General features: G+C 47.2%; 5 protein-coding genes and 1 long non-coding RNA gene across 26 annotated transcripts; 2 read left to right on the top strand and 4 right to left on the bottom strand.

Moving 5' to 3' along the window:
• Positions 1-2826: 2826 nt before the first annotated feature.
• On the bottom strand, positions 2827-12748 carry LOC310694958 (uncharacterized protein). 5 transcript variants are annotated; one of them, XM_083478876.1, is made up of 7 exons: positions 12575-12748; positions 8507-8735; positions 7357-7468; positions 7023-7141; positions 6837-6913; positions 4759-4863; positions 2827-3043 (listed from the first exon to the last, which is right to left on the bottom strand). In XM_083478876.1, the coding sequence occupies exons 2-7, from the start codon at positions 8729-8731 to the stop codon at positions 2884-2886; spliced, it is 798 nt and encodes a 265-aa protein (XP_083335002.1). In that variant the 5' UTR covers positions 8732-8735; positions 12575-12748; the 3' UTR covers positions 2827-2883. The 5 variants fall into 5 exon arrangements, with proteins under 5 accessions (XP_083335002.1, XP_083335004.1, XP_083335000.1 ...); XM_083478878.1 differs by having other exon boundaries at positions 6866-6913; XM_083478874.1 differs by lacking the exon at positions 12575-12748 and adding an exon at positions 9730-9758.
• A 1116-nt stretch (positions 12749-13864) lies between these two features.
• Positions 13865-19369, bottom strand: LOC310694994 (phospholipase A2-like). Of its 2 annotated transcripts, none has more exons than XM_083478953.1 (4): positions 18046-19369; positions 17203-17377; positions 15710-15837; positions 13865-14154 (listed from the first exon to the last, which is right to left on the bottom strand). In XM_083478953.1, exons 1-4 carry the CDS (start codon positions 18077-18079, stop codon positions 14033-14035), a joined length of 459 nt encoding a protein of 152 aa, XP_083335079.1. In that variant the 5' UTR covers positions 18080-19369; the 3' UTR covers positions 13865-14032. The 2 variants fall into 2 exon arrangements, with proteins under 2 accessions (XP_083335079.1, XP_083335080.1); XM_083478954.1 differs by having other exon boundaries at positions 17203-17359.
• Positions 19370-23401: 4032 nt separating this feature from the next.
• On the bottom strand, positions 23402-41531 carry NIPSNAP1 (nipsnap homolog 1). 2 transcript variants are annotated; one of them, XR_014519846.1, is made up of 11 exons: positions 41161-41531; positions 38377-38504; positions 35687-35732; positions 32940-33034; positions 32058-32128; positions 29925-30065; positions 29026-29057; positions 28066-28160; positions 26289-26372; positions 24275-25170; positions 23402-23927 (listed from the first exon to the last, which is right to left on the bottom strand). XR_014519846.1 is itself a non-coding variant. In XM_083478865.1 (10 exons), the coding sequence occupies exons 1-10, from the start codon at positions 41259-41261 to the stop codon at positions 25106-25108; spliced, it is 858 nt and encodes a 285-aa protein (XP_083334991.1). In that variant the 5' UTR covers positions 41262-41531; the 3' UTR covers positions 23402-25105. The 2 variants fall into 2 exon arrangements, 1 of the variants encoding a protein (XP_083334991.1); XM_083478865.1 differs by having other exon boundaries at positions 23402-25170.
• A 12955-nt stretch (positions 41532-54486) lies between these two features.
• On the top strand, positions 54487-150599 carry NF2 (NF2, moesin-ezrin-radixin like (MERLIN) tumor suppressor). Of its 9 annotated transcripts, XR_014519838.1 has the most exons (19): positions 54487-54954; positions 77442-77567; positions 79673-79795; positions 81447-81530; positions 94186-94254; positions 95613-95695; positions 96907-96982; positions 98378-98512; positions 101890-101964; positions 105075-105188; positions 108619-108741; positions 110916-111133; positions 113396-113501; positions 120617-120744; positions 121897-122056; positions 125398-125443; positions 146552-149183; positions 149247-149556; positions 149612-150599. XR_014519838.1 is itself a non-coding variant. In XM_083478674.1 (17 exons), exons 1-16 carry the CDS (start codon positions 54841-54843, stop codon positions 125431-125433), a joined length of 1770 nt encoding a protein of 589 aa, XP_083334800.1. In that variant the 5' UTR covers positions 54487-54840; the 3' UTR covers positions 125434-125443; positions 146552-150599. The 9 variants fall into 9 exon arrangements, 4 of the variants coding, with proteins under 4 accessions (XP_083334800.1, XP_083334799.1, XP_083334798.1 ...); XR_014519839.1 differs by lacking the exon at positions 125398-125443 and having other exon boundaries at positions 120614-120744; XR_014519841.1 differs by having other exon boundaries at positions 120614-120744; positions 146552-149556.
• On the top strand, positions 136016-143605 carry LOC310695041. Its single transcript, XR_014519886.1, has 2 exons — positions 136016-137231; positions 137460-143605. It is a non-coding gene; the product is annotated as an uncharacterized lncRNA (long non-coding RNA).
• A 41021-nt stretch (positions 150600-191620) lies between the features above and the next one.
• CIDEC (cell death inducing DFFA like effector c) lies at positions 191621-206897 on the bottom strand. 7 transcript variants are annotated; one of them, XM_083478910.1, is made up of 7 exons: positions 201225-201383; positions 199585-199652; positions 196558-196641; positions 195639-195747; positions 195401-195550; positions 194068-194255; positions 191621-192181 (listed from the first exon to the last, which is right to left on the bottom strand). In XM_083478910.1, the coding sequence occupies exons 3-7, from the start codon at positions 196608-196610 to the stop codon at positions 192013-192015; spliced, it is 669 nt and encodes a 222-aa protein (XP_083335036.1). In that variant the 5' UTR covers positions 196611-196641; positions 199585-199652; positions 201225-201383; the 3' UTR covers positions 191621-192012. The 7 variants fall into 7 exon arrangements, with proteins under 7 accessions (XP_083335036.1, XP_083335035.1, XP_083335038.1 ...); XM_083478909.1 differs by lacking the exons at positions 199585-199652; positions 201225-201383 and adding an exon at positions 206861-206897; XM_083478912.1 differs by lacking the exons at positions 199585-199652; positions 201225-201383 and adding an exon at positions 203348-203453.
• Positions 206898-237074: the final 30177 nt, after the last annotated feature.

Here is a 237074-nt window from a genome sequence, read left to right as displayed (position 1 = left end):
CTGGCCCAGACTGGCTGCTGTGATAGGAATTTTGAGGTCTTAGATATATGGTAGTGTTCATAAGTGTACCAACCAAGCACGTACATAGATCAGCACAGGAAGGCTGACCTGAAACTATTTTGATTCCCAAACTGTCCCAAACTGACCAAATGTTTTCTCTGGGTCCGAGGAACAAGAAGCAAGGAGTCACAAAGTCAAGGGTCCGAGGATCAAGGAGTCACAAAGTTAAGGGTCTGAGGATCAAGAAGCAGGGAGTCAAGAAGCTGAGGTTCAAGGATCAGGAAGCCAAAAGCCAAACACAGCAAGGCAAGAAGCGTGTTGCTGTGGCAGAGAGCTGAAGGGAAACGCTGACCTTATATCCCTTCCTGGCTCTTGCCACCAGATGCTGTGAGTTACCAGTTGGCCTCACCTGTGAGGCCACACCTTGCCTCTTCAGAACAAACTTAGGAAGGCCCCAGTCCTGCAAAGTCCTATTGGTCACAGGGCCTGGCTCCTGCATGCACACCTGACACCTACGCTGAACTGTGACACGTGGGAGGGCACCCTCCGCGCCCCTCGGGAGTGCGCCCGCCCTCGGCAGCGTGGGCATATGCTCTGCCACTGAATGCAGACCCTCAAAGTGTCCCTATTTTCCAGGGACTTCCCTGATTTAGAGAAGCCAGTCCGGTTTCTGATTTGATCCCAGAATGTCCCACTTTTCCTTAGGATGTCCCTATTTTCATTGCGGAAATGGTGGTGGGTATGGAGTTATCCGACCCTCGAGCCATCTGAAGGCAATCCTGTATAGGGAAGTTTTTTTTTAAAAAAAGTTTAATGTTTTAATATATGTTGGAAGCTGTCCAGAGTGGCTGGGGGAACCCAGTAATATGTGTGGGGTATAAATAGTAAAATTATCATTACGGAATGGGACTTCCCTATTTTCATCAGAGAAATGTTGGAAGGTATGACAATGGTCAGGTGGGCCGCAGGTTCCCCACTCCAGCTGTAGTGGTATGTTCCGCTGTAAACAAATCAATTCTGTAGTTGTTGTTTTCTCAAAATAATAATAATAGACAAGGAATCTTGAGGAGAGGAATTTGGTGTGTTACAAGTTTCTATCAAACCCAGATAAATGATACACTCCCTTGAGAAACATTTTTTTTTTTTTTAGTTTATTTTCTCCTTCAGATCTATAAGGACTAGAAACTTGTGTACTGCTTTTGTTTTTAAACTGAAATCTGATAGAATCAGGAGGCTGTATTCAGTTCCATTTAACAGATTTCATGTAGACAACACACACATTACAGTGGTACCTCAGGTTACATACGCTTCAGGTTACATACGCTTCAGGTTACAGACTCCGCTAACCCAGAAATATTACCTCGGGTTAAGAACTTTGCTTCAGGATGAGAACAGAAATCGTGCTCCGGTGGCGCAGCAGCAGCAGGAGGCCCCATTAGCTAAAGTGGTGCTTCAGGTTAAGAACAGTTTCAGGTTAAGAACGGACCTCCAGAACAAATTAAGTTCTTAACCCGTGGTACCACTGTATTCAGATCCAACTGTACCATTATACAAGGCCAGGTTGAAAAGAACTGTGTATTTTCACGGGTCTAAGCAGGACTGCTTAAGTTTCACCCTTATTGCAAAAGCAATGAGAAACTACTTTTTAAAAACTCCCAAATTAAAAAAAAGAGTTTGCCGTATTAGGAGTTGGGGTGGATAGTGTTTGAGAAACTTTCTGTTTGTACAAATACAAATCGTTTATTGTCTATGTGCAAAAATACTGTAAACAAGTTGAAACATTAACAGGATTTTAAGTAAACGCTTGCAACTAGCAGAAAAATAGATAAAATTAAGGGAAATAATAATTGGAAAAGTGTAAGTATGGAAATGTAGAAGAACTTGGTTAAAATAAGGAACCAGAAGAGGGTACGGAGGGAAGTCCAGAGATTTAAAGAATCTCAAAGAGAAGGTTTGTGAAAAGGCATTTGTATAAATTTAGATTTGGTAGAAATGTGAGTTAATTACTGTTTTTATTTGTGAAAATATAACTGTGATAAATTAATAAAAAATTATTTACAAAAAAGGAGAGAAACACCTTCTGTTATTTTTATAGAAAAAGAGGTGCTGGAACTCACCATGAACACCTCCCTTATTCTCTTATAACGGCTATACAGTGGTGCCTCGCAAGACGAAATTAATTCGTTCCGCGAGTTTTTTCATCTTGCAAAGCACGGTTTCAATTTTTCCAAAAAAATCTTCAAAAACCTCAAAAAAGGCTACCACACCACGTGCTATGAGTTGCTCCCCGAAGTCAAGTCGCAACTGCACCTCTTCAAGCAATGCACCCTGTATTACTGTAACGGTTTTAAGAAAAAGGAAACAAACTTGCAAGACGTTTCCGTAGGGAAATTTGTCTCGCGAAGCAACTCAGAAAACGAAAAACTCTTTCGTCTTGCGAGTTTTTCGTCTTGAGAGGCATTCGTCTTGCGAGGTACCACTGTAGATCCCACCTGAAAAGTGCCGGAACTGAGTTCTGGTGAGTTCCGGCTTAAAAAAACCCTGATCCAGTTTATGTGGTTCATTCGGTATTGTAGCTTGAATGCCGAAAGCTGGAGACAACCGAAGACTGGGAAAGTGAGAAAGGAGCCAAAATGGACAGATCTGCCCATCCACCCCACACAGCGCTACAGCTCCCCACACCCTTAACAAGTTATGGTCCCCAACATCTTCAATGGCTGTCAAAGTAGTGTAACAGTGTTTTAAATGGGATGCGAGCTTGGTTAGCCATTTTGTCTCTCCCTCCCTCCTCTGGAGGTGTTAGGACATCAGAACCACCACACGGGAAAGGATCATGCACTGAACTTTCATTTGCTTAGCATCTTCCACTACACCAAGAGACATCTAGGCCCCCGTAGGGTGGGAACTGGGGCCCGGGTTTTCATTATCCTGTGTGTCTTCTTTTCTGACTCTCGGCTGGGCCGGCAAAGGTGCGTTCAGAACTGAGCTTGTGCTGGCTGGGCTGACGCTTTGGATAGAATCAGTCGGACCGTTGTCAGCAGTCCTGGAAGAGAAAGAGAAACTGCCCCCGTGAGGAATCCCTAATATCTCATGATGACGGCGCGTCTGCGCTGCCATCGTAGACCCCACTCAAACCACACAGTCATGGCTCCCCCCAAGGAATCATGGGAGCTGCCGTCCGTTCAGGTTGCTGAGCCTCATTAGAATTCCTGCTCCATGACTGCAGTCATGGGATTGTTGTCTGTCACATGACGGTGCATGTTTTGACTCCACAGTGGGAAGTGACGGAGACAGGATGTTTGTGTTACTGTGTTGTGTGAAGTGGGACTATTGTCCTTTGTTTTTTTTCTCTTTGCTATTTATACATGTGTTTATACGTAAATAAAGTAGATTAGCCAAAATGCTGAGTTGCTGAGGTCTGTCATGCATGACCTGCAAAGACTCTGCAGCACAACCCACTGTGCTGCTGTGGGTTGGCATTGGTCGCTGTGATGTTCGGGCTGAAGAAAGCTTTTGAAGCTCCCGAACGAAAGACCAGGAGGGAGAGAACATGCCAGTCGGGCACGTGTCTCTACCAGGGTCCTACTCAAGTGTAGGCCGAACTCCTGACACTTATCCCCCTCACGGAGCTACTATTCCCAGAGTTCCCTGGGCAGAGGGATTGCTAGTTGGACTACTCTGGAAATTGTAGCATTGTGATGGGGTGTTGGAATTCTTCTAATCCCCAGTTTTGTGTTTTGATATGGTATTTTGTGTTTTTATATTGTGATTTTATGTTGTAACCACCCTGAGACCTGTGCGTATAGGGCAGGACGGTGGTACCTAGGTTCTCGAACCTAATCCGTTCCTGGAGTCTGTTCGAATCCCGAAACTGTTCCAAAACCAAGACGCTGCTTCTGATTGGCTGCAGGAGCTTCCTGCACTCAAGTGGAAGCCGCATCAGATGTTTGGCTTCCAAAAAACGTTCGCAAACTGGAACACTTACTTCTGTGTTCGTGGCATGTGGGAACCGATTTGTTCAACAACTAAGCCATTCGAGAACCAAGGTATCACTGTATACAAATTTAATAAATAACAACAACAACAACTATCAGCACCCTTTGCAAACTACAGTTCCCACGATTCTTCTGTGGGTTGGAGCCATGACTGTTTCAAGTGGTATTAATTAAACAACTGTTTTAAAGTGGATTTCTTAAAGACTGCTTTTTAGGGATATCAATGTGTTTTAGCTTTTGTTGTGGTTTCATATTGGTTTCCCGAAAGCACACCCTGCCCCCCGAAAGGACCCCTGCCACCGCCTCGTCTTTGGCAGCGTCATCCTCTGCCTCGGCCAGGGGTCTACGGGGTGCAGAGCCCATGCTGCTGGCCTGGGCGGCGGAGGCAGCTTCCTCGCTGCCGCTGCTTCCTCCTGCTCGGCTTCGGATTGGCACCCGCAGCTTCGAATTGGCTGCAGGAGCTTCCGGCAGCCAATCCAAAGTCATGCCGGTTTAGCGTGGGGACTGACCGAGTGGGCGGCAGGATCCGCAAGGTTCGTGGGCTGGATTAATGAGCCCAGTGGGCCACATCCGGCCCCCAGGCCTTAGTTTGCCGACCCCTGATTTAGGGCCTGGTTCAAGGCCATGGGATTTTTCTAGCAGAAGCGCCTCAGAGATGCCACACAGGCCAGCTCTTTGTGCCCACTTTCCAAACAAAACACCTCCTTGCACAGGCGGAGTGAGGACCATGAATGTGTGGACAACCTCGAAAGAGAAACTCTACCTCGGAAAAGTGGAGGGTTTCGCCCTGCTGAAGGTGTTGCTAACCAGGAATGAGGAACGGCAGCCACCGGGGCTCAGTATAACAGGATGCAAGTCGACTGTACTGCTAGAAACGAAGAAAGGAAATGGTTCGGTATTGTGTTATGTCTCACTTTTCCCACCAAATGGCGCTCAAGGTGGCTGACCATCATCCACACAAGCACATTTAAAACATATTAATTACCCCCAAAGTATCCTGTGAACTGTCTTTTCCCCATTATAGAACAATAACCCAAACAAACTACAGTTCCCACCATAGCTGTCAACGTTTCCCTTTTTTTAAGGGAAATTCCCTTATTCCGAATAGGATTCCTCGCAAGAAAAGGGAAAAGTTGACAGCTGTGGTTCCCACAGTTCTTGTGGGTGTTGTGCATGGTGTATGCAGAGCCATGCGCAGGTAAAATAGTAGGGGCTGAACAAACTTCATCGTACTTAACAACAGCCAGATCAAGCCCTTTTAGGGGCAAAAGGCCTGTCCGAATAAAAACATTTGATGTCCCAGTGTAAACAGCTGGATATCTTCTTGCATTTTGCTACACGGGGGAAGTTGTTTGCTTGCTATGCATCTGGATATATTAAGTTATCATAATCAAATTTTGCAAGGAGCAGGTTTTCATCCTTGTTTGAATCCAATTGGACACTGTTTTGAATCAAGATGGTGGACTGAACCTTTCAACACTACACTGATTTTAACCACCGAACCTTTCAACACTACACTGATTTTAACCACCGATATCAAAACTGCACAGATTTTTTGTTTGTTTGTTTATTTGAATTCCCAAGGAACATGGGCCCATAGCAGCTAGTACATAATAAATAAATTCCATTTTTTTCAATGAATAAAGTCCTGCATTACTCCCTTGACTGGATTAAGATTACAGTGGTACCTCAGGTTACATACGCTTCAGGTTTCAGACGCTTCAGGTTACAGACTCCGCTAAACAAGAAATATTACCTCGGGTTAAGAACTTTGCTTCAGGATGAGAACAGAAATCGTGCTCAAGTGGCACGGTGGCAGCAGGAGGCCCCATTAGCTAAAGTGGTGCTTCAGGTTAAGAACAGTTTCAGGTTAAGAACGGACCTCCGGAACGAATTAAGTACTTAACCCGAGGTACCACTGTACTTAATTTTGTCACATTTACTACCTCTCATACTTCCATTGTCCACTTGTAGGGTGAATAGGGTGCTGCCCCACCAACCTCAATCTGCTCTCTTCCAACCCCTACCTGCCTGCCTTCCTCCTTAACTACCAGGGGAGGGGTTGGGAGTGTCCGTTCAGCTTCCTCTTCCTCCTCAGTCTCAGTGTTGCCCTCATATAACTCGGCAGGGAAGAGGATGGGGACAAAACTCGAACTAGCTGGCTTTGCCTTTCATCGGCTCTGGCGCCACCTACTGTTGGGCTCCCTGCTTTCTGCCCTACCAGTCCCCATTGACATCAGCCACCGCTGCATCCAGCCCACCACTGCCTCCAAGCGCCCGTTGAAGACCAGTCTCGTTTGCACTTGTTGCTGAGTTGTAGATCTTGGTCTGAAGATCGCAGGGCGGTTCACAACATTGAAAAAAAGTTGGTGATGGCCACCAACCTGGATGATTTTCAAAGAGGGCTGGAGGAGGCCACTAGCCACAATGGCTATGGTCTGCCTCCACGAATGCTTCATGGTATTGTTTTACCGCATGAGGCCTGTCAAAGTTTCTGTAAAAAAACAAAACCCCAAAACCCACTTTACTACAATGCTTCCCAAATTTGGGACTTTTTGGACTATAACTCCCATCCATAGCTGTCAACGTTTTCCTTTTTTCCTTATTCCGAATAGGATTCCTCGCAAGAAAAGGGAAAAGTTGACAGCTATGCTCCCATCATCCGTAGCTAGCAGGACCAGTCGTCAGGGATGATGGAATTGTAGTTCAAAAACAGCTGGAGACCCAATTTTGGGAAACACGGCTTCTTAACGTTCTCTATCCCACCCATGCATTGTGGGATGGCCTTGCCACTTTGAGACACACACCCCCCGCCCACCTTGCCCTTCAATCAGCTCCCACCTCTTTTGATTGACTGGTGATATGCCAACCTGGGGCTGCTTCAAGTCCACGTTCAAAGAACCCGTCAACCTCTCTGCCTGTTTGGGGGTGGAGAGGGAAGACTTGTTATTGCCCAGTCCACCAAAATGGACAGATTTGTTGATTTCCTACTGGGGATGAGGGCGGGCAAAGCATCTTGGTACAAACCTGCTTTGGGTAAGGACCAAAGACTTTGGGCATGGCTGCAATAGCCTGCTCCGGAAGCCTGGCTTGGCCTGGCATGGTCTTCCTTGCCCGTCTCTCCAACTGTGATGCCCTCTTGGCCGCTGAAAAGGAGTAAAAAAAAGTAGTTTGTTACTACTGGAGTACTGGTGCCGGGAGTTGTTGTCCTGCGATGGATAAACTCCAGAATCCAGGATTCCTCGGAAAGGAAGGAACCATGTCTTTAGTGGCATGGCATGTCCATAGCCCCTCCTGGCTGGAGCAAAGTCCAGGAGTAGCCCCTTCCCAGCCCTTCTACCTAGAGGAAGGCAGGACCAACCAAAAGCGTAGTTGCTGGCCTTCTGCATCTCCCGTTTCAGCTGTTCCACCTCTTCTTGAATCTCCTCCATTTCCATTGAGTTGCTGTGTTTGAATAGTGAAGAGATCTTGGCCTGCAAGAGAAGGGTTGGCTGGGTGGAAGATAGGCTGGGCACCATGGCAGGGCTGGAGAAACTTATCCTGACCTGTCACCACTACTATAATAATAATAATAATAATAAAATAATAATAATAATAATAATTTATTATTATTATTTATTTATACCATGCCCATCTGGCTGAGTTTCCCCAGCCACTCTGGGCGGCTCCTAATCGAGTGTTAAAAACAATACAGCAGTAAATATTATAAACTTCCCTAAACAGGGCTGCCTTCAGATGTCTTTTAAAGATAAGATAGCTGCTTATTTCCTTGACATCTGGTGGGAGGGCGTCCCACAGGGTGGGCGCCACTACCAAGAAGGCCCTCTGCCTGGTTCCCTGTAACCTCACCTCGCAATGCAGGAACTGCCAGAAGGCCCTTGGTGCTGGACCTCGGTGTCCGGGCTGAACGATGGGGGTGGAGACGCTCCTTCAGGTATACAGGACCGAGGCCGTTTAGCGCTTTAAAGGTCAGCACCAACACTTTGAATTGTGCTTGGAAACGTACTGGAATACTGCTGCCTCCACAGGCTAACCAGGACAGGTGAGTTGGACAACCCCCCCTGTCAATCACTTGCTGTCAGGTGGGGTTGCCCAGCCTGGTGGGTTTGTGTGGAGATTAGATGCAGGGCTAAGAACGGAATACACTCAATTTTTGTTGTATATATTAGCAACCTCCCTCAAGTGGATTATTGGGATGGGGTGGCACTCTGAGAGAGACTTCATTTGATGCAAAATACTGCTGTTAAACACTCGACTGGCACAATGTGTTGGGCTCAGGTGAGTCATCTCAGGACCCTGAACTGGGGTTTAGCCTCCACTGTGCTGAATCATCCATGTCTGGAAGCAGCCGGTTTACTATGAAGAGAGAAAGAGAAGCTCTAAATACAAACGAGGCGCAAAAGAGGCAAGCCTCAAAATGCATAAAACTTCCATTTTGAGGCTTGCCTCTTTCGTTCTCGTTTCTCTCTCGAACCTCTTTCCCAGACATCTCGAGGTGCCCCCAGCTTTACCTTCAAGTAGGACGCCATACCCGCCTCCTCACTCTCCAGCTGTTTCCTCTTGCGCACAATCGACTCGCAGATTCCTGGGTTCTGCTCCATTTTGACATAAAGGTCCTGCAGGGATTTCTGGGTGTACGTCAGAGATTGCTTCTCAAAATCCTCTGGGGAAATCCGCTTGCAGAAAGAGACGTAGAGCGGGGATTCGTTGTCAAATTCACCCAAGGTCTCCATCATATCCCTGGAGAAGAAGGTAAAGAAGTTCTTGATTTTAATTATTTTAGTAATTTAGTAATTTATTATTTTAGTAATCGCCTTCCACACTCTTTTTTTTATGATTTTCAGTTTTATACATTTCTTCCACCGACTCTTCACCCTGGTCTCGGATTCTGCCAGTCATTTCCGCCAATTCCATGTAGTCCATCAACTTCATCTGCCATTCTTCCCTGGTGGGTAAATCTTGTGTCTTCCAATATTTCGCGATGAGTATTCTTGCTGCTGTTGTTGCATACATAAAAAAAGTTCTATCCTTCTTTAGCACCAATTGGCCAACCATGCCCAGGAGAAAGGCCTCTGGTTTCTTAAGGAATGTATATTTAAATACCTTTTTCATTTCATTATATATCATCTCCCAGAATGTCTTAATCCTTGGGTATGTCCACCAAAGGTGAAAGAATGTACCTTCAGTCTCATTACATTTCCAACATTTATTGTCGGGCAAATGGTAAATTTTTGCAAGCTTGACTGGTGTCATGTACCACCTATAAATCATTTTCATTAAATTTTCTCTTAAGGCATTACATGCCGTGAATTTCATACCTGTGGTCCAAATTAACTTAATTTACTCATTTACTCATGTACTTTAAATATATACTCTTATGTAACTGCAGGTTATTACAGTAATCCAACGTTCTGATCTGTTTACATTTTATTTGCAAATATTAAATAAACCATTTCCATTATTTTATAAAAAGTTTGTTATCTTGATTTCTTATTTTTCAGGTAAGTTTTGCCATCTCCACATATTCCATAAGTTTTTGTATCCATTCCTCTTTCTCTGGGACTTCTTCTTTCCATTTTTGGGCAAATAACATTCTATACAGTTTGTGTAGTTCTGTTCCTATAATCTCCAAAAAGGAAAGCTTCTGGGTTTGTTTTTTACAAACGTTATTTTAAACATCTTTTTCAATTCATTATATATCATTTCCCAGTCTCAAGGCTGTTTACATATATACCTATTTGTGTGCATTCTTGGAGATGTGGAGACGGTCACCAACTTGGATTGCTTTAAAGGGGGATTAGACAAAAATTAATGGAGGGGAAGGCAACCCATGGCTATGTTCTGCCTCTGTGGTTGGAGACGGTCAATGGCAGCACAAGAAATGAATTTTGTGGGGTGTGCAGGGGTCACAGAAGGGGCAAAGTATATTTCTAAGCGGTGAGCTGTGTCCCACAGGCTACCATTGTCAGTTTGCATTTCTCATTACAGAAAGTATGGGTCTGATGTGTAGAGATCTTTCCTATTCTAATTAATTCAAGAGGGTTCTGGAAGCTTCTCTGTGTGAAAGCAGCAAGCAGAAGGTTCGTGATGTTTGGGTTATTCCAGGCTTCCTCATCCTCGGCCCTCCAGATGTTTTGAGACTACAGTTCCCATCATCCCTGACCACTGGTCCTGCTAGCTAAGGATCATGGGAGTTGTAGGCCAAAAAAACATCTGGAGGGCCGAGGTTGAGGAAGCCTGGGTTATTCCTTCAGAGAAGCTGAGTACAGCTGGTTTAAACTGATTGTTATCGCTTTCTGTGAAGATCATGCTGACTATAATAATAATAGATTCAATAAGCACACAAGACGTAGCCGGCTGTACTTTTGAATAAATAGGGTATAATATTCATTGTGTCAAATTGTAGATTTCAATGGAAGTCTCATAAAGTTCAATGAAAAAAGCAGAAGACCCAGTGGATTGTTTGACTATAATAATAGGCCAGAAGGACCCTGGGTCTTAACTTTCTCTCTTTTCCTTCTGGTGTGGTGTTCTGTATGCTTAGTGTTAAGGTTTAGACTTATTATAAGTTCTTGTAAGTTTAAGTCTGCCGCAAATGGATTTCTTATGGACAGTGCCAGTCCTGAACGCATTGGATTTGTGACCATTATGCTCATTTGCCTTCAGTAGCAGTAAAGTTCTGCTGGATGAAATACAATTCCCTCTTATCTATTTTTGGGGAATCCTGCAATGTGTTTAAGTTGCTACTCTGCTAACTAGACATTGGAATCTGCTCTGGATCAATATTGAGTAGAATTCCATGACAACCGTATCTGAAAGAAAAATAACAGCAGTGGAGGGGCAGGTGGAGTGGAGCTTCTTGGGGGGGGGGGTTCTGGGAGGAGGGGGCTCTGGCTCTGTCCATTGAGGCAGTATGATTCTGAATGCCAGTTCCTGGAAACCACTGGAGGGGAGAGTGCTGTCGTGCGTAGGTCCTGCTTGTGGATTTCACATTGGGGCATGCTGGGCAAAATGGGCCATTGGGCTGATCCAGTAATCAGTCTCTTCTTGGATTCTTATGCTTTCAGGTTTTGCGGGGGTGGGGTGTGGGGGGTTGATCACGACTATGGTCTACGTGGAAGAATTAAAAGGCCCTCCCCGTGTGCAGCAATTGCAAACTGGAACAGGGCCTTTCACAGCTGTCTAGGCACATTAAATGCAATCACGTATTTGTCATGGGGTCCAGTTTTTCCCATTTCAGGTTTTTGATTGCAACCTCAATCAGAACGAATGTGAAACGGCGAATGTACAGATTGATAAGAAAGACTGGAACGGAAAGTGGAAGAGTTAGTTTAAAAATGTTAGCGCCAGCAAAAAATACAGGGAAAAAGCTCTGGAAATTATATTACGATGTTATCTAAGTCCCTAGTTATTGAGCGGAATATACGACTACAAATCTGCCATGCTGGAAAGGATAGCAAGAAATAAGCTCTTTCTATATAACATGCAGTGGAGTTGCAGGGTAAGGAGGAAATTTCGGTCAGCCGAGTTCAGGAAAATGGGTGTCATTACAAAATGCTTTATAACTATTGGACTGAGGCTAGTATTACTGTCTATTATTTACTGCTGAAAATATGCAACAGAACTTATGTAAGAAACGTTCTTGTTAGCAAAAGTTTGCTTAGTAATAGCAGAGAACTCTGAGCACATTTAGACCATGCATTTAAAACATTACGATGCCATCTTAAATAGGCAAAACTGCTCCCCCCCCCCAAAAAAAAAAATATTGTGGGAGCTGTAGTTTGTTAAGGGTGGTGAGAGTTATTAGGAGACCCCCCCATTCCCCTACCAGAGCTACAATTCACAGAGTTCCCTGTGAAGAGGGATTGGTTGTTAAACCACAGAATTGTAGCTCTGTGAAGGGAACAGGGGACTTCTAACAACTCTTAGTACCATTAGCAAAACTACAGCTCCCAGAATTCTTTGGGGGGGCATGACTGTTTAAAATGTCATCACAGTGCTTTAGATGCATGGTGTGAAGGTGGCGTTAGTGTTGCTCAGGGGTAGGCAACCTAAGGCCCGGGGGCCGGATGCGGCCCAATTGCCTTCTAAATCCTACCTGCAGACGGTCTGGGAATCAGTGTGTTTTTACATGAGTAGAATGTGTCCTTTTATTTAAAATGCATCTCTGGGTTATTTGTGGGGCACAGGAATTCGTTTATCCCCCCCCCTGAAAAATATTGTCCAGCCCACCACATGGTCTGAGGGACAGTGGACTGGCCCACGGCTGAAAAAGTTTGCTGACCCCTGGTGTTGCTCCTTTGAGAACCCAGCAGGGAGGGAGGTGAGGCGGAAAACCAGAATTAGTTGCCCATGCCTCTCATTGGCTGAGGTTCCTCCTACCAACTGGTTGGACATTAGGTGGGCCATTAGCCCAATCCAGCAGGCTCTTCCTATATTCTTAAGAGGCAAAGACTCAGTCGTAACTCCCTCTGTGTTCAATGGGAGTTACTCCCCACGAAGTGTGTGCAGGATTACAGACAAAACCTTACAGCGGAAGCAGTGACTCCGCTAAGGCAAACGACTAACTAAAGTGGTACCTCTATTTGGCAGGTGTTACTTATTCCCAAAGGCTTTTATAGACCTGCAGTAGCCAAGTAGCTGATGCTTGGGGCCAGCTAGCCAGGAAAGGAGGTGCAGTTTTGACTCTGAGGTGGCTGGTAGAGAGCAGCTTTGCAAGGCAACCCATTCTGCTCTGATGCCCTATAGCTCCCAGCCTCAGGAGGAATTGTGACATCAGAGGCAGATGAGCCAATCCCTTACGTGTCCCAATTGTTGCCTCCAGCTGTGCAATTGTGGCATCACAGATCAAAAGCAGCCAATCATCATTCCCAGCACCAGCTATCAATGGCTGCTAGCCTTGATGGTTATGTTCTATCTTCACGCTTTTGAGTACCAGTTGTTGAAATAACAAGCCGGGAGAGCACTGTTGCACTTTGACCCATCTAGTCCGGCATCCTGTTCTCACAACGACCAAATTACTGGGGTTCGCAAATATTATAAGGCAACTGCCTTCTACTGAACCAGACCATTGGGTCCATCTAGGTCAGCAGTGTCTACACTGACTGGCAGCAACTCTCCAGGGTTTTAGATAGGTGTCTCTCCTAGTCCTGCCTGGAGATTGAAACTAGGGCCTTCTACATGCAAGGCGAATGCTCTGTCAACTTAGCATTGCTTTTAAAGTCCTCATGAAAATTTGCCAGCATTTTACAGGGAATTTCTCCTAATATTCTAATTTTTAATTCTATTTTTGCCCAATATACATTTTTGGCAAAGCCATTTCCCACAATATACAACTGTACCTTGGAAGTCGAACGGAATCCATTCTGGAAGTCTGTTCAACTTCCAAAACATTTGGAAACCAAGGCGCAGTTTCCGATTGGCTACAGGAATCTCCGGCAGCCAATTGGAAGCCGTGGAAGCCCCATTGGACGTTCGGCTTCCAAATATAGTTCATAAACCGGAACGGTCACTTTGAAAACCAAGGTATGACTATAATGCCTTATTGCATGTGGTTATCATTTTTATGCTTGAATTTTTATTTTATTTCTGCGAATTACTGGGCTGATGAACTGCACTGCAAAATTTGGAGAAGGGCAAATTTCCAAAGGACATCTGTGTTCGGCTCCCATATCGTTTCACCGTTACGTATGTTGGAGAAATGAATCAAATTTCTTCCCCATCTGATGAACTGCTGACTGTCCACAATTTGCCAGGATATAAAGTGGCCACTTTCCAAGGATACCAGGCAGAGTGTGTGGAAACCATGACATCTGTGTCAAGCTGAATATTTGCAAATACAGCAGGGGGCAGAGGATGATAAAACACAGTTTTAATGCCTGCTTTTATTTTATTCATGACTCAGGAAGCAATCCCTTTGCTGTAGAAAACACACAACGGCTGTATTGACCTTGTCTCAATCTCTCCAGTTGTCCGCCAAAGGATCATCATGCGTGAGAAGCAGCGGCGAGGGCCTTGGATGGTTTGTAGCACAAACATCACTTGCAGTGTTTGCTCGTGTCCAGCTGTTTATATTGCTCTTGGTATGGAGCCCCTGCAAAGCAGATGGCCGCACTACGGTCGCACTCGCAGACGAACGCCGCACATTCATCATTGTCATCTGAAGCAGGAAAAGGCCAAGTATGAACTGGGTGACTTCTTGGGAGAAGGGCCTTAGCCAAGTGGAAGGGCACCTGCCTTGTATGCAGAAGGTCCCAGGTTCAATCCCTGGCATCTCCAGGTAGGGCTGTAAGAGATGCCCTGCCTAAAATGCTGTCTGAAATCCCAGAGAGCCACTGCCAGTCAGTGCAGACAACACTGGACTACATGGACCAATGGTCTCACTCAGTGTTAGGCAGCTTCCTATTTACCGTAATTCAGTTTCTTTCTTTCTTTTTAAGAACCCTAAATTCTAGAATCCTAATTTGTTTTTAGGGAAAGGTTTGTAGCTCTGTTATAGAGCATCTGCTTTACTCTCCTTGACTGAGATCTCTCACAAGCTCCACTACTGAACATAAACGCGGGGCTACCTTTGAAGGTGACTCAGAAACTACAATTAATCCAGAATGCGGCAGCTAGACTGGGGACTGGGAGTGGCCGCCGAGACCACATAACACCGGTCCTGAAAGACCTACGTTGGCTCCCAGTACGTTTCCGAGCACAATTCAAAGTGTTGGTGCTGGCCTATAAAGCCCTAAATGGCCCAGTATACCTGAAGGAGCGTCTCCACCCCCATCATTCAGCCCGGGCACCAGGGTCCAGCTCAGAGGGCCTTCTGGTGGTTCCCTCACTACGAGAAGTGAAGTTACAGGGAACCAGGTAGAGGCCTTCTCAGTACTCGCACCCACCCTGTGAAATGCCCTCCTGGCAGATGTCAAGAGTTAAGCAACGATAGAATTTTTTGTAGACATCTGGAAGCAGCCCTGTTCCAGGAAGCTTTTAATGTTTGATGCTATATTTTGTCGGCAACTGCCCAGAACGGCTGGGGAAATCCAGTCAGATGGGCAGGATATAAGAAATAAATTATTATTATTATTATTATTATTATTATTATTATTATTATTATTATTAACAAGAGCCCTGCTTGACCAGACCAAAGGCCCAAATAGTCCAGCATCCAGTTCTCACAATGGCCATTCAGATGCTTGTGGCAGGATCCAAGCACAGGAGCCCTTTCCCTCCTGTGGCTTCCAGCAACTAGCATTCAGAAGCATTGCTACCTCTGACCATGGAGGCAGAACATCGTCACTTTGGCTAGTAGCCACTGATAGCCTTCTCCTCCCTGAATTTGTCCAATCTTCTCTGAAAGCCACCTGTTTAACTCTGGGATGGAGTACCTGCAACCAGTGCTATTTTTATAGAAAAAGAGGTACCGGAACTCACTATGAACGCCTCCCTTGTTCTCTTATAATGGCTAAGGCGCCCACCTGGGAGACGCCAGAAGTTCTGGCTGAAAAATAAAGCCCTGTAAACATACAGATGTCAACCCAACACCTGCTGACCATTGTCCACACTGGCTGGGAGGGGGAGATGCTGGGAGTCCAGCATTATCGAGATGGCCAGGAACTGTGTCCATCCCTGATTTAAGACACTGGGGATTTAATTTGGAGGCTTGTGGAGAGAAAGCTGAACTAGGCCCACTGACATAGCCAAAGCAGGGTGGAGGCTGCATTTACCGCTGCAGGTGACATCACTGCCTGAACAGCTGTAGGCGTAGGTCTTGGTGTAAGGGTTGTCTATGAGGAATTTGCATTCGGAATGCTTCTTGGCCTCACCATAGCATTGGTCGTGGATCTGGCAGCACCTGTTCGAAAATTAGAAACATTCGAGTTGATTTAACGAGCTTGGGAGACACTTAGGAGCTGCCTTGTTCAGTTGATTTCGTTGATTTCTCTAGACAGTGTCACTGCACCCATTTAAAGCACACCAATCCACTTTAACCAGAAGAAAACAATGCAACAATCAGTAAGTATAGTTAAAAACAAATACTCAAAACCAATTCAAATCAAGGATAAGGTAAAAGGCCATATTGAAACACATGTCAACATTCTATGCCACACTAAAAGATTCAGTTAATACAACTCCAGAACAGGTATTATGTGGCATCTCTAACAGTGGCACTTCCACAGATCGAAGCAGTCAAGTGGGCACATACCAGTATCAGGGTAAGGTGATCTCGCAGGTAAACTGGTTCCAAGAGGTTAAAGGCTTTATATACTAATAGTTGTTGCTGTATGTAGCTAGATCACTAGATCCAAATGTGGGGCAGAATACCCTCCAATAAGAGAGAGCCACAGCAGAGGTTTTAAAACACAAAAACACACAGCAAAGTGAAGAGCGGGAATATACACTGTTAGACCTTTTAAACATCCCATTTTTAAGTCACTTGTATACAGCGCTTGCCCTTTCTATCCCTTTAGAACAACAGAGACCACACTATTTGATAAGTTTAAAAGAATAGTTTACTTACAAACTTCAAAGGTCAAATTCATGTGCTTTTCCATGCAGCAGCCAGAAAAATGCAGGTAAAAAGGCTAAGTTTACAAAATATGGCAAATGTTTCTGAACACACTTTCTGAGCTGGGAGCAGTCAAGCTCAGACATCCTCTCTGATAGGCTTCACATAGTAGATGTGAACAAACAACAGAAAGAAGGCAAAGAAAAAAAACTTTCCTAACTGCCCACAGGAGGTGAGAGGGTGTGTGACCTGGTCAAGTCTAGCAACAACAGCTTATTCTGTGGTCTTAACCCCTTAATGCATTAACCCGAACTAAACATGCTAGTTATATGAGGCTGCATTTCCCACAAGAGTAACACCATGAACTTGGCCTGGTAGAAAATGAGCAACCAGTACAGTACATAACACTGAGCAGAGTTTTATATGCTGACAAGCCCTCTCTTCTGCCAGCAACCATGCTTCAGCATTCTGCTGTAGTTGCAGCTCCCAACTTAAGTGCAACGTATGCCCCAAATAGAGCAAATTTTTAAAGGTAGATTTGTTGCAGTAGAGTCTACTTTAAGCGTAGAAAACTGAAGTTCTGGTATGTTTTTAAACCCCTCCTGCAAAATACTGACCACCTGCAGGTACCCTAATAAAATTAGGAGGTGCAAAGCCTTGGAACACGTTGGGGACAGGGGGGCAGAGGGCAAAGATGAGAAATTGGCTTACTTGTCCAGCTCATCGACCGGTGTCCCGCTGCCCCCCAAGCCACAGTAGCAACCATAGTCTGCATAATCCTTCAGTGGGTCACTGCTGGGAATGGTGCATTTGATCATGTTGTGGAATTGCAACAAGTTCCGAGGGATGGAGGCCGTGTCTGAGCCGACTAGAAAGGAGACATAAACTTCCCACAAGAGGAGTTCGGTTAGGGTTAGGTTGGCATTTCCCAGGCTTCTGAGAGCTGAAGCATAATCCTGCCTGCTAAACGCAAGCTGGAAAGTAAAACCCCACCCTGAGGGTGCATTCCTGAGGCCAGGCTGCCCTTCGGTCTCCAAGCTGGAGCATGCCAAGGCCCCTCACTGAATGACCACCCAGCCAGCCAGCACTCGCTCGCTCCTCACTTGGTGTGCTGCATTCCCTGGACGGTGGGAACAGATCAGGCCCATGGATGGGAGAGGCGGGCAAGGGGCAACCCCAGCACAACCTGCCCCAGTGCTCCTCTCTGTGTCAGGGGGTTTCGCCTGCCAAGGGCTCCATCAGCCGGCTGTGTTCCCCTCTGCACAGCTGGACAGGTGATGCAATGCAGCCCTGCTTGGCTCTGGTAGGAGGTCGCTCTTGCAGTGTTGGCGATTTGCCTGCCCCGAGTGCTGGCAAGCCACACGACAGTGCTGGTCAAGGGAGCACACCAGGCAACAGAGGTGGTGTGCCAAAGGTACCATGAATTGTTAACCAAGAAGCATCCTTCAGAGGGAACCCAGTTAATAAAGGAATTTATCCCCTGCCCCCAACACAGCATATCCACTTCCCGTTTCAGTAGGAACACCCATTCATCCCTTAAGAGCCACAACTTACTTGATGCCAAGATTAGGAACCGAGCAAGGTTCATCCTGTCGGCTGTTAAGTCCTCGCAAGAAGGGTTTTCCTGTAGGGCGTTCGGCCTCTTTATACCTTCGCTTTCACCTTGGTCCCCAGCAAAATTCAAGATAAGATACCTGGAGGTTTGTGCATGTTTACCTTTATATAAGTGTTGCCCAGGTGATCTGTGATTAAACCAAGGCCACCTGAAAGCCAGCCATCTTATTTTCCGGGACTCCGCTTAGCTATCAGCTTTCCCACAGAAGAATGTTCTTGTTTTAAACTTTTGGGGCACTGTGTGTTGGGTGCTGGTGGGTAACAGCTCTGTAGACCAAAATGGGACTCCTTTTGGGCTTAAGTTACCCCATGGGCTGGAGGTTCCCCATGCTTGCTATATGGGGCCACCCACAACTGCAGAGAAAATTGTTCATACTGTTGCTTACATCTCCTGGGAGTTGGTTTTCCAAGGACTGCTAAACTTGAGATCCTTTCAACCTGAGAGTTGCTGGGGATTGGACCTGTGTACAAAGCAGATGTTCTACCACTGAACCATTGGTCCATCTAGTGCTTTATTACCTACACTGACTGGCAGCCACCGCTCAGAGTCCAACAAATGATATTCCTTATCCTTCCTGGTGATGCCAAGGACTGAATCTTAGGCCTTCTCCACACAAAGCAGGTGGTCAATTTTATTGTATATAGCCAAAAGCCTTTACAACGGACAAGAGAGAATAAAAGGAGAACTTTCCTCTAAGATCATACATGTAACCTGTAGCAGTTTACAACATGAAAAGAAATTTACAACATTGAGACTTAAGACTGGAGTGCATTCACATAGCTGGAACGCTGCTTCTTGGCTGCCAGTGCAAATTTGGTTCCTTGGTGTGTAATATATAGATGTTTATCTGCTAGGAGTTCAACTGTCATTTCCTGTGAGGACCAACCCGGAAGCCAGTTAAAAATTGGTCACATAAATTTTGCTCTGGCCATTGTATACAGGGGGCAAATCAGCAGATAGTGTGTAATGTCCTCTACCTGATTGCATCCAGATATACATTTGCGATCCATAAGGGGAATTTCCTGAAATCTCCCCTCTAAATATGACGAGGGCATCTGCTAGAATTTTAGTTCTGCAAAGGTCCTGCGTAGTTGTGGGAAGGTCAGAGTCTCAAGGTAATGGGGCCTTGAGTGATGGGTCTTAATTTGGGGGTACCAAGTAGAGTAATGGGCGGCAATGATGGATGCTCTGTCTTACGTTGGCATCCTGATCAAAAATCCAGCTTCTAAGGTCATGTGGGCTAAGGGCTAAGTAGTACTCCATTTGAAGATTATAAGCCCTAAGCTTAAGGTAAAGGGACCCCTGACCATTAGGTCCAGTCGTAACCGACTCTGGGGTTGTGACGCTCATCTCGATTTATTGGCCGAGGGATCCGGCGTACATCTTCCGGGTCATGTGGCCAGCATGACTAAGCCGCTTCTGGCGAACCAGAGCAGAGCACGGAGCTGTTTACCTTCCCGCCTGATAGGTTGGCAGGAGCTGGGACCGAGCAACGGGAGCTCACCCCATCACGGGGATTCAAACCGCCAACCTTCTGATCGGCAAGTCCTAGGCTCTGTGGTTTAACCCACAGCGCCACCCACGTCGCTTAAGCCCTAAGCTTATCCTGGCACTTTTGCACCCAGCCCCCCCCCCGGTCTTCCACTGAGCTAAACCCAACCCAACAACATCTGGGAAGCCACATGTTCCTCATTCCTAGTCTAGTATCAAGTGTATAACATGATGCACAGGGTGGAGAAAGTGAATAGAGGAAAGCTTTTCTCCATCTCTCATAACTCTGGAACTTGGGGCCATCCATTGAAGCTGAAAGGTGGAAAGGTTCAAGACAGACAAAACTCCTGCAAGAGGGAGTGACCGCCACTGGGATTCTCTGTGCACAAAAATGGAAGGAAGAAGTTGCCACCAAAGAACGGATAAGTAAGACAATGGGACTATGCAGAATTGGCAAAGTGAATGGCCCAAATAAGAGAACCTAGCAATGATGGCTTTGTGAAAGAACGGAAGACCTTTTCAGACTATTTAAGAAAATATGATGTACTGACGAGCAAGATTAGGACTATGAGCAACAGAAGGAATTAGGAAAACACAGCATCAATGGGAAGGAATAAGATGCAGAAGGTGTTGTGTAGCAGAGGGGGAGAAATAAAATGGAAAATGGAGTGGGAAGCTGAAAAAAAAGACAAATGTATCATGTACTTAAGTATATAGGTCTAATTCTTAAAAACTGAAAGAAAAATTACCAAAAAAGTGGAAGAGAAAAATTCATGGATGAGAAACATTCACGGATGAGGTGGTGATCAACTATCCACGATGGCAATGTTCTTCCTCCATGCTTGAAAGCAGCAATGTTTTTGAACATTCCTTGCTAGGAATCACAGGCAGCAATGTCTAGGCAACACGATGACCATGTACCTACGCAACAGACAATCTTTATAGAATTCCTTCAAACCATAACAAGTACAAAATGAAATCTTTAGTCTCAAAGTCTCTGAAAATCTTTAAATGAAGCGGGGGCTCCGCTAGGGGCGCCTTGGAAGATGGCCGACAATACCATCTCTCCAGCTCACACGAGGTAATTAAGTGGCTGATATGGGAGTAAATCAGCCTCCAATTTTTCTTCCCAGTGTAAGGGAAGATGCAGCCTTGTCCGCGGTTGCCCATAAATCACCCCACAACCCCAGAGTCGGTCACGACTGGACCTAATGGTCAGGGGTCCCTTTACCTTAAGCTTAGGGCTTATAATCTTCAAATGGAGAACTACTTAGCCCTTAGCCCACATGACCTTAGAAGCTGGATTTTTGATCAGGATGCCAACGTAAGACAGAGCATCCATCATTGCCGCCCATTACTCTACTTGGTACCCCCAAATTAAGACCCATCACTCAAGGCCCCATTACCTTGAGACTCTGAGCTTCCCACAGCTACGCAGGACCTTTGCAGAACTAAGATTCTAGCAGATGCCCTCGTCATATTTAGAGGGGAGATTTCAGGAAATTCCCCTTATGGATCGCAAATGTATATCTGGATGCAATCAGGTAGAGGACATTACACACTATCTGCTGATTTGCCCCCTGTATACCACAGTTCTGGTATACTGTGGTCTGGTACCTCGCTTCATTTAAAGATTTTCAGAGACTTTGAGACTAAAGATTTCATTTTGTACTTGTTACCAGACTTTGTAATGTAGTCAGCAGTGACTGCATGATTACATGAGCACTGTTCCACAGCATTTGATATTTCCATTTACATACATTCATTTGAAATAAGATAGGTTTATGAACCAATTCTATATCCTCCCACCACGCTGATGAAGAATTCTAAGAAACAGTAGTCAATATCCGGAATCACTGTCCAGTGTTGGACATCATATTTGCCGAATACACAAAGCTTCACAGCTTGTCTTTCATCTTACAAAGTCTGGTACCTCACTTCATTTAAAGATTTTCAGAGACTTTGAGACTATTTGTACTTGTTGTGATTTGAAGGAATTCTATAAAGTTTGTCTGTTGCGTACGTACATGGTCATCGTGTTGCCTAGACATTGCTTACGTTCTCTTTGCAACACAGGGGTTAGGAATCACAGGCAGGCAGAGTGCTGCTGTGCTCTGGTCCTGCTTTTGGGCTCCCCACTGGGGCATCTGATTGGCTGCTGAGAATAGGATGCTAGACTAGATGGGCCATTGACTTGACCTGATCTTATGTTCGCTAAGCTTGCTGCAGGCTTTGCCCTGGCTCTGCTACTTTCCACTGAATTGCCAACAGCTTTGCAAACAAAACAGGCAGCTGAGAGGCAAATTACACAATGAGCAGGTGGCTGGATCCCCACACTCCTGCCTTTCTAGGCCTCAAAGGACAAGTCCTGGTTATGCCCATGGCAGGGAACCTTTCCCCAGCTTGAGGGCCACGTTTCCTCCCGTGTGACCTTCTGGGGGCCACACCGACTGCTCCTAGCACAGACCTCTGCCACAAACACACATGGCAATCCATCGCTTTCCTCTCGGCCCCCTGAAATGTATACAGCCCACACGGTGCAGCGGTTAAAAGGGTCAGACTTGGACCTGCGAAACCAGGGTTCAAATCCCCACACTTGGCCATGGCTTTGGGCCAGCCATTGTCTCCCAAGCTAAACCTTCCTTCCAGGGTGGTTGTGGGGATTAAAGGAGGAAGGGGAGAATCACATGAGCTCCTTGGAGGAAAAGGTGGGGTAGAAATACAATAGAAAAATGATAAATAAGGAATAAGGTAGGGCAGCTGGCGGTGGTAGAAGTAGTCACAGAACATAACAGACAGTGTTAAAGGTAAAGGGACCCCTGACCATTAGGTCCAGTCATGGCCGACTCTGGGGTTGCGGCACTCATCTCGCTTTACTGGCTGAGGGAGCCAGAGTACAGCTTCCAGGTCGTGGCCAGCATGACTAAGCCACTTCTGGCGAACCAGAGCAGCGCACGGAAACACCGTTCACCTTCCCGCCGGAGCGGTACCTATTTATCTACTTGCACTTTGACGTGCTTTGGAACTGCTAGGTTGGCAGGAGCAGGGACTGAGCAACGGGAGCTCACCCCATCATGGGGATTCGAACCGCCGACCTTCTGATCGGCAAGTCCTAGGCTCTGTGGTTTAACCCACTGCGCCATCCGCGTCCCTAACAGACAGCATTAAGAGGGATTAAAACCAAAATAAGGTTCTCAGTTACTTGGTTTCTGTTGAATTTGTTTTGCAAGAACAAGGAGCAGTCCTGGCCCCGGATCTTCATTGTCCATTATGAACAGGTACTACACCTAAACATTTTTGGTCTTCAGCCTAAAAAAGAATAAATCACTTCCTTTGGTCTTCCAGACTGCTGTTTCAACAGATCACCTGTTTTTGTGACCTCGGGTTGCTTCAGTTCTCTCCCTGGTCCCCCTTGCATCAACAAAGTAGTACTGGGACAAAGTTCACACTCGGGTTTTGTCATGTGCTGTAAGCTGTGTTTGATACTACATATTATGTCATTTGTCTCAGAAAAAATTCAGTAAAATTCAATATAAAATGATTAATATATAGGGATGCTGTTGAAGGGATAGCTCAGTCGGTAGAGAATGTGACTCTTAATCTCAGGGTTGTGGGTTCGAGTCCCACATTGGGCAAAAGATTCCAGCATTGCAGGGGGGCTGGACTAGATGACCCTCGTGGCCCCTTCCAACTCCACAGTTCCATGACACTGATCTACAAGTTTGGTATTTCATGGGTCTGGAAGTGAGGAAATTTTACTCCAACCCCACAATGGACAATCAATACACACTGCCACACACACAGTAGTATATTAAATATTTTATTACATGTGCAGCTAGGCTGTTTAACATGGTCCCTAGGCAGAAGAGCACTTAAAATAGTTTATTACGAAGAAGCACAGCCTCCCTATGGTACCCAGAGATGGGTAACTGGTCAAAAGACAAGTTGCATTGTGCCAGTGAGAGGACCTTGTCTCTCTCCACCTCCTCTCTTAACTCACAGCTGGGCGACCACATTTAAACCACCAGGGATTTTTCGGTCTGTGCACATATAGAGAGACCAAGCTAAGCAGGCTAGGAGGAGGACACTTTTGGCATTCCAGAGGCTGCAGAACTACAACTTTCAGCAAGCATGGCCAGCGTGACCATGGGAGTTGTAGTTCAGCAACATTCAGCAGGTTATAAAGGTTCCCCACACCCAAAGTACACATTCATTACATTCCTGAGAACGCTACCCTGTTGTGCATTATAGCCGTACCTCGGAAGTTGAACGGAAACCGTTTCAGAAGTCCGTCTGACTTCCAAAATGTTTGGAAACCAAGGCGTGGCCTCTGATTGGCTGCAGGAAGCTCCTGCGGCCAATCAGAAGCCGCAGAACCCATATCAGATATTCCAGTTCCAAAAGAACATTCGCAAACTGGAACACTCACTTCCAGGTTTGCGGCGTTCGGGAGCCAAAACATTCGACTCGCAAGGCGTTTGTCATCCGAGGTACGACTGTACAGTCATACCTTGGTTGTTGAACGCCCTGGAACTGGGACGTTTTGGCTCCCGAACGACCGAAACCTGGAAGTGACTGCTCCGGTTTTCAAATGTTCTTTTGGAAGCCGAACGTCTGACAAGGCTTCTGCGGATTCCAATTGGCTGCAATGGCTTCCTGCAGCCAATCGGAAGCCACGATTTGGAAATCAAATGCTTTGGAAGTCGAAGGACTTCTGGAATGGATTCTGTTCTGATTTCCAAGGTATGACTGTATTTCCTTTTAGAAAGGTTTGGAGGCTGCCTTTCCAGCAATTAAAAAGGCTATTTCAAGGATAAGAACTGCTGCGGGGTGGGAGGTGGGGAAAAGAGTCATTTCCTTTGTAATCCAACAATACCTGCTTAGGTGGCATTCAGACCTTAAAGGGCTATGCTATTACTTTAAACCTTCATGCCTCCCCCCTCAATGACTTCTGGGAGCTGTGGTTTATTGAGAAGTCTCAGCAACCTTAGGAAGACCCTCTATTCCCCTCCCAGCACTACAATTCCCAGATCAGTTTAATAATCAATCCCTTCCCCCAGGGAACTCTGGGAGCTGTAGTTCTAGGAGGGGAGCAAGGGCCTCTTAACAACTCTTAATATAATTGTGTGTCCCACAGCAAGCAACAGCCAGCACCCCCTAAGCAGCTTCATCCAGAGAATCATCAGCCTCCGGAACAAGACAGTCTGGGTTGTTAATCTATGGCAACACATCAAGCCTTCAAGCTTCTTATTCAGAGTCAAGAAGATGAGCTCAGCAGGATTCTGACAAACTTTCTGGAAACCAAAAGGCTGGAAGGAAAAGGGGGGGGGGAGGAAGGCAAGGAGATGGGTATCTCCAGACAAAGCAGCAGAGAAGATGGGAGACAGGCGAGGGGTGAAGAGAAGGTCAGAAAAGAGTTCAGAGAGGATCCGGAGGGAGGAAAACGCGGCCAGCTCAATTTCTTGAGCTGCGTGTTTGGTGCAGAGAGACGACAACCTGGCGACAGCATCACTGCAAGGGGGAGATCTTCAAAGGGATCATGATTCGCGATTCCATGCTCCGGACCAGAGGCACTGCAAAAGGAAAACCCGGTGGTCACTCGGCAAGGACACAGAGCAGAGGAACCTGTCCGCCACTGCCCGCTCCACCCTCACCCTCAACAGGGAGCCCCACATAAGGTCTCTGGTCCAAGGACACCAATACTGAGCACTGACAATTCATAGAAGGACTTCTCCAAGGACTGAGTTCTCCCAGGGGTAATGCCAGGGTGGGCATTGGGAGCAGGCCAGCAGGAACTCACAAGGCGTCAGTGAAGTTAACTCTTCGAAGAGACAAAACGGCTCAGGCCTAGTGAGCACAGCAAGGCTTCCCAGTAGGTCTTGCCCTGATGAGGCAGTTGCGAAGACTGAAGGTCCCCGCAGCTCCCTAAGTCTCCTCTTCCCCCAGGTCCTTCCCAAACAACCTGAGAATTCTCTGCCTTTTCTGTCTTTGCTATGCTCTCTTCATGGCTCTTTTGGTTCTAGGAGACCAGGGAAGAGGGAAGCTGGTTGCAACAGGAGGGGGAGACTTCCTGGCTTCTCTCTGCTCTTGGCCCTCCTCCTCTCCAGCCTCTGATTCTAGACTGCTCTCTGCCACAGACTCTCCCTCCTCACTAAACCCGGTTACCTCTTCAGTTTCTGACACCTCCTCCTTCCAGTTTGCTCCCTCTTCTCCCTGCAACCAGCTGACTGCCCACGAGAGCAAAAGCAAGTCACCTGGTGCCAGGTGAATGACAGGTGGGATGGCCACGCCGCCTGTCAAACTGGGAGGAGGGTGGAGGAGATAAGGATTCGGCCCACTGGCCAGATCTAGTCCCGCACCCCTGGTGTGAGGGTACACCAGGATAAGCAACTCCTGAATTTCATATTCAAGCTCAAAAGAAGAATTTTGGAAATGGGACTCTAAGGATTAGGGAGAGGCAAAGCTTTTTCCTGCAGAGGATGTTCCGAAAAACAGCTTCTCTAAGCGCCAGGGACTCTGTGGATGCAGGAGAGATCAGCTGAGACAGGGAGTGAAAAATAGGTGCTCTCATCTCTGTCTCATTCCTAGAGCCTGTCATTGGTTCTGGGCTGGCTCCCCCTACTGTTGGTCTTCTGCCTTGCAAGCCATCAGCCCTGGGTACCAGCCACCACCGTTGAAAAAGATGCCTCACCTGTATAGTAAACGTTCTCATCCCACCCTCGTTTTCTCCAGGCAGCGTTCCTCGTCTCCTCTCGAGACTGCAGGTCCCTGTAGGCTAGATCGACAGCAAACCACTACATCACAGGAATGCTCATCGACGTGGGAAGCTTTTCGGCTGCTGAATAAAGTGGCTGACTCATGTTAAGCAGCAGAAAAAGCTCATGCAGTCTTGGTGGACCACAAGTGTAACATGAGTCAAGAGTGTGATGCAGCAGCAAAATAAGCTAACGCTATTCTAGGCTCCATCAACAGTATAGTGTACAGACCAAGAGAAGTCATAGTACCACTCTATTCTGCCTTGGTCAGACCACACCACACAGTTCTGGGCACCACAATTTAAGAAGGATATTGACAAGCGGGAAAGGGGGAAGAAGGGCAACCAAGACATGATCCAGGGTCTGGGAATCAAGCCCTATGAGGAACAGTTGAGGGAAACTGGGTATGTCTAGAATGGAAAAGAACAGGCTGAGAGGAGATATGATACGGAACTGGCAAAACTGACATACAGAGAATAATATGTGTTGAAAAACCGGAGAAGAGCGGAGGGAAGTCTGGGGTGTGTGTGTGGGGGAGGGACAGTTTTTCTTGGGGAGGGGGGAATGAAGATGTTATGTTTTTGATAATTTGTTATGTTGAAATTCTTAATAAAAACTTTTTTAAAAAAAAGAAAGAGAGGAAATATGATAGCCATCTTCAAAAATCTCAAGGCGGGGGGTGTCACATGGAAGAAGGAACAAGCTCTGGAGGGCAGGATGCGAACCAACAGCTTCAAATTACAAGAAAGGAGATTCTGGGTAAACATCAGGAAGAACTTTCTGGCAGTTAAGAGCTGTTTGACAGGGGAACGGTCTCCCCCGGGAGGTTGTGGACTCTCCTTCCTTGGGAGGTGTCAGGGAACTGCCATCAGTGCCGGAGGGAGAGAGCAAAATCCAGAGGGATTCCGGAGAGCGTCCCGGGAGTGGGAGAGGCAGCCCATCTTCTGGGGAAGAGAATCAGCGTAGCACCAGTGGAGAAGGGGGGCAGATGGGGGAAGCGGCGAGGCGGTCCCAGGACTCCTTGCCGGGGACCAGCGGGGAGAGTAGAGGTCCTCCGCTGCCTACGCCCTCCTCGCGCAGAAGGCTTTCGTGCAGAGAGAGTAGGAGGAGACTAGGCGTCAAAGAGCTTCTTTGCTGGAAGAAGTTTAAGAAAAGCCCACTGACGGATTCTGCCAGCGATTGAGACAGCCACGGGAGAGTGGCTGTCCGGACAGAAAAGGTTCACTCAGGCAACCCAGCCAGGTGTTTGCACCGGCTTACGCACGAGCAACCCCTAGAACCACTACAGGAGGTTTTCAAGCAGAGGTTGGACAGCCATCTATCATGGATGCTTTAGCTGAGATTCCGGCATGGCAGGGGGCTGGACTTGATGACCTATGGTGGGCCCCTTCTATACAATTCTCTGTTTCTATGAAATGTACAGAAGGGCAGGCAATTAAGGGGTAACCCAATGGAGCTCATGGCCACAGACTTTTTTGAGAGGGGTGCAGGGCTGTCTTCCCCCGAGACCAGCGGTTCTCAACCTGTGGGTCCCCAGGTGTTGTTGGACTACAGCTCCCATCATCCCTGGGCTCTGGCCTTGCTAGCTAGGGATAATGGGAGTTGTAGTCCAACAACATCTGGGGACCCACAGGTTGAGAACTGCTCCCCAAGACCCTCTGGATCTTTTGGACTACAACACTTTTCATCAGCCCCATTTGGGCAGCCACCTACCCCACAAGTGGTGCACGACGTACAGCTCCCCAATCTGTGAGAAGAAGCCGCCCACAGCTTCCTGGTTCTCTTGCCGATATTTAATGGCCCGCGCCCTGTTCACCAGTCAAGGGAGAGAGCAAGACACAAGCAAGTGATAAATGAATCGCTATCATTGGCCATTTCTGCCCTACCCAAAGAGATAACGACAAACCTGCACTTGCCCCATGACTTCAGGGGTGTAGTCCTCTGGAGCTTATGGGCCTCCAACTCCCAGCCAGGAGCCAACATGGCCCCAAGTGAGGGATGATGGGAACTATAGTCCAACAGCATGGGGGCCCACAGGCTCCCCAGCTATGCAATGGGTGCATTGCCTCCTTCACAGTGTGCATAAAAATGCATGCAGCACAGAAAGCAACGTACAAAAGCAATGCCTTAAGGGGAAATGGCAAAACTGTCTCTCTCACTTTTAACTAACGAGCAAAGTCTATGTATTAGTAGAAATGAGCACTGAAAAGCTGGTGGGTTTTTAAAGGACTTAATATATATATCTATTTGTAAGTACACAGAAACCAGCATTCCCCAAAATCTCTAAGCAGTAAAAAACAACAACTCACTTATGTGGCGAAATGAACTTAAGTTTGGGGGAAACGAGGAACTGAAATTGACACATCTACCACTATTTGTGGAAGCTCAAAGCTGGCTTCCTGAGGACAGGTTTGGTTTTTTGCTGCTTATATCTGCAATCCTGACCACGTCTACTCAGAGGCAAGTCCCACTAAATTCCTTGGGGCCTACTCCCAAGGAAGCAAGGTTAAGCTTTCAGCCTTAGAAACCTTTTTTTTTTTTTTTTTGCTGAAAGGGGCAGTGGCAGCTACTCCTCCTTGTAAGGTCTTGTAAGGCACTGTACCAGCAGCTCCACCTCCCTTAAATGATCTTTTGGATAAAGGCACATTCAAGGTATTTGAAAAATCTGCTTACCAGTTATTTCCCCACTCGATCATGGTCCCAGGCTGAAAGCAAAAGGGAGAGGTGATGTACACAGCTTGTAGTCATGATTGCAAAACTTCAGGGAAAGCTCTCTCGAAGAGTTGTGGTGAGCTTCCCAAGCTCAGTTTTTTGGGCATATCTATATATAGCTTCATCAATGCACAGGAAACTGAAGTGGTGCTCCAGAAACCTACTAAAGGGCGGAAAACTACAAGGAGGAAGCAGTTGGAGGGAATGACTCATTGTTTCAGTTGTCTCTACACTAATGCACAGCGTATGGGAAACAAGCAAGTCGAATTTGAGCTTTTAATACACAATGGAAAATATGACCTAATAGGCATTACTGAAACCTGGTGGGATGAGACTCATGACTGGAATGTAGAAATTAAGGGGTATAACCTATTCAAAAGGAATAGACCAAACAGGAAGGGGAGAGGAGATTCATTGTACATAAAGGATATGTACACTTGTGAAAAGACCCATGACCTGGAGCACGGAAGGCAGATCGAGAGTATATGGGTAAAAACTGTAGGAGAGCCAAACAACAGTGACCTTCCAATTGGGGGGGTCTGCTATAGACCTCCAAGCCAGACTGAAGACTTGGATGATGCCTTCCTAGAGCAGATTATTACCAAACATTCAAAATGGAGGGATACAGTAGTCATAGGAGACCTCAACTATCCCGATACCTGTTAGAACTCAAATTCTGCTGAGAATGCAAGGTCCAACAAACTCCTCAATTGCCTCGCTGACCATATGCTTTCCCAGCAGGGTGTCAGATGGCCCGAGGGCCCGTGTAAGTTTCATATTGGCAGAAATGTTCCAGGAGATATTAGTATCCTGAGCCATAACATCCATCCCTTCCCCAAGATTCACCCCCCAAAACTCACTTTCAGCTTGTACGTCCTCAGTTCATAGATATTGGGCCCAGGTCGTGGCAAAGGCTCATTCCAAAAGCTGAACTCCAAGAGTAGCTGGTTTCTTCGGGACAACAGCATTTTGCTCCTCTCCTTCCGGAATTCCAGGTACTCCTGGAAAGGGGAAAGATCAGAAGGGTCACTTGGGCACTTAGCTGTGGGCTGTCAGTACTTTCCATGGGGGGGGGGACTGATCGAAGAGCTAGTGTTGTGCTGTGTAAGCATGGGATTTGGTTCTTTCAAGCAAGTTTCTAGTCCTCATTGACCTGAAAGTCATATGTTGACAGTACTTATATGTTGGATGGTTACTGTTTGGGTTATCCCAGCCACAATTTGAAGGTGACCTGGAAACTGCAACTAATCCAGAATGCGGCAGCTGGATGGGTGTGGCTGCCGAGCCCGTGTAACACCAGTCCTGAAAGACCTACATTGGCTCCCAGTACATTTCTGAGCACAATTCAAAGTGTTGGTGCTGACCTTTAAAGCCCTAAACGGCCTCAGCCCAGTATACCTGAAGGAGCATCTCCACCCCCAGCATTCAGCCCAGACACTGAGGTCCAGCTCCGAGGGCCTTCTGACAGTTCCCTCCATGCAAGAAGTGAGGTTACAGGGAACAAGACAGAGGGCCTTCTTGGTAGTGGCACCTGCCCTGTGGAACGCCCTCCCATCAGATGTCAAGGAAATAAATCTGACTTTTAGAAGACGTCAGAAGGCAGCCCTGTATCAGGACGTTTTTAATGATTTATGCTTTATTGTGCTTTTAATTCTGTTGGGAGCTGCCCAGAGTGGCTGGGGAAACCCAGCCAGATGGGAGGGGTATAAATAATAAATTATTATAGTTAGCCAGGGACCTGAACCAGGGGTCAGAGGCACAAGCCTAATACTCTACGCAGAGGTAGGGCCGCAACTCAGTAGTAGAGCATCTGCTATGTATGCAGAAGGTCCCAGAACGTCTCTCCATGTTAGGCTGAGAGAAACTCCCTCTCTGAAACCCTGGAGAGTTGCTGCCAGTCAGAGTATACAACACTAAGCTCGACGGACCAAAGGTCTGACTCAGTGCAAGGCGGTCTTCTTATGTAGGCAGGTTCCAGATGTCCCATCATTCTTGATCGAGGGCCGTACTGGCTGGGCCGATGGGAGCTGGGGACCCCCAACATCTGGAGGGCATCACCTTGGCTACCCAACTGTGCCATTAAGATTGCCGCTGGCTCTTTGCTGCAGAGACCAGCTAGCCAGATGTGGCCTGGCAGTGGCACCGTCTGCCAGGAGCGTTGGGATTTCATTCCTCCATCACTGCTGATGTGTGATTGTTTTCTTCACATGTCTGGGTTGACATTCCAGAGTGTTGGGAGTCATGAGAGCGGAAGTTCAGTTTACACTGTTCCGTTTTGTTGTGCTATTGCATTTTCTGTTCTCTCTCGGACGAGAAAGAAAGAGGAGCCATGATTCCTTTGTTCTGTAACACTTGATCTTGTAAATAATAATAATAATCATCATCATCATCATCATCATCATTCATTCATTCATTCAACCATTCATAATAGTAATAATTTATTATTTATATTTATATCTGGCTGAGTTTCCCCAGCCACTCTGGGCGGCTCCCAATCAAGTGTTAAAAACAGTACAGCGTTAAATATTAAAAACTTCCCTGAACAGGGCTGCCTTCAGATGTCTTTTAAAGATAGGATAGCTGCTTATTTCCTTCACATCTGAAGGGAGGGTGTTCCACAGGGTGGGTGCCATTACCGAGAAGGCCCTCTGTCTGGTTCCCTGTAACCTCACTTCTTGCAATGAGGGAACCGCCTGGAGGCCCTCGGCGCTGGATCTCAGTGTCCGGGCCGAACAATGGGGGTGGAGACGCTCCTTCAGGTATACAGGACCGAGGCCGTTTAGCTTACGATTCTACACCTCAAGTCCAGCTTCTGCTTTGAACTCTGCTATGTTTGTGTGTGCATATATCTTTGGATATATGTCGCAGTTGCGACTCGGGACAGAAGAGTGATGAATCATCCCAAGGGGTGCTTCAGAGGGAAAGACGCAGTTCCCTGGTGTTTTCCCAACAAGCAGTACTTCTAGAGAAGAAGAGAGACCTGCGCTTGGTACCTGGTTCTGTTTCAGCTTGTTCATGCAGTCCACAAGGGCCGGGTAGCCACCGGTGAATCGCCAGAGGTGCACTGAGACAAGAAGAGGAGAGCCTCAAATCTTTGAAAAACCCCAGCTGAAAGCTAACACCCACGTGGCTCACTGCTAGAGCATCCATTTTGAACGCAGAAGGCGATTGTGGTTAATCAACTCCTGAAATTCCCTTTTTTATCGGGAGGAGGAAGGGCTGAATCTCGAGGGCCTCCTTAGTGAATGCACACAGCATCTAGTAGTTGTGGATGTACTGCTCTTGCACATGGAGGTTCTGATTAGAGGCAGTGGCTAATGGATTACGCCGGCAGGGGTCAGCAAACTTTTTCAGCAGGGGGCCAGTCCACTGTCCCTCAGACCTTGTGAGGGGCCGGACTATTTGGGGAGGGGGAGGGGGAAATGAACGAATTCCTATGCCCCACAAATAACCCAGAGATGCATTTTAAATAAAAGCACACTTTCTACTCATGTAAAAACACCAGGCAGGCCCCACAAATAACCCAGAAATGCATTTTAAATAAAAGCACACATTCTACTCATGTAAAAACACCAGGCAGGCCCCACAAATAACCCAGAGGTACATTTTAAATAAAAGGGCACATTCTACTCATGTAAAACCACGCTGATTCCCCGACTGTCTGCGGGTCGGATTTAGAAGGCGATTTGGCCGGATCTGGCCCCCGGGCCTTAGTTTGCCTACCCATGGATTACGGGTTTGTTTGTTTTAACGATGGTAGGGGAGAAAAGGCTGAATCGCTACGGCTCCCCGAGTCATATGCAATGAACTTCCTGTCAAGGCAGAACTCGAAGGCCCCTAAACCCACCCTGCCATGGTTGGCCCTGCCCCCTCACCTGCCTGGTCCTGTTCACCATACCAAGTATTCCAATTGCCAACCAAGTCGCAGGGGTAGTCCGAGTCCGAGTGCAGCTTTGGAAGTACCTGCTCCCTGCAAAGCAGACATGGAATCGACAGGCAAGGTTGGTATAGCCAAAGCTCACATTTATTATTAGCAGCAATTATTAATAACAATACCTATGGCCTCACCTTAGTCCACATATGTCCCCACAACCACTTTGATCAGCAGAACTGGCACTGTTACAAGTACCACATAATGTCTGTTCCGCATTTGTAAAAACTAAATATTTTTGTGTGGCAGCACCTATACTTTTGTTTTTTTATGATTTTCAGCTTTATACATTTCAATAATTTTACAATCATTTTAACGTTTCAAGACTTGACTTCCTCCCTCCCTTTCTGTTGTTGCTTAAATTACGCCCCCCCGCATATTCCAAATTAACCTAATTTACTCATTTACTCATCTACTTTAAACATATACTCTTATAAAACTGCAGATTACAATAATCCTGCCAATGTCCTTATTAACTGTTTGTAAATATTCAATAAACCATTTCAATTCTTTTATAAAAAGTTTGTTATCCTTATTTCTTATTTTTCCTGGCAAGTTTTGCCATTTCTGCATATTCCATAAGTTTTTGTACCCATTCTTATTTCTCTGGGACGACTTCTTCTTTCCATTTTAGGAATGAGTAATATTCTTGCCACTGTAGTCACATACATGAATAAATTTCTATACAGTTTGGGTAGTTCTGTCCCTATAATTCCCCAAAGAACCTACACTTTGGAATTTCCTGCCTGTTGATATCAGGCAGGTGCCTTCACAGGTGGACCTAGTATTATGAAAAGTTGAAAAGTGTCTCTCTCTCTTTCTCCCCACACAATTTAATACACCTCTAGCTATTGTTGTTGTTTATTGGAGAGCCAGTGTGGTGTAGTGGTTAAGAGCGGTAGTCACGTAATCTGGGTAACCGGGTTCGCGTCTCCACTCCTCCACATGCAGCTGCTGGGTGACCTTGGGCCAGTCACGCTTCTCTGAAGTCTCTCAGCCCCACTCACCTCACAGAGTGTTTGTTGTGGGGGAGGAAGGGAAAGGAGATTGTTAGCCGCTTTGAGACTCCTGAAGGGGAGTGAAAGGCGGGATATCAAATCCAAACTCTTCTTCTTCTTCTTCTTCTTCTTCTTCTTCTTCTTCTTCTTATTGTATTTTAAATTATGTTCCTCCTTACACACATCCCCTGCCTCTAAAAACAGGGTAAGCCCCTTCCAAGCCTGAGAACACACTATACAGTGGTACCTTGGGTTACATACACTTCAGGTTACAGACTCCGCTAACCCAGAAACAGTACCTCGGGTTAAGAACTTTGCTTCAGGATGAGAACAGAAATCGTGCTCTGGCAGTGCGGCAGCAGCAGGAGGCCCTATTAGCTAAAGTGGTGCTTCAGTTTAAGAACAGTTTCAGGTTAAGAACGGACCTCCGGAACAAATTAAGTACTTAACCTGAGGTACCACTGTACTTTTAAACAAATGCTGTCTTCTTCTTTTTTAAGGAAAACTTGGGGGTGGGGAGCAGAATGCAGTACAGTCATACCTCGGGTTGAAGCTGCTTCAGGTTGAGTGCTTCCGGGTTTCGCTGCTCATGCATGCCCAGTCAAAACGACGTCACGCGCATGCGCAGAAGCGGCATATCGCGGCACGCGCAGACGCACAGTTGCAGGTTGCGTTCGCTTCAGGATGCGAACGGGGCTCCGGAACGGATCCCGTTCGTATCCTGAGGTACCACTGTATCTGCAAAGGACAGGATGGATGGAATGGAGTGTCTGGGGGCCCAGAAATGGAAAGAATACAGTGGTGCCCCGCAAGACGAATGCCTCGCAAGACGGAAAACCCGCTAGACGAAAGGGTTTTCCGTTTTTGAGCTGCTTCGCAAGACGATTTTCCCTATGGGCTTGCTTTGCAAGACGAAAACGTCTTGCGAGTGTTCCGATTTTTTTTCGCTCCCCCCCCTTTTTCTAATCCGCTAATAGCCTTTTAGCCGCTAATCCGCTAAGCCTTTAATAGCCGCTAAGCCTTTAATAGCCGCTAAGCCGCTAATAGGGTTGCTTCGCAAGACGAAAAAACCGCTAGACAAAGAGACTCACGGAACGGATTAATTTCGTCTTGCGAGGCACCACTGTATAAAGTTCCTACCAGAAAAGAATGGCAGGTGAAGCTGATGGACTATGCTGAAATGGCTAAAATGACTGGACAAGAATCAGAAATCAGGAAGACCAAAAGTTTAATAAGGAATGGGGAAAATTTATGACTTATCTTAAAGACCACCATAAACAGTTAAAATTGTTAGTAGGACTGGAATATCACTTGTAGTGAATAAGGGTAAATTTTGGACATAATGGAAGAGGTAAAAGATTTGGATCATCGTAAAAGATGCCAAAGGAAATGATTAATAACAGGACCCACAAAGGGGAGAATGGAAGCCCAGGAGATTCCTTGGAATCTTGTTTTTAAGATTTACGCTTGATATATCTCTGTAAAATTTTAATTTGAAAAACCAAATAAATAAATACTTTAAAAGGAATGGAGTTTCTGGGAAGATGGGAGTAGGAACTGGATGGCTCCCTGAACATTGCAGCAAAATTCCTGCTTGTGGAATTTTACTACTGAATTGCACTATACTGACGTTAGGCCTTTTAAAAAACCTCTCTTCTCAATCTCAGAATTCCTGACAGCGGGAGATACTTACGTCAGGCTGTTATAGGCATCCAGGCACTCAGGTTTCACATTGTGGACTGAAATGACAAAGAAAACAGTTGCGTTTGGCTTAGTATCAAATGCAAAACAAGAGGGAGGGAGAGTGGAGGAAGCCTGCAGCAAAACAGTCTCCTTGAACAGGACCAACTCGCTCCCCTGGTGAGCTAGCAGGGAAATTCATGGCTGCCCCACAGCAAGCATTCTGCACCAAAGAAATAATAATACATTTCCTGAAGCAACAAGTATTCTGTCCAGATAATAGACGCATCAAGAATCCAGATTCTATTCCAGAATCCAGATTCTATTCTCAAATTCTCAAGTAACGACAACAGGGTGTTTTTATTTTTGAAATGGAATCCTAGAACTGTAGAGGTGGAATGCACCCAAAGGTCATCTAGTCCAACCCCCTGCGAGACAAGAATCATGGCTAAAGAATCTGACAGATGGCAATCCCACCTGTTTAAAAACCTCAAATGAAGGGGAGGCCACTACCTTCCAACGGAGCCCATTCCACTGTCAAACAACTCAAAAGTTCTTCTGAACGTTCCATCAGAATCTTTCTTCTTGTTTGAATCCATTGGTTCGGGTCCTATTTCTCTGGAGCAGCAGAAAACCAGCTTGCTCCATGTGACAGCCCTTCAGATATTTGAAGATTATTCTGTGTGCATTATTCCTGCCTAACTAGCACACATAATTCTGAATGTCTGTTTGCCTGTTTGTTTATTACAGTGGTACCTCAGGTTAAGTACTTAATTGGTTCCGGAGGTCCGTACTTAACCTGAAACTGTTCTTAACCTGAAGCACCACTTTAGCTAATGGGGTACCACTGTATTTGCATCTTGCACAGAATTTGGAACTTCTTGGAGGCAAGGAACAGATTTGGCGGTGGGAGGGTGGTTTGAGTAAGTCTGCCGTGGATGCTGATAGGAGATTGGTTGGAAGCAGGTAGCAAGGTCACTATATCACAGACAACAGAGACTGTCAATGTAGCTTCTGTAATCATGAGGTCGAGAAACTTGACTTGCTCCCCCGCAACCAATGCCTTAATATGAAGCGATTTCTCCTTCATCCTTTTACAATCCATACATCTCCCATTTGAGATGCGACCATCAATTGAGACAGCCTTCCCAGATCCAGAGAAACATCTGGAGAGACCTAATTGGACTAGAGACTTCCTAGATGAGGATGAATCCTGACAAGACAGAAGTACTGTTTTTTTTGGGGGGGGGACAGGAGGCGGGCGGGTGTGGAGGACCCCCTGGTCTTGAATGGGGTAACTGTGCCCCTGAAGGACCAGGTGTGCAGCCTGGGAGTCATTTTGGACTCACAGCTGTCCATGGAGGTGCAGGTCAATTCTGTGTCCAGGGCAGCTGTCTACCAGCTCCATCTGGTACGCAGGCTACCTGCCCACGGACTGTCTCGCCAGAGTAGTCCATGCTCTAGTTATCTCTCGCTTGGACTACTGCAATGTGCTGTACGTGGGGCTACCTTTGAGAGTGACCCGGAAACTACAACTAATCCAGAATGTGGCAGCTAGACTGCTGACTGGGAGCGACCGCCAAGACCACATAACACCCGTCTTGAAAGAACTATCCCAGTACGTTTCCGAGCATAATTCAAAGTGTTGGTGCTGACCTTTAAAGCCCTAAGTGGCCTCGGTCCAGTATACCTGAAGGAGCGTCTACTGAGGTCCAGCTCCGAGGGCCTTCTGGCGGTTCCCTCCCTGCAAGAAGCCAAGTTACAGGGAACCAGGCAGAGGGCCTTCTCGTGGTGGCGCCCTCCCTGTGGAATCCCTCCAACCAGTTGTCAAAGAGAACAACAACTACCTGACTTTCAGAAGACATATGAAGGCAGCCCTGTTTAGGGAAGCTTTTAATGTTTGACACACTATTGTATTTTAATGTTTTGTTGGAGGCTGCCCAGAATGGCTGGGGAAGCCCAGCCAGATGGGTGGGCTATAAATAATAAATTTATTATTATTATTATTATTATTATTATTATTATTATTATTATTATTATTATTATTATTATTATTATTAACTTCTTCTAAGCAGTGGTTCCAGCTTTAAGCTGCTGCTATGCTTTGTTTCTGAGAAATAACACGCCAGCTGCTATTGCTGTTGGTTATTGTACAGTCGTACCTTGGAAGCTGAACGGAATCCATTCCAGAAGTCCGTTCGACTTCCAAAACGTTTGGCAACCAAGACGCTGCTTCCGATTGGCTGCAGGCGCTTCCTGCATGCAATCGGAAGCCGCATCAGATGTTCGGCTTCCAAAGGACGTTCGCAAACTGGAACGCTCACTATTGCAGCGTTTGGGAGACAAAACATTCAACTGGCAAGGCGTTCGGCTTCCAAGGTATGACTGTATTTTGAATTATGTTTCTTATATGTGAAAAAGTAAAATAATAATTTTAAAATATATATGTTAAAAAGTTTTCAGAAAGCCAAAGTTCTGCACCAAGAAGGTTCCATGGTTTTTACGCAACGCATGGAAGGCTCTTCGTTGATCACCCACCTCCCCAAGCTGCTCTGCTGAACAGAAGACGTGAAATCTGCTGCTGTTTACAGACCTTACCCGCGGACCAGTCCTCGGCCCTCACCCGTGCAGAAAGCAACACAGAGGCTTACAACAAGAGCAGAGGGGAAAGGAAGCTTAGGGACGAGAGGGGTGGCGGCTCACACTGGATCTTGTACAGGTGGTTGGTCTCTTTCTTTGACAGGAGGTTGGAATGGGCATCCTTTCGGGGGTCCACTTTGTGGACAAAGAGGGAACGGAACCAGCTGCTTTCGTGGTCTTTGGAGTAGTCCCTGAAAAAAAATGCAGGTGTCAGAAAGGCAACCCACAAAAGGAAGGAGGAGGTGGCAGCCTTCGCAGCAAAACATCTGGACCAGGTTTCTGAATTGCTACTCGCCTGGTTGCCTATGGCGAGTGAGTGAGTCATAATCTCCAGGTGACCAAGGAACCGGACGAATGTCAATTCATTACTTCTCAAAGGCCAATAATGAGTTTCAGTCCCTGCATAATCAGCATAAGGGTTCTGAAGCAAGTAGCCTTCCTTGTTTTAAGTTATTATGCCCTTGTGTTGTGGATAATTCTGCATCAGTTCGCATGGGCTCTTAAAAAATGAGCTGCTGGAGGACGAATGGAGTATTTTGCAGCTTGGAAAACTATGCTACTGGTTTACCGTATTTTTCGCTCTATAAGATGCACTTTTCCCCCTTCAAAAATTAAGGGGAAATGTGTGTGCGTCTTATGGAGTGAATGCAGGCTCCTTGGCTTCAGCGATAGCAATGCGAAGCCTCCGAAGCGCAGAAGGAGAGCTCCCCCCGCACTTCAGGCGGCTATCCGCAAGCCTTTGGAGCGCAGCGGGAGTTCCTGCTGTGCTCCGAAGGCTTGCGGATAGCTGCCTGAAGGCTGGAGAGCGAGAGGGGTCGGTGCACACCGATCCCTCTTGCTCTCCAGGCTTCGCTTCGTTGGAGAGGCGCTGCACAGTTTTCCCTCTCTGCGCAGCGCCCCTTCAGCGAAGCGGGAGGAGAAATGGAAGGGGCTCCGTTTCTCCTGCCGCTTCGCTGAAGGGGCGCTGAGCAGAGGGGGGGGGCGTTCCTGTTCTCCCCCTCCTATGGTCCAGTGCATCCTATTGAGCGAAAAATACGGTACTTTAGTTTCGTGTACCAGCTTGCTCCAAGCTTCATTCCCAGCTGTAAAATGGAAACAGCTGAAAACATTTTTGTTCTGGCAAGTCTATCCAGACATGCAGAACGTCAGCATCTGTTATAACCTGCTTTTTACCTTATTGTTGATTTTAAAATTATTTTAAAACAGTTGTTTTAAACTTTTTCTAATGGTAATTTTAACGTTTTGCAAACTGCTTTGAGTTGTTATTACAATCCATCGGTATATAAATCTTGTGAAATAGAGTGAAATGTGAATCAGGACAGACCCCACATTTCACCTCTAACCCCCCCCCCCGCAAAATCTAGGAGATGGAGAATTATAATACAGAACTACCTCACAAGGTTCTTCGTATGGATAACTGACATGAAAGGGAAGTTTATGGTACAAATATATGCTTATACAGAAATTCTGATCAAGCTTCTCTCTCTTAAGCTCTCCCCATGTAAAAATAAAATATCTATCTGCAAAATAAAAAATGAACGGCTTCTCCCGAACACAGCTCTACCCAGCAATGGGTACCATTTCACTCCAGCCAATGTTATGGATCTAATATTCTGCTCTTATCTAAGATGGCAACTAGATAAATAAAGAGAGAGAGGGAGAGAGAGAGAGACCCTTTCTTTGCAGACAAGACCTTTGCACCAACGCTGGTCATTCATTAACTTCAGAAAATAGATGGTAAACAATCCATCAGGGAGGCCCGGCTAACTCAACAGGATGCCCACTGGCCCCTTCAGGGGCTGTAACTAAGTGAACATGGACACCAGGGTTCCCCAACCTGGTGCCCTCCAGCCGTAAGATGCTGGGATTGATGGCAGCTGGAATTCAAAACTGCTGGAAGGCACCAAGTTGGAGAAGTCAGATCTGTTAGCCAAGGGCTGGTAGCTAATCTCTAGTCCAAAATTCCAGCTTTCCAAATAATTTGTTACTTACAGCACAAGCCTAATAAGTCCATCTACTCAGACAAAAATTCTGCTGGATTCAGTGGGGCTTACTTGTAGGTCAATGGGATTAGCTTTGCAGCCTAAGGCGTCATAGAATCTTAAGAGTTGGAAGGGACCCAAGGGGCATCTAGCCCAACCCCCTGCAAATGCAGGAACCTCAGCTAAGCATCCATGACAGACAGGAGAAGGGAAAAAGAGGAGACTCTCAAAACTTGCAAGAATCAAGCAAACTAGCATTTTAAAACAGGGTTGCATCCAACAAAGTCAAGAGCAGGCCCCTTGAAGTTCATGGCACTAGGTTAAGTAACGTCCATTCATTTCAATGGGCTTCCTAGGAGTAGGACCCCAACGTTGGATACGACCCCATAGCCCACTGCGTTTTAAGAGCTTCCAGGGCCAGGCCTCACCAGCCCTCCAAGGGCGCAAAGTGAAAACGATCCTTTTCCTTCCTCCCGGGTTTGTTGCGGGCCTTGGTTGCGATCCTAAAGCAGGCTTAATCTCCCCCCCCCCCGCCTGCTGGAGATTAACCCTTTGCCGCCCAGGGAGCGCCCGTGGCGCAAGCAAAGGCGCAAGACTTTGGGCATGGAGAGGTGCGCAAGGCAGCATCGGCAAAGTGAAAACGATTTTTCTTCTTCCCGGGGTTTGTTGCGGGCCTTGGTAGCGATCCTAAGGCAGGCTTGATTTCCCTCCCCCCCCCCCGCCTCCTCTTTGCTGGAGTTTAACCCTTTGCCACCCGGGAAGCGCCCGTGGCGCAAGCAAAGGTGCAAGACTTGGGGCATGGAGAGGTGCGCAAGGCAGCATCGGGGGAGGGCACCGGGTGGGGAGGGGAGGGGAAGCTGCTCACCGGCCCCCGCCGCTGCCGCGGGCCAGGCAAGGGTCTCCGCCCCGCAGCGCCGCCAGGAGCAGCAAGCGCCGCGCCGGCATCCCGCATGCCCACGTCGCCATCTTCGCTCTCGCCCGCGGCTCCAGCAAGACCCGGACGAGAGGAGGGAAGAGGAGGCGCTGCCGCTGCCGCCGCCGCAGCGACGCTTTGGGGCGGATCTCGGTGCTCCGATGCGGCACACGCCCCCCTCTCCCCGGGCGTGGGAGGGACCCCTGGGGTCTCCTTACAGCCGCAAGGGGGCGTCAGCGGCCGGCAGCCTTCATACGGACTAGCCACCTGACGCCATCCCTCTAAAGCGCGTTCGAAGGGCAGGCTTTCCTGCAAGGGATTCTGGGGCGTGTAGTTCACCCCTCGCAGAATTACAATGGCCGGCTGCCCTTAACGAACTACAGCGCCCAGAATTCTTTGGGCGGGGGAAATGCTTCGAAGGTTGCAGCGTTTGGGGCTTTTTAAATTTAAGTTTAGAGAAAAGGCGATTGAGAGGCAACACGACAGAAGTTTGCAAAAGTATGCATGGTACTGAGGAAAAGCTGTTCTCCTGTGAGTTCAACAGCATTCTTTTTGCCTTAGCTTCACAGGTATTAAACTTTGTCCCAAGGACTTCTTAACTTTCTGTCCGTGTAGTTAAAGCTATGGTTTTCCCAGTAGTAATGTATGGAAGTGAGAGCTGGACCATAAAGAAGGCTGATTGCCGAAGAATCGATGCTTTTGAATTATGGTGCTGGAGGAGACTCTTGAGAGTCCCGTGGACTGCAAGAAGATCAAACCTATCCATTCTGAAGGAAATCAGCCCCGAGTTCTCACTGGAAGGACAGATCCTGAAGCTGAGACTCCAATACTTTGGCCACCTCATGAGAAGAGAAGACTCCCTAGAAAAGACCCTGATGCTGGGAAAGATGGAGGGCACAAGGAGAAGGGGACGACAGAGGACGAGATGGTTGGACAGTGTTCTCGAAGCTACCAGCATGAGTTTGATCAAACTGCGGGAGGCAGTGGAAGACAGGAGTGCCTGGTGTGCTCTGGTTCATGAGGTCACGAAGAGTTGGACATGACTAAACAACAACAACAATATAACTAATGATCCGCGCCCACCAACAAACAAAATTCCAGCTAGTTTGAGAAACGGTTGGCTTGCTTGGGAAAGCTGATCTCATAACGCTAGCACTCATCATCATCAGTATTTATATATTGCTTCATACGCAAAACCCCTGATATAGAAAAACAGGAGTGGTTGGCTTTTGCTGCCCAACTCCCCAAGGGACTGAGTCCCCCAAGTCCATGATCCGTCAGAGATGAATGGATGGAGGCAGGAGGCAGTGAAAGCAAGGCAGATCTTTATTTTTCTGTTGCAACAGAGCTCCCTCCCCTCCTAGCAAGGAGGCAAGAGAGACCCAGAGCCCAGAAGAAACATCTCTTTTAAGCGTTTGCATTTTGGCGTGGAGAAGCAGGACGTCCTCTCTACAAACAGTCAGAAATTACATTGCACATAAGGTGGGGTTGCTGTGGCTCAGGCAGGCCAAGGTGTGTTATTCCTGAATATTTAGGAAGTTTTACATAGTTCCAGACACAGTTTACACAAACATAAGCATAAGACAATCAGGATGCCTGTCAGACATCCCTCAATGCAGAGCATCTGGGCAAACAATGACAATACAAAGGAGGTTCATAGATATAGGGAAGGAATCTCTTCAGGAACTTTTCCTGATTGCTAGCTGCCTACCTATTCTCAGGCAAGGGGGATTAAGGAGGCAGAGGGAATATTTAGTTTTTAGGAGAGCCAAGATGGCTTTTGGATTGCTCTCCTGTACTATTTTAGACGTGTGGCTTATATACTTATGTATGCGTGCTTACCTTGTGCAATTATCAACATTTATTCTATATTTGAAACCTTAAAATTTCTATAACACCCGTAAGCAGTTTACATAAAACACAGAAAGGTATTTTTTAAAAGAGAATGAAAAATGCAATTAAAACAAAAAATACAAAGGAATACATCGGTAAAAACAGAGAAGCCATTGATGAAATATTGAGTTAAATATCAATAAATAACAAAACAGAATAGTGTGATTAATCTTATTAGCCCAACAATGCATGCTTAAATATATGGGTCTGTAAAGGTAAAGGTAAAGGGACCCCTGACCGTTAGGTCCAGCCGCGGACGACTTTGTGGTTGTGGCGCTCATCTCGCTTTACTGGCCGAGGGAGCCGGCGTACAGCTTCCGGGACATGTGGCCAGCATGACTAAGATGCTTCTGGCGAACCAGAGCAGCACACGGAAACACCGTTTACCTTCCCGCTGGAGCGGTACCTATTTATCTACTTGCACTTTGACGTGCTTTCCAACTGCTAGGTTGGCAGGAGCTGTGACAGAGCCATGGGAGCTCACCCCGTCGCGGGGATTTGAACAACCGACCTTCTGATCGGCAAGCTCTAGTTTAAAACTTGCCACTATTTTCTGCTTTGTGAGCATTGTGTGGAAGGGTGTTGCAGAGTTTGCAGTGTGTTGCACTGTGCTGTGCCAGTGTAATCGATTTTCTTTTTGTCTGCCTTGTTAAAATCAATAAATTTATCTGAAAAGAAGAAGAGGATTTGCTGCTTGAGGGTGACAGAGCCTTTTGACCCACCTTACTTTTGCAAGCCTAAAGGTCCAGTGTGAGACTGAATACCTCCAGCAAAATACCGGCAAATCAGGAGGCAAGCAAAGATGGCAATTCAATAATTATAACAGAAATACATAGCAAAGGCCCCCGAGTGCAGCTTACTGGTAATCTAATTCAAAACATAATATAGCAATCCCAAATAAACAACTCGATTCCAGTAATCCTCTGGAAATGAATTTTTAATCAAGGCTGAGCCCAAGATTTGTATACATGTTTCCTAAGATTTATATACATATTTGTAAATCTTCTCATTTGAATCCTTTATAAATGTCTAGCAACTTAAATAATGTATTTATTAAAGAGCCACCAATAAATACATTTTCTGGCTTCCTGCAGATTGAAATGTTCAAGACAAAACACGAAAATGAGGACACGCAGTCATTGAGCTGGAGACAGGAGAAGGAAAACAGAAAAAGGAGTCAGGTCCAGCAATTGCATTTCAATTTAAACGGGAGCGAAAGGATGTCTGGGTGCAGAAAATAAAGTCTGACATTGACAAATCCACTCTTGGGCTTAATTCTTTTTCTATTCTCAGGGAAAGGAGAATTTCAATTGCTCTTGGCAAAGCTCCTGAAGAAAGTGAATTATCTCTATTCTTAAGGAAGGTGACCCACATTGAGGGATTGGCCAAAGAAACACAATGGGCGTCTCAGGGAAGAGCCTGATTCTGAAGAGCTCGGTGCCCCTTCAAAGCCCTCAGGTGCCTCTGGAGAATCTGAGCTCCCACTTGAAACTAAACTCTGCTAGTCTGAAGCTGCCACCCTGTATCCCAGTGGTGGGGAAACTCTGGGATGTGAAACTAGCTAGGCCTCTGACCCATAGGCTAACTGGCCTCTGGCTTTGACCCATAGGACTAGCTAGGCTCTGGTCTGCAGGACTGCCCAGGGCACTAGGCCTCCCCATGTGGCCCCATTTAGTTAATAAAATCAACTAAACCGGGGACGGAGACCTACATACCCTCCAACATTTATCCGATGAAAACAGGGACACCCTATTCCATAATAATAATAATCATCATTATGGGGGGTACGCAGGGGAACACATACCCCTAAACATTTTGTGAATCTAAGTTTGACCTTTTTGAGGGGCAGTATTTCAATATGAGTAGGAAAAGGAGAGTACCCCTAAACATTTTTTTTTCAGAAAAAAAGCACTAACAACAACAACAACATCAGTTTTATTATTTGTACCCTGTCCATCTGACTGGGTTGCCCCAGCCACTCTAGGTAGCTTTCAACATACATAAAAAAAAACAATAAAACATTTGACATTTTTTTAAAAAAAACCCACCTTCCCTATACAGGGCTTCCTTTGGTGACTTATTTCCTTGGCTCGGGAGTTCCATAACTCCGTACCTGCCATCTTTTCTCAGATGAAAATAGGGACGTCGTGAGGCAAAGCAGGTCATTCTGGGATCAAATCAGAAACTAGGACAGATTCTGTAAATCCGGGACTGTTCCTGGAAAATAGGGACACTTTGAGGATCTGGACCTAACGTGCAGGGACCAAATGTGGCCCTCTAGCCCTCTTTATTTGGCCCTTTGAACGCCCCTCAGGCCACACCCCTCACTGATCCTGCTTTCTCCCAAAAATCAGAAGTGGGGACTATCAGACCCAGGCGCACATGACCCGCCAAGCCATAGCTGTAAACTTTTCCCTTTTCTTGTGAGGAATCCTGTTTGGAATGAGGGAATTTCCCTTTAAAAAATGAAAACGTTGACAGCTATGCACCAAGCCTCTCTGTCTGGCCTTGGGACATCCCCTCCTGCACCCTGCTTGGATCTTCTGCTTCATTGGACGCTGTCCTTGAACTCTGATTGTGCCTCTGGCTTGCCTGGATGAAGGATAGAGAGTGTTGCGTGTACAGAAACTAGCCCACTGTACCAAAGGCAAAGTCAACATTGATTGCTCTGCCCACTGTTGCTCCTGGCCCCGCCCACCACTGGCATGTGGCCCCCAGAATATTGTCCACAATAGAATGTGACCCCCGGCTGAAAAAAGGCTCTGCACCCCCATATTAAACCACAGAGACTAGGACTTGCTGATCGGCGGTTCAAAACCCTGCAACGGGGTGAGCTCCCGTTGCTCGGTCCCAGCTCCTGCCAACCTAGCAGTTCAAAGCACGTCAAAGTGCAAGTAGATAAATAGGTACTGCTCTGGCGGGAAGGTAAACGGCGTTTTGGTGCACTGCTCTGGTTCGCCAGAAGCGGCTTAGTCATGCTGGCCACACGACCCGGAAGCTGTACGCCGGCTCCCTCGGCCAGTAAAGCGAGATGAGCGCCGCAACCCCAGAGTCGGTCACAACTGGACCTAACGGTCAGGGGTCCCTTTACCCCCATATTAAAGCTTTCCCCTTGGCTAACAATCAAATGTTGATGTCCTGAGACCCATACGTGCTTCTGGTTCTCATGCACAAAGTCCAAAGTCATTTTTTTCTCTCTGCAAAAATCGAATTGTTTTGGTCCAGACAGAGCTTGCTCGGTAATAACGCTTTATATATTATATTTGGACGAGAGCCAGGAACAGAGACTTGTGATCCGGCGGAGAAGACAAAGTCTGGAAACATAAGCAAGTGAATAAATAAAAAAGGAACAATTTTCTCTATTTTTTCTTTATTTTCTTTATTTAAAAAAGCCCTCAGCCTTCTTTGGTATGGGGCATCATAGCAGGGCTACAACACTTAATGGAGAAGATGAATTGATTTTAAAAGGTGCCTCTAAGTAATTGAGCAGCAAATGTTTAATTACATTAAAAACACAGGGAGCGGCCTTCCGCTGAGTCAGACCTATTGGTCCATCTAGCTCAGTATTACCTACACAGACTGGCAGCAGCTCTCCATGGTTACAGGCAGGGATATTCCCAAAACTACTTGGAGATGCTGAGAACTGATTGATTTCATTGCATTTGTATCTTACCTCTTTCTCCAAGGAGCTCAGGGTGACGTACATGGTCATCGCAATCAGTTCTCCATGGCTGGTTCAAGGTGATTGATGCGGACCTACGGGACCACCTCTCTTGGTATGCCCCACGGAGGACCTTAAGGTCCATAAACAGCAACACCCTAGAGGTCCCGGGCCCTAAGGAAGTTAGATTAGCCTCAACCGGAGCCAGGGCCTTCTCAACACTGGCTCCGGCCTGGTGGAACGCTCTGTCTCATGAGACCAGGGCCCTGTGGGATCTGATTTCTTTCTGCAGGGCCTGTAAGACAGAGTTGTTTCACCTGGCCTTTGGCTTAGAATCAGTTTGATTCCCTCCCCCTCTTTCTTTTTCCTTTCTCCTCCTGTGAAGAGGTTGCATCCTAATGGTTTAATGTTGTATTTTAATCTTGTTTTTTTAAATTGTATATTAATCAACTTGTTTTTATTATTGGTAGTTAGCCGCCCTGAGCCTGGTCTTGGCTGGGGAGGGCGGGGTATAATAAAAAATTATTATTATTATTTATTTATTATCCCTACAACAGTCATGCAAGGTAGGTTGGGCTGAGAGAGGCAGCGAATGGCCCCAGGTTACCCCAGTGAGCTTCATGGCCAAGAGGGGATTCGAACCCTGGTCTCTCAGGTCTTAGTCTGACACCCTAAGCACTACACCACACTGGCTCCCAGATTTAACCTGGGGCAACATTACTGCCTATAATTTAAGAGCTGGGCTTACGGCGTATATGGCACATGACGGCATCTTTCTGCAGGGAAGTTAATCACTGGCTAGGATGTTACAAATGGCTCGCAGACAAGGCTTCGGTCTGCCCCTTCAACGCTGTGCTGGCCAGCTTGGGGAAGTGAATTATGAAAGCCTTTAATACCTTTGACTCTGTAAATGACCCATAGTGACAATCGGGAAGATACAGCGTCCACTTGGGAGGCTTAGCATGTGCTTTAAGGGAAACAGATCTCTTTGGAATAGCATGCTGGCTGGGTTTCAATAAAGCGTTCCCATTGCAGGTGATCGATGGAGGAGCTATGGGCAAGTCATTGAAATAATTGGATCAATCGCCTTGCACCAGCCATGGAGAACTGATTGCGAATCGCCTGAAAAGAACCTCACAGGTTCAACCCTCTGAAACTCATGCAAAATTCCCCATGCTTGGGTGCCTGACGTTAATAAGCTTGGAGGTAAGAAATGGTTAAGTCAAGAGGGAGGAACCTCCGGCCCATGATACTACCGTATTTAGTCCTGTTTCAGCCACACTGAGCCCACTTGGTTAAACTGTAAAAAAAGAGAGGTGTTAGCAGGTCTCAGGAATTATTGAAAACCAGATGCCCTTAGCTGGACTCCTCCAAACTTCTGAAGCACTGGTGGCTTGGTTTGCTAAATAACATATGGCCCTCTGTACATGCTCAGAGGTGCTTTCAAGTTCAAGCAGCCTACAGTCAAGGCCACCACACTGATGCCACATAGGATGTGCCACAGGTGTAAACATTTCCCCAGTCCAGGTATCATAGTACCGATTTGTGACAGCTCAAACAAGGGAGCCAGATCACACCATCCAGGTGTGATGATACTGACAGAGGCTCTGTTTGTACACCACAAGTCATTGCTTTGGCGCTCCCTGAATGTAAAGAATACAGTGGTACCTCGGGTTACAGATGCTTCCGGTTACAGACTCCACTAACCCAGAAATAGTACCTCGGGTTAAGAACTTTGCTTCAGGATGAGAACAGAAACTGCGCAGCAGCAGCAGCAGCAGCAGCAGCAGCAGCAGCAGCAGTGGGAGGCTCCATTAGCTAAAGTGCTTCAGGTTAAGAACAGTTTCAGGTTAAGAACAGACCTCCAGAACAAATTAAGTTCTTAACCACAGGTACCACTGTACTGCAGTGTGAATCGCTTCTGGCAACATTCAGATTAATATTTGGGACAGGCAAAAGAAAGTAATTCTCCACATATTGTGTAGTTAAAACTATGGAACTCAGGACCACTTGAGATGAAGTGATAGCTATCAACCTAAAGGAACCCCTGACCATTAGGTCCAGTCGTGGCCGACTCTGGGGTTGCGGCGCTCATCTCGCTTTATTGGCCGAGGGAGCCGGTGTACAGCTTCCGGGTCGTGTGGCCAGCATGACTAAGCTGCTTCTGGCGAACCAGAGCAGTGCACGGAAACGCCGTTTACCTTCCCACCGGAGTGGTACCTATTTATCTACTTGCACTTCGACGTGCTTTTGAACTGCTAGGTTGGCAGGAGCAGGGACCGAGCAACGGGAGCTCACCCTGTCACAGGGATTCGAACCGCCGACCTTCTGATCGGCAAGTCCTAGGCTCTGTGGTTTAACCCACAGTGCCACCCGCGTCCCAGCTATCAACCTGGACAGCTTTAAAAGGTGACCGGGCACATTTATGGAGCACAGCTGGCCCCCAAAGGTTATGTTCTACCTCCACTGCTGGAGGCATTGTACTCCTGAAGACCATTTGCTGGGAAGAGGTTGAGAGAGTGCTGCTCTTGTTGGAGCTACTACAGACAAATATGAATACGAAAGCAGTTTTGATCTTTATAGATGCGGAGAAGGCCTTTGATAATATATCTTGGAAATTTATGAAGAAAAATTTGGAAGGGATGGGAGTGGGAGGGGCGTTCCAAAACGGCATTGAAGCAATCTATTCAGAACAGAAGGCCAAATTGATAGTAAACAGCGTGGTGACAGAGGAGTTCAAAATTGAAAAAGGGACACGACAGGGGTGCCCCTTATCACCCTTGCTATTTATTTCTGTCCTGGAGGTGTTGCTGAATTTGATTAGGAGGGATCAGCTGGTGGAAGGAATACAGGTCGGAGAAAAACAATATAAACTTAAGGCCTTCGCAGACGATTTGGTTTTGACATTACAGGAGCCAGAAACCAGTACAAAAAGAGCTCTAGAATTAATTTCTGAGTTTGGTCGGGTGGCGGGATTCAAGTTGAACAAACAAAAAACTAAGGTGCTAGCAAAAAACCTGACATCGTCAGAAATAGATAGGTTTCAGAAGGAAACAGAATTAAATGTGGTTACAAAAGTGAAATACCTGGGGGTTAACTTGACTGGGAGAAATTTGAATTTGTTTAAGGATAATTATGAAAAATGCTGGTCAGAAATTAAAAAGGATTTGGAAACTTGGTCAAGATTGAAACTTACCTTGTCAGGAAGAATTGCTGCAGTAAAAATGAATGTCTTGCCAAGAATGCTGTTTTTGTTTCAAACCCTTCAGATTGTGGACAGGGTGGAATGTTTTGGAAAGTGGCAGAGAGACATTACGAAGTTTGTCTGGCAGGGCAAAAAGCCCCGAATAAAATTTAAGATTTTAACAGATGCAAAAGAAAGAGGGGGGTTTGCCCTGCCGGATTTAAGACTGTATTATGAAGCTGCGTCTCTCTGCTGGATGAAAGATTGGTTCCTGTTAGAAAACACTGATGTCCTAGATCTGGAAGGGTTTAGTAATGCTTTTGGGTGGCATGCATATCTTTGGTATGACAAGGCAAAGTCTCATAAACTGTTTAAAAACCATGTTGTCAGGAAAGCTCTACTTATTGTCTGGACTAAATACAAGGACTTATTTGAAAGTAAGACCCCGAGGTGGTTATCACCGGTGGAGGCTAAGGCTATAAAACTACGTAATATGGAGAGTGGCTGGTTGAAATATTGTGAGATAATTGAAAGAGATGGTGATAACTGGAGGTTGCAGAGTTTTGAAAAATTGAAAGGAAAGGTGCGAGACTGGTTTCACTATGCCCAAATCTTAGAGACTTTTAAAAAAGATAAAAGAATTGGTTTCCAGGTGGAAAAATCAAAACTAGAAACAGAATTACTTGAACCTAAGACGAAAGTGCTTTCAAGAATGTATAATCTGCTGCTTAAGTGGAATACCCAAGATGAGATAGTCAAATCAGCAATGATAAAATGGGCACAGGACATAGGGTACAACATTATGTCTGAAGACTGGGAAAGGTTGTGGACCACCAGTATGAAATTTACGGCATGTAGTGCCTTAAAGGAAAACATTATGAAGATGGTATACAGGTGGTACATGACCCCAGTTAAACTTGCAAAGATATATCATTTGTCTGACAATAAATGCTGGAAATGTAAGGAGGTGGAAGGAACTTTCTTTCACCTCTGGTGGACATGCCCGAGGGTGAAGGCTTTTTGGGAAATGATTTATAACGAATTGAAAAAGGTGTTGAAATACACCTTTCACAAGAAACCAGAGGCCTTCCTCCTGGGCATTGTGGGCCAGAGAGTGCCAAAGAAAGACAGAACTTTCTTTTTATATGCAACCACAGCAGCAAGAATCCTTATAGCCAAATACTGGAAGGCACAGGAGTTACCCACGCTGGAAGAATGGCATTCGCAGCTGATCGACTATATGGAATTAGCCGAAATGACAGGCAGAATTCGAGATCTGGGAGAAGAGGCAGTGGAAGAGGACTGGAAAAAATTTAAGGACTATTTACAAAAACACTATAAGTTATATGAATGTTGACAGTTTGCTAAGTACTTTGGAAAAATATGCCTCAGTATTGAAATTGGTAAATGAGAGAATTTAAGTTTAAGATTTAGAAATGTATAAATTATGGATAATATAACTAAATGAAAACACAAAAACAACTGAAATAAGGTATTAATTTGCTGTTTATTTTATTGTAAAGAAAGCAGGGGATGGGGGATGTGGGGAAGTCTGGTTGATTATGAAAATTGATTTGAAAAAGTGAATCTTTTTTCTCTTTTTTGCTTTCTCTTTTTTCTTTTTTCTTTTTATAACTCTTTCTCTTTTCTGTAAAAACTGCTTTTGTAGTGTCAATGATGTTGTATTTTTACCCTGGAAAAAAAGCAAATAAAAAAACTATTTTTTAAAAAAAAAAAAAGAGAGAGAGTGCTGCTCTTGTGCTCAGGTCCTGCTTTCAGGTCAGCCATTGTGAGAACAGGATGCTGGCCCTTGGCCTGATCCGGCAGGCTCTTCTTGAAGAGACTGAAGGGAGATCGAATTCTGGGAATCCTGGACAAAGATGTCTCAAAAGAGGAGCCGACCACTTTTCACTTCTTGGTGAAGTTCAACATAATGATAATAATTTATTACATACCCCACCCATCTGACTGGGTGGCCCCAGCCACTCTGGGTGGCTTATAGCAAAATATAGAATATGATAAACACGATACATCAGACACTCATCTGTAAGAATGGAGCTATAACTTTACATTGATTTGTCTATTTCTCTTTTAAAGCCATCACGGTTGGTGGCCATCACTGTCTCCTTGTGGAAGGGAGTTCCATAGTTAAAGAAAAGTCCTTTCTTTTAGCTGTCCTGACCCTTCAGCTTCCTGACATTCAGCTTAATAGATATCCACAAGCAGTGCCGGATTTATGTACAGGCTAAGTAGGCTAAAGCCTAGGGCCTCTAAATCTAGGGGGCCTCGCCAGCCTGCCTGCTCCCCAGCAGGCAGTCTCCCCTCTCCCACCTATTTATCTACTTGCACTTTGACGTGCTTTCTTTTTTTTAATCACAATTTTTACTGAGTTTTCCATATTTCATTTCAGTTCAATACATATATTCACAGCTTATATTATTTGCTCAAAAGGAGCATTGACTTCCTTCCCTCCCTCTTTCTGACATCCCTATAAGATTAACATATCTATCGCATTTCCCTAATCGCTTCTTTATCATATACTGACTTTAAGAAATCACACTCTCATTTATAAATCAGCATCTTAATTTCACATTACTAAACATTTCACGTTACTGCTACAAACGTTTTCATTCATTTAAGTAATAAATAAATTTGCTCCAGTCCTTTTGAAATTTTTCGTCGGGTCGATTCTTGATTCCCCCCCGTGCTTTCTAACTGCTAGGCTGGCAGTGAACAACGGGAGCTCACCCCGTCGCGGGGATTCGAACCGCCGACCTTCCGATTGGCAGAATTTTAAATACCCGTCAACATGCTTGGCGTCACTCAATTTTGTTTATAAGACGCTTCCATTTTCTTCTAGTCGTGAGGGTGGAGTCTGGGGAGGTTCCTCACAAGCAGAGTAGCCTAGCCTCTCTTCATCTAAATCTGGCCCTGTCCACCAGTTCTCGATGTTCTTTCTGAGAGGATAAAAACTTTTCTGCTCAGAATTCTACTTTCTCCATTTCTTTCTGTCTTTCGCTAGGGGGCGCCCAAGGCCACCCCATTCCCGGTCCCGCCTCTTCTCCTGCCTGTCCGCCTTTCCAAGCACAAAGCCGAGGCGGGAGTCGGTCACTCTCTCTTCGGAGCTTCTATGGTCTAAAGCGGGGAGCGGGTAGGTGGGGAAGAGGGTGTATGTCGGGCTGAGCGGCAGCGCCGCTCGACCAATCCATGAGAGCGGAAGACGTAGAGCCCCCACCCACTTCCTAACATAGGTGCTTAAAGGTGGGCACAAGCCTAAGGAAGCTATACAGAAACTTCCGGTCCCCTACCGAAAGTGCTGAGGTGGGTGGGAAAGCAGCGAACATGCTAAGAAATCATTGCGTGGGGAACCGCAGTACATGGCCACCTATGAAAGAGCTACATAAATTCGGGGTGGGGGGGATACAAAGCGGTTCCTGCCGCTTTATCCCCGCTCCTCGTTTTCTCCCCCCGCAAATGGCTGCCGTTCGCATTGAAACCGGAAGTATAGCTCTCGCATTCCCTCACAGATCCCTAGGCGTCAGGGGTGGATAGGGGTGGTGGGAGAGGCCCGACGTCCCGCCTCCGGGGAGGACCTCTCAGCCAATGGGAAGAGAGTGGCGAGGAGTGGCAGGTTAGGCTGTGATGGCTGAGGTGAGGGGCAGTTTCCCAGTCAGGGAGGGGGGTGGGGAGTAAGAGAAGCGCCCCAGGGAGATTCTACACCCCCCGGACACTTTGCTGGGTCCGAAAGAAGAAGGCCGCCCCTCCCCGCCCCAAAACTGCCCTCGTAGGAGCATCCTCCCCCCATTCCTGGGCGGGAGACCCTCCCCCAGCCCTTGGCGCCCCCTCCCCCAGCCCCCAAGTAGGCCCCCTAAATACCCCTCCCCGTTTCACAGTAGGAATTCTAAGTTGTCCCCCCACCCCCGTTCCCATATTGAATTTTTGGGTCACCCCCCCTTTGCAACTCTCCCACCATTTCTCACTTAGAAGCCCCCTCCCCCCAATTTCACTTCACCCCTTTCATGCCCCCAAATTCTACCCCTCCCCTTTATACTGAGTTTCTGGGGTTGTGTATTATCATTGCCATTATCCTTCTTCTTGACTTTCCGGCAGCGTTTCCCCCAAATTCCCCCCCTCCAAATTGCCCGCAGCGACATCTGCTTTGTGGAGCTGGGATTCCCCTTAAAAACTCCCCACCGAAACCACTGACATTTCTTCTTCAAAAGGATGCCTTGAGACAGAAAACTCCATCCTCCCGTCCCACCCTTGGTCGGAGTTTGAGGAAACTCGTGTCTTTACAGACCCTTCTCTCTCAAAAGAACATTGCAAAACCTTACCTGCCCGCTTTTGCAACAGTGCAAAACCTTACTAAGCCCAGCCAAGGCTCAGCTCTTGCCCATCCACTATCCCCAAATCACCTCTTTTGGTCGCTGGGGACATCTCCCCATTTTTGAAGGCTGAACACAGCTGTTGGTTCATAGCAAGAGTGGCCCGGCAGCTGTGTGGGTGGTTTTTCCCCCAAACATTTCTTTACATTTCCTCTTCCCCTGCCATTTTGAAAGGAGAGGTGTCCTTATTTCTATTTATCCTTTAACACCCTATACACTTTCCTTTGACAGAGGAGATAAGCACTGAGGGGCACAGACAAGTCCTAGAGACTTGTTAGATGACCCCTTAGCTTTTTCCTCCCGTCCTACAACACCCCAGAAAAGCCAGGAAGGGTGAAGTCGTTCTCTGAGGTTTCTCTTATTTGACCCCTGTGTTTGCATCTTGCATCTGAGTAGAGGGGCCCGTCTCCCCCTCAAGCAGTCCTCCCATTATTGGGAACGTTTCCCTGAAGTTAGGAGGGAACGATTGCACCCTTTGGGAGCTGGGGTGGCTCCCCAGGGCTTTCGTCATGGCTGGTGCCATTGCATCGCGCATGAGTTTCAGCTCACTGAAGAGAAAGCAGCCCAAGACCTTCACAGTGCGGATTATCACCATGGATGCAGAGATGGAGTTCAACTGCGAGGTAATGGAGGTGGCTGTGTGTTTTGTTGAAGTTTGGGGTACTTGTGGTTAGAATGTTGCCCAGAGGGGTGTTGTGCATCCGTGGTGCCTTGTGCACCTCCCAAAATGCTTTATTAGTTTTATCTTGGACCGTAAGTTTAAGAAGGATGTTGAAAAGCCGGAGTGCATGCAGAGGAGGGGGACCAAGACAATCAAGGGCCTGGAAAACAAGGTTTATGAGGAATGGTTGAGGGAGCTGAGTCTGTTTAGCCTGGAGAAGAGAAGACTGAGAGATGATATGATAGTCATCTTCAAATATCTGAAGATGGAGTTCTGCTCCAGAGGATAGGAACCGAACCAATGGATTCAAATCTCAAGAAAGGAGATTCTGGCTGAACATTAGTAAGAACTTCCTGGCGGTGAGAGCTGTTTGACAGTGGAATGGGCTCCCTTGGGAGGTGGTCAACTCTGTGCCGTTGGAATCTTGTCTAAAAGACTCTGCCAACATAGACGCCGACTTCATGGGGCCTGAGGGGGCCCGAGCCCCCTCAAAAATTCGTTTGGGGGGGCTCTGCCCCCCCAATAATCTCGGGCGCCCCTCCAGCAGAGCGCCACCGCCGCCCCTCCCCCAGCCCAAAATGCACAGGGTCGGGCTGCATGCCTCCTGCCCTCCCTCCCGAGCAAAAGCTCCACCCAATTTCCTTCGGAGCTGATTAATAGGCGCAGCACACTCTCCCCTATTCGCTCATGAGGAGGCGGAGCCACTTTATCTGCATATTCATGAGCTTATTTATTATTCATGAGCTTTCGCGGGCTCCCCCAATATTTTTTATAAGTCGGCGCCCCTGTCTGCCAAGGATTCTTTCGCTGTGATTCCTGTGTTTCCAGGGGTTGGACTAGATTACGCTTGGGGTCCCTTCTGACGCTACTGTTCTGTGATCCTGTTTTAAGAGCCCTGCTTGATCAGGGCAAAGGGCCATCTAGTGTGGCATCCTCTTCACGCAGTGGCCAACCACCACTTGCAAGCAGGAGCCAAGTGAAACAGCAACTATCCCCACTTGTGATTCCCAGCAGCAACTGAGATTTAGTGTGGGGCTTGCATCTGCCCTGTCTCATCCTCTGCCATAGCAATTCAAGCTGGTGGTAACATCTGTCTCCTGTAGAAGAGAATGCCATAGTTTATCTATGTGCTATGTGAAGAATAATTTATTTTGTCTGTCCTGAATCTTCCAACATTCAGCTTCCCTGGATATCCCCAAGTGCTAGTGCTGGAGAGAGGGAGAAAAAACTTTCCTCTAGCCACTTTCTTCATGCATAATTTTATACACCTCTGCTTTGTTCCCCATCCCCTTTAACTCACCTTTTCTGTAAACTGAAAAGCTCCAAACACTGTCAACCGTTCTCGTAAGGGAGTTGCCCCAATACTCCATTGATGAAAATGTGCATAATGGAACCCTGATGACCCTCTGATTTTTTTAAAAAGGAAAGGCTATTCTGGAATGGATGATTTTCCAGGAGAGAGAGCTAGCAGTGTTGGTTACCTGTTCTCTACCTGCACCTTCCCCACTCCTGATTCCGCCTCTTTCTTAGGCTTCAAGCACGTACAGTATTTGGAAGAAGTGAAATAGGTTAAAGATGGTTCAGGGTATAAGAATGAAGGTCTGCAAATTCGCCATTAATGATTTTCATCAGAAAACCAGAAGGTTAATGGCTCAATTAGAAGTGGAACATTTCTCCCTGGAATAATTAGGAGAATAAAGAGTGCTCCCAAGTATATTTATGCACAATTTTCCTGATGGTATGAGCTGTTTGACAATGGAAGAGACTGCTTTAAAAGATAGTGGCTTCTCCTTCATTTGATGTGTTTAACCAGAGGCTGAACAGCCAGCAGAGTGCCTGCCTCTGTGGGGGGGTTGGACTAGATGACGTTTTAGATTTTTTTCTGGTGGGTTTTGACTTATGGACATTCAAGGGCCAAGCGCTTTCTCCATCCTTCTGTCTTCCTCTTTGCAGGATTGATCGTGATCTTGGGGGTTGATGGTGTTAGTGAGAGATAACTGTAGGTGTGTCAATTATTACTGTGGTTGTTATAATTTATCACCCACCCTTCACCCTAAGGTCCTAGGGTGGGTGACAACAACATAAAAGCCAGTGTTAGAAATGGCTTAGAACAACTTACAGTCGCCAGAAGGAAGGTGATTAAAATAGAACTAACAGGGTCTTAAATATGTACACCCCAAGTGCCAAAAGCCAAGGTGAAGCAATGCGTCTTTAGCATTCACCAAAAACTGTATAATAAAGATGCCAGACACACTTCTGCACTGTGTAGCACACAAATGAATACAGAATCTAATCAGAGGAGTACAAGGTCCAATCGGTGTGGGCGCGACCCACTCCTGACTTGCATCCGTTGTGATGAATAGGAATAACAAGATCGGTGGTGTAACTGAAGCTGTAAAGCGAACATAGAAAGCTGCTTTATTCAGAGTCAGACCATTGATCCATCTAATGCAGTTTTATCTGCACTGACTGGCAGTGGCTCTCCAGGGTTTCAGCCGGGGATCTATCCCAGCTCTGCCTGGAGATGCCAGGGATTGAATCAGGGACCTTCTGCAGGCAAAGCAGATGCTCTACCCCTGCTTCTCCTGTCATTGGAAGTTATCATATACCAAGACAGACTATTGTTCCATCTAGCTCAGTTCTGTCTGCACTGACTGGCAGCGGCTCCCCAGAGTCTCTCTCAGCCATAAATGGAGATGCTGGGAATTGAACCCGGGGCCTTCTGCATGCAAGGCAGGTGCTCTTCCCAAATTGCTTTCTGCCACACGCTGGAGATTCGTCGGGTCTTGGGAGGCCAAATGCCAGTTTCAAGATCTTGCTTCTGAATTCCACTCCAGCAGCTTCCTACCGGAGCAGCTTTTGTCTGCAGGTTGCAGACCAGCAGAGGGAGTTTGTTACCAGGCTGTTCATTTCAGAAGCACTCTGGGAAGACTTCAAGCTTCTTCTTTGATGCTGGCCCAGAGCATTGTAGGCGCAGTTTGAGGTGGCTTTTTTGATATGCAGGGGCCTGTATGCAGCAGCACATTGAAGGTCAGAGCCGCCTGCTGCGTGGAGGTGCTGTTGCTGCTTACACCACTTCTTGTGGGAAGGAACAGCCAGCAGGGGAGCTTCGTTCCCAAGCAGGACTAGGTAGCGGCGGCGGCGGCAGCATTAGCGATAAGGTGACATGATGGAAGTTCACAAAATGATCCAGGGCATGGAGAGAATGGATAGAGAACAGTGTTTCTCCCTCTCACGTAACACTATAATTTGCAGACATCCAGTGAACCTGAATGTTGGAAGATTCAGATAAAAGAAAAGACTTGTTCACGCAGCGCAGAGTTGAAACAATGGAACTTGCTCCCACAGGTGGCAGTGACAGCCACCGACTTGGATGGCTTTAAAAGAGGATTGGATGAGTTTTTGGAAGAAAAGGCTATCAGTGGCTGCTAGCTGTGATGACTATGCTCTGCCTCCGCGGTCGGAGGCAGTAATGCTTCTGAATACCAGTTGCTGGATCCAGCAGGCTCTTATGTTCTTTGGAAGGTTGTTTAGTCAAGATGACAGTGACCCTGACCGTACGATATTATGCAGGCCTATTAGGAAGTAAGCCCCCTTTGAATTTAGTGGTACCAAATCCCCACGTATGTCCAGGAACGCAGCTTGAATCATAGAAGTATCTTCCCTTGTCCGTGGGATAATTTAGACTTCCTTACTAACATAAAAAGTACACTACTTTTCTCACCAAAACAAGAGCCCAAAACATAACATGATAAATACAAGACAGGATATAAGCAGCCTTGTAAAGTACGCCACCTAATACCACAATTTTAAGAAATCTCTGTTTAGAGGCTGTGCTTTCCCAAGCAAAGCACTCTACCCAAAAGCTCGCTTTGAAAATGGAATCACGTCTCAACCCCTTCTGTGGCGGTCCTGGTGAATAGCAGGCTTAAAACTCAAGGAAATGACACAGTTGTTATAATTATATCCATTATGGCTACTTTATATGGAAAGATGAAAGAGAATGCCATTATTTTCCTGCAGTACAGTGGTGCCCCGCAAGACGAACGCCTCGCAAGACGGAAAACCCGCTAGACGAAAGGGTTTTCCGTTTTGGAGGCGCTTCGCAAAACGAATTTCCCTATGGGCTTCCTTCGCAAGACGAAAGCCCATAGGGAAATCTCCGGGACAGCGGGGAAGCGCAGCGCGTCTTCCCCACTGTCCTCGGACCTCCTCCGAAGGCTGGCGGTGGGGCGGAGAGACCTCCTCCCGCCGCCAGGCTTCGGAAGGATGCTCCGAAGGCTGGCGGCGGGAGGAGGGCTCTCCGCCCCACCGCCAGCCTTCAGAAGGCTGCTCTGAAGCCTGGCGGCGGGAGGAGGTCTCTCCGCCCCACCGCCAGCCTTCGGAAGGCTGCTCCGAAGCCTGGCGGTGGGGCGGAGAGACCTCCTCCCGCCGCCAGGCTTCGGAAGGCTCCTCCGAAGGCTGGCGGTGGGGCGGAGAGAGCTTCTCCCTGCGCCAGCCTTCGGATGGCTGTCCTGAAGACTTGCGGTTGGAGGAGGGTTTTCCTTCCCACCGCCAACATTCAGAATGCTGTTCTGAATGTTGGCGGTGGGGAGGAAAAACCCTCCTCCCACCGCAAGCCCCGGGAACAGAGGAGAAGCACTGCGCCCCTTCCCCTCTGTTCCCGTACCTGTCCTGAAGGCTTGCGGTGGGGAGAAAAGCCCTTCTCCGCACCGCCAGCCTGGCAAGCGGTTTCCATAGGAACGCATTAATTGATTTTCAATGCATTCCTATGGGAAACCGTGCTTCGCAAGACGAAAAACTCGCAAGAAGAAAAAACTTGCGGAACGAATTAATTTCGTCTTGCGAGGCACCACTGTATAAATAAAGCAGGGATGGGGGCCGAATGTGGCCCTTCAGTTCTCTTTCTGGCCCTGGGAATTCTGCCTAGGCTATACCCCTCTGAGGCTACCCCTCCTAGACCCTGCTACACAGCTTCCTTGAGTGTGTTTTTTCCTAGCTGGGATGACCTTGAGCTCTGATTGTGCCTCTTGTTTGTGTGGATGGAGGAGTGTGCAAGTGTGTGTAGAAACTCGGCTGTTGCACAAAGCTGGAATTTACATTTGTTGCTCCACCCACTTTGCCTCTGGCCCCACCCACCAGTGACACGTGGTCCTTGGAAGGGTTGCCCCAAAGGGAATAATCCCTTGACCCGAAAGGAAAGGAACAGAAGGCTGAATAAATCTGGAAGGCACAATCATTTGAGCTGTCAGAGTTCTGCCTCCTGTTTATTGCCTTTTAAAAGCAAATAATTTCAGGCTTTCCCCAGGACAGAGGTTCCCCCCCCCTCAAAGATCCACATCCATTTAGCTGTCCTTCTAAGTCTCTTCCAGCTCAGTGGTATCATGTTTGCCATGAAGTGACAAGTTCTGTACGCGGGTGAGGGTGCTCAGTTCGGATTTGTGTAATGGTGTTTTGAAGAATTTCTTCTCTTCCTGTGATTTTTCCGTTCCGAATTCTTACCCTGTGGAAGTGCCAACGCTGGTCCCAGCTGATTTCCTGACCTTAACACTCTTGACAGAGAGTGCTTTTGCAAGCCTTGAGTTAAAAGCGAGCTGGAAAGCTCTACAAGAAACCGTAATAGGGGACAGTTTTGAGCTGGCAAATACATCAGAGATTACCTTACAGTTTATTACTACTTTGGAGGCTGAAATGCAGAAATTGGTGAGCTTTCTTAGCTACCTAATTCCAGCGTTTAGGTCTGAAATTGGTTAGCTTTCTTAACAAACAATAGATCACTGTTCATCAGAAATGTATTTATACTCGTTCTACGAGGAAGGCTTGTAGCTCAGTGGTAGAGCATCTGCCTTGCATCCAGAAGGTCCCAGGTTCAATCCCAGGTGGGGCTGGGAAAGACTCCCTGCCTGAAATCCTGCATAGTCGCTGCCAGTCAGGGTCAACAATACTGAGCTAGATGGACCAATGGCTTGACTCACAATATGGCACCATCCTGTGTTCCTCAGCATCCTGAGATTGTTATTTGATGAACTGGAAGAATAAAGATATGAAATCAATGGATTGACAATATGATATCACTTGCAACTTATGAATGGATTGCTTACAGGCACAAACGTTGTTTGAATAAGCATGATAACATTCGGAATTTGTTTATACGGAATGTAGTAGGCTATTAACATTTGCATAAGTATTAGGATAATAACACTATATCAGTTTATATAAGAATGTATAGGAATATATTTTCTTCTTCTTCTTCTTTGGCGATCACTCGTAGCCGAGTAAGATTGTCATCCATAAACATGGTTTTAAAAGTGAGTCCGTAAGTGACTTTGGAGGCCAATTCTGGATCTACATGTCCTTCCACAGTGGGGACATAGGTTTCCAGACAGGAGTTGATCATGGTGATGGTTTGCCATGCGTGCCTTCCTCTTAGCGCGTTTATCCCTTTTGTCCTGAGTTCGAGCGACTTCAAAACCCATGACACCTTTAGTAAAGGCAAGAGTATATTATATTGCATTTGTGTGTGTGAATTTCTTATATACATCTTAGTCCCCCCCTCACTTTTCTTTCTTTTTTCTATCACTTAAAAAAACCCAAGCAACCAGCATCCTGTGTTCCTAACCTACACATTCCCTGTGGTTCTGGGACACTTTGGAGAAGGGCTGTAGCTCAGGTGTAGAGCACCTGCTTTGCATGCAGAAGGTCCCTGGCGACTCCAGGTAGAGTTAGGAATGCCTCCTGCCTGAAGCCCTGCAGAGTCACTGTCAATTTTTGTAGAGAACGCTGCACTAGGTAGACCCCATGACCTGACTCAGTATAAGGGAGCTTCCTGTGTTCCTATGGATGATTTAGCACAGCAGTTAACCAAAGGCATTGGTCTTTGGGTGGTTTCCAGGTTTCAAGCGACTTCCATTGAAATCAGCCCGGAAGAGGAATAAAAGGGTGTGTTTGTGTGAGAGCGAGTTTATTCGCTTCCCGATATCTTGTTTGCTGAACGCTGTTTGCAGGAGGTGACGTCGTGTCAAACAAGTGCACTGACTTCACAGTGCATTTGTATTGTCGCTTTTCTGTGTATTTGTATTGTTGCTTTTCAATTGTATTGTCACAGGATTCGGTTCTTCTGGGGAAGCAGGCTAGTTGCGCAAGAGCTCCACAAATCCATTTGAATTTGCCCAACGTGAATTGGCTGGTGGGGATTAAATCCTACCTGCACAATAGTAACAGTCTCCATGTGCCTTGAAAGTGTTCTGTGTTTAGGACCAGGAGAGAGAGAGCTGACTAAATGAGGGATTGCAAAAGGCCTTTCCAGTGCAAACCCCAAAAGTTCACAGTGATCATCTTCTCATCTCTAGGCTTATATTGTAGAAGTTAGTAAGGACAGGTAACTTCTGTATTAAGGTTAAAAAAAGGTAAAAGACCCCTGGATGGTTAAGCCCAGTCAAAGGCAACTATGGGGTTGTGGTGCTCATCTCGTTTTCAGGCCAATGGTGTTTGTCCACAGACAGGTTTCCGGGTCATGTGGCCAGCATGACTAAACCGCTTTTGGCACAACGGAACACCATGATAGAAACCAGAGCGCACAGAAACACTGTTTACCTTCCCGCCGCAGCAGTACCTATTTATCTACTTGCACTGGCATGCTTTTGAACTGCTAGGCTGGCAGGAGCTGGGACAGAGGAACGGGAGCTCACCCCGTCGCGGGGATTCAAACTGCTGACCTTCTGATTGGCAAGCCCAAGAGGCTCAGTTGTTTAGAGCACAGTGCCACCCGCGTCCCCTACTTCTGTATTGTCTGTTCAACAATGGTCGAAGGATTTGGGGGCATGGCAGGGAGAGCATAAGTGATTCCTTAACTGTGATTCCTGCATTGCAGGGGGTTATTATTATTATAATTATAATTATTGTTATTTATTAAATTTCTATACCGCCCTTCATCGGAAGATCTCAGGGCGGTTTGCAGCATAAAAATATGGAATGAAGCGTAATAAAAGTACATAATAAAAACAAAACCAAACCAAACCAATAACCCCCGTCACACAGACTAAATGACCCTCTCTGTCCCTTCCAACTCTACAATTCTATAAGTCTGCTGCGACACAGACAGACCGTCTTCATAATACAGTGGTACCTCGGGTTACAGATGCTTCAGGTTACAGACTCCACTAACCCAGAAATAGTACCTCTGGTTAAGAACTTTGCTTCAGGATGAGAACAGAAATTGTGCGGCGGCAGCATGGCAGCAGCGGCGGCGGGAGGCCCCAGTAGCTAAAGTGGTACGTCAGCTTAAGAACAGTTCCAGGTTAAGAACGGACCTCCAGAACAAATTAAGTTCTTAACCCAAGGTACTACTGTAAAGCTGGTGCCACTAAGGGCTGTATGCTTGGGGAGAACATGCGGTAGGTAACCCCTCTGGCCTGTGGGCCCAGCAGATGTCCTGATTTGACCCGTGAGGGTCAAGGTGTTCCCTGGGATTGGTGTCAAAGAAAATCAGCCTTGCCTCCCAAGGCTGTGAGGTATTTGGAGCAGGGTCCCGAATGATGCTCAGAGCATGTGGGAAAAGGTCTCAAGCCATTTGTGGCTTTAAAGGTGGAGAAGAGCACCTTGGATTGAGCCTTGAAACTAGTTGGCAGCTCACGCAAATCACGTAGAGCCAGCAGCGCGATAAAATCAGATCACCCGGGCTCCCATCAGCATTCTGGCTGCATCATGGCTGGCAACGCATGGAAGTTTCCCAGAATTTTCCAAGGGCAGCCCCACACGGAGGTTAACGTGAAATTGAGAGTCCTCAGTTGTACAAGTGAATCTAGGAGCATATCTCATTTTAGACCTATGTCGGCAATGACGGCGCCTCCAGCTGCAATTGAGTAGTGCGTTTGTGTGCGTATGTTTGCACAACAGATTGGGGGCGGGGAGGCAGGTGTGTTTGTGTGTGTGCTGGGCTTACAATCTGTTTCCAATGCATAATCAGGGGTCAGCAATTTTTTTCAGCAGGGGGTCGGTCCACTGTCCCTCAGACCTTGGGGGGGGGCAGACTATATTTTGAAGAGAGAGAAAATGAACAAATTCCTATGCCCCACAAATAACCCAGAGATGCATTTAAAATAAAAGGACACATTCTACTCATGTAAAAACACGCTGATTCCCGGACCGTCTGCAGGCTGGATTTAGAATGCCATTGGGCCGGATCCGGCCCCCAGGCCTTAGTTTGTCTACCCATGGCATAGATTGTCTTCTTTTTTTAAGGGGTGGGAGGGTTTTACTCTGTTCAGGGCAAACTTGGAAGGGTCATTTGCCAGTAGTAGAGTTACATTTATATTTCACATACCCCCTCTTTTGAAGAAGCTGCATTGATTGCCCGTAACTTCACGATACAATTAACTGCAAATACTGAAGAGGCAACTTTTTATCCTGGCCTTTGACGTTTGATATATACAGTGGTACCTCGGGTTACATACGCTTCAGGTTACAGACACTTCAGGTTACAGACTCCGCTAACCCAGAAATAGTACCTCGGGTTAAGAACTTTACCTCAAGATGAGAACAGAAATTGTGCGGCAGCAGCGGAGGCCCCATTAGCTAAAGTGGTGCTTCAGGTTAAGAACAGTTTCAGGTTAAGAACGGACCTCTGGAATGAATTAAGTACTTAGCCCGAGGTACCACTGTATATTTCTAGGGCCCCCTCTATTTCTGTCACTTGTTTTAAACTGTTTCGTATTTTAAATTTTTTTAACCCACCCTGGGACCTTGGATGAGGAGAGGTCAATACATTAAAATAATAACAATGATCTTAAAAAACAGGAGGAGGAGTCTAGTTGCAGTGTGGATCAGTCCCAAGGGCAGCCCCTGGTCGAGCACATTGCAGTAATCTATGCTTGAGGCCACCAATGCTTTTTTCCTATAACAGCCTCTCCTTTCATTCCCATGAAACATCTTAACAGTGAAGCTCCATTGAAATCTGATTTACCAACCTTTTGCGGGGGTTTGCGTCACTTTGATTTCTGGATTTTATTTTTGTTGGGCGGCCTTAATTTGAAGCTAACTGCTTTTAAAAACCGTATCTGTTTTAAATGTTTGCTTTCTGTCTATTGTAAGCCACATTGCGGGCCTTCACGATGAAAAACTAGCCTTAAGAAAAAAGGAGAGGAAAAGGTAATTATCAGTTGAACAGACCCCAGTTTCTGGTATGGATCAGAGCCAGGGATTAGACTTTCCCCTCTTTTACAGTCACAATAAATTTCTTCCGGCTGAATTAAAAAAGGAATAAGTAGGCTATAGATATCAACAGATCCCGTCTGTTTGTTTATTGAAAAGTCAGCAGCTGTCAGGATGTTTTAACCCAGTTCAATCATCATTGGAAAAACAGCTGGCGATCTGGCAAGGCTCTCATGTTGCCCGTTTAAGTTGTGATGTTGGATAAATACCCAGGGTTAAAAATAGCTGTCTTCTCTCCTCCTGGACACTTTCCTTATTTTGACCTCCCTTTCCATGCTGCTGCTAGCAGGATCTGGTCCTCTACTGTGCTGCCCTTAATCTGTCTGTCTGCGCCTTGCTTCTGCTCCGACAGAGAGGGCCAGTCAAGTGCGCTTCTGTAGTTGTACCTTGCCATGTCTGCTGTCTCCTTAGAGGTTGCACAGAAATAGCTTTTAATTAAAAAGTCGTTATCAAGTTGTCGTGCAGCATAAGTAAATAAAAATAGCTTTTTTACGGCGTCTGCTTGCAGCATAGTTAAGTGGCTCTTTAAGGGGTTGTGGGTTTTTTGTGACATCTGTTTGTTGAAGAGGGAAATGAGAGGAGCTCTCCTGATTTTCAGGCTCTCAGTGTCTCTGAAATATTACGGGTTTTCTTCTGTGGCTGCTGACCTAGCTCCTGCTGCTGATGTGCGATACCATTATTGGGGACTTGGCATACCCCATTATTTATCTGTTGCTTCGGATGCCAATCTCCTGGAAGATGTCTTGTAAAATGCTCCGGTATCTTTTCTAAACCCTTTTCATTGCCAATTGAGTAATTCTAGAGATACCACGGTCAGCCACAGCTGGGCACAGGATGATGACAATGTAAGAGCATCAGAAGACTTGCTGGATCAGGCCAGTGGCCCATCTAGTACAGCACCCTGTTCTCATAGTGGCTGACCAGGTGTCTGTGTGAAACCCGTAAGCAGGATCTGAGCACATGGGTGCTCCCCACCTCCTATAGTTTCCAGCAACTGGGACTCAGAAGTATTTCTCCTTCTGTGGAGGCAAAGTGTAGCCCTTGCGGCTAGTAACCATTGGTAGCCTCCTCCTCCATGAATTTGTCCCGTCCTCTTTTGAAGCCATTCAAGTGGGTGGCCATCACTGCTTCCTGTGGGAGGGAGTTCCACCGTTTCCCTGTGTGCTGCGTGAAGAAGGGCTGTCTTTATCTGTCCCGAATCTTCCAAAATTCAGCTTCATTGGATGCCCATGAGTTCTAGTGTTATGAGAGAGACGCAGGTGGTGTTGTGGTCTAAACCACAGAGCCTAGGGCTTGCCAATCAGAAGGTTGGCGGTTCGAATGCCCGCAACAGAGTGAGCTCCCGTTGTTCGGTCCCTGCTCCTGCTAGGTTGTAGCAGTTCAAAAGCACGCCAGTGCAAGTAGATAAATAGGTATCGCTGTAGCGGGAAGGTAAACGGTGTTTCCATGTGCTCTGGTTTCCGTCATGGTGTCCTGTTGCTCCAGAAGCAGTTTAGTCATGCTGGCCACATGACCCGGAAGACTGTCTGTGGACAAACGCCGGCTCCCTTTGCCTGAAAGCAAGATGAGCGCCGCAACCCCATAGTCGCCTTCGACAGGACTTCACCATCCAGGGGTCTTTTACCTTTATCTTTTACGAGAGAGAGAACTTTCCTATCCCACTTTCTCTGTGCTGTGCTTATTTTATAAACATCTAAACCAATGGTGATAAATGAAGTAAATAGAGTTGCCCCCTCTTTTTTCAGAAGAAATTTGAGATGTGTTTTGCTCCCTCTAAAGGCCTGGCTGGTTACCATATTTGAAGGGAGGTTGGTTTTTTTCCATGTGATAAAGATTGGACAGAGGTTCTTGCAGGAGATGGGAGGATTACCTGTCTCTGAACCTTTACCTTGGCTGGCTTGCTTTAGTTACTGGGAGTGTTCGTTCTGCCAGCACCTTTCTGCCATGTGCCTGCTTTCAAAATACTGTTTGCGGCTGGATGGTTGTCTCCTTGGCCCTTTCCAGTTCTGTGAATCACGGATTCTGACAACTCTGAAGTCGAAACAATGGAATTTTTGGCACTGAAACTGAATGCGCGACCATGCATTGTATTTCTCTTACCTCTTACAATTTGTTTATTTAAGAACTTGTCAAATGTACACAAACCTTTTAGAAGACGATTGCTAATTAAATAGGAAGAAGCTATACCAACTCTAAGCAGAACCAAAGACAAGAAACTTGGAGGGCAAGATATCTGCAAATCTCAATACAAAAAATTCAAGGCTTGCATTTAGTAATAAATCATATTTTTAATGCAATCTATGAAATGTTGCCGCCATATAAAAAATTATCCCCTTTCTGTTCTGTTTCCATAAGTCTTCAATCCAATCATAGAAGGAAGCCACATTTTTATTTTCCCAATCCATCCCTATCAGTCTTTTAGCTGTGATAAGAGCACGGAGAGTCCACTCATATTGTCCTTTTGTAAGGTTCCATGTGCTGGACATTTTGCTCTGTAAATGTAAGGTTGTTCCGTACAGTTCTGATGATAGTTTCAGTTACCTTCTGCAAAAAACCTTTCAATATAGGACAATGAAAAAAAAATGTTTTAGAGAAGCATTATCCCTATTGCATCTCTAAGATACCTTAGATAGCCCTTTTTTAAACAAACGTAATGGGGTCCATTATAGTCTACATATTATTTTGTTGTTGCATGAGCCTCAATTTAAGGTTCTGAGACATCCTTGTGATAGTAGTTAAAATATTCTTGCTCTAACAGGTAAGAAACACAGTGCAATAGACAGTGCTTTTCTTTTTGTGCATTTTACAAAGATTACATTATTTATCTCCGTGGGTGCCTCTGTCCCTCTGCTGTCTTTGCTGAGATCTGGAGAGGGGGGGTCTCAGCTCTGTGGCTCTCCTGTTTGCAATGGTGGTTTGATGAAGGGTGCATTTGCGGAGTCTAGAGTTGGATGATTCAGAACGGGCAAAAGGGAGAACTTATTCACACAGCAGAGTGAAACTATGGAATTTGCTCCCACAAGAGACAGTGATGGTCACCGACTTGGATGGCTTTCAAAGAGGATTAGACAAATACACGGAGGAGGACAGGGGGAACTCACAGGAACTCAGTTTGGCATCTTTCAGGTGGGCATCCTTGCCATTCTAACAGCGGCGTAGCGTGGGTTGTCAGCACCCGGGGCAAGGCAAGTAATTTGCGCCCCCTAACCCCTAACCTGCCGCCACTGCCAGCTTCTTCTTGCTGCTGCCTGGTCTGGTCTGGTCTGGTCTGGTCTGGTTCTCTCCCGCGCTCAGCGCTGCGCTGGGCGGCCGCTGCACTGTCCCTCCCCCAGATAGTCCCTCGCTCTCTCTCCGCACCGCACGCCTGGCACCCACCCCCTCCACAGTGGGCAGCGACCCAGCGGCTTGGATCGGATTCGCACAGCCAGCACTGCAGTGAGAGAGAGTGAGTGAGCCAGGTAGGGGCAGAGAGCTGCGAGTGCGAGCGCCCCCCCAGATGTTGCGCCCGGTGCGGCCGGCCCCCCCTGCACCCCCCATGCTACGCCACTGCATTCTAAGAGAATGAGGGAGGTGTTCATGATGAGTTCTGACACCTCTTTTCCTAGAAAAGTAGCAAGGGGGGAAGGATAAGGTTCTCAGTGACCACCAGCCATGATGTCTGTGTTCTTCCTACACCTTCGGAGACAATACAGTTGTACCTTGGAAGTTGAACGGAATCCGTTCCGGAAGTCCTTTCGACTTCCAAAATGTTCAGAAACCAAAGTGCGGCTTCCGATTGGCTGCAGGAACTTCCTGCAGCCAATCGGAAGCTGCAGAAACCCCATTGGACATTCGGGTTCCAAAGAACGTTTGCAAACTGGAACACTCATTTCTGGGTTTGCGGCGTTTGGAAGCCAACACGTCTGAGTACCAAGGTGTTTGGGATCCAAGGTACGACTGTAGTACAGTGGTACCTCGTGTTAAGAACTTAATTTGTTCTGGGGGTCCGTTCTTAAGCTGAAACTGTTCTTAACCTGAGGTACCACTTTAGATAATGGGGCCTCCTGCTGCTGTGCCGCCGGAGCACGATTTCTGTTCTCATCCTGAAGCAAAGTTCTTAACCCGAGGTACTGTTTCTGGGTTAGCTGAGTCTGTAACCTGAAGCATCTGTAACCCAAGGTACCACTGTACACCTCTATATACCAGTTGCTGGCATTGCAAGTGGGGAGAGAGTGCTTTTACGTTCAGGTCCTGCTCGCAGGCTTGCACTAGGCATCTTGTTGGCCACTGCAGAACAGGATTCAGTCCCAGAAGGGCCTTTGGCCAAATCCAATAGGGCTCTTCTGAAGTTTTCCCATGACCCCTAGCCACATCCATAATTTGGAGCCACATCCATGCGGGATCCCACTCTGCAGCCTTGGCTCATTATGCCGTCCTGACTTCATCTCTATCCACAAGTGGGCTCCTCTCTCCTAACTTTTGCCATAACTTCATAGCGGGCCGTAATTGCCTGAGGAGCGGCGGTGCAGCGCTTGTAGCAAGGACACTGTCCCCATATTAAATTGCATTATCGGAGTGACGCTTTGGCCGCCTGCCAGGTGCAAATGACTCCTGTTGCAGGTTAATAAATAATGTACACCCTGTTAATAGATTTCCGCTCCCCCTTCCCCAAACCCTTGACTTCTTGGCTGGGGAACAAGAAGAGGCCCCCCTTCTCCCATCGTCTACTGGTTGCTGAGTTTTAAGTGCTTACTCCTGTTTACTTTTAGAAAAACGACAACCAGGAGATGCTGATGAATTGCAGACGCTCTGCACTTAGTTGAGATCATAAATCCCAGCCCTGCAAAATAACCGGCTTGCGGCACTTAGCCCTCTTTATAACCGGAGTTTATCCACGTATTCCGGCAAGACTTGCAAATATATCTAACAAACCATGTTAAGATAAAGCTAATGGAATATGACAGGACCACCTAGGAGAGAGCATTCATTCTCAAGCTGCTGGCTCAATTTGGGGTGTCTAGAGGCGGAGGGAGAGAGAGTGTGGGGGCCTCCCCCCCCCGCCAAGCCCCATTACCCCCAGACGGGAGCCGGGCCATTGCAGCCCTTGCTTTTTATAAATTATGGCTCTGCCTCTAATGCGGTTTTTATTTGGGGGATATAGCTTTATTATATCATTCTGGCCACCACTCCGGATGATGGCGGGGGAAGAGCTGTGATGAGGAGCCTTGCTTTTCTTTCGGTTGGTGGTGACCTTCGTCAGATGCATGTGCTAAATCTCACAACCGTGGTGAGCAAGACTAATGGAGTGGATTGTTAGGAATTCAGGAAGCTGCTTTATACAGTGGTACCTCGGGTTAAGTACTTAATTCGTTCCGGAGGTCCGTTCTTAACCTGAAACTGTTCTTAACCTGAAGCACCACTTTAGCTAATGGGGCCTCCTGCTGCTGCCATGCTGCTGGAGCATGATTTCTGTTCTCATCCTGAAGCAAAGTTCTTAACCCGAGGTATTATTTCTGGGTTAGCAGAGACTGTAACCTGAAGCATATGTAACCTGAAGTATATGTAACCCGAGGTACCACTGTACTGAGTCAGACCGTTGGTCCATCTGGATCAGGCTTGTCTACACTGACTGGCAGCAGCTCCCCGGGCAGAGGTCTTTCCCAGCCTTACCTGGAGATGCCGTCGGGAATTGAACCTGGAACGTTCTGCATGCAAAGCCACCGGTGTTAGAAACTCAGATATATAAGCTAGGCTTTAAACCAGGCTTAGAGTTGCCAAAACAGAATGGCTCATTGCCATTTTGGGGCAACACAGCTTGGAATTTTTATTTTTCAATTTGACTTTTCGGTTCCTGAAATTCATTCTGATTGGGCAGATAAAATATAACAGAATTCTACAGGATGTATTGGTGGTGTGTGAAAACAGTCAAGATCCAAAGATCCCCAAGTAAGCACCTCCAGATGGTATAGGCGTCAGGCGCCATCCTGGCGCCTGGGCATCTTCACTTGATCACAAGTGGTCGATAGCCAGCTGCAAAACGCACCTGGCACCTGCCAAATTTTGAACAATCACTACCACCCTTCCCATAAAATAAAGATTCTAGTCTTTATGGGTTTTAACTGAGTTATATAGGAAGCTACTTTATACTGAGTTAGATCATTGGTCCATGTAGCTCCATATTGTCTACACTAACTGGTAGTGGCTCCCCAGGATTTCAGGCAGGGGTATCTACTGGAGATAACAGGGGTTGAACCTGGAACCTTTTGCGCCCAAAACAAGTGCTCTGCCATTGAACTGCGGCTCTTCCTTGTTTCCAAATGTCGATCAGAGGGTGCCAAGTCTGCTTTGACTTAGTGAGCACAAGGAACAGGAATGGGTTGAAACAAAACCCCACACAGGGCTTAAGGGCGGGAGATATGATTGATGGTAAAAAGGGCTGTATTTTGATTGCTGCGAATGTCCAGCTAGAGTGTTCGCTGTGGTTTTCCAGGTACTGACATGATCACTGCCTATACTGTGAGCTCAAATGGTGCCCCAAAAAGATTTCGGTCACGTCTACACCGTTGCTTTAACGCACATGGTTTCTCTCAAAGAATTCTAGGCTGTAGAATTCCTAGAGCTACAATTCCCAGCCGCCCTTAGCAAACTACAGTGCCCAGAATTCTTTGGGGGAAATGATGCGCTTTGAGTGTGCTTTAAAGGTACAATGCGTACACAGCTTGAATGTAGATGTAAAAGTGATCAGAATAAACACCTGAGGCTGCTCAAACGCCACACAACACACAGTTTCTTCCAAATAATCCTAATAAACTGTAGTTTACCATTGCAGAGCTACAATTCCCAGCACCCTTAGCAGACGACAGTTCCCAAGATACTTTGGGGAAAAGCCACACACTTCAAATGTACAGTTCAGCTTCTCCGAATTGGTTTTTAGCATCCAAGTGAAGGAATCCTACCATATGGAATGAGCAAAGGAGTGCCAGTAAAGTTTGATCTTAGTTAAGCTAATTGCGGAAAGACGCCGAATGCAGATTGGTTGTTGAGCCAGTTGCTATGCGCAGGTCCATCTCAGAGTCTATGGCTCTCCCAGCAGCTGTTAAATTGGTGTTACGGCACTTGTGAGTCAAGGCATAAAAACCTAATAGCACCAGCAGCCATCAAAGTGCCTGTTTATGTGTGCGGGGCCAAACTGCCGCTGCGGGGCAGAGTAGGGTGGAAGGCTCATTGCTATAAAATGTCGGCGATCAATATCTAACAAATAGAAATCATCCAAATCTCTCTCTCTCTCTCTCTCTCTCTCTCTGTGTGTGTGTGTGTGTGTGTCCCCACTACCACATCCCTGTCCTATGCACTAAACGCGATGCCTGAAAATGGCCCAAGAACTTCCCCGTTAGCTTTGTGCGGGCTTACATAACACCCCACATCATTTGCAGTCTGCAGACAGGCTGCCGGTTCCGGGAGGGAGGGCTTCCGCATCGTTTGTAGTCTAAAGCGCGGCTGGAGTTTGAAAACACCAATTCCACAGGGTGCAGACCCTGCATCTGTGGATGAAAGCCTCTTTTCCTTGGCAAGGCTTCTGCAGGAGCCCTGCATTTGCAAGCCCCTCCTTTCGCCGCCACTTTCCACTCCAGTGAATGGACGGGTCGCTTCGCCACGTGGCGTCATGCACTCCAGGGCTCTCATTTCACCGTTCTGTCTTGGCAACATCCATTTGTAAATCCAGTTATTCTGTTTGCTTGTCTTTCCGTTGCATTTCTCCTCTTCAACTGCATTTCTCTCCTGATGCTCATTTGTGGCTGCTCCACTGTCAGAGGCAGCAATGATTCTGTTCGTTGTTGTTGGAGACCACAGAAGGTGCTCTTGTGCTCGGGTCCTACTTACCTTTTTCTCCCACAGGCATCTGGCTGGCCTCTGTGAGAACAGGATGCTAGGCAGGGTGAGCCATTGGCCTCATCCACCAGGGCTGTTATGATACTCTCATATTTTTGAGCTCAAGGCTATTGGTGACCCCAAATGCCAGCAAACCCAGGGGCAAAGGAAGGCTAACCAGCCCCCAGTGTGGGGTGCCGGGGGTGCGGCAAACCGCCTGGTGGCACATGCGTTGCTGCGTACTGCGAATGCACGTGCACAGCATGTAGCGGTGCTGCACATGTGCTGCGCAGCTGTTTGCTGATGGCGTCGCTTAAGCGCCGTACGGACGGCGGTGGGATGCCACCGCTGCAGCAGCCACGAGCGGCGGATCCTTCGCACGTGGCTGTGGCGGCACGATGGTGGGGGGGGGGCGAGCCCCCTGCAGGGTGCCTTGTCACCCCCTCAGAGATGGCACCTGGAACGGACCGCCCCCCCGCCTCCCTTCCTCCGCCACTGAGCAAACCAACATGTTCACAAGCCATTATTCATTCTCCCCTCCCTTGGCGTCGTAGGCAGTGCTGACCCACACGGTGGCTGCTTCACAGGGCTGGTATTCCCATCCCTTGGTCTTAATTTGTCCAGTTTTATTTCTCTTGTAATCACTAAGTGAAGCTAAACACTTTGAAAGGGCCGAGCTCGACTCATCCTGTGCTTGCAGCTGGCATTGTTCATTGTTGGTAATAAACAACCTCTCCACCCCGAACGTATGAAATGGAATATTTTCCACCAGAAAATAAGGCACTGGGGGTGGGGGTGGGATTCACATCAGTGGTACCAGAAAGAATTTTGGCGCCGGGGGTTGGGGGGTGCTAGGCAAAAGGAATTGAGATTAAAACCTCTGTTTGATGCAGTGGGGAGCAGCAGCCACAAGTGGGCAGTGTGCAATAACAGCTGGAGAAGGGAGAGCAGCTGGAGCAGAGCTGTTGTGCCATGTGTGAGGATTAATTTTGAATGCTATGCCGGTGATCCTAAGACTTGAGAGATACTGACAAGGTGGGAGGGAGGCCCCCCTGCCTTAATGCTTCAGAAGAGCAGCCATATGCCTCTCCCTGCAATTTTATCGATTCCCAGAGGTAGAAAAGCACCAGGATCTCGCTTGCTTTATTTCCTACTGGTGTACCATCTTTTTTTAAACAAGCCAAAGCTTTCTTTTTGTACTGTTGATATGCAGCCATTTGAAAGACCACATCTTCTTTGACTGCTCCAATTTCCCTTACTCCAGGTGAATTTCTCTGCTCCCTACTAACCCAAAGTGAACGTGTGGGTTTGCTTTATTGGACTACCTCCCCTTGTTAACCTGGCAGCTGGGGCTGCTGCTGTCGAGACTTTTCTTTCAGGGACCCTGCAGCCTTTTCCTTGAAAGGCCTTTTTCTGACGAGGGCCGCACTCCCTTAGCGCTGACCTGTCGGGGGGCGGGGTGGGCGAGGGCACTTCCTCATACAGAGCATGGTTAAAGTATGGAACGTGCTGCCGCAGGAGGCGGCGATGACTACTGGCAGACCAAGATGGCTTTAAAAGAGAATTAGACAAATTCATGACAAATTCATCAGCTCGGCCGCAACAGCTGAAGGCAGCAATGCTTCTGAATACTAGTTGCTGGAAACCACAGAAGGGGAGAGGGCTCTTGTGCTGGAATCATGCTTTTGGGCTTCCCATTGGGGCATCTGGTTGGCCACTGCGAGAGCAGGATGCTGGACATGATGGGCCACAGGCCTGATCAAGCAGGGCTCTTTTTAGGTCTCCATTGGCGGATGATGAGGCATTTGATTTCCGGCCCTTGACATCCTTCTCCCTCCTTCCTCACCCAGTAGGCTGATGAGGAAGAGATGGAAGACTCTTTCCAGATGTCTCAAGGAAGGGCTTGTGAAATTAGGCCAAGGGGTGCATGTGGTCTTGGGTCTGTAGCTCATCCCCTAACTGCTGTAAGGGTAGCCTGGGTATGGGAGGCTGAACTCAGCCCTGGCTACATGTATGTCAGTATAATACAGTTGTACCTTGGAAGTCGAACAGAATCCGTCCCAGAAGTCCGTTCGACTTCCGAAACGTTCGGAAACCAAAGCGCATCTTCTGATTGGCTGCAGGAAGCTCCTTCAGTCAATCAGAAACTGTGGAGGCCCCGTCGGACTTTCAGCTTCCAAAAGAATATTCAAAAACTGGAGCACTCAGTTTTGGTTTTCGATCGTTTGGGAGCCAGAACGTTCGATTCCCAAGGCGTTCAGGAGCCGAGGTATGACTGTAATAGGTTTTCAAGGAAGTCCTTATCTTCCCTTCATAAGAATATAAGAAGAGCCCTGCTGGGTCAAGCCAAAGGCCTGGCCCATGCAGCATCTTCCTCTCCCAAACCAGACCGCCTTTGGTCAACCAGATGTCCAGATGGGAAGCCCACAAATAGGCCTCCCTCCCCATTTGTGATTCTCAGCACAACAGCACTCCCTCCCCATTTGTGATTCTCAGCAGCTGATACTCAAAGGCATGCTACCACTGACAGCGGAGGAGGGAGACCATAACATAGAGCCAGGGTGGTGTAGTGGTTAGTGTGTTGGACTAGGACCTGGGAGACCAGGGTTCAAGTCCTTAGTCGGCCATGAAGCTCACTGGGTGATGTTGGGGCCAGTCGCTCACTCTCAGCCTAAACTAGCTCAAAGGGCTGTTGTGGGGATTAAATGAGGAGGGGTGGGTGGGTAAACCATATACGACACTTTGAGCTCCTTGGAGATGGGATATAAATGCAGTAAAATACATAGAGCCCTACTGGATCAAACGTGGTTCATCTCTTCCAGATATCCTGGACCCAATCATACATAACAAAACCAGTCCCTTCGTATGAAAGTTATCTATCTCTGCTCCTTTCTAATACTTCTCTTTTGTTACCTGCTTCCCCATAACCACAGCATTAAAAAGCCCATGCTTTAATGCCTCCTCTCCAACTGCTTAATTGAAGAATAATGCATATATGGGAAGGGAATACAATTGCCACTCTAAAGAGAGAGTGAAAGCTTAATCCTCAGGGTAACTGCCTGATCAGGTTGCTTTAGCTGTCTCCATATTTCTGTGAGCATTGCTCTGCTTACATAACCCATCTCCTTCTCCCTTGCTGCCCTGCATGCTCAAAATGTCTTCCCAAACACCTACAATGTGCCACTTCCATTCAGTGGAAGATGTGCAAAGTTAACCCGGTAGAAAGCACACAGGGATCCCAACGAGTGTACATATCCTTATGAAATGGGATGCATGATTTAGAGCCTTAAATCTAAATTTGCTGCTGCAACAGTGCACAGAGACTAACCAATTGCTACCCTGCAGAAGAGCAACTAAATTTTGAGATGTGTATGCCACTGGTTATTCTTTTTCCCCCTCCAACCGTTTTTGAGTGAAGCATTCAATTTGTCAGTGAATTCCATAGTTGTTGCGGTTCTTATTGAATTTTTTTACTAGCAAGTCCCAGAGTGGGTTACAACAATTTAAAGTACAGAATTGAAAACAGTCAGAACCAATTAGTCAGAGGGATAGGCTAGGCCCTGGAAACACACATCTCAGGGGTCAAAGGCTGGGGTAAAGGGGGGAATCTTCAGCATTTGCTGAAAGTTGTGTAGGGAAGGTTCTAGATGCACCTCTGTTGGGAGTTCCACAACTTAGGGGTTGCCACAGAGAAGGCCCTCTCCTAGGTCACTCCCTGCTCCCCCTGAACTTCTGAGGGTTGCATAAGTACATAAGAAGAGGCTTCTGGATCAGGGCAATGGCCTATCAAGTCCAGTATCCACAGTGGCCACCGAGATTCCTCTTCTGGGGAACCCTCAAGGAGGACCCGAGGCCAAGAGCCCTCTCCCCTCCGGTGGTTTCCAGCATTTCAAAAGCATTGCATCCTCCTCCAACCATGGAGACAGAGCATAGCCATCACGGCTAGAAGCCATTGATTGCCTTCTCCTCCATGGAGTTACAGCTGTCCTATGGAGCAGTGTATGAGTCACCCAAGAGATTGTCAGCTGCAACGTCCTTGGTGGCAGGAGCATTTGCCCACCAGACAGGAACCCAGTTGGAAACCCCTAAATCAGAGATGGGGAACCTGCAGCCTTCCAGATGTTGTTTGATCCCCAACTCCCATAATCTCCAACTGTTGGCCGTGTTGCCTGGGGCTGGTGGGCGTTAGTTTCCACAACTGGAAGACTCATAGGTCCCTGCTTTAAATGTTACAGAACAAGCAATCCCTGTGTTGCTTTTGTTCTTCACCCATGGAGATCTTATTTCTGCTTTTTCCAGTCTGGCGGTGGCGATGGACACGACCACACGTCATCCAAAGCAAACTTGTGTCTGGGAGCAGGAGGCTGTAACTTTTGTTATCCTTTTCTGCAGGTCAAGTGGAAAGGAAAGGACCTGTTTGACCTGGTGTGCAGGACACTGGGACTCCGCGAAACGTGGTTCTTTGGCCTGCAATACATGATCAAAGACACAATGGCGTGGCTCAAGATGGATAAGAAGGTAAGGACGGAATGTTCTTGTGGACATTTCACAGAGCTGAATGTTGGAAGGTTCAGGGCAGAGAAAAGGAAGGACTCCTTCCTGCAATGCACAGTTTAACTAAGGAACTCGCTGCTACAGGGAGAAGTGATGGCCACCAACTTGGATGGCTTCAAAAGAGGATTAGGCAGATTCATGGAGGAGAAGACGATCAATGGCTATTTGCCAGGATGGCTGTGTTCTGCCTCTACAGATGCAGAGGCAACAGTGATTCTGAATATAAGAAGGGAGAGTTCTCTTGTGCTTAGGTCCTGCTTGCGGGTTTTCCATGGGTATCTGGTTGGCCACTGTGAGAACAAGATGCTTGACTAGATGGTTGTTGGCCTGATCCAGCAGGCTCTTCTTACTTTCTCATGGATTCCATGGGGACCAGCTTCTTAGTAAACTAGCCGTAAGATTACTGCCTCCGATTCCTAGGTAGCAAGTGGCTGCGAGTTCATTCCTGTAGCTCAGCTGTAACTTTTGCACAGTAAGCCTGAGTGTTAACTATAAGTCAAGGCTAGCATATCTGAGCTGCATGTAGTACTGGCTAATTCTCACCTGGGAAGCTTGCTCCGAGATGGCTTTCCTCTCCTTAATCTGTTCCCAGGCAGCTGAAGTTGGATGACATTTCGGGACCAGACGTATGTTGTGCATTAAGAGTGTTTACTCAGCGCACCGTTCCCTCTAGCTGGATGTGTTTGCCTTGACTGATGGGACTTTGCACTGTCTGCTACAAAATCTGTCGAAGGCAGCGGTGTGGTGCCAAGCAAATGCTTATGTCTTAACTAGCGACCTGGGGCTTTAAGCTACACTGCAGTTTCCTAACTAGGGAGGCTCCGAGTATCAGAAGCATTGCGGAAAATAAAGAGCAAAGCCACACCAAGATAAGAGCGAGGAAATCTTTATTGGTGGATGTCCAGTTTCTCTGGAAAAATAGTAAAAAGTCTTGAGTGTGTCTAAATGTTTAGAAAGGTCTAGAAAGCACATGGGGGGGGGCAGATCCGCAGGCCAGCTCTTGCGCCAGGGGAGCATATCAGGAAATCTTAAATACCCATTGCTGAGTATTTATTTCATAAAATTTATATGCTGCTTGATAGTAAATAAATCCCTCAACATGGTTTTCAATTAAGCAATAATCAGCAAAAAGAAAAATTAACAGCTCCAATCTAAGACTTTAAAAAAGTGAAAATAGCAATGGGCTGAGAACAGATTTAAACTCGCATCAGTTTTCTAAACATCTGAGTTGGTCTGCTGAAACAAAAGTGTTTTTAGAAGGACCTGAAAAGTGAAGGTGCGTGCCTGATATCAATAGACAGGGAGTTCCAAAGTGCAGGTCCTGCCAAATGTGGAATGTGTATTATGTGGCACCTGTAAAAGCGCCAGTTCTGCCGATTGAAGGAGTTGAGTAGGTGTATATGGGGCAAAGTGATCTAGTAGGGGAATTATTAAATATTCCTTTAAGAGAATGAAGGACTGACCCACACCATAAGGATAAAGCACATCCCAAGCACATTTGAAAAATGTGGCTTCCTCCAAAGGATCCCAGGAATTGTAGTTTGCCACTCACAGAGCTACAATTCCCGGTATCCTGGGGGCCTTCTGGCCGTTCCCTCACTGCCAGAAGCGAAGTTACAGGGAACCAGGTAGAGGGCCTTCTCGGTAGTGGGGCCCGCCCTGTGGAACACTCTCTCACCAGATGTCAAAGGAAAAACCAACTACCAGACTTTTAGAAGACATCTGAAGGCAGCCCTCTTTAGGGAAGCTTTTAATATCTGAAGGACTATTGTATTTTAATATTTTGTTGGAAGCCGCCCAGAGTGGCTGGGAAAAACCAACCAGATGGGCGGGGTATAAGTAACAAATTATTATTAGTATTATTGACGTATGTGTAGATTTGCCCTACCTTGTAAGGCAGCGTAGCAACTGGACTTCTGAATCTGCATTATGCTGCAGCATAATGCTTTGTGCCTCTGAAAAGTTGCTGGAGTTTGGTCTGTTCTGTTCGGTGTTCAGAAACTAAATGTGATGGTCAAGGCTTTTCATACATTCTTCCAAGAGATTAAAAGGGAGATCTAATTCTGCAGGTCCTGGACCACGATGTTCCAAAGGAGGAGCCGGTCACTTTTCACTTCCTGGCCAAGTTTTACCCAGAGAACGCAGAGGACGAGCTCGTTCAGGACATCACTCAGCACCTATTTTTCCTTCAAGTAGGTGTTTTGTAAGAGAGACTCATGTTTGCCTGACCCAGCGGGAGGGAAAAGTACTTTCAAGTTGGAATGGAGGCTTTGCATATTTTGGCAGCCAGGAGGCAGCTGTTGTTTCTGACTTTGAAAATCCAGCATCTGAAAGGGAGCCCTTAAGGGTTTAATTCTGATGCATTGCAAGGGGTTGGACAAGATGTCCCTTGGGGTCCCTTCCAACTCTACAGTTCCAATTCTGGGATTCCAGGGTCAGAGGTGAGAGTGGGTGGAGCTGTGGGTGTGAGCCTTAGCTTTGCACAGTAAGCCATAATCCAGCGTGGTATAGTGGTTAGGTACGCAGGTGGCGCTGTGGGTTAAACCACAGAGCCTAGGACTTGCCGATCAGAGGGTCGGCGGTCCGAATCCCCGCGATGGGGTGAGCTCCCATTGCTCGGTCCCTGCTCCTGCCAACCTAGCAGTTTGAAAGCACGTCAAAGTGCAAGTAGATAAATAGGTACCGCTCCGGCGGGAAGCTAAACGGCGTTTCTGTGCGCTGCTCTGGTTCGCCAGAAGTGGCTTGGTCATGCTGGCCACATGAGCCGGAAGCTGTACGCCGGCTCCCTTGGCCAATAAAGGGAAATGAGCGCTGCAACCCCAGAGTCGGTCACGACTGGACCTAATGGTCAGGGGTCCCTTTACCTTTACCTATAGTGCTTACAGGGTTGGACTTCAGCCTGAGACCAAGGTTCAAATCCTCATTCAGCCGGTCACTGCCTCTTGGCCTACCCTACCTTGCAGGGGTGTGGTGGGGATTAAATGAGGAGGAAGGGGAGAACCATGTATGCCACCTTAAGATCCTTGGAGTAAAAGCTGGGATATAAATGCAATAAATATATAAATAAGAAATCAGAGGCTTTTACACCCCCCACCATCTAGGAAGAGAAGATGTTATTACAGTTGAAGGACACATCCCAATGTGACTCACAAAGGATGTGGAAGGGGACCAGTGTTGGGTGTGGCATGCTTTTGGAAGAGTCCCAAGGCTAAGGTCTAGAGGACTGCATTTCCCTGCCCTAGTCTACAATGTTGTGCCTGGATCAGGGAAGAAGGCTTGGTCTATTCCTGCTTCAGTTGGATATTTCTATGGGATGTTGGGTTAAGTTGCTGCCTCGGAGCCACGATTTCCCCCACTGTAAAATGGGAGCAGTGACCTACCTTGCTGTGCCAAACAATATTTTGCATGTTTAAACGGGGGCGGGGGCGGGGGGTGGCATCAATTTGGGTTTGGATCCAGACTTGGTTGTATACATAGAGTAGACCAGGGCTTGGCAACCAAAGGCCTCTGGGCCACAAGCCGCCCATGGGGATCGTTTAACCGGCCCAGGAGCCACCCCCGAACAGAGCCACCTACCTGGTGAGTCCCCATCCACTGCGCTAAATCGGTGCAGCATGGCGAATTTCTTCCGCGGCGCAGAAAATCACACCTGCGCAGGCGCTGGAAATCTCAGGCGCGCGCGCAATCCGGCCCAAAGAGGGATCTCTGCTGGAGTGAACCGGCCCAGGCGAGGTAAACCTTGCCCGACCCCTGGAGCAGACACTTTGAAAAGGAAATCATTGTGGCTGTCCGCTGGGTTTGTCTTTCTTAGCTGCACTATAGCTCCTGCTTTCTTTTATTCAGGTGAAGAAGCAGATATTGGATGAGAAGATTTCCTGTCCCCCAGAGGCATCTGTTCTCCTTGCCTCTTACGCAGTCCAAGCCAAGGTAAGGACAGTGGCATGGATGACTATTTTCTTTTAGTTTTCAGAAAATTTATACACTGCTCGACTGTAAAACAAACAAACTCAACAGCTTCAAAGTGGTTTACAAAAAGAATAAAACAGTTAAATTATCCATAAATACACTTAAAGACAGCAACTTTAAATTTTCAAAAAAGAAATCAGTGACAAGCGAAAAAACAGATTAAAACACACATTGTCATTCTACATATCTGGGTAGGCTCTCTGAAACAAAAAATGTCTTCAGTAGGTACCGGAAAGAACACAGTGATATCAATAGGCAAAGTGTGGATGAAGCAAAGCTGAAAGGTCAGTTTCCTACCAATGGGGAATGAGTATCATGTGGTGCCTGTAACAGTACCAGTTCCACAGACTGAATTGTTCTAGGGGGGCGTATAATGTGGTTAAGTGACCCTAAGTTGTTACGGGCAATAGGCCAGCTGTGGGCGGGGCTAGCAATACGGGTGCAGCTCCTTGGTCTCATTTTGATGCTTTGTTGAAGAAACGTCAGAGCTCTCGTCTCCTATATCGCCACCATCATTTATCGCCTTCCACCCATATGTCTCAAGACAGTGTCCAAAATGCAATAAAACCAGGTTGTTGTTTTTTAAAAAAAAATCTTAGGAAATGACAGCAGATAAATGTAAAAAGTAGATACTCATAGCAGAGACCTATTTATCCAGCTGGGAAAGCCTGTCAGGGGAAAAAAAAGTCTTTACTTGTTGCCAGAAAAGTGCCAGTAGCAGGTGCCCGTTGTATTCCGACAGGGATGCCGTTTCACAGCTGAAAGGCCTGCTCTTGAGTTTCAGTGAAGCGGGCTTCTGATCTCTTTGGAACTTGCAGGAGATGGTCTCCTGCAGACTGCAGTGACCTGCTGGGTAAAGAAGGGATCCTGCCCATACAGCAGGCCTCGTTTTGCCGAAGGGCCAGCACTCGCCTTGGCAATGTGGTCAGATACCTCATTTTGTCAAAGATGAGATGTGTAGCGTCTCAGGGCTTTGCTGCAATCTCCATCGATGGCTTCTCCACGTCTTCAGCTGCAATGGTGTGCGTGGGGGGGGGGGGCAGATTCATGCATCGTCCCCACCTGGCAAACGTTCATAGCTTACTCTGTTCACTGATTATACTGCTCCCCCGCTGCCTCTTGTGTCATTTCATTTGAAAAATGAGAGGAAAAGAACACTGCTTTGGGGGGTACAGTTGTGTAGAAAGGCGATGCTTGAGACATAAATATTGATAAATGCTTATTGTTGATGCTCTATTCTTTGTGGCTCCAACGATTGGTGACTAATGGATCTTACCTTTTCCTTAGCCAAAAAAAAGAGAAGCCATTTCATTTAGGGAACTGACCCGCAGAGGAAGATGAGTCTCTTAATAAGTGTTTACAAAAGACTGCAATGTATTAAGCCCCTGTGCACCGTCCTGCTATTAGACCACACAGGTGAGCGTTGATAGTCTCCTTTTGCTGCCTGTGCATCATGTTCTCAAGCAGGGGGTGCCTAGAACAACTCTAATTGGCAGAAAAGTAGCTCTCTGGAGCAGACTTCGCCGTCTTCTACCTGTTGAGCTCCAAAATCGTTATTCCTTTGTGTGTTTTCTCCTCAGCACACGGTTGTATAACATTTCTTCTTCCTGTAAAGGAGCTCTTGCTCGTTTATTTCATCTGCTGGCCTTGTGGCTGGAAATATTATGTTGTCATGCACATCTTTTTGAGAAACTGCAGGCAGGGTGTTTCTGTAAATCTGCTTGTCGGTGGTGACTCTCACCAGTGGCCAGATGCAGATTGGGGGTATGTGGGTGTCACGAGAGGGATCATGTGCCCCGCGCGGCAGGTTAGAGGGGTGGCAAAACCACACCCTGTGTGGCGGATCCTGCATTTCCCTTCTTAGAAAAGGTGGGCATAGCCTCCAATGTTTCTCTGATGGAAATAGGAACGTCCCATTCCACAGTAATAACAACAATAAATTTACTGTAAATCTGACTGGGTTGTCCCGGCCACTCTGGGTGGCTTCCAACATTAAACATTTAAAAACTTCCCTGTACAGAGCTGCCTTCAGATGTCTTCTAAAGGTTGTATAGTTACTTATCTCCTTGGCTTGGGGGTCGCAGGACTCCAACATTTCCCCAGTGAAAATAGAGATGTCCTAAGGCATGGGTAGGCAAACTAAGGCCTGGGGGCCGGATCCGACCCAATCGCCTTCTCAATCCGGCCCATGGACAGTCTGGGAGTCAGCGTGCTTTTACATGAGTAGAATATGTCCTTTTATTTAAAATGCATCTCTGGGTTATTTGTGGGGCCGGCCAGGTGTTTTTATGTGAGTAAAATTGTGCTTTTATTTAAAATGCATCTCTGGGTTATTTGTGGGGCGTAGGAATTCATTCATTCCCCCCCCAAAAAAATATAGTCCAGCCCCCCACAAGGTCTGAGGGACAGTGGACCACCCCCCTGCTGAAAAAGTTTGCTGACCCCTGTCTAAGGAAAAGCGGGACATTCCAGGATCAAAACAGAAGCGGGACGGTTTCTGTAAATCTGGGACTGTCCCTGGAAAATAGGGGCACTTGGAAGATTCTAGGTGGGTGGCCACCTCCCTGCTTCTTCTAATAAGTGAGACCTGGTCATTAACATAAGGAATGACCAGACATGGGCTGCAGGTCTGTGGCACAATCTCCCCCTCGCCTTTCTCCCATGCCATGTTGACATCAGGACCAGACTCCTCTGTTATGTTCCTGCTAAAACATGTATGTGATGTGGCTGGCTATGGCCTATCCATGTCGTCTTGGAAGCCGCTGCTGTTTTCTCCTTCCTCTTCCTGGAGCAGGCAAGGAGACGGGTCTTTCCACAGAAGCCTGCATAGGGCACAAAAGGAAGAAATACTTTCTCTACTTTGTCACCCCCTCTGCTGGTGCCAGTGATGCAGACCTTTGCCCTTTAGGGCAAAATTTGTAGACCTGGCACTTTGGCAAGTGTCCCCACCCTGCATGCCCTCCCCAAAGACTCCCCGCTTACTTTTGTTGCTCCCTCTTTCAAAAGGTGTAGCACAGCCTTCCCCCAACCACAGTTCCCATCAGCCCCAGTCAACATGAGTCAGGTTAGCTCCCCCAAAACTGGAGGTTAGCCACCCCAGCTGTATTACATTCATGCCATTGTGCTCATGGGCAGGTGTTTTAAAAAAAATGTGGCTTTTTTTTTAAAAAAAGGCCCAATAAACGCCCTTTTCTCAAAGCAATAAATGCACCAATTCCTTTTCCTAAAAGTGTGAGTCATCGTCGTAAGTGACTCTGCCTGTTACGGCCTCTTGGATTTTGTAGTATTGCAGCTCCTTTCAGCGCTGCTGTTCCGGCCCCCTCCCCCTATTTGTTATTTCTGAAACTAATAATGTTTTGGTATCTTGAATATAAATGTGAACAAATTTATTTGGTGCAAGCGAAACCAGATGTTTGCGTGATAGAAAGACAATCTACAAGTAAAAACACAAACATGAATCAGTGTTCCTTCAAGAAGAACCATTTTCGTGACACTTTTAAATATCTCGTTTAATTGAAAAGCTCTCTCTGCGTGTGCTTTTTTCCTCCTAAAAGTTTGCAAGGTTACGCAAGCCAACATATCTTGAAGAATGTATGCTATCCTTCATTTTCACAGCCACCCACCCCCTTTCCTAAATTTGAATCACCAATCTCTCATCCTGGCTCGCTGTTGGTAAATCACTCCCGAGCTATTTGTTAACCGTGCTCTGAACTCATAAGTAAGGCTGTCAGCTGATTTAAAGATTATTATTATTGTTTTAAAAAATGGTTTTGACTTTTCTCCAGTCAGTTAAACTTGAATTATTGCAAAGCTGCTGTGAAGGTGCCTTTTCTGGGGATTCGTGAAGGAAGGTGTCTCTCTCTTAATGTGTCTGATAAATACAAGGAGGTACTGCTCAGTGTTAGAAAGGAAGTCTCCCTCTTAAAAATGTCCCTCTTAAAGATGTCAAAATAAGGTTTGCTAGGACTATAGAATATCCAGTTTGAAAGCAAAACTCTACTACCACTTTTGGTCAGTTGCATTGTTACTCCTACTGCTGGTGTGTTGGAAATGCACTGGCAGGAACACCAGATTGGTTCTGCTAGTGCCTTTGCACTATGCTGACCTTGCTGGTGTTCCTCTACTCCCAGGAAAGCAACAGCAACAGAACCGATCAGAGTATTGTAGCCCTGTCTGAATCTCGTTGCTCAGCAAGCAGTGGCTAGGAGTCTCCGATGAACACTTTCCTGAGAGCAGAATCCACATACAAAGTCCAACAGCCCAAAGGTCATGTAGTCCAGATGATCACAGCGTCATGGGTCTAGTCCAGAGATCAAGGAACCCATATGGTAGTAGAGTCAAGGGTACAGTCCAGAGGTCATGGAGTTCAGTTGATCACAGAGTCATGGGTCCAGTACAGAGGTCAGGGAATCCAGATGATCACAGAGCCAAAGGTCCAGGCCATAAGTCAGGAAGTCCAGATCAGGGAGCCAAGGATCCAGCAGGAAGCAGCAAGGAAGAGCCAGGAACTTCAGGCATTGTTTGCAGCACCTGGCTGCTGCTGAATGCTTTCTTCATGAAGGCCAAAGCCAGCTGGTTCTCATCAGTGCCTTCTCTCTGTGAAGGCTGATCAGCTGCAGGTGGAGTCATTCCACCTTCTCCCCCTTCAGGCTGCTGTTCAGCAGGTGAAGCTGACTCCTGGCCCATGACACAGAGGTCAGGTGAGCTCAACTGTGTCATCGTCTGCTACTGGTTAAGTGAGCGTTGCCATCTTCGCTGGTCTGCACCCTTTTTGTTTTTAAAATAAAGGTCCTAATACTTTTATCCAAAAGGGCCACCACGCACCGAGTTTGGATGGAAGCAGGAAAGAGAAACTGTCTTTTTTAAAGTCATTTGCATTCTTTGCCAAGGGGCTTGAGGAAGTGGGCTTGTTTTTCTAACCGTCCTTATTTTACGCTGCCCGATGACTCTGTGAGGTGGGTCAGGTTGAGAGATAGGGACTGGTTCAAGGTCACCCAGTGTGGTTTCATGAAGTGTGGATCTAAATCAGGGGTCAGCAAACCTTTTCAGCAGGGGGCCGGTCCACTGTCCCTCAGACCTTGTGGGGGGGGGCAGACTATATTTTGAAGGTGGGGGGGGGGGGGAATGAACGAATTCCTATGCCCCACAAATAACCCAGAGATGCATTTTAAATAAAAGCACACATTCTACTCATGTAAAAACACCAGGCAGGCCCCACAAATAACCCAGAGATGCATTTTAATTAAAAGGACATACAGTGGTACCTCGGGTTACATATGCTTCAGGTTACATACGCTTCAGGTTACAGACTCCGCTAACCCAGAAACAGTGCTACAGGTTAAGAACTTTCCTTCAGGATGAGAACAGAAATCGTGCTCCAGCAGCATGACGACAGCGGGAGGCCCCATTAGCTAAAGTGGTGCTTCAGGTTAAGAACAGTTTCAAGTTAAGAACGGACTTCCGGAACGAATTAAGTTCTTAACCTGAGGTACCACTGTATTCTACTCATGTTAAACACATGCTGATTCCTGGACCGTCCGTGGGCCGGATTTAGAAGGCGATTGGGCCGGATCCAGTCCCTGGGCCTTAGTTCACCTACCCATGATCTAAATGGTAGTGCCATTTAGCACCACTGCGCTGAGCAAAGACATTTTGTACTCGCCTCCCACAAGAGATAGTGATGGCCACCAACCTAGATGACGTTAAAAGAGAATTGGGCAAATTCACGAAGGCTTTTAAGGGCTACCGGCCATTATGGCTATGCTCTGCCTCCGTTAGTGGGAGGCAATCATGCTTCTAAATACCAGTCGCTAGAAACTGCAGGAGGGGAGAGTTGCTCTTGCACTCAGGTCCCGCTTGCAGGTTTCCCACAAACATCTGGTTGGCCACTGTGAGAACAGGAGGCTGGACTAGATGGGCTTTTGGCTTGATCCAGCTGGTTCTTCTTACGTTCTTACGCATTGCAACATGTTTTCCTAGCTGTGCTGAATTTCATCGATTTTTGTGCCTGCTGTTTCTGTGCTTCGATTGATTGATTAATGGATTGATTGCAATTTTATGATGATGATGATTGATTGCATGCTGCCTTAGGTGTCTTATACTGAAAGGTGAAATAGAGATTCTAGAAGCAATAATAAACATACTGATTGAAATCCACCGACCCCCATAATCAATCTGTGATGGACTCTGGAGTTGCACTGATGAATCTGTTAAGAGCCCTCCCCATAATTTTTAGTATTTTCGACTGCCCGAAACTGTAAATCCATTTTCCTTGGACATAAATGCTTTGGACCACACCCTTCTCTTGGTGGTTGGGTTCCCCCCAAATATCTCTGCTCCTACCGAAACCAGTGGGGAGCTGTCAGGTGCCCAGCGCCTCCCTGGATGTTCCCTTACAAAGTTTCTTGCATAAATTGGAGTCTGAGTCAGATGCTGATGGGGCATTTCCTTTCGCATCTGTGCCGGCTCCAAATTTGGCACTTCCGCCTTGAAGCCCCTCTTTTCTCGCACCGAACGCCTTTTGCCGCCTTGAGGATGTGTGTGGGCAGCTTGTTGATGCTGATTGTCAAGCTCTGTAGCGTGTGTTGTCCCGCCCCCCCCCATCCTTGCTCAAAACTTTAAATAGAGGCTGATTGAGAAGGACTCCTGACTTCCTGCCTTCGCTTTATTTGATCATTTGTCTTGCTTAAAAAACCGCCATGCAGGACTCTCCTCCCCTCTGACTTTCCTCGTGGATGTTGAGGACATTCTTTGCATACCGGGGTTAATTACTGTATGAAATCACGTCCTGGCTTTATAAGTGAATGATGGCAGGACGCTGGCAGCTCTTTCATCGGCGGGCCAAAATGGAATCAAAATATTTCCGGTACATATATATCTATATCTAGATATATTACTTGTAAATGGCCTTCTCTTGGAACACCCGTTCAGGGGGCGGCTGTTACGTGGCCCTTTGTACTGAATTCCTTCTGCATGTTCTATGGGAGCATCTGGCTTGAGTTCTTAATTTCCAAATTGACGGTTTCATCAGGCTTCTCGCTATTTGAAGGGTATCGGCTCAAAATGATGGATCGTATGAACCCTCGTGAGTAATAATTTTGGTGCTGTTTAGTGGCCCAATTTAGGTAAAAGAGCTTTTGGCAGGCAGATTGGCTGCTGTCTCCAGCTGCCCATCTAAATCTTGCTTACATGGATGAAAGTTAGTTTCTTTTAACTTTTTATTTTTCATGTACGGTGGATGCCCGGGTTGCGAACGTGATCCGTGCGGGAGGCATTCTTGCAGCCTGCAGCCCCACGTCTGCGCACGCTTGGGTTGTGACCCGGCACTTCTGCGCATGCGCAAAGCGCAATTTAGCGCTTCTGCGCATGTGCAACTGCCGAAACCCGAAAGTAACCCGTTCTGGTACTTCTGGGTTTTGGTGGGTCCGTAACCCGAAACAACGCAACCTAAAGCGTCTGTAACCCGAGGTATGACTGTATAACAATAGCGTGTAAAAAAAAACCACAATACATAGAAGCCTTTTTCCTTGTTACATTTACCTTTCTTCCAAGGTGCTCAAGGCAGCATACAGAGCTCTCTTCCTCCCTGTTTTATCTTTACAACAACCCTGCGAGGTAGGTCAGGCTAAGAGACAGTGATGGTCCCAAAGTCACCCAGTGAGCTTCATGGCTGTGTGAGAATTTGAACCCTGGTCTCCCAGGTCTCAGTCCAGCACTCCAACCACTACACAAATACTGGCTTATATTTGGTTTGGTATGCAATTCTACTTTTTGTATCATTATTTTTAAAATACGTAGGGAGAATCTGAGGAGCAGTGCACTGTTTCACTGCTGCATACCAGATCTCTCCAGGAAAGTTATTGTGATGCTGGCGTTGAGGCCCCAGTTTCACTAGGTCTTGACCCTGGTATGAGCCCGTGCCACTGCTCTACAAAATCATCTTCCACATTTGCTTCGTTGCCGGTACTTGCTCTGTCCATTGGGGCCAAATTGCCATATTAAAGATTTTCCATTCTCTGTCTTCCAGTTTTCCAATTTCTTGGTCTTGTTGAATCTTATCTTGACTGATTTTCTGCCTCTGCTTTTTGCTGGTTTAGAATCTGTTAAAAATCCAGGGAAATCATGAGGGCATTTCCTTTATTGGTGAGGGACACGGGTGGCGCTGTGGGTTAAACCACAGAGCCTAGGACTTACCGATCAGAAGGTCGGCGGTTCGAATCCCCGTGATGGGGTGAGCTCCCGTTGCTTGGTCCCTGCTTCTGCCAACCTAGCAGTTCGAAAGCACATCAAAGTGCAAGTAGATAAATAGGTACCGCTCTGGTGGGAAGGTAAACGGCGTTTCTTTGCGCTGCTCTGGTTCGCCAGAAGCGGCTTAGTCATGCTGGCCACATGCCCCGGAAGCTATATGCCGGCTCCCTCGGCCAATAAAGCGAGATGAGCGCCGCAACCCCAGAGTTGGCCACGACTGGACCTAATGGTCAGGGGTCCCTTTACCTTTACCTTTATTGGTAAGATGAAAATGCATTGCATATTAAGAAATTTACAAGGTGTTTACCCCCCCTCCCCACATTCTAACCAATTATAGGCATGCATTTAAAGTATCTTTTCCTTCACACTGCAATCTTCAACTTCTTTTTGTAAAAGTAAAAATAAAAATCTGAATAAAAATGGTTGGGGTGTATGTGGGTGTGTATCCATTTTATTCCTGGTCACCATAGATTTATTGTAATAATAACAATTTTGTATATGTACTGTGTTTGTATATATACTTAGTAAAGTTCAGAATAGGCAGTGTCTCTCCCCCCCCCCCCAGAAACAAAAAACGATTCCTTCACACAAAATAGCTCTATTTACACACACACAAAAGCCTTCCTCAGACTTTTTGTAAAGGAAAACATGTTGAGATTACTGCTTGGCGATAGTCATTGTGCGTTTTCCCCTGAGCGGTTCCACCCCACTCAAACCTTTGAGAAGGTTGCCCCAGCCCAATTTATTTTCCGCTGCTCTGTACTGCCAAAATATTTGTCAGACTTTTGTTCCCATATAATAGCTACAGAATACTATTTTGCTTCTGTTGTGTGGAAGATCTGCGCCCTGAAAGCTATAGAAAACGGCATAAAGTCAACAGTTGCAGAATCTCCTGGAACTGGCATTGATGTGGAAGACTTCAGGAGAGCAGCTTGGTCAGAACCAGGGGTGGGCGAGAAATTCGGTTTGATATGCAATTTAGTGCATGCTTATCTAAATTTGCACATTCCAAAATGACAGGTGAGCCTTCAAGATTCGCAACCCTCCCAATCTCGTGATACAGTTCTCCAACCCAAAAATGGTGTACAAAACACATATATTAGGGGGAACGTTGCACAAAAATGCATATATTAAGAACACAGGAAGAGACTGCTGGATCAGGTCCATAGCCCATCTAGTCTAGCACCCGGTTTTCACAGTGGCCAATCAGATGCCCCCATGGGAAACCCACAAGCAAAATATGAGCACCAAGTCTCCCTTCCTGTGGCTTCCAGCAACTGGTATTCAGAAACATGGCTACCTCCAACTGTGGAGGTGGAGCATAGCCATCCTGGCTAGCAGCCTTCGAGAGCCTTCTCCTCCAGAAATTTGTGCAGTCCTCTTTTAAAGCCATCCAAGATGGCGGTCATTACTGCTTCCTGTGAGAATGAGTTCCATAGGTTAACCCTGCGCTGCGGGAAGGTGTCCTTTCTTTTACCTGTCCCGAATCTTCCATCTTTCAGCTTCCTTGGACATGCACGGATGTGCTTAAGTTTGTGCACGCTCTGTAGTTTGCAGCTGTACCAGGGGTGGGCAGCCTCAGGCCTGTGGGCCAAATGCAGCCCTGCAGGCCTCTCTGTAGGGGCCCCTTGGGACTCTAGCTCTGTTCCTCCTTCCAAGTGCTTTTGCCCATGTGGAACATAGAATCATAGAGTTGGAAGAGACTCATATGGAACATAGAATTTTAGAATCATAGAGTTGCAAGGGACTCATATGGAACATAGAATCATAGAGTTGGAAGGGACTCATGGGACATAGAATCATAGAGGTGGAAGGGACTCATATGGAACATAGAATCAGAATTCAATGGACTCATATGCAACATAGAATCATAGAGTTGGAAGGGACTCATATGGAACATAGAATCATTGAGTTGGAAGAGACTCATATGGAACATAGAATTATAGAATCATAGAGTTGCAAGGGACTCATATGGAACATAGAATTATAGAATCATAGAGTTGCAAGGGACTCATATGGAACATAGAATCATAGAGTTGCAAGGGACTCATATGGAACATAGAATCATAGAGTTGGAAGGGACTCATATGGAGCATAGAATCATAGTGTTGCAAGGGACTCATATGGAACATAGAATCGTAGAGTTGCAAGGGACTCATATGGAACATAGAATTATAGAGTTGCAAGGGACTCATATGGAGCATAGAATCATAGCTGCAAGGGACTCATCTAGTCCAACCCCCTGCAATGCAGGAATATGCAGCTGTCCCATATGAGGATCAAGCCTGCAACCTTGGTGTTATCGGCACCATGCTCTAACCAGCTCTAACCTTCAAGTCCTTGAACTGCAGGAATGCCTCTTACTTCCCTGGATGGAGAGATGTGTGCAGTGTGCATTTGTGTGAGTGTATGCAACATGCAACATTGCCTACTAACATAAGTGTTGCATCCATTACTCTCCACACGTTCTACTTTTAGCCCTGCCTGCCACTGAAAGGTTGCCCACAAGTAGGGATGGGATTCACTGTTCTGTACCTGTTCATCTTTTGATCACATTGTCATTTCTCAAACTTGGCCTGCAGTGATTTGCTGAATGTGTATGATCTCTTGCAAAAATAGTGTTATTATTCTTCATTCTCCTGACGGTGGCATGGTTGCCTCTTGCATAGAATGCATTTCCCTAATATGTGCATATTTTTCGCTATTTGCAGTACCCGCTGCTGTTCTTGATCGCCCATCCTCAAGTAGCCATCTGGCCCCAGGGGGTGAGAAAACAAAACAAAAGATTTAAAATCAATATCTGCGGGTGAATGGCACAGGCCATCAGCAGGACATCTCCTATGGGGAAAAAACATTTAACATATATTCCCCCTTCCTCTTCTTCTTGAAAGCTTGTAAAAATCCTCTTTTTTTAAAAAAAAGTTGTTGTTTCCTCTTCTGCATGAGAAATAAATGAAAAACACGATATTAATATATGCTGACCAGAGTACAGAAAACTTGTGTGCTTTGCAATGCCCTCGGTTTTGTACAGCAGTGTGTGAGACTGTGCCTCTGGGGAGCTCAGAGAATAATTCTTCTAAAATTAAAAAGCGAGATCCTGATTTTAAGGTTTTGTGGGGTTGGGATGAGGCAAGAAGCCAACACAGGCTTGGAGGTTGGGGGTGGGAAGATACATTGACCCCACCACAGTCAAAGTCCATAGTTGGATTGCACTATGCTTTCCTTAACAGAGGAGAGAATTATCTTCTGGTCTGATGGCGATTAAATAAAGAAAACTTTACAATAAACAGAAGGTCATTTTCTGGCCTGTTAAGATGATTTATCAAACACCCTTCACCCTAAGGTCCCAATGCGGATTACGACATTAAAATAAAACATTATTTTAAAAAGTTGAAAGCAACTTGCAATCATAAACATAAGAGGGGTCCTAAAAATATGCACCTAAATTGACAATTTAATTGTTACTGGTGTGGTGTAATGGTTACTGTTGGACTGTGACCTGGGAGACTGGGAGACTCAGTCATGAAGCTCGTCTTGGGCCGGTCATCATCTCTTAGCCTAACCTACCTTGCAGGGTTGTTGTGAGGATGAAGGGGGGGGGGAAGAACCATGTACACCAGCTTGAGCTCACTGGAAAATAAAGGTGGAAAATAAATATAATAAATAATAATACATCAATTAATTAAAAAAACAACAACAGGATGTCAGGGAACTGACATCAAAGCGAGAGGCGAAGGGGAGGCTCCCAGATGATGCTGGTGAAGGACCCAGCAGCAGGGGGAGAGACAGCTCAGTAGAGGGGGAAGCCAATCAGCGCAACACCAGGAATAAAGGGGGGGCAGACGGGGGAAGTGGAGAGAGGGCTCAAGGACTCTTCACTGGACATCAGTGAGGAGAGCCCAGGTCCTCCGCTACCCACGCCTTCCCTGCGCAGAAGACTCCCGCGTAGTGAGAGGAGGAGGAGACTGGGTGTCAAACAACTTTTATGTTGGAAGAGGTTCAAGAAACGCCCACTGACGGATTCTGCCAGTGACTGAGGCAGCCACCATGAGAAGGGGCTGCGCAGTCAGAAAGTTTTAACAAGGCAAATTAACCGAGAAAGGCACCAGTTTACGCACGAGTAACTCATACCCATTACACAGGGTAAAGAGGTACATCTTCAGCATTGTCCGGAAGCTGTATAATGAGAGTGCTGGATGCACCTCTGTTGCATTCAGTGGATGAGCTTGGGAGTTGGGACCCTTCCCTAACAATCGATCTCTGCTTCTTCATGCACCAGGGCCTGTCTCTTTCTCTTTGTGCACCAGGACTGGATAAGTACCCCCGTTTTAACACTACACATCCCTGTTTTGTGTTTTTTCCCCTCCAGTACGGTGACTACGACCCCACTGTTCACAAGCGTGGCTTCTTGGCCCAAGAGGAGTTGCTTCCAAAGCGGGTAAGGCTCTGTCTTGCTCAGTCGGACACGGGCAAAGGCGGAGAGGCCTCAGAACTTAGTCAGAGAGCAGCATGTCAGGCCTGAATCCCCAGAGAGCTGCTGCCGATCAGTGTATGCCGAGCTAGAGGGACGAGTTGGTCTGCTTCAGCATAAGGCAGCTTGCTGGCTTCCTTGGACATGGGATGGCTGTTAAATGATAGCAGAACATTAGAATTGCCTTTTCCCCAAACACACTTTCCAGATTGGTCTCTCCAGCTCTGCTGAAGATAATGACCGTTATTTTGGTCTTCTTCACAAAGGCTCTTGGATGGGGAAGGGCTGTAGCTCAGGGGCAGAACATTTGCCTTCCATGCAGGGGGTTTCAGGTTTTATCCCCAGCATTTCCAGGTAGGGTTGGAGAAGATTTCCTATCTGAGCTGCTGCCAGTCAGTGTAGACAGTACTTGGCTAGATATACAAAGGCCCTGACTATATAAGGCAGATCCCTACAGCTCTGGCTTCCTCAAACCTGGCCCTCCAGATGTTTTGAGACTACAATTCCCATCATCCCTGACCACTGGTCCTGCTAGCTAGGGATCATGGGAGTTGTAGGCCAAAAACATCTGGAGGGCTGAGTTTGAGGAAGCCTGCTACAGCTGATGGGAGCTGTGGTCCCAAAAGCATTTGGAGGGTAGACTGCTTTAGGGCTTGAAGAAGCCCAATCGTCTGTCTGCCTGGGCTAATAATGTAATTGTAATGAACTTCATTTAATGAACAAGAAGTGGTTTGTTTCCCTACTTTGTTGAGATGCAAATATGCATAACTTGGTTGGGAAAGGAAAGTAAGGCGCCGTGTCCATGCCTCTGTCTGTCTGCTTCAGTTACTTATATTGGGCAACAGTGGTTCAAAGACACTATAGTACTGCTTGATGAGCCGTCCTGCAGGATGTGGCATTTCAAACATGGTCTAACTTTGACCATTAGCCTGCACTGTCCATTTCTGAGACAAAACTGCAGGTAGGTGGGGCTCCACTGAGCTAAGCTACCGTATAGATCCTAGAATCCTAGAATTGCAGAATTGGGACTCCCAGTCCAAACACCTGCAAACATAGCTAAAGACTCCTTGCCAGAAAGGCACCCATCCTCTGCTTAAAAACCTCAAAGGAGAGTTCACCACCTTCCGAGGTATTCCACTCCACTGTTTAACCAGCTCTTTAACCTCAGAAAGTTCTCCCCAATGTTTAATTGGAATCACCTTCCTTGTAATTTGAATCCATTGGTTTGGGTCCAGCCTTCGAGAGCAGCAGAAAACAAGCTTGCTCCATCTTCCATGTGACAGCCCTTCAGATATTTGAAGATGGCTTTGTGTCTCACTCTTCAGGTGATAAACCTGTACCAGATGACCCCAGAAATGTGGGAAGAAAGAATAACAGCTTGGTATGGCCAACATCGAGGCAGAGCCAGGTGAGTCTTTGCATCCTCAGTGTCCTTTTTATAGCACTTTGAGGGGTTCCAATCGAGTGGTATATAAATTTTACGAAATAAATAGTAGCTGTCATACCAACCAAAGTTTTTACATTCATAACCATGAGAGCTGGAAATTTGAAAATTTGTAGGAATCTGAAAAATCTCAAGAGTTGATGTGCAGCCTGCCCTGAAAGCAGAATCTCACGTCCTTTGTTTTAAGGATGGCAGCAAAGCATAGGTCTGATCACAGCTTATGCTTGTGACCTAGAGAAGGGATCATTGTGGAAGTCCTATAACATTTAGACGTCTCTAAGACAAGCATAGAAAACGGGTAGCTTCCTGGTTACCCTTATTTTGTTCTGCTCCTCTCCCTCCATAATAGTGGAGGCTGACCCAATAGGGCAAATGGGACAGTTCCCCACCAGCCTTCCTTCTTATTTACAACCAGCCCATGGGGTGGCCCTGCATCTCATTGGCTCTGGTTCTGCCTACTTTTGGTACCTCTGCCTTCTGCCCTTTGAGTATCAGTAGCGCCAACCACTATTGCACCCTACAACACAGCAGTGGACAACTCTTTCTTTTCACTAAGGGTGACCAACTATGCCCCTGAAATTTAGGGTGTTTGGGAAGGGGGAAAATAAAAATATTTCCTTTGCTGAACATCCATTTTAACAGAAATTAGGATGCAGTAAACCTGCAGGAAGGGATTTGCTGTGGATCTTTTTTTGCTTATATCTCTTACATATAGTAAAAAGGGAAGGTTGTCATCATGTGGCAGTTTGCTTGGCCACTGATAGATGGTGATGTGCACTATAGTGTGAGAACAGGCTTCTGAGAGCTGCTGGGCAGTGGAGGAGGGAGAAAGAGGCAGGCAGGCAGCTGCATATGGAGGTGGGGTTTTTTTGGCCAGGAAGGGTGGTTTAGGTGAAGTGCAAGGGAGGATTAAGGTTGGCCAAAGGGGTGTTGTTGCCAGACAGAGCTGGCAAGCAAAGTGAGCAGCGGCACAGCCTCTAGTTTGTGTGTGTGTGTGTGCTTGTGTTTGTGTAATACCTTGAGACCATCTTGAGCATGCTGTGTAATATCTCCGTGAAGCTAAGAACCCGTCTTATTCCTTGGTTCTCTCCCAGTCCCCTGCATATTCTATAATGTCCCGTTTCTGTCAAACTTTTGCAGCTCTAAACTGTCTGCCCCACTGTTCACATTTACAGGGATGAAGCTGAAATGGAGTACCTGAAGATTGCACAGGACCTCGAGATGTACGGCGTGAACTACTTTGCAATCCGGGTAAAAGCCCCAAGTTTTGCGTTGCACTTTTTTTTGGTGGTGGTGGGGATTTGAGGGCAGGAGGCCCTTGGAACAAAAGAAGAGGGGAACCAGTTGTGCAGAAGGACTCTGGTCAGCAGACTCTGGCTTTGCTAAAGCTTCCTTCCGTAATGCAGAGGAGAGTTTGATGCAGAACCTTTGATGTACTGGCAGCTTTCCTGCCTTAGCCTTACCTGCAACCAGGAAAGGGCCGCTGAGAGGCTTCCCCAGGGGGATGAATGAGTCACTGCTGCTGCAGTTCATTCTGCCTCGGGAAGCCTGAGTGCTCTAGCTCTGCCTCCTTCTGCCCTCCCTCTTTGGCCAGGTTGATCCTGTAGAACAAAGCTTTTTGGATTTGTGGGCACATTTGCAAATGGAATACACTGTCGTGAGCAACACACACACACCATAACTTATTCCATTGGCTTTTTTCAACCTTAATTCAGGGAAGAGATGTAGTTCAATAGAAGAGCTTTGCTTTGCACGTAGAAGGTCCCAGGTTCAATCGCCAGAGTCTCCAGTTAGGGCTGGGCATTTTCCCTGTCTGACTGAAACCACGGAGAGCTGCTGCCAGTCAGTGTAGACAATATGGAGCAAGGCTCTGATTTCACATCAAGTACCAAGCATAAAACTAAAAGGAAGAAAAGAAAATACTTCTGATTCTTTGTCTATCAGCTTTATAGACTTCTGCAAAACCCTTGCTCCATAATAGCACCCAACTCTTCTGCTTTCTAGAAACCAACATTTTTTCAGTCTCCGATCCAGCTTCATTTTACATTTTTGTGCAAAAGCCCGTAAGGTGCCTTATAGCAAGGCTCTGAATTCATATAAGGCAGCTTTGTGTGTGTGTTAAGCGAAGGGCTGGAGCTGAGTGGTAGAGTGCCTGCTTTACATGCAGAAAGTCCCAGGTTCAATGCCTGGCATCTCCTGGAAGATCTAGGAGAGATTTCCTGCCAGGAACCCTGAAGAGCCACGGCCAGGCAGCGGAGGCAATACTGAACCAGATGGACCAATGGTCTGATCAGTACCTATGGTCCTAATTTTTTTTTTTGGGGGGGGGAGACAACTTGACCAGGGGAAACAGTAGGCACAAGGGAAAGCCTCTGTGTGTGCATGTGTACCCACGGGTGCTGCATTGGCAACCCCTACTGTAGAATTTTGTTGGGCCATGGTTGGATAGACTTAGGTGGGATTCATGTGTCAGATTCTCTGAGCCATTTCAAATGGAGACAATGTAGAATTGTAGAGTTGGAAGGGACCCTGACTGTCATCTAGTCCAACCCCTTGCAATGCAGGAATCTCAAAAAATAAAGGATCCATGACAGATGGCTATGCAAGCTCTGCTTAAAAAAAAATCCAATGTTCTCTCTCCTTTAGAATAAGAAAGGAACAGAGCTGCTGCTGGGCGTGGATGCCTTGGGCCTGCACATATATGATATGGAAAACAGGCTGACCCCCAAAATTTCATTTCCGTGGAATGAGATTCGGAACGTCTCTTACAGCGATAAGGAGGTAAGGCACACTCCTCTTGTCCCCCCCTCCCTGTGTCTCTGTCCAAGTGCTGAATTGAGAAAGCGGCCTCATTCACCTATTCCTTCCTGCTGCCAGTTCCCAGGATACTTTAGGGGAAGTCATGCAGTGGAAGTGGTTAGAGGGTCAGACAAGCACCTGGGAGACCAAGCTTCGAATCCCTACTTGGCCATGTGAAGCTTGGGCCTATCACAATCTCTGAGTCTAACCTGCCTCCCTGGGCTGCTGTGGGGGTTAAATGAGGAGGGGGAGATCCATATCTGCCACCTTGAGCTCTTTGCAGGGAGAAAGGTGGAATGTAAAGACAATAAACCAACAGCTGTTAAAGCACTAAAAGAGTTCATTAAATGTACAGTGTACATGGGTGACGCTGTGGTCTAAACCACTGAGCCTCTTGGGCTTGCTGATCCAGAAGGTCAGCGGTTCGAATCCCTGCGACGGGGTGAGATCCTGTTGCTCTGTCTCAGCTCCTGCCAACCTAGTAGTTTGAAAGCATGCCAGTGCAAGTAGATAAATAGGTACCGCTGCGGTGGGAAGGTAAATGGTGTTTCTGTGTGCTCTGGTTTCTGTCACGGTGTCCTGTTGCTCCAGAATCGGTTTAGTCATGCTGGCCACATGGCCTGGAAAGTTGTCTGTGGACAAATGCCGGCTCCCTCGGCCTGAAAGCAAGATGAGCACCGCAACCCCATAGTCACCTTTGACCGGACTTAACTGTCCAGGGGTCCTTTACCTTTACCTGCATACAGTGTATATAAATTCTAATAATAATAATAATAATAATAATAATAATAATAATAATAATGCCCTTTTGACTGTGGTCTGTCTGGCGCAGGGATGGCCAGAATGGCTGCACCTTGCCTCCCATCAACCTTGGACAATATGGCCAGGAGGCAGGGATGATGGGAGTTGCAGCCCAACAGTGTCTGATTTGCACCATGCTGGCTATCCCCGATATAGCAGGACTGCAGAGAATCCCTTAACCTCCTGGACTCTGCAGTTCTTTAAAAAGTCACCGGTTTTAATTGGTACAGCGGTTCCTCGCTCCCCTGTCCTGGAAAACATTGACTGCAGTTTTCTTTCTTTTAAAACTGATGCAAACAGTGCAATGCAGACGAAATTAGCAGCGGCTTTTTTTCTTTTTTGGTGGGAGGCGGGCAGGAAAAGGAGGATTGATAACATTTAAACATTATCTGGTGAGGGCCAAGAGCTTAACGCGTTCTACTTCAGTTATTATTGCTGAAGCTTGAAGCAATTAGTTTATGATGTGCTCTTTTAAAAAAAAATACAGTTTTGGATGCATAATCCTATTACAGTTAGCATTCTTGCGAGATCCTTTCCCCCTCTCCCTTTTCTGGCTACACACAAGTTTTATCAGTTATGTTTCCCTCCCCACTTCCCTCCCATAACACTGTACAGTATTCCACCAGGAATTGAGAGGCCCAGGACCTCGTCTGCTGGGCCTGGAACATAATAGCCTGTAATAGAGCCGCCCCTCGAGGGAAGGATCTGTCATCTTTTATCACGTCAATAATCCTCGTAATAAGACGGCCGCAAGCGAGATGTGACACGATAGTAAGCGGGGCTTAATAGTGGCGCAGGACAGCTGTACCGAAACATCAGAGGTGTTTAATCTAGTGTGTCTATTATCAAGCGCACGTCTGGGACTGCAGTGGTCCTCGTGGCTGGCAGCAAATCCTCAGGGATTTTTCCCCCCTGCCAGAGTTGAGATCTGAGGCTCCGTGCTGCTGTTTCATCCTATTATTTGGTTTGTTTATTGATTGTGTTTAAATCCCACCTTCCAACCCCCCAAGGAGCTCAAGGTGGTTTTCTGGTTCACCCCTGTCCCCCATTTAATCTCCACAACGACCCTGTGAGGTAGGCTAGGCTCAGAAGCAGCCACTGGCCCAAGGTCGCACAGTGACCTTTACGGCCGAGTCGGCATTTGAACCCTGGTCTCCCAGGTTCTAGTCCAAGACTCTGACCACTACACAGCACTGCAGCTCTGCTTCCCATTCTAGGCAGGCTGGCTACTCACCTGGCAAAACTGTTAGAATTCCTGCTCCGTGATTGCAGTCATGGGATTGTTGTCTATTGCATGATGGTGTATGTTTTGATTCCACAGAGTGGGAAGTGACGGAGACAGGATGTTTGTGTTACTGTGTTCCATGAAGTGGGACTATTGTCCTTTGTTCTTTTTCTCTTTGCTGTCTGATGCTAGAGAGAGAGGGAGCCATGTTGCAGTGCTCCGTGTGTGTTTATATGTAAATAAAGTGGATTAGCCAAAATGCTGAGTTGTTGAGGTCTGTCACGCGAACTGCAAAGACTATGCAGATCCCTAAATGTGCCGATGTCTGTTGGCATCGGTCGCTGTGATGTTCGGGCTGAAGAAAGCTTTTGAAGCTCCTGAACGATCGACCAGGAGGGAGAGAACATTCCAGTCGGGCATGTGTCTCTGCCAGGGTCCTACTCGAATGTAGGACGAGCTCCTGACAGAAACAACCCAACATGCTTCTTTGCTACGAAAAGAGACAGGCTGGCGCTCTTTCTCTCTCTCTCCATGCACTGAGAAATAAGACTTTTTATTCAGTGCAGCCTGTGAGCAAAGAATGCCTCGATTTCCACTTTACCTGGGTATTCCAAGTGAGGGGAGGATGAAGGAACAGATCTCTCAAATTGGCCGCCACAAATTTTGCTGCAGTGGCTACTGGGTGGATTCTAGGCATTTGTTTGATTTCTCCTCCATCACTCTTCTCCTTTGCTTACTGGCTTTGCTGTGGGATCTAAGTTTGTGGGGTGTGAAAATGGCTGGAGAACACTGAACTTCCCCAACCCGAGGGAGTGATTGTCCTTTGACTGATTCTGTGTTGTCAGCTAGCCGGAAAGTAAAACTTCAAGGTGCATTCACCTTTAAAAGGAAAAGCTGTAGCTCAGAGGGTAGAGCCTTTCACATAGAAGGTCCCAGCTATCTCTTCCTAGGGACGGGAATGTCCCCTGCCTGAGACCCTGCCAGTCAGAGTAAACAGTGTTGAGCTAGACAGATCCAAGGTTCTGACTCAGTATGGACCAGGGTTCTGACCCATAGCTCAGTGCCTAGAGCATGTGCTTTACATGCAAAGGGTTCTTCCAAGTTCAGTGCCAGGTAGGTTTGGGGAAAAGGCTCCCTGCTTGAAACTCATGAGAGCTGCTGCCAGTCAGTGTTGGCAGTACTGGGCTGGATGGACCACTGCTCTGACTTGGTATAAGAGAGATTCTGGCGCTCCTTTTCGATGTGCATAAGACTGGGCTGGGCTATCAGGGCGCACCCCTCTTCCTCTATTTCATTTTCACTCCCTCTTTGACAACTTCTTCCTCCCTCGCAGTTTACGATAAAGCCTCTGGACAAAAAGATCGACGTCTTCAAATTCAACTCTTCAAAGCTGCGTGTGAATAAGCTGGTAAGTCTGAAGGAGGATGCAAGAGTTGCATTGTGGCAGCCTCTCTGCTGAGCAGCCAGGCATCCTTCCAAGGCAAAGGGGCCCCGGGCTGCACGAAATGCTGGTGTGCAGGAGATGAAACAGATGATGGCTCTGGGGAGCGGGAAAGGCACAAATCGCACTGCAGACCTAGAGAGCCAGTGCCAGCCCATCTGCATGAGCCTGATGCCCTCCAGATGTTATGGGATTCAACTCCCACCACCCTCAGCCCAGCTGCATGATGCTGCTTGGCATGCAGAAGATCCCTGGTTCAGTCCCCAAAGGCATCTGCAGGTAAGGGCTGGAAGAGATGCCCTGCCTGAAACCCTGGAGAGCCACTGCCAGTCAGTGTAGACAGTAATAAGCTATATGGCCCTATTTATAGACAGACAGAGAGAGAGTGCATGAGACTCTTAATCTCAGGGTGTTGGGGGGGGGAGAAAGAGAAAGAGAAAGAGAGAGAGGAAAGAAAGAAAGAAAGAAAGAAAGAAAGAAAGAAAGAAAGAAAGAAAGAAAGAAGGAAGGAAGGGAAGAAGGGAAGGGAAGGGAAGGGAAGGAAGTGGATAGTAGCGGCAGGCTTCTGGTTATATATATGTATGTATATATATATATAGCATGAGACTCTTAATCTCGGGTGGGTGTGGAGAGAGAGAAAGTGGATAGTAGAAGCAAGCTTCTCGATGGTTTTGTGAATGACTCTTTCTCTTGCGTGAAAGGCTGGGAACAAGCCCGCCATTGTTGCTGCAACGGCAGCAGCAGAGGCCTGGCTTTGTCTGAATAGCTGGCAGATTCTGCTTGGAAAATTGGTCTCTTGGAGCGCTGGGGAAACTGCAAGCTCTGTGGTCAAACACTGTGCTCAGGGCCTCCATTGTTTTTCCTCCCAACTCCTCCCGCTGATCCCCATTCAAGAGCCGTGTATAAAGGGGGTTCGTCTCCATTCCCCCTTTTCACCCAGAGTTTTTTCTGAGCTTCAAGGATCGGTCTGCCTTATAGAGACAGCTAATTTCCAACCCACTCGTGTGTTTATTATTTATTGGAGAACTGCTGCCAGTCCGTCCGCATCAACGTGATGCCCTACAGATGTTCTGGACTACAAATCTCAACTACCCCAGCCAGCACAGCCATGCGATGTTGGGGCCGATGGGAGTTGGCTGAAGATGGGAGATGGCACATCCATTGCACTAAATAGGCATATTGTTTTTTAGTTGCATTTTTATATTTAAATCCCCACCTTCCCTCCAAGAAGCTCAAGGCGGCCTGCATGGTTCTTTTCCTCCCCACCTTATCCTGACAGCTACCCTGCGAGGTAGATTAGGCTGAAAGGGAATGGCCCAAGTTCACCCAACGGGCTTCATGGCTGACCCAGGGATTTGAACCCTGGTCTCCTAGGTCCTAGTGCAGCACTCTTAACCACTATGCCACCACTGACTCTCTTTCTCATTTTGCATTTTATTGTACTGCAATTTGAATTGGAATAAAAGACCAAGGATAAGTAACAAAGGAAGCAATAAAACACTGAGCAAAGCTCGGCCCTGCCCTCGCTAGTCTTGGAAGAATCCTTTTTAAAAAGCCCCATATGTCCAGAGACTTTGCGCCTGCCCATTGGGGGGGATATAGGAAGCTCTGAACACATATTTTTTAGATGTCCCTTTTACGATGAGGCACGTAGAGATACCATTGACCCCCTGCTGGTGAGGTTTGCTGACCTCCCAGAAAAGCAAAAATTTGATCTTCTCCTGTTAGGCAAAGATCACAAGACGACCCGGATGGTCGCCAGATTCTGCACACAGATCCGTAGGCGCAGACCATCCCCTGATTCAAACTAGTTTGTTAAGAAAATTCCCAAACTCGGATCCACGGGTGACGCTGGGTCATTTCTCTACAGAAGTTTATCTTAAAGTTTTTATGTGTTTATACGCCTACCACATTTTAAACTTTAAATCCATTGTTGTATATTGTTTTAAATGTTTGTTTTGCTTTTGGGATTGTAGTTCCATTTGTGTTTCACAAGCTGGCCAAAACACTGAGCTAAACGCACCAGCAGTCTAATGGCACAAGGCAGGTTACCAGGTTACTGTTTACCATTTATTTAGAATCATGAGGACTAGAATCTTCCTTTTCTTTCCATTGGGAAGAGTTTCTTTTCATTGGCAGAGTCTCAGGTTCGATCCTTAGCATCTCTAGGTAGGGTCAGGAAAGACAGCCAGCCAGTGTAGACTATGTGTCAGGGAACTGACATCAGAGGCACGGGAGAAGGAGAGGGTCTCTGATGCTACAGGGGAAGGTCCCAGCGCTAGGGGGAGACTCAGCTGGGAAGAAGGGGAAGAGAATGAGTGTAACACCAGGGATCCAGGAGAGCAACAGGACAGGGAGGTGCAGGGGCTCCAGGACTCTTCGTTGGAAGTTAGTGAGGAGAGCCCAAGCACCCCGCTGCCCACGCCCACCCTGCACAGGAGACTCCCGCGCAGTGAGAGGCGGAGACGATTGGGCGTCAAACAGCTCTTACGTTGGCAGCGCTTTAAGAAACGCCCACAGTCAGATTCTACGAGTGACTAAGGGCAGCCAGGCTGAGATGGGCTGTGCAGTCCGGAGGGTTTAACCAGGCAATCCAATGCTCAAACGGGGGCAGGATTACGCACGAGTAACTCCCAACCACTACACTATGGAATGGGGGAAGCTGTGGTCTTTCAGATATTATTGGACTGTGGGCTCCCATCAGCCTCAGCCAGCATAGGAAATAGTCAGGAATGACAGGAGTTGTGATCCAACAACATCTAAAGGACCACAGCATCACCACTCCTGATGTAAACAAAGCTGTGCTAGATGTCCCAATGGTCCGATTCGGTATAAGGAAGCTTCCTATGATGGTCACGTGTGTCTGATCTAGACATTACAGTTGCTACACGGAAGCCACCAGAAACAGTTCTCCCTTGGCATTATTGACGGCTGTGGCATGTCTCAACATGGTGGGGTTGGCATGCAGTTCTGTGCAACAAGGTGGGGTAGAGGACAAAAGTGTTTTGCTTTCAAATGCTTGGTGGCGTGAACACAAACTTGCCATCCTCTTCTCCTCTTCTTATTGGCTGGACCAGATCCTGCAGCTGTGCATTGGAAACCACGACCTGTTCATGAGGAGGAGGAAAGCAGACTCCTTGGAAGTCCAGCAGATGAAAGCCCAGGCCCGGGAGGAGAAGGCCAGGAAACAGGTCAGAGAAAGGGAGGGTCCTGTTCCTTTCTTAACAACTACAGTGGTACCTCGGGTTACATACGCTTCAGGTTACATACGCTTCAGGTTACAGACTCCCCTAACCCAGAAATAGTGCTTCAGGTTAAGAACTTTGCTTCAGGATGAGAACAGAAATCGTGCTCCGGGGGTGCGGCAGCAGCAGGAGGCCCCATTAGCTAAAGTGGTGCCTCAGGTTAAGAACAGTTTCAGGTTAAGTACGGACCTCCGGAACGAATTAAGTACTTAACCCGAGGTACCACTGTATTTGAATTGTTCACTTGGGATCTCTTCAGAGGAAACTGCTGCAACGTCGGCATTGCTGCGAACGTTCAGCACCTGCGGGCGAGAGCTGACAATCTCAGGCAAATTTTGCAGATTTCTGGAAACTCGGGGCAGGGCATTTTTAAAGTTGCATAACAGAGGGATCCAGTGCTACAGCTGTGCTAGTGGAAGCCCATTGTGTAACAGATTGAGAAGCCCCTGGTGCATAGAGATAGCAGCAACTGGCTTATGCATTCTGTCAAAGAGTACAGCAAAGGTGCCTGCCTGATGTCAATAGGCAGGGAGTTCCAAAGTGTAGATGCCGCTGCACTAAGATTGTGTTACTACAAATGCGGAACGGGTGTTATGTGGAACCTGTAACGCTGCCTGTTCCACAGATCAGTGTGTTTGGGTTGGCATATATGGGGATCCCCAACATTTTGGGGTCACTGCCCTCTTGGTACCATAACGTACCACTGCCCTCTACCCTACCTTATAAAATGCATTGTTCATAATAGCGGTTTTCACAAACCACTAAGGAAGATAATAACACATAAAATTCCACAGAATCATAGCATTGTAGAGATGGAAGGGTGATCTAGTTTAACTCCCTTCAACACAGGAATAAACACGAAGAGTTAATTGCAAATCATCATCATCCTCATCATCATTATTTATTTATACCCTTCCCATCTGGCTGGGTTTCCCCAGCCACTGTGGGCGGCTCCCAACAGAATATTAAAAACATGATAAAACATCAAACATTAAAAACTTCCCTAAACAGGACTGGCATCAGATGTCTTCTAAAAGTCAGATAGTTGTTTATTTCCTTGACATCTGACGGGAGGATATTTCACAGGGCAGGCACCACTACTGAGAAGGCCCTCTGCCTGGTTTCCTGTAACCTCGCTTCTCGCAGTGAGGGAACCGCCAGAAGGCCCTCGGAGCTGGACTTCAGTGTCTGGGCTGAACAATGGGGGTGGAGATGCTCCTTCAGGTATACTGGGCCTGATATTCCAAATGCACATTTAGTTAGTTATTTAGTTATTTAGTTAGTTGCACATTTATTCAAAACTCAACTCAAACTAATTAGCTTAATTCAACAATATTGATGAGCGTGATCCAATGTTGCCAGCTTTTCAAAGCCTGAGAGTCAGTTACACCTCCAGCAAGCCCCCTGCCCACCCTCTTGCATCTCAGAGCGGCTCCAGCTAGTCCTGCCCACTTTGGGATCCCACTGGGGCAAGGTAATCCCAGGAGTAAACTGGTCCCAAGCCTTCAAGGGCTTTGTATACCAACGGTAGCACCTTCAACTTGGCCCTGTAAGAAATGGGCAACCCGTGCGGATCTCTGAGCAGAGGTGTTCTGCGCTGACGCGGTCTCCCTCCTGCCAGCAACCACGCTGCAGCATCTTGCGCTGACTGCAGTTTCCGGGTCAATCACTGGGGAAGCCCCACATAGAGTGCATTGCAGCAGCGCATGCTTACAGCTGCCAGTGCCCGAACTACTGGGCCAGAAAAACGGTGTCCACTCTGTGGGCATACGATCTTTAAATGCTGTCCATCCTCTCCCCTGCCGTTCTGTAAACCTATTTCTCGGTCGTGGCGCTCGTATGTTTGCTGTGTCTTGGGGAGGTTGGCTGCGGTTGTGGGAGGGAGGGGGAGCTGTGTCCTAATTAGATGGTGATGGAATGCGAGCTGCTCTTCCGCCGCATGCCGCCTGCATGCTAATTCCGAGCCTGGCCTCCTTTTATCCGCTGCGGGTCAGCCCAGCCAGCAGACGCGCCGCATCTCAGGCCGCAGCATGGAGCCAATGAGCACATATCAGCAAATTGGATTGTATGAATCATGGTTTTCTGCTTGTAGACCTTTTCTACTTGCTGAAACCCACACAGCTAATCTGCGCGGTGCTGCTCGGAATATAGATTGCCACTTCTGGGGAAGCGGTTAGGCGGCCGCGGCCAAGTGCCTCCGTGTGCCAGGGGACGCTCAGCTTACGGGAAGGTTAGGTTAAAAGTACTTGTCTTGGATTTGCCTGTGTCAGTGATGTTACGGCCCTTGGCTTAGTTCCATGGGCAGTGATAATAGTCTCTCTGGGTTGGCTGCCTTGCACCCAGGTCAACTTGAGCTGTAAAAAACTGAATGTGCCCAAAGGAAAATGGGGGATGCATCCCGAGTTCTAGGAGGAGGGAAACGTGTTTTGTCTCAGGGAGTGTCACCCAGCGCAATAAAGGCTTTAAAAAAAAAAATTGGGTGCTCCCCTTGGGACTGGTTTGGATGCTCCTCTTGGTGCAGAATGCTGCAGCTGGACTGCTGGCGAGGACAGACTAACTCCTGCACAGAGCACCAGTGTTTTAAAGGTTGCACAGTCTACCCCTGTACTACCAGTTCAGATTCCAGGGTCTTGTATGCATTTGCAAGGCCCTTAGCAACTTTGGCCAAGGGTACCATGAGAACTGCCTGGCTCCTTACATCACTGTGTGATCACTGAGGTCATTGTTACTTGGATGCATGGCTCAAATCCACTAGAGCATTGTGGGCTCAATTCTGTTTCATCCCCTCAGGCAGGCCCAGTCACCGTTGAATTTCCAGCACCTAGTGCATAACTTTTTACATTTCTGCAGGCATCTCTAGCCGTTTTTCTGACTTCTATAGCTAGTTTTTAACTGATTTTGTCTCTCTTAACCTTCCTGCACACCGCTCAGAGACCAAGATATGGCCAGCAGAGGTTAAATGTGTTGTTTACCTACAGCGGGGAAATGGTTCGAAATTTTGAGAGGATAATGAAGAGCAAGAAGGGAAAAAATGAATTGCTGAGGGAGGGCTCCTAAATCTGAGGGTGCAGAGAGCAGGGAGTCCACCGAGGAGCTCCATGCTGGCCTCTTCCAAAGCATCTACCAGCAGCCTGGCAGAAAACCCTGTGCCTTGAAATCTCCCTGCTCTTTAACAAAGCATCTAAATTGCTTTGTAAACCTGGATTGCGGAAGTGGAATTGATTGTGGCGAGCAGATGTCTGAATTCTGCCGCACGGCCCTGATAAATTGGATTTCTCTTCGGAGCAGAATGCCTACGATCTGCATGCCTTGGTTGCTTATGTACTATTTTCTGCCGTCCTCGCTTCCCCACCCTGCCTCTCCCCACCCCCCCAAGATGGAGCGCCAGCGTTTAGCTCGAGAGAAGCAGATGCGAGAAGAGGCAGAGCGGACGAGGGACGAGTTGGAGAGGAGGCTGCTGCAGTTGAAAGATGAGGCGACGATGGCTAACGAAGCCTTGGTAAGTCTCTCTGCAGGGATGACTAGCTGCCCACTGCAATGGCATGGTCCCGTTAACAAGACATGCATGGTAGAAGCAAGACCCCACTCCTCAGCAAGACTTGTCCTTACCAGTCAGAGTAGATGCTCCATTCGCCTGTATTCAGACTCTACAACATCAAGCTTACTTGTTTGGGAACAGGTGGTGGCTTGTTTTGCATGCATGAGGTTGCAGGTTCAATACCTGTCTCCTATAAGTGAAACCCTGGAGAGCCTCTGCCAATCAGTGTGGATGGTAGTCTGGTTCAGTATAAGACAACTTCCTGTTTAATTCAGCTCTTCTTTTTTTTAAAGAGGCATAAGGACTAGAAACTTTGTTTATTTTTAGAGGAGGGACAGTAGCTCAGGGGTAGAGCATCTGCTTTGCATGCAGAAGCTCCCACATCATCCAGGTTTCAGAAGCAAAGGATGGGGCAGCTGGTCACCACAGTGTTGGGGGAAATGGACTCTGATGGTGCAGTAGGGAGCCTTCACCACTCTCGTTGGACTACAGCTCCCATCTGCCCCATGTGGAGGGCACTAAGCTGGCAAAGGCAATTGTGCCACCCACAGCAGGATAAGTTTAAATTGCTCCTGTGGTCACCAGCCCATATGAGCTGGTTTTCCTTCTTTTCTTTTCTTTTCTTTTCTTTGAAAAAAATAATTATTAGTCAATTAAAATTCCATTCAGCATCCTGCTAAGAGGAAGGGTGACTGATCCTGCCAGAATGGCTTGCAATAGATGTAAAATGGAAAGGAAGGAAGAGGAAAATAAAAGACTTTCTGCATTCTGGTGCAGTTGTTTTACAGGTAGGAAAGACCACTGGATGTGTGTCTTTTGCATGGAGAGTGTTTCAGGGAGGCCAAGGGGTTGTTTCTTTCCAGCTTCTTTCTGACTGCTGCTGGGTGGAATGGTCACTGACAGAGGTTTCCTTCTCATGAAGGTGGGCAACCTTTATCTGTACTGGAACTCTTCAGATAGTGGCTCTCCAGACAAACAGACAGACAAACTGCATTTAGAAGGTTGGCATTTCAGGGAGAAATGTCAGGGAGAAATGAGATGCTAGAAGGTTAGCATCTCAGGGAGCCAGATTTCTTCTTGAGTTGCTAGTCTTCTGTGTACCTGAATTTCCTTTATTTTCTTCATGGAGCGACACTCAGTTCTGGGAGTCCCAATGCGAGGTGGTACAGACCCCAGTTTAGCACCTGAAAGGAAGTCCAGAGTCTGTTGTGGGAAGATTTTTTTTAAAAAACCCAAAGAACAGAAAATAAAAGAAATAAACTTTGTCAGCTGACATTTCCCATTGATCCTGACTTAAAACTTACAAATTAATATCGGTAGCCCATAAATCCAAACAGGGGAAAAGAAAGATTTTTTTCACCCCTAGTTAAACTGTGGAACTCGCTCCCTCAGGAGGCTGTGAAGGTCATCAACCTTAGATGGCTTTAAAAGAGGACTGGACAAACTGATGGAGGAGAAAGCTATTGCTGTCTACAACTCTATTCTCCATTTACTGTTGGAAGCAGTAATGCTTCTGAATACCAGTAGCTGGAAACTGCAGGAGGGGAGTGTGATAAGATCCTGCTTGTGGGCTTCTCATAGGCATCTGGTTGACCACTGATAACAGGATGCTGGACTAGATGGGCCGTTGGCCTGATCCAGCAAGCTCTCCTTGTGTTCTTAGGTATCCAAATGAGATTTACGGTGATAAGCTCCAGCTCCAATTTCAGAAAAGGCAGTGAGATCTTCAGGCCCCCGAGTAGTACAAAGTGGGCATTTATCCTTCCAATATGAGCCTCTTTGCAACCGTGAGGGGTGGCTTGGGTCGTTTTCATTGCCCATCTGTTAGGAAGACCTTTGACCACAGACCATAAGAACATCAGATGAGGCTGTTGGATCAAGCCAGTGACTCACCTTAGTCCAGCATCCTGTTCTTACAGTGGCCAACCAGATGTCCCAGTGAGAAACCTGCTAGCAGGATTTGGAAGTCAAGAGCCTTCTCGCCCCCTTGCAGTTTCCAGCAACTGGTATTCAGAAACATTGCTGCCTCCAGCTGTGGAGGCAGAGCATAGCCGTCATGGCTTCTAGCCTCACCAGTGGCACATCGCTGCTGCGTCAGAGCCCCATGTGTGTAATTCTCCACCCTTCTTGCTCAGATGAGATCCGAAGAAACGGCCGACTTGCTGGCCGAGAAAGCTCAGATCACGGAAGAGGAAGCGAAGCTCCTGGCTCAGAAAGCCGCCGAGGCAGAGCAGGAGATGCAGCGGATCAAAGCCACAGCCATCCGGACCGAGGAGGAGAAACGGCTGATGGAGCAGAAGGTGCTGGAGGCAGAGATGCTGGCGCTGAAGATGGCGGAAGAGTCGGAGCGAAGGTCAGGTGGGGAGGGAAGCACACCCACTGGTTTGGGGGCTTTGAAGCATTTCATTCCTTGTTTTTCTTGCCATTGGGTTGTGCCCCGTGTAGCACAAAGTTAAAGTCTACTACTACTACTAATTTTATTGGGTGGCTCCCAACAGAATATTAAAAACACAGTAAAGCACCAAACATTAAAAACTTCCCTAAAAAACTTCCCTAAAAAGGGCTGCCATCATGTGTCTTCTAAAAGTCAGATAGTTGTTTATTTCCTTGACATTTGATGGGAGTGTGTTCCACAGGGAGGGAGCCACTACCAAGAAGGCCCTTCCTGGTTTCCAATAACCTCATTTCTCGCAGTGAGGGAACAGCCAGAAGATCCTTGGATTTGGATCTCGGTGTCAGGGCTGAATGATGAGGGTGGAGACACTCCTTCAGGTATACAGGGCCATTTAGGGCTTTACAGGTCAGCACCAGGAAACGTACTGGGAGCCAATGTAGGTCTTTCAGGACCAGTGTTATACCTTCCTAGCGGCCGCTCCAGTCACCTGTCTAGCTGCCGCGTTCTGGATTAGTTGTAGTTTCCAGGTCACCTTCAAAGGTAGCTCCATGTAGAGCGTGTTGCAGTAGTCCAAGTGGGAGATAACCAGAGCATGCACCACCCTGGCAGGACAGGTAAGGTCTCAGCTGGCATACCAGATGGAGCAGCCACCCTGGAATTAACCTGCACCTCCATGGACAGCTGTGAGCCCAAAATGACTCCCAGGCTATGCACCTGGTCCTTCAGGTGTGGGCATGGCCAATGAGCATGGAATGATCTGAAGCACTAGACAAAAGTTCAGTGAGATGCCTCTTATAAACCAGTTCAGTACAGGTGAACTCCTTGATTTCCTTGGGATGGTGTGTTGTGATCCCATCCTTTTCACACGCACCTTGGCCCTACTGCAATCCCTAGCTTCCCCCCTCGCCACGCACACACTTCGGCTGAGCACCCCAGCGCCGAGATGCACCATCCTGCCAAGCCCTCAGGCCTGGGCCCCCACTGGGTCTTCAGCTGCTCAAGAACCGCCACGCTGCCGTCTCCAAAGCATTCAGATGCCATTAATTAAGTTTTTCGCCTCTAGATATTAAAACACCAAATTCATTACTCTCTCCCTCCCTTGTCCCAATATCTCACTCCAGATCTCCCCCTCCTCTCCCGGCCAATCACGAGGCTCCCACCACACGCCAGGCCTCCATCTCCGTGGTCCTCTGGGTATACAAGGGCCGCTGCCAAGGGCTTTTGTCATAAATTGCATTCATTAGTGGGTGAATTAACAATAGCCTTAATTTCATTCTGAACTACTACTTTCCCCCGCTCCTGTGTCTGGGCTTCTGTCTTTGCCCGCTTGGTAACTTTCTCCTCCTTCCTTTATACCTCCGCCCCGCTTGCCAAAAACATCAACGCCGGATATTGTTCAGAAGATCTGATTACTTATTTTCTCTCTCCTCTTTCCCCCCGACCCACCCCCTCAACCGCTTCAGAGGAACCTGTCGAGGATGAGGGGTAGGCAGTGGTTCTTGAAACCTCCAATGCCGTAATTCAGTGGTGCTTGTCTTTCCTTAGATGGGTGGTTCAAGCCACCCTTAGTGGCATGAGATTAGCGTGTAGAACAAGGCTGTGGGAACCTTTGGCCCTCTGTGTGCTGTTGGACTCCATTTCCCATCAGCCTCAGCCACCATGGCCAGTGGTTAGAACTGGTGGGAATTGTCCAGCAACATCTGGAGGGCAAAACGTTCTGCAGCCTACATTTTAGAAGATAGAAGCTTCTGCTGCTGGGGGGTGGGGGGGGAGCAGAACCTGTCCTGGATAACAGTCAAAAACCAGTTTTTCTCTCCCTAGCCCCCCACCCCCTCGTTTCATTTCTCCTTCCCTGGACAACAGTCAAGACGGATGAAGCGCTGCCGTTTCCTGCCATTTGGGGAAGGAGAGCATTGTGGGTAGAGGCAGCCTTTGCCATCCAGGTGCCATCCAGACGATTTGGACTGCAATTCCCATCATCCCCAGGCAGCACAGCCATTTTGGACTTCAGCTCCCAGCATGGGGGCTGGGGGTTGATGGGAGTTGTAGTCCAAAATGGCTCTGCTGCCTGGGGGTGATGGGAATTGGAGTCCAGAACATCTGGAGAGAACTGTGGAAACATTGCCAAGGTGGCAAAGGCTAGGGTAGGGTGTTGGATTTGGCCCACCACTGCCTCGTTTAGGCCCTTGACCTCCTCTTTCGTATTTTGCTTGTGTGCAGGGCGAAGGAGGCCGATCAGCTCAAGCAGGACCTCCAGGAAGCTCGAGACTCTGAGCGAAGAGCCAAGCAGAAGCTATTGGAAATAACCAGCAAGTCGTCTTACACAGTAAGAAAACATTTTATACATAGGGGCATCATTTTGCCCCTGGTGACTCTGTGCTGCTTGCCCCTGGGCATCCTCTGAGATCTGCTACCCGAAGCCCAGCATTGCAATTATGCAAACCGTGCAGAGCTGTTCCTTTGCTGGCTTTATATACAATTTTCTGCTTTCCTGCAGTGGCTCCCCTTTTGTGGGATGCTCTCCCCAGGGAGGCTCGCCTGGTACCTTCATTACATATCTTTAGGCACCAGGCAAAAACATTCCTCTTCTCCCAGGCCTTTGGCTATTTAAACAATCTATGGCCTTTTAAACTCTGTGTGTGTAGCAGGGGGGTTGTTGCTTTTGTTTGTTAGCATGTTATGCATTTTTGTTTCTTTATATTGTAAACCACCCTGTGATCCTGGGATGAAGTGCAGTATAGAAATCATCATCATCATCATCATCCAAAGCCACATGTTCTGATGGTGCTTTTAGCCAAAACTGCTCAAAGCTTGTCGCTCCAGTTTTCTATGAGGTCTAGAAATTGTATTCATTTTAAAAATGAAAGCCGTGATGATCAGGGGTTCCGCTTTAGTGTCTGGATTTCCAGGTTTCAAATCAAAGGCTATAAAATTCTTCCTTAAAAAAAAAAAAAAATTGGCAGGGGACGCTTTGGGGATTCTTCCTCATTGTCAGGGCTCCTACAAGACGACCTGCTGTGTGTTTGGTGATCATAATCAGCCAGTTTTCAACTCAGAGTAATTTGGGCATCTGTTCCCGGAGTTTTCAGCACATGGCCGGCTCCCTTAATCCCTTTGTCATTATCACCCTTGGCAGAAAAATAACAAGACCTCCAATTAAACTGGAAGGCCACAGACTTTTTTATGAGGAGCAAAACACTGGGCTTTTGTTAAACGCCCACATTTGTTAACCGACAGAACTTGCCGTTACGGAGCGGCACTGAGCATCTGTGTCGCCCTCTGCGGTTCTGGTGTCCCATTTATTTCGCTTTGTTCGTAGCAAGCACTGTGCCAGGGCTTGGATTCGATAGAGCAAAGAGCAGTGCAATGCAACAGAGAACATCCCAGTCCCAGAGGCTCTTAAGTTGGAGAGAGGGACACGGGCAACTTGAAGAATAAGATAAAAGTTAAAGGACTGCGCCCAAAGTAGTGCTGAGTAACGCATCCGCCCAGTGCAAGGATTTCTAATTGCACAAAGGCACCCCCTCCGCAACCCCCTAAATATCTGATAGGGGTTCCCCAAACCTCCAGGGCAGATTTGGGGTGGGCGGGGGGGGAGTACCATTGGGCAAGTGACTACGCTACACCTGGATCCGTAGAAAAGCCATGCGGAACTGTTACAAACCCAGGAAGCTGCAGTCAGATCGTTGGTCCATCTAGCTCAGTACTGTCAACACTGACTGGCAGCTGATTGCCAGGATTTATGATGTAGCACATTCCCACCTATTCTTGCATCCGTTGGGGATTGAACCCGGGGCTTTCTGCATGCAAAGCAGATGCTCTTCCCCCCTGAGCTATGGCCTTCACCACAGCACCCCAACCCCAGGAATCAGCAGATCTTGCACCCCCTCATTGGGATGGCCAAGTCTAGTGTGCGGGCTGATCCCTTACCTGGGAAGACTCCTGCCAGCAGCCTGCTAATAGCAACACCGAAGGCAAATACATATTTATAATGCCATGGCAGAAGCGTGTGAAGTGCTGCTTGATAGTGTCCATCGCAATTGAGGGGATTCAAATGATGCAGTCGCTCACATAGACGCACAAGCAGCATTTAATTTAGAGCTCCGGGAAGCTTCCAGTGCCCCCAGCTCTGAATTGTTCACTCCTGTTACACAAAGAAGGGTGTGCAAGTTGTGTTCTGTGCTGTCACAAATAAACCCCACAAACAGGTTTCTTTTACATTAGTTTTACCCAGGCTCTCTCGCCATCCCAATTTGTCTTTGATACTGCATCACCCTGACTGAGTGTTTAAACAAGCAGAACAAAGGTGGCTTGGATTTAATGGCTCCCTGCTCTCCCCCCCCCCCCCAGTTCTCTGAGGCTGTCTGCTAACGTTCAGAAGCTTTTAAGAGCACTGGCTGCAGTGCCGAAATGAGCCTGCCATTTCTAGCCAGAGGCCCCTTGAGTTGAAACACTGGTTGCTCGGGTGTTCTGTCAGAGACAATCTTCGGAACAAACACTCTCAGCCTGTCTGGCTTTCCCCTACAAGAGCCCCTGACTTTAAATGGGTCTGGTGCCAGCGATTGCGCTTGTGGGCGATTGCAATCCAGGACAGACAAAGCACTTCTTCACTTCTTGAGTGCACACTCAAGATACATCCCAGAAGATGTAGCAATGGCCAGCAACTTAGATGCTTTTAAAAGAGCATTAGAAAAATTCATGGAGGATAGGGCTATTGAAGGCTACAAGCATCGCTTGTATTGCTTCTGAATAGCAGTTGCTGGAAAACAACGGAGGAAAGGGTTCTCTTGCGCCTGGGTCTGGATTGTGGGCTCCCCCTTGGCAACCTGGTTGCCCACTGTGGGAACAGAACGCTGGACTAGATAGGCCACAGGCCGGATCCAGTCTGGCATGGGGAACATAGGAAGCTGTCTTTAGACCAAGTCAGACTTAATCGCTCCATCTAGCTTAGTACTGTCGACATTGTATGACATCAGCTCTTCAGAGTTTCAGCAGCTAACATTCCCATACCTACCTGGAGATGCTGGGGATTGAATTTAGGACCTTCTGCATGCAGAGCAAATGCTGTACCACTGAGCTATGGACCAATCCCCCCAAAGGCAGAAGGGGCTGAATGGAGAAACCAGGAGGATGGATGGAGATGCAATAAGTTCGAAGCAGGACTCATCTCTGAAAGGCTAGTTTATGGTGACAGAAGTAACAGCATTTGCCACAATCACCTGGCCCCTCTTAAAGATTCATTGTTTCTCTCCGTAATCTTCACAACAACCCTGTGGTGCAGACCTGGTGCAGGCTCCAGATGTTTTGGGCTACCCTTGCTGGCTGGGGCTGATGGGAATTGTCATTCAAAACACCTGTAGGGCACCAGGTGCAGAGTGTGGCTGGGAAACCTTTGACCCTCCTAATGTTGCTGGACTCCAACTCCCATCAGTCCCAGCGAGTGTGAGCAATGGTGGGGGAAGATGGGAGCTGTAGTGCAACAACATCAGGAGGACCACTCCTGGTATTCCATTCTCTCTCTCTCTCCTTTCTAAGAATTCACTGTTCTTTTAAGCCAGTAGGGCTGGCAGGAGTTGTAGACCAAAATATTTGGAGGGCACCAGGTTGGGAAAGACTAACTTTAGCTCCTCTAACATTTCTGGTACATTTCTGGATAGGCTTGCCTAATCAAAAAACAATGTTTTGAGAAGGCACTGAAAAGATTACAGTGAGAGCACCTGCCTGATGTCAATAGGCAGGGAGTTCCAAAGTTTTGGGGGGGCCACACTAAAACATTGGTTTCTTTCCAGTGCTGTCACATATGTAGTAAGGTTTGCAGTGCACTCTGAACCTTTGAAATGCTGTATGCAGTTGCTAAACCTTATGTTATTATGAATTGAGAGAGTGCGCTGAGAGAGGGAGAAAGACTATTTTACCTGGGGTCCTCAGGCCCTAGAGTTCATTCATTGCGAAGGTGAGATGCAAAACATTCCGGTGTTCAAAGCATCCTGGTTTGGGAGGACTGTCAGTCGCATGATGAGCATCAGGCTAGTTTGTCCTTGACTAAACTCTGCAAAACAAAACAAGGCTTCCTTATCATGCATGCGCCCCAGGTTTTCATTGGGAGCTAATCAGCAGGCATTGCGAGTATATTTTTGCCCCTGGAACCGAAGTATAATTAAGAGGAAGATTGTAAGACAGCGGCAGTTTGGCTCCACCCCTCCAGCTGCATCAATCCCAGAAATGTTTCATAAGAGAAGCGCTTCTCCTTTTTGAAAAATACAGCCCGCTGCTATCTCTCCCGAGGATCTCTTAAAGGGGCCTGACACAATCCTCTTTCACTCGTGGCCCGTGGGAATGCTTAGCATGCCGACTTATTTGCTCTGAAAGGAAATGATTCTCACAGGTGGTGAACAAGAATATTTCAGAATCAATGCAGTTTGGGTGCTGTTCCTCTCATTGTCCCTTGCTTTCCCTAGGGTTGTCTTGTGAATTTTCAGTAGATAGGGATGCAAAAACTAGCAGGAGAGCAATGAGCAGGCAAGATGCTTACTGAGGGGTAGCTGTTTTGGTTCAAGCTAGGATATCTACCATGGAGTAAAGTTTCTTATTATGGGGTGAGACTGCCTGCTGCTTGAAACTGGAGGCTGGAGCATTAGAAGACATATCAGTGGTTAAATCCCTAACACTTTAGTTCAAGAGGGAAACACAAGAAGAGCATGTTGCAGTAATCTAACCTAGAGGTTACCAGAGCAAAGATGACAGAAGATTTTTTAGATGTGCTGTAAGTCACCCAGAGTGGCTAGGGAAACCCAGCCAGATGGGCGGAGTATAAATATAAATATAAATATAAATATAAATATAAATATAAATATAAATATAAATATAAATATAAATATAAATATAAATATATAAATATAAATAAAGCTATTATTATTATTATTATTATTATTATTATTATTATTATTATTATTATTATTATCATCATCATCATCAAGTTAGGTTATCCCTGTTTAGATAGGGGTGCAACTGGGCCACGAGCCAAAGCTGATGGAAGGCTCTCCATATTGCCGCGACCACTGGAGTCTCAAGCAACAGCAGTGGACCCAGAAGTACACCCAAGCTACATACCTACTCCTTCAGAGATGGTACGACTCCATCAAGAGAGGGCCACCTGCCATCCATCTGGTCTAGGGAACCATCTGTAGCTCAGATGCAGAGAGTCCAAGAGTCCCTGGTTTAATCTCCAGGCAGGACTGGGAATATCCCCTGCCTGAAACCTGGATTGAGCTTCAACTTGTTGGCTCTCATCCAGTCCATTACTGAGGCAAGACATCGGTTCAGCACATCCTCTGCTACACCTGTGGATGTAAAGGAATAGCAAAGCTGTGTGCCATCAGCATATTGCTGACCCCCTCAGTGGTTTCATGTAGACGTTGAGCAGCATAGCGGATAAAATTGAACCCTGGGCAACCCCCCACGCTGAAGGCTCCATAGGGACGAACAACACTCCCCAGGCATCACCCCCTGGAAACGACCATCCAGGTAGGCATGTAGCCATGGCAAAGCCAGTGTTTCCCACAGGCATTTGGTTGGCCACTGTGGAAACAGGGTGTGGGACTAGATGGGTGATTTGACTAATCCAGCAGGCTCTTTTTATGGTCTTAAGTACTGCCAATCTTTACAAACTTAGAGGATCTGTAGGGAAGGAGGTGGCCTTTTAGATATTTGGTGCCTCTGTCATTAGGACACAGTAGCACACAGACTCACACCCGGGAAAAGCAAGGGAAGGTTAATAACTGGTTGGAAGGTACTTTGCATCACTGCAACAGGCTTCATTGGCTTTTGTACACATTGTTCTTCTTCTCCGGCATCCACAGTTCAGCCAGGACCTGTGGTCTAAACAATTGTGCTTGACATTGATCTCTGAGGCTTTTCAAGTGAGTTGTAAAATCCATTCAGCCTGAAGCCCTTCTTCTTGGCATCAGCTGTCCAGAAGAGTTATGGTTATCAGCTCCGCTGCTCTGACCAATTTGTAGTGTGGGTTTCTATCACACATCCCCGGCACTGAATAAATGTCAGATTCACAGGCTTGCTGCATTGAGAGGCACAAAAGGCCTACCTGGTCATGCCACGAGGCAGGATCATCTATCCACCACTCATCCCCCACTCCCAGCTGCCCACACAACCCCAAGACACGATGCACTTTGCAGAAGACACGGGCAGAGCAAAATTGCTCCACGGGGATTCAGAGACGAGCCAATCCACAAGCTGCAGGAAGGCAAATAAAACCACCCCATCGCTAGCCCAGCCCCAGACATAGCAGTCAGAATCAGAGAGCAATCAGACTCGTGCTACAGGAATTGTGATCTGTGCAAAAAAAACCTGCTGGAGTAAAACCACGTCCAGCAACCTGTGAAAAATAACAAAGGGGTTAAGTGTGTTTCCTGCAGTGAGACCAACTGTACTTTCTTATTGGCATTAAATTAGATGCAAGAACACAGCTGGTTACTGGTGGGGCCAGGATGTCCATAAAGCGTCCAGGCACCTGCTGGTAAGTATATCTTGTTACCCAGGTGCCTCTTCGCTCTCACCTGTCCTGCTAGGAAACATTATGGGCAGGCAACTACTGTTGACCTCAACCTGGGCCTCCTTGTTTTAATTGCTGTGCTGATTTAATGGGATTGTTGCATTGCATGTTTATATATTAATGTTACAATGGGATTGTTTCCTTGTCTGTTTTGATGCTGGATGCTTTTATTTTTTAATGTTGGCGTACTTGGTTTTTATACATGTAGCCTGCTTAGTTGCCTAAATTATATTGAGATACAGTCATACCTTGGGATGAATACGCTTCAGCTTAAATATTTTCGGGTTGCGTTCTGCAGCGACCCAGAAGTAACGGAGCGCGTTACTTCCGGGTTTCGCCGCTCGCACATGCGCAGGCGCTCAAAATGACGTCATGCGCATGTACGGAAGCGGCGAAATGTGGCACGCACAGACGCGTCTTACATTCGCTTCAGGATGCGAACAGGGCTCTGGAACGGATCCCGTTCGCATCCAGAGGTACCACTGTATTACGCTATTAAAGTATATCCGTATCCCTGTATCATATAATGGCTCCTAGCCACAATGGCTGTGCTCCATCTGCATGGCCAGAGGCAGCAATGCTTCTGAATGCCAGTTGTTGGAAACCGCAAGAGGGGAGAGTGTTCTTGTGCTCGGATCCTACTTCTGGTCTTCCCTTTGGAGCATCTGGTTGGGCACTGTGAGAACATGTGGCTGGACTAAATGGGCCTTTGGCCCTGATCCAGCAAGCTTCTTCTCATGCTCTTCTAATTCAGGATAGAGGACAGCATTACAACATGAAATACCATTAAAATGCAAATCTCTGCATCAAGCGGCATATACATTTTTGACACCCCTGCAGTGGGTGATTAATCTCTGCTTTGCCTTTAGCAGCCGATGAACTCAGGCTCAACGGCGCTCCCTGCTGACATGCCAACCTTCAACCTCATCAGCGAAAGCCTCTCCTTTGACTTCAAGGATACTGACATGAAGAGGTTGTCCATGGAGATAGAGAAAGAGAAGTGCGTTGTTCTCCTTCTTGGCTGTGGTAACTCATAGTCTCGTGGCGCTTGTGGCACAGTGCAGATTCCACCCACTCTTCTTTCTTTCAATGTGACATTCAACTTAAAAGCATAGGAAGTCGACTGAGATCATATCAGACCATGCTTCCATCTAGCTCCATATTGTCTACAGCATGACGTGGGGCCAGGAGGGTTCACATTAGCCCACGAGGCCATTTCTCCCAAGCCATGCCCACCTGTCCACCAGCTGATGTCACTGGATGATGTCAGCTGTTGAGGGCTGGGTTCAGTACTGCAGGGTACTGCTTCATCAGTTTGTACCCCACTGGAAAGGTGCAACCGGCAGGACTGAACCTTCCATTCATCAACTGGTGGGCGCAGGGTTCAGTCCTTCTGGGTGCTGTTCCGCTAGTGCATACCCTGCAGCATAATAATAATAATAATAATAATAATAATAATAATAATAATAATTTATTATTTGTACCCCGCCCATCTGGCTGGGTTTCCCCAGCCACTCTGGGCGGCTTCCAACAAAGATGAAAAATACACTAAAATGTCACATATTAAAAACTTCCCTGAACAGGGCTGCCTACAGATGTCTTCTGAATGTCAAGTAGTTGTTTATCGCTTTGACATCTGATGGGAGGGCGTTCCACAGGGAGGGCGCCACTACCGAGAAGGCCCTCTGCCTGGTTCCCTGTAACTTGGCCTCTCGCAGTGAGGGAACCGCCAGAAGGCCCTCAGAGCTGGACCTCAGTTTCCGGGCAGAACGATGGGGGAGGAGACGCTCCTTCAGATATACTGGACCGAGGCCGTTTAGGGCTTTAAAGGTCAGCACCAACACTTTGAATTGTGCTCGGAAACGTACTGGGAGCCAATGTAGGTCTTTCAAGACCAGTGTTATATGGTCTCGGCGGCCGCTCCCAGTCACCAGTCTAGCTGCAAAAACAACAACAACCCACCTCTGCTTTAGCAAAGCTTTTTTGCTGCATTTCAAAGCAATGTCATCGGTTTCATCCTCCAGGCAGCGCTTCAGGGATAATTAAATGAGAAGCCTATCTATTTTAGCTGCGTCTGCAAAAATTGTTTGGTTTCGCAGCTAACGGCAGGCACTCTGTGTGTCTGTGTGTGTCTGTGTGTGTCGTTGCTCAGGGTAGAGTACATGGAGAAAAGTAAGCACCTCCAGGAGCAGCTGAACGAGCTGAAGACGGAGATCGAGGCTCTGAAGCTGAAGGAGAGGGAGACGGCGATGGACATCTTGCACAGTGAGAACAACGAGCGGGGCAGCAGCAAGCACAACACCATCAAGAAGGTATCGTAGGCCATGCCACTGCGTAAAAAACGGGACTTCTTGGTGCGTGAAAATGCGGCCGAGCTCAATTCAGGACATGTCATGCAGAGAGAGAGAGAGAGAGAGAGAGAGAGAGAGAGAGAGAGCTTGTGCCATGCTTTGGAGAGCACCTTTATTTAATTTTTTTATTTTTATTTCATAAAATTTATATACAACAGCCCCTTCAAAGCTGTGTGCAAAAAGAACAAGACATTGACATTGTCAGTAAAAAAATAGTTTAAAATGGCTATTGAAAACGTCGCAAAACAGTAATAGCTGAAATCAACAGTAAGCTAAAAAGCAGATGAAAACGTAGTTCAAGATTCTACGTACAGTGGTACCCCGCAAGACGAACGCCTCGCAAGACGGAAAACCCGCTAGACGAAAGGGTTTTCCGTTTTGGAGGCGCTTCGCAAAACGAATTTCCCTATGGGCTTGCTTCGCAAGACGACAGCCCATAGGGAAATCTCAGGGACAGCGGGGAAGTGCAGCGCGTCTTCCCCACTGTCCTCGGACCTCCTCCCGCCGCCGGCTTCGGAACGAAGCTCCGATGCCGGGCGGCGGAGGGGGAACGTCTCCTCCCGCCACGCGGCATCGGGACGAAGCTCCGATGCCGGGCGGTGGAGGGGGAACGTCTCCTCCCGCCGCGCGGCATCGGGACGAAGCTCCGATGCCGGGCGGCGGAGGGGGAAAGCCTCCTCCCGCCGCGCGGCATCGGGACGAAGCTCCGATGCCGGGCGGCGGAGGGGGAACGTCTCCTCCCGCCGCGCGGCATCGGGACGAAGCTCCGATGCCGGGCGGCGGAGGGGTTACACATATCCCTAAACATTTTGTGAATCTAAGTTTGGCCTTATTGAGGGTTGGTATTTCAATATGAGTAGGAAAATGAGAGTACCCCTAAACATTTTTTTAGAAAAAAAGAACTGGTAATTTCCTTAGAGACCCTGAGAAGACCGGGGAAACATTTTAGCCTTCCAGGTGTTGCTGTAGCACAACTCCCAGCAAGTGTTTCTCAGCCACCTAATGCTTGAAATTTAATAATAAAGGAGACAGGTGCACCTGACTAGAGGAGGCATTCCATAACCGGGGAGCCACCACCGAAAAGGTACTGCCACTGGTCACCATCCAGCCCCTATTGCAACAGCACCAAGACACAGTGTCCAATAGCAAAAAAATAACAGAGGAGCTTTACAGTTTCACCTTGGTCCTAGAAACTGCCTGCCCCAGCGATGTTGCTCACAGTCCCTCTCCTGCAACAGGTTCTTATAGGGTTTCCAAGAGCAGGGGGGCACAGTATGGGGCTGGAGATCTCCTTCAGTTCATAACACGTAGAGCTGTGGCAGGGAAAAAAGTCTTGGAGTGAGAGAGGGGAAAGGCAATACATTTCACAAGGGCTGTGTTGAATTCCCCCACAGAGGCCCACATGGTCCACTTCTGTGGCTGGCCAGTTGCATAAAACCAGCATCTTTTTTCTGCCATTGCAGCCCAGCAGTTGGTATTCAGCGGCATATTGCTCCTGGATGGAGAGGTTCTACTTAGGCATCATTTCAGAGCCTCATTTCCTATATTGCTGATCTCAGCAAGCAAAAAAAAAAAAAAAAAAAAGTTTAAAAGTCAGTTGACTGTCCGTGCTTCCCTTTGTGTGCCTCATTTGGTTACAAGAGGAATAATTGCCTCAGCTCTCTGCCTGGTTGACCTGCTGTTTCAAAATGTTGAAATATTTGCTGAGAAGAGGGAAATCTTTGGATTGCCTTGAATATCTCTTTGGAATCCCAGGAGACTTTGTCAGCAAGGAATCTCCCCTTTAAGCCAAAGATAACAAGCTTTCTATTAAAAAAATCCCTTGGTAGATGGAGGGAGGATCGTTGTAGACGAGAAACCTGAGCTGTGGGTCTCGAATAGCTTCATCTCATCTCTGCTTTGTTTTATTTTGATTTATTTCATACTCAGATTTTGTTACTTTATTTATTCATTTGTTTTCTTTGTGTCCCACCTTTTCCCCCTTTCACCTCTAAGGAGCTCAAGGTGGCAGACATGGTTCTCCCCTTCCTCCTCTAATCCCCACAACAGCCCTGTGAGGTAGGTTAGGCTGAGAGAGGCAGAGACTGGCCCCCAAGGTCACCCAGCAAGCTTCATGGCTGAGCAGGGGATTCGAACCCTGGTCTCTCCCAGCTCCTAGCCTGCCACTCTAACCACAGAACCATATTGGCTCGTGACAGTACCGACAACATATTTCAACCCAGGACCCACCTTTTAACCTCAACCCAGGACATGGGACCCATTTCTGTTTTCTTTTTCTTTTTAACTCTATACGTCCAGATGCAAAGGAGGCCGTTTTATCATTAATATGTGGAAAGTATGATTTTAGGAAGGGCAGCTTGTCGTGTCGGGATGGACTGAAGTAGGACGGGCAGGGAGGGGCACCCATGCACCCCTGACCTCCGTGCTGCGGCATTACTGCTGCTTCCCAGGAGGGGCAGGGGGAGGGTCAACATGGCAGGGTGACTGCCATTATCCTGGTGCACCAACAAAACCAGTCCGAGGCTTCTTCCGGTGCCTACTGAAATCCTACTCTGCACCCCTTTTCCTTGCTGCCTGCAAGGGACAGCTTCAGAACAGATCTCGTGCTGGCCTGCATTGCAATTTAAATAGATAGAAGGAAAGATCAATAGATCAATAGATAGAGGTTGATGCCCACTGCTGCGACAGGTGAACACTCTCCTGGCCCATATTTCATTTCTTTCATTAAAATGTATATACCACTTTATTGCAAAAAACCACAAGCAAACCCTCAAAGCAGTTTACAAAGAATAAAAGAGTGACATTTTCAGCTAAAACAACTATTCAAAGCAGTCAAAAGACAAAATCAGCAATAAACTAAAAACAGATTAAAACATACACTGACATCCTACATGTCTGGGTAGGCCTGTCTAAACAAAAACGTTTTAGCAGGTGCTGCAAAGAGTACGGTGAAGGCGCTTACCTGATGTCAAGAGGCAGGGAGTTCCAGAGGGTTTAAGTGCTGCTGTGCTAAAACTATCCAACTGCCGGGCTTGCCTGTAGCATTTTGGCTTGCCCTCCAATGAAAATGGAATACAATCCTTGCCCACGATGTTTTCCTGTGCGAGTCCCGTTGAAATGGGACTTTGAGTGAGCCTTGGGCAAGAGAGCTTTCTGGAGGAGATAGTGCCCTGTGAGCTATAGAACCACCAACCCAATTTTCACACTTTGTTTGAGGAAGAAGCGACCTGGGAACATTGACACTCTCGATTTCACAGAGGACCTCTTCTTTTGTGTGTTTGTTTCTCATTTTGCCGGTTTAGCCTCAAGCCCAGGGCAGAAGACCTATCTGCATTTGAGACCTTCCAAGTAGGTTATTCCAAGATTTCTTTGCGTGCGGTGATGGGATGGCCACCTGTCTCTTACTAACCCCTGCATGAGCTTGCTTGTGGGAAATCCACTGCCTTTCACCACACCTGGCAGGGCTGTTGGAGCTTGTCACCCCACGGCACAGTCCTTGTGAGGGTGAGATCTGGCAAACGGGTCAGGAGCCTTATGGTACCCCTTCTCCTGGAGGGTGCGATGCTGGAGGGGACCTCTCCTCCTTTTTTGCCGCGTCCCCCCACTTTTGGTGCAATTCCACCAGTCCAGCCTTTGCCAGCCTGGGGCCCTCCAGATCTTTCGGACCGCAACTCCCATCAGCCCCTAGTCAGCACGGGTATATGGTGCTAAAGGAGCATGGTCACACTGGCAGGGGCTGATGGGAGCTGTAGTCCAAAGCATCTGGAGGGCAGCAGGTTGGCAGAGGCTTATCCTGCCACCTACACTTCTTCACTTAGCCCAACAGATCAATAATACTCCATTAGGAAATTTATTCACTTAGCGTATATCCGAAACACAGCTGTGCATCTTTCTCCCGCCATCACACAGGTAACAGCGGATGTTAACAGTTGCTGGTTCATTTCTGGGCCCGGTTAGAGGTGCTCACATTTAAATCCCTAAACAACTTAGTCCCCTAATTTGAAAAGACTGCCTCTTTCCCTACAGACCCTCTCAGTTATTAAGATTGCCAGAGGGGGATCTCTTGGTAGTTCCTCTGCCCCCAGAAGTTCAGTGGACAGATGAATGAGGAGAGGGCCTTCTCTGTGGTGGCTCCTAAGTTGTGGAATTCCCTTTGCCACAGAAGCAAACCTGGCACTTTCATTATGTGTAGGCTAGAAACACCCCTCTTTACCCTGACCTTTGATACTTGAGATGTATATTTTTAAGCCCCACCCTGTAACCGTGGCTGTTAACATGCTTTAAACTGTTTTTCATACTGTATTTCTAAATTGTTTTAACCTGTCCCGGGACATTATGGTGGAGGGTAGCGGTAATGAGAAATCATAGAATTACAGAGTCGGAAGGGACCACAAGGCTCGTCTAGTCCAGGCGCCTGCAGTGCAGGAATTTTTTTGCCCAACGTGAGGCTTGAACGCATGACCCAGAGATGAAGAGTCTCATTCTCTACCAACTGAACTATCAAATAAATCACAGCAACAATATGGAAGGGTTGGCTTCCTGCAGAAGCCTCTGTGTTCAGAAGCTTGACCTTTCCCAATTCTCCGCCTCCTCTTCAAAAAGCCACGGCAAAGGAGCACTTACACAAAAACAGGAGTGATGCCGCCTCATTTTAGGTTGCATGCGTGACGGGGAAGGGAGGGGCAGATACCTCTCCCTCTGTCCCACGAAAAGAATCGCCACCCTGCAGGGAAAGTCCAAAGTTGAATCCTCGGCTCTGTTCCTCATCTCCTGCCCCCGCCCCTCATTAATCACCCCCCTCCCTTGGCAGCCGATTCATTCCCCCTCCTCCTTTTTTAACTTCTGAAAAATAAATCTTTCTGAATTCTGAAACCTTTTTTTGAAGCGGCCGCTTTTGCTGTCTCCCGTTCGAGTTGAGCACTTCAAAGCTGCTCCCTGGTCTTTGGAAGCCTTCGCTCAAGCGTCCTCATTGGCTGGTGCTCTGGCACCTCTTCTTCGTGCCCCCCGTGGTTTGCTCCGCAGAACCGTTCAGATCTCGGCGAAGGGCAGGAATGCCACCCAGGCTGTTCCTGCGGGACGATCCTTAATTGGAACTGCTTGTCATCGTTGGCACCTTTCAAGATGGGCCGTGGGGGAATTGTGGGGGGGGGGAGCGGGCTTTCAGAGTCTGCTAACTGGCCACACTAGCATTACATAAGGACATCTGAAGCGCCTGCCAGCCGCCCATCTCGCCTGGATCCTGTTCTTACAGTGCCTGTTAGAAACCTGCAAGCAGGATCTGAGCACAAGAGCAGTGTCCCTACCCTGTGGTTACTGCCAGCTGGTAGAATCATAGAGCTGGAAGGGATCCCCAAGGCTCATCTAGTCCAACCCCTTGCAACGCAGGAATCTTTTGTCCATCGTGGGACTTGAATCCATGACTCTTGAGATTAAGAGTGTCATTCTCTACAGACTGAGTGGTTGCTCCCTCCAACGGTGGAGGCATAGCAAGTGTGAGCATAGCGATTGTGGCTAATAGTCACCAATAGCCTTTTCCTCCATGCAGTTGCCTCACCCTCTTTTATGGTAAGGGACGCAGGTGACGCTGTGGGTTAAACCACAGAGCCTCGGACTTGCTGATCAGAAGGTCAGCGGTTCGAATCCCCACAACGGGGTGAGCTCCCGTTGCTTGATCCCTGCTCCTGCCAACCTAGCAGTTCGAAAGCACGTCAAAGTGCTAGTAGATAAATAGGTACCGGTCCGGCGGGAAGGTAAACGGCGTTTCCGTGTGCTGCTCTGGTTCGCGAGAAGCAGCTTAGTCATGCTGGCCACATGACCCAGAAGCTGTACGCCGGCTCCCTTGGCCAATAAAGCGAGATGAGCGCCGCAACCCCAGAGTCGGCCACGACTGGACCTAATGGTCAGGGGTCCCTTTACCTTTACCTTTACCTCATCACTGCCTCCTGCGGGAGCAGGTTCCCCAGATTAACTATGTGCTGCGTGAAGAAGTCCTTGCTTTTCTCTGTCCCGGATCTTCCAACCTCCAGCTTCTTTGGATACCCACCAGTCCTCAAGTTACAAGACGGGGATAAAAACTCCCCCCTGTCCACTTCCTAAATTGAATCTTGAAAGGGAAGGTTTTGTGCCCCAAGGAAGCAGGTGAGCCATCAGTGAACAAAAAGGATGAATGGTTGCCATGATGACACGTGGTTTAACTGGCCTGTCGCTCCATTGCATCTTGTCTTTGGCACATGCAAAATCTTAGATGAGCATTTGGGGGGGGGGATTTTCTTTCATGCTCTTCAAACATAAAAGTTACTGAGGCCAACATGAGGCTACTTCGGCAATCTAGAACTCCTGGCTAGCTTGTCCTCAGTGGGGCAAATGGTGGTGTCAAACCCTTTGGAGCCTGCATTGACTTTGGCTAAACCTCTGCTTTCTGTTAGATCTCAGGTTGTCTTTTTCTCACTGCCTGACTTCCTAAACTAACCCACTCTCCTTGAGTACCTCGCCGCTCTGCTTTGCTCTGTCACTTTGCCTGCGAAACTCACTTTCCTCTCAAGGCCCAGACCAAGCCACTTTTGGAATGGCGCTCAAAAAGGCGTGAGACATGCAGCAGCACCTTTGTGTGAGCAGAGAACATACACTTTGTATGTTCTCTGTTCATTGAGACAGCAAACAAACCTCCTCTCGTGCTAATCTTGCTAGGAAAAACAAATCCAGAAAACGAGCCAAGAACTTGATCTTATACTTTTCAATCTTCTGAGTAAACATTTGAGTAGTACAGTCGTAACTTGGATGTCGAACGGAATCCGTTTCGGAGGACCGTTCGACTTCTATAGCATTTGAAAAGCAAAGCATGGCTTCAGATTGGCTGCAGGAAGCTCCTGCAGCCAATCGGAAGCTGCAGAAGCCCCGTCGGATGTTCAGCTTCCAAAAGAATGTTAAAAAATCGGAACAGTGACTTCCAGGATTCAATCATTCGGGAGCCAAAACATTCAAGAACTAGGCTGTTCAAAAACCAAGGTACAACTGTACAGGGCCTTCAAGTTTTGGGACACGTTATAGAGTTGCATAGGAACATAGGAAGCTGCCTTTTCCAGAGTCAGACCATTCATTCATCTAGCTCAGTATTGTCCACACGGACTGGCAGCAGCTCATCAGGATTTCAGGTAGGGAATCTCTCCCAGCCCTACCTGGAGCAGCTGGGGATTGAACCTGGGTTGTTCTGCATGCAAGGCAGATGCTCTTCCACTGAGCTACTACGGCCCTTTCTCGAAGGAGAAATAGACAGATCCCTGCCTCGTGCCATGGACAACTTAAAATTTTATACAGCATTTGGGAAGACAGCAGACAGACAGCAGCAGAGGACGAATATAAGGAAATTCATTTCCACATACTTAGATTTCCTTCCACTGGGAGGCTGCAGACCGAAGGTGCTAAACCAAAGCTTTATTGGCAGAGGTGGGTACGGAAAGATAATTTAAATGGGACGCAAGAGCTGGTCCTGAGAGGGGGTTAGGGAATTTGTTTATTAAAAATCTCTCCTTTCTGCTGTAAAACAGCCCTCGAGGCAGCAAGGAGCCCTCAGAATAACACTCAGGGGGTTCCAGAGAGAAGCAATGTGACAATGCTTAATGTTTGGCTCCTGGGTTTGATTGGTGATTTGTTTCAAGGACCTCTGGATCTGCAGCTTGACAATACTGCAAATTCTATGTCCTTTTAAAATGTGTTTGTGGGAGGGTTTTTATGGATTGCTTTTGTTTTTATTATGTATTTTGTGTTCTCATTTTGTATTTTTGTGTTGTGAGCCACCCTGTGATCTTTGGGTGAAGGGTGGCATGTTGTTGTTGTTTACTCGTTTAGTCGTGTCCGACTCTTCGTGACCCCATGGACCAGAGCATGCCAGGCACTCCTGTCTTCCACTGCCTCCCGCAGTTTGGTCAAACTCATGCTGGTAGCTTCGAGAACACTGTCCCACCATCTCGTCCTCTGTCGTCCCCTTCTCCTTGTGCCCTCCATCTTTCCCAACATCAGGGTCTTTTCCAGGGAGTATTGGAGCCTCAGCTTCAGGATCTGTCCTTCCAGTGAGCACTCAGGGCTGATTTCCTTCAGAATGGAGAGGTTTGATCTTCTTGCAGTCCATGGGACTCTCAAGAGTCTCCTCCAGCACCATAATTCAAAAGCATCAATTCTTCGGCGATCAGCCTTCTTTATGGTCCAGCTCTCACTTCCATACATCACTAAAGGGTGGCATACAAATGTAATAAATAACAACAACAATGAGGAAGGAAGGACACGGTGCTGCCCTACACCGAGTCAAACCATTGGCCCATCTAGCCCAGTATGGTCAACAATGACTGGTAGCAGCTCTTTGGAGTTTCAGGCTGCCCTACCTTGGGGTTAAATCTGGGACCTTCTGCATTCCAGGCAGCTGCTCTGCCACTAAATAGCTGTTCCCCCTTGGACTCGTTGTTGGATTTAGATCCATGCAGCACGGTCGGATGCTCCACCTTCGCTTTCATCCGGAGGACCCTGCATTTCAGGGGGTTCGACTAGATGACCCTTGGGGTCCCTTCCAACTCTACAGTTCTGTGATTCTATGTACCAGTTCCAAATCTTACATTTGGGTAGAGGCCCCTCTGTGATGAAGCCCCAGCATGGGAACAAAGGTCATGTTTGCGACCCCCCCGAGTTTTCCTCTCCACCTTGGATGGAGCCTGCAGAATTTTTCATGTTTAATTATGTGGTTAACATGCTAATCCCCTTTTTATGAGCTCTGGGGGCACAGCACAGACATCTCTTCAGGAAGCTGATTTCCTCTGCACGTAGTGCGCTGGCTTCGCTAATTCCAGCTGGCTGAACTTCAGGGGGGCTGGCTGCTGCTTCAGACTTCAGAAGAATGTAGGAGACGGGGTTTGTTTTCGTTCTTGAGGGTCTCTTATTCTCTCTGTGCCTCGGACTTCAAGGGTTTCCTCTTAGGCCAGGCTGATGAATCTGTGACGAACGCTCAACAGGAGCAGGCAGGATTTTGGAGCAGCTTCAAACTTGTTTTTCTTTTTTCCCCCCAAAGAGAAAAGGCATGTGTTTTGCCTGCAAAACAGGAAAGAGGGGAACCAGAGCGATCCAGCTCTCCTTTCTGGGAAAGAGTAGGCAGTTGGCATGCCTTCATAAGAACATTAGAAGAGCCTGCTGGATCAGGCCAACGGCCCATAAAGTCCAGCATCCTGTTCTCACAGTGGTCAACCAGATATCTTTTCTGGGAAGCCCACAATCAGGACCCAAGCACGTGATCACTGTCCCGTCCTGTGGTCTCCAACAACTGGTGTTCAGAAGCATTCCTGCCTCTGAGTGTGTGTCAAGCTTCGGGGAATCAGCTTCCTCCCCCATGACAGTAAATAAGAAGATCAAATGAAAGGGACATCTTACAAGTTAGATTCTTTAATAATCACAGTGAGAGACAAAAGAACACGTCCACCTAGAAATGACGGTGCTCCCAATTAAGGGTCATCCCCCCCATCCCTATTAATCTACGTCACTCCTACGTTTTATAATCTGAGTTTGTACCCTCTGCTTTTTCTATTCTAACACTTTCTGAGCTCTCCATGGCTTTGAAGAAGGTGTGTGTGTGTGTGTGTGTGTGTGTGTGTGAATGCTGTCCAGAGACTGTGAATCTGTTAACCCCCTCTCTCCCAGTGTTTCTTCTCCTAGCTGTTCCCCATCCAGTATTTCCCAGCTTCTGCCTTCTGAACTATACCCCTCTGCAAACTTCTGTTTCAAATCTATACTGTCCTCCTGCTCCTGGGAAGATTTAGGATTAGGATCAGGGGGAGGGGGTGGCTTCCACCATTATTCTTCAGTGCAGTCCTCCTCAACACAGTCCCTGATGAGCAGAGCCATCACAGCTAGTAGCCACTGATTCTCTTATTCATGAATTTTTCCAGTCCTATTGTTAAGCGGGTGGCGCTGTGGTCTAAACCACTGAGCCTAGGGCTTGCCAATCAGAAGGTGGCGGTTTGAATCCCCGCGATGGGGTGAGCTCCTATTGCTCGGTTCCTGCTCCTTCCAACCCAGCAGTTCGAAAGCACGTCAAAGTGCAAGTAGATAAATAGGTACCGCTCCGGTGGGAAGGTAAATGGCTTAGTCATGCTGGCCACATGACCTGGAAAAACTGTCTGTGGACAAATGTCGGCTCCTCGGCCAGTAAAGCGAGATGAGCACCGCAACCCCAGAGTTGTTCACGACTGGACTTAACTGTCAGGGGTCCTTTACCTTTACCTTTTATTGTTAAGCCACCCAATCTCATGGCCATCGCTGCTTCCTGCAGGAATGAGTTCCATAGCTTAGCCATGCATTGCATGAAGAAGTTATTTCTTTTATCTGTCCTGAATCTCCCAACCTACAGCTTCATTAGATATCCAAGAATTCAGGGAGAAAAACCTTTCTCCATCCTCTTTCCCCCATGCCTTCCCACACCAAGGCTCACTACAACCCCCAGTCCTCTTAAGTAGCTAGCTATTTTCCTCCATAAACTCAGCCTTTCAGAAAGGTTCTGTTGGTATATTGTCATTGCTATGGTGGAGAGCTGGATTTAATGGGCAGCCCATATCCTTATCCTCCCCACTCCCCCACGTGGGCCTGTCCCCCTGTCAATAGTCTAGCGTCACAGTGCCTACGATCCCCCTTTCAGCCCTGCCCCATTGAATTGAGCAGGGCTTTCTTTTTAATAAATGTGTATAGAATATTACTCTTTCAGATGCAGAAAAAGGCTGTTCTTTTGCTTCAAAGAGTATATTATAAACTGAAAGGAAATGGATTCATGAAAGCTAATTTTCTGTGGAGTGGCTACGACACCTCCAGCTTGCTCCAGGATAATGTTTACTCAGGAGCAAGTCCCACTCATTTCGCAGACTAAACGTGCATAGAACTGCAGCCTTTCTCTGTGCAATTCGGATATTCTGCGTTCCTATAATACAATGAAAGAGTAGCAATAAATGTTATTGTTTATTGCTACCCTTCCATTACATTATCAGGAACATTTCTGAGTTTTATGAGTGTGTTCTGCCTTTGCATCATGATGCTGAGCTCTAGATAATGTTTCTAAGCTTAGGTAATAAAGCCTTGCTTTCTTTACCGCTGGTGTCCCCAGTGTGACTGGTAGGGTGGAAGGCAGGGAGACCAACAGTAGAGGGAGCCAGAGCTAATGACAGGCAGAGCCAACTAAGACCAGGTGTAGCATCATAGAATCATAGAGTTGGAACGTCACCAGCTTAAAACGTAACTGGGTCATTATTCTTCTCAGCCCAGATCAGAGCTTGTTTGGGGTCAAACTCATCAAAAGGCAGCATTTCCCAAGAAATGACAGGATAGATATGGATTGTGGCTAACATTGTGTGTACACCAGTTCTCAAACCAGTGGCAAGAGCGCACTAGATGCAGAGTAAGCAGGAACGTGTACAGAGTCTAATTCAGCTTTTGCCGTCCTCCTCCTTCCTGCTGCACTGAGACTAAGGAGGAGGAAACTGCTAGAAAGTAAGCAGGCAGGCAGGTGGGGGCTGGCGGACAGCAGACTGAGATTTGGGGCACAGTGCCCCATTCCCCCATTTGCAGGGTGGGAGAGGGAGGCCTGAGAAGTTTAGGGGTGTTAAAAGGAGATTGCTTAGATGCCAGGGTGACCTTGTCTCTGCAAAACGCAGCCTCTGTGCCGTTTGCCAGTGACAGGTAAATGAGATGCTGTAAACTTTTTATGCTGCTGAAATACAAGGCAAGGTTGGCAGCATAGTTGGTTTTTTTTAAAAAAAGGGATGAGATATTGTTTGCATTCTTTTTAAGGGCCTGAAACTAAATGTTGCCTGCAAATCTGTGCCATGAGACCCTGGTTTCTCGAGAAAAGCTGTTTTGAGAGGGGGGATTTGGAGTAGTAAGTAGCGTGTATGTTAACCCTTTGGCTACATGCTGTTTCAAATCAATCCCTTAAGAACACAAGAGGAGCTCTGCTGGATCAGGCCAATGGCACATCAAGTCCAGAATCCTGTTCTTGCACTGGCCAACCCGATACTCCAATGGGAAGTTCCCATGCGGGACCTGATCACAACAGCACTCTCCTCTTCTGAAGTTTCCAGTGACTGGCATTCGGAAGCCTTGCTGCCTCCAACTGTGGAGGCAGAGCATAGCCGTCATGGCTCGTAGACAGCAATAGCTTTCTCCTCCATGAATTTGCCTGGTCCTCTTTTGAAGCCAGTTCCGCAGTTTAATGAGCGAGTTCCACAGTTCAGTGATTTGGACTGAAGAAATGGCTTCTTTTATCTGCCTTTCTAAAGGGGCTTTTCTGTCTCACACACATCTCTAGGTAGATCTGGATACTCCGCTTCCTTAATTCTTCCTCTGGAGTCACAGGAAGCCCCATCTGAGATTCCCAAGTGGAAACAGACTCCTAACTCAGTCCCATTTCCGTAAACCCCACACCGTGGCTGTTTCTCCTCCTCCTCCCACTTGCCCCCCCCTCCAGTTTTATTGGGGAAATGGCCTAAATGGATTTGGTGGTCTCATTTCAATTCTGTGCAATTTTTGCCAAGCCAGCAAAAATGGGGGGCCCTGCAGTTATTGGGTTAGCTAGTGCAAAATGAGCTTGACTGCAACAGAGTTATTGGTTCCTCCAAATCAAATAAAAGCCCCGGGTCTCCTGGGGGGATACAGCAGCCTCCAGGCAGAAGGAGCAAAGAAGATATCCCCCCTCTTTTTCTTCTTCTCTTTTCTCCTTCTGGCTATTTGATTGCCTTCCTCTTTTCTCCCTCTCCCCTTCATATATATATATTTTCTTTGATTCGCCCAGTTAGCGCATTGTAGAGCCTATTCTCCTTCCTCTCTCCCCTCCCTCCCTGCAGGAAGAGGGACGGATCGCACAATGGCGCCTTGTAAAATCAATTTTCTCCCTGTGACAAAAATGTAATTTGCTCTTAATCACCCAGGTTTGGCTTGCACGAAATCTTGCTGCGTGCGATGGCACACACTTGCTTGCTTCCCCCCCTCCCCGCCTTGCATCTGCGTCGAAGAAAACAGCCCACACATTCAGAGACACCTGTAGTAGCAGAGGAGGAGGAAAAGCTTGGGTCTGATCTTGTCTCCTTCTAGAGAAGGGGGATGCTCAGAGAGAAGTAGCAGAGGCTGGGGTTGGTTGGGGGGCATGCATCTACTTCTCGTAACTGCCAGGCTGTTTTGGATAAAGAACGGCAAGCATGGGAAACAGGCGGCCTTTGCAGAGCCAGCCCTTCTCCCTGCAGGCTTCGGCGTAGGAGGCTCTGTGCCACCGAGGTGTGCAAGTCGTTGCCACTGATTAGCCCGACGCAGGGAAGAGTGAAATTGGTAGTTTCCAGAATAACAGGGCGAGATGTTTTGCTGCAGGATTGCCCTCTGCATTTAAAAACCGGGGGAGAGGAGGGGACCTCAAACCCAGAGAATGAATATGCCCCCCAGCCTCTTTTTCTGACCCTCAAGGCTTTCCCCAGCAGCACCACGGATGCCCCCTGCTTGGCACCCTCCGGGAGCCTCTCTGCCCAGCTTGAAGTCTGCTTACACCTCCTGCATGGCTAGATGAGAGAAGAGAATGTGTAAAAACTGGCCTGCCGTCGGAGGTGGTTGAATGGCAGCACGACCGGTGGGGTCGCAATGGGTGCCGTGCTGCAGGGAGAGCCACAACAATGCTGTAGCCCCTGGAACATGAGAGGTGGGGTAGGGCATGCCAGATTTTAGCATTGCTGCTGAAATTTGAGAGTCTGCTGCTGCCGCTGCTCAAAGGCAAAGCTGGAATCTCTGCTTGCTTCTGCTCCTGGCCCTGCCCACCAACAGCATGCGGCCCCTGGAATGTTGCCCAGGAGGAAAATGTGGCCCTCTGCCTGAAAGTTTTCACACCCCTGATTTGAAACAGAAACCCAACTCAACTAGGTTGTTCCCCCTTCCTATTTTATATTGCATTATTGCATTTGTAGCTCACCTTTTCCTGTCCGAGGAGCTCAAGGGGGCATGCATTGTTCTCTTCCTCTGCACAACAACCCTGCGAGGCAGGTTAGGCTGAGAGGCAGTGATTGGCCCAAGGTCACTCAGCGTGCTGCATGGCCGAGTGGGGATTTGAACCCTGATCTCTCCCAGGGGCTAGTCTGACGCTCTAACCACTACACCACCATCAGCTCTTGGTTCTCACATCCCGCTGATCTAGCTGTTCTGGTCCCCCAGCAGGGTCTTAACACCCTACGTCCCCCAACACGATTCTGCGGACACCAGGTGAGGCTCCTTTGAGCTCGGAATGCCTTTCCGCTGGGCTGGACATGTCAGCCTTTTTCATTGCCGCCCACTCTCCATCCAAGCGCCATCGGTGAGCAGCCGTCCCCAGAGCAGCCGTCCCGGCAAGCAAGGTGGCTGTCAGAAAAGCAACAGGCAGGCTTGACGGGTGATGAGACGCCAGGCAGAGACCGAGCAGATTCACCTGAGCAACTGATGTCAGGAGAGCAGGAGGGGAGGGGACAGGCTGGGAACAGTGTGCCCCTGCCGGGGATCCTTTTGCAATGGAGAGAGACACACACTCCAGTATTTCATCTCCCCCCCCCCCCCCGGCTTTCTGACGGAGCTGCTGTTTTTGACAGTGCACCGTTCCCCGCAGGATCAGAGGCAGAAAGCGTCCGTCCGCTCAGCCAAGAGCAAACTTAATTCCTCCGGCGGCGGGCAGGGATGTACACAGCTAGCTTTAATTGGATGTGAGGAGGCAGCCGTGGAGGAGAGATGTGGGCCAGACCTTCAGCGTCTGGCGGGGAACTCCCCAATTTGCGAGATTCTGCCTAACGGGGCCGGGCGTCCTCCCACACTCCTTGGCTGGCAGAGGCAGCGCAAATAAAGCTTGGCGCAGCTCTGTGGGGTCTCCCAGATGGATCTCCTTGGATAAAATCCTGTCCTTCCCACAATTTAGAAATAGATATCTGCACTTGGAGGCAGCAGTGCTTCTGAATACCAGTTGCTAGAAACTGCAGGAGGGAAGAAGGCTCTTGCTCTCGGGTCCCGCTTGCTGGCTTCCCGCAACAACAGTCCGGCTGGCCGCTGTGAGCAGAGGATGCTGGACTAGATAGGCCATTGGCCTGATCTAGCAGACCCATGTACAGTAGTACCTCAGGTTACGTACTTAATTCGTTCCGGAGGTCTGTTCTTAACCTGAAACTGTTCTTAACCTGAAGCACCACTTTAGCTAATGGGGCCTCCTGCTGCCGCCGTGCTGCTGCTGCACAATTTCTGTTCTCATGCTGAAGCAAAGTTCTTAACCCAAGGTACTATTTCTGGGTTAGCAGAGTCTGTAACCTGAAGCGTATGTAACCCGAGGTACCACTGTACAGTGGAACCTCAGTTGTTGAACGTAATCCGTTCCAGAAGACCGTTTGACTTCCAAAACACTCGACAACTGAGGCGCAAAGCGCTGTCGGCAATTTCAGTGGTGGAAATTGAGAAACACACCTTAGAAGCCGTTGGACTTCTGAGGCGCGTTCAAAAACGGAAGCAATTACTTCGGGTTTTCGGCATTTGGGATCCGAAACATTCGGCTTCCGAGACGCTCTAAAACAGAGGTCCCACTGTATTTATATCTTGACTTGATAGTTCATTCATGCTGCGATCGGGGGGACTAGCCTGTGGCCCTCCCAAGTGTTGCTGGATTCCTAATGCTATTATTATAACCATGTTGATGTGAATAGGGACCACACTTCCTGACTTGCATTTAAACATGAGTGTGGCCTGTAATGGTGTTCTGGTAGGTAAAGGAGCCGGGATTTCATAGGTTTTGTTTCAGGAATGCAGCCTGCATTTGGCGGCAGCTTGTATTTGAACAGATACAACACGTTTTTAAAAGAATTTGCTCTCTGTCAGCCGCAGTTTCCTATATCGTCAATACTTCACTGAGCTAAACCTTTCTTCTTCTGCATGTCATGTACTAGGATGAAGTTCTTGCAAGGCTTTAAATACACCTGATTTCACACACCCAGCACCAGTGCTAACTTTCAGGTGGTCTTGATTTGTTTACTTGATGCTGGAATTATATTTGTAACCATCCCATCCATTTCACATCCATTGCATGCTTCATACAAAGGGCTGTCCCGTGGAAGGTGGAGCAACCTTGTTATCTGCTGCTCCAGTGGGCAGGATCCGAACCAATGACAATAAAGGAGATTCTGACTAAACCTTCTGATGGCAAGAGCTGTTTGACAGCAGAACAGGTTCCCTCAGAAGGTGGTGGGCTCCCCTTCGTTGGAGGTGCTTCAACAAAGGATGGCTGGCCGTTTCTCAGGGATTTTTAGCTGTTTTTCCTGCTTTGCAGGGGGTTGGACTAGAACAATTCTACGCTTCTATGATTCTGTGATTCCATGACCTCCATCCACTTACAGGCTGCCACCAAACCGAGGGGAGGTTCTGCTCTGTCCTCTTCCTATTTAGCACCAGACTCACAGCTGCCAACGTTTCCCTTTTTTTAAGGGAAATTCCCTTATTCCAAATAAGATTCCTCGCAAGAAAAGGGAAAAGTTGACAGCTATGATCAGGCTGGTGCCAGAAGTGGCCAGGATTGTCTGCGCTTGTTACCTAAGAAAGTGTGCAGAGGCAGAGCAGAAACTAGGCAGCCGTTCGCTGCCATCGGAGGCAGCCGCTGGATACATTCCGGCAGAGGGCATTAAGCCTCTGCAGTAGTCTCTTCTTCAATCCAGCCCCCCCCCCCCCGCCCCCAGCAAAAAGTAGTTGCAAAGGAAGCTGCCTAATCTATACCCGGTCATGCCGTTGAGCTTGCTGTTGTTTACTCCTCCCTGTTGCTTGCTAACAGATCCTTTAAAACCCAGGTTGCCAGAACCCGTGCCGAGCCGCATGATGGGCTGTCGGGCCAAGGAACTGGTGTGCAAAAGGCATTTGAGGCCGGCAGGTGTAGGAGTAGCAGCCAGGGAAGCCGGCAAGCGTGAGTTACGGTGCACTCAACGCTTCCTATAAGAGGCTGTTTCTCAGCAAAACGCCCGACCCTTTGACTGGAGCCGCTCACGGCTTTGGGTCTGCCGGAAATAATGTTCCCAATTAGCTAAGCACCTTTTAGATGCGCCGCACCTCGTTTGATAATCTGGGAGGCATGATGTGTCCTAGGATGCCGATTAAGGAGGTAGTAATCAAATACGGCAATTATCTCATAAGGTCTGCGGTGGGTCCCTTTCACAGTCGCCTTCCTGCAGTATTGCAATAAGATTCACACAAACATGCTCTCTCCTTCCTGTTGAAGGGGCTGCTGGCTTTGTCCTCTGCCCTGAAGGGATCTGGAGAAGGGTGTTTACATGAGAGAAGCCAAAGCAGTTTATCTGTCACCGGTTTCTGCCTGTGCATCTCGGAGCTATAGATCTCTGAAGAGGAAGCCGGGGGGGGGGTGTCTTAAGAGAATTCCACGGCGCTCTTGCGAAACGGATTGCCAGAGTCTTCCCGGTGAAGCCGTGACACTTGCCATCAAGATAGCTTGTGCATGTTTCAGTTGTGGAAATTTACAACCACAATGTGTTGCGGCTTGGTAAAAAGCAACTTAAACTACTGGTTTAAATGGGTGATTATTGTTTTTCTAATTATTATTACTAATTGTTAAGGAGAAGGGCCGTGGCTCAATGGCAGGGCTTCTGCTCTGCGTGGAGAAGGACCCACGTTCAATCCCTGCCATCTCTAGGTAGGACTGGGAGAGAACTATGTCTGAAATCCTAGAGGGCTGTTGCCAGTCAGTGTAGACAGTACTGAACTAGATGGTCTGATCATCTGGCATGGTATAAGACAGCTTCCTGTGTTCCTATGTTTGTTTGCTTGCTTGCTTGTTTATTATTTTATTAAAACATTTCTAGGCTGCCCTTCAACCCTCTGTGTATGCAACAGTGATATGCAATATGCATGAGTAAACTTAAACATGTCGCCAAAATGAAACAGAAAAAATGAGACAATTTTAAACCCATATGAACTAACTGAAGTAACCCTCTTTAAAAACACCTTGGCAGACGTGAGTGTAAAGTCAGTGTTAATTATACACCTTTGGGAAGGCCGTTCCAAATGTTTGGGGCTACCAAAGAGAAGGCTCTTTTCGCTGATGGTGGATAACTAACTGCACTTAGGATAACTAACCTCACTTTAGAGGCTGATATAGGAAGAGGCGATCCTTCAGGTATTTGAGTCCCAAGCCATTTCCCAGAAGCAAACAGGCACCCAGCATAATAGGTGCGGAGTGATATGACTAAATCCTGATGGGGAGGGAGACGATATTACAGATGGGGAACACCTGGTACTGGGGATAATAGCTACATTGATGCACAGGAAACTGAGGCAGTGCTACAGAAACCTGCTAAAGGGCAAGAAACAAGAAGAAGGTAGCAGGGAATGACTCAGTTGTCTCTATACTAATGCACAGAGTATGGGAAACGAGCAAGATAAAGTTGAGCTCTTAGGTTGACAAATACAGTCTAATAGACATTACTGAAACCTGGTGGAATGAGATTCATGACTGGAGTGTAGAAATTGGGGGTATAACCTATTCAAAAGGAATAAATCAAACAAGAAGGGGGAAGGAGTAGCATTATATGTAAAGGATGTGTAAACTTGGGAAGAGATTCATAACTTGGGAGTATGGAAGGCAGATTGAGAGTACATGAGTAAAAACTGTAGGAGAGGGAAACAGCTGTGACCTTCCTGCTATAGACCTCCAAGCGGGATGGAATACTTGAATGCAGATTACCAAATTACTGGAGCAGATTACCAAACATTCAAAAAGGAGAGTTATAGCAGTCATGGGAGACTTCAACTACCCTGGTATCTGTTGGAACTCAAACTCTGCTAAGAATGTAAAGTCCAACAAGCTCCTCCATTGCCTTGCTGACTATTTCATTTCTCAGAAGGCAGAAAGACAAGCTAGAAGTACTGGGAATCTTGGAAGGCGGTGATCATGTCCTCTTGGGTTTCATGCTACAGAGGCAAGGGAAAGCTGGGTGTAGCCAGGCATGCACTCTGCACTTTATGAAGGCTGATTTCAAAAAGCTTAAGGAACTGCTAGGTGAGTTCCCATGGTCAGAAATACTTAAAGAGAAGGGAGTCCAAGATGGATGCGAGTTTCTTAAAGGTGAAATACTAAAGGCACAAATGCTGACAATTCCAACAAGAAAGAAAAGCGGGAGGCTTCTAAAGAAACCAGTGTGGCTGCGTAAGGAGCTTACAGATGAGCTGCGATTTAATAAAGGCATGTATAAGAAATGGAAGAAAGGGGAAATCGTGAAGGAAGAGGATACACAAGTTGCAGGGAGAAGGTCGGGGAGGGGTAAAGCTCAGAATGAGGTCAGGTTTGCAAGAGAGGTTTTAAACAGTAACAGGTTTATTCTGCTATGTTTGAAACAAGAGGAAGAACTAGTGAGTAGTACGTAGGCCCTCTGCATGGGGAGCATTGAGAATTGCTATTGGGTAACAGAGAGAAGGTGGGACTGTTCAACATGTGTGCAGAGGAAGTCAGCTAAGATGATCAAGGGTCTGGAGGCCAAGCCTTATGAGGAACGGTTGAAGGAATTGGGTATGTCTAGCCTGGGTAAGAGGAGACTGAGAGGAGATATGATATCCATGTTCAGGTGTCTAACGGACTGTCACATGCCCCTCTCAACACTACCATTTGTTAACAGCCCTTTTAAAACAAATAACACTTTGAGCAAAACACTTTGGCATGACAGAAGTGCATAAATTTATAGGCGTGGCTTGAAGAATGTGGATAGAGGAGAAAATATTATCCCTCTCACAACACTAGAATTCGTGGACATCCCGTGAAGCTGAATGCTGGAAGATTCAGAACAGGCAAAAGAAAGGACTTCTTCATGTAGCTCATAGCAAATCTGTGGAACTTTCTCCTGCAGGATAGGTCACCAACTTGGATGGCTTTAAAAGAGGATTGGACGAATTCATAGAGGAGAGGGCTATTGATAGCTGCTAGCCATAATGTCTGGACTCTGTCTCCGTGGTCAGAAGCACTCATTCTTCTGAATACCAGTTGCAGGAAGCCACAGGAGCTTTTGTGTTTTAGTCCTGCTCATGGGTTTTCCATAGACCTCAAGCAACAGTGAGAACAGGATGCTAGACTAGACAGACCATTGGCCTGACCCAATAGGCTCTTCTTAGGTTATCAACAGGTGTGCAAAATGCACATTACTTGGCGATGGTTTGGCAATTGATGGCAGTTCCAAAATCCTTCCAACCCCCTTCAGAGGTTTTCATGTGGGTCTGTTTAAATTAGACCTTCCTTCAGAAGCATGAGGCGGGAATCTTATGTTAATCTTTATGGAAAGGTTCCTAAAACTCAGTGGTAGAACATTGGGTAAGTATCAGGTTTCGAGGAGTTGGCTTCCTCCCCCATGGCAGTAAATAAGAAGATCAAACAAAAGGAACATCTTACCAATTAGATTCTTTAATAATCAGTGAGAGAGAAAAGAACACGTCTACCTAGAAATGGTGGTGCTCCCAATTAAGGCTCACTCCCCCCCCCCATTCCTATTAATCTACATCACTCCTACATCTTGTAATCTGAGTTTGTACCCTCTGTGCTTTCTATGCTAACACTTTATGAGCTCTCTGTATCTTTGGGGAAGGGTGTGTGTGTGAATGCTTTCCAGAGACTATGAATCTGTTAACTCTTTCTCTTCTAATGTTTCTTCTGCTAGCTGTTCTCCATCCAGTATTTCCCAGCTTCTGCCTTCTGAACTATGCCCCTCTGCAAACCACTGTTCCAAACCTATACTGTCCTCCTGCTCCTGGAAAGATTCAGGATCAGGAGGAGGGGGTGGCGCCCACCATTCTTCCTCAGTGCAGCCCTTCTCATCACGGTCCCTGACACTAAGGCCCCTGGTTCAGGCCCAGACATCTCCAGCTTAAAAAAGAAAAGAAAAAAGATCAGGTTTGCAGGTAATGGGAAAGATCGCTTCTACTAGACCGTTCAGAGTCATTGCCACGCAAAAGAAGACAATTCTGGCCTCAGGTGGACAAATAGCCTGGCCTGCAAAGGGACAGATGCCTGTCTTCCTAAGAGAATATTTGTCATTTGGAGCTCCTGGCATTCCTGTTAAATCCCTCCAGCCTCTGTTGAAGCCTATCTTGTCACACACCCCTCTCCATTATCATACATATTTCCGTGCCCACACAAACCCCGGGATCCATTTGCGGGTGACTCATTTTTCCTTCAGAGAGTGAGATGAGCTGAGCAGAGAGAGAAATCCAGAGGGGCAAAATACACTTGGAAAGACCAGAGTCCTCTTGAATAGCACTCAACGCTCTGTCGAGGTCACTCTCCACTTGCCATTGTCTCTCCGCTTCTTGTGATTATAGAAAAGCGCAGCGGAGACGAGTACATCTGATTGCTGGCCCAGTGGGGAAGTGAGCGTGGAACATTGCTTGTAGAATCATAGAGTTGTAGAGCTGGAAGGGACCCCCTGAGGGTTATCTTGCTCAGCCCCCTGCAATGCAGGAATTGCTGCTCACAGGTGGCCATCCAACCTCTGCTTTAAGCAGCTCCAACAAAGGGAAGTCCACCACCCTCCAAGAAAGTCTCTTATGCTGCTGAACGGCTCTCGCCATCAGGGAGGTCTTCCTAATGCTTAGATGGAATTTCCTTTATTGTCATTAGAATCTGCTGGTCCAAGCCCTGCTTGCTGGAACTGCAGAATGCTCCATCGTCAATGGGACAGCCCTTCAGATATTTGAAGATTGCTGTCTGTCAGGGACTGGGCAGAGGAGGAATGGTGGAGACCACCTCCCCTTCCTGACCCTTCCAGGGAGGAGGAAGAAGATGACAGTATAGATTTACAACAGGGGTTTAAGGGAGGGCTCAGCTTAGGGGCAGATGAGGGGGAAAGTTGGGAAATCATGGGAGAGCCAGAACAACAACGCCCAGCTGACATGTTGTCATTAGAAAGCATTCCAGACCCTCCCTCTCCCAGAACCTGACAAGCTTTAGAAGTAGGAGAGCAAAGAGCTCAAAGACAGAGGGCACGTAGCAGTACCCGTAGAGTTGGCGATGAGAATGACGAATGAGGAAGTGGGAGAGAAGGAGGGTGGAGATTCACTTGGGACAACACCATTATCCAAGAGGCTGGGTTCTATATCCTCTCTTTTTAAAGACTGAAATAAAAAAGGATGGTAAGAAACTTTCCCTTGTCTTTATACTTTCCTGGGCAACCAGCCGGGAACCGCTGACAGCATCCTGACACTATCATATGGCTTGGCGTTTCTCAAACTTACTCAACTTTAATAATAACTTTAATAATAACTCTACCCTTTTCTAATAGGGCCGTCTCCCCCCGTGGCACCTGGCTCTATGCGGATGAGGGTATATGGATCATTTCTGTTGGATTTTTATATGTAATAAAATATATGTATCAAAGCCCCCCATCCTCATCACAGGTACATTTACACCAACTGATCAATCGTGATCTAGTGGTTGATTGCGGGGTGCCCCTGGTCGATGCTGGCCAATCTTTGGAACCCCTGAGAATTGTTACCCCCCCCCCAAAAAAAAAAAGCTCAACAGCTTTGGCTTCCTAAAAAAAGCTCAACAACATTGTTAATGGGTAGATTACTGCCAGTTTTTTGTACTGTGAGTAGATTGCAGTCTCTTTGGAGTTGGTCGTGCCTGCAGAATGGTTCTTATCAATCCATGCAAATTATTGCTAGATAGATAATTGCATTTCTATTTCACCTTTTTCTCCAAAGAGCTGAAGGCACACATGGTTCTTCCCCCTCCTCATTTAATCCCCACAACAACCCTGTGAGGTAGGTTAGGCTGAGAGAGGCAGTGACTGGTCCAAGGTCACCCAGTGGTCGTCATATGGCCAAGCGGGGATTTGAACATGGTTCTCCCAGGTCCTCATTTAATCCACATAACAACCCTGTGAGGTTCAGAGGCAATGACTGCTGCCAGCAGCTTCAACAGTTCCATCAGAAATTTCCCACATGCCTTTCCTGCCTCCTCTTTTGCCACCGTAAGGACCAGTTGTATACTCTCTTTTTTTAAAAAAGCCTGGCATGTGTTAGATTTTGTTCCCATTCATCCATGCACACCTGCTTAAGCTTCACAGCTGCAGCATACCTGGGAATCTTGGCTTCCTTGTTCAGTTTCTGTTAATTGGTTCTCGTGGGAAACTTGCAGATTCTGGCTAACACAATTAACTCAAGCTGGTGTCAATTTACTCTTGGCAGAAAGCCCAGGTCTGCTTGACCTAGAAACTACTCACTCTGATTGGTTAACGACCAGCACTCAACTCTGTTATCAAGGGATTGCTAGCTCAGTTTGAGTTGAGGTGTGTTAGGAGTTAGAAGTGCTGTGTATGGTTTTGAGAGAGAGAAAGAGAGGATTTATTTTGCTTTTATTTGTATGCAGAAACTCTGCTGGTTTTATTTTTCCTTTTAATAAATCCTGTAAATAGTTATTCTGAGTCTAGCTGACTAGTCATTACCACCTCAACTAGCTTCTTCGCTGTGCAGGAAAACTCTGCTACGTTTGGGCTAAAGCCAGTAGGGCTATGCCTGACACTTCAAAGTTCCATGATTCCTGTGCAGCATCTGCTTTTCCTGAAATGCTACAAGGTTCTGGTGCACCACTGATCCTTAATATGGCTGTGGGAGGCAGGGAGGGAAGAAGGTGCATTGTTTTCCATTCTGCGCCGCATTTGTCACGTGCAATGCTGTTTCTATTCTGCCGCAGTTCGCCTTCTCCCCCAAAGCTACAGTATCCATCTTGCTACCGACTCTGGCGAAATTATGTAACCTACGTGATTAATTTCATCAATCATATTGTCTTATTCCAGGTCTTCAGTAGGCACCAAAAGACATTGCCTATGTAAGATTTAAAGGGGGGGGGGAGTTAAGTGTAGGGGCCTCCACAAAAAAGGCCTGACTCCTACATCATATAGAATGGACCTCCTGAGAAGATGGCGTCTATGGGAGGCCCTCTCCTGCAGAGCTCTGCGATCGATGGGGTATATAAGGGGTGAGATGCCTTTTCAGATAGCCTGGTCCCAGTAGGACTCTATACACCAAAGCCAGCACCTTCTGGTAGCTAATTGGCAGCATCTGTGGAGTAGGAGGTGTTGAGATCTGCCAGGATACCTCAGCAAAACCTCCATGAAAAAAAGCAGTATATCTGAACATCAGTTGCCAAGCTGGGAAAGAGCCATCCCCCTCTGGGGTCTACTCATGTAGTAGCTGGAGGCATTTGGGTCTGGACTGCAGAAAATAAGATACTGGATTAGCCAAAGGGCATTTTCATGTGCTCTAGCAGGCTCAGGCACATCTCATTCCTGGCAGAAGGCAGCTTGCTCCTTCCTTCCGTCTCCCACCATTCCTTAAGGCAGTTTTCCCAGCAGAGCAGGAAGCCAGCGCCCTCTTTTATTACATTCCTGTATGTTTTGTTTTTCTCTCCCCCAGCTCACCTTACAGAGCACAAAGTCCCGTGTGGCCTTCTTCGAGGAGCTCTAGTAAGCGAGCCGGTTCTTTGCTCCTGAGCCAGCGCCTGACTGATGCAGACCCTCCGTTTGAGGACTCAGCCATAGCCGGCCACGATTCCCTCCTTCCCGGCTGCCCCCTGAACTGTGACCCCCTCTTCACGCGTTTTCGAAGAGTTTGACGTGACGCTCCCCTGCTTCGTACTTTGTAGTTTTTTTGGTTTTTAATAATCTTTGTATAACACACGACTGTGATATACCATTTAGCTTCTTCTTCCTTTTTTTTAAAAAAAGTGTTTGTATTGATTGTGACTTGTATTAACGTGCTCCCAAGACAGGGTAGGTGCGGCACCAGCATGAGACCCCTTTTTGCTTCCCACCTCTCTGTAGGGACACGACGCCGCTCCCTCCTGCGGACGAGAAAGGCGGCTCTTTCCTGAAGCTCCCATCAAGGAGCCTTTACCATCTAGCATGCTTTGTCTGCTAGCGCAAGACCCTATGTGCTCGTGGGTGGCAGAGTTTAAAGCTTGCATGACAAAGGGATCCGGTGCAACAGTTGCACGGGAGTAAACTTGTTGGGGAACAGCCGATCCTGGCGCAACAGCCGGTTCTTGTTGCGCGATCCGTTGTGCGGCCATTGTGGGTGCTGCATATTCGTTCCCCCTTGCGCAACAAGTGACCTCAACTTGTCTCCCTACATTCTGAACCAAATGGAAGGATAATCAGGGAGCCTCTCTTAGACGTCATGCTCTCTCCTTCCTTCTGAACCAAGCTGGCAGAGAGTAGTTGGGTGGGCTCTGAAGGAAGCTGCCTTCCACTGGGTCCACTTAGCTCAGTAGTGTCCACACCAATTGGCAGCGTCTCTCCAGGAATTGGGGCAGGGGGTCTCTCCCAGCAAAAGCAGATGCTCCAAAAACTGAACTACAATCCTTCCCCCATGCCATGTTGACCCAGGGTTTTGTATTTTGTTTTTGCACTTTGTTTCAAGGTATATCGTTTTAATCACGGGATTCGGGTTGGGGGTTTTTGTGCAAAAATTTGCTTCTCATAAGAACTGCGATAGTGTCAGAAACGGGGAGGGAGAAGTATGTGGAATTTGGGGGCCCAGAAGCCCCAACCCAAGGTGCTGTGGAAGATGCAGGACTTTTAGATGCAGAACAACAGGGCCCCTCCGCCATTTGACCCCTGCGAGATGTCCTGCCCCCAACCCATGCTAATCCACTGTGAGATTTCGAATTCTTAACTGACAGGGCAGGCGCCTCTTTGTAAAGACTCCTTTTTTGCTTTTTAAAGTTAAATTGAGTACTAGACTGCAGTGGCTTCATGCCTGAGAAAATACGTGTAGCTTTGCAAAAAAACACCCAGCATTCACTCCTGTGGGATGACAGTCAGGGAGCAACATGCATACACTAAACTACTCTCCCTCTCACTCACACACAAATCCTTTTCCTTCTCAGCTTCTTGCATGCTGATCTTCGGTCCTTTAAAAAAGAAACTCGCAACTCTTTGTGTACTGCAATACCTCAGTGAGAGACGATCTCTCTCGCTCAAAAGCCTCAGATGAATTTTCTAGCTTCCAAGCCTTTGCACTGCCCCCTGGTCCCGTTGATCTCCTTTTTGTGCTGCTATCAAGGGATGCAATGACTAAAGGGGCCTGCCATTTTAAAGGTGGAGTGTCTATCGCTTTCAAAGTGGTGCTGTTCCCAAAATAAACATAAAGCCCCAGCCGCGTTAGTTTCCCACTTCCAACATGGCCACCACGCCTGCAGGCTCACCTTGTCTCGCCTTTCCTTGTTTTCTGATGGATGGATTCGTACAAGTTCGAAAACAGGAGGAGTAGAGGGACCAGGGGGAGGCTGAGCTTATAAGCAAAGGGTTGTTTCTGGGTTACTAGTAGCAGCACAGTGAGAAAGGCCCAGTCAGTCTTAACCTGGCCATCTTGTTTGAAAGATGCCAGATTAAAGGTGCATTGGGTGATGTCCTGTTCAGGATCCGCAAAACACCAACTGATTCTGCCTTGCATCACACAAAATCGGATGTAAACAGCTGGAGTTCCTGGACAGCTGAAAAGAGAGGCTCTTGCTTTGCCAGGCGAGTAAGAGAAATAAAAGACCTGATGAAAGTTTAGGACTAGACAAATTCTTGGAGGCTATGTCTCTCACTGGCCACTATCTATGATGGCTGGGTTCCACCTCCACTGTCGGAGGCCGTATGCTTCTGAATGCCAGTAACTGGGAATCAGTTGCTGTTGTGCTCAGATCCTGCTTGTGGGCTTCCCATTGGAGCATCTGGTTGGCCACTGTGAGAACAGGATGCTGGACTAGGTGGGCCATTGGCCTGATCCAACAGCCAGGCTTTCTCTGTCTTTTGCCGGTAATGGCAAACCATGTTTTGGCTTAGATTGTCAAAGCCATTTTAAAGTCACTTTTTAGCTTTTTAAAGAGCAAACTCATGTGTTTTTTGAAATGCTGGTGTGCATCCTCACTTCACGTGGGCAGAGGCCCAAATCGTTTTACTGTGCATTTATCTGAATCCTTGAAAGAGCCACGGCACTTGCAGTACAATAGGGCTTTGTTTCCTTAGACCAGCGGTTCTCAACCTGTGGGTCGCCAGATGTTGTTGGACTACAACTCCCATCATCCCTGAGCTCTGGCCTTGCTAGCTAGGGGTGATGGGAGTTGTAGTTCAACAACATCTGGGGACCTACAATTTGAGAAAGACTGCCTTAGACGGTTGCCTTGGGTGTTACTCCAGCAGTGTTCATCCATTAGGAACTGGGCCAGATCTGCAGAGCTCTCTGGTTCCCACTGTTGCCAGAGTCCTCCTGATCCACCCTCCACTATCAATAGAGGGCTGCCATTGTCTTCTAGCCACGATGGCTTTGCTCTGGGGGCAGTAATGCTTCTGAATCCCACTTGCTGAAAGCCACAGGAGGAGAGACTGATCCTGCACTCAGATTCTGCTTTCTGAGTTTCCCAGGGGCATCCAGTTGACCCCCAAGAGAACAGGATGCTGGGCTAGATGGGCCACTGGCCTGATCCAGTAGGGCTCTTCTTGACTTCACTGCTCAAAAGACCGCGTCCCAGACTTAAGGATATGGCCTGTGCCCACCCTGCATCGGTGGCACAGCATTTTAAGCTGGGTCTTCTCTGCATCGCATATCCGTAAACATTTTTTGGAAGCGGGCAAGTCAGGCCCTAGAACCAGGCCTGGGTTTGGTGGCCTTAACCACACGTGAGTCAAAGTTGCATTTCCTGCACTGGCTATCCAGGGGTTGCCAACTTTTTAAGGCATGTGGGTATCTTTGGATTTTGGAGTGGGTGGTGTGGGTGCCACTCCCTCTGGTTAGTTCTCTCGTTCACCCAAGCGTTGCCCAACCTCTCTCGTTGCATTTGCCTCCTGTACTGCAAATTGGGCAACCGTGGAGTAAAAAGCAAGGAGGGTGTGTGAGATGGTGGAGACAGATTTGCTGCCTGAAATACGAAACAGCATCTGACCCTCAGCATGGTCTCTGTCTGGAGGTAGGTAATGGGAACCTGTAGCCTTCCAGATGTTGTTGAAGTCATCATCCCTGGCCATTAGATCATGGTGGCTTCTGGGAATTAGAGGTCAACAACAACTGGAGGGCCGGGCATTCCTTGCCCTTAAATTAAGGTGTGAGAGCCCAGCCTTCAGACACATTTGATCCCTAGGGCCTCTGTCACTGGATCCCAGGCATGCATCTAGCCCAGATGTTCAACCCAGAGTTTGGTGCAACAACCTTTCCCCCAGCCCTGACTTGTTTTTGCAGATGGGAGTGTTTCTCTCTTGATACTATTATTTTTTACAAAAAAGAAGTTTGTACTGAATATTGAAAATGTATATCTGAAATTCAGATATCTGATGCATCCCCCCCCCCAAATTGTGTTGTTTCCTTAAGGGGGGTCTTGGTATGGACAGACCCTATTTTCTATTCCCATGGATTGTTATATACTCTGCAGAATTGATTTGTTTCTCATTTTGGGTTTTAATAAAAGTTCCAAGTACTTGGAGAGATCCGCCGTGGGCGGCAGTTCTTGTCGTTTGTTCTCAAACATGGGCTTCAAGCGTGCAGGATCTGCTTTGATTCCCATCCCCTGAACCTGGATGACCATCAGCCAGAAGTGAGTGCAAAACAAGAGCTTAGAAACAGTGGTGGACATACTTGGAAAAGGACTATCTCTGGGTGCATCTCAGGCCAGGAATTTACCTGAGTATCTGAAAGACCTCCTCCTTCCCTACAGACCCTCTTGGGCTCCGAGATCAACAGGGGAGGGCCCTCCTTTCTTGTTCCTCTGTCCTCAGAGGCTCAGCGGCAGTGGGGGGATGTGGTGGCCTGGGAAAGGACCTTCTCTGTGGTGGCCCCTAAGTTGTGGAACTCCCTTCTCACAGAGCTGTGCCTGGTACCTTATACAGCTTCTGGCGAATGCTGAAGACCCACCTCTTCGCCCTGTCCCTTGACACTTGAGGTGTACATTTTAAGGACCCTCCTTATTTTGTGATTGTAAGTTGTTTTAAAGTTGTCTCTAATATTGTCGTATAACCTGTCCTGAAGGGTGAGATGATGATACCTTCCAATTCCTTTCTCACAAAAATCTATTTTTGGTTATCCCCCAACATACACACCTTTCTTCACTTTAGCACCCTTAATTGGGGGAGGGTCTGGGGAGGGGAGGCCTAGCTATAAGCTGAACAATTGGAAGTCAGAAATTCAGCTTTTAAAATACAGGTTTTTTAAATTTAAGTTTTGATTGCTAAATGGATAAACATTAATGCAAGACGCAACTTCTGTGATGGAGTCCTGCAACCATCACAATCAGAATTCATAAAAGTGGGAGATAGGCACCCAAATCACCATCATCTAGGGTTGGAGCCCATATTAGCCCTACTCAAGAGTAAACCCATTGAAATCAATGGGCATCTGCTTGTGGGCTTCCCATTGGGGCACCTGGTTGGCCACTGTGAGAACAGGATGCTGGACTAGATGGGCCATTGGCCTGATCCAGCAGCTTCTTATGTTCTTATAGGTTAGTAAAAAGATGGGGAATTATTGCATGTGAGCCTCCACAACCTGCAACATGGGATCACCTTTTAATGTTTTTCTTTTTAAAGCTTGTATAACCACATTCCTATGCCCCTCTCTCCACCTTCACTAATCTAGTGCCCTCTAGATGCCTACCAATATTCAAAAAACAACAATTAATAAATGGCAGCAAATTCTGTATTAAAGCATTAAAGAATGTAGAACACAATGCATACGGATTCAAATACATTCTGTTCCAGCGTAGAACAATAGCAGAATCATCTTCTCAAGTTGCATTCCAGGAACAATGATTATCCACAAAGGGTGAGAAAAGAACTCGTCTTTGTGAGTTTTAAGGACTGCGGTGACATAGAAGGGCTGCTTCAGTGTTAATAAAATAGGTGACTTACAAAGCCATGTCGCAGGTGTAATTCTCCCTCGAAATATCAAAGATCCATTATCTAGCCTGGAACTTAAATGCATATCAAATGGTGCATTGGGATTTCACTCTGCAGCAGAAACTAATGCAGTGGCACAGCTAGAGTCTTCAATAGTGTCTGAATAAAGTTCTCATGCCCTGGAGAGGAAAGTTTGCAACATTTGGGACCTTTTAGTTTAGAGAAAAGTTGAGTAAGAGGTCACACGATAGGACTGTGTAATATTATGCATATGGAGAGGGTAGAGAGAGCAAAGTTTTTCTCCCTTTCTCCACTAGAATTCATGGATATCCAGTGAAGCTGAAGATTCAGAACAGACAAAATGAAGTCTTTCTTCACACAGTGCATAGCTGAGCCATGATTTTCAGGTTTTCAGAAAACCGTAGCTCAACTATGCACTGTCTGAAGAAAGTCTTCCTTTCGTGTGTTCTGAATCTTCAGCTTCACCAGTGTCAAAGCAATGATTCTTCAATATCCACTGGACTGGTCATGTTGTTCGGATGCCTGATCATTGTCTTCCAAAGCAACTACTCTATCCCCAACTCAAGAATAGAAAGCGGAATACCGGTGGACAACAAAAGAGGTTTAAAGATGCTCTCAAGGCAAATCTTAAAAAATTAACATGAGCACTGATAGCTGGGAAACACTAGCCTGCAAGTGCTCCAATTGGAGACAGCCTTTACCAAAGATGTGATGGACTTTGAAGAAGCACAAACTCACGGCAAAAAGGAGAAACGTGCTAAGAGGAAGGCAACGTTTGGCAAACCCACTCCAACTCCTGCTGGAAACCTATGTTCCCACTGAGGGAGGATGTGAGGATCCAGAATTGGCCTCTGTAGTCCCTTACGGACTCACTCTTAAGACCGTGTTCATGGAAGACAATCTTACTCGGCTATGAGAAGTTGAGCTACAGAAGAGGCAGTGATGGCCACTGTAGCGATCACACAGGGTCCCCGGACATTTGACGGTCTACTGATCCCTGTGCCACCACTGTGAATGCTTCCCTGCTGCCACCAACCTGTTTCTCTCGGGTACAGACGGAGTCCAGACAGTTGTTAACATTAAACCAAATAAACAAGTTTATTTTATTTTCCTTAACAAGTTTATGGTTTCAGATAATTTTTCTTGTCAGTTTCTTAATCTTAGTTTCTCTACTGACCTATACCTTCCTATTACCTACTAACTGATTATCCCAACTGTCTATCTGACTCCTCCTAACAGATTCTCTCACCCGCTCACATCAAACTATCCCAACCCACAGACGTATCCTCACTCTCCCTTCTCCAAGACTGACTTCTTAACAACACTAACTCTAACTCCTCCCCTTGGGTTCCCATTTGCCAATCACTTCACACTCATTTAACCCTTCCCTTATGACCCAGCATGATGTCACCTAGGAGGGCAAACGCCACAGCCACTGGCATGGATGGCTTTAAAAAGAGAATGGGACCTATTCACAGAAGATAAGGCTATCATGGCTAAACCACAGGAGGGCAGAGTGCTCTTGTGCTTGGTCCCTGCTTGGGGGTATCCCACAGGCATCTGGTTGGCCAGGGTGAGAGCAGGATGATGAGTAGGATGATGAGTAGAATGGGCCATTGGTCTGGTCCAACAGGCTCTTATTATGCTCTCATAGGTGGGGGACCTTAGGCCTAGGAGTCAAATGTGCCCATGAACTTGTGCCAATGCCTCTTGCTTTCCTGGGTTAGAATAAAATAATAATAATAATAATAATAATAATAATAATAATAATAATAATAATAATTATTATTATTATTATTATTATTATTATTATTATTATTTATACCCTGCCCTCCCCAGCCAAGGCCGGGCTCAGGGCGGCTAACAAGCAATAATACAGTGGTGCCCCGCAAGACGAATGCCTCGCAAGACGAAAAACTCGCTAGACGAAAGGGTTTTTCGGTTTTTGCGTTGCTTCACTAGACGAAATTCCCTATGGGCTTGCTTCGCAAGACGAAAACGTCTTGCGCTTTTTTCTTAAAGCCGCTTGAAGAGGCGCAGTTGCGACGGACCGTGCTTCGCAAGACGAAAAACATCGCAAGACGAAAAGACTCGCGGAACGAATTATTTTCGTCTTGCGAGGCACCACTGTAAAAACAAGTTGAATGAATACAACCTAAAAACAAGATTAAAATACAACAATTAAAATATTGAAACATTAAAATATTAAAATGCAGCCTCATCACAGGAGAAGAAAGGAAAAAGAAAAAAGAAAGAGGGGGAGGGAATCAAATTGGCTCCAAGCCAAAGGCCAGGCAGAACAACTCTGTCTTACAGGCCCTGCGCAAAGAAATCAGATCCTGCAGGGCCCTGGTCTCATGAGGCAGAGCGTTCCACCAGGCTGGAGCCAGAGTTGAAAAGGCCCTGGCTCTGGCTGAAGCTAATCTAACTTCCTTAGGGCCCGGGACCTCTAGGGCAGTGTTTCCCAACCTTTTTTGGGCAAAGGCACACTTGTTTCATGAAAAAAATCTCGAGGCACACCACCATTACAGCCCCGTGACGTCAGCGCGCAGCGTCACGCCGGGAGGGACATGAATTGCTAGCAAATTACATAATCACCTCCTTGAGGGCTGGCTCATCTTCTCCGAAGGCAGAACCCCATTAATTAACAGCACAGACTCACACCATAGCCAAGACGAGGGGGGAAAACCTCAGTCATGCACAGTCATGCACATGTGGGGGCTAAATGAGGACGAAGACCGGGCAGAGAGCAGGGTTCAAATCACCCCACCTGGCCAGGACAATCCCTGGGTGCTCCCTTGGGCCACTCGCCTGACCCACCTCGCAGGGCTGTTGTTGCGAGGATAACACGGGGAGAACCACGCGCGCCCCCGGGAGCTCCTTGGAGGAGAAAGCGGGCGATGAATGCAATGCATGAAATATATGAGAGGCGACCAGGTTTTGCAGGTGAGGGGCCCCCGCCAGCCTCCGCTTCCAACACCCGGCGCAACTCCGCTTCCAACACCCGGCTCGGCTCGGGGAGCAGCGCTGCTCCCCCCCCGGCTCCCCTTCACCCTCCCAGCTCTCTCTGCCGCCCACTGGGGACCCCCCTCACCTGCCAAGTCCGGAGCGGCGGTGGAAGTTGCATGCATGCATGCAGGGCGCCGCGTTGCCATTGCATTGCACTGCACTGCACTCCATGCAACGCCTGCACACATGCATTGCCTTGAAAGCCCGCCAAGGGGTCTCCCCGCGGTCCAATGCGTCCCCTCCGGCGCGGATGCAGCATTGCAAAAATAACACACACCCCGACGCAGCCCTACCTGGGGGGCAGCCTCCGCCACCGCCGCTCCGCCTCCGTGGGGATCCCCGGGCTCCATCCTGCCGCCCGATCTCCGCGGAGGCACAGGCAGGCTGCGCGGGGTCTGCGCGGAAGAGCCCCTGCCCGCCCGGCCGCCGCTGCGCTCATTCCATGGCCGGGAGAAGAGCGCTTCAAACAAAACGCCCGGCCCGCCAGGCCACGCTGGGAAACGTAGTTCACGCACCCCGCGTGGGCATGGAGCCCAAGGGCGAGGGGACTACGGATCCCGGCAGCCCCCACGCCAGGGACGGAGGGGGAGAGGCCGGGTGCAGGGATGGAGGGACGGGTGGGCGAGCGAGTGAGTGAGTGGCAGCCGCCAAGCCTTGGCCGAGAGCCAGGAAGGGCCTCCCCGGAGGAGGAGGGAGGCGTAGAGCGGGAGGGAGGGAGGGAACCCCAGGGGTCATCTAGTGACGGCGCCCCAATCGAAAATTTGACTTAAAAAAAAAATCTTTCGAATTTTTTAATTTTTCCCGCGGCACACCAGGCAACATCTCGCGGCACACTAGTGTGCCGCGGAACAGTGGTTGGGAAACACTGCTCTAGGGTGTTGCTATTTATGGACCTTGAGGCTCTCCGTGGGGCATACCGGGAGAGGCGGTCCCGTAGGTACGAGAGTGATAGAGAGGGTGTCTGTAAGTCGGTGTCAAAGCAAGCCTATTCTACAAAGGTGATGTCTCCCTTCAATGCTGCTCCCTCTTCGGCCTCTACTGCCACACAGCCCTCGCCAGGAGTTTCTCTCTTTCTCCATCCTGTGCTTTCCCTGGCAACCCCCCCCCTTTTGCTTCATTATCTCCCTCTCTCCCAGCCCTTCCTCAAACGCTCCTGCTCCTCGTTCCTTGCCCTGAATACTTATGTAATCTTGTTTTGCCTGTCAGATGCCTGCCCCCTTTGTGCGCCAAAGGCAGCTGCATCTCGCTGCCAGATAATATGATCCCTGGATATTCCCTGTCGCGAAATGCTCTGGTGCTTAAGGGATGCCGAGCTGTGTCAGTCGAAAAGCTCTGCCTGCTTCAAGGGAGAAACGGGGAGCAAGCAGGTGGGGTGTGTGTGTGTGTGGAGAAGCATATCATGCAAATCCAGCTCTGCCAGGCCAGTTATTTGCTTGTTTGTTTGCAACTTTTGCATTGGTATAAGGAGTTTTGCATTAGCTGGAAACAAATCCTCATAAAATTACAGTTGAATTACATAAAATTAAAGTTTCGGTGGGCCCCCCGAAATTATACGCTGTTTGGTGGGATTTTATCGTATATACAATGATAACAGGCACACAGAACTCCCTTTGCACAGTGCAACGTGCAAAATTGGCTTTCCTGATGGTAATAAATACTTCACCAACCTACTATTAAGTCATACTGTTCTGTGTTTATGTACTTCTGTTCTGTTCTGTTTTGTACTTCTGTTATGATTAGTGTATTAATTTGTTTGATTTACTTCATATATATATATATATATAGTCATACCTTGGTTTTTGAACACCTTAGTTCTAGAACATTTTGGCTCCCAAACTATTTTTGGAAGCCGAACGTCTGATGGGGCTTCCGAGGTTCCACTTGGCTGCAGGAGTTTCGTTTTTTGAACATTTTGGAAGTTGAATGGACTTCCGGAATGGATTCCATTTGATTTCCAAGGTACAACTCACTCTATCTATCTATCTATCTATCTATCTATCTATCTATCTATCATCTCTGAAGGCCTTCTGGCGGTTCCCTCACTGCAAGTGAGGTTACAGGGAGCCAGGCAGAGGACCTTCTTGGTGGTGGCTCCCTCCCTGTGGTACGCCCTCTTGTCAGATATCAAGGAGATAACTATACAACCTTTAGAAGACACCTGAAGGCAGTCCTGTATAGGCAAGTTTTTAAAATGTTTTGTTGTGTTTTTATATATGCTGTAAGCCGCCCAGAGTAGCACAACCCAATGTCAACAAAAACAAGGAATGAAATGCTGCAAAGCCCCCAACTAGTGGTTGTGCTTGCCTCCCCACCTGACCTCCGCTCCGACTCTTCCGCCATCTTCAGCGCCATGCTCCATCAGCCGGTTTCTCCTCCTTGGTCTGGATGGCTGTGGCTTTGATCCAATGCATCTCCTGCTCTGCCTCGGCAGCTTTCTGAGCCAGGAGCTTCGCTTCCTCTTCCGTGATCTGAGCTTTCTCAGCCAGCAAGTCGGCTGTTTCTTCGGATCTCATCTGGGCAAGAAGGGTGGAGAATTACACACAAGGGGCTCTGACGCGGCAACAGCCAAATGCCAAATGTCAAAGAGACAAACCATTATACAACCTTCTGTAGACATCTGGCGGGAGCCCTGTACAGTGGTACCTCGGGTTACAAACACCTCAGGTTACAAACACTTTGGGTTACAGACTCCACCAACCCGGAAGTAGTACCTTGTGTTAAGAACTTTACCTCAGGATGAGAACCTCGGGTTAAGAACTTTACCTCAGGATGAGAACAGAAATCGCGCGCCAGTGGTACGGTGGCAGCACGAGGCCCCATTAGCTAAAGTGGTACCTCAGGTTAAGAACGGTTTCAGGTTAAGAACAGACCTCCGGAACTAATTAAGTTCGTAACCAGAGGTACCACTGTATTGGGATGCTTTTAATGCCTGAAGTATTGTGTGTCTTTATATTCTGTTTGAAGCCGCACAGAGTGCCTGGGGCAACTCCATCAGATGGCCAGGGTATATAGATATAGATATATCACTTATTTAATGTATTTGTAGCCCACCTTTCTCCCAAGATGAGATTCAAGGCAGCTTACAATTAAAAACAACATTATAAAATATAAAAGCAATAAAAACCAATGAGTTAAAACACACACACAATATTTAGAATACATTAGAACACATTTGGAACTAGCAATTAAAATCCAGTTTTCCCTGACAGCAGCCGAGAGATCAGCATCTTAGTTTCCAAAGGCCTGTCCGAACAGGAAGGTCTTGGGCTGCTGGCAGAAGGATAACAAAGAGCAAGGAAGTCGGACTTCTCTTGAGAAGGAATCCCACAATCTGGGAGCAGCCACAGAAAAGACTCTCTCTCGGGTCACCAACAACCATGCTTCTGAGGTCAATGGGACCAAGAGAAATTGTCTACTGATGGATCTCAGCAGCAGCCAGGCAGGTTTGTATGAGAGGTTGGGTTGGGAGAGACACCCTGCCTGAAACCCTGGCAGTCAGTGTAGGCAATGCTAAGCTAAATTGGCCAATACAGTACCAGTCTGGCACAGTACAAGGCAACTTCTTCCCGGCTCTGGTGTGGCTCCCTAGCCTTGTTCCTGCTGTGTTGCTGCTGTTAATCTGAGCAAACTCCCGCTGTCGCCTCCCGCACCCAGAGCTCCAGATCCTCCTGTGTCGCTTAATGAATGCACCACCAGAATTGTTTATCTTTTCTGTTTGCACAATCCCGGCCATTGAAAAAAAGAAAGGGAGGAGAGAGAAAGAAACGGAAATTCCCAGGAGATTAAATTTAGCTTTTGATGAGGATGGTGGTTCTGCCTGTCATATTTTATGCACGCTCCCCTCTGCACCTCCACAACAACAACAACAACTGCCTGTATTTCCCAAATTCAATAATTGGCTCAGAAGAAGGAGATGGGTTTGCTCCGGCTCCTGTTTCTTCCTCCTGTTCTTTCTTTTTTTTCCTCCAGGAGCCAGACGGGAGGTGCGGATGAGCGGAGGCGAAGAGGGAATTCACTTCTCTTTGGTGACAGGGGAAAGGATGGAGGGAAGAGGGGAGGGAGAAGAGAAGGAGCCTCCTGTTCTGAGAACAAGCCTGCAAAACAAAATAAAAAGATTAAAAAAGAGCATCGCTGACCTAATTTCAGCATCAAGCAGAGAGATAGGAAGCCTCCCTGGTATAAATAATGCAGCTTTTCTGCATCGGTGTCTTGTTGTGACGGAAAAGTTGGGCTCCGCTCAGGAGGAATGAAGCTTCCGATCTCAGCAGAGGCTGCGGAAGTTGGCTTCCCCCGTGTCTCCTCTCTGCAAAATTGACAGGAGGTTTCCGTGCGTGACGGGGGGGGGGGCTCCCGCTTCACCGCCGCGTTTTTATCCTTTATTGTTCTGAGCCCTGCAACCTGCAAAAACAAAAGGACTGTGTCTTTGGGATTGGCACGAAGGCTAAAGGGATTACAGTATTTAAGTGAGTCAGTGACTTTGATGGTGTAGAATTATAGAATTTTACGGCTAGGATTTGGGACCCAAATGTCCTCCAGCCCAAGGCTTCCAAGAGACTTGAACATAATAACATGCTTCTGGATGAGACCGATGTCCCCATCCAGACCACTGTCCTGTTCTCGCAGTGGCCAACCAGAAACCCCACTGGGGATCAAGCAGGATTTGAACACAAGAGCAGCACTTTCCCTTCCTGTGGCTTCCAGCCAGTGCTGGATTACTATATAGGCAGAGTAGGCATCGGCTTGTGGGCCCCATGCATTTAAGGGGCCCACAACAATGGATCAAAATAATATTGATTTGATCTTGAAAGAAAATTACAATAGAGCTTTCTTAGTTCGGTGTTATCCCACTAAAGCGCACAAATGAGGGGGTGAGATTTTGACTGCCTAAGGGCCTCCACAATGTTTAATCCTGCACTGCTTTCAGCAACTGGTATACTATGGTTACCAGACGTCCCCGTTTCCTGGGGATTTACAAATCTGTCCCCAGACAAAATCCGTCCCTGGAATGTCCCCAGATTTCATTTAATGTCCCCGGATTTATATTTTAAGTGTTGTAGATTTATTAGTAGGGGATGAATGTTGTGTGATTGGTTCAACGGCACCTCATATGGGGACTTCCGGAGACGCAAAATGGTGAACGCCATGGCAGCAAGCAGCTCCTGAAGCCAGCCAGAGCCAACTTGTCCTACCAGGCTGGCTCCAGGCTGCTGAGACTGCTGAGACTGGGGGAACAGTGGAAACCCGCCCCCTGTGACCAAAATCGAGCCGGGGGAGCCGATGCAGGGAGAAGGAAGAGAGGAGAAGGAGAAGGAAGAAAGAGAAAGAGGAAGGAGAAAAAAGAGTGGAGCCCCGAACTTGCCACGCTGCTGCCACCGCCCATCACTCAGGAGGAGAGATAGGAGAACACCGGGAGGGAAAGGACACATGGCTGAGCCCAGGCCCGACCCGAGCCTACTCCATGGTGGCTAGTGCTCCAAGAGAGCAGGCCAGGACCCAGAGGAAGGCCGCGTGACAGAGGAGACCACAGAAGAGATTACTTCTTATTTTTAAAATAACTTAAAAATATATATATCCCCCCCCCTTTTTAAGTGTCCCCAGATTCCTTGAAAAAAATCTGGTAACCTTATGGTATACAGAAGCATTGCTGCCTCTCCAACCATGGAGGCAGAGCCCAGGCATTGTGGCTGGTAGGGATGTCTGTGCTGAGTGCTCTGCCTCCCCGGTCAGAGGCAGTGATGCTTCTGAATACCAGTTCCTGAGAATCACAAGAGTGCTCTTGTGGTCAGGTCCTGCTGGCAGGACTTCCACAGGCATCTGGTAGGATGCTGGGCTAAATTGGCCACCAGCCCGATCCAGTAGGTTCTCCCGATGATCTTACGTATGCACAGCTGAAAATGCACTACTTACCAGCCAAGTCTGAGTGTTAGAGATTAAAACCACCATTCAGGACATAACATGGACCTTGTTAATAGAGGCCAGCTCATAGCAAGAAAAATGGTTGGACATCAAAAGTTAGTTGTGATTCTTTGATTGCAGAGATTGGACTAGATGACTGTCATGGACTGGTTGGATGCAGAGGAATGGTGGGAGGAACCGGCTGGGGAACCACCAAGGAGGGAAAGCTCAGAGCCCAGAGAGCGGTAGTGGAACAGTGATGAGTGGCCAGAGGGAGAAGAGGAGGTGTTGGAAGCTGAAGAGACAACAGGGCTTTGTGAGCTGTGAGAGTCTGTGGCAGAGAGGAGTCCAGAAGCAAAGAGTCGGATGAGGGAGATCAAGAGGCAGAAATCAGTCCGATTAGTGAAGAGTCATAGGTGTTCTCCCTCCTGCTGCGAAGAGCTCCTCCCGCCCCCAGTGTCCCAGAACCAGGAGAGGCATGAAATGGAAGGAGCAAAGACAGACACGCAGGCGCAGCCTCCATTTGCTAGGGAAAAGCCCTGGAGAGGAGGAGATGTCTGTGAGGTGGTGGGGACGTTTGGTCTTGGCACCTGCTTCATGGGGGCAAGACCTGCCATGGATGAGTTACTGATCTTTTGCCAGTTCTAGACAGACCATGTTTTTTGCTAATAAAGCATTAACTCCAACTTGCACAGTTTGTTTTTACTGCTGGCTCACTTCTGACAGGGACATGGGTGGCACTGTGGGTTAAACCACAGAGCCTAGGACTTGCTGATCAGAAGGTCGGCAGTTTGAATCCCCACGATGGGGTGAGCTTCCGTTGCTCAGTCCCTGCTCCTGCCAACCTAGCAGTTTGAAAGCACATCAAAGTGCAAGTAGATAAATAGGTACCTCTCTGGCAGGAAGCTGTACACCAGCTCCCTTGGCCAATAAAGCAAGATGAGTGCCGCAACCCCAGAGTCAGTCATGGTCAGGGGTCCCTTTACCTTTTACACTTCTGACAATGGGCCTTGTGTCCCTTCCAACTATATGATTCTATAAGTCCTGTTGTTTCATCCCACCCTCAAATCACCCTGGGCATGGATTGTTTTATGGCAGTAGCCAGGAACGCACCTGACACTGGGTTCTTTGCTTGGTCAGTGTTCTCTGTGCTTGCATTCTTCAGCAATCGTTCTCTCCCAGACCTCAATACTCACTTTTCTTCTGAGCTGTGCAAATGCTGTTGAGGAGGGGTGTTTGTATGGATGTCAGGGAGCTGTCAATGAGCCAAGTCAACCACAGGGCAGGCACACACAGAGAAGGCACAGAATGCAATCAGCTCTTTAGTAACAGAAAATAACATTTTGGTTCACCTTACTCCAGCTAAGACATTGTGTGTCGATACCCCGCAGCCACTCCCTCGATGGAAAATAACTCACACAAGGACACAGATATTAGGTTTATGTTATTGGGCAAATTTGGCCACAACTTTATTGAATTACAGAATGTGAGCGGTATTGGCTTAGGCATTGATTGGACCCAACTATATCTGACTAACGCCTGCTGCGCAGTAAGTCCGGTATGGGTAAACCATCGGTAGGGGGAGCCCTGTCGATGTAAAACCAACTCAAGCTCCCCCTGGTGTTCCCGTCGGGGTTGGGTCAAAGCCCTAGCCCCCAACCGCACTTCAGACAAGATCAACACCCCCGGATTCCTTTAACGGAATACCCTTAAGCATGGAGGGGGAGGTGATGGCCACACCTCCCCTTCCCCACACAGGGTCAAACAATGCCTAACTGCAACCCTAACAAAGCTGTGACGATTGCTACGAGGTAGGCGAAAACCAAGTGGCCAGTGCCAATTTGCCAAGTGGAAAAAAATCCTACCAGGCCCCTCAATGGCGACCAACCAAGGTCCATAGCAAGGCCAGTGCCTAACCTGCAAAAGGGAGGGGGGGCGGGTGATTGAGGAAGCGAGCCAAGAGGAAGTCCTCTGGCTCACTCCTCAGTTTAAACTGCCCCAGCCACGCTCCCCCAGCCAGCGGATTGGCTGGCCGGGCTCTGATGTGGAGCGGATTTGCCAAAACTGACCATTAGCTCCACACTTTCTCCTGTAACCTTTTGCTCTGGATCTTCTCAAGCAAACAAAGGCTGTGTCAAGGGGGGGGGTGAGCTCCTTCTCTGGGCCTGTCTGGCCCATTGTTCAGCAATTTGCAGGAGTCTGCTCCATCAAGGTGTCAGAGGGGGAGGAGAACCAGCAAGACTGGGACTGTCCTGTTGCTGGATAGCTGCTCCACTCTGACTCCTCTCTGAGTCTGCACTCAACACTGTGACTCTCAGCCTCTAACCCTGTCCTGGAAGACCCTCCTTGTCCTGACCCCCCCCCCTTGATCGCTCAACCCCCCCTGCTTCTAGCACCATCCAGCTTCTCCCTTCCCCAGACTGCTCTCCACTGTCCCAGTACCACCACGATCCAGGGGGGCTTTGGAGCAAATGGCTCCCACCATTTCTTCCTCATCCAGCCAGTCCCTGACAGCGGAGAAGAAAAAGAGGTGTAGAGCAATGACACCCCCCCCCCGTCCTGCCAGACTCAACTGAAAAGCTGTCACATCCGGACAAAGAAACAGCCAGCGCCGCAAATGAGGCATGCCCAGCCGTCGAGAGCGGGGAATAAACAGCGGCGAACCAAAGGAGGGCACCTCTTAGGGGAATATGCGGAGGGGACCCAGCCAGGATTGATCTTGGGCCTTTTTGAAAAATGTTATGACAGCTCCCGAACAAACAGCGTGCTATTTTTGAGCCACCGGAAAGCAATCCATCTGTACGAGATCAACACAAAGCGAGCGAGCGCTGCTCGGGCAAGCTCACAGCTGACTCAAGAACGACTTTTGTTGTTCACTGGTGCTGGGGGAAATGATTGGCTAAGAAGGGCAAGGCCTGTCTAGTCAGTCCCTGGTAGCGCAGAGGTAGAATAAAAGCCATGTAACTGGCAGCTTCTTTCAGCTGGTTGAAAAGATTCGGAGAGGGGGGAAAATGTACTATATATATTTTGAAATAATACACATCAGTGGAAGGCTGTAGCTCAGTGGTAGAGCATCTGCCTTGCGTTTAGAAGGTCGCAAGTTCAATTCCCACCTGCTCCAGATAGAGCTAGGAGAAGATCTTTGAGAGACAGCATGGTGCAGTGGTTAAGAATGATGGAAGAGACCAGGGTTCAAATTCCTACTTGGCTGTAAAGCCCATGTGACCTTGGGCCAGTCACAGCCTCTCAGGCTAATCTGCCTAACAGGATTGTTGTAAAAACAAAGTGGAGAGGGGGAGAAGTGTGTGAGCCACATTGAGCTCCTTGGAGTAAAAGGGGGACTCTAAATGAAACAACAATAATAATCCATTCTTTGAAATTCGCATTGACCCAAATATTATTATTATTATTATTATTATTATTATTATTATTATTAATGTGAAATCAAAAGCACGGACCAAACAATAATCAAAATTACAAATGTAGGAGCAATACAGAGGTTGCATTTTTCAAATAAACAGAGAGCAGATGATATAGAAAATGAAAGATAGCAAAATGCATCATGAAAACTAAATTTTGCATTTTGGTGGTGTGGGAAAGAGAGTATACGTGTGTGTGTGTGTGTATTTGAATCTGACATGTAATAAATGAAATTCCACCAAACAGCATAGAAATATTTCAGGTCTTCTTTGCCCCTAGAAATGTACGACTTGTGAGTCATATTCTCTGCAATTATCAGAGTCCACATAGTTTTGCCCCAAATTTTGCAATGCAGTTCTGCATCCAAGTAAAGAGTGCATGATGTTTTTTACACATTCTTACTAACAGAAACATAAGGTTGAAGGAGCTTTGTGGCACAAAACCTTTATGTAACTGTTTACACAAAGCTTTACCAAAGAAAATCAAGAGCTGGCTAGCTCAATTGGTAGAGCACGAGACTCTTCAACTCAGGGTTGTGGGTTTGAGTCCCACGTTGGGCAAAAGATTCCTGCATTGCAGGGGGTTGGGCTAGATGACCCTTCCAACTCTATGGTTCTAATGACTGGCTGTCTTGTGGCTTGTGACAACTCAGAATCATAAATACAAGCAAACGTGACCAAAGGAAATAGCTTTGAAAGCGGTAAGGGCAGCAAAACTTTAAACAAGACGCAAGTAAGATGTTTTGCTTTAGGCTCTAGCCTGGTCAATAGTACAGTGGTACCTTGGTTCTCAAACACCTTGGTACCCAAACAACTTGGAACCCAAACACTGCAAACCCAGAAGTCAGTGTTCTGGTTCGCAAACTTTTTTCAGAAGCGAAACGTGCTCCATTTTGAGTGTTATGCTTCCAATTTGAGTGCCACACTTCCATTTTGTGTGTTACGCTAAGATCTGTTTGTTTTTGCTATTTATTTTGCCTTTTTGTTTTTGAAGCTCTATTTTGTTTTTGTTTTTGTTTCTGTTAATGTGTGGAATCCAGTTCAGCTACTTATTGATTGATGTGACTGCAGTACATTGTTTATTGCTTTCATTTTATGGATCAATGGTCTCTTTGGAGAGTAAAATTCATGTTAAATTGCTGTTTTAGGGGTTGTTTTTAAAAGTCTGGAACGGATTAATCCATTTTGCATTACTTTCTATGGGAAAACGTGCCTTGGTTTTTGGAACGCTTTGGTTTTGGAACGGACTTCCTGAACAGATTGAGAACCAAGGTACCACTGCACATAAATGATCAGTGTACAGTGGTGCCTCGGGTTAAGAACTTAATTTGTTCTGGAGGTCCGTTCTTAACCTGAAACTGTTCTTAACCTGAAGCACCACTTCAGCTAATGGGACCTCCTGCTGCCGCCATGTGATTTCCGTTCTCATCCTGAAGCAAAGTTCTTAACCCTAGGTATTATTTCTGGGTTAGCGGAGTCTGTAACCTGAAGCGTCTGTAACCCGAGGTACCACTGTACTGAAAGTCGCCTCCTGCCAGCACCTCCTTGTGCCCCCTTGCCTCTTAGCACCCATAAGGTAATTCTACTGCTGCCACCCCAAGGGGTAGTGCTGCTCACTTTGGGAACCATTGCTCTAAATGGAGGTGGTGGTAGTGTTTGCACCCAAAATAAGTGAGAGAAAAGACTCTACGCAGCTTTTGCATATAAGCGGATAGGCTTGGTGGGAGGGAGGGAGGGACTGAACCATAATGAGTTGGCGGGTCTGACTTTGATGTGCCGACTCAGCACACGGAATTGATGAGTCAGAAGAGGCCGTTTGACCAGAACAATCATTTCTCATTGGTGGGGAGGGGAGCGCCTGATTTGATGGGGACATATCAAGGCCATTAACACATCTGAAGTGGGAAGGGAGAAAATCTAATTACGGATGCGTGAAATAGGGAAGATAATCCTTGGAAATTGGACAGAAGGAAATCCACAGGTGCCGAGGCATCATCAAAGAAGGACCTTTGTCTTTAGGGCTGCAAAAGCCTCAGATGTAATGAGAAACTGGCAAAGGGATGGATATTGCTTGAGACGTTCATGCACTTTCTTGGTTTAATGGGAGCTGGGAGCTATAGAGACAGGAGGATCGGCCAGGGCTTGCTGGAGCTCACCTGCGCAGCTCATGCCTCTGGGGAGAGATGGCATTGGACTCCAACTCCCATCATCCCCAGCCTGGGTAGCCAGTGGGCAGGGATGATGGGAGTTGCAGTCCAGCAAAGTCAGGGTGCTCTAGAACAGTGTTTCCCAACCGGTGTGCCGCGGCACACTACTGTGCCGTGAGACACCGGCTGGTGTGCCGTGGGAGGGAGGCGGGCGAGTCGGGCGGCGAGAGGCGGCGGCGGCGAGGATCCGCGTCGAGCCGGGGGCGGCTCCGCGGTGGTGGTGCCGAGCGGCGGGGCAGCTCGCGCAAAAGGGAGGAGCGCGAGACAGCGGAGGAGGAGGAGGCCGGCATGTCCGGGCAGCAGCAGCAACAGCAGCAGCAGCAACTCCCGGCGACGGCTCCTCCTCCGCCCGCTATCGCCGCCGCCGCCTCAGCTGCCCTTGCTCTGCTGCCTCCTCCCACCCCGGCAAGGGGAAGGAAAAAAACGTTCACTTTTGTGCGTCCCCCCCCCGCGTGACGCTGCGCGCTGACGTCACGGGGCGGGGCTTTAATGGTGGTGTGCCGCGAGATTTTTTTCCGGTAAGCAGGTGTGCCGTTGCCCAAAAACGTTTGGGAAACACTGCTCTAGAATTTTGAAAACTGTTGGGAAACATAGGAAACTGCCTGATACAGACTCGGACACCTGGTCTATGTAGCCTGGTACTGTGGGATATTTAAAGTACTTTCAGACAATCAATCCATGTTTTGCTAGACAGGCACATGACAGGAGCTGAAGCTAACTGAGTTTCCCTGTAAACTTGCTAGAGAGAACTCCCAGTGTGCCCTGAAAGGGGGAGGAAATAGCTATAGATTTTCTCCTACCTGCCTGGGCAAACTCCTACTCTTTCCATCTTTCCGCTCTGCCAGCAATGTGAGGACATCTGCTAAGTCTGAGCTCCAAGCTCAGCCGCTGTTTTAAACTAGATATTATTATTATTATTATTGTTATTATTATTATTATTATTATTATTAATTTTTATTGAAAGTTCAAAAAGTACATAACCATATGTGCACCAAACATGGTGAGACAAAGAGAGAGAGGGGGGGGGGAGGAAACCAGAACCTTGCATAAGGGAAAACAAAGTATGTTTTGTGATTGAATTACCATTTTCAGGCTGTCTGAACAAAGCTGCTGTATCTATTACTTTCCAGCAAGTATTCTGAGTGAGCAAAAATTTATGTTTGACTTTTGCAATACTGTTTGTGTGATTATTGTTTTAAGGGGAAGAAAAGAGGGATATAGCAGGAAAATCTGGACTACCTAAAGCATCCTGGATTACTTAAACTAAAAGGCTAAAAACTAGCCTATCCAAGCTCCCCATTTAAGCTGCGAAGGGATGGCTCTCGCAGACGTGAGGAAGGAAGGATAATATCTAATAAATATATCTTGGACTTCCATGGAGCCCAATAAAGACCTGTCTTGCCCAGCCTTAACAGCATCACAGGCTTGGTGGTTAAAAGGTTAGCGACAGTCAACAGCTCAGCACAGGACCACCCCTAAGTGCTTAAAAGACACAGGCCCAGTGACACCAATTTGCATGCCATTTACATGCATTTGACACATGCTATTGTATCTGCAGTGATACAAATACAGACCTCTGATCAAATTAAGAGGGCAGGTGTCTGGGGAGGTCTCCTCCGAGCTGCCCTTTGAAGCTCTGTGAGCAAAATAAACAACGTTTTAATTGCATTCTTCTTAAAAGGAGGGGGGGGCAGGCGATCCACAATGCCTGCCACGCGAGAGGAACCGGCGGCAGCTGGAACTTGGAAGCCCCAGCGATTAATGAGGTTAAATTCTAATTAATACAGCTCCATTCATTTATCCAGGAATTGACACACGGAGATTAAGCAAAATCCGTAGCTCAGAGAGCGAGACAGAGCGAGCGGATGCCAGAGTTAAGGGAGAACAAACATCCCACTGGGGCAGAGATAAGAGGAAGGAGTTTGCTCTCAAACACAGCTGCTGTTCACTTCGGTGGGACTTGGTGTCAGAGAACCTCCTGGGGGACCCAGTGGAACATGTCTTGTCTGTCTTCAGCATTGATGTCCCTGGTCACCACTTCACCACTGCTTATGCTCAAGGGACCAGTAAACCAGGGATGGAGGGAGGCGTTGCGGGGTTGGTTGGCTCTGCCTCTTTGCTACAGCCCTTCTCTCAAGTCGTAGGAACACAGGAAGCTGCCTTACACTGATCATCGGCTCACCTAGCTGTTTTATCTACACCGATTCTGTAGTGTTTCATAGAATTATAGAGTTGGAAGGGACCCTGGGGATCAGCCAATCCAACTCCCTGCAACACAGGAATATGCAGTTGTCTCATACGGGGATCAAACCTGCAACCTTGGTGTTATTAGCACCATGTGTTAGGGGCTGTGCTGGTACTGTGGGTTACCCGAGAGGCGAGGTCCAAGTCCGGTCCATGGTCAAAGGTGCAACATGGAGGCAGTCCGTATCAGCTGAAGCTGGCTGCAGGGCAGGGAGTCGGGTGAAGTCAGGAACAGGCTTGCAAGCAGGGAGCCAGGGCGGGTCAGGAGCTCAGGCAGGAAAGCAGGACAGGGTTCAGGCAGGAACTAGCAACCAACAATGTTGCTCCCACAACTTGGGACTAGGGCTGGCCGGCTTTATCTGCCCTGAGACATAGGGCGGCCCTGATCCTCTGGTGACTCACCTCTCCTGGCCTGGAGGTGAACACTCCTCCTGCGGGAACTTCGTTCCCTCCGCCTCTCTGCCCTGAGTCTCTGCAGCTCAGGAGAGGCTGGAGGGTAACCTGACCCAGAGGCAACCTCAGCTTCCTCTGACGGGGCTGAGAGTGGAGCACCTGCAGGCAATGGGTCCTCCATCACCTCAGGAGCCAGAGCAGACTCAGCTGATGCCTGCACCTGAGGATCCAGCACAGGTGAGGACCCTTCAGGCTCATGCCCCAGCCCCAGCTCAGCTGGTTCTGGAGGTGGGGAATCCTGTGCAGGCTGGGATCCCTCAAGTTCAGCATCCAAGTCCGAAGCCCAGGCCATCACAGGGGCTGGACTGAGGAGGAACGGTGGATACCCTCCTCCCTTCTCCTGAACCTTTCTGAGAACAGGAGGACAGTATAGATTTAGAACAGTGGTTTGCAGAAGGGCATAGTTCAGAGGCTGCAGAGGGGAGTAGCTGGGAAATATTGGGAGAGGAACAGCAGGAAGAAGAAGAAACACCAGGGGAGAGACAGGTGTCAGACTCAGTGTCTTTGGAAAGCAATCCTGACCCCTCCTCTCCCAGGACCATGTGAGCCTTGAGAGTAGTAGAACAGAAGCTCAGATTAGTCAACACAGGGGTGGTGTAGAATAGGAAAGATGGAGGGGGTCAGACTTTACTCTGAGCAATGGCATTGTCTTAGGGAGACTGCATACCTTTGTCTCTCTCTGTGAATATTGAATAAATTACTTGGTAAGAACTCCTTTTGTTTATCTGCTTCCTGGCTGCCACTGTGGGAGGGATCTGGTTTCCTGAAGCCTAACACCATGGTTAAACTGATCTATCCAGTTTCAGGCAGGGTCCTCTTCCAGCTCCACCTGGAGATGCCAAAGATCAAACTTGGGGCCTTCTATGTATAAAACGACTAGGCTATGGACCTTCAAAGTATACTGAGCTGTGGGATATTTAAAGTGCAGTCAAACCAACAATTCATGTTTTGCTAGCTAGGCACATGATAGGAGGTGAAGCTCATAGAGCTTTCCTGTAAACTTGCTAGAGAGAACTCTGTGAGGGACACTCCCATTGTGCCCTGATAGTGGGAGGGAGTAGCTATATATATTCTCCTACCTGCTCTTCCCCTTTCCTCACCTCTTTCTGCTCTGCCAGCAATGTGAGAACATCTGCAAGTCCGAGCTTCATGCTCAGACACCATTTTAAGCTAGACCTAAGCATGCTTTTGTAACTGAATTAGCATTTTCAGCCTGCCTGAACAAACCTGCTGTTAGCTGTTATTCTTCAACAAGTATTCCAAGCGAATAAATGTTATTTTTACTTTATGCAAGACTGTTTGTGTGATTATTGCTTTAAGGGGGAGAAAAGAGGGAAAATACCAGGGGACTCCGGTCTGCCTTAATGCATCCTGGATTACTTAAACTAAAAGGCTTAAACTAGCCTATCTAAGCTCCCCATTTAAGCTGCAAAGGGATGGAACTCTCCTGAACTCACAAATGCGAGGAAGGAAGGAGAATATCTAAGAAATATATCCTCTCCTAGCATATATTCACATCCCAACGTGAGTCAAAACATTGGTTCACCCAGCTCAGTATCATCTACACCAGCCTTTCACAGCCTTGGGTCTCCAGATGCACTTTGACTACAACTCCCATCATCCTTGACCACTGCCCATGCTGGCTAGGAATGATGAGAGTTGTAGTCCAACAACATCTGAGGACCCAAGGTTTCTTCTTCTTCTTTTTTCCTTGAACACAAATGTATTGCAACAAAAGCTGGTGATCACATACAGGAAAATATTGTGAACCACATCCTTTTTCTAGAGAGCCTGCAGACATGTAAAGCACAATGACAACAAGGACTTTTCTGGACCCAAGGTTGAGAAAGGCTGGTCTGAATGGACTGGGAGCAGCTCACCAGAGTTTCAGACAGAGAGTCGTCCCCATCCCTCAGCCCTACCTGGTGATGCCAGGTGTTCAACCTGGCACTTTCTGCATGCAAGGAAAATGCTCCACCACTGATCTACAGCCCTTTCCTCTAGCAGGGAGGTGAATGTTGGTTCTGCATTTGACCATGATGACTGCTATTTATTTTCAGTTTGTTTTTTTCCCCCGCTGCAGAAAGGCCCCAGACAGGTTTTTAAAGAGGCACTTGCATCTGTTCAACATTCTCCATCACTTCCTCTCAGAATTAATATCCCTCTCATTCTCTCGAAGTCCACAGGATGCAGGACATTCGCTCCTCAACCCCATCAGCGCAATGCACCAAAAAAGTCAGAGATGAATGGCTGCGTTTAAGAGACTTGATAGTGGCTTGACAGAGGAGTTTTCTCATCTGATGGTGAATGCACACATTTGTGTCCGGCTCCCTCCCACCCCGTTCTTCTTTCTTCTGACCACTGTTGCTTCGCGTCAAATGGGCTATGCAGGGTTTTGAAATCATATGAAAGGCTGCAAGACCCATTCCACAGAGAAAAAAGTGGGATGATCATTCAGTGCATAGTTAAACTACGGGAATCACTTTTACAGGAGTCAGTGGTGGCCACCTACTTGAGTGGCTACCAAAAAACGACTGGACAAGTTCTTACACAGGCATAGGCAAACTTGGCCCTCCAGATGTTTTGGGACTACAACTCCCATCATCCCTAGCTAACAGGACTAGTGGTCAGGGGTGATGGGAGTTGTAGTCTCAAAACATCTGGAGGGCTGAGTTTGCCTATGCCTGTTCTTACAGGAGAAAACTATTGATGGCTACTGGCCATAATGGCTGTGCTCTGCCTCCATGGTCAGAGGCAGCAATGCTTCTGAATACCATTTGCTCCTGCATGAGGGTTTCTGACAGGCACCTGGTTGGCCATGGTGAGAACAGGATGCTGGCCATTGGCCTGATCCATCAGGCTCTTCTTATGTTCCTAAGATGTGTGCATACATCAGGCGAACTTTTTCCCACCAGCGGGGTCACATTGTCCAATGGGGAACCATGTCGGTTGTGGGCGGGGCCAGAGGCAAAAGTGGGCGGTGCCGTGGATTAAAAACTCACCTATTCTTGCAAATAACTAGCTCACGAGTAAAGCAATTGTTTCCATAACTGTTTTTATAGAGGGAAGTGGTGATATTGCACATTGTTTTGGAATGCCATAAGGGAAGCAAATGATGATAATTATAAGTGAGGCTCTTGTATTTAATATTGCATCAGTAACAGGGCTGGATTTAGGTTTGATGAGGCCCTAAGTTACTGAAGGCAATGGGGCCCTTTATATGTCCAGCTGTCCTTTGTCAACAACAAATTGTCGCTTTTTTTGGTGTTGAATATTTGCTATATGGTAATTTATGGACCCAATAGGTATCTAAAGCCATTTGCACATAACAAAAAAGGAGCCTACGCAACACAAAACACTGTTGCTGTATGTAGGTTTTATTTTATTTGTTTTTTATCTTATATTTTGGAAATGTACATCCGTTTATTTTTCTTTAATTTTGGGGGGGCCTCCTAGAGAGTGGGGCCCTAAGCAATAGCTTGTTTAGCTTATACGTAAATCCAGCACTGACCAGCAATCAGTGCAAGAAAAGGGTGCTTTGCCTGCGGAATCAGAATTGCTGTCCAGGGTGCTGATGCTGCTAGGATCAGCATTCCCCACTTCCAGATCTTCATTTCGGGGCCGATGCCTGAGGTTTGCAGAGGTGCCCCCTTCTGCATTCCACTCACATCGCCACCCTTCTCCTTCTCCCCGGCTTACCGCTGGCAGTAATTTCAGGCCGGAGAAGCGGCGAGAGGGCAGAGAGAAATATAGATTGTGTGGGTAGAGGGGACAATGCAGGTTGTCTGATTGGTGATTGAGAGCATTTATCTCCACTGCGGCTGGGAGATGGAAAATCACCTCCACTCACCGCACACACACAGAGAGAGACACGCAGCCGCATGCACACCCTGCTGATTGTTCAGCTCATTGACGGTCTCGCATTCAGAATGCTGCTGCCACAGCAGAGATCAGAAACTTATGCAACCATCTATCTGTAGGGGAGAAGAACCCTCTAGCTATCCAAGGATTGTCTGGCTCTCTCTCATGTGCTTTGGCGATCACTCGTAGCTGAGTAAGATTGTCTTCCATAAACACAGTTTTAACAATGAGTCCGTAAGTGACTGTGGAGGCCAATTCTGGATCCACACGTCCTTCCACAGTGAGGACATTGGTTTACGGGCGGGAGTTGATCACAGTGTGGATTTGCCAGGGAAACCAAAATGCTTGTTTACAAAGCTATTGTACTACCAACCTTACTGTATGCATGTGAAACATGGACCACTTATAAACGCCATCTCCAACTCCTCGAAAGATTCCATCAATGGTGTCTCCGAAAATTTTTACACATCTCTTGGGAAGACAGGCAAACTAATGTCAGTGTACTGGCAGAAGCAAAGATCACCGGTGTTGAAGCAATGATTCTTCAACATCAACTTCGTTGGACTGGTCATGTTGTGTGGATGCCTGATGATCCTCTTCCAAAGCAACTACTCTATTCCGAACTTTAAAATGGAAAGCGTAATTCTGGTGGTCAACAAAAGAGGTTTAAAGGCAAATCTAAAAAAATGTAGTATAAACACTGACAACTGGGAAACACTGGCCTGTGAGCACTCCAGTTGGAGAACAGCCTTTACCAAAGGTGTCATGGGCTTTGAAGACACTCAAACTCAAGACGCAAGGGAGAAACGTGCTAAGAGGAAGGCATGCTTGGCAAATCCACACAGTGATCAAGCTATTGAACCAGTGTAGTAAAGGCATCAGTGGTGGCTGATGACTGTTGACATGGGGGAGCACAAGGAAGGGCAACTTACGGTTGGTTAAGGCCAATTCATGCTTTTGAATTATGGTGCTGGAGGAGGCTCTTGAGAGTCCCATGGACTGCAAGAAGATCAAACCTATCCATTCCGAAGGAAATCAGCCCTGAGTGCTCACTGGAAGGACAGATCCTGAAGCTGAGGCTCCAATACTTTGGCCACCTCATGAGAAGAGAAGACGCCTTGGAAAAGACCCTGGTGTTGGGGAAGATGGAGGGCACAAGGAGAAGAGGACGACAGACGATGAGATGGTTGGACAGTGTTCTCAAAGCTACCAACATGAGTCTGACCAAACTCCGGGAGGCAGTGGAAGACAGGAGTGCCTGGCATGCTCTGGTCCATGGGGTCACGAAGAGTCGGACATGACTAAATGACTAAACAACAACATATTGTATTTTTGTGCTGTGGACTATCCTGTATCTGAGGATACAAATTATTATTATTTTTTTACAAAAATTATATCTTATTAGATGCAGAAAGACTTTTTGGACCAGTCGCTGTTCTCAAATACAGGCATGGGGGACGTGTCACCCTCCAGGCATTTCTTTCCAATCCGTGGCCACCCGTCCCCATTCCCCCCCGAAATGAGAGGCTTTCTGTGACTGCTCCTCTCGGGCCCCATCCTGCCAATGTGTGGTTAGGAGGCTTGGTGTTATTAAAAGGATGCCTGCTCCCCATTACAGCCGGTGACTCGGTGCAAGGCAATCTTGCCCAAGCAGGTTTCCAACAAATTGAATAAACTCTGCCGCTGTTTTGCCGGCTGTTACTTTGATTGTCAGCTCACTTTATCTCTCCCGCCATGTCTTTGCAGCTTCCCTGCCTAATAAGGGAATCTCTCCTGCCCTCAATTTGCAGGTGTCTCTGTCTCTCCCCCTGCTTTCTCCCTCTTTCCTTCGCTGAAGGAATAAAAATCATCCAGGCACGTTTCTGTGTCAAAGGGAACATGGATTTCATATCAGGAAGGGGCAGGATCCTTGCAAATTGCGTATAATTGATGCAACGCCAAGCCAACCACTTTGCATAGCTTTTGCTTACTTGGCTTCTGCTGGTCAGGAGGGCATGGAAGCCCCAGCCTTGAAACCTGGAAAAATCTTAGCTCTTCCTTTGACATAACAACATCAGCAGGCCAGTGGTCCATCTATTCCATCATCCTGTTCTCACAGTGGCCAGCCAGGTGCCCCCTCAAGCAGAACCAGAGCACAACAGCCCTCTCCCCACATGTGACTCCCAGCAGCTGGCAGAGACATTCTGCTTTCATACTGGGCCAAATTCAGAGTGTTGCTATTATTATAGAAAGTCATTTAAGAACTTGGGGCCAGTTTACTTGCAAGATCACCTTACCACTCGACCACTTTGATTGTCAGAATTGACACTGTTACAGGTGCTGCATCATACCCGTTCCACATCTGTAAGATTTTGATTTTTTTAGTGTGAACTTTGGAACACCCTGCCAATTGACACTGAGCAGCCGCCTTCATTTTACTTTTTTTACAGTGCCTGCCAAAACATTTTTTGTTTTGACAAGCTTACCCAGATATGTAGAATGCTGGTGCGTGTTTTAATCTGTTTTTAGTTTTGCTGATTTTTAAAAAATGTTTTAAATAGTTGCTTTTAACTGTTTTTTACCAGTAGTTTTATTCTCTTTATAAACCACTTTGAGGTTGTTGAGTTTGTGGGTTTTTTTATAATCAAGTGGGGTATAAATTGTGTGAAATAAAGAAAAATATGGAGGGAGGTATAATGGCTAGAAGCAACTGATAACCTTATCTTTCATGAAATTGCTTAATAGGCGGCTGCTCCCAGACTCTGGACTTCCATCCCTAGAGAAGCTAGACTGGCTCCTTGTTGTCTTTCCGCCGGCAGGTAAAGACTCTTATTCCAATGGGTGTTTGGGAACTGACTTTTTTTTTTAATGGAAAATCTTTTCACTGTGCTATCTGTATTTTAAGAGGTGTTAAAATATTTTTTTAATTCTATTAGAGTTTAATTGCTTGTAAAATATGGTCTTATATATATATATATTAGCTTTTTAAATTTTATTTTTGCTGTTTTAATTTGTGTAAGCCTCCTTGAGTCCTGGTCTCGGGAAAAGGCGGGATATATGCAAATATCACCATCTGCTCTTAAAACCATCCAAACTGGTTGGTTTGCCTCCTGTGGAAATGAGTTCCACAGTTCCCTAACCCTCTATTCTATGTAGAAGAGCCTCTTGTTTCCTGTCTTAATTCATTCAACATTCAGGTTCACTGGAAGGCCCTGAGTTCTTGTATTATTAGAAAAGAGGGAGAAAAACTTCCCTCTGTCCATTCTCTCCCAACCACGTATCATTTTGGGCACCTCTTTAAGAACATAAGCTTCTCTGAATGTTCATTTGAAATCAGTTTCTCTGCAGTCTCCACCCATTCTCCTCCCTGAGCAACAGAGAACAACCCAGATCTTGTCTGTTATTCTCAGCTGAACGAAATTTCATTACCGTCCTAATAGAAATCCTTTCCCCCACTAGATCTGTCCCTCCCTCCCCTGGAATTGTCGGCAGAGCTTCATTAATTGCAGAATAATGCCCCCTCTTCAAATCCAGCGCCTCCTAATTTCATAAAACTGGTAACATTCATGCAACAACGGAGGCGACAAATTGCCTCAGATCACTTCTGCAAAAAAGGCCTTCTAAGTGCTGGTTCTGTGACGGCACAGCTTGGCGTGGCATTGTGCTGGGGAACTGTTTTTGTGAATCGATTCCTTTCAAACAACAACAGCAAAGGAGGACCGAGATGAATTTAAATGGATAATAATTGTGTGCAACGTTCAGTTGAAGTGGGTGATAATTGCGCCAGACCTCCCTGACGAGGATGGAATATGTGCAGGTAAGAGATAAATTTGTGACGTGTGGTCTGCCAAAGTCCTTTCATATGAACATAAGAAGACCCTGATGGACCAGGCCAATGGGCCATCTAGTCCAGCCTCCTGTTCTCACAGTGGCCAACCAGAAGCCTGTGGGAAACCCGAAAGCAGGACCAGAGAACAAGAACCCTCTCCCCTTCTGTGGTTTGCTGCCTCCAACTGTGAAGGCAGAGCACAGCCTTCAGGGCTAATAGGTCTCTCCTCATCAGAGTTCTCAAATCCTCTTTTAAAACTATCTGGGTTGCTGGCCCTCACTGCCTCCTGTGGATGTGAGATGTTGGTTTTTTAAATTTATTTAATCATTTTTTTCAATACAGACAACAACCACAAAAAGCACTACAACAAAAACCATAATAACAATAAGAACACAATTTAACAATTCGGATTTAAATACACTGATATACCTATGACTGCACCTTTTTAACAATATTTCCCACCTCTCTCTCCTCCCTCCACTTTCCACAACTATCCGCCTTATCACTTAAATATTCATTCCAGATTTCTTCATATTTATCCATTCTTAATTTGCATCGACATGCAATCCGTTCATATGTAGCTAATCTGTCCATATTATCAATCCATGTGCTCAATGGAATCTTTTTTGCGACTCTTCCAATTCATCAAAACAAGTTTTTTTCTTCTAATATACCACAGGACATCCTTTTTTTTTTTTTTTTTTACCCCTGTGGATGTGAGTTTAACTCTGCGATGTTTCAGCCAGTGGTGGGTAGGTTGAGATCTGGATGATATATGGCATGATTTGTGGGAAAATAGCAAGAATTCTGACTCCCAATTCTTTAACAGTTGTATTGTTATGAGTTTGTATGTGTCGGACTCCTATAATCCCTGGATCCAGCAAGTGTTAGAATTTAATCAAGGCTTGGGGTGTTAAACTGCTTGCCAGGCCTGTCAAACCCCTGGATCTAGCAAGTGTTGAAAGCTGATGAAGCCAAGTTAGCTTCCTGTTTTAAGGTGAGCAGCTGGGTGATGGGCCATTAAAAGGATAAAGGATCAAGGACAAAAGATCATGGGGGCTTGGGGCGAGGTAGCAAATGGACGTGGGTCCCACCCTCAACAGAGAAGGCTGGAGTTTAGCGTAGAGAGGTTAGAGACTTAGGAGTTATGTGAGCTAGAAGCAGGAGAAGAAAAAACTGCGTGCTGGAAAGGCAGGGAGAGAAAGAGAGCCATGGCTGATCTCTGCTTGAATCCAAGGCTTGCACCCCAAGCAAGACCCCTTTTTGGGGGTTTTATTGCTGCGAACCCGCCCACTGTAAATATGTGTAAATAATCCATATATCCTAAAGACACTACAGTCTCCGTTGTGCCTCGTTTCCAAATGGAAATATGGACCCCCGGGTAAGATTCCTGGGACCCCTGGCATCTCTCACCGCTGAGAGATTGGGATGGAGAGCAACAAGGTTAACAAAAATTTTATTCTTCTCACTCCTTCTAAATTAGGCTGCTGAGATGTGGAAGGTTTGGTGGAGGATGCAGGCGGGGGTGCCAGGAGTTTATTGTTAATGACTCAACCAGTCCTCAGTCTGAATTGGTTGCCTAAAACAGGGACCTGGAACCTATTTCAGGCTGAGGACCACATTCCCTTTGGGGCAACCTTTGGAAAGTCACATGATGCTGGTGGGCGGGGCCAGAGGTGCATCAACACTTGCAATTTTTGCCTGCACAGTTTTGCCTGCTATAATAATAATAATATATATAATAATTTATTATTTATACCCTGCCCATCTGGCTGAGTTTCCCCAGCCACTCTGTGCGGCTCCCAATCAAATGTTAAAAACAATACATCATTAGATATTAAAAACTTCCCTAAACAGGGCTGCCTTCGGATGTCTTTTAAAGATAGGATAACTGCTTATTTCCTTCACATCTGAAGGGAGGGTGTTTCACAGGGTGGGCGCCACTACCGAGAAGGCCCTCTGTCTGGTTCCCTGTAACCTCACTTCTCGCAATGAGGGAACCGCCAGAAGGCCCTCGGAGCTGGACCTCAGTGTCTGGGCTGAACAATGGGGGTGGAGACTCTCCTTCAGGTATACAGGACCGAAGCCATTTAGGGCTTTAAAGGTCAGCACCAACACTTTGAATTGTGCTCGGAAACGTACTGGGAGCCAATGCAGATCTCTCAGGAGAGAGAGATCTATTCCTTTTTGGGGTTTGAAGCAATATGCTAGCTGCAAAGCCACTGCCGTTTCTACCCAAGACTCAAACCGCGTTCCTTGACATTTCATTTTACTTAACATGAAAGCACTGGTGCTGACCTTATAATAGCAAGCTAGGTGTGTGCATGTGCAGGAGTTTAAATACTGTGACCTAACAAATCTCTGCTGGAATGCCGGTTACAGTTTCGAATCGATAGAAGAGAAAAGAAAATTCTGTTGAGAGAGTCTTGAGAAATTCAAGAGTAGCTGAAAGTCTGGTGGGCCACGAAACCAGGAGCAGGACAGAATCCAAGCCTTTTCGCCTTTTTTTTTTTAATTCAGCACAGGTGCTACAGAGTCCAGGTCAGGCCAATACATTTTGCCACCCGAATCTGGAGATGGTCAGATCCAGAAGTGGAGTGGGAAGAGATCAGGGAGCTGGATGACCACAGGGAGGGCCTTAGTAGGATGGGGGAAAGAAAATTGTGATCGCAACAGCTGCCTGAGCCTGAGGAGGGGGCCAGTGATTTAGGGAGTAAGGAGCTAGATTCAGGAGAGGGACCAGGCAGGATTGTTGGGGTGTGTGTGGGTGTGTGGGTGTATCTATATATCTAACTACTCTATTCCAAACTTAAAAATGGAAAGCGTAATGCTGGTGGTGAAGAAAAGAGGTTTAGAGACTGTCTCAAGGCAAATCTAAAAAAATGAAGTATAAACACTGACAACTGGGAAACACTGGCCTGCGAGCTCTCCAGTTGGAGAACAGCCTTTACCAAAGGTGTCATGGGCTTTGAAGACACTCAAACTCAGGACGCAAGGGAGAAATGTGCTAAGAGGAAGGCACGCTTGACAAATCCACACTGTGATCAACTCCCGCCTGGAAACCAATGTCCCCACTGTGGAAGGGCGTGTGGATCCTGAATTGGTCTCCACAGTCACTTACGGACTCATTTAAAACTGTGTTTATGGAAGACAATCTTACTAGGCTACGAGTGATCGCCGAAGAAGAAGATCTATTTATCTCTATCTCTATATAATGTTATTAATTTTTATTTCATGCCATTTATATACTGCTTGATTGTAAAAGGAAGCCAACAAATTAACAACAACAACAACAACAACAACAACAACAACAACAACAACAACAACAACAACAACAACAACAACAATATATTTATACCCTGCCTATCTGGCTGGGTTTCCCCAGCCACTCTGGGTGGCTCTCATCCCAACAGAATATTAAAAACATGATAATACAGTACATCAAACATTAAAAACTTCCCTAAACAGGGTTGCCTTCAGATGTCTTCTAAAGGTCAGATAGTTGTTTATTTCCCTGACATCTGGTGGTAGGGTGTTCCACAGGGCGGATGCCACTACCAAGAAGGCCCTCTGCCTGGTTCCCTGTAACTTCACTTCTCGCAATGAGGGAACTGCCAAAAGGCCCTCGGAGCTGGACCTCAGAGTCCAGGCTGAACGATGAGGGTGGAGACACTCCTTCAGGTATACTGTGTCCAGGCGGTTTACAAAAATAATGAAACAATAACATTACCGGCGAAAGATGTCCCAGGGGTGCAGAGCTTTGTCATGCAGAGCTGTGTCTGTGTTTCCTCCCCCCATACACTTTTTGGTGAATGCTGAAGACACCCCTCTTTGACCCCTGAGATGTGTGCTTATAGGACTCATCCTATGCTTGTGAATACAATCTGTTTTAACTTCTGAATGTAAAATGGTTTCAACCCACCCCGGGGCCTGCTATTGAAGGGGCGGTAATACATTGGAGAAGAGGAAGAGGAAGTACTAATGGCCAGCAAAAGTTTGACCAACAAAGCCCAGTCTACACGACACTTTGTGGTCAACTTTTCTGGAAGATTGAAAGCTTTAAACCACTGGACATGTCATGCTCCTGACCTCTTGGATGCTTAAAACTAATGAGGGAAAGAGGCAGGAGCAGCTGGCTTCATTAAAGAGCGGCTGACCTTCGATTAGGGGGCAGTTGCTGGCTAATTGCGTTGCTTCCTTTCCTACAAGACAGAGCCTCAGTTCCTGCCTTGGAGAACGAAATGGACAAGGCAAACTTTGTCCACCTACAGGAAAGGACGTCTCAATTGCTGCATGCGACGAGCTGCATCTGTTGAACTTCTGGCTGCCGTGTTATGCAGCCATTTCACACCCATTACAGAGGAGTGGCTGGAGTGTTGATCTGGGAGACCCGGGTTCAAACCCTGCCGCAGCCATGTGAAGCTCACTGGGTGATATTAGGCCAATCACTGTTTCACAGTCTAACCTACCTCACAGGGTTGTTGTTGAGATAAAATGAAGAGGAGAACTGTCATCTTGAGCTTCTTGGAGGAAAGTGGGATCTGATATCCAATGCCCTCTTTCATGTGTTATTTGTTGTTATTTTTTTATAATGCATTTTGTGTTTTTTATATTGTAATTTTATATTATGGACTGAGATCTATGGATGAAAGGTGGTATACGAATTTAATAAAGAATAATAATGATCACAATAATAGTAATAGTAACAACAACAACAAATTGCTCTAAGAAATCGTTATAATAGTTGTTTATTCCACAAAGAGACTGAGCCAATTAGGAAGCATAGAAATTTAAGAATCAGAGCCAGACCATTGGTCAATCTAGCTCACTGTTGTCCACACTCATCGGCACCAACTCTCTAGGGTTTAAAGATGGGACAATTATCAATCAGTTATATGCCAGAAAGTGTGTTAAAACACATCAGTGTTCTACAAGTCTGGATAGGCTTACTTAAACAAAAACATTTTAAGCAGATGGTGTAAAGAGTACAGGGGTGGCCACACCTGCTTGGTGTCAAGTGGCAGGGAGTTCCACAGTGTGGGTGCTGCCATATTAAAAAAAAAAAGCAAAAACATTTCTTACAAGTGTGGAGGGTGTAAAGCACCATTAACAGCATCCGATCCTCCTATCCTTACTCCCAAGTAAGCATGCAAAGAATGGCACCCTCAGCCAGGCAGCACTGGGCAACAAGAGACAGGCATCCGTTCTGACCCATCTTCTCCCTGGTAAGCCACACCTGTGCGAATTTGCCCCACGCTTGGCTCCTCTCTGATTACTCTTCCCGGTGCGCACTTTACAAGATGGTTCTTTGAAGGAACAGACGGAAGCAGCAGGTTGCGCTGCAAATCCCAGCGCCTCCCTTGTTTCCTGGCCGCTTGAGGTTGACAGCTTTGCAGAAGTGGTATTAATTGCCTCTTAAAACATGCTGGCTCCCAGGTTGCATTCCCACCATGAGATGGAGAATGCGGTGGGGGTGTGGGGAGATGCTTTAGCTCCTAGATGAACATTCAGGCAAGGATCAACATAAGAAAATGGAAAGAGCCTGTCTGCTGGAACAGGCCAATGGCCCATCTAGCATCCTGTTCTCATACTAGCCAACCAGATACCTACGGGAAGCCTGTAAGCAGCACAAGAGCCCTCTCCCCTCCTGCAGTTTCCAGCAACTGGTATAAATAATAATAATAATAATAATAATAATAATAATAATAATAATAATAATAAATTATTTATACCCCAGCCACTCTGGGTGGCTTCCAACAAAGCACTAAAATACAATTACCTATTAAACATTAAAAGCTTCCCTAAACAGGGCTGCATTTAGATGTCTTCTAAAAGTTTGGTAGTTATTTTTCTCTTTGACGTCTGGTAGGAGAGTGTTCCACAGGGAGGGCGCCACTACCGAGAAGGCCCTCTGCCTGGTTCCCTGTAACTTGGCTTCAGAAACATTGCTGCCTCCCACCATCATGACCAGTCGCCATGAGAAGCCTTCATGAATTTGCCCAATCCTCTATTAAATATTGCATTTGTTAATTGCTGGAAGTACCTGAAAGCAATCGACACTGAATCCTATAAAAAGGTGAAAGCACAATTCAAATAAGAGAGTAGGAAACACCTAAACGGCCTCTGTCCAGCATACCTGAAGGAGCGTCTCCACTCCCATCGTTCTACCTGGACACTGAGGTCCAGCTCCGAGGGCCTTCTGGCGATTCCCTTGCTGCAAGAAGCCAAGTTACAGGGAATCAGGCAGAGGGCCTTCTCGGTAGTGGCACCTGCCCTGTGGAATGCCCTCCCACCAGATGTCAAAGAGAAAAACAATTACCAGATTTTTAGGAGACATCTGAAGGCAGTCCTGTTTAGGAAAGCTTTTAACGTTTAATAGGTTATTGTATTTAAATATTCTGTTGGAAGCTGCCCAGAGTGGCTGGAGAAACCCAGCCAGATGGGCGGGGTATAAATAATAAATCATCATCATCATCATCATTAATAGATGATTGTCTTATCATTAGTTGGCTCAGACTGTCATTGATGGTGGCGCCACCTACTGTTGGACTCCCAGCCTCCCGCCCTACCAGTCCCAATGGGCACAAGCCACCACAGCTCAACCTATCTCTTCCTCCTTTTCCTCTGTTAATGACCTCAGCTCCATCACTGCCCAGCTAGAACGCTGCCTGCGTATTACCTCTCTCTCCTCATCTGAGAGCTGTTGTTTTGTATAAACACGCTAAAATTAGCTTCACGTTTCACTCAATTAATTGCTTCAGCGGGGACACACCTGTGCAATCAGCACTCAGACACCGTGGGATGGATGCGGTCTCCTTTAACCTGTTGGCTGCTCACAGCTGTTCCTAATGTCTCCCTGGAGTGGGGAGTGATGAAGGCAGATGCGAGTGCAGATACCAAGATACCATTTGCCACTTGTGAGTGAACTGGACCATGTCGTGTTTTGGGGGGAAATGTGACCCTGAGGGTTAGGGCGCCGGGGGCTCATTTTATAGGGCGCTGTGAAATCAGGGGTTTTCACCACAAAACGTTGCAGGGGGGCTTTTACCATTGTTTGGCTCCACTTGGGGGTGAATCGGATGACTTTGGGTTTTCGGCAAAAGCGTGACTTTGCCGGTTAGGGCACAGAGGGATCGTTTTGTTAGAGGGTCGAGGGCTCATTTTGTGGGGCGCTGTGAAATGAGGGGTTTACTCCACCAAACATGGCACAGGGCCTTTTTCCTGCATTTGGCACCATTTGGGGAGTGAATCGGACGATGTTGGGTTTTCGTTGAAACCATGACTCCGCAGGTTAGAGCACCGAGGGCTCATTTTGAGGGGCGGCATGAAATGAGGGGTTTTCACAACAAAACGTTGCAGGGGGGCTTTTACCATTGTTTGGCACTGCTTGGGAGTGAATCAGACGGCATGAATGCCCTGATAATACCCTCCAATATAGGGATGTCCTATTCAACAACAACAACGCTGGTGGCGCTGTGGGTTAAACCACAGAGCCTAGGGCTTGCAGATCAGAAGGTTGATGGTTCAAATCCCCGCGACGGGGTGAGCTCCTGTTGCTCGGTCCCTGCTCCTGCCAACCTAGCAGTTCAAAAGCATGAAGTGCAAGTAGATAAATAGGTACTGCTCTGGTGGTGTTTCCGTGCGCTGCTCTGGTTCGCCAGAAGCGGCTTAGTCATGCTGGCCACATGACCCGGAAGCTGTATGCCGGCTCCCTCAGCCAATAAAGTGAGATGAGCGCCGCAACCCCAGAGTCGTCCACGACTGGACCTAACGGTCAGGGGTCCCTTTACCTTTACCTATTCAACAACAACATTTATACCCCATCCATCTGACTGGGTTGCCCCAGCCACTCTAGGCAGTTTCCAACATATATAAAAACATAGTAAAAAAATCTTCCCTATTATACAGGGCTGCCTTCAGATGTCTTCTAAAGCTGTATAGTTACTTATCTCCTTGGCTTGGGGGTTGCATAACTCCACACCATTTCTCTGATGAAAATAGGGACGTCTTAAGGAAAAGTGGGACATTCCAGGACCAAATCAGAAACCGGGACGGCTTATGCAAATCTGGGACTGCGCTTGGAAAATAGGGACACTTGAATATCCCTTGAGTGTTTGGATATCTGTATTAGATGCCTCTGAAGTGTTATTTTGCTTCTGGATAGAAGACATGAAATGGAGTAGACCCAGAATGGGAGATCTGTGGCTATGGGTGAATGATGGGAGTTGGAGTTCATCAACATTCAGAGGGCCAGTTTCCTTATCCTGGGCCCAGACTTTCGTATTTCCCAAGTTTGTTTCCTTGACCCTTCAGTCATCAGCTTCATCTGTATTAGCTCTGCCTCCTGCTGTTGATTCTTAGCTTGCTCTGCAATTGCCCAGCCCAGCCCTACTCAAGAAGTAAACCACACTGGTTGGGGTTCTGCTGGAGTTGTAGTCCAAAATATCTGGTGGGCACCAAGTAGCCAAAGGTTGCATTAGGTTTTCTAGACACCATTTCTTGTGTGGCACGAAAGAACCAGAAAGAGCTTTGCTATTGTTGGGCTCCATCTCTCCAGGACCTCCAAGGCATTTGAGATGCTGGAAGGATCTGAGGGTAGCTGTTAATTAAAGCCACTGTGGATAACGGGCAGCGTAAGGTTGGTGGCAGGGTTGAGAGTGATTTTTAATCTTGCCAGTGCCTCTGCCTTGTCCCGCTAAGCTACTTCCAACCCTGGGTGCTAATGAATGTTACTCACACTTCCTGAAATGTGTGGGAAGTGCTGTCTTCCTGTTCGAAAGAGAAGTCCTGACTCTGTTCTCCTCGGGGGGCAAGTAGCTCTACTGGAAATCAGTAAGGATGTCCTTGAAGGAGAACGCTGATGAAGCCAGGTGAAAGCTGGGAAGACACTCTGTCTGAAGGAGATATCCTGTGCAAAGTGAAAGCTCGCATCTTCTTGTATCATGAGATGGCTTACCAGAGGAAGGGCAGACAACCTCAGTCTCCAGGCTCAAATCTGCCTGTCCAGACCTCTGGTCACCTCCCCTCAAAAAGATACTGTAGATTTGGAAAAGGGTAATCCAAACAATCAGCAGAGTGCAGCATTTTGGGTTTTTTTTAGTTTAGATCAGGGTCTCCCAAACTTGGGTCTCCAGCTGTTTTGGGAATACAACTCCCATCATCCCTAGCTAGCAAGAAAATAGCTGGAGACTCAAGTTTGGGAAACACTGGTTTAGAGGAAAGGTGAAGCAACATGATAGAAATTTATAAAATCCTATATAGGATGGAGAAAAGTGGATAGGGGAAAGTTTTTCTCATCTCTCATAACACTAGGTAAAAAGATAAAGGACCCCTGGATGGTTAAGGCCAGTCAAAGATGACTATGGGGTTGCGGCAATTCATTTCACTTTCAGGCCAAGGGAGCTGGCGTCTGTCCACAGACAGCTTTCTGGGTCATGTGACCAGCATGACTAAACCGCTTCTGGCGCAACGGGACACTGTGACGGAAGCCAGAGCACACAGAAACGCTGTTTTCCTTCCCGCCACAGTGGTACCTATTTAGAAGAAGAAGAGTTTGGACTTGATATCCCACCTTTCAATCCCCTAAAGGAGTCTCAAAGCAGCTAACCATCTCCTTTCCCTTCCTCCCCCGCAACAAACACTCTGTGAGGTGAGTGGGGCTGAGAGACTTCAGAGAAGTGTGACTAGCCCAAGGTCACCCAGCAGCTGCATGTGGAGGAGTGAGGAAGTGAACCCGGTTCACCAGATTACGAGTCCACCGCTCTTAACCACTTCACCACACTGGCTCTCATACCACTGGTATGCTTTCAAATTGCTAGGTTGTCAGAAGCTCGGACAGAGCAACAGGAGCTCACCCCATCGTGGGGATTCGAACCACCAACCTTCTGATCGGCAAGCTCAACATCACCATCACTTTTAATTTGTATACCATCTTTCTATATTACAGTACTCAAGGTGGTTTACAAGCGGAAGAAACAAAGAATGTACACCTTACAACAATCTAATGCAATACAAAAATGAGATAATGAAACAACTTTAAAATAGGCAACCTACATCAAAAAAGTAATTCAACAATAATATAGACTAATATCAGCATATAATAATTAAACAGATATTCACTCTTAACAATTGCAATAAATAATTTGTAAACTACAATCACTAAAACAACGGCAAGCCACAGTGCATAAAATAATACAATACAAACTGAGAAGAAGAGACTAGAGGGTGGAGCAAGGCAGGTGGAAGAAATCTCTCCCCTCACGGTCCTTCCTCCAGGAACAGCTCTCTTATGAGGACTACTAGGCCCGTGGTTTAGACCGCAGCGCCACCCGCGTTATAGTGATAGTTACCGTATTTTTCGCTCTATAACACGCACCCGACCATAACACGCACGTAGTTTTTAGAGGAGGAAAATCCGTAGGCATGCCACCCATAGGCATTCCCTCCATAACACGCACAGACATTTCCCCTTACTTTCTAGGAGGAAAAAAGTGAGTGTTATGGTGCAAAAAATACGGCTATAGCCATAACACTATAACTCATGGGCTGCCAATGAGGCCAAGTGTTGGAAGGTTCTTTGATCCATGCTGAAAGGACTTCTTCAGACTGTGCATAGTTAAAGAGCTAGTGTGGCATAGTGATTAGTGAGAAATAGCCTCGGCCCAGTATACCTGAAGGAGAGTCTCCACCCGCATCGTTCTGCCCGAACACTGAGGTCCAGCTCCGAGGGCCTTCTGGCGGTTCCCTCATTGCGAGAAGTGAGGCTACAGGGAACCAGGCAAAGGGCCTTCTCGGTAGTGGCGCCACCCTGTGGAACGCCCTCCCATCAGATGTCAAGGAAATAAACAACTATCTGACTTTTAGAAGACATCTGAAGGCAGCCTTGTTTAGGGAAGCTTTTAATGTTTAATAGGTTATTGTATTTTAATACAGTGGTACCTCGGGTTAAGTACTTAATTCGTTCCGGAGGTCTGTACTTAATCTGAAACTGTTCTTAACCTGAAGCACCACTTTAGCTAATGGGGCCTCCTGCTGCCGCCGCGCCGCCAGAGCATGATTTCTGTTCTCATCCTGAAGCAAAGTTCTTAACCTGAAGCACTATTTCTGGGTTAGCGTAGTCTGTAACCTGAAGCGTATGTAACCCGAGGTATGACTGTATTCTGTTGGTAGCCACCCAGAGTGGCTGGGGAAACCCAGCTAGATGGGTGGGGTATAAATAATAAATGTATTATTATTATTATTATTATTATTATTATTATTATTATTATTTGGACTAGAACCTGGGAGTTCAATTCCTCACTTGGCTGTGATGCTTATGGGGTGACTGCAACCCACCCACCAGCTGCTGCAGCAATCTCCTTCCAACTTTTGAGAGGTTGGTGGTCCAGCCCACTGAAGGTGGGAGGCTGAGGGATCCGGCCCACTGGTGGAATCCAGTTCCCAGTCCCTGGGATATAGCAAAGGTGTGTGAAAGCTTCAGGAGAGCCTCCAAACAGCACTGGAAGGCCCCTGTTCAGTGTGCCTGAGCCCCAAACAGGAGAGAAGGGGATATGCTGCAATATTTTGTTGCCGCTCCCCACTGGTTTGTTCCAGGTGTTTTCATCACTGCATCTTCCCTGACATGGAAAGGCTCAGCTTGCTCTGGAAATGGGGTGTGGGTGGGTGGGTCGGGGGCGAGACACGAGAGGCCTGCAAAATGAATACACACACTTACACAATCAATAGAGAGCAGAGTCAAAATCACTCTTGCAATTTCAGGTAGTTACAAACATTTCTGAAAGGCCATCAAGCTCTCAAGGCAGAGCCAGTTAAATTCCTTTTCCCAGACTGCCCATCAACTCAACTGTCGGCTGCCAGCAACTGCCTAGCTTGTACAACTCTTTCTGGGAGCTTTCAAAACAAACTTGCACAGCTTGCATTTTGCAAGCAGGGGGAAAACACCCCAATCATTGAGCATCCTTAAAGGTAAAGGGACCCCTGACCATTAGGTCCAGTCGTGACCGACTCTGGGGTTGCGGCGCTCATCTCGCTTTATTGGCCGAGGGAGCCGGCATACAGCTTCCAGGTCATGTGGCCAGCATGACTAAGCCACTTCTGGCGAACCAGAGCAGCGCACGGAAACGCCGTTTACCTTCCCGCTGGAGCAGTACCTATTTATCTACTTGCACTTTGACGTGCTTTTGAACTGCTAGGTTGGCAGGAGCAAGGACCGAGCAATGGGAGCTCACCCTGTCGCAGGGATTCGAACTGCTGACCTTCTGATCAGCAAGTCCTAGGCTCTGTAGTTTAACCCACAGTGCCACCTGCGTCCCTTTGAGCATCCTTAAAAGGGAAAGGTAAAGGTACCCCTGCCCGTACGGGCCAGTCGTGTCCGACTCTGGGGTTGTGCGCCCATCTCACTTAAGAGGCCTGGAGCCAGCGCTGTCCGGAGACACTTCCGGGTCACGTGGCCAGCGTGACAAAGCTGCATCTGGCGAGCCAGCACAGCACACGGAAACCTTTCGATCGGCACGCCCTAGGCGCTGAGGCTTTTACCCACAGCTCCACCCGCGTCCCTTTGAGCATCCTTAAATACCTCTAAATGAAGCAAAACAGAACAAATGTAACTTATTTGTTTTTGTTTGTTTCTTTTTGGCTTTGCATGTTGGGCACATTGCACTTACCCTGACATAAATAGGTTCTATATTTCATTATCTGTGCCAGAGGATAATTGCTGCACACATTTCCTAGGGGAAGAAGCTGGTGTAAGGCTGCCTCTCTAACATAGCTGGCTTCATCACTAACTTAGAGATGGAGCAATCACAGCTCTGTGTATCATGGTGCAACGGCTAAGAGCAACAGGACCTGAACTTTTCTCCAGTTTGTCTTTTGCTAAAGCAGGACTTTTTTATGGTCTGTAAACTAAAGTCACATCCACACTGGATGTGTGAAGTGTTTGGCTTTAGAATCCAGAGGACTGTAGTTTGTTAAGGGTGCTGGGAATTGTAGCTCTGTGAAGGGGCAAACTATAGTTCCCAGGGAAGTTTGGTGGGAGAAACCCTGACTGTTAAAGTGTTATAAATGTACTTTAAATGTCCAGGGTGGATGTAAGATAAAGGCTAAAAGAGGTTCCATCAATGTTTTTTGATGACCTACGACAAAAAAGTTAAAAAATGTGTTCTGTTTGTGGAAACTGCTTGAAAAAATTAATGTGCGCAGAGGTTGTTTGGGTTTTTTAATGCAAAGTGATCTGCAACTGAACTTAAATGTTTAGGTAAAATACAAGATCTCAAAGTAGCTGTTTTACTACAAAGGAATTTCAGAAATAGACTGGAAAGAGAAGCTGCTGAATTGCAACTCATTACCAAACTTAAAACCATGGAGAGACCTGGTCTGAACAAAGACACTGGATTCTTATCTCATTATACATGACTAAGCCATTTTTCACCTTCTCACCCCTTGCCTTTTCCTGTAAGACCTATTGCAGTCGTTAAGAGTCGTCAACAGGCTCATCTCAGCTATCTGCCAATCTCCCATTCCCACCACCCTTCTGAGTAATACCCCTCCCCACCTTATCACTATATAGAAGGATCTGGCAACTTCTGTTTCAGTGTATCTGAAGAAGTGTGCATGCACACGAAAGCTCATACCAAGAACTAACTTAGTTGGTCTTTAAGGTGCTACTGGAAGGAATTTTTTTATTTTAGGTAAAATGAGAAATGGAGGGAAGTGAAATATACACCCTCTTTACTTATTAGGTCAAATACAAAGAGACCAGAGATCAGAAATATGAAGTGACCCATCCCTAACTCCTCCCTGATCACACCAGAGAGCAAACATTTAATGCAGGGAAATGGAGGAAGCCAATGTGTGCCCCCTCCAGATCTTGGTGGACTGCAACTCACACCACCCCCAGAGATGAGGGGAAAATTCAGTTTGCATCTACAACAGCATCAGATTTGCACTTCCTGCAACTTGAGAACCAACCCTGAGCTATATTGGGGAAAGCATATGTATATATAATATGACCCCTGGTTAAGTCCAGTCAAAGGCAACTATAGGGTTGCGGCGCTCATCTTGCTTTCAGGCCAAGGGAGCCAGCATTTGTCCACAGACAGCTTTCCAGGTCATGTGGCCAGCATGACTAAATCACTTCTGGCACGACGGAACACCATGATGGAAACCAGAGCACACGGAAACACCATTTACCTTCCTGCCACAGCGGTACCTATTTTTCTACTTGCACTGGTGTGCTTTCAAACTGCTAGGTTGGCAAGATAAGGGACAGAGTGATGGGAACTCACCCAGTCATGGGGATTTGAACTGTCGGCCTTCTGGTCAGCAAGCCCAAGAGGCTCAGCAGCTTAGACTTGACAGAGATGCCCACATCCTAAATGTGTGTGTGTGTGCATGTGTGTACACATTTATGTATGAAAATAAAATGTGTGCATTAGTAAAAAAAGAAGAAGTGTTTATTAGCAGTAATTTGTACTAAAACACTGAAGAAATTCCAGGAGGATCTTTTTAAAGGAAGAAATCAGCAAATCGCTGAAGAAATATAGAGAACTGAATGTATGGATTAGGAAAGAAGCAAAACGGAGAAGTGAAATTGACAGATCCTTCCATGCCTAGCCATGGATGAAGGCTGTTGTGGACCAAAACAATCTGGAGGACACCAAGGCCACATTCACACCATACATCTGGGAGGAAACAGGCGGTTTAAGAAAATCCTTTTTAATGCAATATTTATTAACAATGCAAAACAAGCCCACGTGAACAAGACTTGCCACCATGCAGGCTAAAATCCCATATCTAAAATAAATACATGGAGGTGAAGGGGAGGCTGGGCTCTGCCCGGCAACCAGCTTCCGCCTGGGAGTTATGGCAATGATAATATCCCATTAAAGAGTAATATAAATTAGAGTGCGGTTAAATAATACAGCAGCAGTGAGACTTCCCGGATCCCCAGCAGTCTCTGCCCGAGGGCCAGGCAGGGGCGTGAATGTTCGTGCTCCTTCCTACAACACCTTAGACCTCGTGGCTACATTGTGCAGGGGATGTCAAAAGTCTCAGCATGAAAGTCAGTGGCAGACAAGATTCTCCCCAACCATCACTGCAGCATCTTCCTGGTGGGAGGGGACTGCAGGAGGCACCGAGGCGACGCATTTTCCTCCTTTGGCTCCTCGGTGGCATCCAGCAACTGCTGCATGTAACAGGACGTGCCGAGCAACACGTGACCCGTCGCTTGCATGGTGAAGAGGGTCCAGCGTAGAGCTTCCCTGGGGGGTGGGGGAGAGAGAGAGGAGCCTTGTCAAAGATTCGACTTGCATTCAGGTAGGATTCTGAACAGGAGAGATCTATCAGTATTCTGAGCGGGTATGCACAGTGGTGGAGGAAGCCGATCGGGCACCTGGGGTGGCACGCGTGCCCTGCGCCCAGGGGCAGGGCCAGCTGCCCATGGGGCAGGGTGATCCAGAGCAGGACTCTCCATGGGCCCAGTGTGGTGTAGTGGTTAAGAGCGGTGGACTCGTAATCTGGTGAACTGGGTTTGCTTCCCTGCTCCTCCACATGCAGCTGCTGGGTGACCTTGGGCTAGTCACACTTCTCTGAAATCTCTCAGCCTCACTCACCTCACAGAGTGTTTGTTGTGAGGGAGAAAGGGAAAGGAGATTCTTAGCCACCTTGAGACTCCTTTAAGGTAAAGGTAAAGGGACCCCTGACCATTAGGTCTAGTCATGACCGACTCTGGGGTTGCGGTGCTCATCTCACTTTATTGGCCAAGGGATCCGGCATACAGCTTCCGGGTCATGTGGCCAGCATGACTAAGTCACTTCTCGCGAACCAGAGCAGCACACGGAAACGCCGTTTACCTTCCCATTGGAGCAGTACCTATTTATCTACTTGCACTTTGACGTGCTTTCGAACTGCTAGGTTGGCAGGAGGAGGGACCGAGCAACGGGAGCTCACCCCGTCGCGAGGATTCGAACCGCCGACCTTCTGATCGCAAGTCCTAGGCTCTGTGGTTTAACCCACAGTGCCACCCGCGTCCCTTTGAGACTCCTTAGGGTAGTGATAAAGTGGGATATCAAATCCAAAGTCCTCTTCTCTTCTTCTTCCAAGGAGTATGCCTGCCTCCTCCAACTCAGTCGCCCTACAGCTGAGGGGGAGGCGGCGGGTGGACCATTTGGGGCAGAGCAGAGCTTGCGGGCGGCCAAACCACCACATCACTCCCGGGAGAGACATGTGGCTCGGGCGTGCTGCAGGCCCCACGGTGAGTGCCGCCCGACATTTTATCACCCCCCTCAGTGGTGACAGCCGGGGCGGCCCACCCCCACCACACACCCCTTCCTCTGTCCCTGGGTATGCATGCTCAGGACAGAGTTTTATGATTCAAGGGCAAATCTATTTTTGCAACTGGGCAGGGAAGGCAATGCCACTGTCTTCGATGATTGACCCATGCTTGATGTGGTGGCAGCGGCTATATTCCCATTAGCTACTGGTTTTCTGAAATGCTACAGGACGACAATGATTTGGCTAAAAATTGGGAAGGGGCAGTGCATTTTACTGATAGCTCAAGTGTTTCCACAAGATAATGGTCACTCGCTTTATAGTAATGTGATCTGATGTGTGGATGCAACTTGAGCCCCCTGTTAAGGGGGGGAATGCAATATAAAATTGGAATCTAAAAGCAAGTTGTCTCCAAAACAGTTAATACCCACATCAATGGGTGAACCCAACTATCACAGTTTCTTATTTATCCCAGTCTTCAATTCTCCAAATTTCACATTATTTTGCATTTTTTTAAAAGGGTCCTCATGAAAATCCATCAGTGAATTTCTTTTTATATACAGGAGCTTATTTGCAATTTTGCCCAGCATACAGATGTTTGCAATGTGATTTTCCCATTTTCAGTATTATATGCATTTTTAGGCAGACCTTACCCTAGTCATATGCTATTCCCCCCCCCCTTCTTTTTACACATTGCTTGGCTGGAGGACAGGACTACAAAAAGTGTGAATTTTGCAGAAAGACCACATTTCGGTCCACACATTTCAGTTCCAGAAGTGTGAATTAGATAGGTTTGTCTTTAATGTGAACTGTATTGAATTTCTCCTCCATCAGGTAGGTCTAATTCAGCTGAGCTGAGAGACAGACTGATACTCACATCATTATCCTCTTGGCCCCATAGCACTGTACATCATAAGACATGCTGTACGTCCCATAGAGCGTGGCCTTGACATTCAGGCAGCCAATGAAGTCCCGAGGGTCGGTCTTGTAGAGGTCAAAGGTTACACAGGCCACGTCAATCCTGCGCCGGGGCTTGTGGGACAGGGAGAGCTGGTAGCCTGCCGTCTGCCAGGAAACAAAAAGAAAAGTAGGCTTACAATAGGCCCTGTATACCTAAAAGTGTACCAGTGAAGTGTCCAAGGGCAGCCCCATATGTAAAGCATTGCAGTAGTCTAAACATGTTGTGCACATTAAAATAGCAGCAGCAGGAGTAAACATCATTTGCTTAATCCAAAGTCAGGAAAGAAAATGGACCAACTTTGGCCCTAAATAGTTACTTTTAGAGGGACACAGGTGGCGCTGTGGGGTGAGCTCCCGTTGCTCGGTCCCTCCTCCTGCCAACCTAGCAGTTCGAAAGCACGTCAGAGTGCAAGTAGATAAATAGGTACCGGTCCGGCGGGAAGGTAAATGGCATTTCCATGCTCTGCTCTGGTTCACCAGAAGTGGCTTAGTCATGCTGGCCACATGACCCGGAAGCTGTAAGCCAGCTCCCTCAGCCAGTAAAGCAAGATGAGCGCTGCAACCCCAGAGTCGTCCGCGACCGGACCTAATGGTCAGGGGTCCCTTTACCTTTACTAGTTACTTTTAGAAGGAATCTGCATTGCTTAGACCAGGTGTCGCCAACCTTTAGAGCCCTATGGGCATATTTGGATTTTTGAGCAGCTGCCATACCCCCCGCATCACCTCTTTCTCTCTCTCCCTTTTCTGCAGATCACCTTGCCAAAGATACAGAAAAAGTGTGCCCTTCGTTTCCCAAGCGACCTGGGAAGAACATTGTTGGTTGCTAGTTCCTGCCTGAACCCTGTCCTGCTATCCTGCCTGAGCTTCTGACCCGCCCTGGCTCCCTGCTTGCAAGCCTGTTCCTGACTTCACCCAGCTCCCTGCCCAGCACCCAGCTTCAGCTACTATGGACTGCCTCCACGTTGCACCTTTGACCACAGACCAGACTTGGACCTCGCCTCTCGGGTAACCCACAGGACCAGCACAGACAGCCCTCTTCTCCATGAATCTGCCTAATCCAGAGGCGTAGCTAGGTACCCAAGCAGCTAGCTACGCCGCTGGGAGGAAGACCTCAGGAGTGCCAAGCTGGTGACCCCGTTACACGTGAGAGATAAAGGTCTATGCACACACCTTTTGGCCTAGTAGAACATGTTCACCATGGAAACCCCTATCCAGGTCCTACCAGTAGAGGGCTTAGCCCACTGGCTTACCTTGGCTGGGCGCCATGTCTGTCCTTTGGTCAACACCAGCAAGACCGTCCCATCCTCCAGAGTCTGGAAGAACTCCTCTGTCTCGACGGTGGTGCCATCTTCATCCAGGACAATGGAGATGTTGCCTGCTAAGAGTAGGGCACTGCGTACCTAAAGAGAAAGCACCGGGTTCAAATTCCACCTGTCCCCTTGCCCCATCCCACCTTGCTCCTGGCAGAGGGCTCCTAGAATCGCTCACCTTCTCGTGGAGATCCCTCAGGCTGTCGGCCATGATCCCCTTGCGGACGGTGCGGTCGCAGTTGCTGACTCGGTAAGGCCGGGCTTGAGGAGCGTTGGCTGACACACACCTGGATGGATGGAATCCATCAAATGTTGGTTTCTCAGTTGGTTCCCAGTTTTAAGGGCCACTAGCTACCTCACAGCACTGGTTGGAGGTTATTGAACGATAGCCAATGTTTGTTGTACTCAGAGTAGACCTATTAAACTGAATGGGCACGACTAACTTGAGTGCTTTCATTCCAATGGATCTACTCCAAGCAAAGGTTAGAACCCATCATGTAAATCACCTTGAGTTGGTTGTTTAGAAGGCAATTAATAAGTTGATGGACTACACCGAATTGGCAAAAGTGATGGGAAAAATCAGAAACTAGGAAGATGAAAACTTTAATATGGAATGGGGAAAATTTATAATTTAACTTGGAGAACACTGTAAACAATTAAAAACATTGGCAGGATTGTAACAATGCTTGTAATGTAACAAGAACTAAGGATATGATGGAGGTTTTCAAAAAGAAAAATGGAGGATAATATAAGATGCAACGGAAAGAAGCTAACAAGAGAACTACCGGGGCGGGAGGGGGGAGGGAAGTCCAAGGATTCAGAGAATCCTATATTTTTGTGATGTTAACTCATATTTGAATGTAAACTTTAATTGCAAAACACACACACACACACACAAACACACAAACACACACATATATATGGCAATTAATAAGTTGATGGTAATATTGTGAAGGAGGAGGAGGAAGTTAAAGTCATCATGAATATTCACCAGCATTTTAGCATGCATTTATTATTACATTTATAGCCCCCCTGCCTGCTCAAGGCAGTCACAGCTGACCACCCTCAGTCACGAGGACTGCCCTGCAGGTACTTACTTGGTGAGGGACCGAGGGGAAAGCAAGCACAGAGACTTCTTTGCGTAGTCCATCCTTGAGAAAGGGTGAAGTTTTTGGTCCAAACTGCAGGGAGAGAGAAAGCTTGGTTAATATAATTCTGTAGGAAGCTGCCTCTCATGGGCGTCTTTTAAACTTGGTATTAAGCTCGGGGGTTGAAGATTGGGGAGGGAAAGAGCCTTCGAACAGCTCTTAACAAAACACAGTTCCCAGAATCCTTTCTGGAAAGCCATGACCGTGGGTCATCATACTGTTAGATGACGGACAGGTGGATGGTCCTGCCCACCTGTCAAACTTGGCCCACAGGGATGGGGAGATAAAGGCGTGATTCTCCAGGCAAAAGAGGTCCGCCATCTCTGTATCAAAATATTATTTGGGCCATCCAAGGGAAAACAGATAAATATGAAAATCAGTAGACCTAACATTCATATTAATACAGGACGTCAATTTGAAAAGCAATTCTTCTCCAACATAAGGTGTTGGCCAACCCAGCGACCTTTTGTTTCAGCAAGTACAGTGGTACCTTGGGTTAAGAACTTAATTCATTCCGAAGGTCTGTTCTTAACCTGAAACTGTTCTTAACCTGAAGCACCACTTTAGCTAATGGGGCCTCCTGCTGCCGCTGCTGCCACCCAATTTCTGTTCTCATCTTGAAGCAAAGTTCTTAACCCGAGGTACTATTTCTGGGTTAACGGAGTCTGTAACCTGAAGCGTATGTAACACGAGGTATCACTGTACACAAGATGGTAAATCCAAAGAGGGAGATCTCAGTCAGAGCAGCAGGAAAAATAGAGTAATAGAGTGGTACCTCGATCCCGAACGGAACGTAAGACCAGACAACGCGTCTGTGCATGCGCGGGTCGCATTTCGCCGCTTCTGCGCATGATGTCATTTTTACCATCTGCGCATGCGCGAGCAGCGAAACCCGGAAGTAACGTGCTCTGTTACTTCTGGGTTGCTGCAGAGCGCAACCCGAAAGTGCTCAACCTGAAGCGTATTTATCCTGAGGTATGACTGTATAAGGAAAGAAACCAAGGCCAATCCAGTGTTTTAGTGGGGCAGGTTTTTAGAGTGTAGTGTTCAAAAGAAGGCAGCAATTAGACCTTCCCAGTTGAAAGACAGCCTGCTGTGCCCCTAACTTTGCACCCCCAATTAACCTGCGCATTCCAGAAGGAGGAGATTATTGGTATAGCAAAGAGTTCTCACCAATTGCAGAAAGGACGTGGAAATCTCATGATAAAGCAGCTCATAAATTGGGGCGGTTGGGGAGGGAAGGGACATGATGTTCCAGCCCCAAGTAGAAATGTTGGCAGCTGCCCTATAATGAGTCAGACCAGCAGTTCATCAAGCTTAGTGTTGTCTACACTGACTGGCAGCTGTTCTCAAGGGTTTCAGGCAGGGAACATTCAATCCTGAATGCAAAGCAGATGCTCTACCATTGAGCTACAACCCTTTGACTAAGAATAAATCAAGATTCTAGTCCTTATGGTTCTATAAAAAAAACCCAACAGAAATGAAGTAAACAGGAAGCTGCCTGGTACTGGGTTAGCCCATTGGCCCATCTAGTTCAGTGTTGTCTACACTGACTGGCAGCAGCTTTCCAGGGTTTCAGGCAGGGGACATTCCCAGCCCCAACTGTTTATTTGTATGTAGCTGAAGCTCAGAATAAAATACACAGTTTCGCAAAACTTACCGGGAGAATAAGAAATCAAGATAACAAACTTTTTATAAAATAATGGAAATGGTTTATTGAATGTTTACAGATAAATTGTAAACAGATAAAAATGCTGGCAGGGTTATTGTACTAACCTGCAGTATATTTTGAAAGAAAATAAATAAATGAGTAAGCTAATGAGTAATTTGGATATGCAGAAGATATTAAAAATAATTTTAAGTCACCACAGAAAGAGGGGGAAGGAAGTCAAGTTTTAAAATGTCAAAATGATTCTAAAATCAGTGAAATGTATATATCTGAAAAGTATTTCCTTTAAAAAAAGAAGAATACACAGTTAAAATAGTGGTTAAAATCAGGCAATCTGGCAGAGAAAGAGTTTGCTCCCCTGAAAAAAATTAACTCAGTACCCCTCCCAACTTTCGTTGCTCTAAAGACAGAACGGGCCACTTTTTCAGAAAGGGGGGGGGGAATGCAGACAGATGGACCTGTTCCTTAATAAAAAGTTAATCAGATACCCAATCGATCTGTCAATCGACTGACTTAAAATCTTTGAATAGGGCTGCCTATAGGCCCCTGTAGATTGTGCAAACCAGTAAGTACTGGGGTGAATCTTCCGGCACACAACCTACATGGAGAGACTTAAGGATTGAACCTGTTGTACAAAGCCGATGCTCTATTTCCCAGTAAGCTATAAAACCCGTTCCCCAAAAATAAACTTTCTAGTCCTTAAGGTTAAAAAGAAAAGACCTGAATGAAATAGGAATCTGCCTGATCTGGAAATGCCAGGATTCGAACCTGGGACCCTTCTGCATGCAAGGCAGATGCTCTGCCTCTGAGCTTCTTCACCTTAATAATATAACTGGCTCTGCTGTCTGGCATGAGGCTGACAGACAACCCAAAGTCAAGCAACACCCGTGGCCTTTTACTTACTTTCACCAGCTGCTCTGCTCTGCCAGCGCTACTGGATTTTGTCCCAGTGCCCTCTCTGTTTATAGAAGCAAAGAACCTCGTCTGCCCTTTGAACAGGGACAGGGTGGGGCTGCCAAAAGGGACAGAGTGTCTGCCAGCCTCACCAGTCCAGTTGCGTCAGGTGGCAAGGAACAGCAGCGGTTGGGCAATCGGGCCAGATTGCTGGGCACTGAGCAGCGTCACCCAATTCTGGGGGTGGGGAGAAAGGAGAGTCATCACGCTGACTCAGATCCTGTTATGCCAACAAAGCCTGAATGAATGAATGAATGAATGAATGAACCATTGGCCCATCTAGCTCAGTAATGTCTACACTGACTGGCAGCAGCTCTCCAGGGTTTCATGCAAGGAGTCTCTGTCAGTCCCACCTGATGGGACCTTCTGCATGCGAATTCTGATGCTCCAAGTCATAGCATAAAATAAGTTCCTCGTGGTTCTAAAATAAAGGGGTGATTTTAAATTAGAAGCCCTTGGCCCATCTAGCTCATTAATGTCTACACTGACTGGCAGCGGCTCTCCAGGGCTTCAGGCAGGGGGACGCTCCCAGGCATAGCTGCAGATTGAACCTAGGACATTGAACAAAGCAGATGTTCAACCATTAGGTTATGGCCCTTCTAAAAACAAAGCAAGATTCTAGTCCTCATGCTTCAGAATAAAGGGATGATTTAAGCGAGAAACTGCTTTATACCAAGTCCAACCATTGGACTGTTTAGCTGAGTGTTGTCTACAAGGGCTAGGAGAGGCTGTCCGGGGTTTGAGGCAGGGGGTCCCTCCCAGCCCCACCTGGGGATTGAACCTGGAACCTTCTTTGTGCAAAGTAGATGCTCTGCCACTGAGCTATAACCCTTTCCCTAGGAAAAGGAGGAATCCTAAGGTCATATAGGGCTTATTCCTTCGCTCTTTCCAGGCACAGCCCATGCTTTAAAGATCCATGTCTAAGCATCCTTTTTTCCCCCCTCTCCAGAAATTTCCAATGAAACCCTGCTCTTTAAAGCTCAATCGGAGCAAATTGCAGTCTGCATACAAATCGAATTGACGTTTGCTCTGATTGAGCACTAAAGAGCGGGTTTTCCTAGGCAAACCAACCAACCAGTCTGACATGGAGCTTTTAAGCACAGACCTGTGCCTGGAAAGAGCAGGGCAAAAGCTAAATGTGGATAATCCCTTAGTCCAGAACTGTGGCACAAATTACCCGAGCAGCCATTCCTGCACTTGGCTACACAGCATATCTGGAGTCCCAGAGCTGAGGAGAGCTACAAAATCACAGAGGAGAGGTGAGACCGGATGGAGCCAGTTGCCCATTTTCCCAGTCCTAATTCAGCCCTCCACATTCTCATCTCAGTTTGCAATGGGGGGGAATCATCATGAAGATTCACCAGCATTTTCGTGCCAACTTCTGTTAATATGCACATTATTGTAGGCAAAGCATTATTGTACGCAATGGGGAACATTATTGTATAAAACTCTCCTAAAGCAATTTAAAATGCTATTTCCACTAATATTGCATTTGCGCGCGCGCGCGCGCGCACACACACACACACACACAATTTATCACAGCATGTGCCTTTTTGTACTTATTCCTAGGCTGAAGAATCACATTGCAAAATTCAGAGGTGGGCGAATTTCAAAGGGCAGCTATGTCTTGCATAGCATATTAATTTGGAAACTGAGCTGCGGAAGTTTGCTTTCAAATGCAAACTGGATTAAACCTCCCCTGCCAGGAATCAGTAGTGCAAAAGCGCTGCCCCTGCCCGAGCACAGTTTGCCCACAAAAACCTAGATTCAGTCCTGCACATTATCATCTGAAGTTGCGGCGAATCATAGAGTTAGTTGGAAGGGACCCAAGGATCATCTAGTCCAACCCCCTGAAAGGCAGGAATCACAACTAAAGAATCCTTGACAGATGGCCATCCGACCTCTGTTTAAAGACCTCCATTGAAGGAGAGTCCGCTGCCTTCGCTATAAGATTGTTAAGTCTAAAACAAGCTACCTGCCCTACGGTCCTTACCTGCAGTCTCAGGTTGGTACAGTGTGCAGACTGAGAGTTATTCCCTCACCAGCTCCTTGCAAGAATGAGGCTTCTGTTTACACCCCAGAAAGCTGAATGCCCATCTCCAGATTACTAGAGCCAACCACTGGCTTTGACTTCAATATCCCTTCTCCACCCTCAAGACGTCAGCTCTTTCCTTCCCCGTCACAAGATGGCCGTGAACTCTGTACTCCTCAAACTTTAGCCAGATGCTATCACATGTTCACTGTCTCTATTCTCCCCGGTTTAGCAACAACTCTCTTCCGCTAACATCCTTTAAAAAAAAAGTTTAATTAGAGTTTATAAGGGAGAAATACAAAACTTCAAATGTCTTTTTTATCCAGCGTTAATCTGAATAAGATCACATGATGAAAAAGAGAAAGAAAAAAAGTTAGAGAAATAAGAAAAGAGCTTAAAAGAGGAGATAGAAAAGATAAGATTCAGAGAACTTCCAATTCTTAATCTGTCCACTGTATATAAACATATTGATTGGCAGCTGCCTTTTAAAAAATGAAATAAAAATAAAGGAAGAGTATATAAAGGCCTTAACAGCTTGGGACCAGTCTGCCTGAGAGATCACCTTACTTTGTAACCACTTCAACCGGTGGAACTGGCGCAATGACTGGTGCCACATACCGTATTTTTCACTCTATAAGACGCACCAGACCACAAGACGCACATAGTTTTTGGAGGAGGAAAACAAGAAAAAAAATATTCTGACTCTCAGAAGCCAGAACAGCAAGAGGGATCACTGCGCAGTGAAAGCAGCAATCCCTCTTGATGTTCTGGCTTCTGGGATAGCTGCGCAGCCTGCATTCGCTCCATAAGACACACACACATTTCCCCTTACTTTTTAGGAGGAAAAAAGTGAGTCTTATAGAGCAAAAAAATACGGTAATACCTGTTCTGCAGTTGTAAGTAATGCATATTTTAGTGTGGCAGCACCTACACTTTGGAACTCCCTGCTTATTGAGAGCAGGCAGGGGCCTTCACTGTCCTCTTTTCGGTGCCTGCCAAAAACATTCCTCTTTAGAAAAGCCTAGCCAGAGCTTTGTGAAGTTGACGCACGTTTTCGTCTCTTGTTCTTTTAACTTTTTGGAAGTCTGTATTATCGTTGCTATTTTTTTCTTATTGAGAATACAATTGTTTTCTCTTTCTTGCAAACTGCTTTGAGGTTCTCCTTCTTCTTACAATCCGACAGTGCATGCATTTTATGAAATAAATAAAATAAATGAAACTCCACGACGAATAAGAGTACAGAATGCAGTGCTGGAACTGCAGCTCTTGTGCTAAGAACTAATAGCAAGTTTCTGGTCCTCACGGTTGAAAGAGATGCACTCATCCTCCCCATGTCCCAGAAGGTTTTGAGCAGTTTGGTGGCCAAAGCTCCAGCATTCTGCCTGATGTGTGACAACTAATACATACACTTCAGGTTACATACGCTTCAGGTTACAGACTCCGCTAACCCAGAAATAGTGCTTCAGGTTAAGAACTTTGCTTCAGGATAAGAACAGAAATCAGGCTTTGCTTCAGGATAAGAACAGAAATCAGGCTCCGGTGGCGTGGCAGCAGCAGGAGGCCCCATTAGCTAAAGTGGTGCTTCAGGTTAAGAACAGTTTCAGGTTAAGAACGGACCTCCGAAACGAATTAAGTACTTAGCCCGAGGTACCACTGTACATGAGTTCTGCAAATTTCATGCGCTACACAGATCATCACCATAGCTGTCAACTTTTCCTTTTTCTTGCAAGGAATCCTATGCAGAATAAGGGAATTTCCCTTTAAAAAGGGGAAATGTTGACAGCTATGATCATCACACATATATACTGCAGCTTAAAATTGAATTTATAGTTGTGCATAATGTGAGAAGGCGGATAGGGAGAAGTCATGCCCCCCCCCCCCATAATCCCAGAGCTCAGGGGCATCCAATGAGACTGAACGCTGGAAAACCTAGGTCAGAAAAAAGTTTTCTGAACACAGCACGTAGCAAGGAGGATGGGATTTGCTCCCATGAGATGTTGCAATGGCCACCAAGTCAGGTGGGTTTCCAAGAGGTTTAGATAAGTCATGGAGGAGAATAATGCTCTCAGGATGTCCCTGGGTACCTGTCGTTGGGAACTGCAAGGAGTTAAAGAGCGCTGTTGTGCTCGGGTCCCATTTGTGAGTTTCCTGGAGGCATTTAATTGGTCACTGAAGAACAGGATACTGGACTAGATGGACCTTTGGCCTGACCAGGTAAGGTTATTGTATTCTTATGGAATTGCATTTGAGTCCAATCACAGAGATGATAAAATAAAATCATAACGTAACGTAATGTAACGTAACAATAATTTATCTATACCCCGCCCATCTGGCTGGGTTCCCCCAGCCACTCTGGGCGGCTCCCAACAGAATATTAAAAACACAATAAAACAGCAAACATTAAAAACTTCCCTAAACAGGGCTGCCTTCAGATGTCTTCTAAAAGTCAGATAGTTGTTTATTTCCTTGACATCTGATGGGAGGCAATATTTCTGGGTTAGAGGAGTTTGTAACCTGAAGCGTATGTAACCCGAGGTACCACTGTAGTCATAATTCAATCTGGTGGTCAACCAGAAGGTTTGTGGTTTGAGCCCACCCATGGATGGCTATGCATAGAATTCCTGCATTGCAAGGGGTTGGACTAGATGGCCCCTGGTCCCTTTGCAACTCTAGAATTCTATGATTACATGAATTTGCCTATTTTTTTTCCAAATCATCAGACTGTGAACATTACTGCCTCCTGCAGGAGTGAGTTCCACAGTTTAACTATGCGCTGCGAGGCCACGGATCAAACGTCACAGTCAGAGAGAATTTATATTATGCTATCTCATTCACACACCAGCCCTTTCCTAAGGCTTCCAAGCCATACAGTGGTGCCTCGCAAGACGAAATTAATTCATTCCGTGAGTTTTTTCGTCTAGCGAATTTTTTGTCTTGCGAAGCACGGTGTCGGAAAAGTTTTGGAAAAGCTTCAAAAATCACCAAAAACTTCAAAAAAGGCTACCACACCGTGTTCTATGAGTTGCTCCTCGAAGTCGCAACTGTATTAACGGTGTTAAGAAAAAGGAAACAAACTTGCAAGACGTTTTTGTCTTGTGAAGCAAGCCCATAGGGAAATTCATCTTGCGAAGCAGGTCAAAAATCGCAAAACCCTTTCGTCTAGCGAGTTTTTCGTCTTGCGAGGCATTCGTCTTGCAGGGCACTACTGTACATTCAACGGCCAAAATAGGAAAGGAGATCAACCGAGGCCTAGAGACATCCTTGCATCAACTAGCCCACAGACTTGCAAACTTCAAAGTTACCAGCTTCTATAAATAATTTATTATTATTATTATTTCAGTACACTAAAGTTTCTATATAAGACTACCTTAAAAGCAATTATAAAGTAAATGTCACAGTCATTGTAAGTAAATGTTAAAACACAGCAAGCTTGCTAAATCATAAAAATTCCGTAACACAAATCAAGGCACTATAAAAAGGGCATATAATCGAGAAGGCGGGGGACGGGACGGGACATTAAGTCATTCTTTTGAGTTCTCTAAAGGGCAAGTGGAGAATACAGAAAAGCTAGTGATGGAAGTTTTTAGCTTTCAAAAAGTGGGTGGCGCTTTGTCCTGGATCTTAGGCAAGTCAATCAAAAAATCAGTTTTTAAAAAATCAGAATATTCAGGATGTCCCAGTTTTTACCTTTTTGAAATATGGGAACCGTAGGTCAGTCAATCAGTCAGGTTATTGTGTTTTAGCAGACAGCCATTTTACACATGAAAAATGATATTATTTATTTATTATTATTATTATTATTAAGATTGACATTTCTGCTCCTTGACTTTTAAAGGATAAGTCATTTCCCAGGGCTGAAACCCAATAACATTTACAGGACACCATGCTGATTTCTGCTAGGCTCAGAGGTTGCAACTAACCCATGGTCAGGCTGCAAACCCCATCCATGACTAAATAAGGATTTGAACTAATAATAATAATAATAATAATAATAATAATAATAATAATAATAATTTATTATTTATACCCCACCCATCTGGCTGGGCTTCCCCAGCCACTCTGGGTGGCTTCCAAAAGAATATTAAAATACTGTGATACATCAAACATTAAAAGCTTCCCTAAACAGGGCTGCCTTCAGATGTCTTCTAAAAGTCTGCTAGTTGTTGTTCTCTTTGACATCTGGTGGGAGGGTGTTCCACAGGGCGGGTGCCACTACCGAGAAGGCCTTCTACCTGGTTCCCTGTAACTTGGCTTCTCACAGTGAGGGAACTGCCAGAAGGCCCTCGGTGCTGGACCTCAGTGTCCAGGAAGAACCCAGGCCTCCCCTGTCCTGGTCTGCCACTACACGACATAATAAGTAAAGGTAGCCATGTTGGCCCACAACTAGAAGCTCTAAAGCCCACAACTAGAAGCTCTAAAGTTCACAATATAGAACCAGTATTGCCTAGTGGTTAGAGCATAGGATCTAGGAAACCAGGGTTCAAATTTCCACTCAGCCAAGAAGGCTCTCTTAAGCCAATTGCTACCTCCCAGCCTAGCCTACCTGTTTTTGTGGGGATTAAATGAGGAAGCGGAGAATCATTTAAGCCACCTTGAACTCCTTGGAGGAAAAGATGGGCTATAAAATGCAGTAAACAAAAAATTATAACAAAAATAATTGGGGGTTTTTAGGGCCAATCGTTAGAGCTTCCTCACAAGTGGAACAGATGCAGGCAGTTAAAAGAATTCTAAGGTCTCAAATATAGATTAAATGTTCATAAATGTACAAGGCAAACACATACATAAGTATATAAACCATGTGTCTGAAATAGTACAGGAGAGCAATCCTGAAGCCAGTTTGACTCTCCCAAATTGACCTCAAATATTTCACTGCAGGGAGGAAGGAAATGGGGAAAGCCTTCCCATTGTCTTTTCAGTTATAAATCCTGTCTTAAGGGTGTATTTGTGTATGAATAGGGTGAGCCTGTGACCTGGGACTCAGGAACTAAAGTATTAACCATCACAAAAGAATGACCAGGCTGCCCAGGTAATGCAATCAATGAGCATTAGCAGGTATCCTGGCAGACAGGATTTCTGATGTAGACTGCCTCCTCTGCTGTGGACCACCTCCTTCTGTGATGTATGTAGGATGTTTTAGGGAGGTGGTCTTGGGCTACAGGGTGGGCAATTTCAAAAGTCTATATAAGGGTTCGTGCACCATTGTTCAGGCTTCTCCTCCCTCCTGCGTGCGGGGAGTGAAGACCCTGTTGCAACAGTTTAATAAAGATCAGGCTTACTAGCCACTTTGCTTCTCAATATTCTCTGGTTGGCCTCTGTTATTTTCCCTTCCGATACGGAACCCACTTAAGGACTCTATATGGGCTCTTGGATACCCCATAAGGGAAAAGGAGCAGTCCCCCCCCCCCCTTATAACAAGGCAAAGGATTGCAGCCTTATTAAAGTTCTGGCAACCAGCCCCCAATTTTTTTAGCAACAAGCCCAGAAGTCAAAAGAAAAGCTTCTTTGTGGTCAGGAAGCAACAATAAGAACAAGAGGTCACTAGAGCTTAGGAAACCCACAAACCACCATGACTCAGTCACAGCCTTTCAGTCACTTACCAGGCTTCCTGGTCCCAGGCAGAGAATATTTTGCTGATTACTTTCTAGGACAGAGGCTTGGCTTATATACCTGGACAAATCCCGCCTCCTCCAAGTTAAACCAGCCTCCCATCCTATAGAGACAAGCACTCTGGGGCGGGGCAAAAGCAAGTTTGGCTCAAAGTGGAAATGATTACTCCGAACTCTGTTTCCACACAGATATGTCAGGATCAAGCCCCTTTGGGAAGGCAGCTCAACTCTCCTCCGGTGGGAAGGAAGGAGCAGATTAAAGAAAGAAGCTGTGCTCAGGAGATGTTCTCCGCCTTCTTCAGATGCAGAGGGGTCTTGGACCATTAAGAATTGCCCACAAGGGTTGCGTCCGTTTAAGGAGATTGTTGCGCAACAAGGCAGCGACAAAGACCTTAGTTCAACAATTTTGAACTGGCAAAATAAGCTTTTGAGAGCTGGCGTCCACTAATGCCTGGAGTGCATTGGTGTATATTTGTCAATGCGCTTTGTATTTCGTTGGGTGTGTTGGCAGGAACTGGTACACAGGGTTGTAAACAGAACACACATATATACATAGTGTGTGTGTACAGTGCTTTATTCTGGAGGGACGCATACAAACATTTTGTGAACCTTTGTACTTTTGTCCATTTTCTGTATTTATTTTCCCCAATTTGAACTATAAAATGGTGATTTTCTTGAGTCAAAATGAGAGTACCCCTAAACATTTTTTTTAGAAAAAATCTCTCTCTCTCTCTCTGTGTGTGTGTGTGTGTGTGTGTGTGTGTGTGTGTGTGTGTAAACTTCCAGTATGAATTATTACAATGCATTCTATGTGGGGCTGCCCTTGAAGACAACTGAGAAAATTCAATTGCAGCAGCCAGAAAACTCGCCAGGGTTCCCTTTAGATCTTCACAACCCCTGTTTTAAAACAGCGGCATAGTTCATTTCCAGGCTCAATTCAAGGCAATGTTAGTGTTCTAATCCTGAAACGACTCAAATACCTGAAAGACAACCCACTTTCCTATGGACCTTCTCAGATGCTAAGATCAGCACAAGGGGGCCTTCATGGTAATTTTCCCCCCACCCTCAACAGGTGCTGGTGTGGGCGAGGGCCTTCTTTGTGGTGGCCCCTAAGTTGTGGAACTCCCTCCTCGCAGAGGTGCAAATGGCACCTTCTTTATGCAGCTTCTGGCAATTGCTGAAGATGCACCTCTTTACCCTGGCATTTGATACATGAGGAGTCTATTTTCAGGACCCACCTTGTTTATGTGAATGTTAAGTAGTTTTAAGCTGCTTTTAATATTGTGTTTTAATATTGCCTGGCGTGCTCTGGTCCATGGGGTCGCGAAGAGTCGGACACGACTAAACGACTAAACAACAACAACAACATATATTGTGTTTTAATGAGTTTGGGATCCCCCCCCCCACACACATATGGGCCACTTATTTTTGGGCAGAAGTGTAAGGATTGCAGCCTAAATTAGAAAGAGAAGAGCCTAAAGGCTGCAACCCTTTACTCTTACTCATGAGAAAGTCCCATTGGACAAGGTGGGCTTTAGGCTGCAATCCTAGCCTCACTTACCTGGGAGTAAATTCAAATGAATTCAGTAGGAATAAATTTATAGAGTACCTTAAAAAACACTGTAAACAATTAACAATGTTGGCAGGATTGATATAACACATAGTTTAATATTTTTAAGGTTAAAAGTGTATAGAAACAAAATTTGGATAAATGAAATTAGATGCAGTGGGAAAAGATATATATTTGAAACCAGGAGTGAGGCAGGGGAGGTCTGGGGATTCCAGGAATCCAATATTTGTCTTTTTTATGTTTGAATGCAAATGAAATTAAAGAAAAAAATGAAAAATAAAAAGAAGAAAAAGAATTCAGTGGGTCTTACTTCTGAGTAGACATGGTTAGGTTGACAGGGATGGTTATTTTAACAGGGAGAAATGTAAAGTATTGCACTTGGGCAAAAAAAATGAGAGGCACAAATACAAGATGGGTGGCACCTGGCTTGAGAGCAGTACATGTGAAAAGGACCTAGAGTCTTGGTTGACCACAAACTTGACATGAGCCAACAGTGTGACGCGGCAGCTAAAAAAGCCAATGCAATTCTGGGCTGCATCAATAGGAGTATAGCATCTAGATAAAGGGAAGCAATAGTGCCACTGTATTCTGCTCTGGTCAGACCTCACCTGGAGTACTGTGTCCAGTTCTGGGCACCACAGTTCAAGAAGGACAGTGAGAAACTGGAACATGTCCAGAGGAGGGCAACCAAAATGTTCAAAGGCCTGGAAACGATGCCTTATGAGGAACGGCTAAGGGAGCTGGGCATGTTTAGCCTGGAGAAGAGGAGGTTAAGGGGTGATATGATAGCCATGTTCAAATATATAAAAGGATGTCACATAGAGGAGGGAGAAAGGTTGTTTTCTGCTGCTCCAGAGAAGCGGACACGGAGCAATGGATCCAAACTACAAGAAAGAAGATTCTACCTAAACATTAGGAAGAACTTCCTGACAGTAAGAGCTGTTCGACAGTGGAATTTGCTGCCAAGGAGTGTGGTGGAGTCTCCTACTTTGGAGGTCTTTAAGCAGAGGCTTGACAACCATATGTCAGGAGTGCTCTGATGGTGTTTCCTGCTTGGCAGGGGGTTGGACTCGATGGGCCATGTGGTCTCTTCCAACTCTATGATTCTATGATTCTATGACAGCCTCAGTTCTAAGCAAATACACACAGGATTGCATCGGTGGGCTACCCACGTCCTCTTCAAAGTGCCCACACCTCTCAGCGTTAAAAAGAATAGTAAAGGCACCCTCCCTCTTCAGATATTCAGCTCACTAGGTACAGTGGTACCTCGGGTTAAGTACTTAATTCATTCCGGAGGTCCGTTCTTAACCTGAAACTGTTCTTAACCTGAAGCACCACTTTAGCTAATGGGGCCTCCTGCTGCCACCGCACCGTCGGAGCACAATTTCTGTTCTCATCCTGAAGCAAAGTTCTTAACCTGAGGTACTATTTCTGGGTTAGCGGAGTCTGTAACCTGAAGCGTACGAAACCTGAAGAGTATTTAACCCGAGGTGCCGCTGTATAGGAGGTTGGCCTGCTAGGCTGTGGGTTTTTTTTTTTTGGCAACCCACACCCATCTTTCCCTAATGTTGGCATAGCATAAATTTAAGAACATAAGAGGAGCATCCTGGATTAACCCAGTGGCCTATCTCATCCAGCATATCCGCTCCACTTCCCAGTGGGGAGGAGATGCAGTGAACCGCGTGGCCGCCCACTCCCCACTGGGGGCGGTGGACTCTGTCCCCCATTGCCTGGGGGATCCTGAACACATCAGAGCCCGGCCAGCAGATTGGCTGGCCGGGGGGAGGGGGCGCGTGGCCGGGTCCATTTAAATCGGAGGAGCGAGCCAGAGGGCTTCCTCTTTGGCTCGCTTCCTCAATCATCCTATTTTGCAGGTTTTAGGCACTGGCCTTGCTATGGAACACGGTTGGTCGCCGTTGAGGGACCTGGTAGGAATTTTTCCACTTGGCAAATTGGCACTGGCCATTTGGTTTTCGCCTGCCTCATAGCAATCGTCACAACTTTGTTAGGGTTGCAGTTAGGCATTGTTTGACCTTGTGTGGGGAAGGGGAGGTTTGGCCATCACCTGCCCCTCCATGCTTAAGGGTATTCCGTTATAGGAATCTGGGGGTGTTGATCTTGTCCGAGCCCGGGTCGGGGGCTAGGGCCTTGACACGACCCCGATGGGAACACCAGGGGGAGCTCGAGTTGGTACGCATCGACAGGGCTCCTCCATCCAGTGGTTTACCCTTACCGGACTTCCTGCACATCGGGCAGGAGTCAGATATAGTCGGGTCCAATCAATGCCTAAGCCAATACCGCTCACATTCTGTCATTCAATAAAGTTGTGGTCAAATTTGCCCAATAACATAAACCTAATATCTGTGTCCTTGTGTGTGTTATTTCCCAACGAGGGGGTGGGACGCAGGTGGTGCTGTAGGTTAAATCACAGAGCCTTGGACTTGCCGATCAGAAGGTCGGTGGTTCGAATCCCGCGACGGGGTGAGCTCCCGTTGCTCGGTCCCTGCTCCTGCTAACCTAGCAGTTTGAAAGCATGTCAAAGTCAAGTAGATAAATAGGTACCGCTCCAGCGGGAAGGTAAACGGCGTTTCCGTGCGCTGCTCTGGTTCGCCAGAAACGGCTTAGTCATGCTGGCCACATGACCTGGAAGCTGTACGCTGGCTCCCTCGGCCAATAAAGCGAGATGAGCGCCACAACCCCAGAGTCGGTCACGACTGGACCTAATGGTCAGGGGTCCCTTTTACCTTTTTAATATCTGTGTCCTTGTGTGTGTTATTTCCCAATGAGGGGGTGGCTGCGGGGTCTTGATATGCAACCTGTTCTCACAGAGGCCAACCAGAAGTCTCTTGGAAGCCAGCGAACAGGACCTGACCACAAGATTCCTCTGCCCTCCTTTTGCTTCCAGCAACTGGGATTCAGAGGTACCAGCAATGGAGGCAGCACATATCCTTTAGGGTTAGCAGCTAGTCTTAACATCAGTCCATTGCCTTTAGCACTGGCTCTCCCGGGTCTCAGGAAGGGGACATTCCCAGCCTTACCAGGAGTTGCCAGGGATGTCACCTGAGGCTGCCTGCATGCAAAGCAATTTCTCCATCGTTATTCTCATTGACTATCAGATCATTGATTCATTTTGTTCAGTATTGTCTATACTGACTGCCAGCAGTTTTCCAGGGTTTCATAGGACGGCCTCTCTCCTAACCCTACCTGGAGATGTCAGGATTTGAACCTGGGACCTTCTGCATGCAAAACAGATGCTCTACCACTGAGCTACGGCCCTTTTCCTGCAGCATAGGACTGCCTTCTGAAATGCTATCTTATGCAACACAGGTGAAGAAACACGTTCCTTAACTTTGTATTTAAAATCCAGGTTTTTTTAATAATAAAAAAACGCACATCACCCATTATCTCTGAAAGATTGTATTTCGTCTAAGATGGTATTTCTTCAATATTGGATTCCCTGAACTTTTGAAAAGCTGCACATCCTGACCCTTTCTTTCTTGAGAATAAAACACGACAGGTGAGGGATTTCTCCCAAACCCAGTGACAGAAAGAGGGGGAGAGATTTGTGCTGAAAACCTCTCTTACAGACAGAATATTCAACGAAGAGGATGAATCCTTCTGCCAGCCTTCGACTGGAGCCCTTCTTGCGTCGAGGACACATCCAGAAAGGGCAGCAGTCCCTTTTCTTTCTCCCTTGTAAATCTCCAGCTGCAGTCCTTTGTACACCTTTAACTACAGAGTCACTGGTGGCTTCTCCATAACTCTCTGCCAGCGCTGCCTTTGCCCTGTCAGTTCCAATGACAGCGAGTCGTGTCTGGCTTTCAAATAACAGCAATTTCTCCAACCGGCGAATCTCCTTGCCCTTGAACGGCTTGCCTGTTGCATGAGACAATGTCACAATCCATCGGATCTCTCTGCCAGCATTTAGAAGATGCTTATCGGGGCTGGTATCTAAGCGCCAGGCACAGGACCTTCTCACTCCTCACATCCCAGATGGAGAGAGTGCCTGCGGGTGAGACAACCAACTTCTAACTTGAATTGGGAGGAGGTGTGATGCGATTTCAATGGTGGATTGGAAAGGCATGAAGGAATAGCGAACCGTCTTCAGAATTAGCTGTTCATAAGGACATTGGGTGCGCTGTGGGTTAAAGCACAGAGCCTAGGACTTGCCGATCAGAAGGTCGGCGGTTTGAATCCCCGTGATGGGGTGAGCTCCCGTTGCTCGGTCCCTGCTCCTGCCAACCTAGCAGTTCGAAAGCACGTGAAAGTGCAAGTAGATAAATAGGTGGGAAGGTAAACGGCGTTTCCGTGCGCTGCTCTGGTTTGCCAGAAGTGGCTTAGTCCTGCTGGACACATGACCCGGAAGCTGTATGCTGGCTCCCTCAGCCAATAAAGCAAGATGAGCGCCGCAACCCCAGAGTCGGTCACGACTGGACCTAATGGTCAGGGGTCCCTTTACCTTTTAAGGACATTGGGAGAACCTACTCAGCATCCTGCTCTCATTGTGGCCGACCACAGGCCTGTTGGAAACCTGCAATCAGGATTCCACCACAAGAGCCCTCTCGTCTCCTGCGGTTTCCAGCAACTGGTTGTTGGAAGCATCTTTGCCTCCAGGAGGCTGAGCCAGTGGCGTAGCATGGGGGTGCAGGGGGGGCCGGCCGCACTGGGCGCAACATCTGGGGGTTAGGGTTAGGGGGCGCAAATCCACGGGTTAGGGGGCGCAAATTACTTGCCTTGCCCCGGGTGCTGACAACCCACGCTACGCCACTGGGCTGAGCATGGGCCTTCTGGCTATTAGCCATCAAGAGCCATCTCCTCCATGAATTTGTCCAATCCTCTTTTAAAGACGTCCGAGTTAGTGCCATCACCATAGGAGCGAGTTAGTGGAGATGGAGACAGTATCATCTTTAGGAAATATGGTTTTATTTACAGCCCTGAAGGGTTGGTTTAAGGCCCAGCGGTTCTCAACCTGTGGGTCCCCAGATGTTGTTGGACTACAACACCCATCACCCCTGAGCTCTGGCCTTGCTAGCTAGGCGTGATGGGAGTTGTAGTTCAACAACATCTGGGGACCCACAGGTTGAGAAGGGCTGGTTTAAGCCATGGGCAGGCAAACTAAGGCCCAGGGGCCCGGATCCGGCCCAATCGCCGTCTAAATCCAGCCCACAGATGGTCCGGGAATCAGCATGTTTTGACTTGAGTAGAATGTGTCCTTTTATCTAAAATGCATCTCTGGGTTATTTGTGGGGCCTGCCTGGTGTTTTTACACGAGTAGAATGTGTGCTTTTATTTAAAATGGATCTTTGGGTTATTCGTGGGGCATAGGAATTCGTTGCTGTTGTTTTTCAAAATATAGTCTGGCCCTTCACAAGGTCTAAGGGACAGTGGACCAGCCCCCTGCTGAAAAAGTTTGCTGACCCCTGGTTTAGGCTGAAAGGCAATGATAGGCCCAAGATCACCCACTCAGTGAGTTTCATATGGCCAAAGGGGATTCAAAGCCTGGTCTCCCAGCTCCTACTCTGATACCAGTGGTTCCCAACCTTTTTTGGCCCTGCCCTGCCTAAGCATCTCTAAAATCCTGACCCCCCCCCCATGACATATAATTATTATTCGAAAAGTGAACTATTCAAGTGGAGGAAGCCTAAAAGGCTATTAACTTGGTCGAAATAAGCTTCCAAAGAACATGGCATCCATGAAAGAGAAAAATAAAAGAATGAAAGGACAGTTGAAGTACTGAGGAAGAAATCACTAAGAAATTGTTAAATAATAATAATAATAATAATAATAATAATAATAATAATAATGAAAAAATCATGCTTAATAACTCATTCTCAAATTGTCGCCCCCCCCAAAAAAATCTAATTGCCCCCCTGTGGGGCATGTGCCCCATGGTGGGAACCACAGCTCTAACCACCGGTGCAGAAGCTGGTCCCCTTCACAAGGCCTTCTGCGCATGAACAGAGGCACTTTTGCCTGAGGTGACAGGATGTGTGAAAAATAAGGCATTGCTTACTTTTGGTTCCTCTCCCTGTACAGTATGTTCACTTTAATTCCAGTGGCAGGGAAAGCAGAGCGAAGTGTGCAAAGTGTCTCTGTGTGAGAGCGAGAGAGAGAAAGAGAGAGAGACAGAGAGAGAGACAGAGAGAGAGAGAGAGAGAGAGAGAGAGAGAGAGAGAGAGAGAGAGCTTGATACAGCTCCCTTTGGAACTTCTTCATCGACTAGAGTGAGTGGAGTCGCTTGATTGAAACACAGCTCTTTGCTTGCCCAAAGGCTCACATCCAACTCGGCACATTTAATTACTGAAACCCCTACCTGGCTCCTTCTAAGAGCAAGCTTCTAATCTGGAGACAGAAATAGCCGGGTCTTACTGCTCTGGCATGTAACTCTGTGCTGTGCTGATGGCTAGCAAACACCCCATGTCAGAGGCAGCCAAGAACACCCCCTTTTGAATATTTCCTCCCACTCCACATGTGTCTCAATTTCTTTTCATCTTAAAACCTGTTCCTGCTTCTCAGACATGGTCTGCTGATGTTTCCTCTTTTTCTCCAAGAAGAAGAAATTTTCAGGGGTGGCCTTTGGAGAAAGGGATGGCTCCAGCTGCCCATTTCACGTTATCTTGGTTTCTCGTTCTTTCTACCCGAAATCAACTTCTTCCTTTTTCTGCAGTGCTAACGTTATTTTTTTTAAAAAAATCCCCATGAAAATTCATTTTAAAGAGCCAATGGTGCTGCATGTAGTAGTTAGAATGTTGAGCTAAGTCCTGGAAGAGCAGGGTTCAAGTCCCCACTCAGCCATGAAGCTCATTTTGTGTGACCTTGGAGGCCAGTCGCTGCCTTTTTCAACCTAGGACTCAGCTACACAGCTACAAATAAAACGTTTTAAATGTGTTGTAAAGCGCAATATACAAACGGGACACTAGATGGCGACAGTGAGCTATGTAAAAATTCAATGTATTTTTCAAACCTTTTTTTTAAAAAAAGCAACTTCACATCGTTTTTTTATATGTGTGTAGATTCCACCCAAATCTACCTTGCAGGATTGTTGTGGGGATTAAATGAGGAAGGGAAGAACCATGTACACCCTCTTGAGCTCCTTGGAGAAAAAGGTGGGATATAAATGAATGAATGAATGAATGAATGAATGAATGAATGAATGAATGAATACTGTGCGTTCTCCCTAAAAAAGACATTTGTGTGCAGTTTTGACAAATACATATTCATTTCACAAATCACGTCCTGTAATATAATAACATCTTTGTACATTGTATTCTCTAATGTACACATTTTTTGTACAGTTCGGTTGGAGAACAGCATTGCAAACGTCGGGGAATTTTGAAAGATAGCTGTGTCTGCAAGGAAGGAGGCCAATAAGAGAGAGAGAGAGAGAGAGAGAGAGAGAGAGAGAGGAAATAGTTGACTTGATGTATGGATTAGTTGATCCACTCATTCCTGGGAACATCTGGCCTGGGAGACAGATCACTGTCAAGCAGAGGGTTTGGCCTTTGCCCATAATTCATGGCACAAACCGCGCAAAGGGACGGCAGCGTTAATCCATTTCTGCCTTGACACACAACTGTGCCAGGCTTTTCTCTGCTGTAGCCCGAGGCTCTGAAAATGTCTTCAATAATGTAAGACACTTAAGAACAGAGGGGAGTGCGTGATCTGTTAATTAAGAGCTGGTGGCACATCTGCAACTGAACTTTTAAAGTCCAGGATGGAGGGAGGAGAGCAGACTGGTCATTTGAAGCCAGTGTCCTGGCCAGGCTCTCAGATGGGAGGTGCGGTGGCTGAGCCTCGCTCCTCCATCAAGAGCGGCCTCCAATCGCGACACTGTGGTCACCATCTGTTAAGTCACGGCACTGCTGCTTGCCTGACAATAGAGGGCAGTAGTGTAGTGGGCAGATTCAGAGGTGCACGGTGCCTTCACCCAAGCCCTCTCATAGCCACACCCCCTTCTGAAATTATACAACATTCTAGGATTATACAATCTTCTTCTTATTATGCAGTAATAATAATAAGGGTGCATGCCCGCGTTGCCTTTTAGACACAGTTGTATCTTGGAAGTCAAACGAAATCCACTCTGGAAGTCCATTCGACTTCCAAAATGTTTGGAAACCAAAGCACAGCTTCTGATTGGCTGCAGGACGCTCCTGTACCAATCGGAAGTAGTGGAAGCCCTGTCAGATGTTCAGCTTCCAAAAATAGTTTGCAAACTGGAACAGTCACTTCTGGGTTTGTGGCATTCGGGAGCCAAAACGTTTGAGAACTAAGCTGTTTGAAAACCAAGGTACTGTAGTTCTATTTTCTGTACATATGCACGGGCAAATGATTTGGAGCGCTCCAATATTTTATTTAGGTTGCGTTTTCCTCGAATTCCTATTGTACATAACAGAAGTTGCACCTCATTCTCGTGAAACTGAAGCACCTTGTGTTTTCAGGGTTCCTAAATGCTAAGCTTTGGAGCATACAAAACAACTCCTCTGTGTTCTTCCTATGTACCTTTCCCTAGATTGGCCCAGGAGCCCATCATCAGAGAATGAATTACCGCATTTTTCGCTCTATAAGACGCACTTTTTCCCTCCTAAAAAGTAAGGGGAAATGTGTGTTTGTCTTATGGAGCGAATGCAGGCTGCGCAGCTATCCCAGAAGCCAGAACAGCAAGAGGGATCGTCGCGCAGTGATCCCTCTCGCTGTTCTAGCTTCTGGCTTAGCCGTGTGAAGCCTCTTCAGGGCAGCGGGATGAAGGCTTCCCCTGCCCTGAAGAGGCTTCGTGTGGCTATATGTGTGTGTATGTATTCCACTTACTTACACTTACACACACACAGTCAGCATATGCAACAGAACATGTCTCTGGGATTCATAATATTTTTTTTTCTTGTTTTCCTCCTCCAAAGACTAGGTGCGTCTTATGGTCTGGTGCGTCTTATAGAGCAAAAAATACGGTACCTCCTTTCACTCTGATTGGCTCCAATCAGCACAAAGGGTGAGAAGACTTCCTCTCATTGGCTAAAAAGCTCTGTGTACATGCTGATTGGGTGCCTCTAGGATGCTGGAGACAGGGACACCGCTGCAGAAATAGCCCCAGGTTTTCGACCCTGCCTCTCCCCTTGACCCTGGACCATTGCTCCATTGTGGGGAGGGGAGGGAGGAGGGGGAGGCAAAGGGAGCCTGGCTTGGCATGTGCACTGCGCCAACCTGGCTATCCCGCTGGTATGTCAGCACCATTCCAACGTCCCTGTTTCCCCTCCACCTCTGGTAACCAGCAGGAACCTGGAGGTCAAGTGAGCACTGCTGCCACCAACAGGCCACCTGCTGGTGGCAACTCTGGCATGAAGGGCCTAAATAGCTACTCTGCAAGCTATCAATCAAAACAAACTCAAGCTGCATCTGGTCTCTTAATTAGAACTCTTCACCGCAAAGGTCAGCCTAGTCTTCTAGTGAATGCCTTTATTGCAGAACTCCCAAGGCACCATGCAAAGAAGCTGATTTGCAAAGTTGTACGCAACACTTGCAGCACAATCGCCATTTAACAAGCCTTCTGAGTAGAGATCTTTATCCCAGCTGGTACCTGAATTGGATTTGAATTGATTTTGCCTATGCAGTGCGTCGTTCTCTTAAACTGAGATGTGTATACTCTAGGGCAGCCTTTCTCAACCTGTGGGTCCCCAGATGTTCTTGAACTATAATAATTATAATATTAATAATTTTTTATTTATACCCCGCCCATCTGGCTGAGTTTCTCCAGCCACTCTGGGCAGCACCCAATGAAGTGTTAAAAACAGTATAGCGTTCAATATTAAAAACTTCCCTAAACAGGGCTGCCTTCAGATGTCTTTTAAAGATAGGATAGCTGCTTATTTCCTTCACATCTGAAGGGAGGGCGTTCCACAGGGTGGGCGCCACTACCGAGAAGGCCCTCTGTCTGGTTCCCTGTAACCTCACTTCTCGCAATGAGGGAACCGCCAGAAAGCCCTCGGCGCTGGATCTCAGTGTCCGGGCTGAACGATGGGGGTGGAGGCAAGGCTAGAGCTCAGGGATGATGGGAGTTGTAGTCCAACAACATCTGGGGGCCCACAGGTTGAGAACCGCTGCCTAGGGGCTGCTGCCCCCTCCCATGCCCCACCTGCCAACCTCACCGACCGACCGGCCTGCTTTCTCCCACACCTGCAGGCAGGTGAGGGTAGGCTGAAGTTGGTGGTGCGCTATCCTGATTTCCCTAAAAGAGAAGTCCCCACTGATTCTGCCTCTGGTGAATCTGATCCACAGCCATTCTTCGCTGCAAGGGTCGCTTTTCCAAATCCAGCTCCTGGCTCCTGAATTTCTGTGTACGACGCCTCTGACATCCCTCCTTGTTGCTGTTTTGACTATTATGTTCCTTTCTCCCCATCGTTCCATCACAAGAGCTTCCATTGCAGCTTACAACCCTCATCAAACAACCAATTAAAACCCAAAACAGTCATTAAAAATGGAATATACTACAAAGCAGCCCTAACGGCACCCTCTTCCTGCTTCAAAGAGAATTCTAACTTCCCACTTTATCTGGTGGGTTTTCCCCCATTGGATTTTTCACGGGGTCAGCCCATCTCTTTCCCCCCAAACCTGAGTGTACCAACATCTGAATCGAGGGCCAAGCCTGGCATTTTGCTCCCTGGTGCTCACAGCTCTTGAATCCCCAGAGAGCAGAGTCCAAAAGCATAAAGGAGGAGGAGGAGGAAGCGTTGGACGTGGGGCTGGGATGTGTTTTGAGTTCTCTTGGTGATCAAAGCCCTGCCTGTTGATGGGTAAAGAGACCCCAGAGGCCTTTCTGACTTGGGATCAGCACAGATCAAAGGCTGCATTCTGTGGGGGCTTTGCAATGTTTATTAATTAAAGCAAGGGAACAGAAAAATGAGCATTAATTGCTCAACTGAGGATATAAGGTGGTGGTGGTGAAATAAGAAAAAGTGGATGATTATGGGCAGAGCCACACTATACATTTAAATAATATTCCATGCATATTTAAAGCACATGGCTTCCCCCCAAATGATCCTGGGACCCCTTGCAGAACTACAATTCCCAGCGCCCTAATAATAATAATAATAATAATTTATTTATACCCCGCCCATCTGGCTGAGTTTCCCCAGCCACTCTGGGCGGCTTCCTAGCAAGTGTTAAAAACAATACAGCATTAAATATTAAAAACTTCCCTAAACAGGGCTGCCTTCAGATGTCTTTTAAAAAGACGATAGTTGCTTATTTCCTTCACATCTGAAGGGAGGGCGTTCCACAGGGCGGGTGCCACTACCAAGAAGGCCCTCTGTCTGGTTCCCTGTAACCTCACTTCTCGCAATGAGGGAACCGCCAGAAGGCCCTCGGTGCTGGATCTCAGTGTCCGGGCTGAACGATGGGGGTGGAGACGCTCCTTCAGGTATACTGGGCTGAGGCCATTTAGGGCTTTAAAGGTCAGCACCAACACTTTGAATTGTGCAAAGTTCCCAAACTACAGTTCCCAGGATTCTTTGGGAAGGCCATGTGCATTGACTAGGCTTTAAATGTATTTTGTGGATCTGCCCTGTGTTATTGCTCTGCACTGTGGAGATTATTTCTTCCTTTCTTTTTTGCATTTTGCATTTGCTTGAGCACAAGTGAAACCTACTACACAATTAAGGACCCTGCTTTCTTCCATCTGTACACAGCTAAAAGTCAAATCCCCTCAAAAAGTGATGGACTTTCCTTCATCAGAGGTTTTTAAGCAGAGGTTGGATGGCCATCTGTCATGGATGCTTTAGCTGAGACATCTACATTGAAGGAGGTTGGACTAGATGACCCTCAGTGTCCCTTCCAGCTTTACAATTCCATGATTCTATGAAATAGATCAAATATTGTTTGCACAGCAATGCTGCGTTCATAAACATATAAGCACTTGATATAATAACTGTTTTAATGTTATAGGTTTAAAGGGCTGAGAACCTCCTTGAACTCCCTGGAACAGGGGTCTGCAACCTTTAAGACAAAAACAGCCACTTGGACCCGTTTCCGAAGAAAAAAAAACTGGGAACCGCAAAACTCGTCATTATAAAAATAACTTTTTTGTCACTTGTTTTATTATTTCTTTGTTTGACCCCTCAGAATTACTCCTCCTCATAGAAATAAACGTTAAATTAACAAGTTACCTTTTTTTGGTGTGTGTGTTCTTCACTCCCCTTCAAAACAGTGACCAGCGTACATGCCCCCTTTCAATGGAGTGACCAGCGTACATGCCCCTTACAATGTAGTGGGCGGGCAGGAAGGTGACGTCGGGACGGTGAGTGACTAACGCACGCACCGTCCCCATGTGACGTCACAGCCAGTACAGCGCCCGCCACAGTGGGGAGTGTCGGGGTGCACAATGTGCCTCCTCCCCTTGCTATATCCACCCTGGAGCCGCGGCAAAGGTGTAAAAGAACCACATGCGGCTCCGGAGCCGCGGGTTGCCGACCCCTGCCCTGGAAGAAAGACAGATTGTTGTTTCATGCCATTTCTATCTTGCCTTTAAAAATATAACTTTTATCCAAGATGGCTTGCAATGCTAAACTAAAACCATATGGGGCTCTGCGCCTTTGAAACCCTTGCTAGCTCTCAGCTTAGGGACAGGGTTAAGCCAATAAGAAGGCATGCTTCAGTATTTAAGCACTCAGTTACAGCCCTGAACAATGGAGCAATGTCTGCCTTTCTGGGGAGCTCTCCAAGGTGCTGAAAAGCCCAGTCATGTCATCCCTCTGCAATCCTTTGACAAATGACCTGGCTTGGAATATAATGGCCACACAAGCATCATGGCAGGCAGGTAAGTGTGTGTGGCTGCACCTTAGTTGTTCTTGACATGCTTTCCTGGCCGCTGATATTAATAGTTGTGTTGCAAAGTGCAGTGCAATAAAGGTCTGCTCTGGTGGCTGCTTCCCCCAACCCCTGGCAACGCAGTGTCCCTCACGTCTCTCCCGTTAAAAGAGGAAATACATTTCGATGAAAGAACTGGCTGTTCTGTGTCCGCTGGACCTGCCAAGAAGGCAGGCAAGACGTGTAACAAAATGGAAGAAAAATATTACTCAAGGTAACCACGGCTGGGTGTCAATCATACCAGTTCCCTCCCCCGCCCCCCATTTCCCCCAATTCCTCTTAATGTTTAAGCTCATCATTGGCCTAAGTGATCCGGGGTTTTTTAGGGGGTGGGCTTTCTAAAGCAGCACAAGTCATGTGTAAAGTTCAACACAATAGCAAGACAGAAATAGTGTGGTGTAGCCATTAGAAATCCAGTGTTTCACTTAGCAATGAAACTCAGTGGGTGACCTTAGGCCAGTTACAGCCTCTCAATTTAACCTACCTTGTAGGTTTGTTGTGAGAATGAAATGGGGATGGGGGAGACCCTAAAACTCCTTAGGGGAATGCGTTACCCACTCTCATAGACCCACTCTCATCCCTTTATATACAGACCATAATCCTGGCTGCTTCCTGGTCCTTCTATTTTAACTGAAAATAAATCCCTAAGCAGTTTGCCAAAAATGGTATGAAATATTTATTAAGAACAGAAATAAAAACAGACTTTAATAGCAGCTGACACAATATAGGTAATGTACACAGATTTTTACTAACAGATGTGCATAATAAAATAAGATGTCTGGGTAAACCACCGCAACAAAAAAGATTTTAGCTGATGCTGAAAGCAGTAGAGAACTTGCCTGCTTAATATCAAAAAAATTCAGTGTGGGGAAGGAAAGAGTCTTAAGAATGGATAAGAGACACTCGGCTTTCCCCTGGAAACTGAATTAGGCTGGAACATAAACTGTAGCCCATGAGTTTGTGAGTCAAGTGAATCCTGGGCTTCTTTTGATGAATGGTGAGAATCGTTTCCTCGGGGAACCACAAAAAGAGAATGTTAAGTCCATTTAATTCACTTAGCAAATTCTAATGCAGGCTCTGGTTAGTTATGGACTCTCCAACATCTAAAGGAGCTTTCTCCCAACTTGGCACCCTCCCCTGCTGGCTGGGGCTTAATGGGAGTTGTAGTCCAAAACATCTGGAGGGCACCTGGTGGTGGTTAGTCCATTGAGATGGCACTGTCCCGTCAACCTTTGCCTGCCTCCACCAGCTTGCTTTCTTGCTTACAAGCTTGTCTGTCAGTTTCCTCTACTTCCCCATTGGTCTCTGGGTTGCCCTTGTAGAACTCAGCAGACAGGGAGAGGGACAAAGCTAGACTTAGTTGGCTCCATCTGTCACTGGCTCTCTGGCGCCACCTTCTGTTGGGCTCCCTGCCTTCTGCCCTACCAGTTACGATGGGCACCAGCCACCATTGCTTATTCCTTCCTCATTTTCTCCATCGAACCACTTAAGCAATGCGCTCCACATCCAAAAACACTATCCAAACACTACATAATGAATGCAGATGGTGTGTACTTTGTAAATGATTTATAGGTACACATGTATGCAGTTCATTTATAAAATGCAAGTGATCCACTTCCAGACTCATCAGGCAACCTTGATGAAATATGCAGAGGGACAAGAGTGTTTCTGTGGTGGTTGGACTGGGAAGCCAACACCACAGCCACAGCCATATGCTGGGGAGAGAGAGAGATGTGCATGAGTCAGAGAACGTGGGAAAGAAAGAGTGCAAGGTTTCATTCTTGAAAGTCTCCTGTAAATTTGCAGCTGAACATCAAAGCATCCCTTGCAAGACCTCAGCTGCTTTGCAATATATACTTTTGGAAACATGAGTTGCTAGAGAGTTCAAGGAAGACTTACTAATAAGTAGAATGGACCAGACTTGGACAATACGGTGGTACCTTGGTTATCAAACTTAATCCATTCCGGGAGTCTTTTTGACTCCCAGAACTGTTTGAAAACCAAGGCGCAGCTTCTGATTGGCTGCAGGAGCTTCCTGCACTCAATCGGGAGCCATGGAAGCCGTGTTGGACATTCAGCTTCCAAAAAACGTTCGCAAACTGGAACACTTACTTCCGGGTTTGTGGCATTTGGGAGTTGATTTGTTCGGGAGCCAAGCCGTTCGACAACCAAGGTACCACTGTAATTTATAAGATGGGGAAATAGTTTTTGAAGAAGAAGAAGAAGAAGAAGAAGAAGAGGAGGAGGAGGAGGAGGAGGAGGAGGAGGAGGAGGAGTGTGGATTTGATATCCCGCTTTATCACTACCCGAAGGAGTCTCAAAGCGGCTAACATTCTCCTTCCCCTTCCTCCCCCACAACAGACACTCTGTGAGGTGAGTGGGGCTGAGAGACTTCAGAGAAGTGTGACTGGCCCAAGGTCACCCAGCAGCTGCATGTGGAGGAGCGGAGACGCGAACCCGGTTCACCAGATTACAAGTCTACCGCTCTTAACCACTACACCACACTGGCTCCCCAAGAAGACTTCAGGCGTACTCCTAAGTAAGGGTGTAAGCCCAATGAAATTAGTGGGATCTGGCTGCATACTTCAGCAAACCTGAAAACACATCTTGATGATGTGTTCAGTTCTAGGACATCACCTGAGGCAGTCAATTCTAAGAACATAAAAGCTGGAACAGACCAACAGCCCATCTGGTCCATACCCTCCAACATTTCTCCGATGAAAATAGGAATGTCCCTAGGAAAAGCGGGACATTCTGGGATCAAATTGGAAACTGGGATGACTTCTGTAAATCCAGGACTGTCCCTGGAATATAGGGGCATTTGGAGGGTCTGCTAGTCCAGCATTCTGTTCTCACAGTGGCCAACCACATGCCCACGGGAAGCCTGTAAGCTTCCCAGAGTGCAACAGCACCTTCACCACCTAGAATTCCCAACGGCTAATTGGGGGTATATGCATCTGATGGCAGAGGCAGAATGTAGCCAATGTAACTAGTGGCCATTGATATCCTTATTCTCCTCCCCCTCCAAGAATTTGTCTAACCCTGTTTTAAAGCCATCTAGGTTGGTGGCATCACTCCCTCTTTGTGGGAGCAATGCAACTTGAAACGCAATAAGTCAAAACTGCCAATCATTGTTAACAGGAAAGGACATCTGTAAATTACATTTCGTTCCATTAACTCACTGGATCCATTTCCTATTGCACTGACTCTCTAGATACAAAACAAGGCATCAAAAATAAGCGAGCAAGCCCTTCACTCCCCGCCTCTCCCAATTAATCAACTAAAGCTTCATATGACTAACCCACTGATTATGGTAGATTAATCTACTGATTAATTGGATGGATAATCTTGCAGGGCCCTGTCATAAGAGAACAGGAAGCTGGGCTGTGTGGGTCTTTGGCCTGATTTTTATTTTTATGTTCTTATTTTTTTAAAAAATAACAATAATAATAATTCCTTTAGTCACTGAGAATTTTGATCAGGTTCAACCAGTAATGTAGGAAACAAAGTACAAGAAGCCCTTGGGAAATGCAATTTCCCCAGGGCAGACTACAAGGTCAGCAGTTCTTAGGAAAACTGCATTTCCCAAGGCTACTGAGCTACCATGCACTGCAGCACACACTGGACTTGTGAGTCTTGCCTCCATCTCTAGCTATGAGGGTGCCTTTAGAAAATCCTGACTTGGGCACCAGTTGAGGATTTGGCAGTGTGCATGAGCATTTAATTGATGAACTGCCCAATTAGCTAAAAGCTCCTTCATTAGCTGGCAGCCTGCGAGTACATATCATGTGACATACTTAGGCAGAACTTTCTGACATTAAGAGCTGTTCGACAGTGGAATGGACTTCTTTGCAATACTACAGTTCTATGATTCTCCCAGCATATTCCAGAATGTGGTCCAGTCTGTTATCTAGGACTGTGCAACTGAGCTTCCTTTCTACTCTCCCCCACCGGCCACCCCATTCACGAGTCGTCTTAATGCACGCCTCGCCAGAGGTATCTAATGTCATGTCCAATTACATCTAGTTAGGGGCTAATCTTCTATACAGTAAGGCAGTGCTCACCTTGAAGGATTCCCAGCGCTCATTTGCAATGCCAGGCCTTTGCTCACAACTGCGCTGATGCGGTAGGTACACAAATTAATCAGGAGCTCCAAAGAAGGAAGGAAGGAAGGGGGGGGGAGGTGAGCGAAAGAAAGAAAATGTCCCTAAGTTTCTCGCCAATCAGCGATGACAAAGGCACTACAGCATGTGGGAAATGGTCTGCCATTCACTCCCGAACGAGCTGATTGCTCTCGACAAATGGCCCCTGAATAATAAGAAAAGGCACCAGCCACGTACCAGGGATACATCAAAGTCGCAGCTGCATCAGTCCAACTGAACACAACACATAGTAAGTGAGAGATGGAGCCCTTTTGTGGCTTTCTGTGAGCCGCGGAAAGTTCCAGAAGCAGTCTTCTTGCATGGTAGTTTTGCCTGCAAGGCAGCAGTCCTGAAGACTCATGGCAATGTAATAATAATAATAATAATAATAATAATAATAATAATAATAATAATAATATTGCAAATCGTTCCCTCTAATAGCAAAGATGGGTGGCGCGTGCCAAAAGTTTTCCCCAGCCAGAAATGAGAAACGAGAAGGTATCAACATGCTCAGTGAAGTGTAGGTGGGTTCCCACGAGGCAAGACACAGCAAGAATAGCAAGAACCTTTATTGAACTGCATAACTGGGAAACAGAGGCAAAGCAACTGCTTATATACATTTCTCAAAGCCTGGGCCACTCCCACTCCCAACGTGATTGGCTGCCTAAACTTCCAAACTGCGAATCACGACTCAGAGTTCAAGCGCCAATGGCAGAGGCCCAAATCCTGAAATGTTCTGTGATTGGACAACATGTATCGAATCAGAACACAGGAACTCAGAATCCTTAGTCCAGACTCAAGCTCAGGCAAACATAGACCACTGAATACATAACACTCAGGGCAACCGGAAGGTTTGCAAGTGTGTGGGTGGGTGTGCAAAAAAGATGAAAAAAAAGCCCAATGAAGGCTGATTATGCTCAGAGGGCCTTCTTGGTAGTGGTGCCCACTCTGTGCAACACCCTCCCATCAGATGTCAAGGAAATAAACAACTATCTGACTTTTAGAAGATATCTGAAGGCAGCCCTGTTTAGGGAAGTTTTTAATGTTTTATTGTCTTTTTAATATTCTGCTGAGTGGCTGGGCAAACCCAGCCAGATGGGCAGAGTATAAATAAATAAATTGTTGTTGTTGTTATAACTTTCAGCACCCTCAACGTACTACAGCTCCCATGATTCTTTGGGGGAACACACGCCTATTTAATGTGGTATGATACTGCATTAATTATAGAGTGTAGATGGGCCATTTAGTGAACATAAAAACTCAAGAAACCGAAAATGACATACTTGCTCATCACTGCGGAGTGGGATGTTCTAGAGGTTGCTCATTCTGGAGGATTCTCTGCAGCATCAACCAAGCACCTGCTTCCCATCCTGGCCTTATGGGGTCTAAGCCCCCCCTTGCCTGGAGTCCCTTCTCTGCCCTCCCTCCTCCCCTCTCCTCCCTCCCCACTCCTTTTCTTTTGGCGAACGCATCCTGATTTCTCCACTTTGGGCTTTGCCTCCCTCTCTGTGCCCCGGTGCATGTCAGAATGGATCAGATCTAAAGTGGGACAGCTCAGAGTGTGGCTTTAATTTGATACTCTTTCCTTGTTATTTTAAAAGGCAGCCACCACCTTTACATGCGCTCGGGCCATGAATTATTCATGTGCCAAACTTGCCGCTGTCCTATATTCCTGCTCGCTCCACAGACTCGGGCGGCGGAGACATCTGCTGCTCTGTCCCTCTTGTAAATGAACAAACAAAGAAAGAACACCATCCAGGTGAGAGTTGGATTGCCTCTTAGTAAGTCACAAATCTGCTGGGAGCTCAACAGTAGGTGGCGCCAGATCTGACGATAGAGCCAATGATGGGCAGAGCCAATTGATTCTAGTTTTGTCCCCATTCTCCTCCCTGCTGAGTTCTACAAGGGCAATGCTGAGACTAAGGAGAAGGAAGAGGCCAGCCAAGACCATTCTCTAGTCTGGATTTGTTGTTGTTGTTGTTTGTTTGTTTGTGTCTCTTTTTTCAGGTTGTACAGTTTTTTCTTACAAATCAGTTGCATTTGTTCGTGCTGAGTACAGCACAGTGGTACCTCTGGTTACGTACTTAATTCATTCCGGAGGTCCATTCTTAACCTGAAACTGTTCTTAACCTGAAGCACCACTTTAGCTAATGGGGCCTCCCGCTGCTGCCGCACTGCCGGAGCACGATTTCTGTTCTCATCCTGAAGCAAAGTTCTTAACCCGAGGTACTATTTCTGGGTTAGCGGAGTCTGTAATCTGAAGTGTATGTAACCTGAAGTGTATGTAACCCAAGGTACCACTGTATAAGGTTGGGGAAGAAGAGGAGGGGGAGAGGAGGGGTAGGGTGGCGAGGCTTATATTCTTTTGTATAGTGTATGTGTGGGGTTTTGTGGCAGCGTCACCGGGGTAGGTTCTCTATCTATCTGTTTATTACATTTCCTTGGTAGTGAGAGGTATTGGGGGGGCAGGGTGTGGTTGGTTGTCTGTGGTCGGCTGCAGTGGGGTCTGTTTGCATTTCTGAGGGGGGTGGGACAGCTTGTCGGGTCAGGTTAGCCAGATTGATTCATATGGATCCTTGTTGTTTTCTTGTTGGGCTGCATATGTGATAAAGGGGAGACATACAGGGGTGAAGGCGTCCTCTTCTATTTGCCCCCGTATGGATTTAAGTGAGAAGGCAAGTAGGATGGTTGAGAGCATGTGGAGGCTGCTTGGGGCAGTGACCTCATTCTCTCTACTTAGCCAGCTTTCACTGACTCCCTGTGTGTACCAAACTAGCACGTCAGGGAGAAGAAAGCTAGTTTTAGAACTCTTCTCCCCCATGCATGCTTCCTTTCCACAAAGTAGGCATTTTGGGGGGGGTGTCAAACATGGGGTTCCCACAGCGGCATCTTGAAGTGGTACAGTCCCAGCAAAGCTATACCACATCCATTTTCTGAGTATGGATACCGGCTGGAGGAAAATGCATTTGGCGTCCTGCTACTATTTTAATTGTTTTCTCCTGGCTGTGTGTATAATCTGCAATCTTGGCACAGAGTGCCTTGCCTAGAAAAGCCGAAGTCTTCCCAGCCTTTGGGGCTAGAAATCTGCTTTCTGAGATGCTCGAAATGCAAACACGATAGGCAGTGTCAATATTTGTGCATTGCTTGGTACAGTCGTGGGATGTGTGCTGCACACTGATCTCTCTCTCTCTCTTCTTGTGACTCTCCATAGGCCACACCCCCTCCCTGGCCACAAACCTCTCTCTAGCCACACCCACTTCCTCCCAGGCCACACCCATCACCAACTTCACTTGACGTCCTCACTGAATGTTTTTGCCTGACTAGGAATGCATCTTTCCAGTGCTTCTCAAACTTGGGTTCCTGGTTGTTGTGGGACTACAGCTCCCATCACCCCTGGCCACTGGTTCTACTAGCTAGGGATGATAGGAGTTGTAGTCCAACAACAGCTGGAGACCCAAGTTTGAGAAGCACTGTTTGAGCACTGGTAGTGTGGCTTACTAGACTGGATGGATGGAGGACAGAGAGGGGTGTGTAGAAACCACTGTATTTTTCGCTCTATAAGATGCACTTTTTCCCCTTCAAAAATTAAGGGGAAATGTGTGTGCGTCTTATGGAGCGAATGCAGGCTTCTTGGCTTCAGCGATAGCAACGTGAAGCCTCTGAAGTGCAGAGGGAGAGCTCCCCCCGCGCTCTGGAGGCTTCGTGTTGCTTTCGCTGAAGCCACCTGAAGCCCCCGGAGCGCAGCACGAACTCCCGCTGCGCTCCAGGGGCTTCAGGAAGCTATCCACAAGCCTTCAGAGCGCAGCAGGAGTTCCTGCTGCGCTTCGAAGGCTTGCGGATAGCCTCCTGAAGCCTGGAGAGCGAGAGGGGTCGGTGCACACCGATCCCTCTTGCTCTCCAGGCTTCGCTTCGCTGGAGAGGCGCTGCACAATTTCCCCTCACGGCGCAGCGCCCCTTCAGCGAAACGGGGGGAGAAATGGAAGGGGGCTCCATTTCTCCTGCCGTTTTGCTGAAGGGGCGCTGAGCAGAGAGGGGGCAATTCCCCCCCCCCCGTTCTCCCCCTCCTATGGTCCGGTGCATTCTATGGTCCGGTGCATCCTATAGAGAGAAAAATATGGTAGCTGGACTGTCCCTGGAAAATAGGGACAATTGGAGAGTATCCATTTCAGAGTCAAAGATGGAAGGCAGCAGAGCCAAATGTGGATAGTGCACCCACATTTTGTTGTTCCCTTCTGCCACCCCTGTTTTTCTCTCACTCTGGGTGGCTTCCAACATATACAAAAAGATAATAAAACATTTAAAAAAACCCTCCCCTATACAGGGCTGCATTCAGACGTCTTCTAAACGTTGTATAGTTACTTATCTCCTTGACTCGGTGGTCGCATAGCTCCATACCCTCCAACATTTCTCTGATGAAAATAGGGATGTCCTAAGAAAAAGCGGGACATTCCAGGATCAAATCAGAAACTGGGGCGGTTACTGTAAATCTGCGACTGTCTCTGGAAAATAGGGACACCAGGAGGGCCTGGCAATATGTAACCCTAACCCTAACCCTGGGGCCCAAGAGTCAAAAGACACCCTAAACACAATGTCAGCACACCATACTTAACAAAAGCCCTACATGCTACTATGAAATGGGTTGTCAGTTTGCCACACTGGGCCAGGACCAAGCCTCATGGGCTAATTCACAAAACCTTTAGCAGCTTCATTCCAAAATATTAGAAGAGCTGCCTGATCTCTGTTTGTTTGTTTGTTTGTTTGTTTGTTTGATTATGTCCCACTATTGTCTCCAAGGGACGCAGGTGGTGCTGTGGGTTAAACCACAGAGCCTAGAACTTCAGCAAGTTCTAGTAGCAGAAGGTCGGCATTTCGAATCCCCACGACGGGGTAAGCTACGTTGCTCGGTCCCTGCTGCTGCCAACCTAGCAGTTCGAAAGCACGTCAAAGTGCAAGTAGATAAATAGGTACCGCTCTGGCAGGAAGGGAAACATCGTTTCCATGCACTGCTCTGGTTCGCCAGAAGCGGCTTAGTCATGCTGGCCACATGACCCGGAAGCTGTACGCCGGCTCCCTCGGCCAATAAAGCGAGATGAGCGTTGCAACCCCAGAGTCGTTCACGACTGGACCTAATGGTCAGGGGTCCCTTTACCTTTACCTTTATTGTCTCCAAGGAGCTTGAGGTGGTGTACATGGTTATCCCCCCCCCCCAATCCTTCTCAATTAATCTCCGCAACAACCCTGTGAAGTAAGTTAGTCTGAGAGAAGACAGTGATTGGTCCAAGGTGAGCTTTATGGCTGAGTTGGGGATTGGAACCTCGGTCTGTCCCAGGCCCTAGTCCAGCACTCTAACCAATACACCACAACGGCATTCGCTGAGATGGGGCACTTCTTGTGGCTCCTCCACCATGCTCCTGAGGTTCCTGGCGGCCATTGCTAGAGGCTGAGCCTTTACTATGCCCTATGGAACTCTCTGCCACTTGAGGTTTGGCAGGGACCGTTCCTGCCTCCTTTTCAATGTCTCCTAAAATAAACGGCACGATTCAGGCAGGCCTTTGCGACGTGCTCTTCTGTTTACTAACCAGTATTTATTAATGCTTTATCATACATTTTTACTGCTTTCATTGTTATTTTATATGAGATACGCTGCCTTGCTGTATTTTTTTAAAATGAAAGTTCAGCTTATAAATAAAGCAGTGTGTGTCGGAAGGCACTGCATGCGCCCCCCCTCACCCCCCCCCCCGTTGCCTAGCCAAGGTCCCTTCCAGCCGCAGAGGGGGAAAGTTCTAAGCCGCATCGACATCCTTCTTTGCAAGTCCCTAACAATGCAGACTCGTATTATTTATTAAGCACATCATCTAGAGATGCTCGGAGGCACATCTCTAGAGAACAGAGGCTGAGCCAGAGAGAAGATGGTGTGAAGGGAATCCAAATGCATTTGGAGAGACAGCCTGGAGTGGGGAAACTTTTCTCTCTCTCTGTCGTGGGTCTGCATTACAGTGGTACCTCGGGTTAAGTACTTAATTCGTTCCGGAGGTCCGTACTTAACCTGAAACTGTTCTTAACCTGAAGCACCACTTTAGCTAATGGGGCCTCCTGCTGCCGCCGCCGGAGCACGATTTCTGTTCTCATCCTGAAGCAAAGTTCTTAACCTGAAGCACTATTTCTGGGTTAGCGGAGTCTGTAACCTGAAGCGTATGTAACCCGAGGTACCACTGTACTTCTTGCGCCACCTGTTGGAGCCACCTTACCATACCCTCCAACATTCTTCAGATGAAAATAGGGACATTTCTCACTCTCCCACAACTGACCTCCTTGACACACACACACACCCCTCATTTTGTGGCAAGTGCCACCCCAGCTCCACACCAACAGGACACAGCGCACATGCTTTCCACCATCGTGGGGAAACCCCTTAATCCCGATTTTGTTTTATTCTTTGGTAGATTTACAAAAAGCGAAACACACATCAGTAAATAGATGTTAGAAAGGGGCAAGGGGTATACACAGACGCACAAAGCATTTTTTAAATGACCAGGACTCCTTGCGCTCTTCAGTGGCGGCGGTGATGTTTGGGGAAAGAGGGACATTCCAGAATAAAATCAGAAACCAGGATGGCTTTCATAATTCCAGGACTGTCCCTGGAAAATAGGGACAATGGGAGAGTATGCATTTCAGAGTCAAAGATGGAGGGCAGCAGAGCCAAATGTGGATGGGGCACCCCCCATTTTGTTGTTCCCTTCTGCCACCCCTGTTTTTCTCTCACTCTGTTACTCCAGGAGTGGAGAACCTCAGGCCGAGGGGGCCAGATGCAGTCCTCCAGGCTTCTCTCTGTGACCCATAGAAATCTTCCCCAGGTCACACACCCTCTCCACAGGCCACACCCCTCACTGGCACCGCTTTGCACACCCGTTTGTTCTTTTCTGCCTGTCTATAACACAGTGGTACCTCAGGTTAAGAACTTAATTCGTTCTGGAGGTCCGTTCTTAATCTGAAACTGTTCTTAACCTGAGGTACCACTTTAGCTAATGGGGCCTCCCACTGCCGCCGCACCACCGCCAAGCGATTTCTGTTCTCATCCTCAGGTAAAGTTTTTAACCTGAGGTACTATTTCTGGGTTAGCGGAGTCTGTAACCTGATGCCTCTGTAACCTGAAGCGTCTGTAACCCGAGGTACCACTGTATCTCCATGAATGCTGATAAATATGCATATAGACAGGGACGCGGGTGGCGCTGTGGGTTAAACCACAGAGCCTAGGACTTGCCGAGCAGAAGGTCGGTGGTTCGAATCCCCGCAACAGGGTGAGCTCCCATTGCTGGGTCCCTGCTCCTGCCAAGCTAGCAGTTCAAAAGCACATCAAAGTGCAAGTAGATAAATAGGAACCATTCCGACGGGAAGGTAAATGGCATTTCCGTGCGCTGCTCTGGTTCGCCAGAAGCGGCTTAGTCATGCTGGCCACATGACCCGGAAACTGTACGCCTGCTCCCTCGGCCAATAAAGCGAGATGAGCGCCGGAACCCCAGAGTCGGCCACGTCTGGACCTAATGGTCAGGGGTCCCTTTACCTTTACTATGCTTATAGACAGTAGCTTTCCATAGAAAGCTATATGTTACTTTCATTGCTCCACCCACTTAAGCTGCCGGCCCTACCTACCACTGGGTTTCTCTTCCTCCATTTATTTATCAGGGGTCATAGTGGATAGCCCAGTGCAGATGCCAGAGAAGTGCACAGCACCTATGAAAAAGGCAATGCCATGCCAGGGGTCATTAGGAAAGGGGATGACAATAAAACTGGCCACACCATCAGGCCATCATACAAAAATTATGGTGTGTTCGCACTTGGAATATTATGTGCAGTTCTGCTTGCCTCGTCCCCAAAACAGTACAGTGGTACCTCGGGTTAAGTACTTAATTCATTCCGGAGGTCCGTTCTTAACCTGAAACTGTTCTTAACCTGAAGCACCACTTTAGCTAATGGGGCCTCCTGCTGCCACCACGCCACTGGAGCACAATCTCTGTTCTCATCCTGAAGCAAAGTTCTTAACCTGAGGTAATATTTCTGGGTTAGCGGAGTCTGTAACCTGAAGCGTATGTAACCTGAAGTGTATGTAACCCGAGGTACCACTTTATTGTGGAGCTGGCATAGATTCAGAAAAGAGCAACCCCTAATTGATAAAGGGGAGCAACTCCCCTTTTAGGAAAGGTTATACCATTTGGGGCATTTTAGTTTTGAGGTGAGGTAAGAGGGGACAAAATGAAATGATGCCCTTTAAAATTATATCCCTCTAGGATGGTGATTAATGGCAGGGAAACAGAAATGGGTTTGTTTTTCTCTCTCTTTACTTTGTATTGTCTTGTTTTCTCCCCTTCCCTTTTGTTGTTTGCAGATTGCAATAAGAAAAGAAGATCGAGCAGATGCTTGCTGGTGGGATGTTTGCAGTGATGCCGGAGTTATCCCAGGAATCTTAACTCCAGGGCTTCCTTTTGACACCACGAGGCTAGCAATTGGCCGGGCGCCCTTTCTCAACAGCCTCTGAATCCCAGGGATGGCCAAGCTGTGCCCAGATGCAATTAAACTCAAGCTGGCTGGGCATCGCAAGTCCTTGTTAGCACGCAGAGTGAGATTGTAAGTGCTTGGGCTTGTCTGAGAGCCGCCGCTTTCGACGGAGGCTCCAGCTGGCTGGGAGGGTTCTTCTCTGTAGCGTCGGAGCTGCTCAAGCGAGGCAAGGCCCAGCCCCTCCAGACTGACATGGTCCACATCCGATGCAGCGTCAGCCGCAAGACAAGGATGGAAATTCCCAGACTATCTTCAATGCTCTGAGCATCAGCTTCTCCAAATGTCACTGCACACCAAGACGTTGACCTGTGTGTTGAGGGATCAAGGAACCTGTTCCAGCCCAGGCTGCACATGACACTTTCCCTGGTTATACAAATGCACACACATCATACTGTGCCATCAATGAGCAATGCGCTCCATGTGGGGCTGTGCTCGGGTCTGGTTTGGTAGCTCCAGCTGGTGCAGAACGCAGAGGCCAAAATGCTGATGAGATCATCTGGCTGAGAACATGTGACGCCACTGTAAAAACAGCTGCCTTGGCTGCCTATCTACTATCGAGCCAGGTTTGAGGTTCTTGTGTTAATATATGAAACCCTGAACAACTTGAGTCTAGCGTATCTCAGGGACCACCTGAGCCCTTATATGTATCCCAGCTTGATCACTGAGATCATCTGCAGGAGCATCGCTGGACGTTCCCCAAGTTGTTGCGGTTCATTCGACAGCAACAAGAAACCATTAGTGTCACTGGCCCAGTCGTCCCCTGCCAAATAACACCCAGCAGGTGCCTTCTGCATCAACTTTTAAATGCCTGCTGAGAACTTTTCTATTCCGTCAGGCTTACACAGGCAATTAAGAATACACGTTTTGATAATAGTTAGCTGGTTTCTGATTTTTAATCACCATGATCACTATCAATAATATTTATATACCACTTAATATGCAAAATCCTCAAGCGGTTCACGCGAAACACAGTAAGATAGTGGAAAATTAAGAAATGTATCCACAACATGCAAAAATGCAAAGAAGTACATCAGTAAAAGCAGAGAAGCCACCAATAACACATTGGCAAATAATAAAACAGAACATTGTGGTGCTTTTTATATAGTTTCTATAACGTGTTTTTATGTATAATTGTTGTAAACCACTCTGGGTTGTTTTTGTTATTGATAGCGGCATATAACATTTTTAAATAAATAAATAGACATGTTCACGATGCTCATCTGCAGCCTACGCTAAAAGGCTTTGCAGCACCATTAGATTCATTATCCCATATGCTTGGCTACCACTAAAGCTAAAGGGACCCCTGACCATTAGGTCCAGTTGTGACCGACTCTGGGGTTGCGGTGCTCATCTCGCTTTATTGGCCAAGGGAGCCGGTGTACAGCTTCCGGGTCATGTGGCCAGCATGACTAAGCTGCTTCTGGCGAACCGGAGCAGCGCACGGAAACACCGTTTACCTTCCCGCCAGAGCAGTACCTATTTATCTACTTGCACTTTGACGTGCTTTCGAACTGCTAGGTTAGCAGGAGCAGGGACCGAACAACGGGAGCTCACCCCGTCGCGGGGATTCAAACTGTCAACCTTCTGATTGGCAAGTCCTAGGCTCTGTGGTTTAACCTACAGCGCCTCCCGCGTCCACTAGCCAAGTAATATTCCAAGTGCTTCTGATTTTGCCTATGCCTTTTATCCCAGCCCAGTAGCTGAGCATAAGAGCCTTGCTAGAATGAGCCAATGACCCATCCAGTCCAGCATCATCTTCTCACAGTGGCCGACCAGATGCCCCCAAGAAGGGCCTAGGTCCAACAGCAGCACTCTCTGTGCTTGTGGTTCCCATCAGCTGGCAAGGGCTCTCTTATGGTGGAATGTACTACCTCAAAAGGTGATGGACTTCATGGGAGGTTCTTAAACAAAGGTTGGGAGATCATCTGCCAGGGATTCTTTAGCTGTTATCCATACATTGCAGGGGGTTAGATGATGGCCTTCCAAGTCCAAAATTCTGTGGTGGCATTCAGAGGCATATACAATACTATCCCTGACAGAGGTGGGAGAACACAGCCATGATGGTTAGCAGCTTCAAATCCAAAGTGCTTCCCTCCAGACTAACTCCCAAGGGAGTTGCCAAAGAAAGAAACACCAGCTGTTGTTAGTTTTCCTGAGCAGGCAGACAATTAGTGGAGTTCCTTCCCTGCTTGTCTGGCCTTCTCTTATATATGCCCCCCCCCCACCAGCATAAGGGCTGCAGCTGAATTTCTTGCAGTCTTCAAACATCTGTTCTCCCAGGTGAGTTTCTTCCATGCTTGTGAGTCACCAGAACATTTCACATTGCTTGAGTCACCTCGGCTGAAGATGTTCTTCTGAAATCTTTGCTGGCTGGTCAGCAAAGAAAGTCTACTGTCCTTTCACGAGTGCAGAAACCCGTGAAGGTCTTCTGAGGGCTGAGCTGAAATTTCTCAGGACCTTTTTTCCTGCTGACTGGCAGAACCTCTCCAGGGTTTCAAGTTGGGTTCTCTCCTAGTCTTGCTTGAAGATTTTTGGTACGGCCCTACCTCAGAAGTTGAATGGAATCCGTTTCAGAAGTCTATTTGACTTCCAAAACATTCAGAAACCAAAGCCCGGCTTCTGATTGGCTGCAGGAAGCTCCTGCAGCCAATCAGAAACCACGGAAGCCGCGTTGGACATTCAGGTTCCAAAAATAGTTCACAAACTGGAACACTCACTTTCGGGTTTACAGCATTCAGCAGCCAAAACATTTGAGAACTAAGCTGTTCAAAAACCAAGGTACGACTGTTTTTATTTCACAAAATTTCTATACTGCTTGATTGTAGGGTGGCGGGGCCTCAAAGCAATTTACAAAAGAAGATAAAACAATAACGTTACCACTGAAAGATTTACAACTGTAATTTTAAACATCCTGAAGGTTAAAACCGCAATAAAATAGACGAAAACAAATTAAGTATCCTACAAACTTTCTAAACATCTGGGTAGGCTTGTCTAAATAAGAATGTATTTACCAGGCGCCAAAATGAATACATCTCCAAGCGTAATATCAATAGGCAGGGAGTTCCGAAGTGCAGGTGCTGCCACACTA

The sequence above is a fragment of the Podarcis liolepis genome (assembly GCF_965112155.1).
Source record: "Podarcis liolepis genome assembly, chromosome: 15".
NCBI lineage: Eukaryota > Metazoa > Chordata > Lepidosauria > Squamata > Lacertidae > Podarcis > Podarcis liolepis.
This window is presented reverse-complemented; position numbering and strand designations above follow the sequence as displayed.

Excerpts from the sequence above, each read along its gene's own strand:
- LOC310694958 (XM_083478874.1), bottom strand. Across the intron at positions 6,914-7,022 it reads TTGGTCCTTACCCAAAGCAG|GCAGAGAGGTTGACGGGTTC; the intron begins GTTTGTACCAAG and ends ACCCCCAAACAG. Across the intron at positions 3,044-4,758 it reads AAACCCTCCACTTTTCCGAG|GACTGCTGACAACGGTCCGA; the intron begins GTAGAGTTTCTC and ends TTTCTCTTCCAG.
- LOC310694994 (XM_083478953.1), bottom strand. The coding sequence starts at position 18,079 with ATGAACCTTGCTCGGTTCCTAATCTTGGCATCAA. Across the intron at positions 15,838-17,202 it reads CCGGTCGATGAGCTGGACAA|GTGCTGCCAGATCCACGACC; the intron begins GTAAGCCAATTT and ends ATTTTCGAACAG. Across the intron at positions 14,155-15,709 it reads CAGTGATGTCACCTGCAGCG|ATGACAATGATGAATGTGCG; the intron begins GTAAATGCAGCC and ends TTCCTGCTTCAG.
- NIPSNAP1 (XM_083478865.1), bottom strand. The coding sequence starts at position 41,261 with ATGGCGACGTGGGCATGCGGGATGCCGGCGCGGCGCTTGCTGCTCCTG. Across the intron at positions 30,066-32,057 it reads ACAAGCTGAAACAGAACCAG|GAGTACCTGGAATTCCGGAA; the intron begins GTACCAAGCGCA and ends TCCCCTTTCCAG. Across the intron at positions 26,373-28,065 it reads CGTCGTGCACCACTTGTGGG|CCTACAGGGACCTGCAGTCT; the intron begins GTAGGTGGCTGC and ends CTGTCGATCTAG.
- NF2 (XM_083478671.1), top strand. The coding sequence starts at position 54,841 with ATGGCTGGTGCCATTGCATCGCGCATGAGTTTCAGCTCACTGAAGAGA. Across the intron at positions 120,745-121,896 it reads ATGGAGATAGAGAAAGAGAA|GGTAGAGTACATGGAGAAAA; the intron begins GTGCGTTGTTCT and ends GTCGTTGCTCAG. Across the intron at positions 122,057-146,551 it reads AGCACAACACCATCAAGAAG|CTCACCTTACAGAGCACAAA; the intron begins GTATCGTAGGCC and ends TCTCTCCCCCAG.
- CIDEC (XM_083478909.1), bottom strand. The coding sequence starts at position 196,610 with ATGGACTACGCAAAGAAGTCTCTGTGCTTGCTTTCCCCTCGGTCCCTC. Across the intron at positions 195,551-195,638 it reads TGAGGGATCTCCACGAGAAG|GTACGCAGTGCCCTACTCTT; the intron begins GTGAGCGATTCT and ends CTTTCTCTTTAG. Across the intron at positions 194,256-195,400 it reads AGACATGGCGCCCAGCCAAG|ACGGCAGGCTACCAGCTCTC; the intron begins GTAAGCCAGTGG and ends GTTTCCTGGCAG.